At 38.1% G+C, this 288,358-nt stretch overlaps 13 protein-coding genes across 28 annotated transcripts; 7 read left to right on the top strand and 6 right to left on the bottom strand.

Moving 5' to 3' along the window:
* Positions 1-56,094: 56,094 nt before the first annotated feature.
* Positions 56,095-59,114, bottom strand: LOC113587271 (protein delta homolog 1). The gene is made up of 5 exons (XM_027025850.2): positions 58,972-59,114; positions 58,667-58,730; positions 58,150-58,227; positions 57,849-57,990; positions 56,095-57,482 (listed from the first exon to the last, which is right to left on the bottom strand). Exons 1-5 carry the CDS (start codon positions 59,032-59,034, stop codon positions 56,729-56,731), a joined length of 1,101 nt encoding a protein of 366 aa, XP_026881651.2. The 5' UTR covers positions 59,035-59,114; the 3' UTR covers positions 56,095-56,728.
* A 30,417-nt stretch (positions 59,115-89,531) lies between these two features.
* On the top strand, positions 89,532-128,419 carry LOC113587273 (brain-enriched guanylate kinase-associated protein). Of its 3 annotated transcripts, none has more exons than XM_027025852.2 (7): positions 89,532-89,672; positions 101,299-101,488; positions 102,587-102,748; positions 106,952-107,018; positions 117,240-117,347; positions 122,917-123,000; positions 126,173-128,419. In XM_027025852.2, the coding sequence occupies exons 2-7, from the start codon at positions 101,418-101,420 to the stop codon at positions 127,574-127,576; spliced, it is 1,896 nt and encodes a 631-aa protein (XP_026881653.2). In that variant the 5' UTR covers positions 89,532-89,672; positions 101,299-101,417; the 3' UTR covers positions 127,577-128,419. The 3 variants fall into 3 exon arrangements, with proteins under 3 accessions (XP_026881653.2, XP_026881652.2, XP_026881654.2); XM_027025851.2 differs by having other exon boundaries at positions 101,296-101,488; XM_027025853.2 differs by lacking the exon at positions 101,299-101,488.
* A 4,693-nt stretch (positions 128,420-133,112) lies between these two features.
* wdr25 (WD repeat domain 25) lies at positions 133,113-155,700 on the bottom strand. Its single transcript, XM_026995634.2, has 6 exons — positions 154,376-155,700; positions 148,482-148,629; positions 137,362-137,492; positions 134,568-134,738; positions 133,933-134,073; positions 133,113-133,748 (listed from the first exon to the last, which is right to left on the bottom strand). Exons 1-6 carry the CDS (start codon positions 154,985-154,987, stop codon positions 133,527-133,529), a joined length of 1,425 nt encoding a protein of 474 aa, XP_026851435.2. The 5' UTR covers positions 154,988-155,700; the 3' UTR covers positions 133,113-133,526.
* A 38-nt stretch (positions 155,701-155,738) lies between these two features.
* Positions 155,739-160,662, top strand: wars1 (tryptophanyl-tRNA synthetase 1). 3 transcript variants are annotated; one of them, XM_026995636.2, is made up of 11 exons: positions 155,739-155,818; positions 156,253-156,369; positions 156,530-156,737; positions 156,943-157,051; positions 157,144-157,263; positions 157,634-157,816; positions 158,840-158,940; positions 159,097-159,209; positions 159,674-159,847; positions 160,017-160,157; positions 160,282-160,662. In XM_026995636.2, exons 2-11 carry the CDS (start codon positions 156,256-156,258, stop codon positions 160,438-160,440), a joined length of 1,422 nt encoding a protein of 473 aa, XP_026851437.2. In that variant the 5' UTR covers positions 155,739-155,818; positions 156,253-156,255; the 3' UTR covers positions 160,441-160,662. The 3 variants fall into 3 exon arrangements, with proteins under 3 accessions (XP_026851437.2, XP_026851436.2, XP_026851438.2); XM_026995635.2 differs by having other exon boundaries at positions 155,742-155,818; positions 156,249-156,369; XM_026995637.2 differs by lacking the exon at positions 155,739-155,818 and adding an exon at positions 155,852-155,869 and having other exon boundaries at positions 156,249-156,369.
* Positions 160,474-166,091, bottom strand: slc25a47b (solute carrier family 25 member 47b). Of its 3 annotated transcripts, none has more exons than XM_026995644.2 (7): positions 165,196-166,091; positions 163,994-164,099; positions 163,516-163,559; positions 163,360-163,431; positions 163,077-163,259; positions 162,438-162,702; positions 160,474-162,249 (listed from the first exon to the last, which is right to left on the bottom strand). In XM_026995644.2, exons 2-7 carry the CDS (start codon positions 164,028-164,030, stop codon positions 161,972-161,974), a joined length of 879 nt encoding a protein of 292 aa, XP_026851445.1. In that variant the 5' UTR covers positions 164,031-164,099; positions 165,196-166,091; the 3' UTR covers positions 160,474-161,971. The 3 variants fall into 3 exon arrangements, with proteins under 3 accessions (XP_026851445.1, XP_026851446.1, XP_035388632.1); XM_026995645.2 differs by lacking the exon at positions 165,196-166,091 and adding an exon at positions 164,642-164,690; XM_035532739.1 differs by lacking the exon at positions 165,196-166,091 and having other exon boundaries at positions 163,994-164,557.
* LOC113567582 (mitochondrial basic amino acids transporter) lies at positions 164,739-170,735 on the top strand. 3 transcript variants are annotated; one of them, XM_026995643.2, is made up of 5 exons: positions 165,056-165,102; positions 166,102-166,145; positions 167,150-167,193; positions 167,485-167,568; positions 168,503-170,735. In XM_026995643.2, exons 3-5 carry the CDS (start codon positions 167,182-167,184, stop codon positions 169,268-169,270), a joined length of 864 nt encoding a protein of 287 aa, XP_026851444.1. In that variant the 5' UTR covers positions 165,056-165,102; positions 166,102-166,145; positions 167,150-167,181; the 3' UTR covers positions 169,271-170,735. The 3 variants fall into 3 exon arrangements, with proteins under 3 accessions (XP_026851442.1, XP_026851444.1, XP_026851443.1); XM_026995642.2 differs by having other exon boundaries at positions 167,150-167,208; XM_026995641.2 differs by lacking the exon at positions 167,150-167,193 and having other exon boundaries at positions 164,739-165,102.
* A 1,449-nt stretch (positions 170,736-172,184) lies between these two features.
* fancm (FA complementation group M) lies at positions 172,185-202,341 on the bottom strand. Of its 3 annotated transcripts, none has more exons than XM_035532734.1 (23): positions 201,081-202,341; positions 200,478-200,650; positions 200,286-200,363; positions 199,559-199,717; positions 187,501-187,632; positions 187,180-187,312; positions 186,988-187,080; positions 186,792-186,884; positions 186,365-186,567; positions 185,612-185,818; positions 185,103-185,343; positions 184,065-184,228; positions 183,558-183,716; positions 178,215-179,931; positions 177,690-177,775; positions 177,405-177,476; positions 177,199-177,309; positions 176,895-177,051; positions 176,457-176,563; positions 174,766-175,281; positions 174,172-174,514; positions 173,604-173,895; positions 172,185-172,556 (listed from the first exon to the last, which is right to left on the bottom strand). In XM_035532734.1, exons 1-23 carry the CDS (start codon positions 201,745-201,747, stop codon positions 172,430-172,432), a joined length of 6,030 nt encoding a protein of 2,009 aa, XP_035388627.1. In that variant the 5' UTR covers positions 201,748-202,341; the 3' UTR covers positions 172,185-172,429. The 3 variants fall into 3 exon arrangements, with proteins under 3 accessions (XP_035388627.1, XP_035388629.1, XP_035388630.1); XM_035532736.1 differs by having other exon boundaries at positions 174,829-175,281; XM_035532737.1 differs by lacking the exon at positions 201,081-202,341 and having other exon boundaries at positions 199,559-199,674; positions 200,478-200,568.
* On the top strand, positions 190,632-196,791 carry soul3 (heme-binding protein soul3). Of its 2 annotated transcripts, none has more exons than XM_026996742.2 (5): positions 190,632-191,157; positions 193,180-193,274; positions 194,201-194,342; positions 194,454-194,637; positions 194,735-196,791. In XM_026996742.2, exons 1-5 carry the CDS (start codon positions 190,911-190,913, stop codon positions 194,904-194,906), a joined length of 840 nt encoding a protein of 279 aa, XP_026852543.1. In that variant the 5' UTR covers positions 190,632-190,910; the 3' UTR covers positions 194,907-196,791. The 2 variants fall into 2 exon arrangements, with proteins under 2 accessions (XP_026852543.1, XP_035388631.1); XM_035532738.1 differs by having other exon boundaries at positions 193,180-193,296; positions 194,166-194,342.
* Positions 202,342-203,846: 1,505 nt separating the features above from the next.
* On the bottom strand, positions 203,847-218,437 carry LOC118242361 (TOG array regulator of axonemal microtubules protein 1). 3 transcript variants are annotated; one of them, XM_035533127.1, is made up of 19 exons: positions 217,026-218,437; positions 215,277-215,340; positions 213,814-213,945; positions 213,306-213,563; positions 212,547-212,731; positions 211,732-211,964; positions 211,318-211,403; positions 211,036-211,191; positions 210,711-210,761; positions 210,324-210,493; positions 209,874-210,042; positions 209,557-209,778; positions 208,261-208,378; positions 207,937-208,042; positions 207,402-207,637; positions 206,861-207,019; positions 206,408-206,534; positions 205,822-205,934; positions 203,847-205,644 (listed from the first exon to the last, which is right to left on the bottom strand). In XM_035533127.1, the coding sequence occupies exons 1-19, from the start codon at positions 218,058-218,060 to the stop codon at positions 205,590-205,592; spliced, it is 3,675 nt and encodes a 1,224-aa protein (XP_035389020.1). In that variant the 5' UTR covers positions 218,061-218,437; the 3' UTR covers positions 203,847-205,589. The 3 variants fall into 3 exon arrangements, with proteins under 3 accessions (XP_035389020.1, XP_035389021.1, XP_035389022.1); XM_035533128.1 differs by having other exon boundaries at positions 209,874-210,039; XM_035533129.1 differs by having other exon boundaries at positions 209,874-210,030.
* A 1,803-nt stretch (positions 218,438-220,240) lies between these two features.
* Positions 220,241-237,803, top strand: LOC113592350 (kelch-like protein 28). The gene is made up of 6 exons (XM_035532822.1): positions 220,241-220,856; positions 223,463-223,723; positions 223,902-224,539; positions 228,545-228,988; positions 232,958-233,166; positions 233,654-237,803. The coding sequence occupies exons 2-6, from the start codon at positions 223,463-223,465 to the stop codon at positions 233,815-233,817; spliced, it is 1,716 nt and encodes a 571-aa protein (XP_035388715.1). The 5' UTR covers positions 220,241-220,856; the 3' UTR covers positions 233,818-237,803.
* Positions 237,804-242,793: 4,990 nt separating this feature from the next.
* c13h14orf28 (chromosome 13 C14orf28 homolog) lies at positions 242,794-249,905 on the bottom strand. The gene is made up of 5 exons (XM_027033222.2): positions 249,734-249,905; positions 248,126-248,650; positions 247,140-247,229; positions 246,849-246,983; positions 242,794-244,247 (listed from the first exon to the last, which is right to left on the bottom strand). The coding sequence occupies exons 1-5, from the start codon at positions 249,745-249,747 to the stop codon at positions 244,064-244,066; spliced, it is 948 nt and encodes a 315-aa protein (XP_026889023.2). The 5' UTR covers positions 249,748-249,905; the 3' UTR covers positions 242,794-244,063.
* Positions 249,906-251,271: 1,366 nt separating this feature from the next.
* ptpreb (protein tyrosine phosphatase receptor type Eb) lies at positions 251,272-272,035 on the top strand. The gene is made up of 21 exons (XM_027033217.2): positions 251,272-251,398; positions 256,061-256,269; positions 264,440-264,511; positions 264,625-264,721; positions 265,434-265,507; positions 265,725-265,858; positions 265,968-266,058; positions 266,157-266,233; positions 266,355-266,391; positions 266,797-266,894; positions 267,097-267,216; positions 267,376-267,539; positions 268,725-268,860; positions 268,964-269,113; positions 269,279-269,372; positions 269,741-269,817; positions 270,174-270,308; positions 270,599-270,724; positions 271,228-271,379; positions 271,618-271,753; positions 271,907-272,035. Exons 3-21 carry the CDS (start codon positions 264,445-264,447, stop codon positions 271,979-271,981), a joined length of 2,040 nt encoding a protein of 679 aa, XP_026889018.2. The 5' UTR covers positions 251,272-251,398; positions 256,061-256,269; positions 264,440-264,444; the 3' UTR covers positions 271,982-272,035.
* Positions 272,036-274,514: 2,479 nt separating this feature from the next.
* On the top strand, positions 274,515-286,693 carry kctd3 (potassium channel tetramerization domain containing 3). 3 transcript variants are annotated; one of them, XM_035532868.1, is made up of 18 exons: positions 274,515-274,903; positions 276,278-276,331; positions 277,189-277,234; positions 277,483-277,556; positions 277,652-277,710; positions 277,830-277,910; positions 278,171-278,326; positions 279,807-279,897; positions 279,990-280,180; positions 280,291-280,406; positions 280,733-280,820; positions 281,797-281,913; positions 282,020-282,190; positions 282,407-282,562; positions 282,721-282,817; positions 283,338-283,540; positions 283,638-283,776; positions 284,057-286,693. In XM_035532868.1, exons 1-18 carry the CDS (start codon positions 274,833-274,835, stop codon positions 284,601-284,603), a joined length of 2,457 nt encoding a protein of 818 aa, XP_035388761.1. In that variant the 5' UTR covers positions 274,515-274,832; the 3' UTR covers positions 284,604-286,693. The 3 variants fall into 3 exon arrangements, with proteins under 3 accessions (XP_035388761.1, XP_035388760.1, XP_035388762.1); XM_035532867.1 differs by having other exon boundaries at positions 279,804-279,897; XM_035532869.1 differs by lacking the exons at positions 274,515-274,903; positions 277,483-277,556 and having other exon boundaries at positions 276,276-276,331; positions 279,804-279,897.
* Positions 286,694-288,358: the final 1,665 nt, after the last annotated feature.

Raw genomic sequence — 288,358 nt, 5'->3', positions numbered from 1 at the left:
TTGATCCCTATAAAATGCTCTTATAATTTGTTAATTCCAGGGTTTCAGAATCTTATTTATTGCAAAGTATAACTAGCAACATACAGTATACCTGTTTTAAAATGCATGACCTGGAGTAAACTCTGAGTGATGTTATCTTTGGAAAGATAAAAAGGCTATGGAAAAAGTCTATATTGTTTATCTGCTTGATACTCAAAATATCCAAAGTAAGCAGTATTGTCACCATATCCTGATTTTACACCAGTCCCAGACTACTGGGTCTTTTTAAAAAGCTGACACTGACGCATCCTTTTCCTCTTCACTTGATCAGTACTCTACTACAGTACTGCTCCTGCCTTTGACACAACTAACCTTAAAAACGAACCTTTGACACAACTAACCTTAACAACAACAACAACAACAACAACAAAACAACAACAACAACAACAACAACAACAATCATTGTTTAAAATAGACCTTATGTATTTTGTACTTCTAGGTATCAGCATTCCTCCTTGTATTCTACAGTATTCTAGTTCATTGGTATGTTTAATTCTAACCTACTGTATTGTACTAGGTAAATGAGTAAATGACAAAGCACTTTTGTAAGTCGCTCTGGATAAGAGCATCTGCTAAATGCCATAAATGTAAATGTAAATGTAAAACCTTTTCTTGCAGTTAATTTGTATTATCTGTATTATTTATACAGATTATTTATTTGTATTATTTGTTTAATATATTACTTAAGATAATCATCATATATTAATGAAGATGTATAATGTTTCAAACAAATAAAAAACATGAACTGCCAGTTTATTAGGTACTTCACACAATGTCATGTGTCAGTATTCAGTTGAATGTTGGAATGGGAAATACCAATGATATGGAGTACTCTTGTATTGTGTTAACAGTACAGGCTGGTGCTGGCAGAATGATGGCGTGGGACATTTTCTGGCATATATTACAGCCCCTAAGAATGTCTACAGTTTGTTCACACTTGGATGGACACTTCTAGCATGATAAAGCATGTGTCATTGCCAAATGGTTCCAGGAACATGAATCAGAGGGTTTTTTAGTGGCCTGCACCAGATCTCAGCTATCAATCATCTTTTTGAAGAGGTGGTTAGGACTCTGTGCAGCAAAATTTTGCATCCATCCAATTTGCAGCAAATGCACAATGCACTTAATTCCCCTTGGTACAATATTCATGAATAATTTGTTTAACATTTTGTAGAATGGATGCTCAAGTGTATTTATTCTGTTCTAAAGGCAAAAGAAGACCATATTAAATAGTCGTACTATTTTAAACCCCAGTCCACCTCTGATGAGGACATATGCAACCACTGTTTATTATTTACCTTTATATTTACTATTATGAAATGTAAAATTACATTATAGAATTATATAATGTGTATATTTTTCAAAACAAGGACCCACTCAAAAATATCCATGGCTCCTATATACTCTTTGATATGTAGCTAACTTTTGGTTATCTGCAAAACTGTCAGCTTCCAAATAGATAAAATACTGGTTTTCTAGTGCAGCACCATGTTCTATTGCCTTTATCAACTGAATCAGCTAAAGCCATCAATGACTGGCAGAAGTGAATATGTATTCATTGGGTGTGAAGCCTTGGTACTTCTCTGTTTATTAGTACACAGATGTTTCCTACTTGAAGAAAATGTAAGTCATATAAGAATATAAGAAGTGAGCAGCCAGTGATGTCTTCCAAACATGTCCAGGTGGTGTTTCAGACAGTGGGTTTAGCAACAAACCCAGAACTTCTAAATCAGAGTCTGAGGAAACCTCAGGTTTTCCATTCCAAAAACCAAACTCAATAGGTATAGGTTAGTTACCATGGCAACATATGCTGTGATGATAATCTGCTCTGTAGGAGCAAACTATATGACACAGAATGAATCTTCAGTGCAAAGATGGAGTCATTTTCCTAGGGCATATAACTGACATTATGGGTTATCTTACTGATTAAACTACAAGGAGTGATCTTATTGATTAAATTACATAATACAAATTATGAAAAGTGATTAAACCCCACTAATTTCTCAAATCACTTTTAGTGGTCAGTTTTCTGACAGCTTTGTCAATATTGCATTTTAGAACTTAGGCTATATTCAAATACAGTCTGAGTTCAAATACAAATATTATACACTAGCCTACGTCTTCATCACTGGAGGCTTTCTTTTTAATAGAGGGAAATGAACATAACAGAGCCTATTGTTGGTACAGCTGTATGTTTGTCCATTTATAAAGCAGGCCTCGCCAAGTGCGTCTGTGCACTTTGGTTGTGCTCCCAAGTTGCTTTAGACATTGGGCAGTTTACCACCATAATCCTTACCATGAATTTTATTCCTTATAGGCTGTGTACACCCACATTCTTATGAATGCTCCTTCTGTAAATCAAAGATTTTGTGAACTAATGTCTGTATATTAATGCGCAGGTAATGACAAAATATTCAAGGCTTCATTTCACAATGTACTCAGTCTGCTTAACTGTCAAGATAACATGCTATGGCATGCAGCTTGTCACCAATTTTGAAGGCAAATGGACTCTGGGCTTTAAAATGGGCTTTAAAACCTTAAATTACAGGAAACAGCAAACTTGTACAGGATACATAGATTTTGAAATGAAACACAGAACTGTATGAATATGAGATTATTTCTTGCTATGTGATTATAGGCCAGTTAGATGGTCTCCCTCTTGGTGACAGAGGGTACCCCAGACTTCTGTTATAACACTTTACTCTGCTTGGGAGCCTGGACCACAGTCATGCTACAATCTGGCCCACAGCAGGTTTAGAGCCACCACTGAGATATGAAAATAGGAATCTGCAAGGCAAGGTTCCAGTGCCTGAGTGGACTTAGGATCACCCCTGAGAACGCATTTGTCTTTTATTGTGCTATGTGTGATACTATAGACACGCTGCTGACTTTCTTCTGAAAACCATCATCATCCCCCTGAATGTATGTTTCAAAAGGTCAATAAACATTTTGAGCTCTTAGATAAAAAATTTTTCTCTATTTATTTTTTCTTAATTCCCTGCAAATATAAAGGAAAACTAATGTTCTAATTTCCTTATGCATATGCAAAATATATATAAATCCCAAATGATCATGACTTTATATGGCGGACCTTTTACAGCGCCTTTACATACAGCTAGGATGAGGAAAAAACAATATTTGGTTATGAGATTATCAAGTTAAGCATTTTACAATTTCAGTAAAATAACTATAACACCTATAAATGCACTGGAGATGTATTGGTCCTTCTATAGCTATGAATTTCTAGAGGTAAATATAATGTTTTAATGTAAGATCAAATAATCAGTAATTGCCATAGGATTCAAACATACATGATGTCTCCACTTCTTCATTACCTAATACGTTATAACTTGAAGGCTACTTAGACTCATCATTTTTTTCTGCTGTGTCCAGAACAAAACTTAATGATAAGAGTACAGTTATAAGATTATCACAAGGGGAATTAAGTGAATATGAGCAAAACATGATCATTTTAAGCTTGCTTAGGCAAATTTACAATTTCTTTAACTCATAAGGCTATTGACTCACTGTTGTTCATTTGCAGAAGTTGATGTAAAGTATGTTCAAGATCTTCATATACAGATGTTAAGCTCCGATAGAATGGAATTAGACACTCCACAGTTTTTGATGTTTGTATCCATGCTGAGTTCTATTATCAGCATTCATCTGATGATGACTTTTAAAGTCATCATTTTAACCCAACTTTAGTCTAGTCAAAAGTGATTGACCTCAACTGCCAAAATGTGATTGAGTTATTCTGGAACTGATAACTCTGGGAATTCCAGTAAATCAACTTAGAGTTCAGTGCTATTTTAAGGCTTCATTAAGCCTGCTTTCTGGAACACCCCCAGCTTTCCTGAATGAAATGGCTGGCTTCATGTGAAAGCCCCACCTCCCCAGGCTGGCATATGATGTTTCCATATTACATACCATTTGTCTAAGCCTGTTGGCCTACACACATATACACATATACACACACACACACACACACACACACACACACACACACACACACACACACACACACACACACACAGACAATATATATATAATGCTCATTTTTATATTAGTGTTTATATTTTAAAGCCCCATCCCCACATATCTTAGAACTGAATTTCTTAGAACTCAAAACAGGTCGTTCCTGACCCCTCTGGGGATGAATGTGGGGCTTCATTATTATACTATCAACATGGAGAAAGTCAGAAAGTAGAAATAAGGCAAAAGGTGTCAGACTTTGAAATATCAATAACTGACCTTTACAAATTGTTAAACATCTGAAAATAGTCCGCTTCATTATTAAGATGATAATTAACAAATTAAAAAAATGAGATGCACTTTCCATTTGCAAAACTTTTGGGGGAACATTTTCCAGAATCAGGTTTGACTATTAATCAGACAAGTTACAAATGGATGTGGCACTTAGTTCTTGTCTTGAACCGGTCATAACTTATCTTATGTATACAAATAAACTGTCACTGACTCAAACATTCTCAACACACACCATCAAATGAGACAAAAAAAAAAAACTAAACTAAAAAGCACAAACACAAAACCCTTACTATTCTTTTCACATCATGATGTTTAGTGCATGCAAAAATAGTTGAGTTGCTTCATTACTCTGATTACTAAATGCTTCATTACTTCATTACTAAACAAACAAACAAATAAATAAAAAATCACCTTACAAGCTTGACTGTAAGTACAATGTTAAATATTTACTGAGATAAACACATTAATAAAATAAAGCAAACATTTGGAAATTCTGTCCAAACTACTTGAAGCCAAATAATTTCAAATGGGACATTTTATAACAACTGAACAGAAAAATAGAAAGAAGAAACATTTATTTCAGTTTTGTACTATGCTTATCCATTCTACATTCTGTTAGACATCCATCTGTACATGTATCTGTATGCCAGCCCACTCAGTGAGAACCAACTAAGGACAGATGGCACTGTGAGAATTTTTTAAATGGGATTTCATTTTCATGTTTAAATCTGTTATATATATTTACAATGCTGAAATCTAATATATATAAATGGACCAGTAATGTCTTACTACAGAGCTGAATAATTAATGTGGTCTTCAGTTGTATCTACTAAGTTATTATAAACATATTTTAGAAATTATGTTCTACTGACAATAATTTAGCAAAAAATACCTTAGTAATAAGTAATAATAGCACATCACACCTTGCACATTTTGGGATTTGAGGTGGTAGAACACAAAGTACATTATGAAAGCACAGGCATTCATACAAGATTGATGCTGAAAAGAAAGAGCCAATTGACGGAATAAATTAGTGGTTCACATTTTTCTAAACCAGATGACCCAACATGAGATGTTTTTAGTGAGGTCCTCTCTCTCTCCCTGCTGTCTCTGGTAATGTCAAACAGTTTGGGCTTATTGCTCATATGGCTGAGTTGACTAGCATTGTGCACTGGTACACTGGTACACTGAAGTACTCCACAAGGTTGTGTGGTCTGTAGGTCAATTTCACAAGTTCCAGCCTTTAACAAACATATTTAGCCTTGCGGGTAATTTTATTATTATTATTTATTATGTTTTCATAGAATCTTGTTAGTGTCAGAAAGAAAAAACTATCACCAATTTCTCTATATTTTTTACAGGTTTAAATCATGAGGCACAACAACACAGCCAGGAGAAAGGATAAATAAGTAAATATATTATTTATTTTCAAAATAAATATCTAAATAAATAAAATTAAATATACAAATAGATAAAAATAGATAAAAAATAATTAAAAACAGGGTTTCACAGCAATAATACATTTCAGCAATCTTTGTGGGCTTCACTGGGAATTAGCACACAACTATAAGTCCAGTCTGTGGTTCCCAGAATCTGCAGCATGACAATAAATCCTTGCCCATGCTTTCATGCTGCTACCACAGGCTGACATCTCTCACACTCCAGTAGGCAATAACATTCCCTCCAGGCATGTTCATCAGTACAGGGTAGTTCCAGTCTGTCCTTCACCACAGTGTTGATTCAGCAGAACAGCATTTCAATAGTGTCAGATAATAAAATAGAATCCCTGACATTCCATAAATATCATGATGTTTAAACAGGCACAGAAATAGTGTCCCAGTGCTTTTACATTTCTCTTTGTGTGTCTATAGCAGACAAGGAAAATCAACACTGTGCTGCATGCAAGAAGTTGAGCACTGGACATCCGCAAGATTCAACCACTTCACAGGATATGGAAGCATGCAGCTATGTCAACAATTCCATATTTTTAGAGATGGGATGGATTTAATAAACAGAGAGATGAATAATTAATGGTAGGTTTCCAGGCATGCCCTTTGGTTAAATGATTGGTTAGCCAGTACACAGCATCTATCCATGTGTTACACTCAATGTATAGGGAACATTATATTTTAGAATTGATCATTTAAACTGCACTACTGAATTCTGGGTAGACTAAATGTTAGCCATTACCAAAATGCAATATAGATTTTATTGTCACTCTTTCAGACACCTCTATTGCACATTTTGGCATGTAAAATTGTAGGCTGATATTGATAGCTATTGATAATGCTTTGAGTTAAAGGGTTTTTTTTTATTTCTACACAGCAAAATCTTTGAGAAATGTCAATACTGGATTCTTGCCTAGCCTAGTTTGCCTAGCCACATCGCCAGTTATTTCAGTATGGTATATTTTTGTTCTTCCAATAAAGTGATTAGTTTCTATGAGGCATATATTGAGTGATGTAAGGAATCATATTATGATACCATGTATACTCATGTTATTTCTATCATTCAGCTTGAAAGATTATATTTTGAGGAAAACTTCCACTGCACAACACAGCAAGCAAATGCCCTGACTGTCAGACTGTCAGACTGATAACTGACATGAGGCCAGTGTCACGGAATGCTCGCCTCCTGCGAGTCACGTGGTTTGGTCAGCCACATGTAGTAGGAGGATCTGTTTGTGGCCACGCCTGCACACACCTGCACCTTGTTTGTTTATATGTATTTAAACCCATGTCGAAGTGTGCAGAGTGTTGGTCATTGTTGATATAACGTGTTAATGTAAGGTTAATGTTCTTATCGTCAGTGTTATACATATGCGCGTTCCTTGTGATTCTTTACTGTCAACCGTAACATGTTCATCTTTTGCCTTTCTAATACGTGTGAGTGCCGTTGTCGTTTTGTGTTAATAAATGTTCATCCACATCGGAGTCTGTGCGTCCTGAACCCAAAGCCCATCTCTGAGCCCAAAGCTCTGTTAAACATTCATCTACCAGACTTCCAGTGTGTGTTAGGTTTTCAGCCTCCCTTTGTACATTAAGATCCCACACCAATCAATATCTCTGCTGTGGATATGAGGATGAGAAGAAGTGACCAGATTTGGGGAAAACACCCCTCAGAGACTGGAGGATGTCATCCACCATCAGAAGGTGCAAACAGACATCCAGTTTGGTTTTACATTGATTTATAATCCTGGATTTCAACCCAAGACCAGCACCTGGTGGATGGAAGTGTCAAACTCAAGCTCCACTATGTGGGGATCCTTATCTTAGGTAGTCTGCCAATTACTACACTCCACATACTACACATTGTAGAGGCAGGTTTCAATACTCTTTGGATTGGGAAGGCTATGATTCTGAAGAGTGAAGATAGAGCCTAGCCCTCATCCTAAGTTTCCACCAAACCCATCCAGACAACCCTGCCCAATATATGCGGAATCAACTGCACATTCAAAGCTGTCTTAAAATTTGGGTAAAGCTTCAAATAAAGCTTGTTCTAACACACACCTTGCCTCATCTTCCTCACTGTTACAGAACCAGCAACTAAAATGATAGTCAATAAACATCTAACATGTCTTAACTCATCCTTCTCACTGTTACACTATACCCAACCAAAAGTTAAGCACACAGCAAGTGAGCATTCGCCTGGCATGTGGATTAGTTGTTGGGGAGTGTTCCCTGTCATTTTCCTATGGCAGGAGAGGTTAAACCAACCCTATTGCAACTATGCCAGAAAACCCTAACACACTTTAAGATCAGACTCCTACTGTAAGATCAGACTCCCACTGAATCTTCCAGCAGAGGTGCCCCAATGGACTAGAGAGCTCGGGTGAAAGTGCTGTATTTGCACTTCAGTGCCTGTGGTTCATTAGGAAGCACTTAGTGGTCCAGGAGCACTGCCTAGCCCTCAAGCTGGGTGCTGTGCATGGCAACGCATGGGAGTTCATGGAGACAGACTGGAAATAGGGACCCAAAATAAACTGGATGGGGTTTCTTGTTTGGCTCATGGACTGATTTGACCCAGTGTGGGGTATAGTTTTGCCCTGCTTTGGCCCATCTGGTAGATGTCCTGGCTTCTTCTGCTCTGCAGCCAGAGCTCCCATCCTCGCCAGCCAGGCTGACAGATTTTCTGACCACATCTGACACACTGTCTTCAATTCTGGCAGTCCCTAATATGCTGATCAAGGCTCTGATTGCTTCTGTCTTGCTGCCCACCATACTGGATATTCCTGCCCCACTGAACACCATCTGAGCTTTGTTTACTCTGCTTCTGTGCTTCTGACATCCCTTGTTTGGTCCCTCACTGCTCAAGCCACTCTAGCTCACTGTCTCTGGTCCCGGCCACCACTGTACTGTGACCTGCTTCACCAAGGGTGCCATCCCCAGGCTCTGTTACCAGAGAGGCCAAAAGAAAAAAATAAATCTTGGGCACTAGGCCTGGAACAAACATGGCTGCTTGTGAGGAAATGCCAGTCCCCATAGTGCACCCACTTCCCTACAGATCCTGGACTTTTGTGGACTTCCATGCTCATATACCCTTCATGATCCACTTGGAGTCTTATGGATCCCCCAACCCATCAGCAGCCAATGCAGACTCATAATCCCCACATTTTCCTTCCCTGTCCCAGTCTGTGTTCCTGACTGGGTTCTAGCTCAGGCTCCCACTCGAACCTCACCTTGGTCACTGTTCATGCTCCTGTCTTATCTCCTGTTTCTGTTTATGTCCCAGACCATAGAAAGCCTATGATTATCTTTTGGCAGTGTCAAAAGATTTGCTTGAAGTGTGACTACTGCTATAAGGAATGTCTAACAACAACCTATAAGGAGTGGTGAATAATTACACAGAACCCACACACAAACTAGAAATAAATGCCAGTACAATATGAAGATGGAATGTGTGGGATTCAAAAGAAAGATGTTTTGTGGGATTGTGGCAGCAAAGAGACTGCCTGTTTGATGACTCCTTTTGGCAATAATACGTTGCATATGAATGAGGAAAGCATTGTATTGGATTGTAATATTTTTCCAAGGTGGGTTTATCACACACTTTATCCTATATTCTGAGTTTGTATTAGCCTCACTCTTGGTTGAAAGATCATGTAGTGCTATACTAATGGGGAATCTGTATTATTTATTTGAAAGCTTCACAGTTGTGGCTGAATATATATGTTACAACAAAACTTACAACTTGCAGATGCAATACTGTTAAAAGGTAATGGAAGGTGACAGCTAAGCGCTTTGAGGCACTCACAGGTTTGTTTGTTTGTTTTTTGATGTGTGGAAAAAAAATTGCATCTATCATCCTGGAATACTGGAAGTACTTCTCCTCATCTAATACATACATAGGCCAAGAAGTGTAGCTGTTTTTGATCTGGCACACAAACAGAAACAGGAGACAAGGCAGAAACAGGAGCTGAACATTGCAATGTATGTTTCTGGACTACACAGCAATTTGGGTAGAATTGAATTTCTGGTGTTCAAACACTGAATCACTAGGTGTCTGACTGTCATTCTCTCCTTAAAGAGCTGTTGAACCTGCTAACTTCAAATTCAGCTCAGTGTTGTCATGAATATTATTAATTTCTGCCATTTACTGACATTCCTCTGACATTCTGAGAGTATTTAATTCTGCCACTTTTTTCTGGCGAAGACATTCTCCTGACAGCCCTCCTGTTTTTTCAATGTATCAAAGTATCAATCAAATTTGTGATTTTTTGGATATAAATGTGTACTCAATTAGGATAATGCTCTTTATATTGTATTTGATATGACATTTATTGTAGACCATTGTAAAATAAATACTGCCATGGTTGTACCTAGTTAACCTCTCTAACATTAGGTGGGATAGCTAATTAACATTTATGATAGTTTTGTTGTAGGTTGGACAAACTATGATGTTTGTTGTGTCTAGTTCATTAATTTATGTGATTATTCAGTTTCAGTGTTACATTAATATTTGAATCCTCTCATATGATCTTTTTTATAGTTTCACAGCTAGCATACAAAATTATCTTTCAAATGAACAGGAAGAGTTAATGTTAGTAAAAGGTGTGATAAAATAAGAACTTGGGGCACTTAAAGTAGAGCATGAGCTCACACATTAATTTAAGATGCACTATACAGCTACTATATGGAGACCTGAACATCACGTCTATATTAAGTCAAAGTCAAGACAAATTTATATTCATTGTGCTTTTTACAACAGCCATTGTCACAAAGTAGCTTTACAGATGTCCAAGTCCAAGACCCCAGTGAGCAAGCAAAAGGCAACAGTGGCAAGGAAAAACTCTAAGAGTATAAGGATGAAACCTTGAGCGGAACCAAGACTCAAATGAGGTAAATTAGGGATCTCTAATGTGCAAGGATGGACTCCGGCAGATTCAGCTATGGCACCACAGCTAAAAGTATAGAGCTGGAAGGAAACACAGGCATGAGTGTTCCCTGGAATATCAGCACTCAGTCAACAAACTTCAGTGACAAAAAAGATGAAGTGACAGCATGAAAAGGTGAAGTGACAGCATCATAATATCCTCAATTTTTTCACAACTGAGTATCATCAGCATAACAGTGGAAACTAGCACAGTGTTTTTGAATAATTTCACATAGAGGTAACAGATATAAAGATAAAAGTAGGAGCCCATAAATCAAGATAAAAGCAAGATCCTTGTGGGACACCAAAACTAACCTTGGTGTATATTGAAAAGTCTCTATTTATGTTCACAAACTAGTAATGGTCAACTAAGTAAGATTTAAACCTGGAAAGTGCTGTTACGATAATCCCAACACTTATGAGTATGTCCAGTAAAATGTTGTGATCTGTGGTGTCGCATGTTGTACTCAGAGCAAGCAATGTGAGAAAAGAGACATAATCCTGATCAGAAGCCAACAACAGGTCATTAAGTGCTTTATTCAGCACTGTCTCTGTACTATGATGAGGCCTAAACCCTGAAAGACTTAATGTATCTGGTTCTGATACAGGTATGAACGTAACTGTGAGCTACAGCTTTTTCTAGGATCTCAGAAATAAATTTGAGATCTACCTGTAGTTTGTCAACTGACATGGGTCACGGTTTCCTTCCTTGATGGAAAAAAAAAAAGTGGTTTAATGACTACGAATTTGAATTATTTAGGTACATAACCACTGTCCAGAGAGGAGTTTATTATATTCAGTAGAGGTTCAGTAGACGGTAGAATTTCTCTAAGAAAGTGTGTGGGCAATGAGTCTAGTAAGCAGCTGGAAGATTTTGAACAGGAGATCAATTATATTATTTCAGGCTCTTAGATAGGTGTAAAGAACCTTTATTGACATGATTGTTTTACTCTCTCTGTCACTTTCTGATGCCACATTAATACTCTAGATTCTCTAATTCTCTAATGTGCTTAATTTTCTCATTAAAAAAATTGAATTTCACATTTTAAAAAGTCATTACTGTGATGTGATATAATCTAAGCCTTTGTGTAAGTTTTATTCCTAGTTAGTTGTGCTATTGTACTAAATAAAAATCTATAATTATTTTGTTTATTATATTATTGTTTTGTTATTAGGATAGAGAGATAAGATGTTCGAGTGGTAATAAGTGCCTTTCTGTAGTTAAGAAGGCTCTCCTTCTAAGCAACGTGGAAGGCTACAAGTTTAGCCATTAGTCTTCTGTCTTTCAAGTGATATGTTTTAAATTGTGATTGTGATCATTATACCACGGTACTCAGCTTTTTCTCTAATTTTTTTATTCTTAAGTAGAGCAATATTATTAAGTGTGCAGCGAAATTCTGATTCTGAGTCTTCAGTCATTTGAACAGGTTCTGCAGGGTTTGAGGGTATCTCAGTCAGATGTGTCAGAAGTGATAAACCTGGGAGATTTGCACTAAAACTAGGTAGAGTAGCTGATATGATTGTGCATCTAGGGTGGTAGCAAGGCAAGGTGACTATATTCTAACAGATTTGTAGTTCAAATTAAATAAAGGAATAGTCTGAGATGGCATCACACTATGGTAGGATGATTATGTCTTTTGTGTCTATGACAAATGTCAGTACTAAATCAAGTGTACATCTACCGGAGTGTGTGGGTTCTACTGTACATTGAGTAAAACCAGTTGCTTCTATAAGAGCTTGTTGGACATCCTATTCCAAAGCCATTGGTGTGTGATATTGGCAGCCCCTTTGGTGAAATCACTCTTCTGAGAAAGCTATCCACAAGATTTTGGAGTGTGTCTGTGGAAATTTATGCCCATTCAAACAAAAGAGCATTTTTGTGAGCCGGCATTGATGTTGAATGCGGCCTGGCTCACAATCAACATTCTAATTTATCCCATAAGTGTTCAATGAAGTTGTGGTCAAGGTTCTGTGCAGGCCACTAGAGTTACTCCACACCAAACAAACCATGCCTTTATGGACCTTGCTTTGTGCAGGGGGCATAGTCATGCTGGAAGAGGAAAGGGTCTTTCCCAAACTGTTGCCACAAAGTTGGTCTTTGTATGCTGTAAAATTAACATTACTCTTCACTGTAGCAAATGGGCCTAGCCTATACCCTGAAAGCAGTCCCAGATCATTATTCCTACTCCACAAAACTTTACTGCTGGTGCAATACATTCCATTGAGTAGAGTTCTCCTGTCATCAGTCCGCCAGTCTGCTTGATAGTGAAGTGTGATTGATTGATGCAGAAAACATGTTTCCAAAGCTACAGAGTTCAGTGGCAGTGTGCTTTTCCTGTATCAGTAAAGTTCACAGCTAAAAGGGCAGACATTACAAATACAAATATGTTTGTATTTTAAACTTTCAGACATTTGTGAGTACATTATTTGACACTTTATTTTACAAAGGCAATTTATTTTAGAGAGTAATATGATTTCCAGTAAAGAATTTACTGTCTGGTACAATAGTGCATCTATGTAGAAAAAACCTCTGGGTTATAGACAGGATAGGCAGCTCATGCAATTGGACTAGTTTTCCTGATCTAAACATCATCACTGGTGTACTCATCAGTAAATACTGCATTCCACTACATTTCAGTGCAGTTTGTTTGCATATATTTATTAGTTTTATTTCTTATTCTGTGCAAGTATGTGTTTGGTGATAAGTGGACGTATTACGTTTGAAATATGCATTTGAAAGATGACTCATGAAATTCACTGAGAAATTAATATATTTAGTTGACCATTTTCTGAACTTGATGTTTTGCCTTTCTTACGACTTGTTATCTGTTTTTATCACTAACAATGCAGAAGCGCAGAGGTGAAGTTCATAGGCTGATTGCTTCTCAGCCCATGTTGTATGTGATCTTTGTGTTGGAGAGGTAATATAATGATAGCTCTCATTTAACCTAGTTATTTAATTACCAGACACATAACCACATCGAAGTATACTTTAAGGAAATCAGTCTATGCTGGCTAAAGTCATGGGCACTATTGAAAACATCTTGTGTGGCTTCATCACAGCCTCATATGGTGTTGTTCTGCTCAGACCCGGCCACAAGAATAGGGTCAGCTGAACTCCTCATTAGCAAGGAACTTTCATTTCCTCATGACATTTATAAGAAATGGTGCCTGAGTATGGCCTGGAAAACTACAAAGGACAATAATCACCCAGGACACTCTGGTTCAGCTGCTTCCATTCTCAAAGTGTTACTGAAGCATTCAATTATGCACAAACAGACTTAAGAACAGCCATCATCCCCAAGCCATCAGACTGCTGAACAGCCAGCTGACACACTAAACAGCTTATTTCTCCATCTCACCATCAGTCATTTAAACTGCCTTGCTTTTACTTTGGATACTTCACCGGCCACCTGCCATTTATCACATGTCAGTTTAATACACTAGTAATTGCACTCCTAATTTGCACCATCCAACCGCCTATACTGTGGCTTATATTGCTGTTTGTTTTACATCTACTACCTTTATTACTCTGACTGCTATGTTACCTATACCAGTCCTGTATATTTTTGTTAGACTTGTTATTTTGTTATTTTATTCACTTTTACTGTATTTTATTATTATAAGAATATATATTTTTTTAATTTTAAGAATCTCAGTGTTAGTAAACTCAGTGTGAGTGGGCCAATTGACAAGGATTCTGCTAAATTAGCAGAAGCACAAAAATAACTAAAATATCCACAGATCAATGAATGCTAGTAAATATGTTAATATAAGATGAAGTCAGCAAACCTATCATTGCAGTTGTACATGCAAACAAAGTGTTAAAATTCTGTGTAAGGACAGTGATGAGTTTGCCAGTGCTAGACTAATATTAAAAACATAGAATTTACATAGCTGTGTCCATACTCTGATGAATTGGTAGCTTATGACAACAAATTTTAGATTCTCCTAGTAACAGAGAAATTTGCAGCATGAATGTCAGTGAAGGTCACCTGATGAGGCAGGAACTGAAGCAAATGGATATATCTTTGATGAGCATCTGCTTGTATCTACTTGTACGGTGTATGCATGTTTGTACTGATTAATACCTGAACTTTTAATTTTTGTTTTCCTGCCATCTTCTAAATCTAGATGTTGTCATTGTCAGCTACCTGACAATAGAATCTGATTAATTTAATGACACTCGGGAGACTCCACTATCCCCAGTGTCATCAAATTCATCATACAGTTATCCTTGAGACCATGAGGAGGAGAAGGAGCCAAACAGAATTTATAGATCAGGATGAAGCAAAACAGATGAACAGAAAGCATTTACAGTATATAAAATGCTATAGATTTCATCACCAAAAAGATGGCAATGGAACTGAATTAAAAATGAAAATATTTTAAAGTTAAAAGACATTACTGTATAATTAAACTGTTTTCATTATCCTGTCTGTATTTAAGCAGTTTGTATTTTTAAACAACACATTATGTTGTTTTTTGTTGTGTTGCTGTTTATGTATTAAAGGTAACATGAAATTAACAAAAACTGATATTAAACATCCGCATTTTTTATCTTTTCAAAAATGAAACTGCCCACTTTATTTAACAAATGTCAAAGGAGAATTGAAATAGACATTTGATGGATACCACACACTTATGGCCTAGCAGAACCATGGAACCATACATCAGTTTAAGAGCCCATGTTATCAGGGCAGATTTTACACTGAGAAGCCATTGTCTGCAAACTGCATTCTTTCCTATGGACCACATGGATGAGGTTATTGCGCAAGGACTGAAAGAAGCTCTTAATTCATGAAATTTGCAACAGAAACAGAAGATGAGATGCATAACACCAGATACTGGGTTCAAGTAGGTATGCTACAACTTACTTTGTGGTTTGCCTGAATTTGTGAATACAAGCAATTACTTTGAACATGATTCCTTTTTTAAAAATCACAGAAATTAATTTAATACAATTTATCAATTAAAAAATGTGTTGCTATATGATGAGCTGTTATATTAAAAGTAACACAAAATTATTATTATTAATAATAATAATAATAATAATAATAATAATAATAATAATAACTGAAATTAAATGACAAAATATTGTTGTTTGTACTCAAACTGTTTTATTATTCTGTTGCATGACTATTATTATTATTTATTTTTATTTTTTAGGGAATGCAATGAAAGATCCCAGAATTGATTATGCTGTGGGTCAGTGCAAGGAGCTTATAGGATGCTTTCATTACAACTGTGTAACGTTGAGCAGTAAGGAGGCGGACGCATGTGTGGAGAAGAGCGAGATTTAATTGGGGCAAATCCAGAATCAGAACAAACTTAAACAAAATGATTCAAATAGACATACAACCATCAATGAACTAACATTCAAACACATAAAAAAAAATTCATTCAATGAACCACAAAAAAACACATTCCCAAATCATTCAAAGGAACAGCCACAACCAAGCCACACAACAGGGTTTAAATACATGAACTTCACAAAACTAGAAACAAGGGACAGGTGTAAGCAATCAAACAAGGTGAGGACAAAACGAAACTATGGAACGGAACTTAACACAAGTCAGGGAAAACATGGAAGATGGAGGGACTGATCATGACAAACTGAAAGAAGGAGCTCATTTGAGCCACAATGAGCTCCTTCTTTCTCTTGCTTGAATACACTCTAATAACAGTGCCCCATAAAATGGGACTCACAACAACCCATGGAGCCATCAACAGGGTGCCTTATCAAAAGAGTGCCAAAAGTTCAAAATGCTAGGCAGCTGCATCTCCCATGACATTTTGGAGGCAATTACCACAATCCTCCAGCCCATTGGCAAAATAGTGATGTCCTTTTGGGAGAATGAAATGTTAACATCTGCCCTGTGAAACAAATTCTCTACCTTTTCAGTACATTTGTACTAATTTGTACTTCACTGGATCAAGAAAGATTATTTTGGATTATCTTAATAAAAATCCAAAAATATCATTTTGAAATATTCAGAGACAGAATAAATACTTGACATAGCCACAGCATTGGATCCAACATTTAAAATGAAACAATGAGAAAGTAGATGATGGCTGGACTGACTGCTGAGATTGCCAGGGCAACCTCAGTGAGAGTCAGGTCAAGACAGCTGTTGTCACAAAGCAGCTTTATAGGTATCCAAATCCAAGTCCCCAGTGAGCAAGACAAAGGTGACAGTGTCAAGCAAAAAAAGTATCTAAGAGCATGAGGAAGAAATCTTAAGAGCAACTACGAATCCAAACTGGAGCCCATTGTCCTCTAGTTGACATCAGACACTACAAGAGGAAAAACCCATAAAGAACAAAATAGGTAATGAAAAATAATAGATGTCTATTTCAGGTTTTTAAAATACCTACTTTGGGTTGATGAGTGTAAGTGTGTCTGAAAGGTAAAGCAAAAAATGTCAGAATTGGACTTCATTCATTAATTCATGAATTTATTAATTGGACACTAGCTGATAAAATATTACTAATATATATTTTATCACAGTTCCTGGTGTCCTACTCATTTTACTTGCCTATTTTTATTACCTACACATTCTTTCCTCACCTCTAAAGAACACAGTATCCCTACTATTTAATTCATTAAAATGTCCTACCGCAACTTATGTATAAACATGAAACATTCAAAACTGGACACAAAAAGTATGAAATTAACATCAGTGCAGAGTTTAGAGTATTTTCATAAAATCACTGGTTTCCTACCTGAATTCCTACATGATATTTTTGAGATCATTGTACCTATAGAACTGGCCCTGTGTATTGGGGAGATGATCCATTGCAAATATTTCACTTCTGAGTATTTAAACAAAATAATTGTGCAATTTACACACCAGCACACAGAGACATTTGACAAACCCCAGCCTATCCTAAAGACATTCGCTATAAAAAACGCAACTGTTACCAATGGTCATAAAAATGCTGCATTGCTTAGACTTCTCTCTGATTACTGGCAAAAGAATTCTTGAGGGAGATGGAACTTGGACAGTGCTCATGGATTTGAATGTGGTAGTTGAGTTGGTGCTGTCCTTGACATTTACAGAGGATGCTTTTCAAAGATACAGTGCTATAGACAAATGCTGGAGGAGTTTTTCCTCATTTCACACTCCACCCTAAACATCACTAGACTGAACATTACCCTGATCTTATATGCTGTTTTGGGCTAATTGTCCACCTGTGGACAATGAGATTTGAAGTCAAACATCACTTTTTCAAGCAATGTTCATCATGACACACAGAACTTTAAGAATGTACTAAAACTTTAACAAGGCATGGCATCCATAACACCACCTCTAGCAATCAAAGGTTAGGCTCACTGAACACCCTCCACCCTTGTATGGCATCTTAGCCATCTCCTGTGGTTAATCAAATCATTAGTAGCTAGATATTTAAGATACCTCAATGCCATAGTTAAGTTGCGAGGTCTTGCCACTACTTATGGTTTGCAGCTCTGAGCGTTTCTTATGTTTGTATTCATCTACCTAGTCTGTCTAGTGAGTTTGGATTACCCTTTTTGTTTTGTTTGCCTGGCTACTCTTTGACTACTGGTATTGTTGACCCATGCCTGTTTCTTGGATTATTGATGTTCGATTTGAGTTCTGGATTTGTTTGCTTCTCATTAAAACTCCGCACCTCGTTCCATACATGTTGTTTGGTTTGTGATTGTGACAGCATACATGGTGGCATATTATTTGAGTGCCACATCATTTTTTAAACCTCACCAGCAGACAACTAATGTCTCCTCTCTGATGGTTTCAGTACTTCCTAAAATTGCAAATGCATACATTGCACACAAAACAGATGGCAGCATGATTTACTGTATAACAAGGGTCAACATTGATGGAATTGTTTATGATGTAGGAATGTTTGTGTCTGAAGGACAAGAGGGAGAACTGCCTCTGTTTTGCAAAATTGAAAAGACTCTTCTTGTTACCAATCAGATCATTTTTCTTTGCAGAGCACACAAATCATACATTGAACACCGTCAGTCATGTGAACCTTCACGCAGGAGTTTGACACTATAGCAGAACTCAATGACACATCACCTCTCTTTGCACACAACACTCAAGGAACACTGTCCGTAATACTAAAACAATATATATTGCTCCACTGAAAAGTAGATTACTTCTTACAACATCTTGGTATCTTACATGATTTATCGAGGATAATGCCTCTTTGAGGAAACACAACTACTATAGCTCTTTTTCTTTGTCAAAGATATATAAATGAATTAAAACAAACTGTATTGACCTTTTTGGTATGTGTAAAACAGAACATGGTATGAAAAAGGAGATGGCTGCACCCCAGAGATTTGTGCTATGTGTATATGCTGCCAGAGATATCGTCATGATATGGGTGGCCAAAATCAGTAGAACTTGCATCTCACTCCTTCCCTGCCAATGTCACAGAATGTGCAGCCACCTGATGGGAGCATAGTGAGTGCCCCGTATTGGGCCGAGCTTCTGTCCATCCAGATGGCTGCTCTGGGTAAGCAGCAGCATGAGCTCGGTAAGCTCAAGTCCATGGTTGACTGCCTTGACTGTTGTGTGGAGATCCTTTCTGTGAGTCCAACCACCTGGGCCGTTAGCCTAGGGGGTGCTTTGCCATATGTCAACCTCCACAGAGTATGGTGGGGATCCTGCTGAAGGTTGCAATGGGGTTCATGGGCCAGTGCAACCTCTATTTTGCTTACCAGCGACACCTCCCTGACCATGCTAAGGTGGCATTTATTATCTCTAGACTCATGAGGAGGGCTAAGCCATGGGGCACTGTGCCGCTGTCCATTACCTCAACTTCATCCACGAATTGAAGGTGGTGTTCCACCATCCGCATCAGGGTAGGGTCTGCAGTTGAGGCCTGCTGCATCTGAGGTAATTCCTGAATGACATACTCCACCTCATAATCACCTAGGCCTGTCTCCAGGAGGTAAAACATTGCTCCCTTCAACAGAGGTCCCCTCTGAAGCAGCAATCCTCAAAGAACACTTGCACTTGGGTGGAGCTCGGTTGAAAAACAGCGCTGACAAACAAGAGAAGGTGTGCATCTCCTGTCTTGGCAAAGTATCTTGTGCCTGTTATGGTGTCACACAAAGGAAACCTTTCTCTCATTTCAGCCCTGATCCCCGCCGTGTGTACATGCACTCAATGGAGATCCTACAGGCAAGGGGCACACTGCTCATTGGATCGGTTCTATGTTCTGCTACGATGCTGCATAATGCACACTACTTGAGCATACACCTCACTGTGCTCAGGACACCCAGGTTCTACGTGCACCTCTCAACTACTGGCAGTATGCTATTGGTGGCCAGCAATGCACAAGGATATAGTGAAGCATGTTGCATCGTGTGCAGAGTGTAAAGAGTGTATGTTGCACATTGTTCCACTACTGTGCTCATCAAGATGCCCCAAGCAGGAACTGCTGCTATTCTGCTGTGTCTCAGACCGGTAACAATTATCTGTTGCTGTTATGGACTGCCTGGCCAAAAAAAAAAAGGTCACACACTAATATTTCATTGGATTGCCTTTAGCTTTGATTACAGCACGCATTCACTGTGGCATCATTTCCACAAGCTTCTGCAATGTCCCAACGTTTATTTCTTTCCAGAGTTGCATTAATGTTTCCCCAAGAACTTGTACCACTGTACAAAGTCTTCTCCAGCACATCCCAAAGATTCTCAATGGGGTTCAGGTCTGGACTCTGCGGTGGCAAATCCAGGTGTGAAAATGATGTCTCATGCACCCTGAACTACTCTTTCACAACTTGAGCCCAATGAATCCTGGCATTATCATCTTGGGATATGCCCATGCCATCAGGGAAGGAAAAATCTATTAATGGAATAACCTGGTGATTCAGTATATTCAGGTAGTCAGCTGACCTCATTCTTTGGGCACATAACATTGCTAGACCTGACCAACTGCAGCAACCCCAGATCATAGCAGTGCCCCCATACAGGCTTGTATGGTAGGCACTAGGCATGATGGATGCATTGCTTCAGCTGCCTCTCTTCTTACCCTGATGTGCCCATCACTCAGGAACAGGGTAAATCTGGACACATCAGACCACATGGCCTTCTTCCATTGCTCCAGAGTCCAATCTTTATGCTCCCTAGCAAATTGAAGCCGTTTTTGCCAGTTAGCTTCACTGACAAGTAGTTTTCTTAAGGCTACACAGCTGTTTAGTCCCAATCCCTTGAGTTCCCTTCGCATTGTGCATGTGGAAATGTTCTTACTTTCACTATTAAATATATCCCTGAGTTCTACTGTTGTTTTTCTACGATTTGATTTCACTACACGTTTAAGTGATCGCCGATCATGATCGTTCAAGATTTTTTTCCTACTACATTCAGCCTAGTGCCGAAGAGTATTCACTGTGAAATATTCAACTATATTTTATACAGTACTTTTAAGATTTGATAATGGTTATTATAATGTATTATTTAATGTATAATTTTAAATTCTTATAATTTAATAAATAACTTTAATTGTTACAGTGGAGTGTATTCATATTTTTGAAAATGACTTGATTAAAATTTGGTTTCCTAAATTTTAAATTCATTAAAATACATTAAATATATTAGCTGTAACTATATCAAGTAAGTTTCCATTAGTGTTTGAGTTGAACACACTTTGATCTTTGAGTAGATTTTCCCAAAAGCAATGTGTTATATTAAAGTTATTGATTAAAGGTTAGATTGGTGGAACTTAGAAATAAAAATAATAAGTGTAAATATTCTATAACTTAAGAGAAATTTAAATGTATTAAAAAAGAAAAAAAATGGATTAACTGAATGAATTTATATATATATATATATATATATATATATATATATATATATATATATATATATGAAATTAATGTTCATATTACTTGTACTTAATTTTTCTTAGGTAATTGGTTACAACAGAAGTTTTACTCTAAACTTATTTGGTTTTACATTGTGGGAGCTTTATAGGAAAAGGCTTTACCCCCTGAGGTAGATTTCCTTATTCTATATACTTAGTCACAGCATGTATATTTACATTATATGTTAGATCCAACCATGTTTCATATGACTGAAATAATTCAAATATGCACTAAGATAGAATTACATATAATTATATTGACATAACTATAATAAAGTTTATAATGAAGTAAAAGTGTGAAATTGGCATTGATTGTCTCTGTTTTCAGGAAAGTTCTTGTAACACTAATGAAGAAGACTTTGGACAACTAGGCCATCTGACACATCTTTGCATAAGAGACATAACAAACAAACAAAAAAGACCATGTCACATTTTCTGGTCAATATTGTGTTCTGAAACTGAAACTGACCCTTTAAAAAATTTCCATAGACACATCATAACATTGAATTATCTTCTGTAGATGATTGATGCAGCTCTGGCAAACCCAAAGGGTGAAAGATGTTCATGGAGTATGATAAAACTAAAACACTAATAGATGCAAAGCATAAACAGAAGGTAAACATCCTAAGTGCATATATAATTGAAACACATGGGTTAGAAATTTAAGTTAATTATTAAAATATTCCAAATAATCAGATGCCATGGAAAAGTATCTCTGCAGTTTCATACAAATATCTTTGCATTCTAGCCACAAGTTCCCATCATTGAGTATGTTCAATCCATTCTGTGCACACATTCTAAATAAAACATTTATGTAAGGTTCTCCAATGGCTTCAATTAAATGGAAAGTCAGTTCACATGTCATGCAGGTTGTTTCTATTTTGAGTATGGGATTTTGGAAATAATTCTGTTTAGATATTGTTTTACCCCAAAGTCATTACTTCCTCTTATTCAAACCAGTATGTTGAGGAACTGCTGTCAGCACCTCGACTTGAAAATATCTACAGTCAGAATAACATTTTATATTCCACATTTATTTCAGACATCTTTCCAAAAACATATAAAGGCTGAATTATACAGTTTATACACAGTTTTGGTTAGGAGTTGGCAGTTTTTTTGTTGGCAGTTCTCTTCAAATCTCAAGAGGCCAGAAAAAACATGCAAGAGTGGACCAGTGTATACACTTTTGAAGTGCTGATATTAAGTCTGGTAGTGTTAGTTTGTGTTTGCTCCTGGGCATCCCAGCTTCCAGCACCCCTCTTTGTAATGCATATCCACAGACACACCCCTGAGGACCTCTAGATATGGTCTTTTTTCACCTGCAGAGTCTCTGTTAGTGTCTTTGTGGCAGTGTGCTATAGTAATGTATTTTATTGGCCAGTACACCATTTTGTATTTACAAAAACAACAACAACAACAACAACAAAAAGCCAACAAAAACAGCCAGAGGGCACTCAGTTTGTTTTTTTCTGAAAAGTGAATCAAGAAATATGGTTAGTAGATATGATGACTGGTCTGCCATACACATGTCTAATTTCTATACAAATATACAATTGCTGAATGTCAGTATTTGTATGCTATGAATATCCTTTCTTATGCATGAAGCTTTTTCCACTTTTATCGTCCATGTCATATGACAGAATTATGTCATATGAGTTTTTTCTTTCCTTTTTTCTTTTTCTCCTCTTAGACCTAAGCGCCACATTTTATACTCAAAACCACGATTCACTAAATTTACCATCTGTCTTCTCCTGTTATTACAGGCACTGCTCTTAACTGGTTCAACTGGTTTCAGTTTGTTGCCTTTAGGTAGCAAAATTCTTCCAGAAACTGTTTTACAAGCCATCCCCAGGGATCAATTCTTGGCTCACTGCATTTTCATTGTTTTAATGTTGTCTTTTGGTCAGATCGTTCACCGCTATGGTCTTTGTTTTTGTTCTTACACTGGTGATACTTTATATGGATTTATTTTAGCACCAAATATAGATTTAAATTAACAGCAAAATGACCACCAACCTTCTTTCCCCTACCCTAATATGCTGTATTCAGGATATCAAACATTGGTTTATAACACTGGGTATAAGAAAGGTACTATATAAAGAAATCTTATTATTTATTTAAATTATTTATTATCAAACTTTGCACAGATTTTATTTGGAATGGATCTTGAACTAAATAATTGTGATTGCATTGTATTAACAGAAAGCATGGCAACTTTAGCCCTCATAAGGTGCCAGACTCCTTTCTGAAGACTTCAACTCAAGCTTAGTTAGCACATGTTGTTCTCTTTTTTCACTTTAATATTGCTTCTTTTGCTTGATCTTGTTCTATTTCAGCTGTACCTCTTCTAGTCTGCTTCTGCCAAGTCAGTTTGGCCCGTCTCCATTCACTACAGAGAGAATTAATGCCTTGTTTTGCTAAGGACATCTTTTAGAGTTATGCCTCTATATGCTGTGGGCTTGATATGCTTTTCTGTGTGTCTGTGCATTTTCTCGTTTTTGTAAGACTGCTGTGCGTGTTCACATTTATGACACTCATTTCAACAATATACTCTATATAATGATAACCAATGCAAATAACTCCTCCTATTACTTTCTTATTCAGCCACTCCACATGGTAGTGCAAACAACATCCTTTTCAGAAGATTTATTGTGTTTCTGTCTTTTCAGTAGTGACAGGTCTTTACAGTGTGCCTCACTTTTCCACATGTAACGAATTATGTGTTCAAATCTACATTCAGACACCATGTGCTTTATTTGTACCTATAGTTACTTTTCTTTTTTTCAAGTGTCATCACACAATTCCTATTGCCACGCTCTGAAACCTTTCTTCCATTGTGACCAGTATCAGAATTACACAATCCAACATTTTATCCCTGAATCTAATACAAAAGCAACAAACACCTCCAGAACAGTGTTAGAATCGTATTAAATCAATGCATCAATTTAACACATCACTTGACACATCACTTCACTGTCTATTCTTGACCTGACAGCATAAACAGTTATATTACAGTAGAAGCTGCTGCAAATGGAAAAGTATCTTTGGTTATTACTGATGAATAGGTAAACTTAGCTAAATATTATCTTAAACTTTATTTTCTACACTGTCATATACTGGCTAAGGGCTTATATTATACATTCTGGACATTTTTATTGTGTTCAACATACAGCACTATTTTAATACATTATTCAATGTCAGATTATTCTGGAATTAATATGTCAATTTCACAACCTATCAATATCTACCTGATTCCAATCCTTGGCCCATAATTAAGAAGTTTTAATGTTTTTTATTTTTTGCAATTGCATGGTTTTAAGAAAATCTAATATACCACTAATGTAGGGCTGTAACAGTTAGGCTATTTTAAAATTCCATTTTATTGTATGAACTAACAAGGAATAGAATATCTCATAAATCTTATTAACATTACCGCTCTACACTTGATTAAATATCAGTACAGCACTTTGTTGTTTGCATCTCAGCCAGTGTTAAACCTCCATGTGTACCAAATCTTTACTGATATTCTCCAAATTCAGATTCACCTTATATTAAAATATTTTTACCTCATCATCAGACATGTTGGTTTTTGAAAATGGAAAATGATGTAAACTAAGGCTCAGAGGGAGGTGCTACAGTAACTATAAGGTCAAACCTTGTTCCTCAGCAAAGAGAACTGTAGCCAGTAGGCTACTAGCTGTCTGGCTAATCGAGAAATTAGGATCACAGTTAAATCTTTGGCCAAGTAAATTCAAAATGTTGCCAATAATTCATTAAAAAAAACGCATAGATTTTTCGATACATTATATAGAATACAAGTCAACTAAAATACACACAGGAATTTCCAATTCCAGATTTCTTTTTCAGAGCTATAAAGAGACTTCAGGCTTTGAAGCACATTAGTTACCCGATATATTAGTGTTTATCCAGGCATTTAGTAATCAGTAGACAGTGCAATCTTTTGGCTTTAGCCACACTGTTCTCAAATATCCCTGGACATATCCACTTACAGCATACATTTCCCAATGCTTTATAAGAAGTAAAGCCTGGAAAGGTTCATCAGTGGTGGATTTTTCTTTTTTTCAGTGCTGTCAAGACATATCAGGAATTGATGCACATGGGTTTAGTTACCAGTTATGACAAAGTGTTACTTGGTAAATGCACTTTCATTTATTACTAAAAATGTTTCTTTCTGTTTCATTGTACAGAGTCTTCATTTCTCATTGGCTTACTCATCAAGTAATGTTTCTGCTTCTTGAACTATGAAATGTACAAATTTTGACTTCCAGAATTTTGCTTTGTGCAGTTTTTCAAGTGGGTGTAGATAGAAGCATAATGTTGACCAAGCATGGTTTTCTTTACAACAATAAGCCTTCATTCCAGCTGAAGTAAAATGAAAATCCTCACATGGCCAGGCACAGTTTTAATAATTTTTCTAGGTAAATGCAAAACCCATAAAACAAAATGATTTGGAAGGGAAGTTACCATTAACCCTTTCCCTAATTTATTTTTACATTGCTTTCCATTAGTATGTCCAGCAAGAGCCAGGTCCACTGGGTTGCGGTGGCAGAACTAGCGTAACTACTCTTTCCTCAGAATGAATTGTTCCAGTGTGAAAATATTCTTTTTTAGATAAGCCAAAGACAGTGGCTAGAGTCCCACTAACTGGAGACGATCCCTTACAAAAATTCAGCAACCTGAATCACCTGGATCCCATAGTTTCAGATTCTGAGTGCTTTCCACTCAGAATCACGTACCTTGTGTTGTCAATGGGACTCCAAACTGAGAGATCATGTTGCAGATCTCTCGCTAGTGGGGTCATCAATATGGTCCCCATTCCACATCACTGAGGCTTTGTCTTTCTCTTTGCAGAAATATACTAAGCCATAGGAAGTTTACTTTTAGGATAGCAGTCGAAACAGTATCAGTAAACAAAACATAGCTTCAGTTCTACATTTTCTTTCTTCGCCACTTTGTCAAATTTGTATGTTTTTCCCTTTCCCATGTGAATTGTTCTCCAGGTCTCCAACAGTCTACTGTGTGAGAGAGTTAGGATAAATAAGCCAGACTAAATTAGGAACAGATGTAACCCCTCGCCCTTTACCCGTCTGCTCTGTGTTACCTCACACTCACTTGAGGGGGATAGCACGTCCTGTGTCACTTAATTTACACTAGACCATGATCTCTCTCTGGACTTTTTTATGGTCTAGTTCATAGTTTACCCCGTTTTGATTTTTCGCACTACGCCGTTGGCTGCATAGGTGTGTAGGTGGTCACCAAAAGAAGACGAGATGCTGTTGCCCAAACCATGATGTGAGAACATAAACATAATTTAATATTTATCAGCATTGAGCCTTATCATATGAACACTGATACAAATGCCATAGAACTGCTTTAATTTTTAGACTTAAAAAAGAGCAAGCACATGGACTAGACATTTTGTGGCAGCTTGTAAGCCTTGTATTGCTCATTGATGGGATGTGTTTATCTCCACGTTTTCTGCATCTGATGAACAAGGTTGAGAGTTTACAATGCTTTTGTAAGTGTAATGAAACTTGGTAAAAAACCCATGTCATTACCAGGCATTCCTATATATATATCAAAACAACAGGACAGAATCAGTAAATCAGAGCTATTTTTCATGTCTAAATATTTTCATAATATAATAAATCACTGTGAATATCCTAACATTAAAAATATTTTAAATCCACAACCTGTCATGAGAACTAATTCAATGCATCTGAGAATGCTGCTATACATGTTTTGACCAGTGGGAAATTGGGTCATTCTTCACTAAGCAATAGAACCCCTATGTTTACCAGGCAGGAACAGGAAATGTGGGCTGAGGACTTCTATGGGCTCGCACCAAACTTAATACAGTCCAGATGTAGAAAAAGGATTTAAGGTCCAGACTGGATACTCAACACTAGTTTATGCATTGTATTGGTGCTGGTTACTAATGCATTACAAATGGCAGCTCAGTTTTGTAAAGCTTGATGAGTAAATTTCCATTAGTACATACAGCAATAGCCAGGTCCACTAAATTTTGGGACTAGTTCAGTAGGATATTATTGAAGAGTGTCCATTTTTGAAGTTAGTGTTTAGTGTTTGTCTCCTTGTTCTTCTCAGTTATAAATCTCTGACACTGCTTATCTTTCTTTTATCATTTTTGTTCTTGTTTAACAAATTATATCATGATTTCTTGGAAAAGAAAAAAATCTGTTTCTATGACTGGCAATCCTGCATATTTATATTACACAACACACACATGCACATGCATGTGGTCAAAATTGCAGCGATGTACAAGAGTTTTCCAGAGAAAGAACATTTCAGACAGAAGTCCATCAGATGTGGTGTAAAGTGTGAAGCACTTTGCTTACACAGCTAAAACACATGTATGTGTGTATAATTACCACAGGGTTTACCCCCTCATAAATACAGGTGCAATATTTTATCTCTAAAACAAAAGAGGTTTTATTATATTTGTAATCATTAAATTTGCCTAGTATAGTTTGCTTAAAATATATACTTTATTTCTTAAACAAGCACAGACATATACAGTTCTCAGTAAAGCTCAATGACAGACTGATAGTCAAGTATTTTCATACACACTACGTTAAATGGAATAGTAATTTACAGGGCTCTTGCCTTATCTTATTAAAATCTGCTTTCATTAAAAACTGAAAAATGTCCTCCACTAAAGTTCTGTACAGTCATTTCACAAATACATTTCTTGTAAATGTAGTCTATTTTCTTTCTGAATACTTTCTGTCAGCACACCTTCATGTTAACAATTCCCACAGCGCTCTCTCAGCATATTTAACTTTGTATGGCAGTGGATAAGGTACCTCTGCATAATGAGAAAAATGTGCTGGAAGAGGAGCTTAGAGAGTAAAAAAAAACAAAAACAATTTTTTTGGTGACATTGTATAATATATTGGACAAGCTGAGGAGGATGTCATTAATCAACTCAGAATGTAATGATGTACTAATTGTGCTGTCCAGTAAATGTGATATTTCTAAGGCCATTCCCATACTGAACACTATAATATTGCTAATATTATAAAAGCAAATGGCTTATTTTATTTATTTTGACAGCTATATGAAAATTACTTTTAAAATACATGGATCTTTCCTAAAACCATTGATACAATGAAAAAAAAAGTTCATATGAAAAAATGTCTCATTCAAAAACTAAACATTCATAGTATAGGCAAACTGTAATCTGAATTTTTGCTTAAACACTGTAGGGTTTTCAAAATTATTTTGAAAATCTAGGATTACTGTTAAACAGGAGCATATATTGTTTGATACTAAAATATTTCTTTTTTTTTTACTAATTATTTAATGTATTGCTAAACTAAAACTGAAAAGATCTAAATGTCACTGCTATTTTAATTGTCTTTCCAAATGTAGCTTTGTGCAATTTTTTGTAACAATTCACTGTTAGGTCTGAAGCAATGTTCTCTTTCCTATGTAGGTTAACTGTTATGAGAAATACTGATGGTGGTAGTGACACTTGACAGGGTTTCCATGTGAAGATTAAGAGCAGATGTGTGTTTTTGACCCAGGAGTAGAACCAGTCACTGTACCTAGATTCCTAAGTTAACTGTATTTCACAGCTGATGAGACCAGGCACATGTTTAAAAAACATGCCGTGCAGAGCTGAACTACACTATGCTTCAATATAATTTAGAAAGAAATTATATTAGTAAGCAAATGGTTATTTATTTGGTAATCTGGCAAGAGAATATAAATTCTCTTCTAGTCCAGTTCTAGTTTGAAATAATGTCTCGAATCAGTCTGATTAAGATCTAAGTAATGAAATCATATTTGCCCATTTAATCTATAGTGTAACTAATGTGCAATAAAAGCCTTGTTCCATGTATTCTGTCTGTTTTATCAATAAAATAACTTTTCACAAGAGCACCCACTATGAGCAACTGTATGAAAAAATGTTCGTGCCCTTAAAACACATGACGCTGTAGGGTCTGGCAGTCTGTGGTGTTCTAGCAACAGAACAATAGCCAACGTGATTCACTTCAAACTTGCTTGAGTCATAAGTTCAAACAAAGACATACAGTAAGGTTACTCAAGGACTGAATTACAGCACCAACCATGAAGAAACATTTCTTGTAAGAGACTATGACTAATGTCCTACTGGAACTCACAAGATTTAGGCCTACTGTCATTACTTGATAGATGGGTAAAACCTTTTCTTTGTTTTGTCAGTGACTCCTGACTAATGATTACAGTTAGTCTGACTGTGCTTATAATGACAAACATCTACAGCGAACAAATCTTATTCAGTTTTTCCATCCTTGAGTATGAAATATTTTAATGCCTTGTACAGACAGCACACATTACCTGTGTCATTACAAGTGCAGACTGTGCAGACTGAATAATTTTGGAATCCTCTCTATAGTCTTTAGTAGGTTTGTGAATATTCTGTCAATTAAGTGAAATTGGTGTCAACTCATGAATCATAAAAATACTGATACTTTCCATATTTTTTTTAGTAGTATTTTAGTTTGTTTCACCAGCAAATATGATTAGTCATTTTTATATGCATAGGAAGCTTATAAAACATTTGAAAGATTTGGACTGCACTGGTGCAACTATTTTATTAACTCTTGTCCAGTTTAATTCAGGCCTTAACACACAAACACCCATGAATAAATGGCAGCATCCTTTGGTTCAGAACATTTGACATGCAGTGGAAATTACTCCATCTATAACATGGCTATGGCAGTATTGTATTATATTGTTTCTCATTCTCGTTAGTATTGTTTATCATTTCTCATTGTAATACTGAATCATGACTGGAACAGCTAACACTGAAGGGAGCTCTTATGTCAATAAGAGCAAAATGCTATTGCCGTTATTACTTTCTCAGGTTGTTTTCTTATTATAACAGATCAATAACAAGTAGTTAACGAATAATCACCAGACTTCATGGTCTATGTCTGCACTTCATGTTCAAAGGTGCAAATCCTTCTAATGCTGTCAGGTTATTTCCTGTACTGATGTCTTAGTATACTATCAGCCTAATGTTACTGATATCCATATAAGCATTTAAAGTGACATCCATCCAATACCGACTATACTGTCATTACTACAGGCCAATACTAATGCAAAAACTATGGATGCTCAACGTTATTTTGGCTTTTGCAATACTGTTATCACAGAAAGTTGCAAAATGAAAATGAAGCCTCTCTCAAATCACAAAATTGCCATATGTACACTGTAGGCATCATTACCAACCTTATTTGAACATTCCAAATAAGCATTTCATGAAGGTTGGGATGGATTACGGAATTTATAGGAACCCAAAATCAAAATCTCAGCTCAGTCTTTCACATTGTTCCTTCAAGGGTTCCCCATTGTCTTTTAATATATTGCAAGGCATACTGGGATAGCAATATAATTGCAATATGATATTTTTGACAATAACCTGCAGCCCTGGTACAACCCTGTGTAGTTTTACTATTATAGAATTTATCTTTATTTATTACCATGCACAATTCACCAACCACTCTGTATGCCTTCAGCTCTATGTCTCTCCACATGACCATTGCAGGCCCAAACTTAGCCTAGCAGTGGCAAAGACATGGTAGTGGCATTGTGTTGATTGTTATGCTGGTATGAATGCATCAGACACACAGTGCTGCTTATGTTCTTACACATGTTATTGTCACTACTGGATTTTTAGTGGTCTGCCACCCCAAAGTATGCAGGCAACAGTGGTTCTGTGGTAGAAAACCAACCACTGATAAGGAGCTGGATGCTTGCATAAAAGGTATATGACAGTAAACAAGCCACTTTCTATAATTATACAATAATGTTTGTTTTTAATATTACATTTTCATCATAGTAGACTTATACCATTATCTGGCCAATATATTGGTGCATATCTGTAGGCTTTAAGTTAATCTTTTGTTATGAACTTGCAAAACACAGATTTAACTTAATAATTTGTATTTATATTGGCACTTAATTGAAAAAAAATATTACTTACTTTACTGAATAGTTATGAAACTTACTGAAAGGAAGTAAACCAGCTAACAGTCTGGACTGACTAGGAACATATCTAAAGAATGACTTTGTTGCTATGTGTATAAAGCAAGGACCCAAGAAAACAGAAAATGCACACACCACATCTGTTTAAGCACTCACAGGGGGAGGAATGCAGCCTGAAACCCTGGGTGAATTTAAGTGTCACATGCTGTATTTCAGTACATATATCTCTCTTGCAGATTTTGTATCAAATTATTTCCTCTTTAAAAGGCCCATATTCAAGTAAAGCTGACATATCTCTGCAAGGCTTACACAAATAATCCTAGGTGAGTCTATAGATTTACTCATATTTATGTATTTCTGATCCTGAAGTGGATCTAGGCCAGCAGGAGCCTCCAGTTATGCCATTGCACAGCATTCCCTGTTGTAAAACTATCAAAATCCCTAAAAAAAACCTTTGTTGCTATAGTCAAAAACCAGCTGATTGGACCAATCTATGAACTGTTCAAGCATGGCCGTTGATTGATTTGTATAAGAAGTCAAGCCTACTATGGAACTCATGCAGAACTTGGCTCCATGTGTGCAGTTTAAGAGCTCAAATATTTAAGTGTGCACTTCAAGCAGGAGTTCAAGCTATGAGAGAGAATAAATTATATCAGCTTTGTGACTGCACCAGGTAAAGCTTAAGAAAGATTTAACCAAGATTAGGACTGCCCAGTTTATATTAAAAGGGGAAAGAGTCTGGCATGGTGAAGTACATGCAGACATTGCAAAGTCTCCAATTATTCATATTTTGTACATGCACATTGTATGCCCACGAGATCAACATTAGTCTAATTAGGAGGAACTCACATATTTAGGTGCTGTGGGAATTAAAATTCAATGAAACGTTAGTTGAATGACCTTCATATGTATTTTATCTTCATCTTAGACAAGTCAAAGTTAATTTGATAAAGTTTAATCTAATTAGAATCTACCTATTCCATACTTTACTGCTGGTGGTTCAGTTGTGTGAGTTTAAGGTGATTTAACTAGAACAGGACATTTATTTTAATAATATGTGCTAGACACTGACATTACTTCAACCACATAGCATCAAATGCTTTATGTCTAGTACTGTAACAGAAGGTTTTACCTTTTTTGTTTCCATTATGAGCCATTCATTCTTTTACAGACATTAGACTTCATGGCAGTACAGAGCCAAAGCCAGTAAGAGACCGTGCATGAAGAAACATTCAAAAAGGAAAAACAAATGTAGCCTAGGAATTCATGGTGGCGCACCATGAGATCCACACTAGTCTTTTTTATACATTCTAGTTGGGATCTGGTAAAATAAAAGCTAAGACAGGGAAAAATAATATGATATTCATGTTTTCTTTATGTGGGGTATCAGCATATACAGATTTCATTATTTGTGATCAGGTAGTAATTATGTATGTAGATAATTTGTAGCAAAAAAATATCTAAATTAATTGATTACATTTTGTGACAACAGTGGGTAGAAGAGGTGAGAGGAGAGGCGAATTGGACTTGAGGTGAAAAGAAACTTGTTGAACAGTATGAGCATCTCATCAACCCAAGACAATATTTACATTTTTACCTTAAGAGAGATAAAGTGGGTTGTGTTAAATGAGACTTTTACATCATTTACCAAATTTTTAATTTGTTGTGCTTCCCTAGTGTGGAATATTCACATCATAAAAGATGTTTTACTAAGCTGTCATCATAATGTGGGCTCACACTGGGTGGTCTTCCACAATTCATATTCAACATTCCTTTACCAACATTCCATACTAAAACGTAAGTGCCAGTATTGATCAAAACCTGCAGTGCCACCCTGAGGAATTTCAGTAAAGAACAATTCAGGTTTTCTCATGTTTTTTCAGCTCTCTTATTTATAGTATATGCCTGTTCTGCTGAGGGTGATTGTGCACAATTACAGTTATTGTCCTGTTACCATCTTTACATATTCAAATTCTTGTATGTGTCTATCTTTGATATCTTTGATTATATCCTGTTTTGTTCATGTTTTTCAATTGTCTATAAATATTTGTTATATTTTTTGCCATGTTCACATTATTACATTAGATTAAAGGCCAAATCAATTGCTGTTAAAGTGTGATCAACATAAATTACATAATAACTGGCTCAATTGTTGACATAAGCTACTAATAAACAGCCCAGGAGGATATGAATATGGTTACATTATACGTATGAACTACCATCCTGTTACAGTATACCTATGAACAACCATCTGGTTACACTGTACCTATGAACTGCCATATTGTTACACTATACCTTTGAACTGCCATATGCTTACACAATAGCTATGAATTGCCATTTTAATCACTAACTTTTAATACTAGCTGTTATGGTATTGGCAAAAGCATATCTTATATTATGGTAATGGCACAAGTTACTAACAAATTAAAGTAAATATGATAAATAAAAACAGACTGTGATGGAAGTTTTACAATCCCATGTGCCACCGTGATTTTGTTTGATGCAAGTTTATATAGCCTAAGTTTGGTGATCAATAACCAAATAGGCCCTTTGTTCAAAATGCTATGAGCCATATATGTACATATGTACATTTTCAAACAATGCATAGCACATTTCAGATTATTTATCTTGAGTATACATGATTATACATTAATGCTATTTACTGGATATATTTTGAACTACAATACAAATATGCAACTTATTTTCATCATGCTTATGGTTAACATTTAAGCAACAGCACTGTTTTTAATTAAGAATGCCTATTTAGAAACATTTTCAGAACACCAACAAGATTTGTATTCTGGCCAGCACATTACAACGCTCATTAGAGCCAATTATAAAAAATCATCTAAACAGTTTTTTTTTTTCTGCATCCCTGCTACTATTCTTACTTTGCCTCTCTCTCCTTTTGCTTCACTTGGCATTTCCCATTCAGTTTTAATTTGAGGTAGGAATTGACGCTCGGCAAATGGTACAAACACACAAGAAAGACATGCTCAAATAACACCTACTTAATCATATGACAGCAGCTATTTAACTTAGCCTTTAGCCTACTTAATCATACGACAGCAGCTAACTTGACCAGAAGCCGAAAGTTCAAATGTTGCCTAACTTCACCACTAAACTGACAAACAACAAAACAGTCTATAAAACTGATTAACTGGCCTGCCTGCACTTGCTTAAGTATAGAGTTTGGTGAAAACTGTAATGGAAAATCTAGCTAATACTTGGCAACATAACACGTGTAAACAAGTTTGGTGTCAGAGTAAATTCAGAGCTTAGTAGAAATGATTAATTTGAATTTCAACTTTTGCTTTAAAAAGTATTCTCAAGAATATGTCTGCCTGATTAAAAGGTATTTGTCCAGAAACACCAAGAAGACATGAGTTTAGAACAACAAAACCAGGATCCCATCACTTGTTGAATGGATTGGAGTACAATGCTGGTTCACAAAATTAAGAAAAGTGCTCTTACACTGGGATTGCACAATGTCACTGACAATTTTTGTGTTGAAACATACAACACCCTTCAACAACTGAAAACAAAAGAAAACAAAAAATACCTGAATAATTTACAGTCATTGAGATTTAAAAGGAAGCTTAAAACTTAAAACTGTGGATTTGTTGTTGCACAAAAGCCTTTCAAGACATAAGTGCACTGCATAATAGTAAACAAGCAACAACTCTAAATATACATACAAGATAAATAAGCAAAACAAAAAACAAGTATGGTAGTACATACTAGATATACTGTTTTACAAATGACCAAATCCATGAGAAGAACAGCAAAATAAAATGAGACGTCCTGTCAGAGTGTTACTGCAGTCGAGTGACGCCATCATTATTTTCATAGTACAAAAGGAAATCAATTGTTCAAATGTTATCTAGGCAAAATCTGTCTATAAATAGCCTAGGTAAGAAAGGACGACAAAATAATATAATAATAATGTACACCCACATCTGCTGAAGTAATGCATGACAGTGCAAGATGTTTTTGAGCAGTGAAAAAAAGTATACCTTACAGCTTCCACAAAGTCTGATTTGATGCTGAGTGAGCCAACCATAGTACTGCATCATTATATATGCATGTGTGGGCAAAACAATATAAACCATCACTATGTTTTTTCTGTATGCTGACAAAACATGCAAATATGCGTTATCCCAGGATATTTACTACATTAGTATACAAAAGTTTGCACAGCCTTGGGCAAAGGGTACAAAATCACATGAGCCCTTTCTACATTTTGCACATATTACAAAACTATATTAGTATTGTACATTATAACAAAGTTAGAGTATTTGTTTCAGTTTCTTTAATAGATTATACATCAGTTTAAAAAGTGAATAACTTGCGGTTAAGGTGAACTTGCGGTTAAGGAGAACGTTTCAAATCAAACAGTGGTAATCTTTATGTGACCTACATATCAAATGCAAAATATATTTGGAGTAGTGGTTTGATGATTAGTGAATATAGACAGTTGTTCTATAAGAGCATTCATCAGCCTTCCACTTAGATATCTTGTCTTGTGTTATCGCCACATGCCTATTGTGTGCTGTGTTATCACCACACACCTATGGTTCTCAATTTGACCATCATTGATATTTAAAGTTAATTTTAGTTTTGGAAAATGCAACGAATTAATAATTTGGAATTTATATTCATTCTGGGTCATATTTTCATTAGACAGTTGGAATGATCTATACAATCGCAAGAACATGAGGCACTTGCTATTTGTACTTATATAAACACAGGGCATCCATTCACAAAGGTTAGGCTGAAATGAAGAAAAGGATTAGATAAAGTGTAATAAAGACAGGATTCATAGTGATTAATTACTGTTTTCTTATGTAATATTATGTTTCTCACCACTTTAAATCAGTTATCATGGGTTAATTTGCGCATCTCTGAAAATGCAATATAGTGGTTTTATGGTGTTTCACCTCATCTTTTCTCATATACATTAGGTAAGGGTAAAGATACTTAACAGTTACTGCATGCAGTCTACAATTAAAAAGTTGCCAAGCTATATTAAATGATCCATAAAGCATACATCCATACAGCATCATAACTATAATTACCACTGGATTGGAACTGGAACTTGTACATTGTATATATGCATAGTATACATCCCCTCTTCATTCAGCATAACATATTTATTTATTCATTAAAGTTTGTGTGTTTAAGGTGCTATTGAATTTACCTTGACATAGTTGAATAAAGAGAGTTCAGTACATGGAACTGACATATCACGAAGCTCAAACACAATTGTCAACTCCTTCAAATGTTAATCCTGCATAAGCAAAAAATGGTCATAGAACACATACCCTAAAACTTATATAGCTGGATACCTAAATGCTCCATGATTCACACCTCCCAGTTAGCTAGTTATTGGTTTTGACCAGCAGAGCCTGTGTGAGGAATGAGGTTAATTGGATCTCATTTAATAATCAAAATAGGACGACAAAATGTAGGCAGTACATATAAATACCAAACCCAATTTGTCCAAAACGCTTACTATTGTTCTTCAAATAATGTACCATCTCCCCATTTAAGGTACTTTTAATTAATTTGATGCTCAATAAATAATGTTTGAAAGTACTGGATTTGGTGTAAGGCTGATTTGCTCCTTGTTCTGGATTTTTGTCCAAGTTGCAAGCAGAAGGGTCCTAATTTTTCTGAAATGATGGCATCACTGTGAAGTGGTGATCACTTTGTGATTATTATAATTTATGACAATACTCTCAAGTTCTTGCCCAATGTAACAAGGCATTTTACTATTCATGATATCTACATAATTAGTTAGACTGGCTTGCTATGTGTATGGTCCATCTTTAGCCAGCTACCTAGCTTTTCTGCTTGGCTAAACAACTGCACATGTAGGTGGTTGAAAGAAATGTCAATACAATCAGTACCTTAATCTTTATAACAGCAGAAAATGTTTTTCTTTTGAAAGTATGCCTCAGCATCGAACATGCATTGTTTGATTAACTGCTGCTCGTATTACCTTCTTTCTGTTGCTTGTATTTAGTTTATATGTATCTAGCTAGCCATTGTTTTTCCATGACAATATGCTTGATGTTGGATTGCAACATTTTACTTTCATATTAACCCACTGACCTGAAGGGAGGTTTACATCCTATGAGCATTGTTTGGAGGGTAGGTTTAATCAAAATTATACATAATTAGACACAAAAACGTAACATTGAATATATAGAAAGAGCCCTGTTGCTATTTACAAGAAAAAATATTTGGGGCAATTGCTTTGTCATTAGCATAGCAGCATAACCAGAGTTAACCAGCATAACCTATAACTGAGTCATAGGTTCTTAAAATCCAATGCAGTGTCCTTGAAAGCTGCAGCTACAGCTCACCTGCGGTCTAAAACTGCGTCATTTAAAAATATTGTATCTGCCACTAGATGTCACTGTATCTCAGGTTTAAATAAGGTTCAATCTTAAACCTTCTTAAACATGCTTTTACTGAGTTTTAAAGCAAAATATTTGTAGCTAAAGTACATTTTCAGCTCAGATATTTTAATATTACCTAGGTCTATATACTTTCAGAGAAGCTAAAAATGACTTGCCTTTAGCCTATCACTATTATTGATTCAAAAGGGAAACTTGCATCTTCATGTGCTTCCACAAGTTTTTCAGGCTTTTGATAATACTCAGTCACCTTACATTGAATCTTGCATTAAAGCTGCTGAGAATTTTCTCCCATACAGCTTTACACTGGAGCAAGTTGGCAGTATCTTTTCGAGAAACCCCTACGTCATGAAAACCAGATTTTATTTGATTCTATAAGAAATCTATTAGGAAGAACTTGTGTTACTTGTTTAAATTATCAGCACTTGCTATGATATACCACATTCATTTCTCTGAGGTGTAGTTATAAGCTATGTGTGTCAATCAGCCTAGTTAGATCAGACAATGTTAACAGGTGAAATGAATCAGTTCAGTTTCATGTCAGTTAATTGTTTAAAAACCATCATAGATACATCTTTGGCTACTTGGTTTTGAGCAATGGAAATAAAAGATGCAGCACTGTACACAATTAGGCCCAGTGACATGCACAGACCTCACGTTGTTCACAATTAGACCCATTGACATGCATAGACATTGTGGAATTTCTGATGCTGTGTTATATTAGACCTGAAATAAAATAGACTGTTATTGTATGCAGAGAGTATAAATGAACTGCAGGAAGACAATTTTAACATGCTTGTCTTTATATTTAAAAATCAGATATTTTTATTTCAATGTATGGGGAGAAATGTTAGCTTATTTTAAAAGACAACACATTGACTGACAAATCAAGCTTTTATATAGTAAAGCATGTGCTTGTAGTAAAATATGTGCTTATTATACAGTGGGGTTTTTTTTTTTTTTGGTCAGACTGATTGTTATATAATTTTACAGTGCTTCCAATTTAGTGGTAATGGCAGATCATGTAGACTTGTGCTTGTGCTTGTGCTTGTTTTGACAGAGCAATCAGGTTTATCATGTTACCGATTTAGCCACACGTGTTAAAACAAGACTAAACTGTTGCTAAGTTAATGACAGAGCAATTGCCTCTGTGTTTTAACAAATCTGACAAGATTGTTTTGATTACCTGCCACACAAAACCACAAACATTCTGTTAACACAGGTTTGGCCCCACTCCTGTTTATGTGTTTCCTCTGTTTATGTCTTTGAATTAGAACATTCTCAATGTAGTGTCTGTGTGTAACTGCATAGTCTGTAGTAGATAATTAAAATGCATAGGTCTACAGTATGAAGCATGATAATTAAGATTGTTATTTTTTTAAACATGAAGAAAAAAAGCTTCAGAGTAATGCCATTAAAAACTAAAGTGATTATACACTAATATTTATTTCTGAATTTAGCTGGACTCCAGGTGTTGTACAAGGTTACTGTTTTGACCGCTTTGATAATGGCATAATGACTATTACTTTGTCTTAGAGATTGGTATGCTGCCTGCCAGTTGTAGTGCTGCCACCATGTGTAAATTACAATGTACTGAGGTCTGAACCTCAGTGACTTAATACCTGACTACAGGCTTGCAAGAAACTAAATATTCCAATAGCTAATGTTAGCTTGTCAACAGTGATGAAGCAACAATGTGTTCAAATCTCTGTTGTGGTTTATAACATCATTTTACAGTGGTATCAATATGTATCTATTGCTGTCTAAAGCTCCATGGAGTTTGTCAGATTTCTGTCAGATTTGCATCTTTTTTTAACCACCCGATTGCTAATTCAATGTTCAATACTTAAAAATTAGACTGAAAGTATTTTACTCAAGGACCATGTCTACAAAAAAAAAATCTGTTGATTTTGCTAAGACAATCAAAATATTATATGGGTCTTTTTTTATTAAAAAATAACATCTGCATTTAAAATGTGAAATGGGAATAATGTGAACATTCTATATCACTAAATATGATTTCTTTTGTGGAGTACCTCACAAAATGTGGAAATGTTGGTTAAAATTGGATCCCAATAGATATAATGAGTTTTATATAAATTTAAATAATTATTTCTGGCACTTAAAATGGTATGTATATATATATATATATATATATGATATGGCTGCTATTCATAAATTATAATGAAGGGCTCCCATTTCACCCATCCCATTCGTTGTTTATTATGTCTGTCTTCTTCCTGTTTCCAGAGGTTGAAAGAAATGCTGTAAGTTGGATTATTGTACTTAGAGGTAACTGCAGGAACACAGATGAATGTAATGGAGTAAAAAGTATATCTTTGACCTTGGAAATGTACTAAAATAAAAGTAAAAAGTACCCATTTTTAAAGCAACTCTTAATAGTATAAATAGTGCAAAAAGTCACTTAAATAAATGTAATGGAATTAATGTAGCATATAACTACCCACCACTTGCTACTGGTACCAAGAACAAAAGCAAGCCACAACAACAAATGCTATTGGAAACATTTAAGAAATGTTTAAGAGACTGGTTGGATTTATTGTACTGGTTGACCAAATGTTTAAAGTGGTTGAAAATGTTTCAGCAATCTAAATCAGTAATACAAAATGCCAAACCGATGCAGTTTCTGACAAAGCCATTCCTATTAAAGACAATTAAGTGTGTAAACATTTTCAGTGTTTAGAAAGCATCACAGCAGTGATGTCACTTGAAACACTCATCCCTTGCTTATTCACACAGAGAGGATGTTGAAGTAGAGTTAAATATGCCTCCAAAATGCCTCCAGCAAGACATGTAAACTAGATGGAATAGTACCCATTACATGATCAAAAGCTTCCTCATTCAGAAATGGGCCCTGGCTGTGTACTAAATACAGTACAATTAGCCAGACACACTAAACAGAAATCAGCAAGGATTGATGTAATGCTTTAGTCATCTTGGACTCTGGGGAAAATATATCCTATTTAAAGCAGTTACATGTCAGTTATGACAATAGCATGTGTACAATGGGCCAAAACCAGCCCGGCAGGGACGTTTAATGTTTGTTATGGTAGTAGAACTCTTGGTCACATATAGCCCTCATGCAACCAGCTATGTGAAATATTTGTATAGCATTTCTGTTCTGTGCCAAGGTGGCTCAGTTGTGGACAGCCACAAATGAGGTATATTATAGCATTGGACTCTGGGCCACATATGGCCCAAATCCAACATATTCCATAATATACTATAATGTTTCATTGGCATTTTTAAGCAATAGAACAGAGGTAGTGTGTTATCACAAATACAGATATGATTTGGTCACATCTGTGATGTTACACAATTTATACAAGATAGATTCTATAAAAATAGAAAATAAACACAAAAGATAGCATTAAATATGTTTTAATATTGGCAATTCTTTCTGCCAAAAGTAATTCCACAACAAACAACCTATTTCTATGTAACAGTAACAACTTAGCCTGCCTAATACAGTAGGCTACAAAAGGTATATAGTTTATATAGTACTACCAAGTAATATTAATTTGAAATGAAAGTGAAAAAGTAGATGAAAGGAAAAGCACATCTAGAAATAAAATTGATCAAGAATTAAAAGATAGAATTTAAATGTTTGTTAGTTATTGCATTATTTGTATATGTTGATCTGTACCGTTATGTTCATTGTGCAGTTATAAAAAAAATGGTTGCTCTGTGTGTAAAAGAAATGAGATGCAGGTGAAGAAGAAAATAAAGAAATGTTTATAAAAGTGCAGAAAGGAAAAGTCTGAGTAAAGAGCGGCAGCTTTCTCAATGCAATATGCTTATCGTTATTAGGCATTACCTTTATTTCTACTATTTTGTCCACCCTTGCTCACCCTGACTCTCTGTCTTCTCTCTCTTTGGATACAGTTACAAATTATTTCATTTCTACACTCTCCTCATCAATGAATCTTGTGTGCCATCTCTCCTCTAGACCTGCAAAGTCCTCCCCACCTGCCCCTGGCTAACAGAAACACTTCGCTGCCACAAGAGAGAACTAAGGACTGCAGATAGGCAGTGGAGGCAATTTGGAAGAAATCTCACCTAGATTCAGACCTCAGCTCATACCAGTCTCTCCTTTCCAAGTTCTCACTGGAAGTAACATCTGCAAAGTCATCCTACTACAGAGAAAAATTTTAATCATCAGCATCTGAAGCATGCAAGCTCTTCAATATTTTTTCTTCTCTCCTTAATCCTCCCCCTCCCCCTCCTTCCTCATCTCTTACTCCTGAGGATTTCATCACCGTCTTTGTGGAGAAGGTTGCAGGTCTTCCAAGCAGTGTGCATTCCCCAACATCCAACTCTCTGACTTCTTTTTCTCCTCTCTCCACAGACAAAATTCTTTAACTCCTGACTTCCAGCAATCCGACTACATGTCCGCTGGATCCAATTCCTTCCACTCTGTTCCAGACAATCTCAAGAGAGCTGCTTCCTTTCATCTCTGCCATCATCAACAACTCCTTATCTTCTGGATATGTACCAACTGCATTCAAAACTGCCAGGGTGGTACAAATCCTCAAGAAAGCCACACTTGACAGCTCCAGCGTTACCCACTACAGACTGGTATCACGTCTCTCTTTCCTCTCAAAAGCCCTTGAATGAGCGGTTCACAATCAATTGTCTGTTTTCCTCATCCAGAACCAGCTGCATGATCCCAATCAGTCTGGCTACAAACCGGTTCATTCTACAGAAACAGCCCTCATAGCAGTGACTTAGAAACTTCATGCTGCTAAAGCTGCCAAACTGTCATCTGTTTTGATTCTTCTAGACCTTTCAGCAGCTGAACTACAACATTCTCCTCTCTGTTCTCTCCAGGCTTGGTGTGATTGGCTTAGCATGAAGATGGTTTCAGTCCTATCTGGAGGGATGGTCCTATCAGGTGACATGGAGAGGATCCATATCCAAACCGTGTAGACTCTCAACTGGTGTTCCACAGGGCTCAGTATTAGGCCCCCTCTCTTCTCTTGGTAATATAATCTGCTAAATGCTGTAAATGTAAATGAATCAATAAGTAGGTGACTGGGAATTAGGGAGTGGTCTAGGAGGGCATGTGGTGTTTGTGGTGTGTGTGTGTGTGTTCTTCTTGACTGGGTAGCAGCTGTAGCATGACAGAACACAGAACAAAACGATCAGTTGTAATTGTTTTCAACCATTCAGTTGTGTTCGACTCTTGGATACTCTGTAGGCCAGTCCCCTCCATGCTTCCCTGTTCTTCAAGGCTTCTTTTGGTTGCTTGATGTTCATTCTCGTGTCCTGCTTGATGGTATCCAGTCAACAGGTCCTTAACCTTCCCTGTTTCCTACTACCACTGACCATTCTGAGTGGCATCTCCTTTCCCAGTGAATTTGCTCTCATCACGTGTCTAAAATAGGTCAGTTTCTGTTTGGTGATCTTGCCTTCCAGAGACACCTCTAGGCTGATATGTTCCAGAACAGCTTTATTGGCAACTCTAGCTGTCCATTGGTTTGTAGGAGTTTTCTTCAGCACCACAGCTTGAAGGCATCGATTTTTCTTCTGTCTGCTTTCCTCAGTGTCCACGTCTCACAGCCATAGGTCACAATTGGGAGCACGATGACTGTAATCAGCCTTTGCTTGATGGTGACTGCAACATCCTTGCATTTCCATATTTGGTCCATGTTCACCATGGCTGTACGCCCCAGCGCTAATTGACGCTTCATCTCTGCTGTCGAGCCACCGCTGCAATCGATGAGGGACCCAAGGAATACGAAGCTATCGACCACTTATTTCTTTGTTGTTGATCAAGGACTTCCTTGTCAGCAGTTGTCATGATCTTGGTCTTCTTGATGTTCAGCTGAAGTCCCATCTTCTCACTTTATTCTTTCAGCTTCAGGATCAGCTTCTTCAGGTCTTTCTTGTTCTCTGCCAACAGGGTGGTATCATCTGCATATCTCTTTGCTGGTGTTTCTTCCACCTATTTTCAACCCAATGGTCCAATCGTCTAAGTCCAGCTTCCTCATGATCACCTTCGTGTAGAGATTGAAAAGAAAAGGAGAGAGTATGCACCCTTGTCTTGTACCCCTTTTGATCTTGAACCACTCTGGGTCCCCATACCTGGTTCGCACTGTGGCTTCTTGATTGTTGTAGAGGGACCTGATCAACCTGATCAGGTGCGTCAGCACTCCTACCTTTCTCAGTGCTACCCAAAGCTTGTCATGCTTGATGCAGTCAAAAGCCTTGGTGTAGACAATGAAGCACAGGTAGAGCTTCTTCTGGTACTCCCTTGCCCTTTCCATTATCCATCTCAGATTTGCGATATGGTCACGGGTCCCTGAGCCCTTGCAAAATCCAGCTTGGACATCAGGAAGTTCTTGATCAAGGATGTTGCCCAAGCGCTTCTGGATTATCTTTAGAAGCACCTTGCTGGTGTGAGGGATCAGGGCAATCGTTCTATAGTTGGAACAGTCCCTGGTGTCTCCCTTCTTCAGCAGTGGGATGAAAACTGATCTTTTCCAGTCCTTTGGCCATGTACATGTCCTCCATATCTTTCGGCATAGTGTTGTCAGTGCAGCTTTTGGGACTGGTTTGAGCGGCTCAGCAGGGATTCCATCGATGCGAGATGCTTTGTTGTTTGGCAGCTGTCTCAGTGCCCACTCCACTTCACTTTCCAAAAGGTCTGGTTCCAGTTCCTCTTGGTGATAAGACTCACAGTCTCCACCTGGCAATGTTTTCGTGGATAAAATTGATCACTTCCATTATTGCCAACAGAGGATTTAGTCAATCTGGTTGTGATGCTGCCCATTTGGGGATGTTCAGGTGTACAGGTGCCACTTTGGCTGGGTGAAGAAGGTGTTGGTGATTCTAAACTTGTTCTCCTGGTAGAACTGCACAAGGCGGTCCCCGACGTCATTCCTCTCCCCTAGGTCATGTCTGCCAACCACTCTTGCATACTCTTCTTTTCTGACTTTGGCATTGAAATCACCCATGATCTAGACAAAGGACATCCTTTCCTGAGGTTCTGTCAAGTGCGCTCTGGACCTGGGCATAGAAGTCCTCAATTTCCTGCTCTGATGCATCTGCTGTTGGTGCATAGACTTGGATGATGGTCACGTTCAGAGGTTTCCCTCTGATGCAGATGGACATGATCCTATCACTGATGTATTTGGGGTTTTCTACACACCTTGCGATCCTTTTATTGGCCACAATGGCAACCCCCTTTCTCCTTTCAGTCTCGTTTTCTGAGTAAATGGTGTAATTGTCTGAGCAGAATTCCCCAGATCCAAACCAGTGCAATTCACTGACTCCCACTAGGTCCATGCTCATCCTTTCCATTTCCCTTTTGATGGTATCCAGCTTTCCGATGCTCATCCTGCTCACGTTCCATGTTCCAATGGTATACCGTTCTTTGCAACTCAGATGACCCTTTTCACCATGGACCACATCAGCAATTGTGCCCCCTTGTGGGTCTCCCCCTCTCATGTCATCACAGCTTTCCTGATTACTTCGGGTCGTCCTTCATTCTTCCCCCGTCACATGATTTATGCTGTCCAGCCCAGGGGGCCCACTGGTGAGCACCATACTTGAAGCATGTGTATTCTGATCCATAGAGTTGCACAGTGAAGGTTTTACAGGGTAGGTCACCAAGTCTTTCCCCAATCCATAGCACTTAGCCACACGACTGCCGCAGTTGGTATGTCATGTGTTGCCACCCTCCCCGCACTTTGAGCTGACTATGAGGAGGGAGCGTCAGTTGTAATTTTTGGCCAAAATTCCAATATCAAACTGATAACAATTGTAGTGAAGCTGGCTTACTCTTATTTCTCTGATCAAAAATGGTTTTTGGTTAAGGTGACCCATCTTCACTCAGTTCAGTTCTAAAAGGTCAGTCAATTCTAAATTTAATCAGTCAATTCCAAAAGAAACTGACAACCAATGAACTGATGCTAAAATAGGTCTAATATGCTTATGTTTTCTAGTACATGTTAATGTACTAGAATGTACCAGTTGGAGTTTATTTATTGCAGTTTTTGGAATCTCTATAAAATAATGCATTGCAATACTCAAGGTGAGAAAAGATTAATGAGTGAATCAGTTTCTTGGCATCTTGTACCCAGAGCTAGTTTAGTTTTAGTTTTAAGATGCTGGCATTCATCCATTAGACAATGCTATGCAAACAAGGAATAAATTTAACTATAGCAACACTGTCATCTGGAACAACAAATATATAAAGAGGAGTGTCATTAGCATAGCTATGAAAATTATTTCCATTCTTTCTAATAATCTGACCTAGTGGGAACATGTATAAATACAATAACTGGACCAAGGACAGAACCTTGTGGTACACCATATAGAATATTATGTTCTTCTGAGACATGTTTACCTATATTAACAAAATACTCATTTCCTGATAAATATGTTGAAAAAACCAACCTAATACATTTCCATAAAGACAAACTATTCTTTCAAGATGACTAAGAAGTGTAATATGATTCATTGTGTCAAATGGTGTGGCTTGTCCCTGTAATCAAGATCATCGGTTACAAAAATATATCAGTTTGCATGACATGCATTGGCACATCACAATGGAGTAAGATGGCTGTGTCCTTTCAAAGCACAAATTCTCCCAGAGTACATGTTGCAGCTAAAAAACCTTGCCCATCAAGTGTCAAATTTTTTTTTCTTTTAAATATTTCTTTGTCACTCCCACATTAAAAGTAATTTCTGCACCACTGTTCTTATGGTAACATAACATTACATCATGCATCATCTAAACCTAGGATTTTTTTAAAGTTTATAGACTATTGTTAATCATTTCAGATATTTTCCTTGCCCCACACTGGAGAAAAATACATATGTGATTATCTTAATTGCATATTAATTGCATATTCCACCATTTCACTGCGTGTTGTACTGTGTATGACTATGTATGTGACAAATAAACCAAACTTGAAACTTGAAACTTGAAACTTGAAACTTATTACTGCAGTTATGAAATAACTCATAACTCATAATCACATCATAATCATTTTATGTATTAAGTCAATTTCTTAAGTAAGAATACTGATTCTTTTGCTCAGGAAAAGTGATTAGAATAATCTGTGTCAAAGCAATACTTTTGAATTTGAAGTGCAGAATTTTTCTGACAAATAGCATTGTCTATCATCATCATCATCATCATCATCATCATCATCATCATCGCATCACTGACATGGAATTTAGACTCACTTTAAAATGTGCCACTATTATCATTGTTCTATGTGTCTCTTTTTCAGGAGACAAACCAGTGTGGACAAACCTTTTTCCCACAAAAGGAAGCCAAATCCATACATACCCGAGATGGCTTCTGAGCTTTCTGACAGCATCATACAGATGATACTCAAGAACATGGGACTGTTGTGGAGGGTCAAGGCTTCAGTGAGATGATCGATTGTATAAAACTCCCTCCAAGTACCACTTTATGGATTTGATGGAGAAGAAATATGAGGCTACTTTTGAGAATTGAAAGTGTACTCAAAAATATCTAAAATATCTAACTCATCACTGATGTTTAGAAAAATATTACCACCAGTGCATACTTAAGACTCACCTGGCACTTTAGTAATAAGGATCGGGAACTGACTTCACACAGACTGACCATGATGTCACTTGAGGAGTGCCACACAGTGGAAAACATTCTTGGCTTTGTGAAAAAGGCAGCAGAGGAAGCAGCATTGAAGTCACTCTCCGTGCTGGCTGTTGTACATGTTAGTCCTATCAATGTTGTGCCTATTCTTGGGATCTTGGAACAGAAGCATGGCGTTTCTTCACACTTATGTGCTAGACATACATTTCAGTTAGTGCTCAATCATGCCCTGAAGAAGGATCTCCAGATAAGCAAGTCACATGGGACATGCAAGTTGTTTTGTAGAACATTTCAGATGGAGTGAGCTAGTCAGCTGCAAGCTCAAAACCAAACAAAAGCAATGGAGTACAGTATAAATTGTTCCAGGAGGTACAGTCATGGTCAAAAGTTTTGAGACTGACAAATTTTGGTTTTCACAAAGTTTACTGCCTCAGTGTTTTAGATCTTTTTGTCAGATGTTCATGTGGTATAGTGAAGTACAATTATTAGCATTTCATAAGTTTTTAAAACTTTTTATTAAAAAATACATCCAGTTTAAGACTTAATATTTACAGTGTTGACCCTTCTTTTTTAAGACTTTTAAGAATTCACCTTGGCATGCTGGATATCAGCTTCTGGGCAAAATCTTGACTGATGGCAACCCATTCTTGCCTAATCAGTGCTTGGAGTTGATCACAGTTTCTGTGTTTTTGTTTGTCCAGCCTCTTTTTGAGGAATGACCACAGGTTCTCAATGGGATTGAGATCTGGGGAGTTTCCTGGCCATGGACCCAAAATTTCAATGTTTTGCTCACCAAGCCACTTGGTTATCACTTTTGCCTTGTGGCAGCTCCGTCATGCTGGAAAAAGCATTGTGCATCACCAAATTGCTCCTGGATCATTAGAAGTTGCTCTTGGAGGATGTTTTGATACCATTCCTTATTCATGGCAGTGTTCTTAGGCACAAGTTTGCGCAAACCCACTTCCTTGGATGAGAAGCAGCCCCAAACATGAATGGTCTCAGGATGCCTCACTGTTTGCATGACACAGGACTCATGGTAGCGCTCACTTTTTCCTTCTCTGAACAATCATTTGTCCAGATGCCCCAAACAGTCTTAAGGGGGCTTCATCTGAGAAAATAACTTTACCCTCATCCTCTGCAGTCCAATGCCTATACTTCCTGAGAATATCAGTCTGTCCTTGATGTTTTTCTTGGAGAAGTGGCTTCTTTGCTTCTTTGCTGCCCTTCTTGACATAAAGCCATGCTCCAAAAGCCTTCGCCTCACTGTGCATGCAGATGCACTCACACCTGCCTTCTGCCATTCCTGAACAAGCTCTTCACTGGTGGTGACCTGATGCCATGGCTGCATCCTCTTTAGGAGATGGTCATTGTGCTTGCTTGACTTTTTTGGGCACCCTGAAGCCTTCTTCACTGGAATGAACCTCTCTCCTTGAAGTTCTTGATGATTCGATAAATGGTTGATTTAGGTGCTCTTACAAGCAGCAGTGTCCTTGCTTGTGAAGCTCTTTTGATGCAATGCAATGCAATGATGACTGCTTGTGTTTCCTTGGAGGTAACCATGGTTAACAGAAACCAAACAGTCTGCTTTTCTAATCAGCAAGACCGAGTGATATCAGCTGCCTTGTCCTCATTAACACTTTCTCCTGAGCTAACGAGAAGATCACTGAAATGATGTTAGCAGGCCATTTTGTTGCAGGACTAAAATGCAGTGGCTGGAATGTGTTACGGGACACTCCTCCCCACAAGTCATGTGGTACGGCCTGCCGTATGCAGGGGGGTTCACTTATGTTTGTAGCCACACCCCCGTGAAGGCACACACCTGTACGGGGTTAAGTGTTAGCGTGTGTTTGTCTATTTAAACCCTGTCAGTGCGTGCCTTACCATTGGTCTTTGTTTGTGTGTTAATATCTGAATGTATCCTGTAATCATGTTTGTCTAGTTTGTGTTAAATGTAAAAGGCGTTAGTGTTAAGTGTGTCTGTGTGCATTAATGTTATTTGTGAGTGCCACAATCGTCTTTGTTTTGTGTATCATTAAATGTTTCACTCAGTTGAGAGAGAGTCTGTGCGTCCTGCTCCATGCACTTCAGCACTCGGGCATTTATTACAGAATGCAATAATTTTGTGATTAAGTTAATTTTCATGGCAAGGAATGACTTTGCAATTAATTGCAATTCATCGGAAAACTCTTCACAATCTAGACTTTATGCAAATTGCCACTATAAAAACTGAAGCAACAAACTTTGTGAAAACCAAAATTTGTGTCTCAAAACACATGACTGTATTTGTAAGATGTAACAGTTCTTGCATGTCTGGCATTACATGTTGCATCGCCTCTTGGAGCAGCTGCGACCGGTACCACAACCCTTACAGTCCCAGAGATCACACAGTGAGGAAAGCACTATCTGGATCTAAAACATGTGGACCCTACTAGATGAACTGGAGCAAGTTCCCAAGGCCTTTGAGCAAGCTACTGTCTTCCTGAGAAGAGCCTTATGTCACAGTCTCTGATCTAACTCCACAGGTAAAGGGCTTCCAGAGGTCCACACAGAAAACAACCTTCGAGTCTGTTCTTGTGAACTCTTTCCAAACTGCTACAGCACAGTCAAGAACCTCTATTGTTGTCCTCACTTGTTCTATGTTTGTTTTCAGGTCTGTGTGTTGCAATTATTTAAGTGTTCTATCAGACTCTTCAACTGATATGAGTAGCAGAAACCTGGAATTGGTTTTTGTCAGGTTCCTGAGCTGTAGACAGCCCAAGACCATGTTTATTAGTTTAGAAGGGCTCTGACATCTTGCAGCACCAGGACATAACGCTGCAATGACTGCTAGCTCTTGAATCTGTTGATCTGTGTGCTCGGTACAACAATAAACAAAAGTGTCTCTGTATCTACACTAGTTGATAAGGCTGATAGAGCTGCTGTGATAAACCAACCTATAGCCACTGATTATATTGTAAACTACCATGTTGGAAAAATCATATTCTGGATAAATCCAATTTATGTGCTACTTACCTGGAGACAAAATTCAGAGTGAATCATAGTTCTTGCGTAATCAGTATATTGGGTAAAAGTAATGATTTGAATTATATTACCTCGCATTGAATTCATAATCATGAATATGTTTAATAAGTATTAAATTATATTTCATTGTATAAAACTCCTAATCCTGTATAACTAGCTCAGGTAATAGAAGTGGAAGGGGCTATATAAACTGTACCATCACTCGCTGAAAGCAGTGGCTGAAAAGAGCTGAAAGATCTGGCAGGTGGACTCAATCAAAAGGTCTGGAAACCAACCAGCCTGTGGAACAAGGTGGCTCCCGCACAGGGAGAGAGAACCCAGGATCACGTTGAGAAACAACCCTGTGTTGTTTGCCCAAAACATGGTGGAAACAAGGCTTTTACTATGTTTTACTATGTACTAGGTAAGCAAACATACATTTAATCTGTCACTAATGTTAGCATTTACTGTTATGTGGTTGTTTACATAAAATAGATTGCCAAGTGTTGAAATGATCTGTCAAGCCAAGTGTTGAAAGACTTTCAACACCTGCACTTTACTGTGTTGGTCCATGATGGCATGGAAGATAGTAAGTTTCTATTAAATATCTGTCTGATCAGTTTATTTTGAATGTAAGTTTCAGTGTACCTGAAGTTTTGAGTCTTGTTGGAGTCCGAGTCTCCAACTGCAAAAAGATGGACTTACCCATCTTACCCTACAGTGTGAACAGGATGCTCCTGTCCAGTGTGGTTGTGAGACTGCAGTACCGATTCAGTGGGGCTGAGTGTCTTCAGGTGTTGCAGCAAGAGTAGTAGAGAGGACGTCTGAACATCAAGAGCTCACCAGCTGTAGTATGGACCACTGTGCCACCGTCAGTGGCCACTTTGCCAATGTGCTTGATTACATGGGATGTGACTAAGAAAAGGTACAGTGTGTGGAGTGACCAAGTGCTAAGGTACTGGTCAAGCTCCTACAACAGGGCCTACAAAGGAATGCTTGGCAGGACCTTTTCCAGGATGAAGAGCGGAGGAAATTCTTCACCAACCTCTTTCTCATCATGGAGCTTGGTCCTGCCTCTGACCACAGCATCGGTCGAGAGGGGCTTCAGTGTCATGAAGTGCACTAAGATATTTAAGATATTAAAAATATTCTAAGAAGAAATTGAGAAAATTATTTGTTGTTTGCCCAAAAATTACTATATGCAATTAAAAAATGTAAGCTTTTACTGAATAGTGGGGGTTTTTTTGCTCTTTTTGGGGGGGCCAGTAAAAATGTACAAGGTGCCAGTAAAACTGATCTACTGGCCTGGGAGTCCCCAGAGACAATCCACAGAGTACTTTTTCATTATCTTCTAGCCTGGGAGGGTCAGTGGGGGAAAATGTTACAAGATAACACTTTGTTAACCCAAGGAAAATTGGACACTGCACCTGTTCCATACAAAGAAATTTGTCTTCTCTCTCCTATCTGTCAGAAACTTCACTGGCTTCCCATTACAACTCAAATGCAATTCAAAATTCTTATTATTCTTTAGAAAACATTTCATGGATTGGCTCTTCCATTGTTCCTGAAATTCTCATTCATTCCATTACAATCTGCACATTCCGATCTTCTGACACTGGTTTTCATACTATCCCAATTCAGAAAGCACTCCATGCTCAGAGCTAGATGTTTCAGTGCCACTGATTCCAGACTCTGGAATGCATTATATCAACACTCCTATGCCAGCACAAGCCTTGCATTAAGCCAAGTCAACACTAAGGATTGATATTCACTTAATCCTTTCCCTTGCACACATTAATCTAATTACTCCATGACCTCCTTTCAGTTTTCTGTAATTTTGTATTTACTTGCAAAATTCATTATGTGAAGAAGAGTCTCTCAACAGATATTGGATCATTTCTGTAAAGGGGACAATCCCCAGAGTACTTATACTATTTAATTATCTATTAAACTCTCTTGAGTGTTCAGTGAACTCATGCACATCACTATCAAAAATATATATGCATGGAATAAAATATACTGGGGTTTGCAAAGTGTTTTGTATGGTCACCTCACTTATGTTAGTGTTCAAGTCCATTCATCACTGAATGTACTTCTTGATGAGAAATGTTATTCCCCAGAGTAGAACTGAACATCGGACACATTTTTTTCACTACAGCATCTGTCTAACATTTGTTAAAATATAACATTTCCTATGTCATCTGTGTGTTCAAAAGATTGAAAAGATTAAACAATTGTGTAAAACTCGAACTAAATGTTTTCGCTAGCTTCTCTAGGTTCCACTGATGGATAAAAAACTTGAGAGATTACAACAAGACAAGTAAAAGATCTCCCTGGTTCAATGTTTGTCATACCAAATTCTCAGTTTTGATTACAGTTCAGTAGTATCAAACCCAACCCTAACCCTACAACTGAATAAATCTCTTACTCTTATACAATCACTATTACAGAAATGTAATGTGAAATATCTTTATCATTTGAACACTCTGTCTGACTAATAAACTTTGGTCATTGTCACCCACCCAAACATTCTAGAGAGACTAAAAGGATGTGCAATAAAAATAGAAAAGGAGGGGCAGTAAAAGCAAGAATTAAGAACCGAAGCGCTTTGAAAGATGACATCCAAATGCACTGAGCACTTTGTCTAGAGTTCAACAGTTTTGTCAGCCCCGAGACAGCTAGCACTCTCAACACTAGCTGTTTGCTGAACAAAGTATAATAGAGTGTATAGAACTGCATATTCCATAATGTTTCATGTTTTCAGATCATAGATGTCATGTTTTCAAATTCACCATTTTTGTTAAATACATAATGCTCTTGTGAGCAATTATTTTACTGGTCTTTATAGGCTCTGAATAGCAAGCAGAGCTCTTTGCTACTGATGGTAACAGTAACAAAGTTAATGAAGTAGTAACATTACCTAAAGTCAGCCACAAGCCACAAGCCACAGCTGGTAGAATTTGCACTATTACTCATTAAAGTAGTAACCTACTCTGATTCAGTATTAACAATGCAATAGTAAACAAAGTGGTTGAACAGCAGTATAATAGTAAATGAGTAGAAAATGAGTACTTTGAAAATAAAACGCAGTGGGTGTGATGGGTGGTCTATATTGAATTGAATGATTTGATTCCTAAAGGAATAAGTCTGGCAGCGTGTTAGAAAGGAATTTAGATATCTGCTCCATATAGGCAACTGAACAGAGATGTTATGATCTACTACTCATCCTATGTATAACAACTAAAATTCTCACAAGTGAACATCGCTACTTTATAAGGCCTATAAACAATTTCATTTCTATAAAAATGAAAAGGTTTTGCTTACTTCATGAAAAAGACATCCACATAATAGTCTCAAAATTAACAATACTGACATCTTTTATTGATTATATTCAATCACAGTACATTTCAAAGCATTTGTTTCTAAGTTAAGCATTATTGGTCCCTACAGAAAGGGCTCGGTCCATGAATTTGAGTGCCCACCTGTGTTTGATTCCCAGTCACTATTTGTGTGGAGCTTGCATATTCTCCCTATGTGGGTTTTCTTCAGGTACTCTGGTTCCCTCCCACATTCCAAAGATGTATGTTAAGTTGATTGACCTGATGTGAAAAAACGTGTGTGTGTGTGTGTGTGTGTGTATGTGTGTGTGTGTGTTTACACCAGTCTTGCAATGGGCTGGCACCCTGTCCAGGGTTGGTGCCTGCCTTGTGCCCTGAGTTGCCATGATAGGTTTTGGCTCCAACCCCTTCCTTCAGGTTTTCTTAAGTGTTCAAAGAGGAAATTTATTACAATTCAGCAAACAGAAGCCAATCAGAAGACACAAAATGGAAACAAAAAGGCCTGTTAAAAAATGTAATATATCTGGACGCTTGCAGGGTTGATGCAACATAACCACAAGGTGGTAGCAAAGACCATCCTTTCTGACACCTTTTTCACTTAATATAAAATCATAATTTTGAAAATTAAGAACAAGATAATGGGTAAGACAACACAGTCATTGTGTGATTGAATCTAGATTTTATATGTGGAATCTAGATTTTAAGATTATGATGTTTTACAAAAAATGTATGGTCCTAGCTGTATCTCAAGTAAGTATGAAAACAGTATCTGTATGAAAACAATACAAATACTCTGTTTAATTTTCAAGGAGGTTTATTCATATAACAGTTACCTCAAAACTATACACCCAGACTGTAATTTTAGCTTGTAGATACAGGTTATATTTTTAATGATTGACTGAATTTTGTGGATACATGTGGTATAAATTGGAGAGTGTAACACTGTATTTATTAATTTGGCTGAAATTTTTAAAAACCTGAAAAGAGCTGCCTCATCTTCTGAGTTTTATTTTAGTCTTGAACTTTGGATGTTTGAGGTTGAGCACTTCACCATAAACCAATTTCTGTGATCTTATTTCACACAAGATGTGTTTTCTCTACTGATATCGTTGTCATGACTTTTTTTGTTGTTATTCTACTTTAATCCAAAGTTATATCAGCCAATGTGACATTCTTGGTAGACCATTAAATAATCTTTTCAGCACATCTTAAGAAGAACATTCTTAGCTTTGGGGAAAAGTTTCCTATATTAGTATATGATGTCCAGAGCTAGATGCTAATCAGATTGTAACAGCAGGGCCACAAGATTAAAGCATGTTTTTGCCTGTTGGTCATTACACTGGTCACTAAATTCACTTTTAACACCACAGCATATGAACAGAACATTGAGGTGAATATTTGCTGAGCTGAGCTGCACAGTATTTTAGTTGCATGTATTCTTATTCTTTTTTTTTCTTTTTTGCAGTTATGGTTTTTATTTTGGAAATGAAAAACTAAAATAGACTAGTATGCAATGTATGTGACTATGAAAATACTGTGATACAACAATATTGCAATATAGTTGTTGCTTTAATGTGTTTTCTCCATTTAACACTAAACTTTTAACTTTTTTTCAAATTACCATTTTATATCACTTTGAATGTGAACTATTCTTTACGAAAGTATGCTTGCCTGTCACCTTGAGGTTAACCTGCTGTAACACACTATTTGGTTTGTCTATGCCTTTTTACAAGGCATCTTGTCAAATTAGTGATTGTTAAGATATTCCTTTCCACCGGCTTTCTCCCTTTTATTTAGTTTAACGTTTTTTGTTCGTTTTCCTTATAGCTCTGTGATATTTCTGTGATATTTCAACAGTAGATATTATAAACTGACTGTAAATGACTGGTCTTTAATCAATCTTTTAGAATAACCTACCAAACTATTTAAGGAACATAACTTGTTCCAACATTCTAATCTTCATTAAAACATTTGTGTATTTTTTAAGCCCCCCATCTCCACTTAACCTGCCATTTTATTTCTTCCCTACACAAGCAAAACCATAAGTTGCTGTAGGTATGTCTATGTCTTCGTATGTCTATGTCTATGTCTTGCTCTATTTTCTGTGTTCTCTAAATAGAAAAGAGGAGGCCTCTTCCACTGATGCTTTTTCCTGGATATAGTTATCTGTGAGTTAAACAAAGGCTGTCAGTACAGTAGGATGAAGAGGGAAGACCAAGATAGCTGTGCATTAAGTACAGAGTGTATTTCAGCAGTGCATGGCTCATGTCTTAATACTTCCTGTTACTTCTACATTGGTTGGCACTCTAGAATATTGTGTTTGTGGCCAAGTTAAAATGGCTATGGTCAAATAGTAAGAGCTTCTTATTTAGCTCCTAATCATCATTTTAGTCTCTGCCCTTTTTGACAACAATTATCTCTGAACTGTGTCTTCTGCTCTACAAAGGCACTATTGAACGATTCAAATTATTATTCTGCTTAAATATGCACATCTTAGTTTGTAATTTATTTTCAGATGTGGTATTTTGTAATTTGTAACAAAACTATTTAGCCATTTTGTATAGATATATTTTTTATTCATCAGATGTTAACTAAGCCGCTATCCACACATGATGCATACTATGGTAATTATTGTACATGCCAACAATGAACTGTCCAATCTAGCAGAAACCCATGAATTCCTAGATAAATTGTTGATCATTTTGGGGGATATTTTCCTCTTTTCCTCTATTTCTTTAACATTTATGTTCAATTACCTCTCACATGACAAAAATCCTTAGTTCTGCCTTATATGGATGTATAATGTTTCCCATAATTGGTCAGCTTAATTTTCTCAGGCAGGATGATATTTACAGAGTTCTCCTCGCCACTGGCAGCCCTCAGGAGGTAGTCCCTCTGCTGCCGCACCAGCTGGCTGTACTTAGCATTCGCTAGCCATGTCTCACAGCGATTAAAGAAGATGATGCCCGTGGTTCCCAGGACAACCAGGCATGTGAGTAGACCCAGCACGGCAAAGCAAATGACCTGGCTGCGGGTGACCAGGGTGCTGGATGTGTGCACAGTCTCCTTCAGAGTGATCTTCAAAAGTTCACGCTCAGGTGGCCTTAGCAGCTTGTGGAAGGCATGGGCTGGGAGGCTGTAGTGCTGGGGAGCATGATCTGGGCCTGGAGCCTTTGGCCTAGATTTTGGTTTCAGCTTGTGAGTGTGAAGGTCACATGAAAGCCCTGCTAGACCTGGTGGGCAAACACAACGGGTTGTACCATCAGTCTTGTTTAAGCAAGTGTCCCTTTGACCACAGGTGCTGTTGGAGCACAAAGTCAAGTTCACATTGCAGATAGGCCCTGAAAATTCAGAAGGGCAAAGGCAGATGTTGTCCACACCATGATCCATGCAGGTGCCCCCATTCAGACACGGGTTAGGCTCACACTTGTCAACACTGATCTCACAGAAATCTCCAGTGAAACCAGGTGGACAGAGGCAAGAAGATTGACTGTCAATTGCACTATTATCCATGCAGGTGCCTCCATTCTGACATGGAGAGCTATAAATGAAAGCACACATGTCAAAATTACATTGACACAAAGGATTTTAAGAGTAACTCTCTGATAGGATATGTTTAGCACAATTATCTGAAAAGCAACTTCATATTTTAGGAAGGTTTTTATGTGATTCCTTTTAAATTACACATTCAAAGAAAAGGTGTCACATGAATGGTGTGACAGGGTTAAATGAGGATGTTCACCACAATCAATATTAATCACACAAGTGGGATATTAAATTACAATATGTGTTTTCAGTAATTATTGGACCTTATTACTAAACGAACAATAATATTGAGATTTTCTAGACATAGGAGCACCACTGAATGATCTTCCATACTTCACAAAATAGTGTTGACATCTATTACCCATTTGTTAGACATGGTCCTTTCTTCAACTGGCAGTTTTTCCCTGTATATCCAGGAGGACAGATGCAGAGGTATCCACCCTCTCCTGTTTCAATGCAGGTTGAATTGCCAGAACAAGGTTTTATTGAACACAGATGGATATCTAAAAGCAAAAATAAAAATTACAGCTTTTTAACCATTGCATAATATATTGCTTCCCTTTCATTTTAATGTGATATTCTTGCTCAGCCAACATCTGCCATCACATTTATAACTGCTCAGAGAAAATTTGAACAGATGATTTCAATAAGGGGCCCTTCACCTTGGTCACACTGACTGCCCACCCAGCCTTGCTCACAGATACACTGCCAGGCTTTCTCACATGTTCCATGAAGGCAGCCTGGGAAAGGAATACATTTCTCACATGCAGCACCTTGCCAGCCAGGCCTGCACCTGGGTAAAGCAGAATGTTTGAGTCATAACACCTGTAATTATTCAGCATTTAATAATCACAAGCCATTTAGCCTTTAAGTGAGTAAACCTGAGGTCTACAGGATCACAGCGGTTTTACTGATGACAAATGTCCTTCCTTCAGAAATTTTGCAGCTTGTGTAAGTCTAAATTTTAATTTCTAAAGTATTAACTAGTATAAACTAAGTCTGTGATATTAAATACAGTAAACATAGATTGCTACTTGGGGCATTTTCCAGTTGTTTTATAGTTACTGAAGAGTAAGTTGAAAAGAATTGATGAGAAATACACTGTATAATTTGGGGAAGCTGAAGATAACACGCCAAAATAAATAAAAAGTAGTCAGACAGTTGAATGTCTTAACGTACCTGCACTCGCCATTCGTTTCACAAAAACCATTGTCAAGATTGCACCCCGCTCTGCATTCTGAACCTGTATAAATGCATTACTAGTTAGCAAAGATATTCAAACATTCATTGTAAATGAAAGGGAATGCCAAATTACATTTCTTTAAAAAAAAATAATATCCATACTTTTCATATCAATTACATACTTTGCAATTTCAACACACTGTTTAAATAACTGACATACAAAATGCAACAGATAATCGATCATCGGTAGGTATTAGTAGTACAAAAAAAAAAAAAAAAAAAAAGGTGTAGAGACAGTTTACCTTGACTAAGGGGTGAAAAACCGTGGAAAAGTAAGCACGAAAATCCCAGCCGCATAAATCCATATATATTCATCCTTGGACTTGGGTTTAAGTGCTTGCCGTCCTGAAACGCGTATATTCTTACAAAAGTGATGCGACTCGGCGATAGTCTCTGACAGAGCGCAGGGTTCCGACAACCTTCATGGCACGCATGGTCCAGTGACTCGCATCTCAATTACAGATCAGTCTTGTAACTTGTAAATGCAAATCAGTTACAAATATGGCCAAAGTAAGTATGTCGTTCCTGCTGCAATATGTTGCTTTTCGACTGTTTTTTTTGTTATTGTTTCTAATAATAACACCAGACGCTATGAAAATATTGAATATAACCTTCACCGTTACCCTGAAAAGTATTTGACAAATATTTCTCAGTACTAATAACATTACTACTCGCAATAAAGGATATTTACAGTATTACATTTTTGTTAAGTTATTGGTGTAGCTTCCAAACAGCAGAAAGCCTCTCGGATGCAACACAGACCCGGGATTTTATGAGAAGAGCTCGTCCTTGCACTGTGGTATTCAAAATATGCTCCTCCCACCTCAGGGTAGAATGGAGCTGTCCAGCACACCAACCGCCTTAAGGACAATAGTGAAGTTGCTTTTCATTCTTAGAAAGCCGTCCAAAAACAAACAGACTATTCTATTCCACAACTCCAGGTTTATAAATTCTGCTGGAATCAAATATAGAACATTAATTGTATTTCAGTGTATTCATTCTATATTCTTATTATGTCAGTTACATATACCTTTCTTAAACATGGTCTAGATATATTAGACATATAGGATTTCATTTTTGTACCGTTCATCTTACAAGAATTGATAATGAGGCATAACAAGGGGAAACTGACATGCAGTGAAATTGCTTCAGACATCATGATTTTCAAAATCTGCAGTCAAGGCAGCATAAGTTGCAAATGTAATTTTCTATAACCAGCTATTTGCACATGTTTACACAGGTTGTCTCTGAGGAGTAAGCAGCCTCTCTCTTTCCTCAACTAAAAATTATTCTGTAGATTCCTTCTTTGTACATGCAAGGATATTTTAGGTGTCCAAATGTATTGCTAAACCCCAAGGCCCAATTAAATGTTACAGCCTCCAGACTCCACTTTCAGTGGAAGACTCCCTATGCTACCAGGGGAAATTACTTCAAGGCAAGTCACTTTGCAAGACAGTGATTCTGTTCCTACTTGCACTGTGCTGCCAATCAGCAGCTTCTGCCATCACACTTTGAAACTCCCAGAACTATATTTACATATATTCCTATATATTACTAATATCTACTAGATTTACAATTACAAATCTACATTCTGAATATAGAAGCAATTATATATATATATATATATATATATATATATATATATATATATATATATATATATATATATATATATATATATATATATATATATATATATATATATATATATATATATAAGAACAACTCAAATGTACAGTCATGGCAAGCCTTCTGGGCATTTCAAAGTGTGCATGGAAAGAAATCTCAGATAAGGAAAAAGATCCATATTAGCTACTGTGGCAAAAACAAGACGTGCTACATAACTGCTGAACCATTCTGTATTCTGTTCTGCCTCTCTAGAAGCAGAAACAGAAAAAAAAGAAAAAAAAAACAAAAAAAAAAACCTGTCTGCAAATACTGGCTTTTTATTTGCCATAATAAAGCAGTGGCATCAGCCATTGATTTGCTGTCATTTGATCTCATTTGAGTTCTGATCTTTTATCCAGCCTCCATCAACCTAAGGGTGCTACAGACTTGATGAGAAGCTATGAGAGGTCACGTCATAGCTTTGATTGATGGCCAATAGGAGACAGGGAAAATAAACAAGCAAGTGTGGAGCTGGGTTGAAGGTTTGTTAGCTGAAGGTTAAGTGTTGCCTGTGTCTCCTCAGCTTATGTAATTACAGTTAAAGCACCCTATATATTGTTGAAATAGATTACAGGGCAGTCTTATTCATAAATCATCTTCACCTAATTTGAGAAGTACTTAAGGAAGGTTTCTCTCTACAGACCCAGTCATTTCCAGCTGTGCAATTTATTTAACTGCCCATGATTTACTTGTTTTAAATATTGTGTTATTTAATAGGCAGCCATGCTAAATGGTTTGTTGCTCTTGATATTTATCTTTTCCACACTTTATCAGGGCTTATTCAGAGGCTCACTCATATAAACGTTAAAAGGTACAAGATCATGCTTGGTTTATGGATTAGGTAAAACTCCTTAGCCTTCCAGAATTTGCCCAGATTCAGGCCTGGGGGTCTACTATTGCTAGAACTACACTAGAGGAAAGGCCAGAGATTTTATAATGTACTTAGAATAATCTAAATTCTGTATGGTACATAAAATAATTGGTAAAACTTAAAAACAACACACAAGACAAAGTGTATTGCAGCATATGTAATGTAGCAGTAGGCAGAGCAAGACACAAGCACATAGTCGGAGGATCTTAATTAAGCTGATGGTCAGAAAAAGTGCTGACTGACATAATGACCAAAAACAAAAGAACAAAACAAAATACAAGATAAAGGAGATTCCAAAAGGGGAAACTGACAACACAAAAACATGGTAGAAAAATCAAAAGGAAATTTATCTGGAAGACAGCAAATATACATATGAGAACATTAGACCAACAACTGAGACACAGGAACAAGGGGTATATATACACAGACTAATGAATACCATCTATAAACAGGTGTAACAAATCCAGGGCAGGGAACACTGAAATAAGGGGTGGAACAACAGAACCCCCCTTTTTTGTTTTTGTTAATCACAATATATATCTCTTATTCACATTTCTTTTGTATCAAATAATGATAATTTACATTTTCTGTATATGCATAAAAAGCAGACCCTGGAAACCTGAAAAACAAACCGAAAATGTGATGGGAATCTCAAATATAAAACTACAAAAGCACCAGGTAGTTAGTTAGGAGCAAACATGATATTATTTAAATTATACTAGATTACACTAGATTAAATAAATTCTACATTCTCATTGGTAGTTTTGTTAGTAGTAAACCAGTTTTTCATTTGCTATTTTTGGGGCCAGAAACACCTGAACATGGTGGTGAAGTGGCAACCATGGTTTTGAAGGAATTGGGTAGAGCTGATTTGATTAGATATTGCAGCAGCACATTTAAAAATATTTTCATGACAGTGTATTCATTTTAACTTTTTTAAGCAAGTTAGAAATCACATTCAAAAAGCACAACCATCTGAGATCAATGATGGAGTTAATGCTCAGTTAAAGACACCATTGCCAAGTTACTCATAAATCCAAAAGATAATGCCTTCATGTAGTACATAACACTTTAAGTCATTACATACAGTACATATTCAGACAGCCTTATACAGTTATCTTGACCCAGGAAGTGTCCCACTAGACAGTAAGAACTTTGTGAAATCAGACTTGTGGAAGATGATTCATTTGCATTTGCTCTTACTTTCCAGTGCAGTTTTAATGTCACATTACAATCCTAAATTACTGCAATACAGTGCATTACTCTTGTATTTTCTCTTGGTGACATTAATTTTAGTACTCATGGAACATTCATCATGTGTTAGAATCTGATCATCAACTTCTTAAGGGAAAATTACATTTAATTTCTCATTTAAAATAGCTGTACATCACTCTGCACTACAATCCTGTCACTCTGATTCAGAGAGCAAAATCCACTGGCGGTTACATCAACTCAGATTTGCCCTAATTACTCTTTAAGTCTGGCTTTTCTTATTTCCAGTTTTATTTTTGATTTCATGTGATTTTCACAGTACACACCATCATAGGGTGGTGGATAGTAGGATAGTGTATGTGAACCATATTCAACCATCAAAGTACATTACAGAGTACAGAGTAAATGAGTGATTCATACCATAATAGCATAACTACATTGAATAAAAATGTAATGTAATTTGCTTGTTTAGTTGCTATTTCTATGTCAATTAAGTCAAAATTCTAGCCCCTCCATGCCATGGGTTCCAGTGCAATTGCTGTTAACAGTGCTTGTGCCTGCAAGTTCCTTGAGATGAAAGCTTGCTAAGATGACAATTGAACAGTGTAAGATCTGCATCGGTTAGCTTGTTGGCAAGGCTTTTCTTTGCCATTTTATCTTTATCATCTTGAGAGGGACATCACCTTCTTTTGTGTAGAAAATTAACTTGTAGTTTTTATAGCATGGAATGCATTTAGATCTCTATAATCCCATCACTTTATTCACTGACTTCAGCCAATCATAAACTGCCTTCAGGTGCATTTTGTAGTCTCAGACATTGGAAATCATGTCCAGATGCCACCTCTATTCACATAGATATAAATCTTCAGAAATTGACTGCAAAACTCCATCAACAACTCTCATAAAACAGTCATGCTTTTTGTCTCCATTCAAAAGATAGAAAATCATTTGGAACATAAATGCCAAACTTTATGTAATGTTCTGTACATCTAAGTAATCTAGTTTTGTTTCCTCCACGTGTCTCCTTATCTTCTCCATCTCTTCATCGCTTTACAGGGTAGGGGAGACAAAGAATACTCAAGTATGCTCACTGTTAAGAAGGACTGCAGCCTGGCATGACCCTTCAGTCATGACAATCAAAAATGAAAGCCATCCAGTTTCCATGTAAATACTCATACTCCTTTTTCTAGCTTATGTGTCAATTACTCAATTACTAAATTACACACTTTTTTAAAGTCGAGTTAAAGTTACATCACATTAAAGTGACATGTTTTCACCTTATCTTCTCTCCTCCCTTCCTTTTCTCTCCTTGTTCACTGAGAAAAGGAACGGAGGAAAGTAGCTGAGAGATAATGAAAAGGTTTCCAAACACACCCCAGGTGAACTTAAGTGATCTTAATCTATGAACTGAGCTGATACTCTGAGTAAAGCAGGCTGTGCAAGGAAACAAAAGAATTTTGCTACTTGAAATGGGATACAACAAATACAACAGAATTTACATTTTATTAACATTTCAATATCATTGAATAATTTAAGAATATTAAAACATATGTATGTATATACAAAAACAAATATTTCACTTTCAGTATGAAAATCAACAATAGTATTGATACATACATAAATAGTAAATACATTTATAATAACTGAATAAAGTATAGCAGAGTAATGTAGAGTAATTGATTCATTATTTCACCAACTGTTGATTGAAGAAAAACATTTTCTGATATTTGCTGATGACTTTCAACTTTCATTATTTATGACAGCTTTCATACATACTTCAGTACATGACATATAGAAAAGTTATCAGGTCCATCACAATGGCTGCTTAAAATGCCTCACGATGGCTTTGGATTACAAAGGGGAGATTCATGGTCTGTTGGAGATCAGCCCCAGCCCTCAAATTTGAAACATACACACACACACACACACACACACACACACACACTTTTTATTTACAACAATCAAGCTGAAGCCTTGAACAATTAATGACCAGTGCATGACCATTCACTGGAGAACAATGAGTGGGTTATGATCCATGCAAACAGCAATAGGACTGGTAGCACTAATCCTATTGCCGTTTGTATGGACCATAAACCACTGAGGTAAACATCAAAATGCACCAGGGCTTCCTTCTCTATGGTGCTGTATGCCAGTTGGTGCTTAATACATTTCTGGCAGAACTAACAAATTGGATGACCAATCCACTACAAGTCCTCCTGTAGGACAGCAGCAGCAAGGCCAAGAGTGCTACTTAATGAGGACTTTACAGAGTCAAGGCCAACCTGGCAATACAGTGCATTGTAGGAACTGGTCAGGGGTAGTGAACGTGGATATTTTAGAGGGCTGACCGGAATTTGCCAGTATCACTTTAACAGTTTGAGTTTTTTGCAGAGCCAGTTCAGTCAACACAATCTTCTATTCCAGGCCAAGGAAACACATCCAGAATAGTGATTCCATTTACTTTTCAGTAGTTAGTACAAAAGTGATAAGTGACATGGGTTTCTGGCACTAAAAGGCATGGAGGGGATACCACAGACTCTTGCTAGGGATAGTGAGAATATTTTGTAACAGATACTCTGTTTCCTTGTGCAAAAGAGCACATTTATGTGGATGTTACATATTATACATACACACTGTGGATTCAGAACATATTCAGCATTTACTTGTTGCAAAGTATTGTGTTTGTAATTACCCCTGAGTCTACACCTAATGACCCATTATAATGATGTGAAAACATGTTTTTAGAGTTTTGTAAATTAATTAAAAATCATAAACTGAAATTTCTTATTCACAAAATTATTCAGACACTCAATAGTTTGGTAGAAATTACAGCTCCAAGTCTTCTCTGCTATGTCTCTACAAGCTTTGCACATCTGGATTTCGTCAGTTTATACAGATCCTCTCAATGTCAGATTGGTTGATGAGTCTCTGTAAACTCTGTAAACATCTTCAGGTCTCCCCACATATGTTTGATGCGGTTTGAGAAATACCACCAAAGTTGAGTCCCTGCATTTTGTCAACACCATCAGGTATTCATTAAAAAGTAAATGTACATTTAGGCAATATCAAAGGAAGCAGTCCCCTTGTATCACAATCATGATATGTCAACAAAGTATTTGAAAGTATTTGGAAATTTTATTCTTATGAAGTAGGAACTGTTAGCAACTAGCACCAACAGAAGAAATTAAATGAGAACTATATAAACTCCATTTGTTTTGTGACAATAATGCCTAATTTGTTAGCACTGTCAGATGTCAACTACTTCAAATTTTCTGAGTTGAGTTGTGTCAATGTTGTTTGTTTAATTATATGAAATATACTATTGAAATACTATTTCTAATATTATTATTATATAGGTTAGGACTAGAACAGTCATAGGCTAGTAAGATAAAAGATATTCAAACACGGATACTGAAAATGTCTAGGCACAGATCTGTTCTTCTTAGTTTTTTTTGGGGGGGGGGGGTTGTATTGTGAAGATTTATATGATAGACTAGTGCTCTTGTGTTTTTCAGTGCAGGGCGGCTAGACAAAGTCTCTAACTGGAGTAGCATAAGAAGAGGAACAGAGAGTTTCAAAGGAAGTATACAGAGACAATCAGTACACAACCAGACTTAAAAGAGGCATTTCTAAGACAGGAGAGAAAAAGGTGGAAATAGAGGGTTAAGGAAGGAAAAATAAATATATTAAGAAATTAAATTAAAGAGAACAGAGGAAAAACAGAAGGAACTGAAAGCATAAGCAGAGAGAATTAAGTGAGGCAAGAAACAAATTAGAAAAATCCCCAGGTAGGCCATCTAATGACATGAATGAGACACCACACAGCCAATTACCCCTCAACAACAACTGCCCCACCATCCAAATAGCCTTGAACCACACTACACTAACCCACTTCTAAACAAACCGTCAGACTACCCCACAATCAACTGCCCCTTGACCAAAATACCAACAACAACTATCCCATCAATCTAACCGCCTTTAACCATACCTACCCTGATGAATAAATGGCCCCTCACCTTCAACTATCCCATAGCCAATGATCCTTCCTCCTAAATTACCCCCTACAGCCAAATAGCCCTTCAGCACAACTCCACAGCTAATTACCCCTCAACCAAAATCAAGCCCCACAGCCAAATATCCCTCAAAAACAAATACCACCATCAGCCTAATAGCCTTTTACCCAACCTTTTACCCTCAGCCTCATCTATTCCAAAGCCAATGGCTTCTCAAGCAAACGTCCCCTTCCCAGCCAAATGTCCTTCAACAACTGATGACTTTCTGTTGACTCTAAAGAACAGCGATGATCTTGTCAAAGCATAGATCTTTCAAACTGGAATAAAATGTGATTTTCATTGTTATTTTTGTTTTATAGCTGTAACTATAATTCAAAGTATTAAATAACTATAATTAATTCAAGGTATTAAATAATTAAAATGACTACAAACCCAGGCATTTTTCACAACCATCAAACGTGTAAGCTCTGTCAGATTGATGTCCTCAGCTATACTGTCACGGTATGCTCCCCTTCCCACTGATCACGTGGTACGGCCCGCCACGTGCAGTGGGAGTTCATTGTTGACTGTGACCAATATGACTGCCACCTTGCTATATCACACCTGAACCTTATCATTCATGTGTTTGTATGTATGTATTTAGACCCCGGTGTATGCAGGTCGAGGTCGGTCATTGTTCATGTCCATGTCAGCGTTAGTGTGCATTGCTCGCTGTTCGTGTTTGGTGTTTCTTGTTCATCGTTTTCACGTCGCACTGGTTGTATGTAAGTGCCTTATTGTTTTAGTCTCATGCTTGTTGTAGTCTGAGTCAAGAGAGGTCTGTGCATCCCTCTCCTTGCTCTGTGGTATTCAGGCCATCATGTATACATTTTGTTAATTTTTTTATTATAGTATTCCATATTTTTTAAGGAATTGTAAGTAATGAGTAAAAATGTAAGTTGTTTACTAACAAGAGTATGTGTTTTGAAATCTTAAAAACACCCTGGTCGCTATTAAAGTCAGTTATATTTTACAAAGCCACATATAGAAAGCTGTATATATGTGTGTTGATAGTAACTCTTACCGAGCCCCATTGTCATGCTTTCTGAAAATTAGAGGTTACAAGACTTCTTGTAAGTCTACTATGATGCAGGTTAAAATTAATGTGTAATTTTGGTGCCTGACTGTGTCAACAAAAAAAAGTAAGAACAAAAGGCTCATTTTCATAAAAAAATTAAACATTTAAAGGTATCAAAACATTTCTCTTTAACTTGGTTAAAAAATATACATGCAGTGTAATTTGTCAAAACATAACATTTTTTGTTTTTTTTCAGTGTTGCATCGTGCTTTACCCCACTTCTGAAGAGTCAGTTGATGTCATGTTACCATAGGAACAATCCTCAAAAGATGGTATCTGTAAAAACTGGTGCATCCAATAGTGAACTGTGTGTTTGAGACAAAATAAGGAGAGATGAAAGCTAAAAATACCCACATGGGATTGCTGTGTGACTCACCAGGACAAGGTACTGAGCTGCCATAAGCTCTTTTTACCATTTTCTGCAGTGTCAATTATTCTACAGTGTCAGCTTTTACCAGTGAAGGAATTCTGTACTAATTTAGTAATGTGATCTTTCAGAAAAGATACCTGCAGTGAGACTAAAAGCCAAGACTGGATTTCTATATAAATAGGTATGCTAATGTTTGTCTGCAAGATGCTTTCACTGCTCGCTGCGATAAAGTGACTGGTTTGTTATTTGGTAAGGAGAGGCCTGCCTAGAACAGGTAAGGAAACAGAGGGGTGACAGTGGTTTAAGCAGATGCTGCTGTCAAGGCAACAAAGGAGCACAAAAGGCAAAGCAATTTGTCAGCTCCAATGCAGAAAACACAACCAAAGTCACACTATGTCCCATCTCTCCTCTACTCCCCAGTAACCTTTACAACACATATAGCTCAACCTAGTTTCACAGTGCCTATAGCTGACAGATTTGCCATATATCTGTCTTTTCTTCCTCTCTCTCCTTCACTCTGTGAATGCCACTCATACTATTTTTATGTGAAAGCTGCATTGTATTTGTCACTAGTGTTTGAAAGGGATGAGAAAGGTGATCTAGAGAAAGAAACGAGTTCAGTTCTACAGAGAAACCGATTTTCTATGAGGTTATATATTGATACTTAAGTGAACTGTCACAAATACCAGTAACACATTACATAGCCACTGCAACACTGTAGCTATATCATTCATTCAGTATGATATACTGACAATGTGTAAGAGTTTGATACTCTGTAATTATTCTATACACTTTGCACACTGATATGGTTTTTCATTTCCACAGTATGAGTACATTGTTATGCATTTTGCTCTGTATATTACATTGTGAGTAATGATATAGTTACACTATAACCATGGATATGTAATGTGAAGTGTTACCTAAAAATCTTGCTACAGAACTTCTGTGGTGTAGCACTTGTGTTAATGTCATGGGAGGCCGGTCTGCCAGCAGGAAGGAGATGCCCACTTGCGATAGGGATCACTCCACTTCCCAGCCTCACTCCCAGTCCCCGGAGTATTGATTGTACGCACCTATCTTCGCTAATTGTGTGTCTATTTAAACCCACAGGAACATGAAGACAGCGCTGCACATTAGCTGACGACCCCTCAGCATCGCTGTTGAACATTGCTGTGCTGCCTTCGACCCAAGGATTACTTTCTGTGTTTTGCTTAGTTAGTGCTTCTGTTTCTTTATTATCTATGGATAATAAAAAGCACTTCCCCACAACCCCACCTCTCGCTTCATCTGAGCCACCTGCATCACAGACTGTGCAGCCCCCTGGAAGCGAGGCAATGGTGGCACTGGATCAGCAGAGGCAGGAAATTGGAAAGATTCGCTCTTTTGATCAGAATCTCGTGGCATGTGTGGATTGCCTCACCTTGAACCCCAAGAACCGACGCCCATTTCCTGCTGCACTGTTTGTGCCAGAAGGTGTAATGAGTCTCATAGCTACCCCTGAGGTATACAGAGGAGACACAGAGGGCTGCGAAGGATTCATAATCTAGTGCAAACTTTTCTTTGGTTACCAACCCCACTTGCCCGAACATGCCAAGGTTGTTTTCATAATCTCTAGGCTTACCAGGAAGGCTCGCACTTGGGGAACCGCGTTGGTGGTGAACGCATTTCCACTCCTGAATGATTATCATACTTTTTTAGGAGTTGAAAGCCATCTTCTATTATTCCGGAGAAGGGAGACTCTGCAGGCAAGTCTTGCTGCATTTGAAACAGGGGGCTAAATCAGCAGCGGATTTCGCTGTTCTGAACCCTTGCAGCGGGCTCAAAGTGGAAGGAACCGGCATTCATGGATATATTCTTACGCGGTCTGAGGGCGGAGCTACAGGCAGAAATAGCCTGTAAACAGGAGGTGGCCACACTGAATAAAGCAGTGCAATTGGCCATCACAAACGATCGTCTGCTGCAGGAAAGACACCGTTACTTGGACTGAAGGAAGCCCTATCGGGAGGACACTCCATTAGGGGGACTGGTGGAGACCCCAGAAGAACCCATGCAATTGGGCAGGGATGGGGTCTGCCGTAACCCTAGAGAGTGCAAGAAAAATGACCTCCCGGTGAGTTGATCTCGTGCACTCTCAATGTGTAAGATCCAGGTTAACATGTCGCACCAGGGACATATCTTATCCACTTCAGCCCTTTTTGATTCAGGGGCAGCAGGGAACATAATTGACTGGGCATTTGCAAGGAAATTGGGAATAAGAGCAATTCCTCTGCCCGCCCCATTCAAGCACTGGATGGAGGACCAGTGGGCTCAGGTTATATAATGCATGTCACACCACGTATAGCCTTAAAGATGAACGAGGTACAAGTTGAATGCATTGCCTTTTATCTTCTCCCTTCCCTTTCCCATCCACTCATATTAGGTCTACCCTGGCTAAGGGTGCACAACCCTCACATGGACTGGTCTGGGAGCCATATACTTGAGTGGGTGTGTTCCTTTGAAGGTAAATGCTTCCACACACTGGCCGTATCTCTCCGGTCCATGACCATCGAGAGCCCAGAGGCAAACAACCTATTCCAGGTACCCTGGGAGTATAGCGACCTGGCGCAGGTATTTAGTCCTAGAAGGGGACCCCAGCTCCCTCCTCACCACAATTGGGACTGCACCATTATGCTCAAGGAGGGTGCTGCTCCACCTCATTGTAAAATCTACCCTCTATCTCAGGAGGAGGAGAGAATCATGGGTCAATACATAAAAGAGGCTTTGCAGCAGGGCTACATCCATCCCTCCACCTCTCCAGCCTTGGCAAGTGTCCTCTTTGTGAAGAAGAAGGCGGGGGGACTGAGACCATGCATGGATTACCAGGGCCTTAATGAGGTTCTTAATACCACAAAACTTACCCTCTACCTTTAGTACTGGCCGCATTAGAACAGTTAAGGGGAACTCGTTATTTCACAAAATTAGACCTATGAAGTGCCTATAACTTGATAAGGATTAGGAAGGGTGATGAATGGAAGACCACCTTTAGCACAACCTCTGGACATTATGAATACTTGGTTCTGCCAATAGATCCTGAATAGATCCATTGTTGCCTATATTGATGACATCTTGATCTATTCTTCTTCCTGGAACCAACATGTGCATGACATGAGGGCTGTCCTCCAGGTCCTTTTGCATAATCACTTGTACTGCAAACTAGAGAAGTGTGAGTTCCACCAGCAGGAGGTGAGCTTCCTAGGGTACATTATCCGTGAGGGTAGCATGCGCATGCAACCTGGTAAGGTGGAAGCAGTAAGGGAATGGCCCAAACCACAAACGCTCCGGGAGCTCCAACATTATCTGGAGTTTGTGAATTTCTATCGGTGATTTATAAAGTCGTTCAGTACCCTACCCCAGCCCTTCATGGACTTGCTCCAGGGACAAGCCAAGAGACTGAAATGGCACCCCGAGGCTGTCAGAGCATTCAAGAAGCTTAAGACCCCTTTTTCCACAACTCCCATCCTGCAGCAATTTGACCCCGACAAGCCTTTTGTGGTGGAGGTGGATACTTCAGCACAGAGGAAAGGTGGGACAGTTCAGACCCATCACGTATTTTTCAAAAAAGCTAAGCCCAGCTGAAAGAAACTATGGGATAGGAGATCGAGAGTTACTGTCCATGAAACTCCCCTTTTGAAGAGTGAAGACATTGGTTAGAGGGGGCAAAACACTCATTTACAGTAATGACGGACCGCAAAAACTTGGAATATCTTCACACAGCCAAGAGACTGAATGTGAGACAAGCCCACTAGTCACTCTTCCAGATTCCGGTTTCAGGTTACCTATAGATCGGGTGAAAGGAATGTCAGCGCAGATGCTCTCTCAAGGCAGCATAACGTGACAGCCCAACCTACCAATCTAGAACCAGTTCTCTCCCCTTCATGTTTCTTGGCCACACTGAAGTGGGACATCGATCGGGAAATTGAAGCCGTGAACTCTCACCCATACTGTCCACCTAATCGCCTCTTCATTCCTCCTCAACACCACAGGACCCTCATTACATGGGAACATTCATCGGTGGGAACAGGACATCCGGGGTCCACCCGCACGGTCCAACTCCTGAGTGCTCGGTATTGGTGGCCCACCATGCATAGTGAGATCATAAAATACGTGGCATCTTGTGCAGAGTGTGGCCGCAGCAAGATACCGCACACCCCACCTGCAGATAATCTGATGCCCTTACCCAGTTCTCTATGTCCTTGGTTGCACATTGCTATAGACTTTGTTACAGGCCTGCCAATCTCGGAGAAGAACACAGTCATATTGGTGATCACAGACCGATTCTCAAAGATGGTGAGATTTGTCCTGTTAAAAGGACTAACTATGGCCTGGGAGATGGCTGATCAGCTCTTCCACCACATATTTTGGTAGTTTGGACTGCCAGAAGACATTGTTTTGGATCAGGACACACAGTTCACGTCCAGAGTCTGGAGGGAGCTGCTGGGAAAGCTGAACATCATGGTCAGCCTTACAGTCAGCCTTACATCTGGATACCAGCCCCAGGCCAATGGACAGGTGGAAAGAATTAATCAAGAACTGGGTACGTTCTTACGTTTATATAGTCATCAGCACCCAAAACCCGGAGTACCTTTCTCAGAATATGCTCAAAATTCACTACGCCATTCTGGCATGAGGCTGACACCGATTGAGTGTGCTTTAGGGTATCAGCCAGTGCTTTATCCATGGAATGCGCCCACATCCTGACCAGCCAGCCGTGGAGAAGTGGTGCCGATGCAGTGAGCGGGTATGAGAGGAAGCGCATCAGAACCTACGCAAAGCAATTGCCAGCTATGAAAGGAAGGTGGATATGAGACACGGGGAGACTCCACGATATGAGCTGAGACAACAGGTGTGGGTTTGCATGAAAGACGGCTGGGCAGGCCCCTCGGGGACGCTGGAAGCAAAATATGAGGGCCCATACACCATACTAGAGTGAGTTAATGTCACGTATCGTGTGGGTATGCCAGGAAACAGTAAGGCATCTTGGACTTTCCACGTGTCTGCCCTGGACCCGGTAGTGGAGGGTTCCCTTGCAGAGGAGGGTCGCCCCCCAGGTCCTCCGCCTCGCCCCATCGACATTGAAGGAGGGCCGGCATACAGGGTACGTGCACTACTAGATTCGCATCGGAGTGGGAAGAGACTTCAATACCTGGTTGACTGGGAGGGGTATGGCCCAGAAGAACGAAGCTGGGTACTGGCCTCCCAGGTATTGGACCCTGACCTCACTACCTCCTTCCACAGAGCGCACCCGGTGAATCCTGCTCCATGAAGACCGGGCTGACCACGTGTCAGGAGGCTGGCAGGGTCTTCGGAGGGGGGTTCTGTCACGGGATAACTGCCAGCAGGAAGGAGATGCCCACTTGCGATAGGGATCACTCCACTTCCGAGCCTTGCTCCCAATCCCTGGAGTATTGATTGTATGCACCTATCCTTGCTAATTGTGTCTATTTAAACCCACAGGAACACGCAGACAGCACTGCACATTAGCTGGCGAGCCCTCAGCATTGCTGTTGAACGTTGCTGCACTGCCATTGACTCAAGGATTACCTTGTGTGTTTAGTTTAGTTAGTGCTTCTGTTTCTTTATTATCTATGGATAACAAAAAGCACTTCCCTGCAACCCCGCCTCTCGCTTCCTCTGAGCCGCCTGCGTCACAAAATAGCTCTCCTATTGTGTAACGTGTAATTAAAAATATTTATGGCTCTTATAACAACAAGCTTGCAACTATGAATAAATTTTACATTAACCATACCTTCTTCTGGTAGGCTAATGACAACACTGTCCGCATGACTATTTCCATGACAAAATCTCAAACACCATCTAAAACAATTAATTTACAGCAAGTTTCAGCACCTACCTTACAAGCAGCCTAATACAAGACAAGTAGCAGTCTCTAACAAGAATTGCTTCCATCAATATTGGAACGTTAGTGCTGTGGTCTCTCCACAGCAGGAAAATGAGAGGCCAGTTCACGAGAGCTGCATGCATAAACTCTACTTTGCCCTCTTTGATGGGGCCTCACTTTAATAAGCTTTGAGCAATGAGCATTTCACTTTAATAAGGGATGGTAATAAAAGTCTCCTCAGTATGCAGAAGGTCCAAGGATTGAGGGAAGGATGGATGAAAGAGACAACCACTGGAGCATGCGTGTGTGTATGTTAGGAGGTGGGTGTTTGGGTTATAGCATCTGGAATATTCATTTTCCTAGGGAAAAATCCACAGCCAGAAGCCTTACTTGTTGAAACTGAGCTACAAACTCAAGGTACAATCATTCAGGTAATCCGCCACCACAGATAATTTAATCATAAATTCACAAATAATATTAAGTGTGTAAAAAAAAATTAGGCCTTGCAGATGCATTAGCAGAATTAACAAAATTCAAAATAAGATAAAATTCTATTTAAATTATTCATTCAGTTTGGCTTAAAATGCTGCTGTTAGAATTTTGAAGCTTGGTAAGTACAGTGCGTGGAAAAAATCACAAACCAAGCCAAGGAATTCGGTTAGATATTTCCCAAATAAAAAGTGAGAAAAGTCAACATAAGATATGCATCATAAAGAAAATTTAGGCTGGGTATGCAATCCCAAAATATTATCATGTTGGCACACAATTCTAAAACAGTAACTCTGACATGATAGGGGCATGTCATATCAGACGCATATGTTTACACTGTGTCAGGAATGGAGTAAAGGGATAGTTCAGGCTTACTAAAGGAAAGGTAGTGGGCTAGTGGATCATGACAGCCCATTCTGAAGAATCCGAATAGGTCTCATCTACAAAGCTAGCTGAGAAAAAAAAACAATTTCTTTAAATGAACACAACCTTTTCTAAGTCTCTTCAATCTGTAGATGTTCGGTGTGTCCTTGTGAGCTAAACCTTTCTGTGACCTTTCCTTTTACAACTTCAGGATGCAAAGAAACCAAGACAGGCTTACTTTAAAAAAATGACAGTGTAACATGCAATTTATTTATTTATTTATACTACTATGGTAAGATGCATCTGGGGATTTAGAAAAAGGATCCTCTTGGTTCACCTATGGAAACAAAATTTAATATGTGAACCTCTACAAAACTAAATTATGGCATTTGAGCTATAACATAATGATTATCAATATAAAACAATAATAGGCTATAACCATGTTATACACAATTTTTCTGTCAACATTGCAATGTTATGGTAATAATTACAGTGTTTAATAATGCCTGCATATATGAAATTGATGTTTAGGATATCATAAATATGGACCACATAACCATGGAATGAAAGGGGAAAAACAGATTTGAATGAAAAGGTGTTGTGCATAAATAAGAGATTACAATAATTTGCCCCTTTCGTCCATTAATTACTACCAAATTCATATTCACACACTGACAGGAAAGACATTATAATCACAATTGCAAACTAAATTTATGATTTCATTGCTTTTTCCTATGAAAGGCTTAGCATATTGTTGGCTAAATCTTAGCTAAATGTTTATCATAAACACATTTATATCAGTAAGATTTCCTTTAGGAACTTGTGTTTCATATCACTATATGCTCTGTGTGTATTTTCACATTCTGACCTTCAGTAATTAAAAATAAGGTAGAAATTACATTTACATTTATATTTACGGCATTTAGCAGATGCTCTTATCCAGAGCGACTTACAAAAGTGCTTTGTCATTTACTCATAGAATATATCCAAGTACAGTATAGTAGGTTAGAATTAAACATACTAATGAACTAGAATACTGTAGAATACAGGGATGAATGCTGATACCTAGAAGTGCAAAATACATAAGGTCTATCTTAAACAATGATAAGTGCTATAAACAATAAGTGCTAGAGTTTGTTAAACAACATAAACAGTGCCCTACAATACGTACTAAATTAGTCAGTCAATAAGGGAGCAGTGTCAGTTGTCCTTTAAATATTCTGCAAATAGATGGGTCTTCAGTCTATGTTTGAAGACTGCAAGGGACTCTGCTGTTCGGACAGCAAGTGGGAGTTCATTCTACTATTTTGGAGCCAGGACAGAAAATAGTCTCGATGCTTGTCGTCCATGAGACCTGAAGCAAGGTATTTCAAGCCGAGGCATACTTGAGGTTCGAAGTACTCGAGGTACGGATCGGGCTTTGACCATTGATCTCATGTATGAAGGGGCTGGTCCATTTTTGGCTTTGTAAGCAAGCATCAAGGTTTTAAATCTGATGCGTGCAGCTACAGGGAGCCAATGAAGGGAGCGCAGCACTGGAGTAACATGTGTGAACATCGGAAGATTGAAGACCAGTCGTGCTGCTGCATTCTGGACCAGTTGTAGAGGTTTGGTGGCTCTTAGAGGAAGACCAGCAAGTAGCAAGTTGCAGTAGTCTAGCTTTGAGATCACAAGAGACTGCACAAGCACCTGGGTAGCTTCCTGTGAAAGAAAGGGTTGAATCCTTCGTATGTTACAAAGGAGGAATCTGCAAGACCGGGTTAGATTAGAAACATGAGTTGAAAACAACAACTGGTTGTCCAAAGTTACGCCCAGGCTATGGGCAGCTTCGGATGGCGATATCAGGGAGTTCTCAAAGGAAACAGTGAGGTCATTTGGGAGTACCTGGGATGAACAGAAGCTCAGTTTTACTGGGGTTGAGCTTCAAGTGGTGGGCTGTCATCCATGACGCAATGTCAGTCAAGCATGCCGAGATACGTCTGGAGACCTGCATGTCAGATGGTGGAAAAGAAAGAAAAAATTGAGTGTCATCGGTATAGCAGTGGTAGGAGAAACCATGAGAAGATATTACATCACCAAGAGAACGAGTATACAAAGAGAAGAGAAGGGGACCCAATACTGAGCCTTGTGGAACACCAGTGGAGAGTCTACACGGTTTGGATGTGGATCCTCTCCATGTCACCTGATAGGACCGTCCAACCAGATAGGACTGCAACCATCTCCAAGCAGAGCCAGTAACACGAAGCCTGGAAAGAACAGAGAGAAGAATGTTGTGATTAAGTGTGATTTAGCAGGAGGAGCAGGTCGTGAGCCTCAGTACTGCTGTACATTCCATTGAGGCTCCCCAAATACATTCCATTATATAAGGGTTTCCAAGAAACACCTTTCTACAATTCCTTAATTAGCCTGTGGTGTTCAGGTAAGAGATCTTGGTACAAGGATCATGAGAAAACCTTCTAGAGTGGCTGCCTGGACAGCTGTGAAGAGAGCTTAGAAGCAACTGAACAAATAATGCTTTCTTTCCCTGAGGACAATTCAAAACAAAAAACAACTCTAAATGATTCTCCATCTCAGGTCTTCACCAACAAGAAGACCTTGAATGACTTTTCCCATCCATTTGGTCAAAACAGAATGCAAAATACTCCCACAGCTGTTTTAGGTTATACAGGTTGTTACACATATAAGTTGTCTATTGCAGTCATTCAAATTCTTCTCTTCAGACTTGACTAAGCATATTCCAAGCTGTTGCCAGACAGTGACAATTCATAGATCAGCTTTAAATATATCTGCTTCTATTCTGTGGAGATTTGATCATAATGTTTTTAGAAGATGCTACACTCAGCATTGGCCTTGAAATAACCTGGTATGAATATCAGGAGCAGCACATACAGGACCAGTGCTGTGTCTGTGTGTATTTTTATGTGCAAATGCATCACTTTAAAAATTGATTAACATTGATTGTTTACTGCAGGCAAAAATGCTAGACTTCAGGGATTCATCGATGTAACATCACACATGAAAACACATAATTGTGCCAAATGTGCCACCTATTAATGCATCAAAGCATTTATTTATCCATTTCATAAAGCATCCTTTTCCATGTTGTTTGTTGTGAATACAGAGACTAATCAATGATATGCAATGGGCATGCATTCAGAAAAGAAATTGTCTGTAGTATGTCTTTTGAAGCTGCCTGCTGTTGCTGTTATAGATAACTATTTGTTATGGGTTTAAGTACTAGTATTCAATACCTGAACCAAGCATGAACAATTTATTATTAATTTTTCTTACTGAAGTATTCAGCATATAGTGTAGATATTCTGGAAATTTAGACACAATAGAATATTTACATAATAAATGCTTCTGATAAAAGACATTTGTAAAATGTATGTTATTCACCTGCAGTGATAAGTATGCCATACTAATTATCACACTTCAAATCTATGCATTAATGTTTCTTTTAAGATACTCCATGTATCATTATGTACTGTGCAAGTAATATCTCTTCCGGCTCACTGAAAAATAATTGGGTCCTCTGTGGTTACATGCCAAATCTCATACATATGCAGGCAAGCGTTGTCATGGCAACACTGCAGCCACACTCTCCAGGTTTATTTTCAGCTTTAAAAAAGCGGGTGGGGGAAACACACAGGCACACGAAGAGCTGGACCCTACAATCTCACACCTCCTCTGGGTTGTGACTCACAAGGGACACTATTCCAAAACACTGCAGTGTGCAACTTGGACTGGGAGCAAGACAGCTGCCTGTGTTTTTGACTACAGGCGGAAATTTAAATTGACTTTCCTTCAGATTTGGGCATGAGCTTGCACGAGTCCTGAGATTTTGTCTTTGTTTACAAAATGAACCCAGTATAATAATTAACCATGCCATGTCAATGTAACTGCTTGCCTGTGATTCTACTCTTTTAGTATTTAAAAAAAAATCACCAAAGTCTCATTATTAATCCATTAATTAATGAATACAAAATACATAAAAATTTAAATGTCAAATTTCAAAACTAATAACAAAGACACAGTGCCCTTTTTGTCTAGATTTTCAGGATTAAACTAATGTTCTTTTATTCAAGATACATAGCAATCCTCTTTCTCCTACTACAATAACAGTCCATACAAAGCAGGTTCTAAAGCTATTTTACTCTAATGGCATCAGGTTCATGAATTGCTTCCATGCTGGGTCTCTCTGGCAGGAGCTGTTACATTTTTTTCATGGCCTGTGATGTCATGAATAAGAGTCAGAGTCCACTGTGTGCTGTGGGCAATTCAACATCAGATCTAAGGTCATAGTCTCAGGTTCACATGCTGAAGCTGTGAACATTCTGCTGTCATGATGGATTGCTTCAGTAATTTGGTTGCTGGGTTTGTGGAGGGTGTGTATATGTGTAGGGTTCATAGCATATTTTTATCTGTCTGAAGAGAGAAGCATGCTTGTCTTTGAGCTTAACAAATAAAGTGTATTTGAACATTGTGTTTTCTCACTGGCATGCACAGACATATAAGAATATGTGAGGGAAACCAGAGTGTGAGGGGAATTAATTAGACTTACAATGTATGAGAGATCTGGACTGATCAGGTGCAGATGGAAATCAGGTCTTGGCATTGTGACTGAACACAATGACATGGGTGAAATGAGCCAGGCATACATCACACTTTCCATTTTGCACAGGAAGTGAGCTGTCTTGCTGTACTGAATGACTGATCACTTCTACTTCAAACATTCAAACAGTAGAACAGATCCTAAAACTGGTAGCTTTCAAAATTGCTTGTTTGCTACATAGGATGTCTTTTGCTGGTAATAACAGTTATTGGTAGAGATATTCAAACAGGGAACATTAATTAATCAACAGTGTGATCTGTTGTACTAATGTCTATTGATGTCATTTGATAAGTATTGTTTTACTGCATGGTAAGAATAGTCAAATTTATTAAATGTAGGCACATAAACACTAGAGGGCACTGCAGTACACACAAACAAAATCTTATTTGAATTAATTTCTTAATGAGAATATACTGCGCATTATGTGTGTTCAGTGTAGTCAATTACAAAACATTAATTACTTTGAAAATGTATAACTTCAAACCTCCAAGTGACATTTGGTCCAGCCATACCACTAGACACCATTACTTATCCTATTATCCTATTGGTCCCAACACGCTAACTAATTACATTAGGTGTTGAAAACAGTGTGCCATTTGCAAACAATTCTTTCTGTGTGTAAGTTGTATCTTGCATATTTTGGTGCTGCATGCTTATGTGCTGACTTTTTTACATTAAGTGGAATTCATTACGTGGAAAAGTTATATCTTTGTTATGACTTTCATAAAAGCAATTTTAAGGTCAGACTGATGATTGTCATTTCAAACTTATATGTTTGATGTAAAATGTGCTTTATGGTTCTATTTGTCCACTACTGTCTAATTACTTATCAGGTACTTTTAGGCAGGGTTGTCAAACCATTCTGGCCTGACAGACTTATGTGGGGCAAGGCCAGGAGGTGTTAAAAAGAAGAAAAAAGGCAAAGAAAGTTCACGAGATGAATAAGATCCCCAGCAGTCTTGCCATTCTTTCATATGCTGAGCAAGGCCTCTATACATTAATATTATAATTAAGTGTCAACCACAGAGAACTGGGATAGCACTGATTCAAGAAAAGACAAAGGTAGACAGAACAATGGGGGACTTCAGAGAGATTTGAGCTCAAAATTAAGCAATACTTCCTACGAATCCTGTACGCATAATACATTAAAATTAATGCCCTGTATCTACTCACATGTACATATTATGAAGCAGTAATGTAAAACTTTATAAAGATCACAAAAATTACATACCAGATTTTAAAATTAATATGCATTTTACTAGTGTTAGATTACACCTCATTTAAAAATCTATATTTCTCTCTACATATTTTTTCACAGTAAACATGTTCTTACATTTGCTGAAGAACTATATGTAAGAACTTTTTTAAGTAAGGCTGTGTACTAAGTATCAGAAAATAACAGTCAAAACCCATATATCTCACATCAAGGGGCAACACAAATTAACGTTCCATCTTTGCAATTAACACCTGCAATTTCCCCATTCAAAATACACAATGTTTAGCTATTATAGCTATTATTTCAATTATTTTGTTACTGTAAAGCAACAGAATTGAACATTAGAAACACCTTGTAGACAAACAGTTAAAGTCTATGACTTGCTGCCATGGACAATTTATATCAGTCTTAGTCACTTTGTCACTGGTCATTTTCTGACAGATGTGGATGGGATATTTTTAGATTGCAAACCATTCTCATCTACTCTCAGAGCTCCTGCATTATCAGTGCACTACCATACCCACTGCCCTGCCACCTCCTTGTCAGGGTCTATGATGTACTGAGTATGGACCACAATCCAAATAAGTGGTAAGAAAATAACTATTAATAAACTGGGTAGAGAGTTGCTGATAAGTTTTTTACTGTAATTGATACCGTCAAATTTATATTAAACAAAGGCACCTATATGACAGGTGTACCTAATAAAATAGCCAAAGAGTGGAGGTGCAACATAGGTAGTTCTAATAAAGTGGATATTTTTTGTAGTAATATTCATTATAAATCATAACTTTATATGACATCTGTGGCACACATTTATATATATGTTATAATGTATTATAACAAATACCTTAGGTTTGAAAAGAAAACTGTCTTCTAAAGGACTGTAAAAGTGTATACAATGTAATAAACCATTTTGTCTGATATTCATAGATTTTAAGTGAATGAGGTGATATTAAAAAAAACTAACAGCTTTGCATGCTAACTACAAACCTCATGCAAAATGAAAGCTGCATATTAAATTTATTTATTTTTAATTTTTTTCACACAAATGCCAAAAGGGCTGTACATAATGCTTTATTTGATCTTATATATTTTTATAAGCTTTTGAATTCTACAACAGACAAAATTTTTTTAATGCATTTTAGCATATGCTATGTGACAATTTAATAATATGGGAGGTATTTTTTAAGAGTATGTGAGACATACCAAAGTATAAGTTGTAATGCATTACAACATTACATTACAACAATTGTGATCACAGTGCTATAAACATGTTTTGGAGTAGTGTGTTGTCAGACCATTCTAAGGGGTGAAAAACAAGTGGACAAAATATATATAGAAATACAGATTTTAGAAATAAAGTAAAATTAAAAAAAACAATTAAAATAGAGTACTTCGTGTATTCTTGGTTACTTCAGAATTCATGTCTGCCTGAGAGTAGAAAAATAAAGTGTTGTGGTTAGGGTTAATCAAAACTGTTTATCAGTATGGCTTCAAGGACTCACTGCTATGTAGATGCTGACTTGTCCATTCTGATGATATTCTGAAGAGTTCTGTAATGTAAATCTATTAGTAAAATCGCAGGAAATCTGACTGATCCAATGTATGATTATCACAGGGTGGGATGGTGATCTATAGCTGTCTGCCCCTTCTCAACTCTCAGAACAATGGGCTACATATTGTAAATTAAAATTCAAAACCTGTATTACCCATGTAACTATAGGTACTTGTGACATTCTTATATGAAATATGCATTTAATATGTTATGAATACATATGATGTATAATGCATACAGTATTTATAATTGTTACTAAATATTTTTCAGTGTGACATGTCTCAACATTTGATCATCTTAGGTGTGAAATTTTATAACCTTCAGGTTGCAAATGAAAATTCTTGAAGGGAGCTGTCAAGGAAATCCATAAGCTATTAACTGGCATTTGCACAATGGATTTCACAGATTGCCCAGCTGTACATCTCTTTCTATTGCTCCTGGAGTTACCATGTTGACATCAGTGTCGAAACCAAGGTTTTGAGAATGTGCAATACGTAAAGCATCGTTAACATCAGAGCTTTAAGGAAAACAAATCTGTCTGAAAAAGACTGATGATAACAAGGGCAGATGTACAAAAATCTTTGTTCAACACTGGGATGTATGTGAATGGTTCAAGTGCATATATGTCTGCTGTGATGTCACAAAGTGGTAAAGGCAATACGTATAATAGAAGATTATAACATGTACATGTTTCATTTAGATTAAGCTTTTGAAGCAGCTCGTCTTGTGCAAAAACACAGATGCAGTTACTATGAAACTATAGCAGCTGGAGCATAACCATCTGACTACCACTAACCCTCTGATGGTCACGTGTGTTTATCCTTATTTTATTGTAATAATAATAATCATCATCATCATCATCCTCCTCCTCCTCCTCTTCATCATCATCATCATCATCTAAAAATAACCGAAAGCACCTTTAGTTTAATTTGTAAAATGTAAGGTCTATAGAATTAACTTTCACTATGACCTTGCATATCCACACATTAATTCATTACAAAGTAATATTTATTTTGCAAATGTAGAGCTCTGTAGTTTTTTAACTGGGCTACTAAACCTCCATACTGTGGGCAGTTAAAAAGTTCAAAAGTGTGCAAGTACATTCACATATCAATATGTTTAACACAGTTAAATAAATTATTGATTGCTGCTTTTCTTACCACGAGGTCCCAGACACAGAGGAAGACCATGTCTTCAACAACAGGAGTTTAGAACCACTGTCATTAATGATCTCTTGGTGATTCAAGTTTATGCTCATCTCTAGTTTACTGAAACAGTGATTATTTTATGTTTTAGTAACTGATGAGTTGAGTAGAGAAAGATTAACATGCAGTGAAGTGTCTATAGTCTTAGTCACCCGTTATCTTATATTAGCCTTGCAGAGAAAGCAGTAGAAGGACAGTATATATAATCACCAACATCTCAGCCACACAGCACTCCCTGTGCCTAAAACTGTGGCCAAAAAAAAAAAAAAAGTGATACTGCACTGTATCACTCACAGCATCCATGGAGTCTAAACATGATTCTGATAAATTCCCTGTCTAGACCTATGAAAATGGCCTGGCCTATGCCGTTTATAGTAATTTGTATTTGTGCAAATTGCTATAAATTCTTTCTTACTTTCTTAGATGAAACAAGCATCCCCTAAACAAGCAACCACTAAACTGACACATGATAAAACAATTAACTTGCCTTTAACACACCCATAAAAAAACAACACAAATATTTATTGTTCTGAATACAATTTGTAAATAAAAAAACAATGTATTTGATGTGATTTTTATGTGGTGATTATATTTCTTATTAATATGAAATTATGACCACTTTGGTAAGAATTCCAACACATTCATAACCATCCCTAGCAATTCTAATGAATCCCGCATGAGATCAGCTTTGTCGTTTAGTTAGACCTCATACTGATTGTATGATAAACCTGCCTCTAGCAGTTTCAGCTATAGCCACTTGGTCTAAGTGCTTTAACAATGTGCTAAAGATTTGTCTTATTTTTTCATCACTATTAGACACATTTTCATCTCAAGGCATGATTCTCTAACAGGGTCTGTATATACAGGAGCTACTTCTTTTCCATGTCACTGAAGACAGTCTCAGTATCAGATAATAACTGCAGAATCTGATATTATTTTAAATCACTTTAGATCACTTTATACAAAATCAACTACTTGATGAATTTTGTGCTCTGCTGGCATGTACAAGTTCATTTAGCCTCTACTCCATTACTTGCAGGTCGATTCCTAACCAGCGAACTACAGTTGGGTATTATTTGGATATTTGGATATTATTTGAGTAGCAGAACATTCTCATCACAGAATTAATACTGAAACTGGTGTTAACAATAGTAGGGACACAGTTATGGGTGTTGAACTGTTCAGGTTTATCAGATATAGTAAAAGGTTAAGCATTGGTGTCACTGCTGGCCGCTCACCTAACAAGATCTAGGTAACAGCTATACTGTGGTCAAAAACTAGTTACTGAAAGGTTAGAGGACTGATAACACAAATGGATGGACAGCTAAAAAAAAGTGGCTGGTGAGAGTATTTGTGTCCAATATATTAGAATGTCAAAATATAATCTTTTCAAATATGTCCATCTCAGCAGATTATTTCAGATACTGCAGATACTATTAGTAAAATGTATATATTTAAAGTTAAATTAAATGTATGTAAATTATTTAAGAAACTAAACCTTTTAAAATCCCTTAACAAAAAAGATGTTGCATATGTCCATAGCAGGAGGATCCACCTTTGCAGATGCAACATATGGCTACCTGGATACCACTAATGAATTCCTTCCTCTCAGCCTTCTGATATATATGTATAGAGCACAGCATTCTGACATTCATTATTCAAGACCAGTGCCCCACAGTTTCTCTTCTGGGAGACACTTATTCAGTTTGACATATCAGTCTACTTTTTCACACATTACTAAAATTGTAGTCTGCAGTGACCATGTTGGGGAAGAAATTCTGGCGCAGTAAACAAACTCCGCAAAGCTTTAATCTATCATTATTTGTGTTCTATATCTTAATAGATGGGTACTAAGTTAGATCATCACTTAAGTAACTCAGAACAAATATCTGACATATCTAAAAATCAAACATTCATTTTGCATACTTTCATCCTATGAAGCTTGTAACTGAAGTTAAAAGATAATAGACTACCTAAAATGCAAACAGGTTTGTAAACAGATGGCCTTGCTGTTGGCCTTACAACAATAGTTTGGTGACATAAAGACATCATCACTGTGCAGAAATATGACAAACACATAAAGCATTGAAACATGCCACTCCAAATAACTCATTTGCAATGAATAATTGATTTATGACACTCCAATTCTGCATTACCACTAACAACCACTCTATCACATGGTATCCAAGATCAATATTATGCACCAAAGAGCAAGTGACCTGGAAAGCTAACTGGGAGTACTGTTAAATTATATCAATACACATATTAATTAGCAATATAAATTAGAATACAATGATTAATCCTTGTCTTTCCATTATAAAAAAATAATGAAATGTTTTACATTTTCTGTATACATGTCCATATAGAAATCCACATGATATTGGCATTTACATATTGGAGATAATACAACATGGCACTGGGTAGGACAGTGTATTGGTCTCACAGTCAGAGCCTTGCTGCAAAGTCCAGCCAACAAATCCATTTGGGGCAACTGACAGAGAGGATAGGGGTGGGAAAGTACTAAAATCTATTCAGCCCAGTGCAGCATGATTCGCTTATCCATGCACACAGACTTGAAGAGTGTAGCTTTCTGGCAAAAAAATTAAAAATAAATGCTGTACGGATCAAAAACACACCATGTCTTTACTGTCAATGGGTCTGGCTCTACACTGCAGAGGCAACCAGGGCCTAAACCAGCACTGAACAGGCAGGATCAGGGCTTTGGCTCTTCCACTGCTTCCTGTCCTGTGTTCTCAGCCTGGATGAGTGAGGCAGAGGAAAACCTGTCAGCATGCTGCCTCTCCAGACCGTTTTCTCCCACTTTTACCAACGTGCATGGATCTATGTCCCTCCCCAGACAAAAGGACTCAACTGGTAGCCTCAAAAGATCAGATAAAAGTCTGCAGCACTCACTGTCCAGTGTAGAAGGATCAGTAACCAACATCAAGAGCTTCACTGCATTTCAAAGCTCCAACTTGAGCCTGCGAAGCTCCACCATCAGTGTCCACAGTCTCAATACGAGATGCCGAAGTTCCAGTTCTAGTTTGCAGAGTGGCAGCTTCTGTGAGGATGATGGCTGGGACACCAACAGCTGGAGCTCAGGTGCCACCTGCCTGCTGCAAAACTCTATTAGGCAGCACAGTGAGCAGGTCTTCCAAGACCGCACCAGCTCATGCAGTCAACCTGAACCAGCAAGTGTGTCTGACGTTGGCTACCAGACCTTTCACAGATGCCAAGATACTGAACGGAAACTGGAGAAAACAGCACAGAATGAACATGTAGAATGGCACGATTCCATGCAGAGCCAGTCCTGTAGCACTGTTGCGTCATCTACATCAGCACTCCCGGATGAGAAAATTGAGGCAAAGCTCAAATTTTCCAGATTTCTGGATGAGGTAACCTGCAGAGTATTGGATCCTGAGAGTCTGCAAGCCTTCGGTGTAGTGTACCAGAAGGAACAGGTTTTTATGGAACCACCAAGAAGAACTTGCTTTGAGACTGACATAGATATTGTATGGAGAGAAGATGAGTTTAGCTCCACAGACACAGATGGAAAGAAACAACAGGGAATAAACAAAAGAACCTTGATGATTAGTCCAAACACCTCCAAAAGAAACTTTGCTGTAAAAAAATGTGCAGTTTCAGTTTTTGATGGAAAGAATATTGTAGTTTCAGACCAGTCACCTGGATTTTCCAGAACACCCTACCATACCACTTCTTTACGCAGACCTGCTCACAGCAATTTGGTGAGTACTTTTTAAGTGGATTCTTGGCGTCCCAGCAATTCAAACATTATTCAGTTCGCATTTAACAATATTATGCCATTTTTTCATAACCCTTGAATGTTAAGTTGATTGCAGTATTCATTGCCAAGAGTGCAAAAAAATATCTTATGTACTGTAAAGTAGAAAAAAATATATGTACATATTTATACATATATATGGTTGTGATCTTTGATGTTCTCTTTTCAAAATTAATCTGAACAGAAATCTGCCATAATGTCCCCTACAATACTCACTTTTTCAAAAGATTTTAGTTATTCGCTTGTGTATATATTATGTTGTGCACATTTTAGATATCTTTCCCTCAAACATTGCTCAGATTAAAACCAACAGTAAATACTTCATGTTCTGTCACTAAAAATGTATTGTCTTTACGCATTACTCTCACCAAATACCCAAATCAATGTCGGCACTACAAGAACAGTGTGTGTTTGCCCTATTCACCTCCCCCATCTGCTAGGGAACAAGGCTATTAATGATTCACAGTTGTCTGGACTTTTTGTCTGAAACTACTCTTTCCTAAATGCCATGCACCAAAGGTGGCCTGTTCTTCAGTGGTACAACCAACCAACACCTGCCATTGATGGCTGGAGCATATTAAAACACCTCAGTTGAATAGATTCCTGTATTAGAATTCTGTCTGTGCCATCTCCTTAGTAACTGCATTGTGCATGTTGTGTGTGTGTGTGTGTGTGTGTGTGTGTGTGTGTATGAACTGTTTTCCTTTTGATTATAAGGATTCTTCTCAACTGTCGTGTTGAACTGTGGGTCTTTCACTGAATACCCTTCATGAAAATACAAATGAATGGCAGCAGTAGTTTGTGTGTGTGTGTGTGTGTGTGTGTGTGTGTGTGTGTGTGTGTGTGTGTGTGTGTGTGTGTGTGCGTGTGTGTGTACATGAGTGGGTGCAATAGTGGGTGGATAGACAAGTATGCTTTTGAGATGTTCATTTGTGTTTAAACAATAGTATGCACACATATGTAATCGATGTGACCTGCTCAGCTGAATGCTGGGGTGCATTTCATAGTGGTAAACACATTGAGAAAATATATGCATTTGCTCTATGATGCTGAGTATCCATGGCTACGTAACCATGGTCCAATAAGTACTATAAAGGGTGCATTGGCCACAAATGCAGCAAAGGTTGTATACAATAACATAATCATTTAGCTGCACACAAGAATAATTTAAAATTTTGTTACTGTTAAGACTAGATAAATGATATAGTAATATTATATGATGATGGTTACATGCTGATGGTTGATGGTTATTATTAAATAATTATTACTACATATTATTGCCAAAATTATTTCTGTCAATATTACCATATAAATTATGATGCAGAAAGCTTGCAAAGCAAAATGGGCATATGCATGTGGCTGTATAATATCATAAAGAAAACATGTTTTTTTTCTTCTGATTGTTGGCTGACTTCCACATGGCTGAGGGAGGGTTTGGTGTCTCTAGTGTGGATGAATGCAGAGAGATTTTGCTCTGCTTAAGGTGCAGACAGACTAAATTCACTGCAGCCTAGCAAGGAAGCACTGTCAGTACGCCAGTGAGTCATCCTACTGTGTGTGTGTGTGTGTGTGTGTGTGTGTGTGTGTGTGTGTGTGTGTGTGTGTGTATGTCTATCATATCCTAGTGTTTTCCCAGATCTTCATCAGCAACCATATGCTCAGGGTCATACTGTTTTGAAGCTTTAGTAGCATTTCATTCCTCCATTTACATATCATTTCATCTCATTGCATCATTTTTATGTCATCACCCAAATTTTTATTATCACCATTTGCACTATATTCAAACATGTAATGAATCTCTATGATGTGTCATGGTGCAATCATCATTGCTCATATTTTATCATATTGTATTAACCTTCAAATGACACATCCTCACACTTATGCTAGTTTCAACACAGAAGAAGAATAAGAAGTCAATATCTGACTGATTACTTGTGTGCAAATCAACCTATTCTCTGAGGTAGACCCACCCACTCTGAGGTAGACCTCAGCTGCTCATGAGAAGGTACATCTTTTTAGTGCTAACATAATTTCTTCTTTTCAAAGATAATGCATAATCTCTTTTCTCTTCTGTTTGACTGCACAAATGAATAGTGTGGGAATGATGGAAGCTTGCAAATCCTCTTGACAAGCAGTGTTTATATATAATAAAAATCAAATCAGTCCAGTGTGGAGCAGCAATGAGATGACAGTGAGGAAGACATAACCTCTGATCTGTTTTTAAATCCCCACTTAATGTTTTCCCCAGGCCTCTGATGGAGAGACGCATACTATGAGGTAGGTCACTTTCTTTCACTTTTCCTATGTGTTTCCCTCTCCCTCCCTGCCTCCCTCCCTCTCTCCCTCCCTGCCTCCCTCCCTTTCTCTCATTCGGTTTCCTCTCGCGCTCTCTCGCCCATTCTCTTGCTGCTGCCTCAGTGTGTGCTGAGGTGCTCAGTGCTTGCTAAGGCAACTCTCTCTGTTGAGCGACTGGGGAAGCCTCATTGTAATGCATGCTGCTAAAAGCTGGGGATACAGGCACATGCACACACTGATCTGATCCGAAAATGAGACGTAAAGCTCACAGACGGTAAGACAAGGAAGTCTTTTAGAAAACATGCATGCAGAAATGTGTGTGTGCATGATGCGTATCTGTGTGTGTGTGTGTGTGTGTGTGTGTGTGTGTGTGTGTGTGTGTGTGTGTGTGTGTGTGTGTGCGTGCGTTTATAAGGGAATGTGTCACACAGGCTGTTGCACTCAATTATGAATGTGAGAGTTTGTCCTTTATTTTCTTTGATGCTGCAAGTTGTTTCTATTTGATGTCTATTCCTCTAATAACACCACTTAATATTAGATTAGGTTTAATATTACACAGGTCAGATTTATTATTACAATTCTGAACAAGAAATTCATTATGAGTTGAACAAGGGAAACACTGATTCTATGGACATAGTTAACATTTTATAGATTATTTTGCATTTGTACTCTGGTGAAGATGATGCCAGTTCAGGTGACGTGTTAGTTTAGCTGATTTTTACTCTCTTAATTACAGCTAATATTCTTCAATTTTCCTATTTGCAAGAAACAATGAAGAAAGAGAAATTATTTATCTCTAATGTCAAATACTAATTAAATATTACCTAAAAACCTTTTTAAAAAGATATTTTAAACTCCACAGCAGTAATACATTTGCAAACTATAAATACTTTTATATTTTCTTAAACAAAAAAAGATTTCCAAAGGGTTTGTATATGAATATGAATAATTCTCTGCAGCTGTAAAATCAACCTATGAGTAAATTATCTCAAAATGGCAATAAAACTCAGAATCAGAACATTTCTGTTTTCCTTTTTCCTACAGTATGAGTACAGTTTCTGGGGCAACAGGCTACTAAACCTATATCATTCATCTCTGTGTGAAGATATAAAATCTCTAACAGAACAATGAACAAATCCCTGATTATATAAACTATTACCCATTTATCCGTTTATAATATACCATTGAAGGCTATTATTATTATTATTATTATTATTATTATTATTATTATTATTATAGTTGTTATTGTTTCTGACTTTCATCAATAAGAGCATTTTAAATGCTAGTTTTTTGAAAGAAATTAAATTAACAGATATGAACAGAAATTAAATGAACTACCCATCCAGTTTTTAATGTGGATTTCCAGTACATATCACAGTGCTAACATCCGCACAAAGTCTCCAGTCCATTAAGAAGTTGATTGTGTTCTCTTTCATTAATTTTGTGGAGAGATATAAATGAGACACATGATCCCCATAGAATGATATGAAATGAAAGCTACCACAGCCTCTAAAACTGCTTGTTCACTGGGGAGTGAGTGGGTAAGGCTTTGAATAAACGTCTATACATCAGTTAATCATTCACATGGAAAAATCTAAGGGAAGTCCAAGTAGTTCACACAGTGCTTTAGGGGCTTCCATCTCACAGATGAACATAGAACCATGGAGAAAACAAAGAGCATCACACTGCTGAAAAACCTGAGAGGCTTGTTCATTCAAAGTTCTGCTGTTATCATCAGAGATTGAGAACCTAGAATAATGTGCCATTACCAAAACTGTCCAGACATTTGGTTGGGACAAACAAACAAACAAACAGATATATATATATATATATATTGAGGATAAACCTGTTTTGTAAATCTGAATAGTTACAAACTGTGTTGCTAGCTTAGCTGCTTGTTGCTGCTCTCTTCTTTCACTTCAGAGGAAAGATGTGCTAGTGAACTTGCAAGTCAGGGTTACAGTATGGACCAATATGGACCTTAGTGCTAAAGGTGGGTTGGGGTCCTTATAAATGATGATTGTGTGTGAAGCCAAATAATACAAAAACATTGATTTCATATATAGTGCTTGACAAAAACTACTAAGCTCCCCACACTGGCTTCAGTGCTGCAAAAGGGTTTTCATAATTAGGTTGCTAATAACTGGTTAATAACCCAGAAAGCTTTTAATTTTTACCTTCCTGGAGCTCCTGTCTATATGACTGAATGGGCCCTTATGTTTAAAGCTCAGGGCTTGAAAGTGTATCACCATGATAGGTTCTGCTTTCTGTCCCCTTATTAAGAAAGCAGTTATATAGCCAAAGACTTTAAATTTCCCCAAAGGGTAGGTGCAGAAACTTCACTTCAACCCGCAGATACCAGAGCTGCCTTAGGCAACAACACTGGGAAAAGTGCATGTGTGTATGTGAATGTGCATGTGCATGTGCGTGTTTGTGTGTTTTGGAGTCTGGCAGTAACATGGATTTAGTGGATAAATGGGAGACCTAGAGGACAGAGAGAGTGAGCAAGCTGTAGAATGCAGAGATTCAGGTTTGTGTACAATTCTGACAACTCTACAGAAAAGTAAAAGTAAGACAAATATAGAGCTCTAACTGACACCCATTAGTGCTCTAGCTACCAACTTTTAAATCCTCACTGTACCTCAGTTACATTATACATTTTTAATTTCGAGTTACTTATTTGTTTATCATATTATTTATTCAAAGCTTGTACTGGGGGTCCAGCCATAATTCTCTGGCTTCACACTTTTATCTGCTTCCCACTTTCTGAGCTTCATTGTTGGTTGTCAAAATCGGAACAAACTATTAACAGTTTAACAACATCATTAAGTTATATATGTTAACATATTCTGTATTTAGGATTATAACTAGTGCTAAATATATATGACATCCTTTAATTAAGTTCATGTTTAGTAAGAGCTTTGACCTGCATACCCATCCTCAAAATGTGTAAATCTTTCAATCTGCCTCCCTGAGCAAGGTGTGAATTAATGAGAAGCCCACAGCTGTAAGAGTCAGTGTGAAATGTTTGCACTAATTCATGTTTTACTTAGTATGTACTGCAATGTCATAGTTATATTGGCTAGTTTTTAATTGGTTTATATTTTATCATTTTTACTGGAGTTTTACACTATTGGCTCTTTGGAGCTGGAACCAATAGAATTGTCAGTTTCTGTTTATAGCAGATTATGACCTCTACTCTGCATAAAATCATACTTTTTGATATATGAAAAGAACAAGCTTTGTCACATCAGCACACTTCACTGAATTGTGTGAAGAAGAACCTTTCATTTCACAGCAATCTGTCTGCTGCACAAAACCAAATGTTGGCTTTGTTGAATCACTGTTTAGTTGCATGGTGGTAAGCTAATCAATTGTATTTGCAGAAAGAGTTTGTTAGATCTGTAATGGAAAGTATTAATTCATACTCCCCTTAACTATTTATTTAGGCAATTCTTCCCATTTCACTTGAGATACATTTTCACAACTGGTAAATATTTTCATACTCAAATAGCAGCCGTTACTGACAGCACAGATACAATTCTAATGCCAGACTTACATAACTTTCTTGCAGTTTGGTACTAATCACTCAGTTGGACAAAATGAATTTCACAAAATGGAGGCGCTGCATTATCCCTGAAGTGTTCCCATGAGCTACAGGAGATACAGAACTGCCAGGGCTGCATGCAGTTATTCACCACTGATTCTACAGACACTTGCCAAGTATGTTTAGCTGGTGTGAGGATTCATCTCTCTCTACAATTTCTGTTCATTTCTTACCCTAAGAGTTTCAGAGACTCAGAAGAGCCATTTGGCAGTTAATGCCCTCTTGGATCTTCTCCTAGCTGTATCATTCTTTCTCAGCACTAGATTAACAAGGGCCTCTTTGGCCCAAAGTTGCTTCTCATTCGATAAAAATATAGTGGAATTCTGAAGTTCCCATTTGCAGAAGAGAATATTGTGTCATCTGTCAGTAGTGGTAAGGAACATAATCAAACATCAAATTGAACTGCGCTTGACTCTCCTTGTGTTAGAGTGTTAAGTTTGTGTTATGGACTTGAATGTATTAAAATGGAAAACAATCAGTTTAAAACTAATACCATTGTATTATTAAATTAAGTTACAATGATGTTTTTACTACAGCATTTTATTACATTACTACACTGTTGGGAGTAACACTATTTTTTAACATTACTGCAGCTTACATTTACTTCACAACTTTATTTCAATTATTGTAAATAAAGATGTATGTATTATTTATTAAGTCTTAGTTAATCAGCGATTTTGTTTATTGTTGCTTGTATACTCCAAATAGTACTAATCACACAAATAGTATTTATAACAATAATTATAGGCTATTTCTGTACCTTCTCATTAACTAAGTTTGTGGGCTCATGTGCTACTGCTGACTTGCACAACACGAATTGTGGATGTAACTAGTGCAAAGTGTAAAGAACGTTTAAATTTTTTTGTCTGCAGTAGAGTGGAAAAGGAGATGATATTCTTATTATTTTGAATTCATTGCACACAATGATTAAAAAACAAAACAAAACATTGTGTCCAATGAAACTATGCACAAATTAATAACTTTCCACTGCAAAAGGAGCAATGTCAAACCACCTAATTAGACAGCATACTACAAAGTTCCTGGCTAAACTTTACATGCCAGTGATTGGGTAGTTCTTTATTCATTAAGTAGCTTACCAAAAAGACTAATGTCTCATCACATAGCACACTATTTCAAGAGAATATAGGCCATTTAGTTATAAGCTAGACAGGTTTTGGTAAATACTCTCTTCATAAATATCAAGCAATGAGATTCTGAGTAAACAGAAGTGTCTAACAAAACAATGCATATTATACATCCAAAATTAATGTGAATCAAAACAAAGCAACAAAGTAAAACCACAAAACAAGTGGTCTTACTTCATTGTTAAAACCACAAGTAAATCCACCAAACAAAATACAGGCTTCCCCCAAACAGGTCGAGATCCAACAACACAGAAGGTCACATGTAAAGCCTTATGGGAGAAACAGCTCAGATGAAATGTCATTCATTTAGATGTGAAATATCATTCATAAATGCTTCATGAACCTAAGCACTTTGGCACAAGTAATGAATGTTATATGGATATCTTTTAAGAACTCCTTGCCTGGAGTGTCATTTATTCCACAATATGATGTACATTTTAAATTATTCATTCACATAGAATGCGCTACACATCGACATGCCGAATCCATTACAAGACAGTAATGTTACACATTTATGAAGATATTTAATGAACATTTCATAATCAAATATATGATAGTATTGCAATATTACTGTACCATTCATAAGTGTGTTATGAATGCTTCATATAAGTGTAATTGTAAAGCATTACCATATAGAGTAAATGGATCTGATCCAAGTATACCGAGTATACCTAAATAGCAGAATCACGTTCATGTTAAACAAATGTCTGGCTCTGGCCAAATACCATTCCTGAGCTTTTGTGCAAATTTAAGAAAGTAGCATTTTGCTTCCTAATTAGAGAGGAAAATTTCTTAAGCTTATATGCACAGAAATGAGAAACCAGCAAATGGTAAGATCTTCAAAGCAAGCTTCTTTATTTTAATGGCCAAAAAATCTGCTGTGGATATATTATACATTCTCCATGGATGTGTCCCTGGGGCTTGCTTTAATAGGCAGACTCTGATTAATTATCCAAGTATCTCAGCCTCCTCCTTCTTTGGATGAATGTAGATAAATCCTTTCATATTTTTTCCAAGACTGTCTGAGATAAAGAATGTATGAAACTTGTGGATATTGTTGGATAGTCTTTTTAAAGTGGCTGTAATGTGGTTGTAATATAGGTCAAGCCAGAAAGTATAGGGTACAACTCAATTGAAAGCATCCACAAATTTTCCTTAGCAAGGACTTGGTTGTTGTTTATGCTTTACCACTGCAGCACTAAACCATAGCATAAAATCTTTAAAAACAACTGCACAGGAGAAAGTGAAACCGGTGCAACTCTAATGGTGCCAAGAGCACTGTTTTGCTAAGCATGTATTTAACTGCAGATCTCAGCGAGTGTCTGCACTCACCTGACAACCAAGACAAGCAATCTGAGAGTCCACCCCAGGCCTATGTAGAAGAGGCTGCTGCAGGGAAGCTGGCAGCATTGTTGTTGGGAGAAAGAGTTGCAGACTAGCTTCTCATGACACTGAGGCAGCAATTTTAATTTGGCTTTTAAAAATATAACTGACTGGTGTAAATTGGCAGTGGAAGAGATTGTGTTGTGAAGTTTCTATTATGGCACTGATATGGCATTGACTGGACCAAATGTATTCAAGAGTGAGAAAGCTTATATTTTTAAGACCCAGAGAATTTTTTTCAATCTTGGTCTCATGTGAAAAAAGCTATTTTAGTGCAAAACTGCAACTGAACTTTATGTGCAAGAATTCCCAGGTTCATGTAGCTCAGACCCATTATTATTGTGCTGTAAGCCAGATCGCGTTATACACATCAGCTCAAGATGTGGTCAAGGATAGCAGACAATAATGGTGTATCTATGAATAAATGTATTTATAGCAAACTCTACACTTGTTATTAAACTAATTATAGCTCTAAAGTCTAGTGGGTGTTTGTAGTCAATGTGAATCAGAAACCAAATGTATTTTACTTCCTTAATGTCAAGTAGCTCCAGAGCCAGTTTATGACAAGCTTGTGAAATTCTTATTCCTCCCCTTATATCAAAAACTGACTGCAAAATGCTACAAACGCTGAGCGCGATCATGAGAGAGTTGTCAGTGAACAGGGTGAATGGAGCTAAACGGCTAAAAAAGAGAAATTAAAATGCCTTTGCACCACTTTGCCAGGATCTTTATTTAATTTTGGAAAGCAGAAGAATGTATTACTAAAATAGTAAAGAAAACTTAGCTGTATATATACTTTTTTTCTACAGCAAACAGGTTTTTGGCAGTAATACACTAGTATTTCTGATAATACAGCAACCTGTTAAATCCTGGTCACAGATATATTATTTTATGATGTCTTCTAATTGAAGAATGAGTAGTTCAAGTGAGATGGAGGTGAGGTCAGGAGGCTTTCTGTTTAGAATTCACTAGTCTCATGACAGTAAACATGAAAAAGCCCAGACATGTGGCAATTACATATCTTTAAGTAAAGCATTGATGAGTATTCACCAGTCAAGTTTATTTAGACCAATATGAGTCTGTAGTGGAATAAGTTATCTTATAGAAAAGTGAGATATATGCTAAATAGATACAAGCATCGCAATCCATCAATCAATCCATCCAAATGCCAGAAAAAATAGTTTTAGTGAGTACTCATTATACTTCTTTTAAAGTAGCAGTAAATAAACTGATATTTAGTAAAAATGGAGTTTGCAATGGTGTATGCTTGCTTGGGAGTGTTTTTTTCATGCAAGAGCAGATTACCACCATGTTTCTGAAGGGTATACATTGCAATCTTGTTTGATATTTCCTCAGAGAACCACTAAGCAATATGAGGCAACCACTGCAGGGAAGCTCTGAAACAAGAAAAGACAGATTGTGTGTGTGCGTGTGTGTGTGTGTGTGTGAGGTAGTGGTGGTGGAGGGAATACTCTCACAAAATTGCCCTCATCTATTCCAACAGTATCTCCAGCAGAGCTACTCCACAGTAAAGCAATATTAACTGCTACTACCATCAAGTCTTGTTTGCATTGCTGTAATACTAAAAGAAGATGAAAGAAATAATGAAATCAGTGCATAAAGACAAAGGTAGGCAGCTAGTGTTCACTCTGCTACACTATTATATATGGAGAAGCTTATGCTTTGCAGTAGCCAATAAAGTGACAGAGAGTTGCTGGCAGATATTTACTCAAAGGCATAAGGCTTCCACAACAGTGATTATACAACTCTGCTATATAAGAGAAAGCAGCTTTTCCTTAGGAATTCTGTGATGCTACAATATGGCACAGCACAAATCAATTTAGATGAATATTGCAATGTTAGTGAGAATTAAGGGATGATTCAGTGATAGAGGTTGATAAATGAGATTGAGAGTGTAAAGTACGGTTATGGTGAAACCTTTCATTTACTAATTGAAAGCTGTGCTTCAAGCTTATTAGTGGAAAATCATAGGGTGACTATACTGATGTTTACTCTGGTCAAGCCAATGGTGCCAAATGCAGTAGATGTTTTGTAAAAACAAATTGTACCCTCTTGTTTGTCATATATACATCACACAGATTTTTTACACTCCAGTATTGCCAAGTTTATCTGACACGTTATGAAACATTTTTGTGTCCTCTTCCCTCATGGGAGACCTTGTGAGGCCTGATTGTTCCTCCAAAGAATGAAAGAGAATAGCAAAAATCCACCAATCAGAGCAGCCTATCAGACAGCATAATCTCCAAATGCTAGTGCTACAACTACAGCAGAGGGCTCTCCTCAGGCAGAGAAAGAATAAACCAATGACATTTACACACTGAGCCATGCATGTGTGGGTGTGTGTGTAGGTGGGTGGGTTTGCTTGTTCAAATTCAATATGTTGAATCAAGAGTCAGCAATGATGTCACCAATTGCAGGACAATGCATCTTGTCTATTTTTGTTAGTGGTTATGAAAAGAAAAGGGGGTGAAAAATGACTTACTCATGTTATCTAGTATCCCCTTGATTTTTCTCTTCACCTCAGCTCCTGGAGTGCATAGCATGATTAGACACCATATTTCTCAAGGGGTCCCTCACAGATCAGAATCAATGCTGTTCCAGACTGAGAATGATGAATCTATGATGCGCCTGCTTCAGACCAAGATATTGTGGAATTGGTCGATGGGGGAACTACCAATGTGGTCATTTAATTAGTGCTTTATGGTTTGTGGGCAGAAGTAATTTATTAAATATATTTTTATTATTAAAAAAATGTAAAAGAAACTTGTAAAGACAATATAAAAATCATACTGGATAAAATGCAATATAGAGAGCAAGTTATGTACTGATCTTAACCGTGTTAGATGATACTGAACAGCATCATTGCCAGCTGATCCTACTGACTAGTGTAACGGTGGCCCGAGTGCCACAGGGCAGGGGGCAGAAAGAACAGACTCCCTCGACTGTGGCATACATTTATTACGTTAAGACATAGACGACAGTGGCACTCACACAACAGCAAAGAAGAACATGAACACACACTTAACATTAACAAAGATTATACAAACATTGATTTTAACTACACGAATGAACATTACCGCAACATCTACATAAACAGTGACCAACAACATTGCACATACTAGCAGGGGTTTATATACACTGACAAACATGCAACACTAAACCCTGTGCAGATGTCTGCAATCAAGGGGGCGTGGTTACAAATAACAGTCGTGAATCCCACTGCATGCGGCGGGCCGTACCAAGTGACTAGTGGGGGGGGGGAGCATTCCATGACAGTACCCCCTCCAAAGGGGTGCAGCTCCCGACACGTCCGACTCCAGGACAGCGAACCCCAGGCCACCATGTACACATACACAGACAGCATGCCAGTGCCCATCTAGCACAAGGTGGGCTAGGTGCCACCAACAAGGGAGGCCTCTCAGTAGGAGGGAGAAAGGCAGAGTCCTCTCTCAGGTCAGTCCGGTACGCGCCTAATAACAGGACAATGTGCCTGTAGACACACAAAAGGCACAAAAACACACAAACAGAAGCTCCAACAGACACACACAAATGGCACTGTGACACGGCACCCGCTAGCAGTGCAGGCACTGGAAGCATGTCCTTGGCACAGCTGGACACGCAGGGGTGCACATTCGCCCCACCTCCAGGTGTGCTATTCCCTTTAACGGTCCTGCTTTTGCTCGTTGCTCTAGGAGCATCCAGAGGCAATCCATCTCCGGGGCTTTGGGCGGGGCCTTCCAGTCCTCCTGGTGAGTCCACTGAAGGGGAAAAACTTGGGCTTTGCCCTCACTAGTCAGGGACCTAGCCGGCTCCACCAAACCGCCATCACCGCGGTCCCCATGGAGCCCTTCGGGTCCTGGACACGATAGCCATAGGCCCCCCCAAAAAATTCCAGGGTGTGTTCCTCTCCTCCTCCGGAGTGGTCAAGAATGCCGGTCACGGTCCTATCCCTAAGATCCAGGGATACCAGCAGCAGCATGGGATGTGCTTAAGCACCCCTCTTCAAGGAGTCTGTTTGCTGACGAGGGAGTCGGCGTCCTGTGGTGGCTGGTCATTCTGTCACAGTGGCCCGAGTACCACAGGGCGTGGGGCAGGACGAACAGACTCCCTCGACTGTGACATACATTTATTATGTTAAGACGTAGACAACAGTGGCACTCATACATAACAGCAAAGAAGAACATGAACACACACTTAACATTAACAAAGATTATACAAACATTGATTTTAACTACACAAACGAACATTGCCACAACATCTGCATAAACAATGACCAACAATGTTGCACACACTAGCAGGGGTTTATATACACTGACAAACACAACACTAAACCCTGTGCAGGTGTGTGCAATCAAGCGGGCGTGGTTACAAATAACAGTCATGAATCCCACTGCACGCAGCGGGCCGTACCAAGTGACTAGTGGGAGTGGAGCATTCCATGACAACTAGGCTTTTGTCCTGACACTGAATATTACATTTACATTAAACAGGTTACATAGCTCTTTGAAATACAAAAAGGTTGTTAAGAATAATGTTCTTGTTTTATAACTTCTTTTGATTTGCAAAGGACCAGTTTACAAATAATCTGAACAAAACAGATTACTGATTAATGAGTTTTCTTTTGTAACTTTTGGAGAAGCTGTGAGTGAGTTACTGAACGTTTCCGGCAAAGAATACAACAAACAAAAATAACCTGTTAATTCTGTTAGGGATACATCTTTCTTAGATGAGCAGAATCTGTATGTCTATAATTGGGAATTGTCTATATGATTACAATGTATAGACAACAAAACACAATAAACAAACATCACTAATACAGTGACAACAAATTAACCAAGAAAATAACCAGAAGTGTACTCACTAAAGCCCATCATGTTAGTGTTTTAGTGGGCATTTATTATCAATTTCCCTTATAGCATCTGAATTTCCATTGATTAAATAGGAGATGGTGCCTAATAACTTTTGTCATTTTAGTCATCATTTTGTTGGGTCTTTTTACATATTTCTTATTGCGTCTCCACAGCAATAAATAGTTGTTGTTTTGTTGATTTTTGACATTCTCCCTTTAAATACATTCTACCCTTCTGAGGATATAGTCATTCATTACTACATTCAGCATTCATTACCCACGCTTATACAAACGAGACACGTATTCTCAATAGCCATTTCATAAGGTACACCTATTTAGATTCACCACTAGTCAGTTTTTCATCAGAAGACCACTGCTGACTATTGGGCGGAGACCATTCTTAACATGGCAGTGAGATTAACTTGGCAGTAGCATGGTAGTGGATCATGAGTATGACATTGTCTGGCACAGCAGTGTTACAGCTCCATTAAGAGTGGTTTGCCTACAGTAGTCCAGTGCTCAGAAGCTGACAATTGCTGACAAGTTGGAGAATAGCCAACACAAATTCTGAGAGCTATCTAACTGCAGATTTTAGTCCCCACCTTAATCTAACACTGCTTATTCAGATAATCAAGGTCTTTAGTATTATACGTATATTCAAGCCAAACGAACTCTGCATGAACTGGGCCAGTAATACCCCAGGACTAAAATTCCACCCCTGAGCTCTAGTCTCTAACTATTCACCTAAAGTGTCTTTCTAATAAGATATTTGTCTAAGAAAGTGCATTTCCAGTGCATTTCATGAGTCAAAAATAATATTTTCTAGCGGTACTGGGAGACATTGTGTTGAGACCTGTGTGACTGTAAAACTGTTCTCTCTCTACTCTGTCAGCAGGATCAGCACTGACAGACAACTACTGTCTGATTCTGCAGGGAAAACTTAGGGTTCCTCGCAATCTTTGGGCTCCAACCCAGAGTGCACTCACTACACACCAGGACAAAGAAAATTAAAACATGAAAAAAATTTATATTGGGAAAACTGCACTAAAAGCCACTCGAAATGGTTGTAAACACCAAAAGAGAAGGTAAGAGGGATGCCACTAAGACACATCCAAATGCCATTCATCATCGATCCTCTTCAATTTACCAGTTCATATCAATTTTCACCCCCATTCACAAGGCCATAATCTAAATGTCATCAGGCCAGAGACATTACATGATCTTTAGAGGGATTCGTGCAGGATCGAGGTATGATGCCCTCTGCCGTTTTTTCTCTGGACATTTTGGTTGTCTTAAGATCTTATGTGAGGTCTTGTAATCTGGGAAATGGATTTGTAACATTTGACAGAGGATATATAATGTGTGGAGTGGTGTGATACTGACCAACTGAAAGGCCATGGTCTTTGTTCCAAAATCCATCAAAGTGTAGCCTCTGTCTGCCCCATATCAGTCAAAGGTGTTTGTTGCCCTACTACCTACAAGCATTCAAATTTATTTCTTACAAACCCTTCACCTCTCTGTGTTGTGCTAATCTGACACTTTTTAACCAGGCATTAAAAACGCCACCACCCAATTGTTCAGCCATCTGCACACTGCAAGTTAAATTAACTTGTGTTTCAATGGGAAGTGAACTTTCTCCCATTGTACCATAGTGAGTAATCCTCGCATTTGATTTTCATGACCAACCATGTCATCCTTGTCTCTTACCCTAGAGCTGCCATGCTGCCCTTTCCTGCGCTTGTCATATATCCTTATTTCATAAATCTCAGCACTTTGTTTGGCTTGTTTCATTGTTCAAAGAGACTTTACTCTGCTATCATTGACATACAACTGTGTGGATTAAAACCAAACATGCAAATAATATAGATTATTAGGTCAGTTACCGCTTTCATGACATTAATCAGAATTAGCATGGTGAGTACACATGTAAGACACCAAACACACCTGACACACTGAACTATTTACAGTAATTATATATAATATAATAACAGTAGTAAAGAAATACAGTGGCTATAGTTCCATTGCAAGCAATGGAATTGCTGTTGAAGTTATTCTGGTGCAAGCAATAGAATTGTTGTTGAAGGAAAATAAGGAGCAAGTGCAAGCAAGCACAACCAGCATGTTTAATACAATCACTCAGTGGATCAGATAACAAAACACTGTTATCTCCTTTGTTCAAACAGTTCTGTGCAGGAGCAGAAGGACGATCTGAGGAAACGTCTCTCTTACACCACCCATAAGCTGGCGATGCTGGAGAATGAGTTTGACTCCACCCGCCAGTACCTGGAGATGGAGCTCCGACGAGCACAGGAAGAACTGGAGAAATTCACAGACAAGCTGCGCAGGTTAGAGGCCTATGGGGCATTTCTGGTCATGATTAAACAAATAAATATAAATACCCCAGCCAAACTGGCAAATAGTTTGCCCCACAAAAATGATAACAGCATTCTTCTGTGCAGTGTAGTGTAGGACTGTTTGTCATCGATAATTGATATAAAATAGTGAAGATTGGTGTTAATATGTAAAATTAGCATGTTCAGGAGTTTACAACTAAAAAATAACCAGACAACACAAAAAGTTAAGTACCTGTTTTAACTTTACTGGAGAGGGACAGGAGGCTGGTATTACTTTTTTTACACAAACTGATTCAAAGACATACATAGGATTTATATTAGCCCTTCAAGAAAACATTTGATACTGACACAAAATATGATTTGGGAGTGCCCCAGGACTCTGCAGTTGCCATCAGTGCTGCCACAGACTGCAAATCATTTTCTTCTATATTCAATTACTCACTGCCTTGGTCTAGCATCACAGGCTACAAATGTATTCACTTATAGTAGCAATGAGAACAATACTTCAAATACAGGGTGTAGAGTTCTAATCTGAAGAACCAACGATTTTTGCAATAAAATCATTGGACTACATCTTGTTGCTGAATTAAACCCAACCTGCATTAGGAACAGCAACATACTAATTTCATAAATAAATAACAGAAAATCCTACAAGGCTAAGGGCAAGCAGGTTATGTCTATGTTAAGGGGATGTTATTAACATGTTGTTGACAGTGAATACATATTCCATCTAATTTTTACTGCCGAAATAAGCATTTAAAGTGAAAGGTATTACAGGCCTGTTATTTTTAGGAAAACTCTTCTGAGAAAAGTTGGTCTGGTTTCCATGTTCTAATATAAAATGCATTAAATTGTTTCTACTTTCATGTTTAGCAGTTTTTATTGAGGCTACAGAGTGCTACATGTCATTGCGTTTAAAATAATTTACATAGCACAATACTATATTAAACAAATTGGATAAAGAGCTGTTAAAAGCTTTACTATAACAGAAAAATCTCTTTTCACTGTTGTGATGTCAACAATAAAGTGTAAAAGCTAAGTCAACAGACACATGGGCCAAATTTTGCCAAATTTTGCCAAATTTGAGGGCAGGTGCTTTCTAATTTGGACTTAAGTGATCCTGTCTTGGCAAGGAGGGCCACGTTTTGTACAGACAAGATAACTTGCATAAAGATCTGCCCTGGTCATCTTCAGCTCAAGCTTACCACAAGCATGTATGATTTGCTGCTGGTTGCAGCCTTGAAGCGGATGAGGTGGACTGCACAGTGGCATTTGCTTCACACTCATTAACCACAGCCAAGTTCAACTTCTCTCAGTTGATATGGAGGTGCTCAGCTGCAATGAGCTCTGAACAACCTTCCATTACATTAGGGGGTCTATTGACACTACTGGAGATGAGAGACATAAGCTATGCACACTGGGAGGTGGACCATCAGGATGCTGTGATTTAATTATGATGCTGAGCACCACGCAGCTTCATAGAAATATGCTGCACACTCTTTGGCTGACCTTTCCTTTTCACCAGTGAGAATGCAGGCATTGAGTCTGTGTGGCAAACCACTGCTCAGATCTCCATGTACTGCCAGTAGCTGCGCAATGACAGCATTTTTACTTGCCCAGAACTGAGCTCATTGCGCAGGCAAAATGGAAATGAATGGCCTAGCTAGATCACGCAAGCCAGTTCTACTAGAATTATCTTTGCACATACACATTCATAACAAACTGACAGTACTGCATATATAAGTGTATACCATGGGCCTCATAATCCTGCAGATTCCACCACACTGTGTCACAAGCTGATTTAAGATAACTGCTCTGGAGAACATCAAAAATACACTTAAGGATGTTCTTCAAGGAACCAGGAGGGTCCACTACAGTCCTATATTCAAGAAGTTATGAGGCACTATAAATTTGACATATAGGAACATTGAACACATCTGAACATATAGGAAAAATGCTCCTCTGTCTGAAACTCAGATGGTATTTTGAGGCCAGTGGAAATGCTTTCAGGGTCAGAGGAACTTCCCTTGCAGTGAGCTGAAGGTACCCAGTGCAAATCCCTGTAATGTGACCCTGGTTGACTCCTATCCTTTGAAATAGAGGACATTCTGACAGAGACTGATGTCCCCTAAAGGAGAGGGCAGTGTAATAGACACAGTCACTCAGGAGAGTAATGATTTATTTGTTTATTTGTTTATTCATTCATTCATTTATTGAATTAAATCATCAAATACATTTTATATGGCTAGCATGTTCATCAGTGGACAAAACAGATTATTTTTCCCAGGAAAGAACATTTCAGCTAGTTTGCTTTGAAATGACTCTGAGAAGACAAATTGATCAAAAGCGAAACTTAATTAATACAAATTTAATAAATAAGCTTTTAGGCTTCATAGTCAGCATAAAATCTTGAATTTAATCAGCTATATAGCTTACTTAGCAAAAACTTAGGAAACTGGCCTATGCTAGATTTTGACAGTGATAGAAGATGCACCTTTTAGATTGCCAAGTTGTTTAGCAGCTCCATGCCAAATGTTTTCAGGGCCATTTTTGACATTTTCAAAATTATGAGCTAGTGAGGTTTTTCAGGCTGATCTCTGTAACACAGATGGGACAGATGGAGAGATTTTTTAAGTTGTTTTGGTAGGCTAAATGGACTATGCCACTAAGTAAACCACTTACATTTAAAAGTTACCTACTGACTTGTGCTTTTTTACTTCTGTGACACATCACTGCCATTACCCTAAAGGAGGGGCCCATCATTTTGACTTGTCATCACAACACCTTTGCCTAGACTGGTACTAATTCATTCAGTCTAACCAAGCCATTGATGTACATAGGTAACTACACATTTGGGCACAAGCCATCTTAAAATAGATAATTACATTTAGTTAAATGTTCACCTCAAGTTAGCTTACTTTTGTTAGCGACACTCTATATTGCTCATGTTGATCTACTGCCACTATTTACATCAAATATATATATATATATATATATATATATATATATATATATATATATATATATATATATATATATATATATATATATATATATATATATATCCAAGTATACCAAGCTTTAAAAATGAGAAGGTGGAAAATGCCAACACAGATCACTAACTCATTTCACAAAAGACTGCTTACCCCAGCAAACCACACTTTTGTTATTGCTATCTTGACTCTTTAATTCCAGGCCTGTGAGAAATTCTGCATTTCAAATGTAGGTTTCATCTTTTTTTTTTTCTGGGTCATATGCTCTGGGCAATCTGCAATACAACTTTCACACACTGAAACATCCCAGTAGACTGTATCTAAAATTCTTTTTCAGCTATGACTTATATATTCAGCTCATAAGAAATGGCTGATGTTAAAAAAACTATTTTGGTCACAAGGTAACTGATATAGTCAGAAGACATAAATCTGTATGTTTTCAATGCTATGACCAATAAGTTCACATAATCTTACCCTACAAGAGCACTAATCTCTTCAAAGGTAATTAAAACATGAAGGTTTTTTTCCTTTTGCTGTATCATGTAGATGATAAATATTTGACCAGTGGGAAGCAACCTATATTCAACATTTTTATGTGAGTTCTATTTTTTTTCGGTCATCTGATCATATTTTCAAGTTGTTTTTTTTCTTTAGAAAACAACTAAAATCATGAGATCATGTCTGGATTTTCAAATGTAAATATAGAAATATAGCTAGTGAAATGACAGTGATTTTCCACTGCTGAGACTCAGAGCGACAGGCTTTCTTTAACGCACTAATATGCTGAAATCCCACTAGGTGGGGCATTCACTTTGTGTATGAATTAGATTTAACTTACTGCATGAAAACCTTGAAATTTCACACAGGCCATAAGTTACCTAGTACCTAATTTATTTATATTTGCAGCAGTATTCAATAAATAAATAAACATTAATACCAACACCCACAACAGCATTTTTTATTATTATTATTAGTTGTAGTAGTAGTAGTAGTAGTAGTAGTTTTACACTTTCTATATTTTGTGATATTTAATGTGAATTGGTTAGATTGTGATATTGTGACTTCAAATTCATGTCAAGTGAATCTAGCCAGTATGTAGCTCTTCACTTCTACTCTTTTGATTGCGCCTGCAAAACTGCTAGAACAGATGTTTTGCAGTACAACAGCAGATTATATATCATCTGCTTTTACTTTCCAATAGGATACAGAGCAGCTATGCAGCACTGCAGAGGATAAACCAAGACCTGGAAGATAAGATTCATCGAGCGGTAAGAGACCAGGCCACAGCACTGCAGATACTGCCAATCACCTATCTGCATGAAGATAAGCTGTGATTATCTCTGTTCCAGACTGAGCCTGCATTTGAAAAACATTCAGACAATACAACACAATGGAAATCTGAAAACATGGGTATATGCCTAAGCTCCTAATACCAACTGGAGGTTTTTAAAGTGTATTCATAAAATATGACAGCTCATAAGGGACAAATGGAAATCTTAAAAATCTTTAAATTTGGCAGACAGGAAATTAAATTTAAAATGCAACATAAATTTGCTCAGTTATAGGTTTGCACAATTAACATTTATAGTGTTTTGGGGTTTTTTATACCATAAACGCCCTGATATTTTTAATATCAACTTTTAATGTCATAAGGACGAAAACGTTTACCTATCTGTCTGGCTATCTCCAAGTGAAGCTCTCTCAAATGTATTTCAAATCTCAAATAAAGTCCACTCAAATGTATCTGCAGAGACCTGCAGAAGTGTGTATAGCAACAGCATTAGTGAATACATACCAATCTGCTACTCTATGTAGTATTACAGCAATAGGATTTGTCAATATTGTAGCGATATTAACACTTTCATAAATTGTCAATCATAATCTATAAGATTAATTGGGGCAACACCCTGATTAACAAAGAAAATTAATATATTTTAATTAATTTATTAATTATTATTAATCAAGTCTCAACTCACAAAAGTTGCCAGTTCTATAACATGTTCATTCCTCACACACCTAAGATTAGAATATAACTCTTGACTCACAAGCATTATAGCTTTATCTTATATAGCTATGCCTTTACTGAATAAACCGAAATTGGAGAACATGCATAAAAATCATTAAGATTCTACTAATGACCAGAGGTACTGAGTTCACTAAAATCACTATAGCACAAAAAACTTAACGTAACTGAAACAAATTAACCCAAAGTAAATTTGTGATGGACCGAATTGACTAACTAATAAAAGAAAGAAAAAGAATGGAAAGAAAAGAAAAACTGTTTAAGTAACTCGTGACAATAATTAACCAGGCAGAGCACACAACTTATGAAACTAAACAATGACCAACAAAAGGAAAAACGTATTAACTAAACAAGATTCGTGGTGAGAGAGTATGACTAAAAGTATAACTGGAAGACTTAGAACAAAAGAAGAAATTGTTTGAGTCAACCTGAGGGAGACCTAATTAGAACTGAGGAGGCTGCATAGCAGATGTGACGAAGGAGTTAACCGATCCAATTTTGATGTCTAAACAGAAAAAATAACTATTGATGCCAACTGGTAACGCAAAAGGGAAATGCCCGTCTTTACAATTTGTTGGGCTCGACCATGTCAAATCGCCTGGATGGCACAGAGAGAGAGAGTCTGTTTTCCATTGAATTGCAGTGTCGAGCTTGCACAAGCGATACAGGCCAATGACTCTGAAATGACCAGGCTTTCTTGATCTGCGGGACTGGATTTCTGGAGCTGGCTTGGTTAGAGCTGGAGGCCTTTTAGAAGCAAGAGCCATGGTGTCAGCGGTTATGTGGCCTGTCCTTGCTTTTGATGATGATTCTAGAATGATTCATTGATGGCTGCATGACAAAATTCACTCTCAATCAAAACAACAAGGCGAGTTTGCTTGATATACGCTGTGATGAGCGAATTCTGATGAACATAAACTAAAGCTCAGATATTAAGAATAATAATAATAAAATAAAATAATAAAGTAACATGAAACTCAATCTGTTTAACTGCTTAGCGAGAGGCTATTGGCTTTGTTTCAAAAAGAAAAGTTTACATCTTGTTTTCTTCTTTCTTCCAAAATTCTTTAGTGGTAGCTCACAGACTATGGGTTTAACACCCCCTCCCTGCGTATCTACTTCTCTCATTTTCCACACTGCACTGACTAAGGGGGTCGACCTTTATCATGTATGTGCCCAGGAGAGGGCACGTCTTGGTTCATGCATATTCAATAGCCTTTGTTTTCACGATAGGGAGAAAGCATTCCTTATATGCTAGTAAGGTTCACCATGAATCAATTAAATAAAATAAAACAATCATGCATTTCTTAAACAATGTTGTGCCTCATGGTCTAATAATGAAATTTATAAACAAAAGTATCAAACCCTAGGATGGGTGAAATGATTGGATAGTCAGTTTAATTAATTTCCTATTTTCTTGAAGTTATAAACTACTGACTTTAATACATTTTGACTAATTGGTTCATATAAGATTTATAGTAATTAGGAGTGGTTAACAATTTTTACAATAATTGCAACATACAAGTGAATTGATTATGAGGAATAACGTAAATTAATAATGAACAAGAAATGAAGAGAATAATGAAACAATGAACAGTTATCAAATAATAGAAGCAAACATCCCAGTTTGAAGATTATATTAAGTTAGCCATACATTGCTGGCTGAATACCATTTGACATCATAGTAGGTTAAAATAGCGAGTTATTACTTTGTGAAGCTGTGGGTAAAGAAACATACCTGTGAACATGTCTCTGTGGGATAAGAAAAGTTGGTTGTCCTGGTACGTTTTTGAGTCTGATGGAACTTAGGGTCATAGATCCTTGTGGCTGTAAGAGGGTTAATGCCATCCCAATCTGTGGATTTATGCCACCTACAAATTTTGGAAGTAGAGGGGGAAGGTCAGGCGGTTGGCAAGAGTGATAAGCCATTAGCCAGGTTGGTTGTATTGTAGCACCCCCCTCCCCATTTTTTTGGCTTTGGTGCTAGGCATTGTGGTGTTAGCGTGGTCCTGGTTCCTGTCAGTCAGCTGGGGGTGAGAGAAAGCCCACTATGACCAGCTCAAAGCTTCATCAGTGGAATAATTTGTAGCCTATCTTCTCTTTAATTGTTTTAACAAAAATAAAATTTAATAGGAGCAACATACCTCCCCTTAATATAATCAAGTTATTGTCTATAACACGGTTCAAATGACATTGACACTGTAGGCAACGCTAAGTGATTTATCTGTTAAGAATAGGTTTCAGAATGGTCATTACTCATTTGGGGATTGTGATAGATTCATCATTTTACACCAAGAGTGCACAGGCTAGAATACACAGACTGATAACAAGGGGTTCACACATTCACATAAATGTTCCAAAAACAACTCAAATTTGAAACATGGAACATCTAAATTCAAAAATGTAAAAATGTCATTTCAGAAAAGCACTCTGAGGAGGAAATCTTCAACTGCTGTTTTTTATTCAAGCATGATGAAAACAGAAGGAGATGGCGGGAGAGACAAGCTGATTAGGATCCACTGTTGCCTGAACTGGAAATCTTTCTCTGGCAGCCCTTAATTGGATATGTGCCAAAGACAGACCAGTCAGGCTGGGGGATGGGGTGAGGGAGAAAAGCACAGTATGCCAGATGGAGGATGGGTGATACTATCCTATAAAATCTATTATATGCCATCAGTCCTCACCAAGCTATATTTCCTGAAAAGTCCCTGCAATACTAATATAACAAAAATAGCCACAAAACACTATTACTATAATTACGGAAATTACACCATTATCAGAATGTGTGTACTTGCTTATCTGTGAAGCAGAGCAGCTATGTATTGACACATGGACATAGCAGGAGAAAGCATAAGACAATAGCTCCTCCTCTGTGCCAAGAAGACAGTACTCTGATCAATACTATGTCCATCCTCCACAGTCCTGGGGTGTCTTATCACTCTCAAAGCAATTACACGATCAAAGTTGGAACACAGTCATTGCTAAAGTGATAGGCCTGTGATGAAACCTTGTTAGTGATCCATTTACTCTCTGGCATGTGTGAATATAGCATCATTCTCACAACTGGCAATACTGTTCACACTTCACTGTCTGGTTAGGTTAAACCAAAATCAGTTATGTTGAAGTGATTAGATCTGTAAAAGCTCTAGCGTCATTTCCAAGAACTCATCATAAGAGAGGACTGCCTGGAATATTAGAATCTTTTTGTTTTTAATATATATATATATATATATATATATATATATATATATATATATATATATATATATATATATATATATATATATATATATCAAGGACAATCAGAGGAACTAAATGGTCTCAGGTAGAATCACATAAGTTATGAGTAAGAAAATAATATTTTATATAAGCCTAGATTCAAATATGATTCAAAGGTGAACTGAGGCTATTAGGTGTTTTTGATTTGACATATTTAGCATTATTCCAACCAAACCATTGAACTGATCAATTTCAATAAATATAGTATATCAGTACATATAGACCATGACATATGTGTGGTCATTACATTTTTGTCCAAGTGAATTTAAGACATTTAAAATATGACAGCGCTTTATCCTGCCCGTCAATAAATAAATAAATAAATAAATAAAAAATCATATAATGAGGAGTACTCAAAAGGCAGAAAAGTAATATCTGTTGACTTCCATGTGACCTCTCCTGTATATGCAGCATTTTATCTAAAATTCTCAACATATGAAATCCCTATTTATTTATATAGAATATTTAATTCATTTTTAAGGACAAGATTTCCATCTTAAGGCTCCCCATATTACTATTCATGGTAAGAAGCAATAAGAAAATGCTTTAGAAGCATGTCTCACTGTGTTTGCAGATTCTTTTAATACTCTGTAAATGTAGTTCAAGAGGAAAATACCTCCCCTGCTGCATACACCAAAAATTGACAAAATGTGAGGTGAACAAAAAATGTCTTTGACATGTCATCTTTTAAAAATATGCCTAATAAAAGAGACAGCAACAAGGTCAATTTTGAGAGAGACCAACTGCTGACCTGCTGATACTGTGTAAGCAGAATATTTCCAAAGTAAAAAAGCCAAGATGGAATATAATTTTGGAAGGACAAAAGCAGCAAGTCTGTGGAACCTACTCAGAAGAAAATGGTTAGAGATGTAGCCAGGTGTTCTCCGAGGTGCTGAGGCATGTACTTGAAAACATGCAGTCTCCTTTTCAAACACAGTAAGTTCCACAGAGATGGCTGGTGATAAAAGCAGTGTAGCGGAGGAATGCAAAATGTAGTGTGACTGACTTAATACAATGTATAGCTAAAAGTTTGACTGACAGTCCCCTACCTTATGCCTGTGAGGTTTTTGGATTCACCAGAGTAAAATGACAGGTTACCTATTTAAAATATTTAAATATCCAGTTGCTTCTCCATAAGGGAAATACTGTATTACTTCCACTGAAAGCAAAAGACTCTGCTCCATATTACATTTAATTTCACAAAATCTCCTTAAACCTGTCATGTAGGATTATAATGAGACAGTTATGAGAAACACTTGATGTATTTATATTATTATTGCTGGTAATTAACTGATATTTACTTAAACCACATATTTAAAATTCAGTTTTATAAAATAAAGGTTCAATAAAATGTTCAAACTTTGCATCGTTGCAGTTTATATGACATGGTAAACATTGAGATTGCCTGATCAGCTATTACAGCACATACAGATGATGTACAAAGTTACAATTTACTCAATTTGAATGTTTTTAACAAGAGTGGGACCAGCAGGAGACTAAATTGCATTAACATTAACAGCCAAATCCATGGTTTCACATGTTAATTAGTAATGTTAGCTGCAGATTTAAAATGTACACCTACATTACTGCACTTTCATTTACTGAATAAATATATTTAATTTTCATATCCCTCTGATCATCCATCAATCATGATACATCCAGATACAGCCCTCTGATTATCCATCAATCATGATACAGCCAAAAAAAACCTTAGCTTTATAAACTCATAAATCCCAGCATAGCTTGACTCCAAGTAAGCAAGCAAATTAGAAATATCTGGTCTTGATATCATGAATTACATTTACCTGATGCTTTTATCCAAAGCAATTTACAATTATGACTGAGTACAACTTGAGCAATGGAGGGTTAAGGGCCTTGGTCAGGGGCCCAGCAGTGGCAACTTGGCAGTGGGGGGGAGGGGGGGGGGGGGTGTTGAACTGGAAATCTTCTGATTACAAGTCAAGTACCTTTACCAATGAGCTACCACTTTCCTACAACCAAGGATATGTTTTTTTATATATCATTGGTGGTTATAATTCAGGACACTTTTTGTAATATTTGATCAAATTCTCCTCACATTCCTCTGAAAAAATCCAGTGTCTCATGCTACCCCAGGTTTGAACTGTGGAGCTCTAATGATGTGCACCACCAACCTTCACCCAATCAGGACAAGAAGGCATCAATGCTTGCTTGTCAATCATGATAGGTGTCCTTCCCAAACTGTTTATTTTTTAGATATTGATTTTCAAAACAGTTAGATTCAGTTAACCTGTGACAAAATTGCTAACTCTAACTTAAGCAACATACCTGTCTGAAGCACTTACATTCCATTGCTTTGCCATACAGAGCACTGAAAAGTTTGTTTCCTTTCAACTGTTCATCAGCAGTAAACATCTTGAATAAAAGCTATAACTACTATGAGTCAAAACACCAGTGATTTATAACCCACTTCATAGACAAAAAATGTTTTATGCTTTACTGCAGCAACAACTAGCAATGGACATTGCATGGCATAAGGGGGTAAGGTTAGAAATATTGCTTTTAGCAGGTGAGTCATTCAGGGACAAAGAGAATGGATCTTGTCAAAGTGCAAGGGGCCAAGAAAGTGTTTTCAAGTGCACCACTTATAGACGTACAGTTTCACGGACACTCGTGCTTTAGGAATATGTTTTTAGCGTGATATTCTTATTATACAAGATCTGGGATCATCTTTATCTTCCTCCTTGTAAGTGTAATTCCACATTATAGCAGCAATCTTCCTGTTTGCTATGATCTTATTTATTTTTGGTTAGTATTAAACAAAAACACTGCTGTACACTGTACACTGTTGTGGTGAATTCACGTCTGTTTTACAAAAGGAGATGACAACAAAAAAGTATATAACAGATTTTCTAAACATCAAACAGTATCCAGCTTTCTGTATGCCTTTCTGCATACCTATACACCACAGGCAATTCATGGACTTGAAAGCTTTTGCATCTGATATGGCAGCTGTAGCCAGGAGCACCATATGGAGGACGATTCTCAGGGCCTGTGACTGAGAGAGGACCTAAAAAATTATTAGGTGCATTTTTTTTTCATTGTGGCACAATGTGATCTTTTTATAGGTCCCCACATACCTGACGGTGCCCCTGGCTGTGGCTAGATTTGTCAAAGGCTGCCCAATCCCAAGCATCATGAGCAGGCTTTCCAATTTAACTCCATACTCTGGGCTTCCATCTTTTTTCCTTTAAAGTTTCCCTCAAGGTGGCATTCTCTGGGCGCTCATTAGCAAATGCTTCTCAGCAAATCAGATTGCACCCCAGGGAGTGCCTTTACAGTGGCTAACCACTGCAGTGTGAAAGAATCTGCATTCAGGAAGTTCAGCCATCTTAATCCTAAATACACTTTCTAACTAAAACTTTAGATAATCTTGAGCTCTGCATAAAGGAATCACTTATGTAAACTATATGGTATACTGTTTATGCAGTATTTTTTGTAAAATGTTAAAAAAAATAAATTTTCACAGTGCATCCATTTCTCAATTTTTTGCACTTCTGTTATGGCATGTTAAATGTGGTAAACAGAAGGTCTACAAGAAACAAAAGATTGCTAGTAAACCGACTTGCTCTAGGCCAGCCCTATTGAGTACAGTTTTTACACTTTGGTCCTTGTAATTAGAGTAAAGATGGCAGCACCCAGCTACCAGAGTTAAAATGTCACAGTTTAGTACTTCAGAAAGAGAAATAAAGCCTGCAAATATGTTTACTGAATTCAAAACAGCTTCTATGTTTGCTTTAGTTTCCTCTTCTCATTAAGTGACTGGGTTTACTGGGTTTGTATGCCACTATTGTTTGTGACAATGGTTTAAGCTTACTGAAGTTTGGTTTAAGGTTTTAGATTTTAGATTTAAAACACTGAGACCCTGGGGGCACTATTGAATATCAAACGTGCTTATTTTACTGAACCCTTTTAAAACAACAAACATACAAAAGGAAAGAATCAGTGACAGGTTCAGCAGTGGTAACACTTAGCATACCTGACATACCCAAAAATAACTGGCAATCCCCTAAGCCACAAGCAAACATATGTTGCAATACTCTTCATGGGACAAGACTTTCTTTTCTAATCTATATTTTTATTTTGTAGTGCTGCAGGGCAAAAATGATCTAGGCTACAGATATTCTAAAACCAGGAGTACTTCTACCAGCTGGAAAAGCATTACAAAGGCACCTCTGGACCAAAATATTCACAAAGTGATTTATCTTCCCAAACCTCTCTCCTTCTGTAATTAGAGAGGATAGCACAGGTTAATTGAAAAGCCCCGAATGCAGAGACTCAACTGCATGCACTGATTAATTCATCATCAGGAAGTACTGGCAAATGGTATAGGGATGTTTTCCACTTGTTGATGTCATTTGAGGTGGGTGAGGCTATTTTTTGTGAAAGTAAAAGAGTTGAAAAACAAAACTTTAGCCCTCTATGACTCCATTTTCTGACTATTACTGTGTTAACAGACTGCAGAAAACAAAATATCTATACAAATACAATTTACTTTTTATCACCTTATTCTCTTAACATTTGATATAACTTATGAAACAAATGTGGAGTTCCCCATCAGCTGAGCAGCCCAGAAGAAAACAGATTATGCAAGATATTGTCACATCCTAAAGGATGGTGGAGTGCATGGCACATACCTGATTGGACAGATGTTTCTATGGCAACACTCCAGGACACCACAGCAATAATTCAATCTTATGGCAGATAACTTATTTATTGTACCTCGTTGGGATAAGGCTAAAAAGGGTCTGGCAAAATAGTTGTCAATGCTGCCATCAGCCTTATTAGAAATCTAAATCTAAAGAACATCATGTCCTCTCAAATCAGATATTTCAGTCACGTTTCATGCAGTTAAAGCCCTACTTTGGATATAGATGAATCAACATTGTTCTTCATTTTTCAGTCTGAGCCCCTCTAAAATGAAGCACGTGTGTTTCATATTTAGGTAGTGTATTATCGTGAAAACAAGCAAATATATTAGAAAAATATTACTGTCCTAGCATAATTAACCATTAACCATCATGTTGTAATTAAAACACGGAAATTATTTCCTCAGCGTGATCAAACCTAATTTCTCACATGCAAATGCTCTCAGTATGTCAGCTACCCTGTTTAATTGAGGCAAATTTCCCTGAGCTCTAATTGACAGCTATAGCCAGTTCAGGAGGGTTCCCATGTTACTCAGAGTCACTGTTAGGAACATTTTTTACTATTAAGTAACTGTCTTGGCTACCTTTAGATGAAATATCACTCACCAACTTGAAATACTTCATTTGATGTATCTATTTGAAAATGTTTATTATATGCTGGTACTTGATTTCAGACAAGCTTAAATAAAAAAAATGTCTCAATCAGTAGTTAAAGCTATGGATTCTAGTAATGTGTTTGTAACCATTTGCATAATATGGAGATAGTCCCTATGTAAAGCCGGCCCTGCAGAAGTATCATATTAACAAGGCTTAACTTTATCAGTCTGAATGATGGTTATCATTTTCTTTTGAGATAAAACTCTGAGTGTAATATTGTGTGAAGGCACAGATACACAGAGCAAAGGTCTGTGTACTTGAGACATTTGTCAGAGCAACATTTGGCAAATTGGGCTATGAATTGGTTTTGACTCCAATTGCTCTGTCAGACAAGTGTTGCATCACTATTTCATAAGCAAGTGAGAAGGAAATGCATTTCGTTCCTGAGCCAGAAATGATCAGTGGATGAGATGGTATCTGCCACAGTTCATAATGGGTAATAAGACAGCCCATTTTATTTTCTTTCAAGCCATTAATCAAATATCAAAACACTTTGCAAACTGTTGGTCTAAGATGATTTGATTAACACATAACAGGTGTTACCAAAATAATGTGGAGAATGTTCTTTACTTGAACTACTATCGTAATTTTGCTCATTCTCAAGTCTTGCCATAAAGATAATTTCAGAGAATTTCTATAAATTATATCAAAATACAGGGAAGTAACATGAAACCTCAATAATTTCAAATATATGAGACAGACTTGATGGATCTGTTTGGTTAAATATTTAAACCATTCTTCTGTTTCTTGTTCTCCATACTGTTTTATAAATAGGGTGATGCAATTGTGATTTCTTAAAGATTAAAATAATGTTTTGTTTTATAAATTTGACTCTTTTGTAGACACAACAACATGAGGAAGAGAAAAGGGCACTGGGTCGAGAGATCATCGTACTCAATAACCACCTAATGGAGGCCAAGATTACAATTGAAAAGCTTAGAGAAGACAATGTGAGTCATTTTTTTCTGAATTTTTAGGATGAGAAACAACTGAATTAAGGCAGGGGAGAGGATGGTGGGGCGCTAATCAATGAAGCACTTTCTTTTTGCATCATTGGGATGAACTATAGTATACTTTAGTGATATGAAAACTATACTGGGGTAAAACTGAAACTGAGGCCCCACTCTCATCCAAACACCCTTTACTACTGTGCAGATTCAGATTCTGCTCAAATTCTCTGCGATCCCAACATGGGAGCTCATTATCTTCTAAGGCAGAAAACCTTGCAAGCGCTTACCTCAAAATTTATGGAAAGAAGATCCATTTTTACTTATTAATTCAAACAGCTTTCTCTTTATTACTACAAAGACCTACATCAGAGTGGGTCCTGGACCAACCATTGAAAACAAAGACAGCTTGCCTCCAAAGTGATTTAATCCCCTGCAGATTTACAGTAGATGGATTGTATTGCGAGGACCTCAATGTGCAGTATTCACTCTGTAGGTCACCACAGAAATGATCAGGATCTGAGCCCAGATATATGAGGATTGAAGATTACAGATATCTGTGCTGCAGTGAGCCAGTCTCTCAAGTGACTAATGGAAATAAGATTTTATTAAGTAAACACCAAAAAAGGATTTTCTGGTACAGACCTGAGGACCATACAATTTTGTAGAAATTAATGCATAAAGATCTAGCCTAAATGACACAGTGATCAATAAGACATTTCAGAGAAACATAGACCTAAATCAACATAGACCTAAAGTTGAATTAATGTGTAACATGAAATGGCCACAAAATTAAAGTCATATATTATGAGGTATATAACATCATCAGACTGAATTTAATACATTTTTCAAGGTATACTGAATTATACTATTTTAGGCAGCTTTTAGTAGTGAACAGGCTAAATCCACTGATATTGTTTTAGAATTAGAAACACTTTTTTTCATATTGCAGTATCCCTTAAAATAATAGGACCTATTTTACCGAGACCTTTCTACCTAGCTTTGTCAGACCTTTTTTAACCCAGGTTACTTAACATAAAAACAAGTTGACCAGATCAAGTTTTCAACTAGGTATTATTTAGTTTTTAAAAATAATTAGGTGTTATTTTTTGCTAGCTGCCAACATGGTCAGTCCTACTGGCTAGGTAGCTAACCTAATCAACCTGACAGACATTTAGAACAGTGTATAGAAATTTAGATGTAGAAATAAGTGTAGAAATAAGATGAAGAAATGCAGCAATGTCTGAAAACATATTGTCAATCACCAGCTCCATGGTGAACATTAACCAAAGCTTACATCTGCTTTTTATCCGAAATGCATTTCACTACATTTGTTAAAAATATGATGCAATGACTGATCCAGATTGTCTATCTGATGTATTTAGTCAAACAAGCACAGTGGTAAAAAGTCAAATCACTTCTCAAGCAATTCCAATAAAACATTTTCCTGATTCTTAGAGACACCCGGACTCAATAGAGATAAATAGGATACTATTGAAATGTGCATTGAGAGCATGTTCTTATCCATGGGCACAGTCTGGGTAAGGGAAAATGAGTTGACGGGTTTGTACCCACTTTACATGCTCTGAGGGCAGATGTCTGCCCGTGCAACCCAGCCAGAGTCTAATTCATAACTCTTCGGTGGCTTACACTAGTGAATTACCATCCAGAAATGTCCTTAGGACCCCAAGGGCAAATCCAATGCCAACTTTGACACAGCACAATAAAAGCCTGGAAATGCCAGACTGAAAGTGATCTCAAGTGACTTGGATTTACCAGGTCCCAGTGGCTACAGCTGGAGGCTGCAGAAGAGGATCAAGGACAGATCCCTTTAGCTAACACACAAATATTAGGATAGCCATCATTTGTCACTGTCTTTAAAATACCAGGGCTCCAGAATCAGGAAGAGAAAAGTCAAGACTTTACAGAGATCACATTTCTGTATATGGAGAATTTCTGTAGTCAAAGGAAGTCTTTGAATCTGCAGCGATTTCAGGTTTACAGTGGCACTGAAGAAAACAGTAGACTGGATAAAAATACTTCAGAGAAAACCTATTAGACTGTAGGTAGAATAAAGAGCAGCGCTTGCATTTTCATAACCCTATAATGAAATGAACAGTGACGCTGATTAGAAACCCTGTATTACTAAAGCAGCTATCTCTCAATGATAGTAATATTTTACTATCTGTGGCTGCCCCAGAGGAGATGAAAGACAATACTCATTTTCTTAGACAAGGGATTTACCACTATAGCTGATGATATTTTGAAGAAATATTATCCAGAGACACTATTGTTCATTTATTTAATTTTTTACACTTTAGTTTTTCTTGGGAAAACTGTTCGTAAGCTTATTATACTACATTTAATGAGATCAGTTGTAATGAAATACTAACCAAACAAGCAAATATTTTCAGATGTTAGGTACCTAAGGGATAACACAACTTCATCTATTCCTCCAGCTGTCTTCAGTTCTAAATTAACATCTAAAAACAACTGGACCTCAACTGGTTCCATTAAACTTAACACCATATGAAAATGAGTCACAGCACTACATTGTGATGTATGTTCACAGGTTTTACATAATTCCCTGAAATATATGAAATATTTGCAAGTCAGTTTTGTGGGCCGGTGATTTCAGGCGTAACCAGAGTCTGTAAATGAAATCTTGGAATATGGTAGGTGGAATCAGTGGCAGAGCTTTCATTTCACCTTATTTGGGGGGGAGGGGGGGGGCACTGCTCACACCTCCCAACCTAACACATTATATGAGTTGTGAGAGTTATTGGGGACATGTCCCAGCCCCCCCCCCCCCAACTACACCTATGGATGGAACAGATCACTGCTGCAAAATAAACCATCCCAAGATGATACATCATCCTGAAGCCATTAGGTAATTCTTTGTAATTGCCTTGGGTAGCCCACATTCTGGAATGGCACCTGCTGGCTAACAAAACCCCATCCTAAAGCCAGTAATACCCACTGAGTGAGCCCTCCTCACAATGAGATGGCATAAGGAGATTACTGGCTTTACTCCATTCCCCTTGAACTGGTTCTTTACAAAGATAGCAGATGTTCTCAACAGGATATTTGCCATTTTGCCTTCTGTCTCATTCCTCCCTAACTTACTGGTCACAGAATGCAGAATGCTGTTGGGGTGAGGGGGTTGGGGGTAGGGCTCTGGGTGCTTGGGCACCTGTGATTATGCCATTTTATTTTATAGTATTTTTAATTTTAGATTGTATTACATTAATAATTTTGTAATTATTGTCTGAAATGACAAAAATAAATACAACAGAATTAATATGCACATGGCTGCTTCTCTTTGGGCAAGCCTTCGATTTTGTTTACTCCCCTGACCCTCCACCACCACACTTCCCACTCTCTGTGCCCACCGCCATCTGTTTGATACTGCCAGTTTGAAAGTGCACAAAGCTTTGTGGAAGCAATCTCAAAGCACTTTGCAGAGGACAAGTGTGTTCATAGTATCGGTCAGTTTTTAAATATGTGGCTTCTTGCGGCCATTACTTACATCTGGTAGCAAGTAATGTAGCACAGAATTCTGGAGGCCCACTACAAGAGACATAGTGAAGACCCTTATAAAGTTTTTTTCTTTTTACGATCCCCTCATGGGAGGCCTCCCCTCGTCTTGTGTGCTCTGCATGCCCCTGAGTGCTGGCAGTGATATATCTGATATTCTGCAATTAAATTACAACTGAGGGTTCCACAAAGCTGAACTAGTATTAGCTTGAACCAATGGTCTATTTTTTATTCCACATCAGTGATTTGAACTATTAGTTCAGTTTTGATCGAATTTTATTTAAGCCCATCACCATAGTCGGTGCGAGAGGGTGGCTTCTGTGGCTCAATAGCAGTGTGATGATTGCCTAATAGATTGCTGCTGGAGCTATCTAATGTTAGCTATGGTTACACCTTGCTGGCTAATGTTAGCTGATTTGACCGTCTCTGAGCATAAATATATCCAGTAGATGCTGCATTTGTGCTGTTTTGCAATCATGTGACCCATATAAATAAAGCCAGATTTTTGTTTTGCTTTTAGATGTTCTAATGAAAGAAATGCCAAAATCAAACAACAGGGAATAACACTGAACAGGTGTTATTTTGTTACACCTTTTTTTAGAATATTTTACTGTTATGAACCTGAAATTGGATATATGACAATATGTTATCCTTATTAATGCTTGTACTATATTGATATTCAGTATATTGGAACTGAAGCTTGGGCACAACTTTAAGATTGGAATTGAAGTTTGAGTTGTTTGAGCTAAACTAACCTCGATATTGTGAAAACTATAATCCAGGTTCACTGTTTATTAACATTCCATTTTCACTCAATATTATAGGGACTGTCATGAACATGACAAAAAAAAAAATGAAACGGAAAAGATTATTGTAAAACAAGTAGTCACTTGTTTACATAACAACAGGTTTATATGTTCCTAAATTTAATTTGCTCCACTGTAATTCTAAAAATGTCAGGGTTGGTATGTATGACTGTGTTACATAACTTATAATTTCTTGGTTGACCTTGGATTTTGCAAAGTAATGCATGTTTACCATAGCAGCAACTCACTTCATCTGATCATCAGCAAACTTAACATGCTTTAAATTGCATTATGTTTAAACAGTCTACATATCAACATGGAGTTTTATAACTAATTCAGAGCACTGGGCATGTGTGTATGCATACAGGTTAGAGAAGACTTAACGTTGGCAAAACCTAAGCAGACTGTATATCAGCTTAATAAGACAGTAAACATAAGTGAAATATTATATTGAACGGAATTTAAATCCATGTCTACAAACGTTGTTTTGCAATGGTTCCATAGCCCATTTGCAAAGAGGGGATTGACTTCTAATAGAACTTTGAGTCACATGTAATTTTTTGTTTTCCATAAAAAAAAAAAAATCTGTCCTTGTGTTCTAAAGTCTGCAAAGGAACACACAAATATCAATAAAACAACCTAAAAATGTCACCTATTCTTTTTAGAATAATAGTGTCAAATTCTTTTATACTAAAAGGGACATGTGAAGAGTATCGAAAGGTTTTATCATCACAAAGAAGGCTTTACTTGTGGCTTAGAATGATAAAACATATTTCTGGCCCTGTATACAGTATTTAGTACCATGTCCCATCAAATTGTGGCAATATCTGAAAAATTAAGTAATCATTGCACAACGCATTAAAAAAAATGAAGAGAGTTATACTTTGGGGTCATGCAGAGAAACCTCAGTGGAATATGCCTGTGAGCCATGTGATTATATGATCGAATTATATATAATATATCATTATATATAATTTTCTAACTGAAAAATGTATTATTAATATTAGAATTTTTATTCCTAAGTGTCAAATTCTTCTTCTAATGAGAAACATGGTTTTCAACAGGCAATGCAACAACCTAAAAGAACCATTAGTCATACATATATATGATGCCTGTCCACTGACCAATAAAAATTGCATACATCAAATACCCTACAAAACCAAACTTTTTTTTTTGGTTAAGAATTTGCCTGTGCTATGTTGAAATAATGATGTGCCTCTTTTCCACAGGACCTATACAGGAAAGACTGCAACCTTGCTGCTCAGCTCCTACAGTGTGGAAAATCCCATTACAGAGCACACAAGCTGTCAGAGGTAATTCCAGCCTGGCTTTACTTTCACCAAGGCTGCTGTACAAAACACTTCAGTACAAGAGCTTTCATCACTTTCTATGCTGTCAGAGAGATCTGACAAAAAAGCATAGTACTTGGAAGTTGTTAATTATTAAACATGTTCAACCAAGTTTACTGACTGAAGAATAACTGGTTGGCACTTTGTCTTTAAAACAACAACAATTAGAAACTCTAGGACAACAACGATATTTATTTATATAGCACCTTTTTTGTTAGCTTTATATAGCACCTTTTTTGTACACTGATATTTGTGTTGGTCTTGAGATGGATGGAGCATGCATGGGATCACTGTTGCTAGAGTCCTGGACAAATTTATATCAAAATGATAAAGTGTATTCTGTTCAGTTATATATGGAAAAATGGATAGATATCATTATTTGAACTCTTAATACATTGTGGATGTATACACATAACTTGCTGTGATTTGAGGTGATAAATGAAGTCTAAACTTCTAATAAGTGAGTATTCTGTTCATTCATCCATGGTGCTAAACAAGATGGGAATTAATGTCCTTTAAATTGGGTCTATTGGCAAGTGAACTACATAGCTATCCATCTCTGATGCTTCTTGACAAGAAAGATGAATGAGCATGTGCTTAGCCTGCAGGCTAACCTAGATATCTTCTAGAAGAGGAAGAAGAGGAAGGATTTGAAAATAGTACCAACATTTTAAAAAACTTAAAAAAATAAATAAACTATTGGAATTTTTTATCTAATAAGTATTTTTAACCAAAATGCTAGAATTTTCTTCTTTTTTTTTCTTTCCTGCTCACCCTTTTTTTTTTTTTTGAGTGTACAGGCTCCCTCAGTATGGCATGTTTGATGAGACAGGAATCAAGAGTTACTAAGGCAGTAGTTCTGCCAATAGGAAATGAGTAAAAGAAGATTAATTTTAACATGACAAATACTGCATTATTTTCGAGTTTTGGTTAAAAGGATAACAGCAGAATATTGAAGTGGAGTGCAGATAGTTATATACAAAACATTCACAGATGGAGACCGATAGATTTTAAAAGAAATAAGGGAACATTGCTGGAATGTACACCAAAGTGTGAGTAGAAAAATATGTGCTCTAATTGGCATGCACCATCAAAAGACCCACTTAGGATTTAACTTCATAATAAACACTATTAAAAAGATTTTGGAAAAATAAATATTCTAAATAAAAGGGGGAATTTCTGAAGCCTGTGCAATGTACAAATAATGATGTTGATGGTGAAGTTAATGTCTTAGAAATCCATTCCACATCATTGCCAACTATCTGTCCTCCAAAAATTGTTTAAAAATACATGGCACTCTCTCATACAACCTAATTAAAAAACATGTATAGTACCTTGCAAAAGTATTCACCCTTTGGTGTCTTTCCTGTTTTGTTGCATTACAATCTTGAATTAAAATGTATTTTTTATTTGGATTTTGTGCACTGGATCTAACAAAATGGTTCAAATTTTTAAAGTGGAATGAAAAATTCCACGTTTTAAAAAAATGTAAAATGTGTGAGTGCATATGTATTCACCCCCTAACTAAGATCTCGCCAAATCTATTAACTTCAGAAGTCACATAAGTTCATTAAGGTCTACCTGTGTGCAAATTGTTACATGATCTGTCATAAGATGTCAGTATAAATACACATACTCTGAAAGGCTTAATGGAGTTTGTAATACCACTAAGCAAGCAACATGAATACCATGAAGCTCTCCAAACAGGCCAGAGACAAAGTAATGGAGAAGTAGAGATCAGGGTTGGGTTATAAAAATATCCCAAACTTTGAACATCCCAGGGTGCAACATAAAATACATTATAACAAAATAGAAAGAATATGGCAGTACTACAAGCCTGACCAGAGAAGGCTGCCCATCAAAACTCAGGAGGCTATTAATTACAGATTCAACAAAGACTCCAACTGTAACACCGAAGAAGCTGCAAAGATCCACAGCAGAGATGTGAGTGGCTGTACATAGGACCATTTTAAGATATTCGACAGAGTGGGGTTTATGGAACAGCCAGAAAAAAGTAATTGCTTACAGAAAAAAAACAGGCAACAGCATGTGTCAACTGAACAAAACTGAACCTTTTGGCCATTATGAAAAATGCTATGTGCGGCACAAACCCTACATTTCCCATCACTCCAAAAACACCATTCCTACAGTGAAGTATCATGGTGGCAGCATTATGCTATGTGGATGGTATTCATCAGCAGGGACTGGAAAACTGGTCAGGATTGAACGAAAGATGAATGACACTAAAAACAGAGCAATTCCCGAGAAAAACCTGTTTTAGTCTGTCAGATATTTGAGTTCAAAACAGGGAGTTCACCCTACATCAGGACAATGATGCTAAACATACTGCCAAAAAACTGGAGTAGTTTAAAGAGAAATATTTAAATTTGGGATGGCCCAGTCAAAACCCAGACCTGAATTCAATTGAGAATCTGCGGCATGACCTGAAGATTGCTGTACACCAACCCAAAACATCTAAGTTGATAGAGCTGGAGTAATTTTGCCTAATTTTGCCTTGAAGTATGGCTAGATGTGCTAAGCTAATAGAGATACACACCTAGAGACTTGCAACTGTGGCTAAAGGTGACTCTACAAGGGGGGGATTATGCAAAGATTTTTTTGTCTAGTGTCATAAAATATTTTACACCTACAAAGTGGTAAGTATGTTTTGTACATCAGATGGAACAAATCGCCAACATTTTAATTCAGGCTGTAAAGCAACAAAACAGGAAAAAACATCAAGGGAGGGTGATCACTTTCACAATGCATTGTATTTGACATTACTAGCACTAATTAACACTATCCTGCTATCTTAAACTGTCTGACATATCTACATCAACATGACTAATCATGGTGTCTGGTGTCCTTGTTTTTGATAAGTGTTGCTTAGCCTTTAAGTATGTGAATTTGGCAAGCATACTCTAGCAATATATTGAAATACTTACATTGCAGACTGGAGAAGACTAAACTTTTTTTTTTTTTCTTTAAATCAGACACTCATCAAACTTGCCTATACAGAGAATTATAAATCTTCCTAACTATGATATTTGATTGGAAGGTGTTCTGTCTATATACTGCTTGTAAAATTTCTATGTCAGTGTACTCTTCTCACGATATGTATCTCTGTATCTCTTAGCTGCCTACTGACCTACAAGAAAGGGTGAGTTCTCACATGGAGAAGCATGGGTCAGGAAGGAGCTTGGGCTTATGCCACTCATCCTACTCTGACACTGTGCCCACTGCAGTCATTGCCAAGGTGCTGGAGAAGCCCGAGTTGGGTAGTAGCTGCCCGGTCACACGCTCACCCAGCCCACAGGCTCGAGACCCAGACCACATGACCAACAATGTAATGGGCAGTGGGGACACCCTCCATCGACGCGTGGTCTACAAGTCCTCTGACCTATACTGCAGTGACACGGCCCTGTACTGTCCCACAGATGACAGGCGCCGGGAGCACCAGCAGGAACGTAGGCAAAGTGTGGACCTCCACGGTCGGGAGGCCAGCTTCTTCCAAGCCCAGAACTCCACAGACAGCAACCCAGAAGAGGACAGCTTCCTCCCTGGCTTTTCACATGATGACGCCGCTTTTCACGAATTTGCAGCTGGATCTCCTCCACCATCTAGCTCCTACTCCAGCTTCAGTGCGGCATCAGATGAGAAGGGCCATGCTCTCAGTGGCACTCTCTCCTCCTCCCACCTGGCCCTCTACATGGACTGGCCAGAGGGCGATTATGAGCACAAGAGCACATCCTCTTATGACAAGGACAGCCCTGGGTTTCCCAAGTCTCACAGCTTCCAGCACATGGCCCCTAGTCCGCAGAAAGGCAATTCCCCAGCCTATGCACGCACACCATCATGCTATAGTGAGCCTTACCACTCGCCACGCCTCCCCTCTTCACGCAATGCAGGCTCCTCAGGGGTACCAAGAGACAGCCGCGGCAGTGTCCACATCTCTGAGGAGGAGCTCACGGGCCGCTGGAGGCAGCTGAGTGTGGAAGACATCAATATGTTCTCCTACCGCAATCCTGGCCGTGTCTCCCCATACAGCTTCTCAGAGCAACATTTTGCAATGGGCCCTGCCAAGATCAAGCTGGGACCCCTATACAGCAGCTTCCAGGAGGGAGACGATGTCTTCCACACCCGTGTGCTAGACACCTGCTTCCCCACCTCGGCTGGTTCCAGCCCAGCCCCAAGTCCCAAGCACAACCTGGGTCTTTGTAAGACTGAAAAAAGCCCACTGTACCAGTCAAAGGATGATAGTCAGGAGTCCAAGAGCAGCCTTTTCCTCTCCGGAAGCTCAAAAGACAAAGAGAGCACAGTCGGAAATGTGAACAAAGAATATGAAGACGTAAGCCCAAGCAGCTCAGTCGAGTCATTACACCAAAATCCACTAGAGGCTTCTAATGTGCAGCACTACCAGCTTCAAAGTCCAGTGCCACAGAGGAAGACCCCGCCACAGCACCAAACATTTGGAAGCACAGGACTCAGTAGGAAGGACAGTCTCACAAAGGCACAGCTGTATGGAACACTGCTTAACTGAGTCAGTTTTGTGATTTAACAGTCATTACCACTGTTACTACTGGTAGTTAAATACATGTGAATGAAGCACTATTTGTTTGGATAGAGTATGATGAAATGAGGCATTAACCATTACAAGTGTATGTTTCTCTGATGTAAAGAAACAGGAAAGTATATTTTAGAACATTAAAAATACCCAGTTCAAAAGCCATCATACAACAGAATAGACTCTGGGTTTCACACTCTGTTTAAACCATCTTCCCTTAGCATCCATTGATTTATTAAGCAAGCAATTTATGATAGTGACTGGATATTTATTATGTAGGGGAATTTTGCTGTCTTTCAACAGAACATCCAAAACTTGTTTCCTTGTGGATATTCTTCCTTAGACTTATTTTTCATGGTCAAAAATTGTATTATCTGAAAATTAGTTATTAACAAGATAAGATGATTTACTCAAATAGCATATAATGCAAGAATATAGTATATAAAAAACAGAAGTTGTATACACCTGACAACAGCTTAAGGGGAATTTTAAATATTTATCTCCCCCCCACCCCCTTGTACTTTAAGGTCAAATGACTAGTGACTAGAGATTTCTTTGACAGTCTATGCTTATTGGGTATTTCTATTTTAACAACCTATATGTGTCATGATGTAATCACAGTAATTGTTTTTTCTCAAAATGACAAAAGAATTTGCCTTAATTCTTCAATTTTCAGTAGATAAGCCCATTTTCAGTCATTTTTTTTTATTTTCCCTTGTTCTACACATAAAACAGATGTACACTGGCTGGCCAAAAAAAAGGTCACCACCTGGATTTAACTAAGCAAATAGGTAAGAGCCTCCCATTGGATAATTACTGCATGGCTGATTATGTTTCAGCTGGCAACAAGTTATTTAACCCTAACTGATGCAGTGAGTAGCTTCTCATTTGTTAAATAACCATGTGGAAAGACACATCCTGTGGTTGTGGAAAAGATGTTAATCTGTTTCAGAAGGGTCAAATTATTGGCATGCATCAAGCAGAGAAAACATCTAAGGAGATTGCTGAAACTACTAAAATCGGGTTAAGAACTGTCCAATGCATTATTAAAAAGTGGAAGGTCAGTGGGGAAACATCATCTTTGAGGAATGAATGTGGTCAGAAAAAAATCTTGAATGATCGTGATCGGCAATTACTTAAACGTGTGGTGAAATCATAGAAAAACAACAGTAGAAGTCAGGGATATGTTTAATAGAAAGCAAGAAAGTAAGAGCATTTTTACATGCACAGTACGAAGGGAACTCAAGGGATTGGGACTAAACAGCTGTGTAGCCTTAAGGAAACCAGTTGTCAGTGAGGCTAACCAGCAAAAACGGCTTCAATTTGCTGGGGAGCATAAAGATGGAACTCTGGAGCAATGGAAGAAGGTCATGTGGTCTGATAAGTCCAGATTTACTCTGTTCCAGAGTGATGGGGTAAAAAGAGAGGTGGCTGAAGTGATACACCCATCATGCCTAGTGCCTACTGTACAAGCCTGTGGGGGCAGTGCTATGATCTGGGGCTGCTGCAGTTGGTCAGGTTCAGCAATGTTATGTGCCCAAAGAATGAGGTCAGCTGACTACCTGAATATACTGAATGACCAGGTTATTCCAAAAATTGATTTTTTTCTTCCCTGATGGCACGGGCATATTCCAAGATGACAATGCCAGGATTCATCAGGCTCAAACTGTGAAAGTGTGGTTCAGGGAGCATGAGACATCATTTTCACACATGGATTGGCCACCACAGAGTCCAGACCTGAAACCCATTGAGAATCTTTGGGATGTGCTGGAGAAGACTTTGTGCAGTGATCCAAATCTCCCATCATCAATTCAAGATCTTGGGGAAAAATTAATGCAACTCTGGACAGAAATAAATGTTGTGACATTGCAGAAGCTTGTGGAAATGATGCCACAGCGAATGCATGCCGTAATCAAAGCTACAGGTTGTCCAACGAAATATTATTGTGTGACCTTTTTTTTTGGCCAGGCAGTGTATATACATACACATTATTTCCAATTGTTTATAGTGTGTCATCTGTAACAAAATCGGTTGGTGATCTAAGACAGTGGTATTCAAGTCAATTTTCAATTATCCCTGCCAAGCCTAATTTGTTTAAGCTCCCAGCACACCTGTGCCAGGCAATTTAGAGTTAAAGAATCTTGTTTACCTGTATCAGGTAAGAGGCAGGAAAATGAACATGTCTTGATGTTTTGCATGAACCAAAGTGATCATGCCAAGAAAGAATATTTTTGCCCTGGCATTTCCTTCAATAATAGTATGGGCAGGCCTAAATGAAAAATCCCTTCCTTTTTTATTGGGAGATTTGTCAAGAATGGAATCCAAAAAAACATTTTAGCTTCTTTGGAACACAATTTAGTTTAAAAAAAAAAGTGTTTCAACACAAGGTTATTTGATGCAAGGCTTTTTGCACTACTGGTCTTTTCAGATTATTGCTTATATAAGATTTGGGTTGATCTCAGGCAGATCGCTAACAAAACCAGAAAATGTAACAGAGAAATTGCACCTAATGCCTGTTCACAGTTATTGTTGCTTCCATTTCCACCAGACCCAATTGGGGGTGCAACAGCTCCTGGACCAACAACATGGGCCAACAACATGGACTTAATAGCGCTATTGACAAAAGTATGAACCGGTTGCTGATGAAATACTAAAATCCAAAATGAGTATAGCTAATGAGTAAAACATAGCTGATGAACTAAAGGCTGCCAGATAGCATCATCTTGTTTATGGCATGCTAAGTCAACCCAGCTACTTTTCATTCATTTCAAGTAACTTTTTTTTTTTTTTTTTTTGAAAACATGCACAATAGTCTGACAGCATGAAATGGATTTACAATGTGAGAAATAAGCAAAGCCAAAATCCAAGTCCCTGTAAGCTCTTCCTGGATTTGCCACGTGAAATAGCTGTTAGAATTTTTTTCCAACTGCACCAGAAAGCTGATGTTTGGCCTACACTTTTGCAAAGACTTACAACTACTTATTTGACTCATTGTTAATTTATATAAAGTTATATAAAATTATTTATTTGTTCAGTGGTAAGAGACTGGTATTTTTACTGTTATCTTGGATGTTGTTTCTCTATTCCCTGGTAAAGCTTCCCTGTTTTGTTCTACCTCAAAGTCTAGAACATTGTGAAGGAACAAAAGGTCAGCTGTTTGCTTGATGCATGATTTTAAACTTTGGTGTATGTCTTTAATAAATAAATATGAATGAGGAACTCAATCTATGTAGTCTTTTATATATATATATATATATATATATATATATATATAGAGAGAGAGAGAGAGAGAGAGAGAGAGATTGATACACACACACACACACACACACACATCTCTCTGTCTCTCTTTCTCACTGTCTCTGAATGGCCACTTTTTAGTGACACCCATATTGTAGCACATTGAACCTCCTTTGGCCTTCAGAACAGCAATTCATCATGGCATAGATTCCACTAAATGCTGAAATCATTCTGCAGAAATATTGGCCCAAGTGCATAGGATAGGACCTGGGTACTGTAAAGACCAGGGAAACAAGGAAAACTCGCTGTCATTCCTGGAACCTATCTATGACTATATGACCCATTTGGCATGGTGCATTATCCTATTGAAAGTGACATTCTGCCCAAGGGAATACAGCTGCCATAAAGGAAGGAACTTGGTCAGCCACAATGCTTAGGCAAGCCTATTATCCAAATGTCCATCCACAGGTCCATCAGACCCAAGGTGTGCCAATAACCCATTTCCGACATCATTACTCCTCCTCCACCAGTCTGAACTGTTGACACCTTACATGAAGGGCTGATCAATTCATACTGCCTGTGCCTAATTCTGACCCTCCTATCAGCATAGTGCAAAAGAAATCTGGATTCATGCGACCACGTAATGTTTTTCCGCTGCTTGGAGTCTTGCCTTTTTGTTTTTAGTACTCGAATGGCACTCTTTGGCAATCTTGTATACTACACTACGTGACACTGCTATATATAGGTGTCCCAAGTGATAGCAACATCAAGAACAAGGAACACGAAAAGCTCAGGAAATACCAAATCATGAGAGAAGAGCTGGAAAAGATATGGATAGTGAATGCAACTTTGGTTCCTTTGGTAATCAGAGCACTAGGGCCTGTGACCACAAAACTGGGACAGTGGCTCCAGCAGATCCCAGGAACAACATCTGAGATCTCTGTCCAGAAGAGTGCAGTTCTGAGAACAGCTAAGATACTGCACAGGACCCTTAAGCTCCCAGGCCTCTGGTAGAGGACCCAAACTTGAAGGAAAAAGAGGCCACTGTTCCTAGGATTGCACTCTTATAGATTGACACTAAAGTCATTCCTGCCCCCCCTCCCCCCCAAGTGCTCCTGTCAAGAGTGGAACAACCTTGATGTTAACCTTCCACATTCTCTCTCAATTCTTCTTTCAGTCCCTGGTATTTTTCCAATTTCTTTGGAATCTGCATCTTGTCTACTATCATGATGTCTGGCTGGTTTGCCACTGCTTGTTTAACTTGCTGGATCTGGAGGTCCCACAGGATCTTAGCCTTGTTGTTCTCCACTATTCTCAGTTCCTCCCATTTGGACTTGTGGGTATCCAGCTCATATAAATTACATGATCCTATATGTGATCTGTGCCGCTTGGTTATGTACACTGACACATATACACATGCATACAAATGCTTTGTGGCATGGTGCCTTATCATGCTGGAAGTAGCCATTATATCCAGATGGGTAAATTGTGACTATGAAAATGCACATAGTCTGCAATAAAAGTCAGACAGGCTGTGGCATTCAAACCATATTTGACTGGTACTGTAAGCCAAATGTGTGCCCAGAAAACCCACACCGTTCTGACCAGCCTGTTGACACTAGGTTAATAGGCTGGATCCATGGATTCAAGCTGTTTACACCAAATGCTGACCCTGCCATCTGCATGTCAAAGCTGAAATCAAGATTCATCAGTCAAGGCAGCATATTTCCAAGCTTCAGTTGTCCAGTTTCCTGTGACCCCTAGCCTTGCATTCCTGCTTTTGGCTGACAGGAGTGGAATCCAATGTGGTTTGCCATTTTAACCAGCTGCCTCATGGTTTCATGTCTTGTGCACTCTAAGATGTTTTCCTGCTCACCACAAATGTAGTGTGCTTGTGGTTGTTTTGCAACACTCTGTGTAAGTCTGAGCTGAAGGTTGCATAAATGAACAGGTGTACAGATGTTAATATAGTGACATGATAAAAACAGATAAGAGAGAGCCCATCTGTTGCTGTTACCTGTGTTATTGATTTTGGGTGGTGGGGAGTCTACAACACCATGAGCTAAATGTGTGCTACATTTAAATAACAAGGACAGGCAGTGTCATTGATGCGAACCACCACTATGTTATAGGATACCTGTTGTATTTTCTCCAGTATCACTACCTTGTGGAGAATTTACTTGTTGCTATGAGTGAGTGAGTGTCCAGTTCCATAAGGTACTTTGCATTAAAAAAAAGCATTTGTGCTATGCCCATCTAGTTCTTGCATTGTAATAATATCTGAAGGCAAAATCACTCAGCAGGAAATTCAATCATGTAAAATTTGAGTCGAAATAAATCCTTTGTATCAATATATTAAGAATGTTTCTGTGCAGCCTGAAAATTTGTATGCTAAATCCTTGACATGCCTCTTGGCTGTGTACTACTGCTACAACTACACAATATTTTTTGCAATAACATTCAGAGATATTTAGAGATTCAATTAGATATTTAATTAAGAAAGGCTTTTTTCCCCCCCCATCCACCACATTTTCACATACCTATTCTGTTCTATACCCAACCTACAATATTAATTTTTTTTTTTTTACATCACTATTCACAAATAGGTGTAGACCATTTAAAGTTCTGTTTTCAAACACAAGAACCTGGAGTCTCCATATGCAGAAAATGATCTGCGTCTCTAAGATAGTCAATTCCATATTTTGATCTCCCCTCCCCAGTCACATGTGGCAAACACAGCAGGCAGCACAGGGTGGAATGACACACCCAAACAAGCCTGTTGATGAGCATGGAGTATGCTCAGGCTCCGTGTTCTCTGAAAGTCGTAGAAGTGCACAGAGCCCATGGAACTGCCTGAAACCAGCATGGTTCCATCTGGAGACAGCTCGCACTGTACCGCATAACCTTCCACCTAGAACAGGGAAACACCTGATATCTAGTATTCTGCTTATCTGTTTGGAAATATGCTTGAAATCAGATACAGACATAAAACAAACAAAAACACTTCCACCTGAATAGGTGGCTGAGAAGAACAAATATTTGCTGTTGATTGGATGATAGCACTTTGGCACATACAGAGCATAAAACTCACTGACCTTGTGTCCTTCAAATCGTTTCCTCTTGTTCATCTTGTATGGCTTCTGGGTTGAGAAGAGTGCTATGTAGTTTCCATTGGTTTGTGCAACAAAGCAGTCTTCCTGTGGGTGCAGCGCCAGACTAGGACATGTGTATCTCTCCTGTACCAAAAGCAACAAGAGAGTGTTCTTTTCCCCCTCTAAATGTTATTCTGATGCATGTTCAGTTCACGTCTCAGAATTTGTAACATAACTTCATTATTAAGTCATTATTTCTTCTTTATTATTATTATTATTATTATTATCATCATCTTGAATCAATTGTTAAAATAATGGTATTTTTGATAACATTTACCTTAATAAAACTTTGCTTGTATAACAGAGAGTTGGGTGTTGTATTGTATCATGAGGCCTGTACTGTGACCGATATATCATGAAGTTGCTGGCAACACCCAGCCATAATACCTGGTCTCAGTCTTTGCTCACCCACTAAAATAGGGCCCTTAAGAGTTAAAACTTGATCACTTGGTATTTATCATTTCCTGTGTCTCAAATGCACTCATGTAGTCTGACAAAGAGAAAACCAGTTACATTACTAGTAAGCTCTTAACCGGAGAGTAGCCAGGGTAGTTGAAAGGGCCAGTAGGTGAACTTACATGGAATATCTGGTTGGAGATTTTGGCAGTAGTCACAAAATCCCAGGCAATAAGTGTGCGATCTGCAGAGTCTCGACTGACAGCATCACTGCTGGTCACTAATTCCTTCCCTTCACCCAGAAAAAGGATGTCCAACGTTTGCTGAATCCCAGCCCTGTACACCTTGATTACCTGAAAAAGAGTATGAGTAAGATCAATTTTAGGTCACAAAACATATAATAAGAAACCAGAATTGTCTGACTTCCAACATATTCTGTCTGAGACTTTACAGACCCATGTGAATATCAAATTACATTTAAGGGTTTTATTTTCAAGATTTTTAAAAATGTGATTGTTTATACAGTTTTAAATGCCGTGGATTGTAAGAGATTAAGTCAGATCAATCAACCACAGAAAGATTAGAGAGAGTATAGGTGATATATTACCCATGCAATGGAATGTCATATTGTAAGTTCTACATTTAGGTCACATATTCTGGTGTATACTCAAGCAAATATTCACTTACAGTGTGAAGCAGAGGGTCAGAATGATGCTATTTATGGGTATTTTGGGTATATGTGTTTTGAAATTATACACTGCATGTAGTGTATGAATCTAACATGCAGTAGTGTATTCACCAAAGACCACAACAAAAATCATGACATTTTTTAAAGATACAAAAATTGCTAGCATAATATTCAGCATTATTTGCTGAAAATGGAGTAAAAAAGAGGTTTATATATAAAGATTTGGAATATAAAATATTTTAATTTTACATTTTAAAATTCACTCTTTTGTAGTGTAATCCTCGGGTCAGTTATTCACACAAAAAATAGAGAATAAAATAGTAAAAACTATTTTTGTTTTACAGAATTCTGTTTTATATAAAAATGTTTTCATTTTAGTTAGAACTTGATTAAATATAGCAAAAATAACTTAGTAGTTTTGCAAGACGGTAATGTATTAACGTAGAAGATCAAGAGCAGTCTTTAGAAACAGAAAACTTTATATACAATACTGAAATGAAAACTAATCATTCACTAGTACTTTCTGCCAATTGGGATAGTGAAGGTCAGCCACAGAGAAGAAGTCTTGTAGCCAGCCATTCCACATGGTAGCCGAAGTCCCTCCCTCCTCTTGACAAAAGGTTTATGCCCCCTTTTCTACGAATGTCTGTCTATTGTTTTTGCCACCACAATTTATTCTGTATTCTTAAATGTAGATAAATCACTGGTTTAGTTTTTTGCCACACAGTATGCTGCAGGACAAAAACATGCTGGATCACACAAAACACCACTGTTTCAATCCAATTCAATTCAATAATCATATGTTGATAATGGGAAACGTTTTTCCAAACCGAAAAAGTAAATAGAAGACATACTATATTGAACACACCCCTATCAATGTCTATAGCGTGTTCATCTGTAGCCTTGGTCTTGGTCACAATAATAGACTAATAGAACAACTATTAAAACAGAGAGGGAAACAGCTTCAAAGGTAAGCATGCAATTGCACTGAAAATCCAAACAGATACGCAGAAGCTGCTGCACAATGCTTGTCCTGACATGAAGCACCACCAGCAGAATCAATTACAACAGTAATTGAACAACTCCATTATCACATATACACAGCAACTAAGAGCTTGCAAGGCTCTAGATGGAGGTCTAAAATCAGGCTACATATGCTGCAGTGACATACTTTGCCTGGTGGTAAACCCAGATTATCAGGTATACCACAGTGCCCCTATATGTGCACTTCCTTCAGAAAGTATTTATTGCCTTTAAAAATGTTCTATATCTATAATCCCGAGTTCCCCAATTTCCTTCCTAGTATTACCTCCAGTAAACAAGTATTTCAGCAATTATCAACACTACCATTGGAGATGCTGCCATCATGACAGTCTGTTCGGTACTCTAAATACAGCAAAATGAAAAATACACACTATTACTAAAACATGCCCACAGAAACCTGTGGTCGACACTAACCAAGTCAATTTATTCTATTATTACACCCCAATACTTTTTAAAGTATCAAGAGTTACTTCAAAGCTACTCAAATCTATCTAAAGGGACTACTCATACTATGGGACATTGATGTTAGACTGATTTAATAAGATCCAACTAACAAAGGTGTGTGCCCAGTGAGTGGCAGAGACTTTTCACATAAAATTGATATGTTAAGCAAAAAGAACTTATTACAAACATAATACAACAATATTGTAACCAAAGAAATTTGTAGTGCTTTTAACTTATAATAAAGCACATACTTTAACTCAAATGGAATTTTAAATGAAGCACTTCTACATTTATTAAGGTTTTTATGAAGGGTATCTCTTCATATTATGGAGTTTGCATACTTCATCCACTAGTGCATAAAATACAAAGATTACATTCCATGCACATTTAAGCGTAGTACACTCATTGACTTTCATTCTAAATTGTAATTGTTCTATGCAGAATTAACAAAATGTTTGTGCATATATTCCAGACCTAATATTATCTGCCACTGCACATTGTGCATAACCTGTAGCATTCATTTACACCATATCAGACAAATTCTAATTGCATGACACATACTGTAAAGGCTAAATTACTTTTCATTTATGTACTGGGGATTTGCTAAATAAAGTGAATTGCAAAAAAAAAACGAAAAAAAAAAAAAAAAAAAAAAAACTGCATCCCTGTATGATTATTGTGCTGCTGAGAATTTTCCCCATAAGGATGAATCATTAAAGGTTTATGAAGAGTCTGTGTTCTTTAGGCCGGTACACTTTTCAAAAACAGCATGAACAGCAGGGCATAAAGTTCAAGCTGACCTTACAGGTCCGGGAATCCCACGCCTTAACCTCAGCACTGAATCCGCCGCACAGAACAACACTTGGATCTGAGGGCTGAATGGCAAGGCAAGTCACCATAAATTGATTCTCCATCTTGGCAATGACCTGACCTGAGAAGAGAGAAAATTGATAAAAGTATTACAACATGCAAACTTTCTATACAGAACCTGGCACATGATATGAATGGTTAGGGAACAAGTCAGTAAGGGATAAAATGACTGATATGTATGAAGTATCTTCAGATTTCAGTCAGGTCTCAATCAGCATAATCAAGGTGAAACACTGTGTTGCTTTTAAGACAAAGAGGTCTAGAAGCACCGGGATGCTTGCCTTGACCTACAAACAAAACGCTTCAACTTTTGGAATGTTGTAATTACATCTTACATCTCAAGTGAAATACAGCATACAGCCAAAGGTATGTTGACACCTGACCATCACACCTGTATAAGATTTTTGGATATCTCATTACAAAACCATAGCCATCAATATGGAGTATTAGTATAGTTAGTACATTCTCCACTCTCATGGCAAAGTTTTCCATAAAATTTTGCAGTGTGACTTTTGGAATTGACATTTTTAGCATTTAGCTGACACTTTTATCCAAAGCGACTTACATTTATGACTGCATTACAATTAATCCCATGTTCAGTGGGATTGAGGCCAGGACTCTGTGCAAGATACTGAAGTTCCTCCACAGCAAATTTATCAAACTCTGCCTTTATAGACCTTATTTTGTACACAGGCACACAATCATGATGGAACAGGACATGCCATCCACAAACCGTTGCCAAAATGTTATGTAATTCTCTATAACATCTTTGTATACTGCAGAATTAACAAACATTACCCTTAGTAAGGGGCCTATACCAAACCCTAAAAACAGTCCCAGACCATTATCCCTTCACCAAATTTTACTGCTGACACTATGCATTCCAGTTGGTAGTGTTCTCCTGGCATCTGCCAAACCCAGATTTATCAGACTGCAAGATAATGGAGCATGAATAATCACTCCTTAGTATAAGTTTCTGGTGCTCCAAAGTCCAGTGGAAGTGTGCTTTGCACTACTCTAGCTGACACTTGGCACTGTGCATAGTGATCTGAGGCTTTCTTGCAGCTACTTGGCCATGGAAATCGATTTCATGAAGCTCCTGAACTCTGTATTAAGCAATGCAACAGATGGTAGGTGCTTTTTACAAGTTATACACTAACACCTGACAGCCCCACTCTGAGTTTGCATGATCTTATGCTTTGTGGCTGAGCTGTTGCTGCATGCATTTCTAAATAATAACACTTACAGTTGACTGTGGATGATCTAGCAGAGCAGAAATTTCATGAACCGACTTGTGGCAAAGGTGTCTATGGAGATGGCAGGGCTATGTGCTTGATTTTATTCCCCCTTTTAGCAATGGCTGTAGCTGAAACACCTGAAGAAAATAATTGCAAGGAGTTTCAGTGTAATTTTGGCCAATTAGTGAATCTTGTATTCTAAAATGCACATCTAAAAAGTACCAACATAACTAAGCCAGGTCAGAAATATCATCAATAATTCAACAAAAAATGTTCACATTCATTAAACACAGGCAAGTATTATTATTACCAGCAGTAACATTATTTAACTTATGCTTCCATAGCATCTAATCACATAATAGATCAATAATACTGCTTTCTCCTCTTTAGTCTGTAGGGATCATATGAACTAGCTCAAGATAAATTTTATCATCTTATTCAATTAAGTCAATTTAAATATTCATATATTAAATATTCAGTACAAGTGAATACCAAATTTACAGTCTATAAAAGCAAAGTTCCAAGCTTGCAGCAACTAGGTAACAAAATCAGAACATAACAGCTCGACACAGACTGCTGTCCTCTGAGGCCAACACCATCCAGATCAGTCTGTTCATCTGGTGCAATTCCAAATGCCACCTTCCGTGTCATAGGCCTGAGTGCATCACGACCCGTTGGAATAGATTTGTGAACAGCTTTTACCCCAGGACAGCACACTCCATTGCTAAGCATGTACACACCAACAACATGTGAGGGGCCCACACTCACTCACTGAGTATAGCTCACATAAAGCCTTTGTTTTTTGTACAGTTCATGGTGTGTGTGAATACAGTCCACACCTAGTCTGTGTGTATAATATGCTCTATGTGTGGCTTCTGACCTCAAACTCTTTACACAGTGTGTAGAGCTCCCCTGTGTTTAGTCAAACTGTCTACACAGTGTGTGGGGTTCCCTGTTATTATTCAAACCCTGTACACAATGTGTAAGATTCCCCTGAATATAGTCAAACTCTGTACACAGTGTGTAGGGTTTTATGTACAGTACATTTCATGATAAAAAAAATTGTGAGCTAAGCATACAACAGAATGTGTTGCTTTCTAGTGCTTGGCATCAGCCTTCTTGTAATGGTGCAGGAAAAGGTAGAATTCAGTCATTTCAATTGAAGGTTAATGTTTGCGTTTGGATGAGAAATCTCCTTGCATAATTAATAAGTGCCTCAAAATCTTAATTAAGAAACATAATTAATTACAAAGCAAAGAGATAAGCAGAAGAATGTTTTCCTATCTGTACACCCACATAAGCATTCTTGGATTCCTTTTTCATCTTTTATCAATCTTTATCTTGGTCTCTGTCACCTGATATTAAGCCAAAAGGGCTGTCCAGGAGCTACTCATGAATATCAAAGGAGCTTAAAAAGAACAAAGTCATCTATCATGGTTTATTGTATTTAAATAAATGTACCCTTAGAAAAATAAACAAACAAACAAAAAAGATCAGTACAAGCCTAAATCACAGGATTTGATTTTACTAACTCTGTCATAAGTCTGTCTAGCAAGTTCATTAGCATTTCTAATGTTAATGTGGTATGGCACCACTGTGCCCATCTACACGCACAAAATTTTCAGGTCACTCCCTGCAAAGCTGAGGTCATTTCTAGCATTATCAGTAATGTCCTTCAATCAAATCTCTCTCACTTACGTCTGGCTTTCTGGCTCTGAGCTTTATAGTAGTCTAACATGAAGTAGGGACTTATTTCAAATAAGTATCATCAATAAAAGTAAACAGAAGGAGCCTGACTTGTTCAAGGGTAAAACTATACTGAGAACTGCAGCAAAAGGTTTCAGTTACATGTAATGTTTACAGCACTGTATGTAGCACCCTGCTATTAGAGAGGCCAATTTTATATAGTGAGTAAAGCATCATGACTCATGGGGTAGGACATGTGAATGACACAAGTGTAATGCCATTAAATTCTCTCCAAGAAAAGTGTGTATGGCCAAGACAAGCGCCAAAAAAAAAAAAAGAAAAGAAAAAAAAAAAGAAAAAAAAAGGGCCAACCAGTCAGTCATCATTAATGTTATGAGTCTCTGCAACTGCTCCAAAATCCCCAAACAAGCATTCAGTAATGTTAAAGGAACAGTCCAGCATTTTCTTTTACCTAATCTCTACTCCAACAATTTCCACATTATATAAGCCAAGGGGCAGTTGTTAACTTCGGTTAATAAACGTGAATTATTCAGCCAAACATATTTCTAAATTAAACTGTAAACGTACATAAAATGTTTGTTAGAAATGGGACTACTTTTCCAGAAGGAAAAATGTGGGATAAATGTGTTACTGCTGGCTTACTGCCATCCATCTAAAAGTAAAACAGAGATCTGCCTGATTGCACATGGATGTTAATAAACCTTAGAGAAATGTTAAGTAACCAGAATGTTTTGTTGTTATTGTGTTGTTCCAGTGTTCAAAAGATAAAACTACACAGGAATACGTTTTCTAATTTTCGCTAATCTATCATACCCCAAGACATTTACAATTAGGGTGTAAGAACTATCAATGGAAGGCACATATTTAAAACTTTTAATAATGTACATGTTCATGTCAACATGTTTTCCATTCTTTTACAAGTTCAGGGAAAAATAACAAATTATTGTTCTAATTGACCATACACTACAGATTCGGTAGCAGTTAAGATGAGCAAGGTTGGAATATTCCTTTAAAACAACTTTCCATGACAAAAATGTCTCTCCATCCCTCGGTCCACTCTTTTAACTACTCATCATCATATATAGACAGCCACCAATTACAGACCTTGATTTATGGTTATTGAGTATGTGTTTAAAACAAACAAACAAACAAACAAACAAACAAATATATATATATATATATATATATATATATATATATATATATATATATATATGTATGTATGTATGTATGTGTGTATGTGTGTGTGTATGTGTGTGTGTATGCGTGTGTAACTGAATGATCTGATCTCACCCTTGCAGTTTCAACTTTTATTTATACATGTTCCCATGGCTGTGATTAGATATCATTTCTTAGATGTGGATGTTCAGGGAACCAGTCACTCAAACTAGAAGATGAAACTGAATGGAACTAAACTAATAATATGCTAGGCATAGGGTCACTTTAATGCACCGCCTTTACAGCCTCTACTAAAGAAGGGATCATCTTCAACAGTAAAAATTATAGTAATAACTGTCAGAAAACAAAAGAAATGTGCTTGCAGCTATTTTTATAACAACTTTAAATGCTACTACAGCAAACAGGCCATTGCGCATGAAAAAACAGAATTCTTTAGAATACTGTGATTACATGACATACGGGGTATCTGTCCTTTATATGAACGCACTGACCAGGATACATTTAGACACTAGAACTTGCCGCAATGTGAGCCAGACTACTAATATTGTCTGACTCACATTATGATTACACAGTCTGATTGCAGTGCATACTGTGCAATTACACCTTACAATAACATGATTTCTCCATCCAGATAAAATATCCATATGTAAATCTTAATTTAATGCAAAGTAAAAATGAGGTCACTCAGATTCCCAAAATGTAATAAAATGAAAGACTTAGAAAATTATTTTTGTTGAAGGTAGGGGATAAGTTTTCTTTTTTCCTCCATCTTATAACAAACAGAAGCACAAAATTATTTGAATTTTGATTGTATTTGTTCAAGAACCACTGCACATAAGATAACACACCAGCACATCAAAGTGCATTGTTTTCTTCTTTTCCAATCACAAAATACTCCAATCAGTTTTCTGGTGTAGGACTGAATCATTATAGACTTTGCAGTAAAAAAACAACAGAAATCAGGATTATTTTCCTCTTGTTTTAACACTGAACTTATTTTCACATTCCAAATGGAACTTTTACTAGTTGATTATGCTTATTCCTCAAAGGTAAGATTCATGTCACACAAAGGTACAGTAAGCTGCCATCAATTGCCACATTAAGCTGAAAGACATAATGCTTTACTGTTTCACTTTTGGTGATGAGTAGCATCATGAGAGTCTGAGAGTAGTGATACACATGAACTTCATCTCCCTGCCAGCTTGATGTCCACAGTGGAATGTGAATTGAAATGTTCCTACAAATAAACTCTATCCCACACTACAGTCTTCAAGACAAAGAAGCATAATTGTAAAGTATGCTAGCCAACAAGCAAAGAGTCCCCCTTTCTAGCTGCACATTAACAAATGTCATCATATAGCTAGTACACTTATCCAATGTAGCGTTCACTTTAATAAAATGTTGCTTTTGACATTCCTGGAGTACTTTACCTATATACTGTACCTATTAAAGCATGGTTACTGGGGACATTGGCTACCTATTAGCTTAGTTAGTAAATCACATTGGTTGCTAAACCTTAGGTAGGTGGAAAATATTTTTTCAAAATAACCGCTCATATTAAAGAAGATAGCACCTCTTCCCATACCTAACTCACAATCAACATTGTTCTTGCTCTGGCACACATCATATACGTGGCAGGCCTATCATGTCAATGGTAGATCAATGGTTAAGGTACTTGATTTCTAATCGTAAGATTGTGGGTTCAAGCCCCACCAAGTTGCCACTGTTGGGCCCCTGAGCAAGGCACTTAAACCTTAATTGCTCAAGTTGAACTCAGTCATAATTGTAAATTGCTTTGGATAAAAGCGTCAGCTAAATGCCAAAAAGGGAAAGATTTTCACTGTTCCAGAGCCACGGGCTGCTCTCCAGGGTGCTGAAATCTCCTCTGCTATCCCAGTTCAGCAGTCTTTCATGTGGCTCAGAGGAGGTGGGGCAGGGGCTGAACAGAGCTGGCAGCTGCTAAGCATCCACACCTGATGCCTGTCACATCCCTAGACCATGTGTTAGTTAACCAGCTGAGCCAGATAAGAAAAGTGAGTTGAAAAAGAAGCTGAGTGACTGATGGCTTTCTCTCTCCTTTTCCCATTTTTTTTTTTTTGCAAAACCCCTCCTGAGGTGATATCTCAGGCTTCAATAAGCTTTATTATTTAACTGGTCTGTGTCTTTGAAAAGCACTTTGGATTGTCTCTGTGTACGGAAAAATCTATACAAATAAAACTTGCCTGGCCTCACAGAGAGAGGCACAGGGACAGAAGACAACAGGGCTCTGGGAGACAAAAGACATCCCTTGTGTCAGCCAGACTTTTGTCAAGTCTGCAAGCCTTGCACTACTACTATACATTTTCAAACCTTCATTAAACTGATAAATACAGTCCCTTCAGGGCTTGAACTGTCTGTCGTGTATTCACTGGTCTGTGTTCTCACTGGAATGAGTCATTCACACATCCTTAATCATTATACTGAATACATGTGAAAATGCTTGTAATAACATAGTTTCTAAAAGACTGTTTCTGAAAGCTATCATTGTAAGCAAAAAAGAGGATAAAAATGTTAGTTAGCTTTGCCTGAGCTACAAATGTAGGTAGGTTTTCTCAAATCTAAAAAGGTATACTGTTGCAAGTGCACATAACACCACTCTTGAGAAATTAAGAAAAAAAAAACCAGAATGCCTAATAGACCTTATTCTTTTAGCCTACTGCTAGACATGTTTACATTTACAGAAAGCCAAAGCCATTGTCCCATAATGTCTTTTACCAACTGCTACATGTTCTGTTAGATCCAGGCTATAAGCAGCCATCATGTATGTGCAAGTTTGTGCAGTGACTGCTCGGTATAGTCAAAGAACTGCCAAAGAACATGAGAACAAGAATAAACATGGACAGTTTAGTCACACTCAACCAAAGCCCTGTGTTGAACAGATGGCTGGCACTTCTGAAAGTTGCTCTACGGTTAGAGGCAATGTAGGGTACCTATATTACTTGCATTGCTTAAATTAAAAGTGTAATTTCTCTGTTGTTGTCTTTCTTCTTTGTTGAAACAATACAGTTCTATTTTTATATCTTCTGTGGTAAAACTTCAGAGCGTAGCTTTAATATGCAAATTTCAACAGGAGTGGTCCTGGATGGAAAACACAGGACAGTGCAGGTAAGAGTTTGTTTTGCTCAGACACACTCCGCTTTTCACGTGCAACACAACATATAAAACATATAATTCCATCACCACAGACGACAAAATAGCGATTAGTGACTAAAAGCAGCAGGAGGAAGATGAAATGGGAGTGCCTGTCAGGGGGTTGGGGACTGTGCTGGCTTCATGCTAGGCAACATATTTGCCATTGATCATTTCCCCAACCTGACAGGATGTAATGGTCCACTGCAGCAATTATCCATGGCTTTTATTGGCAGCATTGACAGCTATGGCCCTCTGAGGAAGTGAATGCAGTGAGCATATTTGTCCTGAGGAGCTGGTGACTCAAAGACCCTGCAGAGAGCTGGGGATTAAAAACACGGCTTACTGCCACTATTTCATATTTTATAAGCATTTTATAATCTTGAAGACAATTTCATAACATAATTCAATAGCACATTATAGGTAACCACACATCTCCAATAGGTGGTGACGTCACTGGAAATGCTCAATGTGTCTCCCAGAGCCGAAACCTTAGAGCCATGTACAATACCATACAATAACATCATCTGAGGAGTGAAAAATGCACATCAGCTATTTATCACCAGACAGTACGATGTTTATCACACTCCTTATTTGGTTACACAGTCAAATGCATAGAAACAAGACAACTAAGCAAGCCTATTTTGCTGGACTGTTTAACAGTTAATATAAAGCTCTTTTAGACTGATAGCTGTGGTGGTGGATGAGTGCGGTAGCTAGTAAATTTAGTTGTTTAGAGCCAGACTTGCGAAGGAAGTGACTTTAAAGAGAATGTGAAGCAGGGGCAGATAAAACAGGTTAGTGGAAGACTCTTTATTCTTTAAAAAAAAAACTGGTAAAACATTGCGATTCTCATTAATGGTGAATTTCTCAGAACTACAGATTTGTTGTGACACTGTTCTTTAATTAAGTAATGAACTGAATGATCCAGGTTAAATAAAGAAATTATTTATGCAAACAACAGTGTTTTATTAATTAAATAAAAGTGTTGCTTTTAAGTGAACTTGCGTGACTACCCTAATATTTAACATTACTGTAAAAAGAACTTAATAAAAATATATGTGTAATATTTTGTAATATTTGTAATAAAATATTTACCTTACAGATGTATGGTTGCATTTCTTGATACTTTGTTAGGTTGAATGCTTTTCTGGTAAGGAAATTTTGTAGTCTAAAATATAACTTAAAATATAACTGACAACTGTATAACATTTCTACTGAATTAATTTCTACTAAAGTTCTCTTGACTGAATAATTACCAATTCCAGTGTCACTTCCAGTTGCTAGATAGTCATTCAGTAGTTTGCTGCCTGAAAATTGCAGCTTTTATTGGGTGTTTCAGCAGCTAAGGGAGTTTAAAATCATGTAGAATCAACATTGTTTCATGTCCTGAACCTGATGCTGATCAATTCATATCTACTGTACTGATAAGTACAGTACTGTGATTGGACATTCTTGAAGGAGACCTTTTGTTTTAGTCATGAAACATTCTAGATGCCATGCTCTTCCTTGTTACACTGTAAAGGCAAAAGTTAAGCCTCTATCGGAAAGCAGTAATGTTTGGATCAAATTGAATAAAAGTACTAAAATCAAAATTCCCTTAGACTTCAGCCACACTAAATTACCACCACTACTGATGAATATCTTCTCTTTTGTGAGTAATTTATGATGAACTCGCAAACAATAAATGATGTTGGTCTTTCATGTTAAGAGAGAAATACATTTCTGTAGTTTTCTTTTGTTTGGATTTGAGTTGGGTAGGACTGACTTCAACGTAAATGATGTCAGGTCTGCCGAAGTACCAGAGTGAGTGAAATATTTATGTCACTGACCCACTGCTTTCAAACAGCTTGTGTATTTCACAGGCTCATCCAGCTGGAAGTTGTACCCATGCTCGTCATGAGTCAATTTTTATGAGATAACAGTGTAATAATTGGTGGCTATATGACGCTGAGGATGGAGGGTGCACACAGGGCTGTACACTATGACATTTTGTTCACATTTGCATTTAAAAAATATTTTGTTCAGAGATAACTTGCATATTAAATTGTGCTCTATATTGTTTTACTGAGATTTGTTTTAAGGCCTTGGGAAACTGCTCTCCCCTCTCACACATAATGACAGCCTCTCACAAATAATGACTGCAAAATGACTAATTCAACCTCTTTATGACTGTGCAAACCTGACCTAAACCATCTAGCATTTTGAAAACACTTTTTTGTCATGTACATGTTTTATACTGGTATAGTTTCCTGCAGGAAAGAGCTTGACTCAGTGTCAGATGGCTCAAAGGTATGTTAAACCTCACTGATCCTGCTTGCTGTGTTACTCACCACCTCCACTAACACCGGGTTGTTTATGCTGCCAGGGAAACGCCACTGTCAATCATTAAGTGACATGACGCCAGAGGTGGGTAGTAATGCACTATATGCGTTGCATTTACTTAAGTAACTTATTGAACAAATTGTACTTTTAAAACAGGGTATTTTATACTCTTTCTTGAGAACATTTGCTAACTCTAAAATGCACTTTTACTCTGTTATATTTGTCAACATTCTTCTGTTACATTTTAAAACAGTTTTTACATTTTGTACATTTGCCTACAACCTGTCAAGTGTGGGAGGGTTAGTGAAATCCATAAAGATGATCACTGAGTACAACCTGGACGATAGACTGACATAATGAACAACAAACAGGCACATATTCCAGCGTGGAACTCAAATGATTATATTTCTAAAAAGTAGCTTGCAATGTAACTGAGTTCCTGTGAAGTAACTGACTACTTGTGTAGTCTTTATAAAATATACTTTCTTACTTTTTATTTATACTTGAATAATTATTAATTTAAAGGAACACTATTTGAGTACAGTTTTTGGCTACTCTACCCACCTCTGTATGACACACCCTCACAGTTCTGCATAGATGGCAGCTCTGAGATTTCTGAGCATTTAACTACTAAATTGTATTAATAAACATATATTTCATGAATATAACATTGGTAAATTTGACAGGAGCTTTAAGGATGTCCCAAACACGTTTTCTGTCTTAATTTTTTTTTTTAAATGTCAGTTTCTACCAGTGTCTAGAAAGAATTTACTTCCCTCAGAAATACATAAGAATTACTAATCAGTTAGAAATTACATTGTGATTTTATTTTTTTTCCCGTACACTTAATATCCATCATTGCGATCAACATTTTTGGTTATTACTATTAAAGGCTTACAGTTTGATTAAAGATTAAAGCGCTGAATATTTAACTTAATCTAAATTAATTTATTCGAGACCTGGTATCTATATTTCTTACACACATCATACAGTGTACTGGCCAGAATCTCAGAAACTCTTGCTGCACTTAGGAGCATTGCATTGAATATTTAACTTAATCTAAATGAATTTATTCGAGACCTGTTATCTATATTTATTTTATATCTATATTTCTTACACACATCATACAGTCTACTGGCCAGAATCTCAGTAACTCTTTCTGCAATTAGGAGCTCTGTTCTCTAAGACTCATATAACTGGTGCCTTACAAGCAGAAGTACACTCAAACAGAACATTGTATTGAATGTTCCATGTTTGTTTTCTAAGGGTACATGATGCAAATGGCCCAATAATTTGAATTACTGTTTCCTTTAATGCTTATTAGAAAATCCATCTAAACCCTTTCATTCTTATTTAAATTAACAATCACTGCCTGTGAGGTTTGTGTGAAATGTCAGTGATGGGGGATATGTAAGAATGGAGAGACTACACACCTGTCTCCACATCTGTGATTGCAGCCGTGTTGTCAAAGGAGCCAGAGAAAAGGCGTCGTCCACATGGCATCCAGCATGCATCCCGAACAGCCCCACAGTGGGTAGAATAAGTCTGGAGGCACTGCCCACTGGTTGCACCATCCCAAACCTTCCAACAGAGATTCAGTTAATCTCAATTCAGTTTCATGTTCAACATCTTACTATAGTGAGGCCTATCAGTCATTTTCCCTAACCATACCTCAACTGATAAGTGTGCTTGTCCTAATTCAAAAATTAATGAATAACATCACCAAAATCTGAACTGGTAAAAGGAAAACATCAGAACCCACACATCAGATTTACAAGTAGAAGCTGAAAAAGAAGAATTCAATTTTTAAACATTTACAGGGTTGCCCAATGCCATTTCAGCATCAAAATGTAATCCGAAAACAGACTGAAATTCTTACTGAACACAATCCATTCTGGCATTTAATGAATATTACACTAAATCAATATTTTTAATAATAAACAACAAATAAATAAATCTGCAAAACCCTTATAATTTACAGTGAGGCAAAAAAAATTTAGTCGAAGCCATTATAAACACAAGCAATGAAATCATGACGCAACTTTAGGATCAAAGACCAATCAAGATTTTTGAGTTAGTTACCTTAGACTTATAGGAATGACAACGCCACAGTATCTATCTAGCTCACTGACTACAGCAGCTCCATGGCTAACCTCCTTTGGGACAGGTTAGCTGTGTCCAAATAGTTACAGACAGCACTGAACTTTTCACAGGCAGAGAATCAAAAACCTTTTCAATAAAACCCCTATAAAATCATTTCTAATCATTCTTGTGTTTAATACTTACATTTTGAAAGCCTCAGTAGTACACATTATTTCTCCCCCATTGTTACTGATCTGTCTTCATGTTGCATTTGTCTTTTTATAGACATAAAAAATTCAGCTTTATAATTGTCTTGCACCACTTGATTATTTTACTATGCATAGTCTTAATCCAGCCACATAGATTTCAATTCTACTGTATTTCCTTTCTGACATTAAACAGCATCTATTTTTTCCTCCTTCCCAGTTTCTCAGATAGCATACCCAAAGTGCCAAGACTGTGCCTTCAATGCTGTATAAATTAAGTGTTACTGGAAACATCATCTCATTAACTGATAAGTGAGTAATGAACAAATACTTTTATCAAAATATTAGTATTTTTAACAGTATCAGTACTTAAAAATGAAAACTACAACCTATGCCTACATAAATTACTATGTAATACCATTGCGTAAAAGTAACTATTCATTCAAAGTAACTATTCATTCAATTTACTGAATAGCTTTAGGCAAATGAATATGATTTTAAATTCAGGATTAATTTTAGTGTAAATTATTATACTCATACTCCATAATTTCCATACCTTCCATAAATTGACTACTGACTCACTATTTCATGGGGCAAATACAAAAGGCTCAGATACCCTTAAAAGCTTCCATCACCAGTTTATTGACAAAATCACAAATATTCCTTCCAAAATGATTATAATTTAATAGATAGGGTTTTTATGGATGAGTGTTTACAGTGGGCAATTAAATATTCTGCCAATAATTCATAAATAGAAGTCTGTGTAAACTACATAGCTTATATGGTTAAATCACTACCTAGATTGACTGTGATAGGACTTGCAAGAAAATAAATGACAATTTGTCAGACCATATGGATAGATGTGATTGATTAAACAGTAAAAATATCCTCAACAATAACAAGGTCAGAGACTGAAATCTGATGTGTGAAATTTTAGGAACTACTTTTGGTTCATAATCTTTCTTTGGTTCTTTTCAAAATTGTCCATATATTTTCAAATAACTTCTAACTCCACATCTCTCATACTGGTTGCCAAGAAATTATGGCTCTTCCTAAACCATTTTTGGCAACCAACCTTGATAAGCCATTTGATCACATCCATTAAATTAAACTGATGTATACCTTGCAATTTGCAATGTAAATTGAATGTAATATACGGTAGATACATCCATTTAGAAAGGTAGCTGTCCACTGTTTTTATTTCTAAAAGTCTGTCACATCAGGAAGTCTACATAAAACACAAACGAACATAGAGAGACCTCAGTGGGCAAAGTGATTCTAGCCCGGTTAATACAGGCAGACTTATGGCAAACTGCAGTTGCGAAGCATCCATCTCAAGCCTATACCGTGGTTCTAACTCTATTACATTTATAACCCCATCTTAAGCCCTGACCAATTACTGCAGTCAGGTCAGAGATCTATTGCACCTCCTGCAGAGTGTGAATGAAAATTCTGCCTGGCACAGATAGACTACACTGACACAATGTCCACTGACTGCTGGCATACTGAGACTATTAGACAAATGGCTCCTGTCTGAGATTCATATAAACATTCTCATAGCACATTGCTTGCCTCCCACACTGAGCCTGGAGCTATTCCGGTGAGAGTTACTGTGGTATGGGTCTTGTTCTCCTGGGCTTTTGTCTAATCCAGCCTGCGGCCTATTCAGTAACAGCTCTGCTGGCCTGTTTCACAGTCACACCATAAAGCCTGGCATTCAAAACTGTGGAAAGAATGAGGTAGCATGTTTTAAACTAGACCAAAATCTTATGGGCATTTTCTTTTTCTTTTCATTGTTTTTTTCTCAACTTTGTGCATTCACATTTTCTTTGGCTATTCAAATTAATAAAAGTGATTTACACTGGTTATTCTTTAATGATTTTTGGAGGAAAATCTAAACAAAATCTTGTTTATTATAGTTTTATGGTCCAAAACATACAAATTAAGCATAATTCTTTGTATGAGGGCTAGTGTTATTATTAGTATTATTATTATTAATAGTATTATTATTATTGAACATATAGATATGAAATAAATAAAAAAACCAAAAGTAGAATATTGACATTTCAGTAGGGTCAATAAAACCAGCCATTGAGTCTTTTGTGGTTGTTAGCCATAAACAAAATTTTGTACAAACAATTTATAATATACATTAACCAGAAAGTGAGCAGCAATAAGTATGGAGGACTCGTTTTAGAACTAATTTCAGAAAAAACATGGACCAGACTAATCATTTAACTAATGCTTGAAGTACACTTTGCTGGAACATGGCTCAGCTCCTGAATTCTATATTCTGCTATTTGAGCAGCCCACAGTCCAACTGACTAAGGAACAGCCTATAGCAGCAGGTCAAAGGTCTGGCATATATGCTTCTGTCAGAAACAACTGGTGCAATGACTGGCATATTTGCTTTTGTCAGAAACAGCTGGTACAAAAGACGTTCTGATTGACCTTCTTACCATATACTGCAAACTAAATCATTCCACTCTCCATGAGAATTCTTATCCATCATTCTTGCTGAAAATATTCCCTCTCATGTAAACATGTGTGCTGCACAGCAGCAGCCAGCAAATCAAGTTATTCAGCTACAAAGCATCCACCCCAAAATGCGTTTGCTTCATGGTTAATTTTATCATAACTCTGCCTATCTGCAAATAGTAATGCATCTTAACCTAAGTAGCTCACGACTGTATATTCGACTGTAAATGTGAAACAAGTAATATGTATTGGTTGATTAAAACCATCAGACAGGATAGAATGGGATATCTTTCCTTAAGTTATTTCACAAATTGGACTGCAAAAAGATGTCTAAACAGGCAATAATTTAGCAATGAGTAGAATTCACAAATACCTTTAAACAATCTAATCCCCAAATGGACTGTCGAAAACCATTATTAGCATTTTAGCTATAAAAAGTAACCCAATAAATGACCTTAATGCGGCACTTAAATCAGTGAAAATATGCGAATGAAAACGTTTTAAAAATGTATATTTTTAATCTGAACTCTGTCTTACTTTCATATCTGTCCCTCAAAGTTCAGGTCAAATTCCTAGCAGCCATGTCATCACCTCCACAATGCAAATATCACCTGCACTACAATGAAAGCATGGCCATAACTGTTCTTCCTACATTTCACATAACCACTTCTGGTACAATCCTGCAAGCTCATTATTAAAAGCATCAGTTCTTGTCTCATAAACATAGCTTGGCTTCATGACTGCTTTCTCCTCTCCATTAAAAATCTGCACAAATCCAAGTATGCCCTTGAGATTGTGGCAAGCACTTCCAACTCCAAAGCCTGCTAGTTCCAAAGGCCTTATGCTAGATAACAATTACTTCTCAACCAGAACTAGCAGTCACTTGATCAGCTTGTTTCCCTCAGCTGAACACACAGCATACCAGCAAGATACACCAACCACACACCCTTCATCTGGTTCCATTTATCATGCAACAAGCAATTTATTAAACTCCATCACTGTAGGTAAATGAGGACCAATCGTCCTCTGCTAGCCCTTTGGGGGATGCATGCCCTCTGGGCACTGCCTAAGCCGGGTGGGTGGTCTAAAGCAAAAGCTTAGCTAATGATGTGTATTTCCTATGGGCCTGTTTTAGCAAGCAGAATGCAGCTTTGAAGCCCTCAGAGCATCAGACCCATCCCTTCCCCCGTGTTTCATTATTGAACGTTGCACAGCATAGAAACAGCATCAGAGTGCGGTAAAGCTCATATCCTCAAGAAGGACAGGGATGAGTGATAACCTAATGAAATGTAAGCAATATAACAGAAAGAGTTCAGAAAGAAAATAGAAGAGAAAGATAATTAGAATGATTTAGGTATTAGACATAATATAAATGTATGTATAATTATATAATACATAATGTATAATAGTAATTTTCTCCTATCAGAGTGCATTCTAGTATCCACTGCAAAGAACAACACTGCCCTTCAGCGGCAAATACAGCATAGCACAGCACCTTATACTGCAACATAAAATATATTTGTATGCTAACCAAAAGTCAAGATTAATTTAGGAAGCACATGAGAGTGGAGAACAGCTTTCCTGTTCTTAAAGGTTTCTTTCTTTGGCTTCTTAAAGGCAAGTCATGAGCAAATTACACCTTCTTTCATCAGCTTGGTAATGTGCTTGGGGTAATTGAAAGAAGATTGGTATTCCTATTATCAATTATAGAGGAACTTCTGTAACCATGGTGATAGTGATGTAGCTATTCTGGTTACTAATGGGGGAATTCATTACAACATGCATTGCATCTTGTTGGAGGAAGTGCTAAAAAAGCCCCCTATTGCTTATGGGTGCAAGACAGCCTCTCCACATTGCTTCTAAAATAAATAGTTGGAGAACCTTAGCACATTGCATAAAAGTCATTACTGGATTATTGATAAAATGAGCTGAAAGAAATATTGGATGAATTGCTGTGCACTTGAATAAAATGGTATCCCACCAGTGGTGTCCACAAAGATCACACCATCTGTTCAGCACTTCTCAGCTGGCTGCCTGATCAGGTATGAATTGTGAGATTAGATCTATACTCCTATGTCAACTGGGTAAACCTTTCATGAATATTTAGATTGTTAGCCCAATTACATGTAGCTCATAGGATAGCACGAGATCTTCTAAAAATAACAAGAGGCCACAGCATGATCTAGATGGAATATTTAGTCATCTGCAACTGCATTACTCAGGCTGACCTTTTCCCAGGAAATCTCTCTGAAAAGCCTCTATTTTCCTGGTGAACCTTGAAGGCAACATCTGCACTCCACAGAGGCTGAAGCAACTCTTAGGTTTGACACAAATAACTTGGCAGTGACAGGAGCTGATCTAAATCGGAGCAAGACAACACTGCACCTAGACTGCTTTTTTATGCAAGGGAAAATTTCATTCAGGGCAAAGCCAGGTCATACTTAAATAATGCACAATACTTAAATAACACAAATTTTCTCACATTTTAAATAGTATACCTGTAAAAACCTAGGTATGTAATAATAAATCGCTCAAACTGGTCATCCCAAGATCAAACGTACCTTAAAGGTCTTGTCCATGGAAGCAGAGAGCAGGAGATGGCTGAGATGAGGCACAGGACACCACTGCACTGTGTTGACTGGGCCCTGGTGGGCCTGAATGTGATGCTGGACAGATCTAGGCAGCTCTGTTCTGCCCCCTTTTCTGCCTAGAAATGGACGTACTCTCTCTGATACCTCTGAGAGAAGACGTGAACGTGTGGCCTGTAATTCTGACAAACCTTCTTTATTGACCTCTGATGACACTGCCAGTGTGGATAGCCTTTGTCTCTTGGACATGTATGGTTTCAATCCAGCTGGGCTGGATCTCTTTGCGTTCATTGCAGCAGAACTGACTACTGGCTGCAAGGAAGGGCATACTGCTTCTTGAATGCATTGAGGTGTAGGCTTATTTGGACGCCAAGCTGTAGAAGCAAATTGTATGTAAAGATTTGAGGCTGTTGTATGCGGCTCTTTTTTGTCCCTATAATTTGGGAATTCGGAATTAGGCCCCGTCAGATTTGATACAAGCCTCTGTTTTGCAGTTTCACACTCAAGCAGGCTCTCACTAAAGGGCTCCTCTTTCACTAAAGTGTCCTCACTGTCAGAATCATCATAAGACACTAACGCGTTCATGGCAAAACACGATTTTTTAATGGTAGAAAAAAAAGAGAAATAAATTATAGCCTCCAGGTTAGGAAGGTTTTGATTTTGTACCGGCCATAAAATGTTGCCATCTGTTGGAAAGACTGCGAAATGCTACTTTAAACGACGTGAAAATCCTAGATTATGACAAAACTAAAAAGACTTTTCAGACATAAGCAGGAAAGCAGGTTTCTCCACTTGCGCCATTACGACAGTATGTAGCTAGCTATTGGGCTAACTAGTTTAACATTATAGCCAGCTAGCTAGCTAAATTATCTTACCAGCACCAATACACCAAATACCTTAGCTAGCAAGAGCTGTTTCGCCATACATTGGTCTACAAAGACCTGATGTCGAGTTGAAAACTAAAATAAATCATCGCGCATCTTTTATAAGACTGCTTTCTGTTCAGGCAAGAGAAAAATGATATCAGTACATTCTTGTTTAAATATGCTTTGCAGAATAGTAGTTAAGCTACTAGCCTTACTGAAGTCTTGAGGAAATACGCATGAAGCTCGTGAAAACCTTCGGTCAAAATAAGAGTCATATGAGGGTTATGTTTACATTTCCATTTTCCTCACAGATAGAAAAATAAATAAATAAATAAACACACACCAGTTTCAAATTAAAATGTAAAACATATTTTCTAAATTAGAATATCTAGGGCTAACGTTATATTTAGATGACTAGTAAGGGTGATGGGGAACTATCTTTTGCTGCTAATTGTTTCATACAGGAAATGCTACACTGTGACGCTAACGTTGGTAAAGCTGATGCAAGTTGAATGAATCGAAGAGTAAGCGATCTGTGAAACTCGAAACGGTGTGTATATCACTGACTCTCAGCCTGTCTTTATGACATTACATAGTATTTGTAAGTGTCATTTAGATTGTTAAATGTTGTGTGGCAGAACATTGATTTCGAGGTTGGCATAGACAGCTATCTGGCTAGCTACATTAAGTTAACTAGCTAGCTAAGTTGGTCCACATATGGGTGAATTTCTGTAATGCGAGCTAACGTTAGCCCGGTACACCATTCAGTAAATAGCTTAACTAACTAGATTTGAAAACATTAATATTTTTGTTTCAGAACAGTGCCGTTCTGTTCAATACATTTACAACCACTTAGTTTAATAATTATTGCCATAGGCATTTGATCAGTGGGCTGGCAGGGCAAAACTAACTAGCTTACATAGCTGATTGTCGTTGAATTGAAATCATTGCGTATTACGTTGGACTCTTTCCTTGTCAAGGTAGAAAATGACAGATCTTCAAGGAGTTGGGTCACCTGATCTGACATCCACAGACCTTTACGAAAAGTTGAATGCGCAAGGAGAAAAAGTCAGAACTCTGAAGTCGGAAAAGGCCCCGAAAGTAAGAAGTAAAAACGTATTATAATTACCATCACAAATGCCCCATGATGCGGAACACCGGAAAAACAGACCAACATTTTTTCTGCTGTTCAGTCTTTCACTTACATAATTATTATATAGTCAGATAAAGTAATAATTAACGCACTTTTTTTTTTGCCAAGGCTGAGATTGATGCTGCTGTACAGGAGCTTCTAAAATTTAAAGTAGACTATAAAACAGTGACCGGTCAAGATTACAAGGCTGGCTGTCCACCAACCAACATCATTCCAAACAGTAATGGCCCAGCGGTAGAGGATGGAGATGACCAGGTGGACCCCTGGAATGTGTCAACAACTAGTGCCAAAGGAGTGGACTATGATAAGCTCATCGGTTAGTTATAATATTATCAATTTTGGACAGGTTGCTGTTTGAGATAAAGGTCCTGTGTGTATGCCAAGGATGTTTTCTGACAAAGATTCCATGTGCTTTACAAATGTACATCTGCATGAAATGTGAATACATTTGTGTTTTAACCTGAGAGACTGTTCTTGCCATCTGTCTGATGAAATGGTATATTTTCTGCCATTGTTCACAGTGAGATTTGGCAGCAGTAAAATTGACCAAGAACTGATCGACAGAATAGGCAGAATCACTGGGCAAACTCCTCACCGTTTTCTCCGCAGAGGAGTCTTCTTTTCACATAGGTTTGCTCCAGTCCTGAAGCTAAACTGTAATTAATACTGGCATCCAGCCTGCTAGAGCATTAACACATTACTCTCTTCTGGTTGTCTTCCAGAGACATGCAACAGGTTCTGGACGCTTATGAGAGCAAGAAGTCTTTCTTTCTCTACACAGGCAGAGGGCCTTCATCAGAAGCAATGCATGTTGGCCATCTTATCCCCTTCATCTTTACCAAGTGAGTCTGTTTAGTGCCTCAGTATGCAGTCCAACCTAAAATATAATGTTAAAGACATTACTTTATAATGTTAGAGACATAACCTTTTTCTACAGCTAGTAACATAAGACTTCATGTTATGAATTTATACCTTTAAGGGAAAAAAAAGAGCAGAAATGTCTTTTCAGAGAACATCTCTTCCCTGACACAGGAGTTAAACATTGCAGTGATGATACTGTATGTTTAAGGTCTAAGTGTCAGAACAATGAATTTCTTCTAGAAATGATCTGTCATGGTTGGCCTAAAGTTGCAGTGCTTGTCAAAATTAGAAAATAATATGCAAGATTTAATGTTGACCATAAAACAGGTAAAACATGTGCATGTTTGACAGATGGCTTCAGGATGTGTTTGACGTGCCTCTGGTCATTCAGTTGACTGATGATGAGAAGTACCTGTGGAAGGACCTGACACAGGAGGAGTGTTATCGGTTTGCTGTGGAAAATGCTAAAGACATCATCGCCTGTGGATTTGATGTCAACAAAACATTTATCTTCTCTGACCTTGACTATATGGGGTAAGGAGCAGCCTTGCACTTATCAGTAAGAATTGTGTTGATGATGAATGTAGTTTTGTTTTTTTTAATTATTGCTTTTTCTGCAGTCATGAGGTTTTTGTTAAAACCAGTAGATGTTGATGTATTATAATTTAAAAATGGCACCAAAATATCAGACTCAGTTAGCTGGCTTAAGTGGTACATATGATTAAGGGGAATTAATTGCTTCGATTTGTCCCATGCTAGCATTAATCTATAGAAAAAAATAATCTTCTTACCATAAATACCACTTTTCATTAGTTGTGAGATATAAACATATTGTTATCTTAAATGTCGTCTACTTTTGTTGTAAAGGCAAGTTTTCATGAATGTACCACCACAGAAGTAAGCACTTATATGTTCACAAAAACTATTGTAAACAGCTTTTGTCTTACGAGAGTGGGTTCACAACATTTGTGAGGTAGCACACTTGACAGTCCAAAAATGCAATATAAAGTTGTGTCCTATTTGTTTGGAAGTGTTATTCATAATTATCTCTAATGCTAATATGCAAATTTCCTGTTTTCAGACAACAGTAATGGAAAAAAATCACTATAAATGTAGCAGTAACACTAAGAAGCCAAGAAATAAGAAACAAAAGGCACGAATTGCATACCATCACTTAAAGAAGTTATAGATTAGTTTGAAACGGGACTGAAACAGGAGGAAGTTGAGGGGAAGACAGATGAGTCAGGTGAGGATGTGCAACATCATAGCACATCAGGCGTTAGCAGATCAGGCGTATTGCTAGATTGGAGAAAATCAGAGTAAAGGGGCAAATACTACTGAGGAACAGGATGATTATAGATGCAGTACAATTTGTGTATTTCGAACTAATAAAATAGATACAATCCATTAGCTCATACATTTTGGGGGAGGGGAGGTGGGACCGGGGGCTATACATGCCTTGACTGTAAGTTTGGACCACTCCTAAATTTTGTTTCGTACTAAGAGTTGTGCTTGTTGTTTCTGATGTGGTTCGCTAATTCATTTTTTTTTCTACAGGATGAGCCCATCATTCTATAGAAATGTTGTGAAGATTCAGAAACATGTCACATTTAATCAAGTTAAAGGCATCTTCGGATTCACGGACAGTGACTGCATTGGTAAGAACACCTCTTAATGCCTGTAAAGTTTTTGATTTTTGCCTAAAGCCAAAAAAGTGATGATAATTCACTGTGACTTCTCATGGCATTCCATGCAAACCAGCATACTTGCTCCTGTTCTTTTCTCCTATAATTGCTATATCCTTTTATTTCAAGGAAAGATCAGCTTTCCTGCCATACAAGCAGCACCTTCATTCAGCAGTTCATTCCCACAGATTTTCAATGACCGGAAGGATTTACAGTGTCTTATTCCCTGTGCTATTGACCAGGTCAGTAAACGTGGGAGGGGAGTCTTAAATTGCTTAATAAGTTAGTTGCTAATTAGTAAGCACAAGCATTTTAGACATTCTGGGTTCTGGGATTATTGTTTTAGTGAAATTGAGACTACTGGCCACATTACATTTACAACAAAGGCAGATTTAGTTTGATGGGTTGTTTAATATTGCTAATATTTCTACTTGAGAATGGACAAAGGAAAGTGGTGTTTGGGCAAGAATGTCAATAATGGGTTACTTATTGAAAAGTTGTCTAACTACTTACATATGTACCTTTCCCCCCCCATATACAATAAGGAACTAATTTGACCTAGAAGCTCCACTGTGAAAAGGACAAATTTAACTAAAATATTTTACAAATTAAGTAAGTGTGTCTGAAATTAGGTTTTAAATTAACATTAAGGCTAATGCATACACTTGCTTAGTCATGCATTAATTGCAAGAATTTCTACTTTCAGGACCCATATTTCCGTATGACTCGAGATGTAGCACCTCGGATAAGCTACCCCAAACCTGCTCTGATGCACTCCACCTTCTTCCCTGCCTTGCAAGGAGCTCAGACCAAAATGAGCGCCAGTGACCCTAACTCTTCCATCTTCCTGACAGACACGCCAAAACAGATCAAAAACAAGGTAGGCTCTTTTAGCTATATTCTAGCTCAATGACTATTTATTAGTGTATCTCTTTGAGTATAATCAAATTGAATGTTTGGTGTTCAGAAGTGTAAAATACATCTTAGCAAGTGACAAAAAAAGTTTTTGTGACCTTGAGAGGCTGATTGTAAGATACCATTTTACTCAGATCAACAAGCATGCATTTTCTGGTGGAAAAGACACTATAGAGGAGCACAGAAAGTACGGAGGAAACCCAGACGTAGACGTATCATTTATGTACCTAACCTTCTTCCTGGAAGATGACTGTCAGTTGCAGAAAATCCGACAGGTGAATGAACATTTTATCTTGCAGTTTCATCAAGCCTCTGTCTGTGGTCTATAAAAACCATGCATAAGGTTGTCTAGGAAGCAGGCACATTGCTACGATAACAACATTTTTGTTGTTATTACAGGATTATACTAGTGGAGCACTGCTGACCGGTGAACTGAAGAAGTGTCTTATCGAGACCCTTCAGCCTATGATCGCAACCCACCAAGAGAGGCGCAAGCAAGTAACAGATGAACTGGTCAAGCAGTTTATGACCCCTCGAAAGCTAGAGTTCAACTTTTAATTTGAAGGGGAAAAAATGAGAGATGAAAGGGACTGTTGGCTGTAATTTTAATCATGCTTTAACTTAACTGCAGTAACCAAATGGACATTATTTAGAATCCACAAGGACAAGACATACACTCATGCCCTGTTGCTAAAAATGAAACATGCCAAAATATCAATGTAAACATATCACAGCAATGTTGTCTAACATGAACAAATGTCAAATAAAATGAATGCTTTACCACCGTCTCAATGCTCCAGCACTTAAGCAAGCAATTACCGAACAAAAACAAACAGACAAATCTAACAAAATATTCCCATACACATTTTCAGTTTCATTTAAGCATTTGTTTATGATCAGTAACTAACTCATCATGAGTAACTAACTTTACAAGTAACTAATAAAGGTATAAACCAGAGGTATTTAAATCACAGTCCTCGAGGTCCAGGTGTTGGGGGGTTTTTCACTTTTTTCCCCACTTTACCTAAGGTGTGAAGTGGCCAACTAGTTACATAAATCATTTAATCATCTATAAGGGATTACAAAATCTAGGACTGGATTTGGAAACCTAGGACCAGATTTGAATTCCACTGGTATAAACACAAATTAGTTGTAAATATGAAATGATCATGCCTGTTCTTAACAGTCCCTTTGGAGTTTAAACATCTTTTGAAAAGTCTAACCACAAACCTGACTTTTTTGAAAATGCCACATTGATTTGTATATAATCAATATAGATTTGTATATAATGTTATTAAAGTTGTCACGGGTGCACTGACTAGACCAGGGAGAATGATAAAGCTGTTGCAAACTTTGCTGATCAAAAAGCTGAATTGAATTGTATAAAATGACAGTGTCTGGAATCAAAACAACAATTATTTGTTGATCCCCTTTTTAAAAGTTTTGAAATGGCCTCTGGCCCACCCAAAGCTAGTTCAGAGTGAATGTTATAAGTATATTTTAGTTGGTGGATTATTTTTGGAAGCCCCTGATGCTGCTTAAGGAAATGTTATATTCACCCCAAAATAATGATGTAGTATGTTAGGATAGAAGGCTAGGCTGTTTGAACTGTCTTTGACCAAACTGAAGGAAAACAGAAATAAATATGCACAAAAATCTGCACTGAAATTCTAGCATCTTCAAGTATAAATTCAAAGTAGCATCCACAATACATAATGAAACAAAATGAAACAATCATTCACACCATCATTCTCAAAACTGCCTGTTCATTGAAAATCCTTCACGCTGAAAATGTGTTCTATGCATCTGACATTGCTTATTCAAAATTCTATGAACTCAAACACATGTATATGTAATAAAAAAAAAACTATCTCAAACTTTCATTATGCACCTTAAGAGAGGTGCTGCTAGAGATAGTCACTGCAAACTGTAAATAATAGTTTCAGGATCATACCAGATGACTTGCAAGTGCTACTTTTTCCCCAGGAAACGTCATCCACTTTAGAATGACATGCCACCATTACCATATTGTCAGTGGCATGATACCTGATATTGAAGGATCATGATTTGTGGCTTTAATCTAAATGTACTATGACTCTGTTCGCAGAAACCGAATGATCAACTCATACATGGCAAAAACAGCCATGTTGACTGGAAAAGCACGGATGCAGTTGAGGCCAAGTCCTTTGAAAAGAACACCAGGTCCCTCAGTCCGCACACTTTCTTTTATGCAGTGAAAGAATCCTCTGTAGTGCTTCTTGCCCATACCATTAGTCTGTAAGCGGGATTTTATCACATCCATGGGGGTCCCAATACTCCAGCCGCACATACCTGCTAATCCCCCAGCAAACAGTACCACCTTCCACTCTGAAACAATGTCCATATTTGTGTCAGCCTTTCCCCCCGCAAAAATGTTTGTATGTATTTATTAATTTATTTAAATGATTTGCGTTTTTGCAGGGATGAAAACTCAAATGCTTAATCATGGTTAAGAAAGCAGTGGATTGTACGATCATACATTTTCTCAGTGTAAAAGTGTTTGTGTGAAACTTTACCTGGTTGAACATACTTGTCTGGAGACAGCCATTCACAGACAGTGTAATAGACAAGGAAGTAAGTGGCAAATGAAGGGCCATCCCGCAACGCTAGCGCGCTGGCTCCTTTATAAAGACCCAGGACACCCTCCTCACGGGCAATGGTGAAAAGGCAGTGCACAGGCCCCCTGTATTTAGGCTTGGCTTTAGGGTCTGATCCCAGATACGGCTCAGTCTGACACTGGAGACGTACTTTCACTATGTCTGCAGGAGACATTACTGAAACCTTAAACAAATGAGATGGGATATTAGATGGGATATCTACATTAGCTGATGTAAAAGCCCTTTCTTTGTGGACAAAAGCTAAGTTTCTGAAAAGCTTAAAGCATATGTTGATAGATTTTCAATAGAATTTCCTAAAAGTATTGTCTGTCTGGTATGAACCAAATAGGTGATGCAAGTTTCAAAATTAGTTTAGGAGCAATAATTGTTTCTCATAAAATACTAAGCCATGTTATGATAAGCCATATTCCTTCTCTACAATGGAATGTGCATCTCATACATCATCAACTTAATTGCATATTTGTGGTAACTCACTAAATGGAATCTGAATCTTATTGGTGTCTTTGGTAGTTAAAAAAAAGTAGCTGGACTGGATACCTGAGCAATACCTCCAGCTAAGCCTGACAGAAATATATCGATCTTAGCACTGGGAGCATCGGCACTAGTACAACGCAGCTGACGGAAGACCTGAAGCACATTCCTGTATGTGCCAAAGACTACAGAAGAGCTGATGGAGAGGGTGGTTACAGGCATGGACATGCCCTTGTAGAAACCATAAACCTGAGAAATACAGCATGAACTTAATTGAGGTAAATGTAAACAAACAAATAAATAAACAATTATAATACAAAACCTTTCCAATCAATATCTGGCCACATACCCCTTCATTTCTGCAGGTTGTGTCAATGCACTGCCATACCCCAATGGACTTTCTCTGTGTCTGTATTCTGACCTAAATAAATCCAAAAGCAGCAATAACACACGTATCTTGGCAGCAGACAGTAACAAATATGTACGGTGTAAGGCCAAAATGTACCTTAACAGTGTCGAGAGGATAGCCAACTGCCACTCCAAAAGCACCTATACACAAATCATAACAAAACTGATTAGTTAGCTAAGCTAGCGTTACCTAGGTATTACACAATTACCTACATCACACAAATGTAACATATAAAACGTACGATAGCTAACCAGACCGGTTTCGGTAAGACCGTTAGTAATAACACATCGTATTGAGCTGTAGCGGATTATAACAGATTTACCTAAATTAGCTATGTATTTAGCTACACTGATATTAGTTAACTACAGTGTTGCAGAATTTACACTAGCTTTTGTTATGCTAGCTACGTGCCAGCGCTAGCTACCCACCCACTGAAATAAGTCAATATAACATAAAGTAACTTTGTGTCATCACTGCCATACCACTAATTTAGATTATTTATATATAACTACCAGGCGAAACAAAGATCACGTGGATATAAATGCTTAGATCGTTACTTAGCTAGACTACCAACCTGCAACCGAACCGGCAATGAAATCTGCCAGGTGCATCCTGACTGTCTCCAGACAGCGGGACTGTAGTCAGCGTTAGGTGTCTGGCCGGCTAAAGCAAATTTTGACCTGATAGCAGAAAGACCGTGTATAAAGATCCAGCTAGTAGACGTGTATTTCTAATTTTTTCTGAGGATTGTTTCGTTTTTGGCCTAGCTACGATACAATTATATCGCTAGCTAGATAAATGTAATACATTCATATTCCGCGAAACAGTAATGCTAAAATGTTTGACCAGTGGTACTATCCAGTTAGGTAGCTAATGTTAGATTTTCGTGTCCCTTTCGCAGCGTCAAAATAGATATAGCTAGCTAACTGGCTAGCTATAAAAGTAAATTGCAATGTATTTAATAACCATAAACATAACATTTTAAAAATCTATTTCTTAGCCTGACATTTCCACATCTCAACTGACATTCTGTGATTGTGGTTGTTTTGTTGTCTTTTTATTTATTTAGCCATCTGCTATTTGAAGGACATGCATGGCGATTTGCAGCTTTGCTCTAGCCACGACTATAACTCCCGTTATCATGAGCTAAAGCAGAGTAATACAGCAACGAATAATAAATGCATATCCCCACTGCAAACGACAGAGAAGCACTTTACGGCACCTAGGGGTGTTGCCTCCTTACAAAGGCCTCCATTGGTCCCGGGGCTTCCTTAAATATGGACTATCCCTCTTTGAACTTCATTCAGAAAGTACGAAAATAGAACATCACTTGAGACAGGCATGACACGAAAGTCGGGTCGTCGTTTGGCTGTGCAGAGAATTTGCTCTTAGAAACTACAGACCGCTGACAAATATTTGGTCATCCTGTCCAAATACTTACAGGGAGAAAGCTAGCTTATTAGCTAGCCAAACATTACTTATCTATATAACGATCTAGCTACTATATTTTTTTTTTTTCTAAAACACCTTTGGTATGATCTTGATAAAAGCAGTTCTTTTTTAAAGCCAGCACCGACAAATTTCGGGATTTTGTGTGTGTGTGTATGTGTGTGAATTGGAATTTTAATCACTTGAACTGAAATTAAGGTATGGCACTGGACTTTGTTGCAGGATGTATGGGAGGTAAGTGGAAAAATCCAGAAATCATGTTAGGTAGCGTTATCTTAATTACAAATCAGTGTGTCCAGCTAGCTAGTGTGTCCATCGGATACTTACCTGCTTATTCCATTTCAGTTGATGTTTGGCCTAAGAAGACTATACCTATACCTAACACTATACTATAAGTTTATGGCATGTTTTATTGACAAAAGTTACGTTACAATCAAAGCTAAAAAAGTAATTCTGTTGTAAAATTTAAACTGCACGTCTGCGTATATGACAGAAACCATACTGTCAGTTAAATCTGAGCTTTGTTGCTGTATCCTGCACTTTCATTTAAACTGCAAATCTAGGCCTATATTACCGATAATAAAATAGCTAAAATTGCTTACATTATTCTAAAAAACAGTAGCTAGGACACGTTGTAACGTCGCATCACGTGTATTTAACGTAGTAATCACAACAGAATGTGAACTGAAGATATGACTACTAAGATATGTTACTCTCCAGCAATACCAAAAATATATCCTATTTTGTTCAGAAAGATCACTTCTACATTATGATCCTACGTTACTTTAACATTTCAGTTCTCCCTCTCCCTATTTTAAGCCGAGCCAATCAAATACAGTGATCTTTATCTGCCTACTTCAGGCTGAAGGGACGCGCCTGTTGCCACACACGTATGACGCAGGTGTTTTAACGGTACGCGTTCTCGTGAGTCAAGGACGCCAGCGTTTTGGCACTGGGTATAGCTGCGACAAGTCAGACAACTGTCTGTGTCTGTGTGTGTGTGTGTGTGTCTGTGTGTGTGTGTGTCTGCGTGTGCGTGTGTGCGTGTGTGTGTGTGCGTGCGTGCGTGCGTGCGTATATATATATATCTCAAGTAACATCTCAGTGCACTCGGTCCTTACGCTTCCCACTGTTCTTGCAACCTTTTTTCAATGTATTACAAACAGACCACTCGTAATAAAACTGTCCCCATCCCTTTTCTCACTATAATGTCAATGACTTAATTTGTTACAGGTGCTGCTGGTGTATTGGTTGGACATCCTTTTGACACTGTTAAGGTGGGTTCAAGATTCCTTTCCGTTGCCTCTGCCTCAGCAATCCAGAAATCTTAGGCTTGATATTTGATTGTTTTACAGTTTGAGCATTAATGAAAACAAACTTTAACAGAGTGAACAAAGCCAACAACACAAACCATGTACTCTTCAGGTTGTGTTTTGAAACTAGCCATGTAGTTATGGATTTTCTTTTAAAAGGTTATACATCACATAGGCTGGCTGAAGACTATGTGTATGGGTTACATAGTGACAAGTGAATGTGCACTTTAGCTGAAGTCACTCCATCACTTTTTAGGTTCTGCTGTGTAATTGTGTCAGCAGTTTTGCACTGTGCATTCTGACTCGAGATTAGATTAGAATTTTCCATATGAACTATTATTCTTTCTAAAAGGTTTATGAAGTATAACTTTGCTCATACATCATTTCTGTATGCACAAACTTAAAAGAACTTCCAACTGGCCCACAAATTTAAAAGAACTCCAAGCTCTGATCTGGAGTACAAATGGAAACAATAGATTTTTAGGAGCATGACATTAGAGTGTCTTTATGACATACCAGCCCACACTCAAATGCCATGTATTTTGCACTACAGGTTGCTTCTGCAGTACCTATCTTTAAATGCAATTGGGAATTGCGTTCATTACAATATCACACCAGAAAAAAAAAATGCTGCTTTTTTTGGACGGTATCTTTCTGGCAAAGGGCAGGATACTGACAGGAACTCATATATACTAACCCATAATCTGTCCTGTAATTTGTTCTTATGCAAGTCACTGATGTATATATAAAACATGCATCTCGCTTTCAAAGTCAGTTCTTCAGCTGATTGGCATCTGAACAAGTCATGTAATAAATAACATGACAAGAGCATCAGAGGGGTGGGTGGGTGAGGTTCAGATCTCAAAGTATAATGTCCGTCTCAGCCACTTTCCTGCCTTTTTCCTTTGCTCATTGTAAACCCTGATTCAGGGGCTGTCTTTCACGGCATAAGTGTCACTTTGTTGTAGATGAGGGTGAGGGATTTACAACCTCTGCACGGATGGGTAACCTAGTAAGTACAGTCAAGGTGAATTTCTCTATTTCCATTCGAACATGGACTGTTTTGGGCTTACATTTAACATAACAGCATCGCTCAGCTACGGCATTACACTCAAACCCCCATTTTATCCACTACATTGCAAATCTGAATGTTAAACTTTGTCTTTTTCCTTTCTATTTTGTGTTTTTGATTTCAAATATTTTTTATTTTCATTTGCAACATGTACTTTCAGTTCAGCAGTTTGTTATAGAGCTGATATTTGCTCTTAATCTTTGGTTGTAATTATGGAAAATCAATTTTCAGGTCAGACTCCAAGTTCAAAATGTGAACAAGCCCATGTATCGCGGAACTTACCACTGCTTCCAGTCCATTGTTCGTCAAGAATCTGTGAGTATGACTTGGGCCCCACTGAGGCTAGAATAATATATTTTTCATGTCTGTGGTGTTAACTGAGAGAGGTTCTTGGAAAGCAACACTTTCAATAATTGAAAGGTTAAGCTGAGCAGGTTCAGACTCTTTCTAGTTGCACATGATTTAAACTAGGGACACATTAGAATTAAGCCATCACTGCTGAGGCATTGATGGTACTGTAATAGCTCAGGATCACAAAAACATACTTTACTTTGGCATAGTGTGGCAGACGTCTGCCCAGCATAACATGGCAGGAGACCAAGGACGCTGTGGAGCTGTGACGGCTGGATGATATCTCAGTACATAGGGTCAATAAGGACACCATGCATGCAGAGCTAAATTAAGCTTGGGTGACATCCTATCTTGTTTGCTGTCCAGGATAAATGTACAGTTGTGCTTTATGGGGTAAGGTTGAGTTTTTGATAAAGGAAGGATATTACTTTGATAAAGGAAGTTTATGATTGTAATAGAGTAAACGAGAGTAGGAGCCAGTTAGCCTCTAGAAATTCACATTATGCCACATGGTGCCCATTAGTTATCATGTTGATCACTTTTATTTTTTGTAAATCAGCATAATCATATACATACCTGAGAGACATAGAAATGTTTATTTATTTATCTATCTATTTTTTAATTTAAAAAAGCTTGTTCATGCTATGCAGTGCACATTTTGATTTGGACAGCTGTTCCACAAAAAATACAATAGAATGCAGTAATTGTTTCTTTCAAATTAGATACAATTTCTTGATTCAAGAACCCTGTTCATGCTTAATGTTCTATTTTTACTTTATTTTGTTTCATGTATACTTTGTGCTTCTAACCTTATTTTGTTTTTCATTCTCATTGCTTGACCAACATTTCTCTTCTCAGATTTTACTTAAGTTTGTTTAAACTCTCTCTTTGTCTACAGATGTTTGGGCTATATAAAGGTATTGGGTCCCCCATGATGGGTCTGACTTTTATCAATGCCATTGTATTTGGTGTCCAGGGAAATGCTATGCGCATGCTGGGGAGAGATACTCCTCTTAACCAGTTTTTGGCAGGTGCCGCAGCTGGTACCATTCAGTGCATCATTTGTTGCCCAATGGAATTAGCCAAGACTCGCATGCAAATGCAGGGTACAGGAGAGAAGAAGTCTTCAAAGAAAATGTACAAGAACTCTTTGGACTGTTTAATTCGCATCTACAATAAAGAAGGAATTAGGGGCATCAACCGTGGCATGCTCACAACTGTTATTCGTGAGACACCGGGCTTTGGAGTCTATTTCCTTTCTTATGATGTGCTGACACGTTCACTGGGCTGTGAACCAGATGATCTCTACATTATTCCAAAGCTACTCTTTGCAGGTGGTATGTCTGGGATTGCTTCTTGGTTATCCACCTATCCAGTGGATGTTATTAAATCCCGCCTCCAAGCAGATGGGGTGGGTGGAGTCAATAAATACAATGGCATTATGGACTGTGTAAACCAGAGCTGGCAGAAAGAGGGCTGGAGGGTTTTTACTCGAGGTCTGACCTCAACCCTTCTTAGGGCCTTCCCTGTCAATGCAACCACTTTTGCCACAGTGACACTATTCCTCATGTACATGCGAGATGATGGCAGTATGAACGACTGTGAGCCTGCTCACCAGCTTGTACAGGAACCACAGCAAACACAGCTCCAAACCACAAGCCTGTGATTGAGCTCTCAAATGCATCATGGAAATATTCACACAGTCTCAACTGGGACCGAAGTGACTTGCTAAACCTCTGACTAAAAGCCCCTTTATATATTTCTCAACGAAGCTATAAACTGCATGTATATGCTCTGTCAGAATCACTATTTTTGCTACAATCATCCCTGTAATACTTTATCAGAATAGTAAGAATAACAAACAAAAACCACACACATACCAAGCAATCTAGCAAAACAAACAAACAAAACCTAAATCATCTTTTTAAGTGTCTTTATTGGCAGTGACTTTGTACTGGAAACTGGGTTTTACCAGTTGACCCCAAGTCTCCATAATATTCAAAACAATGTTTTGCTAAGTTTGCTGCAAACATGTGCCCTGATTTTCTGCAGAAACTTATAATTCATTCATTTGTAGTGGATCGGATGGGTGTTAGCAAATAAGATAAGGTCAAACAGGGTGGTGGCAAGTTCATTTTCTAGAAGTCCAGTGTATACAAAACAAAGAACCCACAACGCAGTATCTTAAAAGAAAACAACTAAAGATTCTAGCAAAATTTCACTTTGCTGAACACATTTAACTTGCTGAACCCATATGGAATTCCTGCAATTTCATTCTTTCTAGAATGTGTTATCTGCTGATCTACTAAAAGAACAGCATTTATTGAACATTGTTTTCTTCTGTTTTACCTTCATTGCTACATGCATTCCAAATAAGAAAAGCTGGATACCATTTTCATTTTAAGTTTTGGTTTCCATTCACCTCCAATTTGTTGAAGAACTGTAAGTCAATGCAGTCTGGTGATACTGCAAAGGTCAAGAGTAAAACAAGTATAAAAATATTCATGTATAGTATACATCTGTACAGTGATCAGAGTGTGACACATCGTTCTGGTTATACGGAACATATTTTTCAATGTTCTAAAATTGTTTTGGCACAGCACTGTATTGTAAATTTTGCAATTTACAGTTGTTGGATAAATGTTCAGAGATGATGACAGACATGCACCTTAATTATGTAATGTAACCCTTTCCCTTTCAGTTTTCAATCTTTTTCAGCTTCTCAGAATATGTTTTTGTTTTGGGCTGTGCATTCTTATTTTAAATAGTATGTCTGCTTTGGATAACACTGAATGATTTGCAGGAAAAGCTTTGTGAGGGAAATGATTACAGACATTACTACTGCTAATAAAGAGACAAATAGAATACCTGCAAGCAGAGTAAACACATATGCTACTGTATTGTACTGGGTTGCCATTCTTTGTTGAAAAAGTGCTTCCTGATCTCCTGGGTTAATGAATCACTGCGTATTATACTTCGTCTGCTATATCAAATATGAAAAATATTGCATCTCAAAAAGTACCGTTCCCCCCCCCAATAATCTGAAAGAAACCTTTAAGTAGTCACCATTACTCAGTATATGTGTTGTATATTTTAAAAGATTAAACAGAATGAAAAAAACAAAATTCACATCAGGTCTCCTGTGCTTTCTATGAACGGACAAAGAGTCTTCATAAGTAAATTAACATCTTTACTATCTAAACATTGTAGAACCTCTAAAACATTTTATTCTTTGTCCCATCTCCAGTTTCATAAGCTGCTGACTGGTAGCTGGGCAAGTCACCTCTAGTCTACACATGACTGGAGAGTTAGTCACATTAGACTAAGAACCGTAAAGTAATAGTACACTTATTTTGTTAATGTACCTAAAGGGTTCTTAAAACAGATGTTTAAATATTTACCTAGAAATATAAATTTAACTCCTGCACATTTTCTTTATTATAGAAATACTGCTCTTGTATTTAAAAAAAAATGAGAAAAATACAAATCAGTTAAACGCAAAGTTAAACCAAGGAATTAAGAGCCTTGGGTTGTGCCAAAAAGCTGTAACTCCCTTCCCATAAAAAGCACTGTACATTTATGGGAATGGGGCCTAGCTAAGGGAATGTTTGTTGGGAAAGGGCCTTTAATTACATATTAGTCACCTTAACGAAACCTACCCATCAGTTGATACAATGTTGACACTATATGATCCATGTAACAAGGGAGCTTTGGTTTCATTAATGCATATGTACTGGAAATGTCCCGGGCTAATTATATCCTAGAAATACTTTCAGAAGCGACTGGCATTTTCATATCTTGTACAGTTATTACCGCTATAGTTAGACTCATACTTATCAGCGTTTACTTATCTTGAACTTTATATGCATTTGTTTGGCTAGACTGAGAGCAGCCACATTGGCTTTACAATGGCAGCTGCCACACTCCCAAATATCAATTGCAGCTACCACACCCCATAATCTCATTTCTACATTAGTTAGTTAATTCTCAACAGCACAGAGTGCAAACCAGGAAAAAACATTGAGTTGATCCATCATCGAGCGACTGTGTAAGGCAAAAACACCAAACAATGCATTTTACACACACACACACACACACACACACCCCTGAACTGAGGCCATTTGATCATTTGTTGGTTTCCATGCTTATCACTAAGCTTAGCCCAGTTATTTTAAAGAACCTCAAAGTGAAGGTTTTTTATCCTCACGTTTTCAGCATTTTGCAAATTATACCAAAATGTAGATGTTAATCTGTTCAAACAGACAGGTTTTACTCCAGAACTATTAAGAAATGACTACTGTGCACACGTGTTTGAGCATGACACTGGATTGTATGACATGGGAAGAAAGGACACTAGATCTAGTAAATGCTTTCCAATGAGGCAAGTTTGTGTATGTGGTGTCCTCTAGTGGTTCAAAATGGAAAGTGTCATTCCATATCATGTTCATTCCCACTGGGTTGCTTTGAACAATTTATGTTAACACTATGGGAAATATGTGCTGTAGTGTAGGAAGCATAGTCAATAGAGAAAACATGAAAAGAAAGAAAACATGTTTGTTTTTTTAATTGTTATTCTGTCTTACCTAGTTATATTCATATAAAATATTCAATTTTTAACTTACAGTTAACAAAAATATCAAAAATGTTAATTATTTGGCACACAGCCATGCAGCATATTCTTAGACAGAAACACAAAAAGATTCAAGTAGCTTACATTGATGAGGAGGGCACACTGTGTGCAACAATGGTTCCAAACCTATAAAGTGCACTGAGAAAATAATGTGTACAATACATTCATGATGTAATTACATGGAGGGTCAGATGCTCAGAGATTGTTCTTCGAGGTAGTGTTTTTTAATAGCGTGGTGTCACACGGGTAGTGTAGACAGCGGTAAATCTCCTCAGCTCTAGAGCGGCTCACTTGGATACCTGCCTGAAGTGCCTCCAGTGAACTGAAAAAGAAGACAAAACCAGATTTTTAATGTTTACACTCCGAATACTTCGAGTAAGGATATTTTTCATTACATTTGCTAATTTGAGGTGATAATCATGCCATTTGAAACATACTGACATCTTAAAATCAATAATGAACTAAAACAATTCAAGGCGGGGGCAGTAGTGCAAGTAGTGTTCTTCACTCAAATAGTGGTGACTTAGGAGGAAGTTACAACAGTAAGAGAAGTACATGTTTAAGTACATTTAAAAAACAAACAAAAAAAACCAAAAAAACATTTAGATAGATCATAGATAGATGTGTTGAGCAATTATGTCTTCCAGAGTGACAGTAAGGCTAAGAAAAAAAAGAACAATCCAAAGATCTTTGACAAGCCAAACAATCCAAAATCATTTGTGGAAAAACAGCACCATGACTTTTCCAAGCAATTGTACAAGCTGGAGTTAGATGAGAAATGCTGGGAATGAGGTTTTGGTCAAGTTACCTTGTAGACAAATGAAAAACAAAAATACTAAAGCACCTAAATGAGCAAGATAAATACTGGCTCATTTGTCCTCATATACTTGACTATAACTAAGGTCTGGGTACAAAAAGACAATTTACTTAATAAATTAGATACCAAGTAATATGCCAAAATAAAATATGACATCTGTACTTTGACTGACATTTTCACTCCTTGAAAAGAGAGTCACAAGGATATCATATGACAGAACAAGCAATGGAATGCGAGGAAATCCATTTGTTTAATCCCTCATTCATGCTTTTTCTGTGTCACATCCTAAATGCTGTTTGTTCATAGTCACATTTTTAGTCCCTATACTGCAGTTTGAATCGAAGGCATGCTGTCAGAAATTGGCCCAGTACATTGTATAGGAGTTTCTGTTCAGTGGAATTCACAAAGAAAGTTTGCCCAAAGCAAAGTTTTTCCTGTCAGACTAAAAACACACCACCTTAAAATGCACCACCCTGACAGCATGACAAAAGCTCAAAATCACATTGCTGATGTAATGGTGAGGTCTTAGTGCTGTATAATATATCTTAATACCTGTTGACCAGCTGGGCCACTGAGCTGAAGTTGTGACACATGTAGAGGGCATTTACATAGGTAACACATGGAATCGTAAGGTAAAACCGCAGAGCCTGCTGATGAGGACCTTTGACCTCTGTGGGCACACCAATTGCCTGCCCTTTTCTCTGTTCCACCTGGGCCAGTTCGGCCAATAGGGCAGCTGTGTTGTCCGGATCACTGCTGACCAGCAGCCGAATCCCGGCCCTGACCAGCGCTGCTACAGTGCTGTCATAGTAACGGCTACGCTGGAAGCACCTCAGTGGCTCCCCTGGCAATGAACAGAAAACATGATAAACACCTGAATGAAGAGTGCAAATGACAAATACATGGTAAAAAAAATCATGGCAAGTTTTATCAGGTAATACATCGAGACTTAGAGAACTCTGAGAGAAAAAAAACAACAACAATATTCTTAACAATTAGGTGTTTTGCCATGTAAACTATGAGGTTTTTGCAATGCAAACAAAAAATAAAATGGTATTACAATGCCATACTGAACTGTAACAGCACTGTGCCAGCTTGTGCAGCTAGTGGTCCAGCTCACCAGGTCTCGTGCGATCTTGCTCCATAACCAGGCACACGCGGTCAAACAGGCCCTGCAGGCTTTGCAGCCTGTCCTGCAAGCGCCTGCGACTCTGGGCGCTGGCCACCTCGGCCTGGCTCTGCCACGCCACTGCCATGCGGCGGCTCACCACGAAATCGCAGGAGGCCAGCGAGCACACCTGCACTGCTAACCCATGCTTCAGGCGCAAGGAGGACACCACTTCTGCACCACCACTGAGGCAACGGCTGTCCACGAGGACACTTGCGCGGGCCAGGGGCTGTTCAGTTGCCAGAGAGCAGCCTGCACCGTCACCTGCAGCCTTAGAGAGAGCAGCGCTGACTGCCTGAAGCCGGGAAATCAGACACAAGGGGGTGTTTGAATGCAAGATGAGCTCATAATGTTTAGAAGCCTAACATTACTTGGTTTGCACTCAAGATGTTATGGACACTGGTTTGGAGGTTTGGTAATTTCTATGAAGCCTTACTCAGATCTTAAAACTATCAAAGATCCTACAATTGTTTTTGTTTTTTTTCAGCTCCATGCTGCTTCCATCAAGATTTTGCACACAACCACCATACCCTACTGTAAACGTACATGCGTTTCAGCTAAACAGGAGGCCAGGGGCAGTTGAAAGTCCAGCTCTTCAGACAGCCGCACCTGCTTTTTCATCCTATGCCGTGTCCATTCCTCCTGCTGCCACCTAGCCTGCTCTGCACCGCCTTCTGTACATACTTGCAGCGGTTCACAGTCAGGCACAGGGTGATGGCGTAGAGCCTGGGAAACTCTCACAGTTAGCTGCTCTGAGACAGGCCCTCCCTCAGCATGGAGCTTCTTTCTCCTCTCCTCTCCTGCCTCCTCTTCTTCGCTGGAGTCCTGCACTCGGACGATGCGGGACCGCTTGGGTCTCCCACCTCTCGTCTCATCCGTGGTCTTGCTCTGTCGGAGACGAGCCCTTTTCCGTGTGGAGTACTGTTTCCTCCCATCTACATAGGAGTCTTCAGGAAAAATCTCTGCTCCAAACTCCTCTTCAGCAGCACTAAGATCTTCCTCATCCTCACTGCCCTCGACCACAAAGCTGTCCTCTGCATATGTCTCATCCTGCTCAGGGACCTGTGTGTACAGGAATGGGTGTTTGCCATGTGTTTAAATCCATTTGGGACCTTATTAAGCCAAAATAAGTATTCACAAAACAGCTCAACGTGTTATCGGATTTGGTTGTTTGTTAAAAGTGAAATATTTTTAAATGAGAAGAAACAAATATCCACTTGAAGTTCATTTCAAAATTATACTTCATGAAATTCTATGTACTGCTTCTAAAGCATTTGATTTCAGCCAATCAATTTGGACTTCACTGTCCTATTTCTTATGGCCACCAAAGACTGGAACAAAATCTCTCATATGCCTCAAAGGGTTAATTGGAAGATTTAACATCCACATATAAACCTACATTGGCTATATGTAATGCATATTCAGAGCAATGTCAGACTTTGAGAATGGTTTAGACCATAATGGGGCTCCTTAATGTGTCCAAATATCACAGTTGTAATGATCAGTGGACAATAATCTGCATATATAATTAATATCTACACACCCACAATTTTGTTTTTGCCTACTGTCTTTATATTATTTTTTTCATCTGCTCTTATAACTGCACTGGAGAATAACCTGACAGTGTTTCAATATACTGTACAGCTCTGTATTGGTACAATGACAAAGTTGAATTTAATTGGATAAAACCTCTTGCCTAAGATTCTCCCCTTGAGCTACCATGTGGAAAATGGTTTTGTTTGATGATTTGTATATGTTTTTGCATTTTTAAATTAAAATGTGCTATGCAACATCTACCTACACCAAACAAATGAGATGCACTCCTCAGGCCTCCCATTCTGTCAGTTATAACTATGCAGGATAAATAAACATCCACATTTATGTACACACTGCTATGAGATAGTCAGTGGGAGTTAATGTTGTGTGTATCTCTGAAAAAAAGCATTAGAAAAATCTGAATACATTTTTGAAGTTTAATATTATACTATTGCTTTGTCTGGCATGGTTAAACTATGTGCAGGAGGACAGGAATCATGCCAAACTCACATGTAAGACAGGCCAGCCCTGAATTCTACTATTCATGGGTTCCACTTCTGTTGAAGCCGAAACCAGTAAAAATGTGACAGAGATGCCATGCTACCAGGCAAGCAATTGATACTGGAAATACATTTTTTAATTCCTTTTATTCATTTTTTCTTTCAAAGTTTATTTTATATATATCCCAAGCAGCCCCTCACCTGTGAGAAGATGTCTACATTGTGAATAGGCTTATACACCATTCTAAATTTGTTAGAGATGGCAGGGCTCTTCACAGACTTCAGATAAAATCCCTGCATTTCAGAATCTGAAAGGGAAAAAGTCTTTACTCAAAAGGCAATTTTCCACATAGTAAACTCTCATTGAACAAAAGAGTTCCAATGTGTTAAGTGTCAGTTTAACCCAGAAGGCTTTATATTGTCAGTAAACAGCCCCATCTATAGATTGTATTAAATGGTTTATCAAATGTGATCTTCGTACACCAGGAGCCCAGTTATTATTTTGGAGACAACTTGAAAACAGAGCCAAAATGACAAAAGTGATCTAACCTTCCTAAATAATATTTTCTGGCTGCACTTCCATGTATCTGCACTGAAGCTGAGCCTCTGTTGCTACTACAAGACCTTCTGCATCCTTACCATTGAGGCCTTGAGATAAGTGAGTGGTGTCCACTACAAAGCCTTCCAACGACTGGTCCAGTTCTTCATCACATTCATCTGATGAAACAGAGTCCCCTTCTTCAGAGAGCACTGCTTCCTCATCCAGGAAGTGCCTCCCCTCTCTGCGCCCCACCTTCTGGAAGAGGCAAGACAAGTTCAAGCAGGTCACTGCAACAGTAACATTTTTTCCTATTTGACATTCAAAATGTTTGACATGTTTGAAGTATTTACAGTCAAAATACAATTCTAAAATGCACCATGTTGACATGCTATGTGTCTTTACCTTGGATTTGTTCAGACGATTTGAGCGTTTACAAGGCCGAGGCACATTTGGTTGACAAAAGGAGACTTTCTGAAAGTCATCGTCTGATGCTGCTCCCCCATCACTTTCTGACTAGAAAATAAAGTCAACATCAGTGGAAAGTGTTAATAGAATGCAGTAATCACAAGCAGGCTCAGGTGCTTTTTCACAGAAATTCAAATACATACCATATTTAATCGAGCGACCCGCCTTCTAGGCACTTGGACAGGAGAGTCCACATCACTGAAGATTTTTGATTGCTAAAATAAATGCAATATCCATAATAACGCAATTATTCAGCTGGTCATAAACCATGACCATAAACTGTAATTCAAAGGAATATTCCAGTGATTTTCAAGGAAATCATCAACTCATAGCACATTTATAAGGGAATTGTTGTTGAGCAAGTCACACACAACCTCACACATAACCTCGTTTCTAAACCATTCGAACTGTTTTTTGGCAAGCCTCACCTCTGGAGAGGCCAGAGGATTGACCTTTTCTGGATGTCCTCGTCTCTTCATCACTATTTCCTCCTCACTGTCACTTTTCCGTGGCTCTGGGGAAGTAGAGTATGGAGAACAACGGAAAGATGAACACGTTCCACAATAAAAACACTACTAGTTTCTGCATGCCACCAAAAGACCTTTCAGCTATTAATCAGTCCATATGACTTGTAAAGAGGTTAAGTGGCTGTATTATTTGGCTTTGTTGTTGGCTCAGTTTCTTTTGTCAGATATTGTGTCAGGGGACAAATGCCAAATTTTCAGAATGTTCACATAGTGTAAATATATTCTTTATAGTCTTTATGAAGGTTATTAGTCAAAAGACAAAGCTACTGCCTCAAAAACAAGTTTTAAATATTTTCATGAATGGCCTAAAACTGACTTTTTACACAGTACTGCACATGAAAGTAGTTCTTACGGACAGTACATATTTTACCAAAAGATATGCATTTAGCTTTATGTTGTAAATTTGAAACAGGAAACAGGACCCACCTGAAACAGAGTCTCGATGAGTAGTCTTCTCTGTCTGAAGCAGAGACCTCCGAAATGATCTGTTGACTATTCCATGTGTCTCTGCTCGAAAACTCCAGCCTTCAGAGGGGATATCTATAGTTGTGCATATTGGAGAGGCAAGTGTAGAGCTTGGTGCGAGAGCATTTGGCCTTGTTACCATATTCCTTCCCTCAGTGACTATAGGTGATAGGTTGGTCTTGTTCATGAGGGATGGTAGTGTTATTGTATCCATTGAGCACACCCTAGGAGTTGAAACCTGTCCAAGAGTGCTGTTGCTGGTAGATTCACTGGGTTTCGCCACAATTGGTGAAGTGAATGTCTTCTCTCTCTTAGCCAGCGCCCCCGTGGATGGCCCAGGGGCACATTCTGCATTGTCCTCCTCATCAGACTCAAATGAAAACCCAAGGTCAAAGTTCACAGAGAAAATGTCCTGAGAATAATTGAAAGCCTCAGAACTGTGCTCAGATACCTTTTTCTGTGCTAATATTAGAGGGCAAGGAGTCCTGTCACTCTTGAGAGACCCTGGAGCATTAAAACTATTTGAAGCTATATGTGCTATATCAGGTTTGATCTGCTCTTCCTGCTCAATATCCTGTCTGCTTATATGCATTACATTGGCTTTGTTTGGAGTTGCAATATCTGGTAAGGATATCTGAAGGAAAGCCTCATCATCCCCAAACAAGTCAACGCTCTCATTTAAGCTAGTGAGCTCCAGGTGCTTTTTAGGCAGCAATGGTAGAGCAGGCTTCTTATCTGCCTCCATATTATCCAGATCATCACCAAAAACCTCTTCCCAGCTAGGGCTATTGGCTATAATGGCTGGAGCAGAAGAAAGTATGTTACCAGGCAACAGTGCAGGTTGAAGAATTCCTGGAGTGTCAAGTGATTCAGAAAGGTCTCCTGCCACATTACCATCCATAGAGTCATCATTCACAGGATTCTCATCTCCTTCAAGGCAGAAATTGACATCAAATTGATCAATCCCTTCTTTTGGAGCGCTGCAGAAATCTGTTGAGTCATTAGGTTCATTGCTGTTTAATGAGTCATTTATGTCAAAGCACTTTGGTGGAGATCTGGACAGGAAGGACTTGACACGGGACAGAATAATTTTTAAGATTGTATTGGATTGTTTGAGAGGGTATAGTTTAGGGCATTTTATGACATCCCATTTAGGAAGATAAAACATTTCCTCAGCAGCAGAGCAGTCTGGCTGTAGACTACAAGGATCAGGATTTATTTCAAAAAATGGATCTTGTGCATCTCCAAGACAAGTATGTAGCTGTTCTTCTTGTATTGTTGGTTTAACCTCTGAAAACTCACTTATATCAGTTAACATGGCCTTATCAACATTCATATCGGTCTCAGGGCTGTGAAAGTTGCACTGAAATACACTGAAATCTTCTTGGCCTTTACTGACACAACGATCAGTCTCAGAGGAAAGGATGTCTTTAATTAAAGTACAAGATGAAGTCTCAGCAGTGTTTCTTGAATGTTCCTCTTGACATGCTGCATCGATCACATTTAGCATCGTTGTTGAGATTGGGAGGGTGATATCTCGACCAGCAAATGTGGTTTTAGATCTTTTCTGTTGAGCTTTTCCACTTGTTGGTTTTGCCATTCTGCCATCCTCCTTGCAACCAACAACATCCTCCTTATGCAGATATGCCTCAAGCTCTGACTCATATCTGCAGGTACCCTGCAGGATGAGAAAACACAGATTAAAGCACAAATTCAATAAGGTAACATAAAAGATGTCTTGTTTTGATTTGTACACATTTGATATACATTTTTGATATTACATTTAAGAAGAAGCAATTATGATGCATCACAATTTCAAGTTGAGTCTTTAGTATACATTCATTAGAACTATAATATGGCCACCCCCTTCACCCGCACTATTTAATAACAATACAACATATGTTAAAACGGTCATATTATATGGCACCTATTCCTCATGGAATAAATAGCTTCATGGCTGACAATTGAGTAACTTGAGACACTAAATCAAATGTAATTAATGCATTTATCTGTTGGTTAAAGCAAATTATGCATCATTGTTCTAAAAGCTGTTACTGAAATGCTCATTTTGGTACACATAACAAATGATAGCAAAACAAGGATTCAATAAAACATGCCATGTTTTGAGAAGGAATTAGGTCACCCCCAGATCATGAATACTGGCCTTTTGTGGTAATATTATCCTCCTTCTGCTTAGAAAAACAAACAGAGCCATGGGGGGGATAACACAGAAATCCAGTAGAAGAGGACTTCATCCCATTCCATAAGGCCACTGCAGCCCCAGATGAGACGTATATGTTTTAGAAAAGGGCACAAGGCTAATCGGGGTGGTCTTGGTTTCACCAACTTTGCCCCTCCTCACTTCATTTCTCCAAAAGTCATTCATGCACAACTAGGTCACTTGGGACTGGCCTACTTACAGAACCCACACTTACATAATTGTTCTGAGAAGCATTATATAAGCCTGGGAAGAGTCTGTCTGACCTTTCTGTTGTTGGTGATGGTGGTGGTGGGACAATCAGAGGAGAAACAGAAAATAGAGAATGAAGGATGTACAGGGGAAAAAAGATTACATACAAAACATAAGGATCTGACCCTGTCCCACTTTCCCAAGGGTTTCTTTTAGTTTTGTCTAGCCACCTAGTCGCACCCAATGTTCCCTTTTCACATAATCCTCAAAATGGCAAGAAGAGATGAGATTTAAGCCTTTGGAAGCAACAGGGATATATCTATCCAGCTACCCCATCTACTCTAGTTAACGCAGATATAGCTCACCCACCCTATATCCACCAGAGTAGCCAAGACTCCCACATCTATACTGAAGTAGCTACTTGGATTAAACATAATGTAATAAAGCATGGACTGTTTATTAGCTGGGCCACCCAAAGAGGAAGGGTTCTCTCTTGACTCTTGGTCCTGCCAAGGTTTCTTCCTTAATTCCAACCAGAGGGGTTATCCACACCATTGTTGTTTCTGGCTTGTTCATTAGAGAACTGGATCCATATATTTGTAAAGCTGCTTTGTGACAACTTCTGTTATAAAATGTACTATATAAATCATTTTGTCTTGACTTGAGAGAGAATGAGAGTTAACTATAGACACTTTGTTTAATCTAATAGGGCACCTCTAGGTGAATGAGCCTAGGTCACAACATTAGCATAAATGCAGAGAAAATGAGTGCTGCAGTTAAAAGGAAAAGAAATGTTTTGATAGGAGCAGGGTTTACAAATGTATGCAGAAAGAAACTATGTGAAAAAAGAGTAAAGGTTACAGATACTAAAAAAAAAAAGAAAGAAAGATGCAAGCTGATGTCTCAAATCTCTTAAATAGTGAAGTGACCTCATGTCCTTAGATGGTTGGGCAAATAGTAACAATTATTTTAATTGTTTTAATTATTTTAACTCAGTTTAGTTTACTTGGATAGCATGTATATTAGTTTGGTTGTAATTCTCAAAACAATTCCATTTGAGTTTATAGGATTACAGACAAAGTTCCCCTGTAATAGAATTAAAGTTAAATACATTAAAATCACATTTAAATGTATAAAAATGAAAGAAAGAAAATAAACCTCATTAATAGCTTTGGTTTCTACTTCTGTGTTCAAGGCACACTCTTAGCACAGCACTTTAGACAAAGACTAAACTTTTTCATGACTTATGTTTATCAGTGCTCTTGACCAAGATCTAAAAAAAGAGAAATCCATGAATCCAAGCTTTTTTTATAGTCACAAGATTAATCTGTATTTATAGAGATCCTCTGCAAACTTGGTGATCAGTCAGAAACTGAAAACCTATAAGAGAGTATTGCTTTGAATTACAGTTAAACGATGACAATGGGACACCCTTGTGCTCATCACTGCTGCATAAAAGGTATTAGATGGACAATGTGGTTGGGTGAGAAGATGAATCAACTCCTCCTCCTACTTATTCATCTATTTTGTGCTTAGTGTAATAGTGCAAGACCCCTCATGACATTTAATGATTTTGGGCTACCAAAATAAAAAAAGCAAGATTATGTGAGCTATTTTTTCTTATTCTCTTCCTTCTCAAAACCATTAAACAAAGAACAGATGATGGCTAATATCTGATGGAGAACATGGCGAAATTACCTAATGGGATAATCTCAGTGTTTTGAAAACACTTTGCTTGCTGGCCCTCTAATGTGCTTCTCATTAAGAACTAAAGAAACATATATGATATGCTTAGCATGTGTATGCATATCTGTGTTTTAAAAGACAATATGCAGTTGTTTTATGCATGACTGATAGGGATAATAGAAAGACGGAAAGCTTTTTTATTTTAAAGAAAGCATCTAAACAGCTGAATGTTTGAGTTCTAGACTTTCTATTGTCCCAGTCATTTGATTTGTATATGTAACAAACAGTTACATTCAAGAAAGAATGAAAGAAAGGACATTTACCTTTTAGTGACAAACTGTGTATAATTACTTTAGACTTTCAGGCAAATGGACCAAACCATGGTCTGTATGTGTGTGTGCTTCCTTGTTTCTTTGACCATTAAGAGATGGACATCCATTTCTGCCTTACAAGTCACTTTGGTACAGCAAACTTAATTAAGACAAACTCTTTCAAGAAAAGCCCACTGGGACACTGTGCTGTCTCAGTGGATGGCTGCTCCTCAAGCCCCTGCTCCATTCTGGTAATTACCTGCTCTTGTGAGGGCCGAAGACCAAGAGCATAAAGCCATGCAGTGGTCGCCAATTTCTTTGTTATTTCTTCATAGAAATCTTTTGTGTGAAATGCACTGCATTATTGAGCAATCTACAGCTGAATCTATTTAGCAATCTGCAACTGGATCCTGAACAGTTTTAGATAAAACAAGCCCCTGGGGCCATGTTTAAGATCTGGCTTCCTGTGGGGCCATTGCCTAGGGGCACAGATGGTCCTGTTTTTGTCAAGACCTGAAGGATTAGAGCGCTTCTCTCCATAAGTACTTAAGATACAACATGTGCTATCCCATCAAGGCTATCTCTAGGGATGAACAGCTGATGCAGGGGTTGGCTTCACGTATTCCAGGGAAGACATGTGTTGGGATATAGCATCTTAGAGTTGATGGTTTTTTTTTGTTGGTTTGTTTTTTTTTAATTATTGTTATTAACAACTCATCAAATAATCCAGGATGTTCCATTATACTTTACAAAATAACCTGAATATTAATCTTTTTTCAGGTCAGATCAGGACTTTTTCATTTAATTTTTTTTCTTTTTGGTTACTTGGATTGGTATGTCTGCGGTCCACCCTGTCCATCTCTTCTCAGTTTGTTGGCCTTATACGCTCTGTCTCACCTCTTCTTCCTGTTTCATCCTGTCTATGAGCTCCATGATTGCAGTGAAATGAAGGCAGCGGACAGAGTGCTCAACTCTGTGTGTGGGAAGAGGCTGATTCTGCCAGTGCCTCCATTCCCAGAGGGACAGTGGCCTCACTAAGCTCTGCGCACAGGCATCCTAGAAAAACAATACCAGACACATACACACGCACGCACGCACACATGCATGAAGGACACTTCACGGACCACCAAAACCAAATAACTTTTATTAATATGCTGCTGAGCATTTTTGGCACTATGAAGGGAATTAACGACTAAAGAGCTATGCATGACAAGCCTGCGTGAGGCATGTACAGGTGTGCTAATCTACTGCCTATTCTACAAACAGTACAATGACTTATAGAAGCAAGATTCAAAGACGCTTTTCATTGCTACACATTTCAAGGTGCATCCAATGCATGTTTGGAAACCATCTTGCAGTTTTGCTCAAAACACGTAGCTCTTGTGGTAAACAATGTGAGTTTACCTGTGGTTGGGAGTCTGTGCCTAGCGACAGGAATGATGTCTGTCTGAACGTAGGCTGGGGCTCACATTCACGCAGCTTCATACTGGAGGCCCACACAGCCTGTTCAGCAGGACTGAGAAAGCCATCCCCCTTCAAACACTCCTGTGATCCACCCGCTGCAGAGACTGCAACCAACAGCAAGTAGACATTATATCCTTACATTCACACAATGCAGCATTTGTCTGATTTGACAAAGTGAGTGGGTTTGCTCAGGAAAATAAACAAATGAATGAAAACTTAGGTCAGTATATACATGGCACAGAAAATAAATCTGCTTCTACAAACAAAATTTCTTTTTAAAATCTCACGCCTTCAAATTCCCTTGACGTCACACTAACATTATCATTAACTGGACATGGAATTCAACTGAGTGCATCTCTGCATGACTGAAATAAGCATGTGTGTACTCTTGACAAGGACAAGGCATGACATCACAATCACCCCTTTGCTTTGCAGTTGGATCCCCAAGTCCTTGTGGGTGGTACAAACTGCTGAAAACTGAAATATACATTGCGCACTACTATACATGGTATATAACTACACATGCTATACTACAATGCGTTTTTTTTTTAACTAGATCAAGTGTATGAAGCAAATGCAAATGGGACCCATTACTAAGGAAAACTACAGTGTTAGTATTTAGTAGCTTAAAATGATTTTCAGGTATTTCTTTTATAAAAGCTTTGTTTTAGAGTTCAGGCAGCACAAAAAAAATTTACCTCCAATAGAATTCCACAGTATATAATTTTTGCATAATTCTACAACTAAGCATTTGAAAATTCACCAGAAGCCATTTAAAACTACTTTAAATGTTTGTTGAGGTTTATTTACAGAATAGTCCTTGTAGTGAATTGCAAAATTTTAGTAAATGAAATTAAAAAATACATCACCAAATAATGAAAAACGCATAACAGATAATCAAGAAAAACCAACCTCTCAGGGAGGATAAGAACATACATGCATTATTATGTCGCCAGAGACATGTGAGCTGTGTCTTACCTTGGCCGTGGGGGAGGAGCAAGGGCACTCGTCCTGTGGGGAGCAACCTGCGACCCTTGACGGAGTGCCTGCTGCTGTCTTTGGGCTCAAAGTGGCCGCAGGTGATGTGCATCTTGTGCACAGCGGGGGTCACTCCGACAGGCAGCATGCGGGGGCTGTGGGGGAACAGGTGGAAGCTGTGCTTGTTCCCCATGATGCATTTATTGACACTGCGCCTGTTACTCTGGCTCTGGTTATATGTCTGCGGGAGCAGAGGTGGTCATCATGAATAAAATGTCAGATACCAGAATTGCCTCAAGAGAAAAAAGAGTCAGAGCTGTTCTAACACACAAAAAAATAATAAAATAAAAAACTACCAACAAAAAAAATCAAAACTAACTCTACAAACAGAAATTGGGCTCTATATGAAAGTCCTGCTTTTCCTGAGATCCCATAAAACCATGAGAAGCAAAAGAGCATAAAGCGATGCAGATGGGTGAGTGGTGGGAGAAAGCCCAGGCTTGGCTCACCCGTTCTTCTCTTCCTTCAGCCAGTATGATCACAATTCGACCCTGCCGGCGGCGGCCCGTGCGCCCCATGCGCTGCACCAGGCGGATGGGACTCTTCTGAGCATCAAAGCAGACAATGAGGTCTACCTCGCCGATGTCCAGACCTTCCTCGCCCACACAAGTGGAGACGAGTGTGTTAAACCCTCCATCCCGGAACTTCCGCACCACCTGTGGGGACACACGCATATGCAAGTGTTCATGAACAAAACCCAAATGAGGACCTACATTCTTAAACTCGGTTTTTGACCTGTAAATTAGTTGAAATGTATTCACAGTAATGTAAATGTATTCATAGAACCTTTTAAATTAGTTAAAATCAACAGCATTTTTACAGACAGCTTGTCCTTACATCAAAAACAGAAGCCACTGCTTCTGAAATGATATCTTATATGACTTGAAATAACTGCCCACTGGTATTGCCAAGATGGCTGCTGAGTGAACAGCTTTGCCTATAAGGACTTAGAGGGAGCACACACAAACAAACAGTACATAAACACAGAGGAGCACATGTCCAAGCATATGGGTGAGCTGCCTGTGTTGGATAACAAAAGATAAAGAGCTTGGTCATTCATTTTTTATAAATGAATTTTTCCTGCTTTAATGCACAGCAATTTAGCAGGATTTGGCGGTACTTGTATTACATTGCAAAAGAATCTTGAAATACAATGAATATGAATGCAGTGACATGGTGGTAGTGACGGCTTGTGTTTCTACCTCAAGCTGCTCCTTCTGAGTGAAGCCCCGGAGGCCTTTGCCACCTGAAGCCTGCCCCATGAACGTCATCACTTTGATGAGGGGTTGGTGACGGTTCAGCATCTCCGCAATCTCCTGAACACTCTCCCGGAACGAAGAGAAGATCATCACACGAGTGCTTACTCCCCCTGATGCATCCCCTGAGGATGAGTCCTGACCACAATCTAAACCAATCAAAGTGCAGTTTAAGTGGAGTACTGGAGAGGATTCCCACAAGGACATCATCCTCATTAGCAATTTCATTTCAAGCTACTGATTATAAATTGCTGTAGGTCAAGACATGCATGTACTATGTTTATCCTTTAAAGTTGTGGGTGCCAGAGGAGATATGACATTGAATGAATTGTCCTAGTAAGTCTTGAAACGGAAAGGATAACAAAACACACACCTGAGTTCTTAGACCAGGTCCTGAAGTGATGAAGTACTACTTCATCCAACTTCTGAAGTTTGGGGTGGCTGTAAAAGAATCGTTCCTCAGGCCCTGAAAATAGAACTGACACAATCAGCTCTTTGTGGTGCTAACAACTGAGAAAAAAAGCAAAGTCATTAGAAGAGCTAATGAGTTGATGAATAAAATAAACAACCTCCAGCAGATGTGTGAAACATTGCTTCCATCTCCCTGTAAAGGTCCATGAAAACAGGGCTTCGCTGAAGCTCATGTCTGGCCCGAGAGTACTCTGAGAATACATATAGGAATGTCAGTCCCAACTTTATAGTGTCTTTGAATGTTCACAACTAAAAAGGAATCAAAACTATGGGCCATCACCCAATTCTACCTTTGGTGCCCAACATGATGTTTTGTGTGAAGAGAAAGAGAGATCTAAGACCCATCTGCTGTAGTAGTTCAAAGCCATGGTACAAGCTAATACACAGAGCAAAATCCCCCTCCAGCACTCCATGCTGGGTCCTCTGTCACCAAAGAAACAAAATAACTTTCAATTTTACATGCAAACGCATACTGCAACAGAGTAGTCATATTACATGGAGCCATGTAGTTAAACCTCATTTTCAGCATTTCAACATTAAACAGGTAAATATGTTCAATTTGTTTTTACGGCTTCTAAAAAGCGAACTCTGCTGCCAGCAGTGTGCCATACCATGATGTGAGGTGGCGGGTTGCGTCTGAACTGCTCTCGAGCCATAATAAGTTGGTACTTGGTGATAGTGGCAAGGTCACGATGATAAAGGACCCTCATCTGGGTCAGACGGGATGTGAATTTCTCCAGAACCTTTGGAGCAAAAAAGGGGAAAAAAGAGCTGTAGAAACGGTCAGAAGATTTCCTAGAACTATAACATGATTTGAAATGGACAACATGTCTTGTTTGTTTAGCATGCCCCAGATACAGACAGACAGAAAAGACAGAGCACAGAGAGAACATGTCCTTCACTTTCATCTTTCATGTGCATCTTTTTATCCTCAAAGGAGGTCATTTTGGATCCAGAGCTAAGAGACTGGACAGTATGATTTGATCAATGGCCATTGTGATCTGTGCCTCTTAAAATGCCAGACAAAATGGTGAAAGGAGTCATTAAAATAATGGGTGCTATTTTATTGGCTTTAAAGCAAAAAGAAAATTAACTTAATACAGTCAATTTAGCAATACCAAAAAATATACCACCAATATTTGATTGATATTTGAACAAAATGTCAGTGATGATATATTTGGAGATCACTGTCAAATTTCCAAATGATTCAGAACATTTACAAAGTAGTAAGCCATGTTTTAGACTATAGATAACTTAAGGATCAAAACAGGTCTCTACACCACAAAAGAAGTCAATCCAGGCTAATTTTCAATTATCTAATTGCTGGCTGCTATTTTCTGTCATCTTCTGCAAGATCTACATGAACACATTTATTCAAGAAGTAATTGCTTAGAGTGACTGCAGGAACACAATTTAATAATAGGTCTTGATACTGTCAACAAGTTTATTTGCAGTATCTTAACACCATGACTCTGACTTGATGCAAGAGTTCAAAGATCTCTGAGCTATTACGGTTCAAACAATGCATGGATCAAGTGCCACAAATTTGTTAAATGAAACACACAAGGTGAATGGGTTTGATATTATGACCAATTCTTGGGCACAAATCCACCCCCTAAAACTCATCCAATGTTATCAAGCACAGGGACCAGAAAAAAGGGTGGGTCAGCTGGACCAAAACAGGTGGTTATTATAAGAACACATTCAATATTCCCCTCGAGAGTTTGTGCCCAGTGTCAGTGAGATCACGGAGCAGCTTTGGTTTTGTCCAGCATGACTCCCCACTTTTTTGTTGGATTACAACGATGTCCAGTCTGCATATCCTAATTCAAATCATCACAATGAGCATTTAAGACACTTGTGCAAGAGCTCACCATGTTATTGATTCATACCGAGACTAAGCATTATCCTGAATTGGTTCATGGAAAGTCTACTTAAATTAATTTTAGAAAAAGATAAAAAATGTAAGCATCTTCCTATAAGCTTGTATGATGGTAGCTAGGTAACACAGGCCACAAGATATTTTATGTGCAATATCAGTTGAAGACTGTAGCAATTAGCAACACATTTACTTTCAAAAGGATGCATTTTTTATTTTCCATAAAAGTTGTTTTGCAAGTGTATTAAAGACCAAAACCACCTATAAACCTCCACTTCATGCTCAGGAAAACAGCAATTTACATAAACTGTCAGTATTTACACCAAACCAACAAAAGTAAAAGACCATTAGACACTTGTCACACACAAGTGAACCAGAGCATGTACACCTACATCCGCAGGAATTAGATACACACAAGGCTCATAGATGCATGGCACCCAGATTCTCACACTCGCACACATGGATCGCGCAAACCGTCTATTAACTTCTGCAGGCCCATCAGTGGCTCGCATGTAATGATGCAGGATGCTTCTACCAGACTAATAGCCCAAACCAGTTTCACCATGCTCTGTTTGCCACTTATGAAGATATGCATTCTAAATTAATTACTATTAGACAAACAGACTGGTATGAGATAGACATAATCATATTATTGTAGTTCTGTCATGGTTGGCCCCTTCCTAGCATCACACCTCTCCATGTTAACCCCGTCTTGAGTCTTTGTTTTGCTTTGCTTCCTTGTTGTTTGCCACTCGTTATTCCCTTTCTATATATTGACAATATGCATACTACTGATCTTAATCCGATTAGAGTGAGAGCAAGAGAAAGAGTGTGTGTGCGCGCATGCGTGGAGTAGCTTGTTAGGTCACATGGAGAAGCTTCTTACATAACAACCCCCCTCCCACCAGTAGCACATGTTGGACGAGGATCACAGCATGACGGCAGGGAGCTCAGTCTACACAAAACCTATTGACACCCATTCACCTACTCCTGTCCTTCAGTCCAGCCCTCTCTTCTCTGCCCTTGAATTCATTCTGTCCTTGTTCCACAACACCAGCGTCACTGATCATACTCTCCCTTGAACTCACAATGAGTATTTACATCAGTATGAGAATGAGAAATTCTAATTATCCCTGTGACTTGCATGTCTGGGAAGCTCCCAAGGCACATCCAATGCAATGGAAATCTGCAGGAAAAGCCAGTTTGCAGCAGGATTTGTAGAGAGAAATTCACAAAGACAAACAAATGTATAAAGCAAAAAATGTAGCAATAAACCCAGTTGAATAAGAGTAGCAGTTTTGTCTGTTACCTTGAATTTAAGAATTCTGTAAACAAGGGGCAATATTGTATGTCCCTAATTCATTATAAGATTATATTTGCCCATAGCAGACTCTTTACTATAGTGCAATAATTACACCAAGCAGAAGTCTGTACTATTCTGTATAAAAAGGCTCACACCAAGTATTTCTGACATTTCTAATACAATGCCCCGCAGCGTCTGAGCGACTCGCATGAATAGCTGGTTATCAATCTAAAGCGGAATTCTTCCTAACTAAAATCGGTTAAATCCCATGTTGTGAACCAGCTTCACATTTTACTCAGTTATTAAAACAAGCTTTGTAATACTGGTATTCAAACGTTTACACTTGGTTTTATCTTCTCGAACAATCCCGATTCTCCTTGTACCTTTACAATCCATCTTAAAACACTAAGATTAAAATGTCCACGCACAGCGCGTTGGTGCTCAGAGCGGTACCTTTCCCCTTAAATGCCATGGGTGGAACTTGTGCTGTCATGTGGTAGTGCAGGTGCCCTTATAAATGTCAGCATCAAGCCAAGTACAGCTACGCAGCAAATCTGGGTTCGGGAGATTAGAATCTAGATATAAAGTGAACCCGTTGTGAGAACACTTCAAGTTCGTTTTTTTCTAGCTCTCTGTTGAAAAGGTTTTTTTAGTGTTAATAGGACAAAACTTTGTGCCAATCAGTAGACTTGTAGAATAAACCGTAAAGCTACCGTTTTAATTTGGCTTATGAAACTACAAACTACCGCATCGAGTGGAACTCCTTCCTTTAGTAACCAGTCGTTTGGTGCAGCATACAATTTTAAACGCACTCTAACGTTTTATATCGCTTAATTAATATGGACCGCGGGGGTTGTAGTTTAAGTGGCGGGGGTGGGGGTGAACGTCAGGCTAGTGAGAGACAGGAGACAGGATCCCAGTCTGGGATGATCACCCTCGAAGAACTAGAGTCTCTCTCAGAAGACCAGATCTTAGACTCGGGCAATGGTAGTTTAGAGGAGGGAGAGATAGTGGAAGGAGAACAAGACAGATTGCTTCACTACTGGCAGGACATCGCCAGAGGACATCGAGTGGAGGTGCCAAGAGGTAAAAAGAAAATACAAATATACTTTTTTTTTTTCTTTGTAGTTGGTTATTTGGTTTTCTTAGCCTGATTTTTAAAAAGCATCACCTAGCATATATATATTTTCCCATGCTGGTTTCCCAGTAACATGCTGGATGTTGAGAAACACTAGCTTGGAAAACATATAACGAAAGTCGGCAAAGTGACAGACTGCCGTTGACTTAGCAACATCTACTTTGTCGAGCTACTTAGTTTAGCTCGATATCGGAGAAATATATTTCCAGCTGCCTATGAAAAAGTTTGATATGGCCACACGGAGAAGCTAAGCCTGTTTGAATAACTGACAGCTCGAAAATTCATTAGAAAAAGCGCTGTTCAAAAAAAAACTATCCATCGAGCGTCAACAATACAGCAACTCAGATGACGCAAACGTAATCTAATATCATTCACAGTGTTGCATCAACAAAGTAAATGCACTTGATATTAATTTCGTATTCTTGTAAAAATACTTGTACACGCACTAACGAGATACACAGTTGTTGCTTGTCAAATGTGGAACAGCAAGTCAAAAAGAATGCGTGTCTGCCCAAGTTACTATTATCATATACATCGTCGGAAGAGAGAAGAATATTTACATGATAATAGGGTCCAAGTAGGTCTGTGAACAAAAGGAATACTGAGGCAAAACCTCTGACAAATACTACCTGAACTTGGGAGTGGTATACCTTTAAAATCGAGTCATGTGACAGGACTGGTTAAACCAGATGGGCGTCTCTTCAGGCTCCTCCAGGCCTATGATCTGCAAACAGATTCGCACCACCCTTCATCCTGGGCTCAAGTGTGAAGATAGGTTGGGGTGACCTCCTTTTAATGCTACGGAATGCAGCCAGGGGTGCAGTGTAACACAAGAGTGATACACACCAGGCCTGCCTGCACCACCGATGTTCCAACTTTACCAAAGATCAGGGCCACTTACAACCAGACAAGAGTTGCATATGTCTACACCTGCATCTGATCTAATACAATATTGGTCACATATTTTAAAAGGAGAGAGCAAATAGTTTTACAGGTTCATGGTGTGCTTACAAATTTCTAAACCTTCATCCTGGGCTCAACCACACTGGATGTTTGTTGTATAATGTACATCACATCGTAGGGTGTATTTTGGCAAATTACTAGATCCTACCTTTGAATCAAGCTCTTCCTTATAAAGCAAACAGTAGTGCAAGACAGTAAGTTCCATACAGTGCCCAAAGAGATAGAGCTTTTGCAGACATCTGTATCAAAAATGTTCCTATGGTTAACACAAGAAACACCAATCATTAAGCACTTATTATTCACAGATAGCCATTTTCCAGCTCCAAAAGTAAAATTATGGCTATTGGAAGCATTTAACCAGCAAGGCAACACCTTATACCAATGCACAGGTTTAAGCAGTGTCTAAGGGATTAGCAGGCCACCTTGCTCCAACCAAATGACCATATGCGCTCTAAATCCTGTCCTGAAATACTCTGGGGAACAGTGCACAACAATAAATTGCTTTTGTTTGGAAATCAGTCAAAAATAAGTTTGTTCCAGATCCATGAGTACTAGCAAAGATCCATTGGTAATATGAATACAAGTTTTCCTTCCTCCGTTAACTGTACTTGCCATAACAATAAATAAATCAACTCGTGATGTGACTGCCTCCATCACAGACAAGATTAGTTTTCCATATAGCTACTTTGAAATAACTCTCTCTCTAAAATGTGAGGTTCCTCTATTCTGTTTTCATCAAATAACCAAGATGGAGTGCAACAGAGTCAAGTTTAAGTATTTAATACAATACAGCTCTGAAACAAACTGCCATTTCAGTTAAGACATTAACTCTTGCCAACGCTACTTTTCAACAAGACGTTTTACAGTGTTCTAACAGCAGCCAAATTCACCATGTGTATGTATGATCTGACATGCTGCAAACACCTGCTGAAATACATTGAAAATGGCACACATGTACATAACCACGTTTGTGGTTCAGAGACCTCTTTCTCATTTTGCCTTCACAGACATGGCAGAACCTATTCAACAGCTAACGACCAATAATAATGGCACACACAACCGGGAGACTGTTCCATTTACGCTCATTTCCCGTAAAGAAAAGGTACGCATCCATCAATGCAAATGTAAGTGGTTGATGGGAATTTTTTTGCAGTCTACTGTTAATTAAAAATAGACATTTCTCCTTTAGCCAAATTATTGTTCTGAGAGGATTGGATGTTTATTTTATTATTGATGAAATGTCTAAATCAGTAACCATTTCAAAATCTGGCAATTCTATCATAAGAACCAAGCAGGATGAGAAAATGCTTTCAGACACGTCAGCTTATAACAGAGTTATAGTGTTTCAATAGCAGGATTTATTCTGTTTAAAAGAAATGCCCACTTTCTACCCCCCAAAAATCAAGACCATTTCAAGAATAAACATTCAATTCTATTTATTTGGTGGCAGTCAAAAACACCATTATGAAAAGCAATCCTGTTCGAGGTAAAAATCTGTAATTGGAATGCATACTTATAATCGTTTGAGTTTGTTGTATGGTGTGATATACACTATTCTCCCATCATGCGGTGTAAATCATAAAGAGAGGAGTTACCCAGTTAGAGTTATCAACATGACAACTTACAACAGTACCCTATTAAGTTTTTGAGAAGTCAGTAAGTATTTGTTCAACATAAATAGGTTAATTCAACCAGCTACTAAATAACTTAATCTGGCATACATCTCAAATAAAAAGAAACATCTTAGTTTTGTCTATAAAAAGTAATTAATCTTATGTCATTATGTACAGACCATCACACAACAGAATGTTAATATAAAGCACATTTCTCACCAACACTGAGGAATTAGTTAGTTAAACACAAGTGAATGCTCACAAAGATGGAAACCATGCACCATTTATATTCATTTAAGACATTAAATGGTAGATTTATAATTACACTTTACAAAAGACATTTACATGTTTCTCTAATATTTCTAATTGCAATATTTGAGCAATGACAGGTCTGGGGGGGGCGGTTGGCTTGCAGTGTGGGGACGTGCTTTATGAGAAGCGCAACTACAAGAAGGCATACTGGGCCTGCATCACTGTGAAGGAGGAGACTTATGAACAAAGCATCTGCTATGGGTTCATGAGGATCATGAGATACATCTGCCAGCAGAATTCACTAGGTGAACCACATCCATAGCACAGAACAGATTTCTGATGACACCCCTCATTTGTCTTCAACATATTCCAGTCCTCTGAAGCAATGGGTTCTGGTTTGGTGTCATGTGTTGAAGGTAGTTACCTGGGGATGACTTTACCCATCGTGACAGTGCTCCGCACAAATGAAATGCATACAACACTGTCTGGAGCGGTCACGGTAGCTTACTACCTGCCCTCACAACACCAAGCGCAACCACCACAGCCCTATGACACAGGGGTAGTCATCGAGCAGTGGCCAGCTACTATTGTCTACACCAGGTAAGCCTCATAGTACATTATAATCTGGCCACCACTACCATATGCTAGTACAAGCTTACCACTTTGAGCTCAGCAAAATGATATTTTCTAATCCCAGAGCCTTCACTGGTGCCACAAACGAGACGATCATCTTAAATGAGATCAACATACTGGCAGAGTTGCTGGATTCTCCAGAGCTCTATGTCACTGACTCCTTCATTGTGGCTAGCTACACAAACCCTGCAGCTGCCAATCGAGAGAATGAGATGTGGTTCTTCAAGAGGCCTTGAGGTTGTCCTACAGAAACACACCAGTCCCTGAACCTTCAGTGCCCTTCTTCAGCACCCAGCACTCTGCTATTCTCATGACCTCAACGTCAGTAGGCACTTTATTATTTTCATTATGTAAAATGACAGGGTGAGTAAAACCCAGAAAAAGGAAATCTCTTACTTTCCTGATGAAAACCAGTCAATCAGTATAAAAGATAAAATTATCTTAAGAATTGGAATTCACAGGGCTCTTAAAATAACCACCCAAGACCACAGAAAGGGCCTGTATACTTTATGAATGCTTACATTTTTCCATGTAGAAATCTAGAGGGAATGTACATTTAATAGTGAAGCTACAAGGACAGGGCAAACAATTTCTCTTTCTTTCTCTCTCTCTCTCTCTCTTTCACACATTTCACACACACTCTCACTCATGTGCATATATTCATATGCACACACACCCCCACACACAACCCTGCACAGAAAAACAGACGGATTTCTTCAGTTCGGTAGGAAAAAAACAGGAAATGCATCACTGTGAACCAAATGCTGTCTGACAATCAAACATGCTACTTGTGCATCTTTCCCTATGGAGTGTTCTTCAAAGTCTTACTCACTGAACACTAACATGCCTCTCATTTCTTTTTTGCATTGCTTTGAGTCAGTGTTAGTAAGAGTGCATTTACTTCAAGCCATTAAAGACCATTTCTGTCACAGAGAAAACCAGTGTAATAGAGAACACATTACACTGTACCACACCAAAAGACAAGATACAGCTGTAGTTTGATTTGTGGTTGTTTCAGAAATAGTTTTCATTTTAACTCTAAGTATTTTTTAAATCAAGGATAAATAGGTTATAAGAAGTCAATAAGTTATACAACATGCATATTTGGGCTTGCCAAACCATCAAAAGACTCCCAGAATCAATGTAGAACACTTTTAAATGTTAATAGAAAGCCTGAATTGGAATACATATACACTAACAAACATTCAATTTTACACCTGGAGTTGAGAACCAACAGTCACAAAACTAATGCTAAACATGAAATTAAACATTATTTTTGATTGAAAGAAAGCTATCTTTTTAAATGTTTACCAATTGCTTTTATTGTTTTGGATTATTTCTGAATTCTTAACATATATACACAATTGGAATTCTACAAAGGATGTCAAATATCCTCTGCCAAACCGTTAGAGCTTCACATAGGGCCCAGCCCACTCACTTCATACAAGAAACCACAACATCACAAGCTCTTCACAGTGGTCATCAGGTAGGCACCTCCCTTCATCTGTGTTTCATGAAGTTAAGCCCATGACACCTCCAGAAGGCTGAATAGTGAGGTCTGGTGAGCCAGCCACACTCCCCTCCAAACTCTTAACAAAAGTTGCCCCAGTTTAAACCTAAACCCAAACTGGACTCCGTGGTCACTAAGGCTGTACCGATCCCCACTGGCACCGTTAATGCATGGGCAGTGCTACCAGTTCCATCTGGATATACCGCATAACACAATGACAAAAATAGTAAGAATTATATGAAGAAAAATATAGTCTGCCAAGCAGCAACACAAGTGAAATGTTATCACTTATACTGTGTATGACTTATATGAGTATGAGTATGAGTTATACTGTGTATGAGTATGAGTTATACTGTGTATGAGTATGAGTTATACTGTGTATGACTATGTATGTGACAAATAAACCAAACTTGAACTTTTGCACCATGGCTACATGGTAAAGTTCTGCTCATTAGGGATCATCCATTTTTAATTAGTTTTTTGTCTGCTTTGTTTGTGTTTATCTTTTTCAGTGTTTTGTAGAAGTGTAATGTAAAGTAATGTAAAGTATAAAAGTGCAAAGACAAGACATAAGCTACTGTGAATTACTTCAGTGCTTTCCTAATTTTTATTCCTTTTAAAAATAAATAAAACTGCACTGATTTTGCACCTTGTGTGTTTTTGGGTTTGGGTGTGCATGGAACACATTATTTATCAAGAAAATGTACTTCTTCATAACTAGATATACACTGGTTTGCTATCAGTGTATATCTAGTTATGAAGAAATAAAACACTGGACTGACTAATGTGTAGAAAATTTGTTCCTTAAGCCATTGGACATTTTCTATTCCTGAACTTTTAAATAGGACCACAGCATCTACAGACACCACCACAAACAGGCAATGACAAGTAGAAAAATAGAAACAGAGCTACTCAATTAAAGAGGCAGAGGCTTGGAGTCCCTGGGACTCCTAAAGAGGGGTTAATCCTTAGAGGATCTCTGTAGAGGGGGTTATTCCTGAAAGTATCCTGAATAAGTTCCCTCTCATTCAAGGACCATGGCCTACCCCTTGGTGGGTATGTGGGCATATTTAAGGGAGTACACATTTACAGACACTTACATGTTTTGATATTCAGTTCTGTGGGTCCTTAAGAGTAAAGGCCTGTGTTAAACCATCACCAGTTCACAGGTGTAGAAGTTTCAGAGAGACACAGGCTGCAGCCCCAAAATCTATTTTTGTCTGGTAATAACTAAAGAAAACTAATGCTAGCATGTATATCTAATACATTATCCAATAGCTGTATACCTGTCTCTGAAAAACATCAGTAATAAAGACTCACAGGGATGGCCTAGGGATTTTTATATTAATCTCCACCTGGTGAGGTGGTAACCAAAAACTATAGGCTTAGCTGGTGCATTAACATTTTTTAAACCCTACACTATGCATGTACTCAAGTGCTACTGGCTACAGTCTAAGCACCACGTGACCAGCATGGATGCTGTTGTGTTGCTCAAGACAACTTGTTAGAACCATTAAGTCAACAACCAACATGCCTGGTAAAACAGTTTCCTAATTTTAAAATAGTTTCTTGATTTGACAAGTTGCATCAGGTTGATGTTCAGGGTAGACAGATACTAAAGAAAATTAGGCTTGGCCTGATTTTTCTCTTTTTGCAGCATGGGTTCCTGTTTTCTGCCTGAATGGGACGTGAACGCATCATGGCAGTGTCTGCAGCTCTGCAGGGTGGTAAGTGACGGTGAGGAAGCAAGCCTGCCCCTATTGAGCACAAGAGCACCTGCAACAGACTGCTTCCATTGCTGACTCCATTAGGAGACCGCAGTAAAGCGGTGGGCACGCTGACCCCTTTACAGAGACTACGGTCATCTTATGTGAACCTCTCTACAGCTCATCACAAGACGGCAGCAGAACTAGGACATGAATTTTAAAAAATAATAATTAAAAAAATAAATAAAAATATTGTACAAGCTTATGTACATTTCAGTGTAAGATCCAGAGCTGAGATTTCTAGATTTGGCTAAGTTTATAGTACAAACCTATTATTAATTATTATTATTATTATTAGTAGTAGTATTATTATTATTATTATCATTAATGTTATTTATACTGCAGACAGCTATCCAAAAGAAGGAGAGTGACATACTATGGCCAACCACAAAGCTTCACAGCGCCAATCATCCTTACAACCTTAAACAAGACAAATTACACCTTCTTTATATGCGCCATTCTGAAGGCTGAGCCTTAAAACATGAAATGTCAGATAAACTAACTTAAAATTATTATTTTATTGTAGACTTCACTAGATAAAAACCATATGTAAACATGCTATATTAGTTCTATTTACACAATGCGTTTTAAAATTATGGAGTCATGGTGAGTCTCATCATAGTCCACTGAATTCAACATAGCAAGAAATACCATGTGCCTCCAAATTGTTGAAACAGTCTAAATTGTTGCATTATACATCGCTACTCATGGACAATATTAAGGTTAACAAAAAGAGGACAACTGTAGCCTACTGAAAGACATTTTGGTATACACACACACACACACACACACACACACACACACACACAAACACACGTCTGTATCCATTTTAAAATCTGTTTAAAAAATACTTTTTGAGAATGTCAGATGACCTAAACTGTAACTTAATGTGCCAACATGTCACTGACCTTAATTTTTAACAATGTAAAACATTTTCTACATATTCAACCACTATATGTATTGACAATTTAGACTCTTTATACTTTTTAATTCTTTACCATGTGAATGTATTTTTCAGATTTCAGATATATTCCAACCAGATGTGCCCAACCCTAGTATCTCTACAAAACATCAATATACATGTCCTCTTTAAAATATATTTGCAAAAATGCAAGTGAAAAAGTCATAGTATTTAATATATAATTTACCTAAAACAAGACACTTGAAATTAATGTAGTGAATATATGCATATCTAAAGTCGTTCCAGAAATACACATGCTCTGAAACTGTATTAGCCTGCCTCTGCCTCCCAGCTGAATGCAGTCTCTGTTGGTAAGTTCTAATTCTAATAAACCATTCAAACACTAAAGATGTGCTCCATGAAAAAGATCAAACACAGTTTTATGAGTCAGTTCAATACCATGTACATACATTTCATGTGTTTAGTCAGGCTTCAGAAAATTCCCAAAAGCTTCACAGAGTAGAGTATTGGCTGAGCACACACAGTCGGACATATATTACAGTTGAACATGCACCTTCAGTTAGTTGCAGAACTTCCAGAGGTTCATGGTATTAAAATATAAGGCCATTACAGTGGGCCACAGCCCAGCTAGCTATTCTTTCCATTTGCTATCAATAAACAGGTAGAGCACTCAGAGGTCACATGTCCTACCTGAAGGTAACGAGTGTGGTATCCCATGAGTGACTCTCCTAGGGGGACAACAATCTTTTCCAAACTGCGTTGGTGGGAGTGGGCTTGAATGTCTGGGCTCTCCTCCGACCGCAGCTCTATGTGCGAGATCAGCAGATTGGTGATGACTTGCTGCACAGCCTACACAGAAACACACAGGCATCAGGCACTCATGTTGATCACATACAGCAAACCAGTGCAAATGCTGCACTAGCTCAACTGGAAACCTTAAAAAAATTCCACAATAAGATTAATGAAATAATTCAGGCATTATTTGTTTATATATACATGTATGCATATCTAGAACAAATACCCATTTATCGTGTTTATTCACATTATTATTCAAATGAGGTTATTAACAAAAATACCTCAATAAATCAAGCGAGCTCAGACTTAATGTTTACAAAAAAGTGAAATTATTAGGTTAAGGCCAATGTATGCTTGCACAGGGTAACCACTTTTTAACTAGGTTTTTTAGGTCATTGATACACATGTACTTACACACTACATATATTAGGTACATTTTGTAGTTACAGGCTACCACTTTATTGGTCAATTTTAAATGTTGGCAACTTACTTGTTCCTTCCTATTAAGTAAGTAAACAAGAATTACTGAATTATGTAGTAATACTACACAGTAGCGATATACTGTTACTGTTATTGACCTTGAGAGCCTCATTTTAAAAGGAGAGACATTAACGATACACACCTTCATGTCTCCACCCGGTGTAGCACTGAGCGCCAGGACACGAAATTGTTTTGTCTGGTTCCATAATTCCCGGACCACCTAAAGGACAAGGTTGAGCACATAATTTAAAGTAGTAACAGATGGCCTTTCATACACATGAAAACGACACTTCCAAAGACTCAAAGCAAGCGAAAGAAAAGCATCACTAAGCACCTGACAATACGCATGATTCCCAGATGCCTTATGCGCCTCATCAATAACCACACACTTGACCTCAGGAGCTGGACATGTATTTCGCAAAAGGTCATTCACCATCACCTGCGGGGTAAGAAAGAACACCCGCCTGGTCCTCCACAGCTCTCTCCGCTGTGGTGCTGCAGTGCCACCTAAAGGATCAAAGCAGAATGGGGATAGTTGTAACCACCAGACAAATAATAATACTGACAATTTAACAAATACAAGTGAGCAAGGCTTCAACATTGTAGTAAAAGAGAAATGGACTATTGCAGTTTCAACTTTGTACTGTAAACACTTTAATATAAGGGCCTTCTGTTTTGACATTTATATCTGTGCTGCTCCTAAACTATACAATATTTGAGTTACATTTGTACTCTGGTTCTGTTTGAAACATTTTCTAAGGTGCAATATGTCTGAACAAACTGTTGGTTTTGTTTTTTAGTAAGTTTTTACTTTTAGTAAACAGTATGAAAAGCAGTACATTACTCAATATGTCATACAGAATATGTGCTTAAATCAGTGGACCACAGCCTCATTGGACAAGGGATGGACACAATGACAAATAGGATTTCTGCATACCTGTCAACTCTGCCATGTGGTGCTGTGGTATCCCCATCACTTTGTAACATGCTTCAATCTGCTGGGCTACAAGCGGTTTAGTGGGGGCCATAAAGACTATTTTTCCTGAAGGATACCAACGGTAGAAGTTATACATGACAACAGAGGCTATGAACGTCTTCCCAAGGCCGGTGGGCAGGCATACCAGCGTATTTTGGAATAAACATTCTTCAGATATCTTCAGCTGATAGTCCCTGATAGGGAAGTTCGTAGGATAGATCCAAACCTTTCCTGAGGAGCTGTCATAGCCGGGAAGATCCGCGTAAGTTTCGGTAGAATCCCTTAGCCCTATGGCATCAGTTGTTAAATCACCACTTTGGCCGCAGTCTTCCAGAGACTTTTCCGCCTCATAAACAGCTACCAGTATCAAGTCATCATCCAGCTCCTGGTCGTCATTAGGTGACTGCCTCGACTGATTGGCTGCAGTTCCTTGACCAATCTCACGCCAAAGGGAGCCACGAGAAGATGCGGCGTTCTCATTTTGCCTTGTATTCTTTGCTTGTGAATCGTTCGTACTTCCTTTACGCCGACGCGGCGCCTTTTCCCTTACATCTTTATTAAGAATAGTTGTCTTGGGAATACTTGTGCCCCATGTTTGAAACAAGGTCCTTTGATTTGTATTGTTCATTTTATCATGAGAGTATGTAAAGAGGCCACGTTCTGTTCAGTGCAGTAAGCTCATCCTGTGAACTTAGTAGCTAGAATATCTTGGACACGCCATGACAGTTAATTGTGCTAGCTAGCTAATTTTATGTTAGCTGGGTTGATATTATAAATAGGCATTGCAATCAGAGGCCGGATACTGACTGTGCTGTTGGCTTTAACATATACTCGGCAGACTTCGGAGTTTGACATCGGTTTTTTTTTAAGTTAGCAGTCAGATCAAAGCCAGCAAACACTCATTTGCTAACTGATTACACGTTAGGTTGTAACATCTAGACTAACTCCAGATATTTTCTAGCCAACTATACTGACTCGCTGGCTGGCTAAATTACCCAGAGAGCTAACGCTAAGCTAGTAGAGAAAAACTGCAGACGTCCAATCCTGAACTCTTGTTTTACTTTAAAAAGAACATTCTAGCTCCTGTGCTGTACCAGACAACCACGAACACAGGATAACGTGCAGACAAACTACGGTAATGCTACCTACCTTCTTTGATAGCTCAGCCACTAACGGTTAACATTAGCCAACCTACAATGTTATCGAATGTAGCGTGCAAGTATGTAGGCAACCTCTTCCGAGTTAAATGAGGCAAGCGTCTTTGCGTTTATGAGCAATAACTCGCGCATGTATTGCGCAAGCACTTACTACCGCTTCATCTTTAACCAGAGTACATTGCAGTTACTCCATAGAATCTCTCACACACGTATGTGTATGTATATATCCATATATGTTAAAGACAACATTTTCTACAAGATCTGGCAAGAATCGTCCCATAGATAATTCCTTAACTCTAAACTTATGTTTGTCTAAGAATTTAAGTTAAGAAAAGTAAGTAGGGATTCTAAAATGGCACCCTTGTGTACAAACCTCTGATGGATTTGTTGAGAAACATTTTTTAAAACATTTTATTGAATTTGTACCCACAGAATTGATAAGATAGACTGATAACATTTTTTGGTATCGCTTCCTTAACAGTTGAAGAGCTCCAACTGTTTTTTTTCTTCCTTCTCCAAGTTCCATCCATCTCTGGAATATACCTGGAGTATTAGCATGAAGATGGATTTTTGATTGCAGACTTAGCCTAATTGAAACAATGTCCAGTATAAATACTATCATCCAATATAAAGCAACAAACTCTCACACTTATAGTAAAACTTTTTGCATTTTGGGGTGAAAATGAAGACATCCTCCAGAAAAGTATGGAAATGTGTGAATATTTTCTTGACTCTGGATTTCCTAGGGAAGTCATAGATGATGATTTTGCTTGTTTTACATGTTCAGAGAACTGACCCAAAAAATCTGCTGTCAAGGCAAGAATTCCTTTGGTTCTCACTCATCATCCTACAAATAAAAATGTGGCTAGTATAATACTTAAACAACTTCATAATTCTCCAGGATGATGCAGAAACCAACTTCTTTTTTAAGTATCCTCCACTAATCTACAGACAAGACAAAACCAAAGACATCCTTGTCAAGAATGAGATGACCATTTGGAAAATGACTGGTACTGTAGCCTGCAAACACTAGATGTGCTACATGTAAATGAATTAATGAAGCCACTAAAATATTTAGTACAAAATAATCAGTTGTTACCCCCCATTCCTTCTCACACATTACTGCAGGAGTTGTCTATTGTATTAGTCATGAAAGAATTAATCAACATTAAAATAACAAAGAGAAGGCTTGCTCATCGATTTGTTGAACACCTTCTGACCACCAGAATTAAGCATCTGTCATTTCTAGTTGCAAGGCATTCTAATGGTAATGGACATTGTATTAATGAGATTGTATTAATCTGTTTGCATTGCCAGTTGTTGCTATGGCAGCAATGAAGTTAGGAAACTCAAAGAAAAAAACAAACAAAAAAAACTGATCTAGTGTCAGAACTTTAAAACCCCATAGAATAAATGTCATGTTTTATACCTCTAAATGTTCTAATATAAACAAGGTCCACCTTCTAGAACTTCATAAGCATTTTGGTTGCACAGTAATGAAGGACCTCTGTTCAAAATGTCCCAAAATAATAAATCAATCATATATGTATTAAACATGAAATCCCTAGTGTTTACATAAATAAAAACTTTATTATATAGATCAATCTCTGTCTTACACCATCTTGAGAAACATGTTCCATATAAGTTAACATTACATATGGAAATAGCTAAGACTGGCACTATACAGAATGAGAATTACACCTCCGGGCATGAATTTAATTGTTTACTATAAACGCATCTGTTAGTCTGATGATAGCTTTCATCAAGTGTTTTGCTTGTTACCATTCACCAAAAATACAGCTGTTTTACATCCAAAGTTATTCAGGCATCTGTGCAAGAAAATATATCTGACTAATTTGACTAAAGTACAAATTATTTTTACTCCACCAATAAATGTGGTCATGCAAAAGACTAGGACAGGTCCCACTTATAACATAGGCCATAATCAATCAGTTAGTAACTCATTAAAAGATTGTTCATCTATGCGCAAAATGTACATTACATACTGCAACATCATACAGCATATAATAAGCTAATACTGTGCCATTACACTTATTAGCTATACAGTACAAAAGTAATTTTGTAAATTATAACATTTTTAATTTTAAAACAACCATTTAAGACTCCCCATTGAAAAGTCTCGTTACGCATACCAAACAACAAAATATACATCCTTGTTCCTTGTGCATGCGACAAATTACATTCTGCACGATTACCTCAGGATATGTCAACAGGAAGCAACAACAGTCATAGAACAATATATATTTATAGTCACCATGACAACAGTTATAATGATAGTGTTAGTATTTCAAAGTGCAAAAAGAGTAGTGCTCCTAGGAGTGTTGAACCTGATACCATTAGTTAAAATCTTTAAGGATTTAGCTTTCTGCTAATTCAAAACATTAAAAAGTTTGACTTTCATTGTCTCACTTTTTAATTTAAAGTGCAGGCAAGGTAAAAAATGCAACAACATCTCCATCTTCAAGTAAAATCCATGTTTTTGTCAGATGGGGTTTGTTTTGGTCTGGAAATCTGGGTGGCAGATCTCAGGGGATTGGGAGGTTCTTCACAAACTCTTTTAGGCTCTTGTGGATATTGGAAGGTTGGGAAACAGCACAATCCAGCAATGCTGGGCCCCTAACCAGCTCCCTAACCAGCTCTTTAAAAAGAAAAGAAAGTTTTAAAAATGATAAAAAGAAAAGAAAAATCAACCACTAAGTGCTCTGTAACCTCGAACTCCTCAGGACCTCATGAGGCAGAAAATTAGAAACATAAAGAACATGGAACATGCATGGTTTAATTAAATAATTATTATTTTTAACTATAACTACTTTTCACATCCTTCTATGTAGCAAGTAACAACATTTCTCATTAATTCTATATTTATTTATGACAGAAGCATGTTCTCAGTCTACAATGATTTCAATCAATTAAAATGACTGCATTTGGTAACTATCCCATATACGAGATCCTATTCAAATGGGATTACTCTCTGGCATTTGCTTGAAGTAATTATGTAATTTCTGGTATATCTTGACTCAAAACATGGCCCTTATGGCTTCCTGAAACTTTGTTTCTTTACAAATGTAATTATAACTGTAGAATGTACATAAATCAGCAACTGTAGAATTTTTCTGTATACACATCCATAAAAGACTAGACACTGTGTATATTGTATATTTACCTGCAACTTTATCAACAAGATCCACCTTGGTAAATGTACTGTACTTTAAGAATATTCGATTTTATCAAGTAATTTATTTGAGTATGCCCGTCTGGGGATGCCTGCGTGCCCGCTAGGGGGCGTGGTGCATTATGGATCCGGTCTTGTCTGCAATGCTGTGGACCTGTGCTTGCTGGCGTCTTTGCTGAACACACACAACAAGAGAGAAAATGTAAGGATTGGTTTATTGTAATAAAAAGAAATTGAATGTGGTTACAATAAATTTAAAACAACAACAAGATAATCACCATCAAAAATTAGAAAGATTAAAGCAGTTTCAATAAGAACTCATGTTTTTTGCTTTGATTGTTTAAAAATTCACCTGCTGACAATCTGAGGTTGACGGTTTAGAGAGGAGGCATGCCTCATTCCACCGCAAGGGATATAGCGCCTGCCTCGAGCTGAAGGGGTATCCTGAGGCTTCTCACCCGGGACCTAAATCCACATCAGCATCACTGGGTGATGACTCTCCAGATAATGAAGACCAAATGTTCTTTCATACTTTGTTTCTAACTACTGGGTCTGGGACTGCACTGTGCAATATCTATACCTTACTGTAAATACAATATTTGAACTATTATAATGGGAGATCACAAACTATTTACTAGGAGACAACTGTATTGCCTCATCTTTTTGTACACTGACATCTTTAATATATGATTTTGGCTTAATATATTTGTTGTATATACATACTGCTGTGTACAATGTGTGGTGCCTTGCACTGCTCTGTACTTTAGTATTTGTTTAAAACATTTGTCTACCTTGTCTGCTCTGAGATGGGTTTCACTAATACTGTGAATAAGTTTAGTGAATAAGATTTGTTTAGTGAGTAAGCTTACAGCATAGTGGCTGAATGGAATTAAAAATCCTAATCATATATACAAATAGACACTGTGCTGAATTGTCACCTTGGATTTCAGAGTGAGGACAGTGGCCCTGATGGTGGCCAGGTCTTTGGTAGGGATGTACTTTTCCACCATCTTATCAAAGTCGTGATGAGACGACAGGAACAGTAGCATGCGGCGACCAAAGTACCTGAGACAAATAACAGCCCCGTTCCCATGAGAGAACCATGAGGGAGGAACTTAAGGGTGACTCACAGCACAGCAACAAATTGTACCAGTCTACTACATTTACTACAATTAAGCAGAGTCCAATATTTATTAGTATATTTATTTTACCAGGACACAATTCCAGTTGCCAAGACACTCTGTGTCTAAAAAACTTCTATTACTCTACAATTTAGCTGCATTTGCTGACTTCAGAGTGTCATAGTTGGGAGACTAAAAGAATAAGCCAAAAGATTACTATCTGGGCATGTGAAAAGCTTTGATAGTTTTCCTTCTGATCCTGGTACCAACCTGGTTTCTTGGGAAGAGTCTTGCGCCAACTTGGAGACTGCAGGTAGAATTCGATCAGTCACATCTTTTGTCCCAGACAATAAGTGGTCAGCACCAATCTTCTCTATCAGAGTAGCCAAATGCTGAGAAGTGCACTTTCTTACTACAGCATTCAAATGACTTTTGAGGAGAACACAAACGAGAAAAGAGAAGGAAATATTTAAAAGGCACTCAAAAAAGAATGACATAATAACAAATATGTAGTAATCTAGTCAATGTATACAGTGCAATGTTTAACTCTTTCATCTTTAAAGTAACTTAATACTCTTATCTATGAACTAAAGGCATAATCAAATTATCCTATTCTATTTGATGGCTTTAAAAAAATCTTTAAGAGGATAAATCAACAAAAATACTGTCCAATGCCAAAAAACATTTCGAAACACCAAAGGATAAGTGAAAATAATAGCAAACAGCAGCCAAAGCGCTCTCATTTGTTGGCCTCTTGACTGCTGCAGCTAGATGAAAGCTATAGCTGAAAGCTAGCTGCAAGTTAACTGACCCGAGTCCTCCAGCGAGAAGAGCGTTCATGCTTCGGGTGGGGGTGCAGTTCTGCACCATGCAGTCCAGGGCTGTGTCCACATCCTGCCTAATAAAAGCATTGGACTCTCCTGCTTTGTGGAGGAGGACCTTGGCTGTAGCTTTCACCTCCTGGTCCATACCTTTCTGCAGGCCAGAGTACAACTCTCCCAAGGTCACCACCGCCACGCGTGACACTCCAGAGCGTAGGTTCTGAACCTGGGGGAAGGAAGACATTCCAGCTTGTGTTATGCCAAGAAATGGCTTCATCACTCATTATTAGTTAAATATGGCATCTAAAATGCCGTTAGATGAAAATTGTTTTTATAATAATTTCAAGCATTATACTAACTTTACTGAAAGATCTGTGTAGTTTTTGGCAGCAATGTCTCAATAACATATGCTGATGGTGTATGACAAAAAATTAAATGGTATTATAGGTTCATTTTAGGAATCAGACAGATTCACAGGAAGTTACAAGGAGTCAGACGCAATAGTGAGCAGATATAGTCACTTACCTCTTGATTAAGAACAAGGCAGACATCATGAAGCCTACTACTAAGCACATCAGAGTGATACCGTGCTAAACTACGCATGAGTATCAGGCCATCAATCTTCTTCTCCCTGTATGAAAATATTGGACAAACACAAACTGTAAAAGTAGGCTATCATAACTGAAAAAAGGTTATGAAAGAGGGGACATAAGGAAAAAAGTGATAGCAATAAAATCACTTTACTAATTTCTAAGCATATGTATCATATATGCAGAAAATCATAAATTACTAAACTGTTTTACTTGACCCTAGCCAAATGCTTCATAATTTTACAGGTATGAGATTTACCAGTCATCAGAGCTAAGCAGTCTGAAGCTCTGAGTGAGAGCAAGGTCCGGTTTAGAAAACGGCCGCAAAGCCAGCTGCTCATGGGGATTCTTCCTGGGGGTTCCTGGTGTGAGTTCATCTAAAGAGGAATACCGCACCACAAACAAACTGGCTACTTATTTTAGGGCTACCAGTTCAATTTGTTACAAATCAACTTGACTGCAAAACATAACATTATTCAAGATGGCCAACTACATTTAATGGCCTTGCACAGTATTTTTTCTCCTTACTCAAAGTGTTGTATTAGCTGGAAGTATGTGATTATCTTCATACTTCTGCTTCAGTTCAGTAGTTACTGGGCATTGTAGAGTGCATAAAACAACCTCTAATTGTTTTATTTTTTGTATACCGCCTAACTTCTATTTAGGACTTACACTTTATGTGGTGCTATCTTTGATGTCACAGATAACACTAGTTGACTATAGTGAATCCTAAGCTATGTAATATTGCATATACATGAACTGTGAAATCAACTGACCCTACTACACTTCAATCACTGCACATAGCTCTTCTCAAGGAACAGAGATGACATGTACATACAAATGCTCAGTTTTTGTATACAAACGGGAAAAGGGTTACTCTACATTTTATTCCAGAAAACAAGACCAAATCAAGGTTGCTCAAATTTCTTTCTGGGGTCTAAGTGACACCCAATACAAGAGTTTGTAGCAAGCATTTTACTGTGAAATAATTTGCAAACTGAGCTCAATACAGCTCTAGATTTGTCTGCCGACTATAACTGAAACACAACACCTTTCCCCACACTTACTGGAGGTAATATTGATAAGTTAGTAAGTCTTTGATATTAATTAACAGTCATTGTTTTCATTCGACACTTTATTCAATTCCGTAGCAAGTAATGGAAAATACAGCAAAACGTTAGTACATGCAAACGTTTGCTAATTTTGTGCAATTTGGGTCCACAAATGTATTTTTTATAACGTTATGATACACCAACACTATTTGAAATTACCATTCTGCTGTTTGAGGTCCACGCCCAAACAGCAGAATGGTAAAAGGACAACACTCTTTTCAATGTCGTTTTATGGTTAAAAAAAATGATAGTAGGAAGGTGACTGGAATATTTAACATTCTTTGAAATATATATGTTTGCTTTTTTTGGTTTTTTTTGCATTTTTAAAAAAACAACTGTGCAGGGCCTTTAAAACACAATTGTGTGATACAGTGTTTAGAGCAAATCTATTTACTCAAGAGCAGTGACCATGCATTAAGCGCAGAATAACAGGTGACACTCACCAGAGCAGTTTGAAAGGGGTGGACATGCTCTGTTCAGACTGGGGGCTTGTTGGCGTCGTGGCAGCATGCGTCTGGAAGGAGCCGTGGGAGGGCTGGGATGAATGGGGGGACTCAAACTTTTGACCAGGCTTCTGGGTGTGTGTGTGCTGTTGGGGCTCGAGGGCAAATCATCCAGGAGTTCAGCCTTCGTGGATGCTAGAACACTACCGTTGAGCTGCAAATCTGATGGGAAGGAGATTAACAGGCTATGGTGAATACAGAGCTTCCATGAGTCTCAGTAAGCACGAGGAGGAGCATTCATTGAGGTCAACCGTTACCTTTCAGAGATGCCGCGTCGTCTGAGCCCACGTCACATGCTATGTGTCTAAAGTTCTGCTTCAATCGTTGCATGTTCTGCCACTCCCCCTGTATAGGCGGAACTTCTTGCTGCTCCAGACGATGTTGATGCATCTTATCCCTTGCAAACCTAGACAGCTTTACCCTCTCCTACAAATACACATACATGAATAACCACATAGCATCTCTATTCAAGACTGTCAATCAGAACCTGGAGGACCAGACTGAAATTATGCAACGTAGGAGTCAATTTGCATTAAAATCTTATCAAATCTTTATTTTATCAAAATTTTACTGTCAAACTGGCAACAAAATCATTCCATATCAACAACACATTCAAAAACCACTGCTGAAGTTAGGAAAAATTAAAGTAAAGGGAATCAATAAATATTAGCAGATTGTTCAATAAAACAAAATAAACATTGTCTCACCGCTGCTTTTTCTGGCTCAGTGCTTTCTTCCGAATCCATATGGCCAGCTGAAACAGCATGGCCATACACCCCAATCAGTGGCTCCCTGGGGGGTTTTCTTACCAACTCCTCCTGTTCTGGGGACAGAGTCACTCCAGGGTAGCAGGGAGCACCAGTGAAGCCAAAAACTCCTGTCATGGTGATAAAAAGGCAAAGCCACATCAACCTCTGTGTACTTCACATATGGAGAAACACACCAGTCAAAAGTGAAGGCAGCTGCATTACAATCACAGTAAACAGTTTACATTTTCACCCTGTAATTGGCATCCTTGTTACCAACTATCAAGTTCTTACTCAAAATGTGATTAGATATCACAAAGATAGCACAAAAAACAGATAAATTCCAACCTCTGCCAACTACTCCCTCCGACATGTCCTGAATGCTATGCATTTGAGATCCTGAAAAACACAATACATGCCGACCTATACATCTTCATGAAAAATGTAATAACTCCAAATACAACAGCTGAATTTATACTGGTTGCTTTATGAGGCAGAAAAAACATGTCTCTGGGTACAGGCATAGCGATGGGCAGGGGACTAATTATTTGTAGCATAGAGCTTCCAAAGCAATTTTTACTCATGTAATATAGGGTTAGGTTTTTGTTGTTGTTGTTTTAGCAATGTTTCATCTGACTTAAGATCATTTCCAGGAGAGCAAGAGTGAGCTCACCTTTGACAGGCCTGAGGGCACGGAGAGGCTCTCGACCAGCAGGCCTGGTTTGTGGAGGCGACATTGCTTTCTCTGCTGGTCCATTACAGTATGCTACTCTCTGACCTACTACGTTTACGCTCAAATCAGAAAGAACCTTTTCTTGCTGTTGGACATCTGCAATGCAATTCACATTCAAATCTGTAAATGCATTCTGACTTAACTCCTCCACATATATGTGGTATAAAACCATTTTGTGGGGTGTAGTCACTGGGCTAAAAGAAATAGTGAAAGTACACACACCTTGAGGACCTGCTTCCATGGAGGAAGAAGTTTTCTGTCTTCCTGATGGTACTCTAGCAATAGTTTTTGCTGCTGAGTCCCTAGGGCTGCAATGATTTCAGCAACATGACATTTATTTGAGTGCATATCAAATTCCAGCACAATGCACAGCATAAAATAAAGGATTTACAAACTTTTCAAAATTGGTGTTGCTGTATGTGATTGCTGTTCATTGCTTGACTTTGCTACCAAACAATCAGCTTGTTGGCCTGCTTCCCTCATAAAGGAAATAAAATGAATCCAGTAATGGAGAACAAAAATACTCCTTAAAGCAGGAAGACTTCCAATTCTAAGTGAATGGGTGATTAACTCAATGCTGAACCATTATCATAGATTCATTCATATATGTATATAAGAGCAAGACCAGTCATCTACCTGATCTTGGTGCCATTGGTGATGGTGGAAGTTGGGGGTGAATAGAGGCTGGACAGGCTGCTCTCGCTCAGAGGGCTGGTCAAAGATGGTGAGGTGTGAGAGGGGGAGTCTGTACTCGGCTCCAGCTTCACAGCAGAGTCTGGGCTGTTGGGTTCTGGGTCAGAGCCACTCGCGCTTACCTTGGCTCGCTTCTTAGCCACATTATTACGCAAGTAGCGAAGGGAGTTCATCATCTGCAACATAACCAGAGTCTATCAACCCAAATGCATTTGACAGAAATGCAAATGAAAATGCAAACTGTTTGGTTTATCGGTCAAGTTCAAGTACATAAAGCAATACTACTGTATGCATATAGTGTGAGAATCATCCAGATGTGTTTGGAAGAACATTCAGGTGAAAAATTATTAATGACCTGGCCGCCACCTCCACCACCACTTCCTGATATCATCCTCACTGAACAACTGAGATAAACTCAAATGAACTATCAGAAGGAATCATCACAGAAATCACTGCTGAAGGGCAGCTAAGTAAAACATGATGCCATCATGTTCAGCTTTAACACAGGGATGCTAAAGCAGCATTATTATGTGACTGCCATAATATTTGCCAGCTTTTATTAGAATCAAACATGAGTTAATGCACTAAAATCCAGGCTTTTCTATTTTTCTGGTCACCAAGTATTTAATGGTTCCAAAGTAAAACATTTGCAGGCAGCAACAAAAAAAAAAGTGTTGCAGTATCAGTTAAGTTACTGCATCTGAAACAAGAAACTGGGGAACTCCACCTATGTATACGCAACACATTTCACTACTGACCTCCTCCCTGTCCACTGGCTCCTCATCTTGGTGGGAATTCCTATCAGGCAGCTCTTGCTGCAAGGTATCCTGCACGGATTGCCGTATGACCGGGGAGGTGGGTGGATGATGAGATGGTGATGAGATGGTGCTCGCCCACAAAGTACGCGCAGGCAGTGGGGAACACCTGTTGGATCCAACTTCACCTGCAGGGAGTGTGATGGGCAATGTATTCACTTCAATATACAGGGTAACCGAATACAAAGCCATCAAGTATGTAAATTTAACAGTGCCATCTAAGCCTGTAAAATAAGGCAACCCATCAGAAATCATTAGCAGAAAAGTTACTATAACATTTCATTGCCTCAGCACAAAGTACACCGCTGATGTTTTTCTATCTAAAAAAGAGATAAAGCCCTGAAAGTGCCACTGAAACATGATTCAAACTAGACCAAAAAGGGACATCATCTCATATGTATCTTTCCAAAGCTTAATTAACGGCAGTGCAATAAAGTATTATCGAACGAAGAATAACTGAAAGCAAGACATCCATTCCAGATTAACTAGAGCTCATGTAAATGTGTGACCCAACAATGATTCAGTTTCTTTTTTATTTTTTTTTTAACTGAATCCTGAAATCTTACATTTCAATACAATTTGATATTTCAGTATGATTCATTTTTAATTCTGACACTGCTAAATACTGAAGAGCCAAAAATGCTTTGGCAGTTTCCCACTGAACAAAGACACATTTTCTAAGCAATGTAGCTATGCCCTCACCTGTTTTATCCCCCCATGAGCTGGGGTCCCTGTGACGAGGGATCGTATCCCGCTTGTTGGGCCATGTATTGGACATGGACAGTGAGGAGTTTGCATGGCACCTACGAGGCAGGGTGGGAGTCAGCTGCACTCCCGGAAGAGTGGCCAGAGGGTAGGAGGGCAGCAGAAAAGACCCGGGGGGGGTTGGATTGGAAGGAACTGAAAAGGTGCGCTCTACACTGGGGTTACCAGACAGCAAGCGGCTGGCTTTGGGCAAACCTGTATGGAAAAGAGCATCTATTCTCAAGAGAATCTTCCATGACTATTCATTTGGCAGCAAATAATGTTCAGTAGCTCCTTTCATTTGACACTCAGTGAGTGAAGTTTATGGTCAAGTGATGCCTTGATTCCAATTATTCTATTTAGCAATATTTTACAACAAAACAAATCTATTGCAAAAATTATGCAAATGTGCTATTTTCTACATTTTGTATATATAAATAAAGTAAAATCAACATCAACAAGTCACCTCTGTCAGAATCACTGAGATTAGCTGCTTTTAAAATATCTGGGTCCGCACCAAGGCTACCGCTTCGACAAAGCCTACCCACTGTCTCTCTTTTCCATCCTGGAGCATCGGGCTGGAAAGGCTCTACTGAATCTGGAGAATGAAACAGAAACAGGAAACTTGAGGACAATTTGAAGCATCAGCTCAGCATATGTAACTAATAGGCACACATCAGACTACAAATGCATACCAAAAAACAACTAAGCGGTAAACAAAAAGTGAGCAATAGCAATTTAGATTTTATAACTAAAGACTTTAACATAATTTTAAGAAAACTTAATCATATGGTTACATTGTTTACAGGAGACCTCTGTAGGCTCTTCTTGGATTTGAACAGTGCAGGTGGGATCTTTTATCAACAGACTGCAATAAAAGATTCAAGTCTAGTCTTGCCTGCAGTCTTATATTGTCAATGCCAACTAAAATAGGACTTGGTAAAAATCACAAATTCCTTACATCACACAGACCGCTGCAGCACACCAGAGCTCAACACTGGCCTTGTTTCACCCAGCATATTAAAGAAGCTATGTTATATAGATGATTGCGTTTGCAGCCATCTAGATGTGGTATCAGAAGCCAGCAAAGCAACATGACAATGTTTTGTTTGTTTGTTGGGGCGGGGGGGTTAAAATAATGACAAAGTGACAACTATAATCAATATACATGTATAGCCAGTATTATACTAAGCTTCTATATCAATGGTAGGAAGCATTATCATCCTAGGCTAAACAAAACTGCCCAACAAATAATGTGTTTCACCGTAAACCCACCCTGCATGTGGGTGGTCATGGTGCCCACTCTAGTGTGCTCTACTCAGTCATCTACAAACATATCACTGCTAACATTAGTACTGGAGCATGAAATACACTCAAATTCAGACTTCCTCTAGTGTTTCTAATAAATACTACTCCCATGTTTCATAATCCACACACTGCTACATTGTGTTAATGCTTCGGTGTGGATTTTAGGATATTTTTCATGATGCCAATTTTTTTTTCCATAAAGTACAGGAATATTGAAAAGTACTGAAGAACGCCCATATTAATAGCAGCAGTCCGAATACTGATAGAAACCCACTTCAATGTATTCCATGTACTCATACACATTTAAAACTAAACAATGAGTTAACATTTTCATTTCATGTCTTGACCTACATGTTACAAGTCTGGGTGGCATGTTCAAGGACAAATGTCCAGATAAATTAACACACACACACACTAATTAGGTAGATAATTAGATAATTAGCTGCTAATTTCAGGTGTGAAAATGAAAGCATGAGTAAAGGCAGAAACAGTAAAAGAGACACAAGAGACATGGGAATACAAATCAACATGTATTTATAGGTTGTATGTTGAAAACCTAGTAAGAAAATAGGACAAATCTAAAATAGAGGACACAGAGAGAAAACAGAGACATTTACTTACCAGAGTTTGTGCCACAGGTTTCCTGATTCAGCCTCAAGGAGGTAGTGAGATCTTCCACACTAAACTAAAGCAGCAACAACAAAAAACAGTCCCTTATTATTGAACATTTATAAGTAAGCATGTAGCTAACCATGATATTCCTTTTTTTAAAATGGACATCTGTTCTGTTGTAGCTCAGTACACAATGCTGTCTTAGCAAAAATGTACAGGACATTGAGCAATTTTATGCAACTAAATTACAATGAAAATAGTACTGAAACAGTTCAACATGAAAAATAATGGGGGTCATGTTATAAAAATGAAGTGACTCAAAACTTACACATTAGGCAAAACAGTTCAGTTCTGCAGAAGGGCAGTAATGTAAGAAATGTAAGGCTGTAACTTTCATCTTTGGTTATATCTTACATTTTCTCTATAAAATTTCTAGATTCCTTTGATCAGAACTTCTCAGGGGTCATTTTTTTTCACCAAGAGGTATAAAAACAAGATGGGTGTCTAATTCCACAGTGATAACATTACCCAAGACTTCATAATCTTCTCCCTTCATTAAACATTCAACACACTGTCTAACTGCCTGGTTTCCATAAGCAAAACCACACGGCCCTATTATTAGAGACATTAGAGAGATAGATTGGATGGAATTCAGTTTGAATATATTTTTCACTAAAATGCTTGTGAAACAACTCTAGAAAAGCACACACTGACCCCAGATTATTAAAAACAGTTACATATGTTTTGCACAAAACCCCACCTTTTTACTGTTTGCATGCTTACAAAAGAGAAATAAGTCAACAGGATGCCATTGCCTCGCTGAGCTTGAAGTAAACACGCAAGGTGATTTTCAGTGGCAAGGAAGAAACAGTTCCCTAAGGTTTCAACATCTTAATTAAGACAAACTTCACATGCAGGCACAGGGAACAGTGAGACCTTTATCACAATGTCTGCTTTGGGAATATGATAAATTAGCTCTTAACGCCAAACAACAGACAACCTTTCTAACAATGGAAACTAAAAGTTGTAGATATGTTGCCAAGAAACATGTAGTGTTACAAACACTTTGTAGATATTTTAAAGATCATTTTAGTGTGAGTCAATGTTATAATGTTAGCTACACCATGCAAGAAAATTAATCTAAGATAGATACCTAGCTTTACCAATTAGCTGTATGTAAAATATATTTTAAACATCTTGCACTAATGCTTGGAACATTAGGCGTTTGATTAAATCTGTGTCTGCGATTTTAAAAGTGTTTTTATCTTCCCTGTTATATCTACTATAATGCCCCATGTTGTGCAGTTTACCAAAGAGTTTTGGGGTCAGCACATGTGTCATGAATTACTTTCAGGTGAACAAGATATGTCATACCCTTTTAACCCACTGGTCCCTTTCTGCTTCGTGGGAGGTTGTAACCAGATCAGCACACTGTCTCTCTTTTCTCTGACAACCGACCCTCTCTAGTGAATCCTTTCTATTTCTATTTGTTAGGTCCTACTCTCTGACCAGTCTGTTAAATCAGGGGGGAATCTGGATATGGTGAAGACTTCAGTTTGAAGCTAAAACACCTGACAGTACATTAATCCTGTCTAAAAGAATACAAAGTTTAGGTTAGGTTGTTTTATTCAACTGCAATTTAGTTTGGAGTTTGGAGCTTCATTCAAAATAGTACATTCTCTCATTTTTAACCTTATTTTTCCTTTTTTGTAATTCTGTGTGTGCATGTAAAATTAACTTCATGAGGTAATCACCCACCTTATCAGATAACTTTGCATTTGATGCACTGCAAGGCTGCTTGTTTACTGAACATGGGAGGCAAGACCTCTCCCAGGGTAGCTTGTTTTTCGCCTTCCTAGCGCTAACTACTCTCTTGTGTGACTGGAGGTCATCTGTAAGAGAACCAAAGCTGCCATAGCCACTCAGTCGATCCGAATCTGGTTCTGTGTGGTGGCTCTGTGCACTGTTAACTCTGCCTCCATTAATAACCCAGTTCAGGTCAGCTTCAGAGCCAAACTGAGGCATTCGCCGTTGACCAGGCTTGGGGATGACCAGTGCGTATTCCACCATACCATCTGCAGACAATCGGGGGAGAATATGCCTGGCTCTTCGTGCCTGTACTGCAGCCATAAGTCCCTCCACATCTCCAGTGAAGTCCAACCTGTTAATGGCCTTCATGAGTGGCTGTTTTTTTCCTGTGTCAAGACAGTAGTCAAAAACAGCAAAGAGCTCCAGAGCAGCATGTCGGACCCTCTTTTTATTGTCTGCAAGATAAGGAGCCACTACAGAACACAGATTGGGGATATTGAAGTCTTTTCTGGGGTGTGTGAGCATAGCAGCTGTGATGATGTTGATGACATCTTCCCTGACTCTGGAATTTTTGTGCCTTAGGTGTCCTATTACAAGTTCCAAAACTTTCTGTGGACCTACAATCCTCATGAGGTGACGAAAAATATTCATGTACTCATTCCGGGGAACAGTCCGTGCGTCCCCCAAAGTTTTGAGGGCCACACATACAATCTGTTTATAATGTCTGTCCACGGCATAGTCCAGCTTTTGAACCAGGAGGCTGATAACCTGTAAAGTGCCATACAAGACTTTGAAGTTTGTATCAGTCAGAAGTCTACGTAAAAAATTGATGAATTCCACAATACTGTCAGAGGAAACGGTTTTCAAGTCCAGCTCTGAAATAATGTTCTTCAGCTCTTCTACCCCATTTGTTCGGTTCTGGTAGTTCTCGTGATCAAGGAGTTGTTCGTGTAACTCCGGCGATATTAGCGCATAAATCATCATTGATCCAATCACTGACTGGAAAAGCAATATAGCCAGTTGGCTAGCTAGCGCATTTCAGCAGCGTGTTGGATAGGTGCTATATCACCAAGTCAGTTTGTCAGGAGCCCAACTTGGAAAGAATCCTAGCTAAGCTAGTTAACCTAGGTTAGCAATCGCAATCGCAGTAACGTTACAGTTCAAGCAACACTGTCCAGTATTGTTGACAATTAGAATATTTACAAAGACTGTGTTCTCCAACAAGAACAAGAATTAAAAAGCACTTTCCTCTTTTGAATTCCAGTACGATCTTGAAAGTTGGGTATATGTAAACACATAGACTTGCTCGGAATTTTCTTCTCAGACCATAGCTCATCGCCTCGACACCCTGGCGTCTGGAATCAAAACGTCACAAACCAACTGCTTCCATGGTGACGCGAGTTCTCGTAACCGCGAAGATTCGAACTCGCGCGTGAAAATATGGGAATTGTGACCAAATATGCTTGACCGTATTGGACCCTAAATTATGTTAATTAAAATGGCCTATAACAATACAACAACTCTGCTTATGTGTAGCTGTTCACAATAACGTTATTCTGCGTCCATATCTCTGTTTAAGGACATTTACATGGTATAAAATCCCAATGGATGTCTGTACTCTAAAAAAAAGCTCAGCAGGTTTTCTAAATTTCACCCGTATGCCCGTGGTTTGTGGGTAATTTCAAATATTTTGCATCTTTTGCATCCACACTAAAACAATGTTATGTTCCAGGGTGTAGGGAACCCTCCAGATTCCAAACTATGTTTGGTATTAAATAGAGTTATTTTGTAATTCTGAACTGTAGCTTTTTTTGTAGACACCAGATGCATACATTAGTTCTGGGTCTACATAGGTTCAGAGAATCCCAAGTGAAGTTAAAGAAATATATTTTTAGTTTTAGAATTAGGCCTAGAGTGAGCCAATAGTGAACTTTCCCAGATATTCCTAATTTAGTGTGTCTGTGCCTTAAACAACCTGGATCTCAACACCACCAAGATGTGGAAATTATAATGTACTTCAGGAAGCATCCTCTTGCACCCTCCTCATTAGTCATTAAGAAACTGGTCAATGCAGTGGAATCCTGCAAATTCATTTCAGATGCAGGATTCTACTATTACAAAGAAAGTACAGAAACGCAGGTATGTCTTAATCAAAAGCTTAATTACATTTTAGGCTCCACTAATGCACAGTCCAGAAACCAGCTGCAGCATATCATTGAGTGCGCTCAGAAAGTCATCTTTCTCTTTCTCTCTTTTCTCTTTCTCATTCCTTGCTGAGCTTCATCAGTCTAGAAACTCCAAAAGTTCTGCAAATCCCTTCACCTGGATGTCACTTATTTCAGAAACTCCCCAATGGAAAACACTTTAAAGCATTCAAAACCAATACTAACCAGCATCTGAACTGTTTCTTTCCCAATGGCATATCTTTGCTGAACCACAATCCTCTGCAGTCCTGATGAAAACCAGTTCAATTTAATTCAAATTTATTTCTGTAGCACCTTTTGCTGCATTCATTGTAACAAAACAGCTTTACTGATGTCAGAGTCCGGACCCCCACTGAGCAAGCCAAAGGTGACATTGGCAAGGTAAAACTATGGGTGTAACAAAGAATCCTCAAGAGGAATCAAGACTTGAAGGAGGTATCTGTCCTTAAATGGTCAACACCAGACAGCACAACAAGAACAAAATAAGCAATGAGATCAAAATATCAGTAAGAAAGAAGTCATTTAGGAGCAAATAGTGATTAGGAATTAGGAAAAACTTAGAAATGTAATTACTGCTGAAGCAATTCACACAGCCTAGTGAACTGTCATGTTTACAAAACTGTACCTTACATGTCACAAATTTGAATTCATTTTGCAAATAGAATTGTATACTGTAAAATGTTTCATTTACTTCTACATATTGTATACATCTACATCTTGATATTTATCCCCAGTGAAATGTATATACTGCCATTTATACTGTAGTGTGCATGTTGTATTTGTGTTAGCTATTTTCTAGTCTTTCATCAATACGCTTTTGATAACAGGGCTGCTTCTAGCTGGATTTTTTGATGGCCCATTCCCAAGTTATTAGTGACAATGATGTGTAACTCATGCAACATGGCTGTGTGTTTAACTTCTGCCCTCACTAAAAAATGCACACATTTTGTCACACTACAATTTATGAAACAGCATGTTGGATAGACTAATCATGCTTTCTCATTCATGCCATGCCAAACTGGAATCTAGCATAAATATGCTCCAGTCTGATGTGCAATCAGTATAGGATAAAAATTGTACCACTCAGTTAACAGAACAGTTATGTAAATATGCTAGGCGATTGAAATATATTACAATTCTAGTTTCCAGCAGCAGTTATCATATGCCAAAGACTGCATATACATGAAAAAGATCAATATCAAAAACAAATCTTGTCTCAACATCCACAAAGAAGCTCTTACAGCCTACCACAACTAATCACACCACTACCTTATTGTGTAGTGGAACAGAGATTAAAGAGAAAGAGACGCGTGGTATAAAGCAAATTGAATTATAAACACATACTATATAGGGAAAATGACATTTGTGACATGCACATTTTGAAATGGTAATGTGATTGGGGTTTTTTTTATCTGGAGTGCTATTTAGTGCACCCTTCTCCCGGAAGTTACGCAGACAGAACCTCTTTTGTGTTTGTTTTTCCTGACAAACGCTCAAGGCTTCTGTCACTACCGTGTTGACCTCCGCTACTGCAATACATCAGACCTCGTTGGCACATTCAAAAGGTTGAATACAGGTAATTAACATCAGTTTCGTAATATTTTCACACTGCTTGATTGTAGTAGAGCGCGCTGGACTAGTTTGTTGCTAACGTTACATAGACAGTGGGCACATCCTGGCAAAGTTTATTTTTAGCAGCAACTGTAGTTAGCTAGCGAGCTTGCGAACATTAACCACAATAGCGAGCCGTTAGCATATCATCAAGCTAATGGTAACCGTCTAGCTAGCTACCTAGCTAGCATCATCAGGATTCGGACAGGTGATTTGATCTCGGCCATGAGCAGCTACTGTGAATGACCTTCTGATTTTTAACATTTGACTTAAGTATTATTAGATAGATAAATAGGTAGTTAGCTTTGTAAAGGTCAATAGCTAGGTTGAGCAAAGAACTAAGAAGTAAACGTTTTTAGCAAGATACTTTGAATTTTTATGGTTTTCTTAAAGTGCTGGTAGCTTAACAATTATTTATGGTCTCCTTGCTGTATAATCGCGTTAACTTGGTTCTATCTAGCTAACCTAGCTACGGCGGTAATAAACATTACTGTTAGCTAGCTACTTAGCTATTTTAGCCAGCTCACTCAATGTGTTAACGTTTCATCAGAAGCCAATGCGTTCTAACCGAGTAGGGACGATATTTCCGCTTGTATTTAACTTTAACGTATTAGTCGTTTTTAAAGTTGTTGGCTAACTAAATCCTTTCTAAAATATGTGAATGTTTAAGAACCTTAAATTAATTGAAAGTTACAACTTGGTAGCTACAAACACGTTTATCTTTGCATGTGTAGCCATAATCTGTAGTTCCTGAAGTCTTTTGCAGGTGCTTTTGTTAATATCTATACAGAAGTCAGCTATAAAGTATTTAGAAAAGACATAGCTATTTTGTCAATATATGAGAGAACCTAGCAAAAAAAAGAAAGTATTTTGATGCTAATGTGCGAGTTTCAGTTGTACTACTGCAAGTTAGAAGATAGCTAACCTAGAGACTTCCACTGATTTCATTGGCAACTGCTCAGTCAACACGGATATCACCATGACACCGGTATCCATGGGCAAAAGCCTGTATTGTCTAATCAGGCAGTGTGCATTTGGCTACACTGAGAACTCTTTTGATGCTCAAATGAAAGTAACACCTGCAGTGTACCAATATTATCAACCTCCATAGATTCAGACAGAATATTAACCAACCCTCCTAGCAGCACTGCCATGTTCACAAATGTTTTAGGTTTCTTTGGGTAAAAAGACATTGGTATACTTTCTGAATGTTTATTTCAGGATAGTGTGCATTGACTTATGCTTAATGAAACCCAAAAGTGGACTGCATCTGAAAGGCATTTAATTTTGGGGAAAGTAAATTGAATTGGGTCATCAGAAAGAGCTTGCCTTTGCTTCTCATTTCTATAGAAGAATGATTAAACATAGCCATTACAGAATGAGGATAGGTATATATTACTCATGAAGTATGACTTACACAGCAGTTCAATTTAAATAAAATTATCATAAAACTATCAGCATATTTTGTTTTTTTGCCATGTACCTGTTGGTTTTACTGAAATGTTGATTAAAGTGGAATCACATCCAAAAACAATTTATTTAAGTGAAATGTTGCTTAAAGTAGAATCACATCAAAATACAATTTGCTTAATATCTGTCTCAACTGTCTGTCATGCTTATGATAGGGGGTTGCGGACACTGCAAAATACTAGGGATAATGGTTTACAAATGAAGAGAATGTTCACTTGATGCTTTTAATTATCTACATAAATCAAAGATACCAGCCAGTCTGAAAACTGATCAGTAGGCTGTTTAATTTCTAAAGCAGAGAGTAAGAAGCAGGTTCTTTTGTCCATTAATGTTTGACGGGGGAAAAAAAAAGGAAATTAGTTGATTAAAACAACAACAACAAAAAAAACAGTAGCCTGATCCTTGCTTTCTAAGCTTTTATTGTATAATTGAACAATTAATTTCAGAGTAGCTTGCTAAAACACAATTTCAGTTTTTGTTTTTTACATATACAGTTAGACTAGATCTTATTGTTTCACATTACAGGAGCAAGTTATTTTCAGTTTCTGTTGTTTAGTATGCTATAAATTCTGTAATAAATAATTTCTTATAATTGTAAACATGAATAGCATTTGATTAAAATGTTAATGTTTAAATAACATGGATTTATTGCAGTATAAATGCTAACATTAATTTAGCTGTAGTAGTTTATTTTTATAACATTTAATTCAGGCAGCATAATGTCCATTACACTCATTTCAGACACCCTGTACCTACAGCACCAGTCCTTTTAATGAACCTGGACAGTCGCTGAATGCTTGCCATTGAGCAGATTGACACAATGATCTGCATGGAGGCACATGCAAACACTATCCCACAAGTTTCGCTTAAACCAGTCTAGTTTACAAATAATGTCTACAACTCCATGTAAAGCATTGCTGTGAACCAATAGTTAAGATGCTACATGTAATAACTGTGCTACTATTAGTGCGTTAATCATTCATGTGCAAAATGAATATGACCAATTTGTAAGGTTTAATAAATAACAGTATATAAATAATAGTAAGATTAATTAAATAATAGTGCAATTAATCAAACAATACTCTCTTTTTCCCCTGAAAGATGGACCAGCAGGCTCAGTCCTATATGCTTGCCAGTCTGACGCGGCCCCACTCTGAGCAGTTGCTGCAAGGCCTCCAGCTGTTGCGGCAACAGCGTGAGCTGTGTGACATTGTGCTGCGGGTGGGCGATGCCAAGATCCATGCCCACAAAGTAGTGCTGGCCAGCATCAGCCCCTACTTCAAGGCCATGTTCACAGGCAATCTATCAGAGAAGGAGACATCAGAAGTTGAGTTCCAATGCATCGATGAAACTGCGCTACAGGTGATTCAGAGTTTGGTTTTGTCTACTGTTTTCAGGTTACAAAAGTGGATTAATACTGCCCAGTGCAGTCTTTTCAAAGCTAGTCTTTAAGAATGAATAGTAGGCCTTATGTCCAAAATAAGATGACTAGACAAACTATTCATTCTTAAACATTGTCTTATTTCTACTCCTTTTTCAGGCCATTGTGGAATATGCCTACACAGGAACAGTTTTCATTTCGCAAGAAACAGTGGAGTCTCTTCTTCCAGCCGCCAACCTCCTCCAGGTCAAACTGGTGCTAAAAGAGTGCTGCAGCTTCCTTGAGAGCCAGCTTGATGCTGGGAACTGCATCGGTATCTCCCGCTTTGCTGAAATGTACGGATGCCACGACCTCTGCCTGGCCGCCACTAAGTTTATTTGTCAGAACTTTGAGGAGGTTTGTCAGACAGAGGAGTTCTTTGAGCTGACGAGAGAGGAGCTGGATGAAATAGTGTCCAATGACTGCCTGAATGTGATCACAGAGGAGACGGTCTTTTATGCTCTGGAATCGTGGATTAAGTATGATGTGACAGAGCGACAACAGTACTTGGCTCAGCTACTGCACTGCGTGCGTCTGCCGCTTCTCAGCGTGAAGTTTCTGACCCGCCTGTACGAGGCAAATCACCTAGTCCGGGATGACCACGCCTGCAAGCACCTTCTGAATGAGGCCCTGAAATACCACTTCATGCCTGAACACCGGCTATCTTACCAGACGGTGCTGTCCACCAGACCACGCTGTGCACCCAAGGTCCTTCTTGCAGTTGGGGGCAAGGCTGGACTCTTTGCCACTTTGGAAAGGTAAGAGCGGAGCCAGTGGGCCTAGTTTGCAGTTATCAGCATATAAATAAAATGATCCCTGAAAGTACTTCATACATTAACACTACCCCTGAAAATTCCCAGGCATAATTCCTGTTTGAATAAGAAGCAGTTAGTTTGAAGACAATATGCAGTGTTTCAGTGAATTAATAATTGCAAAAAAAAAAATAAAATAAAAAAATAAAAATAAAAATTGAAAAAAAAAAACAATCACATGTACATAAGTATTTACAGCCTTTGTTCAATACTTTGAAGTACCTATGTCAGCAATTACAGCCTCAAGTCTTTTTGAGTATGATGCTACAAGCTTGGCACACCTATTTTTGGGCAGTTTCTCCCATTCTTCTTTGCAGAACCTCTCAAGCTCCATCAGGTTGGATGGGGAGCGTCAAGGCACAGCCATTTTCAGATATCTCCAGAGATGTTCAATCGGGTTCAAGTCTGGGCTCTGGCTGGGCCACTCAGGAACATTCACAGAGTTGTCCTGAAGCCACTCCTTTATTATCTTAGCTTTGTGCTTAGGGTCGTTGTCCTGTTGGAAGATGAACCTTTGCCTCAGTCTGAGGTCCAGAGCACTCTGTAGCAGGTTTTCTTCAAGGATGTCTCTACATTGCTGCATTCATCTTTCCCTCGACCCTGACTAGTCTCCCAGTTCCTGCTGCCGAAAAACAACCCCATAGCATGATGCTGCCACCACCATGCTTCACTGTAGGGATGGTATTGGCCAGGTGATGAGCGGGGCCTGGTTTCCTCCAGACATGACACTTGGCATTCAGGCCAAAGAGTTCAATCTCTGTTTCATCAGACCAGATAATTTTGTTTCTCATGGTCTGAGAGTCCTTCAGGTGCCTTTTGGCAAACTCTAAGCAGGCTGTCTTGTGCCTTTTACTGAAGAGTGGCTTCTGTCTGGCCACTCTACCATTCAGGCCTGATTGGTGGAATGTTGCAGAAATGGTTGTCCTTCTGGAATGTTCTCCTCTCTCCACAGAGCAATGCTGAAGCTCTGTCAGAGTGACCCTTGAGTTCTTGGTCCCCTCCCGGACTAAAACCCTTCTACCCTGATCACTCAGATTGGCTGGGCAGCCAGCTCTAGGAAGAGTCCTGGTAGTTCCACACTTCTTCCTCATTGCTGATTGGGACCTTCAATGCTGCAGAAATTTTCCACCGATCTGTGCCTCGATGCAATCCTGTCTCAGAAATCTACAGACAATTCCTTGGACTTCTTGGCTTGGTTTGTGCTCTGACATGTACTGTCAACTATGGGACCTTATGTAGACAGGTGTGTGCCTTTCCAAATTATGTCCAATCAACTGGATTTACCACAGGTAGACTCCAATCAAGTTGCCGAAACAACTGAAGGATGATCAGTGGAAACAGGATGCACCTGAGCTCAGTTTTGAGTGTCATGGCAAAGGCTATAAATACTTATGTATAAGTGATTTGTTGTTTTTGGGTTTTTTTTATTTTTAACAAATTTGCAAAAATTCCAAACAAACTTTTCACTTTGTCGTTATGGGGTATTGTGTGTAGAATTTTGAGGGGAAAATGAATTTAATCCATTTTGGAGTAAGTAACATAACAAAATGTGTAAAAAGTGAAGCGGTGTGAATACTTTCCGTGTGTGTGTGTGTGTGTGTGTGTGTGTGTGTGTGTGTGTGTGTGTGTGTGTGTGTGTGTGTGTGTGGATCTTGTTTTTGTGCATTAATTATACTTCTTATAAATTTAATTAAGCAATTTTCTCTCATGCTGTCAAACTGTTGACCTCAGCAGTAGCTGAAGCTGCTTTATGCAGTAATTCACAGACATGGATTCATGCAAATGGCTAATGCACTTATTTATGATCTGTGACATAAATTTATGAAAAAAAAATTGGTCCCTAAAGATACAGGTATTTCTGATTTAGGCCTAATATCATTTTAAGGTAAGGCAAGACAAGTTTATTTTTAGAGCATGTTTCATACACAGTGGCAATTCAAAGTGCTTTATATAGAAGAAGAAGAAGAAGAAGAATTTTGCTGCAAAAAACCATTATGAAAATAATTTATTACAATTAATTTAAATAGAACACAAACTAACATTATTTTAAGGAAAGAAATTGACAAATTAAACAAGGAGATAAAGCTTTATTTAAAATGAGTATGATTTTAATTAAATATATAAAGTGCATAAAATCAAACCCAAGGTGGTGGGATAAAATAATTAAATGAAAGGGCACTGTAGTGCTTAAAAGTTAAGTGTATTGCTACAGGATCTAAGGGAACAGTGTTTAATGTGAGCCAAAAGCCTGCTCAAATAAAAATGTTTGTTTGTTTGTTTTTAGTTTGAAAAATATCTAGCGTCAGGGTCAGGGATCACTATTCTTTGACAACTGGTTCCATTTAAAAACCACATAATGGCTAAACGCTACCTCTCTGTGCTTAGTCCATGCTTAGTCTTTTCATTGACTAATTCATATAATCTAAGAGTTCTACTCTGCTCATAACATTGTAGCATTATCAGATAGATAAGCTGGCCCTGCACTAACGATCTATTTATAGTCCAGTAATAAAACCTTAGTCAACTCTGGTAGCCAGCGTAAGGATTTAAGAATGGGAATGATGTGTTCCCTTCTTTTGCTAGTTCCTAATGCGAACTGTCAGCTGCATTTTGAATCAACTGAAGCTGTTTGTCTTTTGTGGGAGTCCCATTTTCACTGATTTTTCTCAATGAACGGTAGACTTGAAATACACCTGTCATTATGTAACAGAGTTGCTTCCAGATCTTTCTTTTTTTTAAAGAGAGGTTTCGCAACTGCAGTTTCAACAGTTCTGAAAAATGCCCAACAAGAGTGAGGTGTTTACTATGTGAAGTATGTCGGCTGCTATTTAGTGAAAGACATTCCTTAAGAAGCTGGGTGGGAAAGTGTTGAGGCTACAAGCAGATGATTTGAGGTAACTCACTGTATTAAAATTTCATAAATAATAGCACTAAACAGGGACATTTTAACCATGGGGTAATGGAGAGATCTCATTGGTGGATGTAAATGTACTAATGGCTTGGCTTGTCTGATATTGTGGATTTTTGTGTTAAAAAAGAATGCAAACTCATTACATCGTTCATCTGATACTAATTCAAGGGCCATTTGTGTTTGTAAATTTGTTACTCTTCACCATGGGTGAAGTCAAACTATCTTGCTATTGTTGTTAACGTTGATGCTAGAGAAAAAGGATCGTCTAGGTTATTTTATTCTAATTGTTCAAACCTTAAAGGTTTGTTGGTGAATCAGATGTTTTATTTTATATCATCTGCCTTCAGCCTTCTTGCATTCTCTCTTTTGGATTTGAACTAGTGTAAAATTTGTCCATGCTGCTTTCTGTTGTCATGAAATCATTTTAATTTTAACTGGAGCAATCTCACCCATAACAACTGATAATTTTTGAGCTGTCCAGTAGAGCATCAACAGACTCGGATGGTTTACATGCTGTTATATAGCTACTTCTACTTAAAACTGACACATCTGGTCTTGAGTTCTAGTGAGGCCAACATGTGAAAGAACACACAAGATAAGGATGTAGCTTTGTCAGATTTAACAGAGGCTAAGCACGTTTGAGAGAACCAAATTCAGAGTGTGACCAGGACAGTGTCACTACTATGACAATAATAGATCAAATTAAACAGGTCCTGAAGATTCTCTCTCTCTCTCTCTCTCTCTCTCTCTCTCTCTCTCGCTCTCGCTCTTTAAATTACCCTATGTTCTGTGCAAAGTTACAAATGTGACCACTCATCCAGACCTTGGGCTAAAGTGTTTCCATACCAGTTGATTGAATCATTGAGCCATTACTATTACTCTTGTAGTTCATTATCTTACACTGCATTGTTCCATTTTGCCAACTTAGGCAATTGAATAGGATATTGCCCACAACTATTATTATTATATTTATTTATTTATTTTTTTAATGTTAGCATTTGTTAAAATGTACTTGTGTACTGTTCCTCTCTCTTTGGCAGTACGGAGATGTACTTCCCTCAGACAGACTCATGGATTGGGCTGGCCCCGCTCAGCGTGCCCCGCTGTGAGTTTGGAGTAGTTGTGCTGGACCAGAAGGTGTACGTGGTGGGTGGCATCGCCACACACATGCGGCAAGGTATCAGCTACCGGCGCCACGAGAGCACCGTGGAGAAGTGGGACCCAGACAGTAACACCTGGTCCTCAGTGGAACGGATGGCGGAGTGCAGGAGCACCCTGGGGGTCGTGGTGCTGGCCGGCGAGCTTTATGCACTCGGGGGCTACGATGGCCAGTACTACCTCCAGTCAGTGGAGAAGTATGTGCCTAAACTAAAAGAGTGGCAGCCTGTGGCACCTATGACCAAATCGCGCAGTTGCTTTGCCACTGCTGTGCTAGATGGTATGATTTATGCCATCGGAGGCTACGGCCCTGCCCATATGAACAGGTAAGGCAGGTATACGTTTTTTTTGTTTTTTTTTAATGTAATCATTATAGCACAGTTTGTTTAAAATTTGATGATAAGGTAATAAAATCCTCATATAAGTATGAAACTTTTTAAATACTAGCAGAATGCCAGAAGATGCTTTCAGAAAAATAAGGAGTTTGTGGAGTTAAGGAGTTTAAGTGGAACTTATTATAGTTCATATATTGTGTACAACAGTTTACATTTTGCATTAGCAAATGTTGTGGACTTCTCTCGGCATCATGACCCTATAAAAAGAAATGGAGAACGATCACATACATGCACCCTGTGCACAGCAGTATTTGAAGTTACTCAACAATACAGCATTTTGATTCCCTACAGCTTGGTAGAGTAATAATTGGAATTTTATAGAGGTAATTTAACTTTAGATGCTATGAACCATTTAATGATGACATTTAGGAAGTGCAGCCAGGTTGGCTTTTTTACATCATCTAACAGACATGCTTAAGGGAATTTTCAAAGAAAAGGGGAACTTGAAAAGAGGCTTAGTCCTAGAATTTAAGTCATGCAGCCTGCAGAGAATTGTCTGAGATCCTGCAGTAACACTTACAAATGGGTCTAAACATGGAGTTAGGGCCATAATGCTCTTTAGCTGTTTTATGTGCTCAGAAAAGTGAAAGCTAGCAGGACAAAGTGAAGGGTTCAGGAGTTTCAGGACAGTTGTATGGTGTTATATGTATGTACAAAAAAGGCTGCACTGTTATGGACTCATGTCAGCTGTAGTGTTTTTAAGGCCTTGTGCAAGGATACTATTCAGCAGTATAAAATGTACTGTAATGGAAGCCTGAAGCAGCTGGATGCAAATGCAAGTAGTTTAGCTCATTCATTTTTAAAAGATTTTTAAAGATCTGTGGTCAGTACAGGCAAAATGGTGAAACACACAGGAAAACAGGGTTATTGCAAGCATATCCCTACTCACATGGGTAAACAAGTGACAGGTGAAGCAAAGGGAAACACTGGAGGTAATAGGATTCTTGGGGAAACTTGGAGGAACAGTGAAGTTCTGCAATATGCAAGATGCATATATGCAAGAATATGCAATATGCAAGATTTAAAATACATACAGGGAAAATTACTGCCTATATATTATTTTGTATATATCTCAATGACAGCCATAGTATAATTAAGAAACATCGGTGCAGGGAGCACCAGTGGCAGGTAGAGAGCAGAGCCAGAGTAGGAGAGCTCCAGACAGGAGTGGATAGTGCAGATATTTGTGAAATTATCTCAAAGTTTGTCTCAAAAGCAAATAAATGTAATAGGATTTCACAATATTACAACTGGACCCAATTAGTCAGATATGTTTTTAATTCTGTTCTGTATTTGTTTTTGATTCTGACATTAGGACACTTGTCTTTTTTATTCTTGCACTATATATGCATAAACATTTTAATTGCACTGTTAAAATGTGTAAATATATGCCATCTAAATTCAGGCCCCTGACATCCCGCTCACTTATAACGTCTTGAGTTCATGTTGGCCGCGTTAAAAGAAAGTCAAAATGCCAAATGGCTCAGCTTTGTATTTGAAGTTGCGCATTTATTGAATCGTGTGCTGCTATTATTATAGTTGTGCTAGCGTTACCTTGTTCTATTTTTTTAGAGTTTGTTCCAGGTGCGTCACTGGGGCTTTTTATTATTCAGGGATCAAATCTCCAAAGGTTTGAATCTAGCCATGAAGTGTTTTTACTCTAGAGTTGAGAATAATGTTCGTCAATGGTAACACCTTTACCTGTGGTAATTAAGTGCACCGCTGTTTTAAGAAGAGAAACCCTTTGTATCTGAATTTATTTGAAAACATTTTTTTCCAGTAATGTTATCTAAGGGAGGTGGAGAAGGAAGCATCAATCATTCGACCAAACCATTTACTTTTATATGATCACCAGCTTTGTTTCACAGTGGAGACATTTAGCTAGTTAGCCAAGACTACGAGGCACCGTAACGGCATCAGTTCACGTGTTAACATTCATTAGCCACGTTTACATGCAGCCTGATAATCCGTTAATAATACACGACTAATAGCTTAGTCGGAATAGACTACGTTCATGTATACAGCTCATGTATTCGATTGAACGAGTATGGCAAGCCTTTGAATAATCCATTAAATATAAGAATAATGACCACGTAAACACCAGGATTTGATTACATTACCCATCGGAAAGTTTAAACACATTCGGCGTATAATCTTTGAGTCAGCGGAATTTAACACATTTCAAGATGGCGGGTGCGAAAAACCGGTTTAAAAAAGGTTGATGCTGCGGTCTTTGAAAGACTTAAAAATAGCAGGATGGACGACCATAAAGCACTCAACGAGTTGTTCTGACAAGTATTTGAACAAATGAAACGTGGAAGTTTCTAAAATCGACATACTACAAAGCTAAGAACAAGAATGCTAAACGCAATTAAACAAACGAACACCAAATGTACACTTAGGCACTATAGCTAGCGAGGCTGAAGCTCGTTGTCATGGTAACGTGTACACAGTGGTATTCTACACATGCGAGTCATATTGGATTGGATTATATGTATCGTACATATAAACTGAGATTTTCATCAGATTGTTGAGAAAAGTGATCATATAAACACCTCAGTTTTAATCTGTAATTGAAATGAATTCAAATGGATTGGAGAACATTGTTGCATAGAAGCATAGCTACTGACAGTGAAAAGTCATTTTTAGCCAAGAGAAATGTCTGGCTGAATCCTCCCCTGTCATGCTTATGCCTAACCCAGTCCCCAACTTTCTGGGCCAAAATGCGATGCACTATGCTGGGCTGGGCCAAGCTGAGCTGAAGCTCTGGATATTCACAGCTGAAATAAGGTCAAAGCTTCAAAGCCTAAAGAATGGTTTTCAGGACAGCCCTTCACAATATATTATTTTTATTGCATTATTGGCCTTTATTGGCCAATATAAAGTACTGTTTATAGTGATTAGCAGAGAAGGCATCAATGTGCAAATAAGCCCTCAAACATTTTGTGGCATATGTGAATTTTTTGATGCATCTCACACTTTCCAGATAAGTGATCTATGATTGTTTTAATGACCCACAGCATTTACATGATCCAATAAATAAATAATTTTCAGCCAAGCCAATTGTAACAATGTCATATCAATCATTCATGTGTGCTAATATACTGCAGGACATATTGCAATTTCAGTGTTATATCTCATATATATATATATATATATATATATATATATATATATATATATATATATATATATATATTTATATTTTATACACACACACACACACACACAATAAGTAGTATTTTTGTTGTCTATATTGTGCAGCCCTAGGACTCACCCATTGTGATTAGGTTGCTTCTATATTTGATCTGATGCCACATGAGCCACACCATACTGCAAAAACTGTTACATTGAGAAAAGTAGTAATGTTCTACTGTTGTACGACCAATTTCACACCTGTTTGGGAGAGGCACCCTCAAAACTTGCTCTCTGTGTCTCCAACCTGGGGCACCAGAGAGTTGTTTTGTTGTTATTCTGTCTCCTTGGCAAATATTTCCCTTATGGGATGTGCTGCAATAGGGAACACTATTTCTGCAGGATTGGAATTGCCTCTCACATTTCAGTGTGCTGGAGTTGCTCTGAGAGGACAAGAGGACAGTCTCAAGAGGTGTTGTCATGGTTTTATAATTTTCATGATGCCAGACTGATTCGAAGTGGGTGTGCATTTATAATACTGTGAAAGCAGCATGCATAGGTGTGTGTTTGTTTTTTGCTTTTCTCATGTGTTTAGAAATACTGCTACAGTACACAAATATTGCAATGGTGAAGACAATGTACAAGAAATAATTTTGTTAAAACGATCTACATATCATGGTAAATGGCAAATGGCTCAAAACAGAAATGGTTCTCACCAAAATGCATTAAAGGTCCCAAAGTCCTTAATATATGTTTTCTTTACAGCGTGGAACGCTATGACCCCAGCAAAGATGCCTGGGAAATGGTAGCACCCATGGCCAACAAAAGGATAAACTTTGGCGTGGGAGTCATGTTAGGGTTCATATTCGTTGTTGGTGGACACAATGGTGTATCACATCTATCCAGCATCGAAAGATATGACCCCCACCAGAACCAGTGGACAGCATGTCGACCCATGAATGAACCTCGAACAGGTAAAGTGTAAAAAACACAGAAGGCTGATATGTATTGCCTTGACATTAAAGTCAAGACTGGCTGTGTTGGGAGTGTCATGATGTGTAAATCATACTGACCTCTCCAGGCTGTACATGGTGCTTAGTGATTTAAAGAGCCTCCTTACAAATCTCATTCAAATGAAAATTATTGTGCTGCATTTAATATTATTGTCCAAGGACGCTGAAATCTGCAACACCGCTGCTTTTCGTTTAGCTATAAGATCAAGCTGTACATTGGTCCCAGGAGGGGATAGCATTTCCTGCTTTACTAAGAAATGTGTTGAAAGATGGCAAAAAACATTGACTGACATATTGGAGTTGTTTTATTTTAAATGAAACACACTTTCATGATAAAATTATATTAATGTGTTCTCTTTGGTCAAATTGTTTGCATGTAATTAAGCACCAGATCATAAGCAAGGTTTTTAATGTGGTCTTTTTATATCCCGTGGTCGACTTTACACAGGGGTCGGCTCTGCTGTAGTAGACAACTACCTCTATGTGGTGGGTGGTCATTCGGGGTCTTCATACCTGAACACAGTACAGCGCTATGACCCCATCTCGGACAGCTGGCTGGACTCTAGCGGCATGATGTACTGTCGCTGTAACTTTGGCCTCACTGCTCTTTGACCCTTGGGGCACTTGTAGGATACTCTGGAAGAGAAGAAAGGGTCAAAAATGGTTTGCATTTCTTTTGTCTACTCCCCATTCATCTTTGGAACTGTGTTCCTCAGAAGTTGCCACATCCATGTGGAAATTTGTCTGAAAAAGCAAGAGGAAGTTGCCATTATGGATCTTGGGGTTTACGGAAGTAGTAGAAGAAGCAGGACAGAAAGAACTTTTCCACAGTGTGAGTAAGCAGAGGGACTCCTGTCTTGCTTGGGGCTCTGGAAAGCACTGGAAAGTTCTGGACAGAGGATGGCAGGTTTGGTTTTCTTGGGTGGCATTCTTCTGTGTTAATGCCATTTATTCCCTGAGCACTCTTTTTGTAACCTTAGATTTAAAGGCTCCTAGCTGCAGGTGCAGCTGGGTTCTTTTACTTTCTGGTCGTCTGTGGGTCTATGCGTGTCTGTGTATGCATGTAATGGAAAGAATGAAATAATTGTGTACGTGTGTCTGTGTGTGTGTGCGCGCACCGTGATTAACTCAGGCACAGTGATTAACTCATTGGCTGAGTTTAACCTGTCTGCATCTTAAAATAGTGCTTCACAAAAAAGTGGGAAAAAAATTATTCTCACTTACAAAGGGCTGCCTTTCTTTCTCTTGTACATACATTGAGTTAAGAATATACAATATGTCCTCCAGTGCATTGCCTGTAAATGTTATCGGCACTGGGTAATGGGTGTGTGCGCTGACTGAACATATTCACATTTCACTGCAGTTTCTTAAGAATTCTTCCAAGATCTACACAGCTCACTGTAGTTGTAGAAGTTATTTTCATATTTTTTATGAAAATAATTGTCCTTAATTCTCTGATCTCATATGTTTGTTCCTCATCTTTAGTGTTCAGCTTTGAATGTGACTCTGCAAATGTTTAGGATGTGAACAAAAATACTGGTGCTAATTACAATTCAGGATTTTTTTTGTCAGTGTCTTTTTCATTTAAGGCGTTCTTTTTTTTTTGCATGTTAGTAATTTTATTTACTGTTGTGATAAAAATGCACCATTAAATAGCCCAGTGCAACTTAATGGTAATTATTTCCCACTTCCACACCGCAAACTGCATACAGCATTTCTCCAGCTGCAGAGGAATTATTTTGTGTTTTCAAACAAGGCCTGTTGCTAGTAGCTGGATAACGTAACAGATGATGAAAAAGCTTGGAGTGCTAAAGCAAAAAACATACAAAGATTAAGATTGAGCTTAAGAATGCATAAACATGGTTCATGGGATAATAGGTTTGACACTGCAAAGCACAGGCATGTTCATGAATGCAAAGTTAGCTGGGTAACGGGGATCTTTGTCAAACAGTGCTTCTCTGCACAGTTTTCTCACACTCCAATTAGTTACTCATCAGTAAAAACTGACCTCACACCTTCAACACAATTTCAACAGTTTACAGCATGACTTGAGTTCTTCAATTATCCAATTTTAAATTACTAATGTACTCAAACTATCTGATTTAAAAAAAAAAAAAAAAAAGTTCTTAACTTTGGCCAAAGAGCAGGTAGTGTGAAGTTGTCACGTTCATTTAAAACAAATCATGATGGAGCACAGTAGGTTAATGCTGTTTCTGCATTAACTGTGGTGTGTATGCGCTCTACATTCCTGTACACTTGTCCTCTGCTGCATCATCAGCTTGTCAGGCCCATATTCATATCCTTGAATATTAGCTTGGCAATTAACCTTTTCTTCCCATTTCAATACTCCTATATTTTTTGTCTAAGCTTCTATTCACTATTAAGTGCCAAGATTTCTATTGTCCTTTTATAAAGATGGTCAATATGAGCACTTAAAGAATTCTCTCCAACACATGCCTGATCTAAATCATAAGAGTCCCAGGTGTTTGAATGTGAAACATTTGACATAAAACATTATGATTTATTTATTTAATGTAATTTATGGATATTTTTACCAGCCCTGATTAAAAGAGAATCTGGACTTTATTATGAAAACACTCTTCACAGAAAGCATTTTATAACACAACATAAATTCAGTCCAACTCAGGGCTTTTTTTTTAAATTAAAAAAAGGTTTCATGATCTGTGCAGTGACAGTAATTTAACAGGAAGGCAAAATGCAATGGAAACACCCATAGCCTGGCATCTAATGTTAAGTGTGCTGCAGTGCTTTTAGAGAACATCACATGAGCTATGTTAGGTTTTAAAATGCAGCTTTAAGTAAATGTCAGAATCTTTCCTCATCATTGTCTATAAACCATAGTTGTTGGTAAAAACGTGTAAGAAATTATTTTGACCATTTTATGAAGGGCTTACGAGTTCTGAAGCTCTTTTGATGGATCTTGGGTTGTCACTGATGTAAATGCTCAAGTAGGATACTAAAGGGGTATTGGAGTATGAACATTAACACTAATGCATTGGGTGGAATTTGCACAAAGGTGTAGTTAAAATCAGCCCTGCATTGCACTTACTAAAACAGTTTGATACCTTGTGTAATTTGTATATAATAGTTGAAGGCATTTAGACAATGCAATAAGACCATTTTCCTTAAACCTTTTTCCATTTCCCTATTGCCAGGCTGTTAAAGACAAGATTGCTGCAACTAAAATGTTTTTTAAAGATCCCAGTTTTCTTTTAGATTTTTTTCCCATCATGTTCCGCATGTAAAAAATAAGATTTTGCCTTTAGAAATATTATTCAGAATTGATGAAGTGAATGTGTTGTAATAACCTAAACCATTCAAAAATTTCCCTTTATTTAAAAGCGTGATTATGACCGTAAAATTATTTTCTTTTTGACTACAGTATACCATCAAAACAAAAAAAGGGGAAAAATCAGATGCTAAACTAAGCAAATTGAAGGTTTTTTTTTTAATGGTGCCACATCCTTTATTCCTTAGATTGAGTGCTGCCTAGTAAATGATAAACAACGATTTTAATGTTAATGTGAAGCATTCAAGTAAAAAAAAACACAAAGAACAGCATATGAAGGCATGTGTCTTCCATTAGCAATAAATAATGATAATCATACAGAATACATTTTTTTTCCACACACAGCAAACCATACATTTTTACAAATGTAATTGTTGTCAGTATATTGGAAAAAAGCAGCAATTATATATGGCAGATTTAATTAATTGATGAGTTTACAAAAGCAAATACTAGATACTGTGGACCTGGTTGTATGTTGAAAGACTAAAAACAAATTCTTTTACTCAACAATGTGGAATCAACCACTTGCCATTTGCTAAATTGTAATATTGATGTCATATAAAATGTAAAAGCGTTTCATTATCAATATGGTTAGAGCACTGAAGGAAAAAAAGTGAAAAAGGTTAAGAAAAAAAATCACGCAGGCGTGATCTTGCTTTTGCCATGCATTTTTAATTGTCTTGTTTGTTGCATGCCGTAATGTCTCCTCTTGGAACTTTCAGTGATGCTTCTTTGAGATGGCTTGTCAAATCTTTTCTCACTGTTTAAAAGAGCAAGCACCAATGGTCATATATGTATCTTGTATAATCTGAAGACATAAAACTGCAAAATGAAGGGATGTTTGTACGTGCAGGTGTTTTATTATTGTTCTTAATCATGGCCTAACTAACTCCTGTCTTACCACCATTCTCACCAAAGTGCTTGCTTTATGAGGGAATCTGAGTGAAATCAGGGACTGTTAGTCCTTGAAATTGTCTTGAGAGAGTTCTTTAAAAACTGATGTCAATGTTAACCACCCAGTTTGTTTCTTCTTATTTTGTCATGGGTGTGTCTGGCTCTTGTCTGAAGTGAGGTGATTATCTTGAGTTTTTAAAAATTATTTTTATAAATATATATCTATATACCTGTGGATTGTTACTGGAAGAAAAAAATGATAACACTAGACAATAGACGCAGTATTTATTTTTCACAATTTAACAAGCATTGAGAGAGCATACATTTTGCCAGTTAATTTATCTGTGTGGTGCAATTGTACCCTGTCAAAATAAATGCCTGTCTTAAAAGGTGATCATCTGTTGTATTTGTATTCTATTATTTGTATTGCGTTATTATAAGACTTTTAAAAAGTCACTAGAAAATTCATTGATTTCATATTTAAGGCCAACAATCAAATTTACTTTTCTTTGTTATTTTGTGTGCGTTTTTTTTTTTTTTGAAGGAATGTTGGAAAATAGCCATTAGATGTATAAAATTATTATATTTTTAAAAGCAATACAATATGCTTTGACAAGTGAAAGTATAATTTGTTTTACATGCCTCTTCTGGTTTGGGAATTGGGGGTGAATTCTGTACATTGATCTCATCTTTACAGTTCCGTAGGACTAAAAATATATAAAGAGAAAGATTAGATGACAAAAACAAAACCACTATGTCCGAGGTCTCCACAACAGCAGTTGTCCTTTCCCTATATAGCTAACTGCTGATGGACTTGACACCACCACTACCTCAGTGTCAAGAAAGCATTTCTCTCATATACAAGATGGATAAGAGGCATTGCCAGTATAGCTAAGCTACTGGCATTCAAATCTACAACTACAACCTTTTATTTTAACAAACCTCAATGTGTTGTGCATTTTCAGGCTCTCAATGGCCTGCTTTACTTGCATTGACATTTGTTCCTCATGTTACTTGTCTTGTTGCTCTGGATTTTCTTTCTCTTACTGTCCCAATGAGATGAGAGGCAATAACCAATCAGGATTCTATTGGTGTACGTATGCATGAAACCAAAGATGAAAAAATGAAAACCCAAGATTGCTAGCGGTAAAGAGCTTACTGGACAAATGTGCTTTATTTCTTGATCTGCTACTGATGTAGGTTTTATTTTGTGAGTGTTTTATGTTCGAATCAGTAGTGAGTCTGCTGTAAATTTCTTTTCATCACCTGTAGGTTTAAAACGGTAGCACATTTGAACATGCAACAAGTAGGAATTCTGTTTTAAAGACCTCCCTAGTTTGGAGGCCGGGTGCCACCCCATGTAAATTTGGTTTTCATACTAAGGAAGAGCAGAGAGTTTTATGTTTGCTTTTAATGCTTAATATAACAATTGTAGAGTACATAGCATGGTTATGGTTTGCTTGTTTTTTTTTTTTTCTTTAGCACTGTCCATAGTTTGGCTCTGCCACAGTGGTGGTACTTCTTCTTTCCACATATGCTTACGTAGTGCATTGTACAATCACAGTTTTCCACTGAGCAAGGTCAGGAGCAAGGGCTTCAGCTTCATCCCAAAAGTAAAGCACTTTCTTTTTGATGTAACCGAAGTGTTAGATTCGCAGTATCCACTGTACGCAATGTTGATGGAACACATTTACTCTCCAGGTGATACTTGCTGACATTTTCAGTGCTGCACTGGCACATGTTGCTGTTGGGAGGATAATTGACACACATAAGTGAAGGCTGATCTTTTGAGATGTCTATGGAAAACCGAATATTTCCAATAATGCTCCCCAAATACGTGAATCGGTTCACCTCCTCCAGTTTGTGCCCCATGATCTTGATCTTCGGCAAGCCCGCTTGCACAGTGATGTGTATGAATTTTGACTTCTCAGATCTTCTCAGATCTGCAATCTGATTTTTGCTACTTTACAATGCAGGCATGATGTTGGGTCTTTCAGGTGGTGAATGTCTTTGGCCAATGGAACATCATCTGTGAAATCAATATTGGTGAGATGGCTCTGCCCATACCCATATATGCCTGCGCAGGTCCTCCCAGGGCCTACATCATGACCAAATCACGGGCCACCAGAAATAGGCAAGGCCCTTCTTAACACTGGTCACAATGTTGAATAACTTTCTGTTAACTGCATCCATTTTGATGCAGCAGCCAGATTGATGGTATAGGGACTGGAAAGCTGCAATGAATCATTGTGGGATGCAATAGAGGAGAACGATGTTCAACAGTCGCTCTTGATGGGCACTGTCGAAAGCCGTTTCCCTTTTTTTGAAGCTTGAATAATTCATATCAAGCACCCATCTAATTTGCACCAGAGAAACGAAAGGACATGTGCTCTCCCCACTGCTTTTCTCCATCTATACAAATGATTGCTCCTCTGATGACATCTCTGTCAAGATCATGAAGTTTACAAGTGATATGACGGTCACTGGTCTCATCCATGATGACAGGCTTCCATGCTGGTGCAGGAATATTCCATAGCTTTATACTGTCAAAACTGTACAGATGACAGTGGACTTTAGGACAACCCCCTAGCATTGGCACCTCCTACCACCTTTAAGAACACCATGGAGTGTTTTTTGAGAACCATAATCTGCCAGGATCTAAAGTGGGGAAAAATATAACCTTCATAGAAAAAAAGCACAACAAAGACTGTACTTCCTACATCAATTAACAAAGTGCAATCTTTCACAGGTGTTGTTTATACAGTTCTACAGAGCTATCATATATGAATATTCATCACTGTATGGTTTGACTTAGCCATCAAGCAAGACAGTGCCAGACTAGATAAAATAATCATAATTGAAGATCATCATTGGGAATGACTTGCCATCTGAGACAGGCACAAGAAAAACTTTTCACAGAACATCAGAATTATGAATACATCATGAACATAGTCAGGGTCTTTCTTAAGTCTTTCTATTAAGTATTATTACACTGTGCAGTATGGGTGAACAGGTTTCTGCCATGTTGTGTTCAATTTAAAACACAAGTTAATCCCATAAAGCCAAGGTAGGCAAATCTTTTGTAGATATGCTTGGCTAATAGGCTACAGTATCCTACAAACCTAACATTTATTTATATGTTTACTTTTTTGTTATTATAATCAGATGGTAATGATTATTTTGTTATTATTAAGTGGTGTTTACTTTGGCTTTGGAACATCACTAAATACATCCGCTAAAAACAGATATGTACAAACTGTGAATCCAAGTACAACATGGCTACACATACTACTATATAAGTTTACACACACCTAAAATATGTAACAGTATGTTATGTATAACAGTTAGGTTTTTATAAGACCTTGTTGTACCAAAATAAACTCCCTCTCATGTAGCAGAAAACTAATCAGTTGAAGACAATGACTTGGGGATTCAGTCATTCAGTGAAAATAGCACACGTGCAATATCACTACTCAAAATGTTCTGAAGTCAGCTCGCCCTTGGAGGCAGAATGAATGTAACTGGTTAAGAGTCAACAGGCAGACATTTTCAAATACTGTATATTCACCCCACATGGTTTTGTTGTTGTGACTACCAAAAATGAGCAAGTGTCTAAGAAAGTACTGTAGCAGTCAGTGGAACCAAAGCAGTTGCACTCTAACCTAGTAGGACATACTACTAGAAACATTAGTATCTGTTCAAAACAGTTTTTATGGATAAAACGGGAGCTAACCATCATTCCATACACGAGCAGAAATATCACTCTCTTATACCAGGAACATATTATTCCATGTCAACACCAAAGCATTCCTCAGAGGAAACGTTATCACCATGGCAACTTTTACAATGCTGTATACACCAGTTGCAATTCTGCTATGAGATACAGCTTTTTCTTTTTCTTTTTACAATGTCAACAAGTTAAAACACAGCATTAGTTAAAAAAAACCAACATCTTCCATCTCCATCTGATTCAGCTCTGCATCCTCCCAGACCAAATGCAAGTTGCAACGAATGGTGCGAGGTGCAGAGAAAATCACTGGCTGTCAGCTTCCCACCCTCGCAGCCATCTACACAGAACAAGGAAGAGGGCAGGGAAAACTCCACAGGGGAGTTTCCATCACAGTGGAGACCAAGAGTGAGAGCCCTAAAGACTCGGACCAACCACCACCTCCAACTCTATAGCTTCTTTACCCAGGCCATCTTCCTCTTAAACAAGGACCACTCTCACATACCTGACTTTAACAACAGTTAACAACTGTAATGTACACAACCACTCAATATACCATAACTTAATTTTTTAATACAAGATCCTACCTCAACACCCCAGTACTTAGCCTCATCTGTATTTATCTCACATTGCAAACACTTTACTTGCTGCTGTTTGCACACTTGTCTTTAGTTTTATATATATATATATATATATATATAGTTATTTATATAGAAACTATGTATATACATACATTGTGGATATATAGTTTAGTTTACAAAACATTTGTCTTTCTCTTTATCCTACTGTACATAATCCTGTTACCATCTGCACCAAAAGAAATTCCTTGTACATTTCATACTTTGTGAATAAGATTCTGATTTTGAAAAACACTTCAAAAGCATGCCATCTCTCAGACACTAAACAACATAAAGACTGATAGCAACCTATTACGTTACCATCATGAATGATATTGGTTATGGTCTGAACCAATTAGGTTTGTTCTGTCTCCAAGGCAGAGCTGCCTTCAGAAGAGTTTTGAGTAGTGATTTTGCATGAGGAATGAAATTACCTCTTCTAGGCCAGCCTACATGGTGGTCCAGCAAATGATTAAATCAATGCATATCACCCAACTGAACAGAAAATCTGTGCACTGCAAAATCAGTATTATACTGTAAATGAATATCATGACAAAGTGTTGGGTCCTGTAATAAGAATGTCTACACTGCAACAGAGAACTTAAAAGATGTAACTTATGTATTTCTATGAAAATTGTTACTCATTAATTAAATAAATCACATGTCTAAAGGTTGCATTAAATCAAAATTGGCTGAATTTGTAAACACCTGCGTGCATCTACATTAGCATAATGTTAAAGAAAAAAGTTTAGAAAAACTTCTGCACTGACATTTGTGATACCAAAAATGTGTACATATTTGTATGAGAAAATGCTTGCATAGTATTCCAAGTTTTTAAATCCAAATTACACAATGTTAGCCTTGATTATATTCGTACATGGTTTGATGAAGCAGTGAGTACAGACATGGTAAATGAGCTGTCTAGAACACTTGTCTCAATCCCGTTATGATTCAGAAGACCATTTAACTTGTAATTCATCCATTATGAATGTATTGAAATTTGATGCATCACATTCTCCTCCAACATAATACAGCAAAAATGTATAGCATGATCTTTTATTTGTATTACAAGTGAATGCAAAGTTGTGTTTTCATACAATTTCTGAACATGTTAATCATGTTTTAAAAACTGTGTTAATCAAAAGGGAAGAAACTCAAATTAGAAATTGAAACTGTTCCTCCTATGGTCTAGGATTTAGTTATGATATAAAATATGGCTTATTATTCAGACCTTACCATGGTATATAAAGTCACTAGTGTGTGCTTGATACAATTTTCAAATTGTTACATGCAAGTCTGAATATTGGCATGTTATCAAAGATTGAAGAATGTATAAGAAATGTAGAAAACAATAATTAAAAAAACAATTTAAATAAGTCAGCAGTTTAAAATGCAGAAACAAAAACCTGTGACACCAATATGGCATTTACAAGCTCAAACAGTTCTTTGGCAGCTGAACACTAAACAGCATCAGGCTGGGTTACAGCTGAGCAACGTGGATTTTCAAAAATGTGTCTCAATCATGCAAACACTGCTCAGTCTGAAGTCCTTTAAATTTGGCATTGTATCATAAAAGATATGTCTTGGTGACATCCCTTACTGGGCCATAAAACAAAATTGTTCCATGCTTTCAGCAATAAGGCTTGTATATGTGTGGATTAGTGGGAGACCCAACATAATATCTGTGATAAAAATATTTATAAGCCTTCAGTTTATTTATGTTAAAAATAAACTATACATTTAGCTTTTCTGAAAATAATTATTTCATGTTGTCCTAATTTTAATTTGAAAAAGGTTTGGAACAATGTAGCAAAGAACTTAAGAAAACTTTGAAACCATTGCCCTTAAATTTAAATTCAAAGTTTTGAGCCAATTGTTCAAATTATTAGGTTTTGCACACCAGCCCAAAGCTATTATAGTCCATATACTAATTCTTGGATTCCAAGCAGTTTAGAGAGGCAATTTAACTCAGCGTTGCTGATTTGTAGATGCAGTGTTCGCACAAAGTACAGCATTAGTTACAAAATTACAAAGTAATATCTCAGTAAAAAATTCAGTTACATCACATCACTGACATCCCTATCCTTAAAGAGAGAGAGAGAGAGAGAGAGAATGTGTAAATATTAACAAAACTATTTGCATTATATATAGAATATCCATAACAAATTATCAACTGACCTCCTAAATATGCAAATATTATTTATGGAACAAAATAACATGGATGGGGAATAAACCAAAGTAAGTTTTAAAGAAACCTTTGGGACCTTTGACCCTCTTCGATCCTGTTGCACCCTCCGAAGTAACAATGCCTCAGTTGTGTGGGGCACGGACATACACCAGAGATGACAGGAGCAGCAGCTCTGGTGGTTTGTTCAGCAAGATCAAGTTGTCGGTACGAAGCCCATCATAGTGCATCCAGTATCCATCAATTTGGAAAGCTGCAGAGTAGTGATGTTCCTCCTTGTTGAAAAGTGTGGCGCCCTCTAGTGAGTACCTGTGAAAAGGCATAACCACAAATTAGTAGTTTATATGGGGCTCTTGAGAACCCACAAAAGAAATATGCACAATGTACTAAACAGCATGTACAACTTGGTGCAACATGGCCACTAGACACTAAAGAGAGGTCACGAAGTGCACAATTTACCTTCTTGCTCTGAGTTCTCGAATGAATCAAGTGGCCATGCTTTGATTCATTTAATCACACTACAGCTGAAATGTATGTGGAGGAGAGTACTTGATTGTGGGTTATAAAAAATATATTTGTTAAGCATCAAGTCAGAAAACAGGAGGAATGCACATATAGTCATACAGAATGACTGCATGTGAAATATAGTCCCAGCTACACTTGGTGTTAGAGGCTTACTTTTATATTCCTCCAAATAGTAAGATATATTTTCCACCCTCCTATCATGCAGCAAGAGTCCCTACAGGACTTTTTGAACAGAGGTCCTTCATCAGCAGTGTAAGCAGTGCTTCACTACAATTTTGAGACTAATATATTATATATAAAAACAAACAAATAAACAAACAAACGACACACTGTATCCAGTTTTATCCAGTTAAGAAATACAAAGTCAACCTGGTACTTTAGTATGATTTCACTGAACATCATGCTTAATGATAAATTTCAGCACCCCCCAACTCTTAAAACACCTTCCTGTGTCCCTGATTGTAATATTTGTGTAATATGGGTTTGGTAATTATAATGTGCTGTACCTGGAAATGGAATGGGAATTATAAAAGGTAACCTGTAAATTTTTGACCTTGATACATGTTGACCTATGATTTCAAAAATATAGGTCAAATGGAACCCTTTTCAGAACCCCAAATTGTTTACCAAATGTGATGAATGAAATATCATTGTGTATCGCTCTGCTTTGTCTCTACAGTCATGGCCAAAAATTGCATTTCATAAAATACATCCAGTTTAAGCAAAGAATGAATATTTACAGTGTTGACCCTTCTTTTTTAAGACTTCTGCAATTTGCCTTGTTATGCTGAATATCTGCTTCTGGGCAAAATCTTGACTAGGCAAGAATGGGTTGCCATCAATCAGTGCTTAGAGTTGATCGCAGTTTCTGTGTTTTTGTTCATCCTGCCTCTTTTTGAAGCTTGACCTCAGGGTTTCAATGGGATTGGGATCTGGAGAATTTCAATGTTTTGTTCAATGAGCCACTTGGGCATCACTTTTGCCTTGTGACATGGTATTCCATCATGCTGGAAAAAGCATTGTTCATCACCAAATTGCTCCTGGAACATTGGGAGAAGTTGCTTTTAGAGGACGTTTTGATGCCATTCCTTATTCATGGCAGTGTTCTTAGGTAAACCCACCATTTTGAGCAAACCCACTCCCTTGGATGAGAAGCAACCCCACACATGAATGATCTCAGGATGCCTCACTGTTGGCATGAAACAGGACTCATGGTAGCGCTCACCTTTTCTTCTCCAAACAATCATTTGGCCAGATGTCCCAAACACTCTGAAAGGGGCTTCATTAGAGAAAATAACCTTACCCCAGTCCTCTGCAGTCCAATTTATACTTCCTGCAGAATATTAGTCTGTCCTTGATGTTTTTCTTGGAGAGAAGTGGTTTCTTTACTGCTCTTCTTGACACCAAGCCATCCTCCAAAAGCCTTCACCTCACTGTGTGTGCAGATGCACTCACACCTGCCTTCTGCCATTCTTGAGCAAGCTCTGCAGTGGTGGTGACCTGATCCCAAAGCTACATCCGCTTTAGGAGACTGTCCTGGTGCTTGCTTGACTTTCATAGGTGACCTGAAACCTTCACTGCAATTGATCCTCTCTCCTTGAAGTTCTTGAAGATTCAATAAATGGTTGATTTAGGTGCTGTCTAACAAGCAGCAATGTCCTAGCCTGTGAAGCCCGTTTGATGCAATGCAATGACTGCACGTGTTTCCTTGGAGGTAACCATGGTTAAAAGAAGAAAACCAAGCACCACCAACCTATAAAAAGCAACCAGTCTGCTCTTCTAATCAGCCTGACAGAGTGATATCAGCTGCCTTGTCCTCGTTAACACTCTCCAGAGCCAAGAGGATGATCACTGAAATAATGTTAGCATGCTATTTTGTGGCAGGGCTGTAATGCAGTGATTTTTGTGATTAAGTTAATTTTCATGACAAGGAATGACTGCAATTAATTGCAATTCATCTGATCACTCTTCACAACCTAGAGTTAATGCAAGATGCCACCATAAAAACGAAATTTGTGCTAGTCTCAAAACTCTTGGCCATGACTGTAGATGGAAGCCCAACTTAAAATCACTACACTTACACTGTTCACTCCATACCAGCAGCTGCTATAATGTGGGCACAATCTGATTATCTCAAGAAGGGGAGAAAAATTAGAGCATGAAAAAAGTAAACTGTGTACATGATTTGAGAGTTCAGGTTATATGAAAGCCTAATCTCACAACAGGGTAGTTAAATTCTTTATCTGATGGGATTCATACAGCTAAATACTGACTTACCAGCAGTACTATATGAATAAGTTTCCAATTGGGTACTCTCATGGTATGCAATGTCAACACAAATAAACCAGAAAAAAAATTTCTAAAAAAATATCCAGACAACCATACCTGTGATCTGACAAAGCCAGATGATAAGGTACATACGAGAGGTCCTCAGATTTCCACATCTGCATGTTAAGAATGATAAAGGGAGGAGGACCGTAGGAAAACTCCCTGTGAGAAAACTCTCTTAGCCCACTACACCTGGAACAATGACAGCCATCAGATACACACACACGACAAATATCACCATGCTGATGTTAATGAATGAATTTCAGAATGTCAAATTATTAAATAAATTAATTGATGAATTAATGACAAGTCCATAAGTAAGACCAGATCAAACAACTGTGGTCTCACCCAAATTCTTTGCAGAGTACAATCTTTGGGCAGAAGAACTCATCCACTGCAGACTGAATTGGATCTCTATCAGGAAGTTCATGTGGCGGGCTAGAGTAAGTGACCATATACAACTGCTGTGACAGTGCAAATGCAGTTTAGCAAAATTTAGCAAAGCTATTTCTTTACCTGCTGTTAGGAGACTTCACATACAAGCCAATATGGCTGTCTTAGATTATCTTTATTTTGTTCTATAATTAGTAGTTTAAGCACCTCAAACCTCCAAAATCAGTAAATGGTTAAAAGGTCAAACATGCAAAAGCAGCCCAACAATCTCTCAAGACTGCAGCCACTCATCCATGTAATACCAAAGGGTACCGGTATTTACACTCTGACTAAAAGGACCTTTTATGAAGGAAATGAAGGAATGGCAGAGCCATAGAGCCAAGATGACAAGGAGCCAAGCAAGACTATAACAAGACCACATTAATGGCTTATTTTTCAGCACTAGACAGCTGGGCCTTATTTTAGTTGAGAGCAAAATACCAACTCTGAAGAGCAATGCTCAGACATGTAAGCCTGTCACCAATAATTATTTAAGAAAGAAAAACAAAAACAAACAAAACAAAACTTCTGACCAATGTTCAATTCCATAAATGATTGACATTTACACCACTTAACACACTACTTTGGTGTTTTCATTGTAATTTACCATGTCTGTAACATGGTCATTTACTACGGACAGTAATTTTTAAGCATTGTCCTGTACTTGTTAAAAACTGGAAAAGCCTGTTTACTTGAAACACACTTATAAAGGGAGCCTAAAGAGAGCTGAATATTCCTTTAACTTGATTTGTGCATTACCATTACCTTCCATGTCTACTCACCAACTCAAACAAATATATGAGGTAAAATGAATAAGACACTGTCTTTCTAAGCCTATTCAGTAACCATTATGTATTTATAGATAACATCAGTGTTGAAAATGCCAGATCAGTCAAGCTTACTTGATATTTATGGTGTTCTGAAGGAGCTCCTGGAAACGGGATGGACAGCACCAGTTAGAGCAAAGGCTCTCCTGAATTGTTGACATCAGGTTTTCTAGGTTCTTGGTGAAGTTCTCATGCTCATTGCCAAAAAGGTCAATCTCCAGAGCAGCCTGATGGATCGCTGATCGATACTGACGCTTGGACATCCTGTCCCAGATCCAAAGCATCTTGACTGTTGTGTAATCATAGGAGTCCATCAGGTACAGAAAATACTCCACAAACTGCTTACCCAAGAACAGACCCACTTCCCGACGGAAGGTGTGGTTGTCCCGCAGGATTACATATAAAAGCATGAGGAATCCATCAATAGTACATGTGTTTTTCAAACTGACTTTAACATAGAGGGGGATGCAAGAGACAGCCTTCTGACCAGCCCTGATGATGTACACGCCACCCCAAGGGAGCACTGGCCTCCAGAAAGAGCAATACTCATCATCATTGTTCTTGATTAAAGCACGGATCTCTTCAAACAATGTTTTGGTCCTGTTAAAACAAAATAAGTATTACATGCACATGTAACTGGGCATGTTGCAAAATATGTTACTTGATGAAGGTCAAAATATGACAAATGGAACGCTCATTTGCTATGCAACTGAAATATTTTTTCCAAGTCTGCTACATCGAACTGCGTTTTTCCGCAATATAAAGGACATAAAATAACAATAAAGCAACATTGCATGTTAATTTTCAATGTCACTGAAAACTGGAGTGTTGTGCTGTTAGGGTTTAAAAAGTAAGAGCGTACGACCACGGCCTCTAATTACATTTTAATTAAATTTAATCCATGTTTTATAAGTCCGAGTTGAAGCCACACCTGAAGTTGGCTAATACTAATGAGCTTTTCCAGTTACACCTTCTTAGCGTGGGACGGCGCACGCAGGTTCGTCCAACAACTCAATGCACTTCAGAAAATTACTTTTCGTAGGAATTCGCACTTTTAGCGCAAGATATTTAAGATCCCTGAAAATTGGATATGAAAATAATCGGAACACAACCGTCTGGTCTGGTACACCTAAACAATCTGCCTACCACCACATTTTTTCAGTAATTACACCACTAAAAGCTAGATATATAACTAACGGGTTACCGCAAAGTGCATTATAGGGGCGCACTAAAAATGTAAAGTGTAGCTAGCTAGCTTTTTATAGTGAAGATGGCGTAATAGCAATGGCTAGCCATCGTTAGCTAACGATCCTTTTTCACAAATATTCATCGTGAACGTAGCTACACGTTTCCTTAAGTGGGCAAACTGTACAAGTTAGAACCTGGGTAGCTAACTAGCAGTTGAACATACACCATAGCAAGCTATGCAAGAGTTGTATACCTGTGCGTTTCGATGTTCATGTGAAAGTGAAAACTGCTGAGAGTACCAGATCGAGTAGCACGTAATTCAGCACTAAAGCTAGAACAGCTAGCTAGCTATATGCTTAAACATAGCAAGAGAGCTAGATAGGTAGCTCTGCTATCTTAGATCTGATAACTAGCCTATATCACTAGAGAGCTAGCTGACATTTCACATCTGAAATGACTTTAGTAGTAAAGCCATCAGTGGAAAGTTCTGCCTACCTCTCCACTTGCATACTGTGCCCAGTATCTGACGTCAAGCTTTCCAAGTCCTCTGTGTCTTTTAAACAACACAAATCACTCTCCACATTTCTCTGGTTTTCATGTCTTTAAAAAAACGGCCAAAAGCCAAACCCCCCCCTTACCACTACTGAGCAGAAAACATGGCATCTTTGTTTTCATAACACCCTGTGAAGTGTTGAGCGGACACGCCCACCTGGCGGTGACGTCATCAAGCACGCCCGCGCCGTGGACGTGGAGTGTTGTTGCAGGTTTGCCGTGTCCGTTACGAAGTATCAGTTCATACAGCTCAAGTTAATACATCAACGCTTTGGAAAAACTTCAATTTGTGCATTTAATAACAATAATGCCATTTGTAACACTGATATTATAGAAGGCTGTAATATAGAAATGAGATTTCTAACTAATTACAAACTTTTTTATTGTGTGCTGATAGCATCCTGAGAAATTAGTCAACATTGCAAATGTAAATATGTAAATATCTTTTGTCAGAATATTCAGAGTATTCAACCATGTAACAATAAGGGTTCATACATGTAAGGTTAATATAAAACAAATCAGTAAATAACTATACTTTTTTGTTTCAGCATAAATGGATTCATGTGCAGTTCGTTTATGTTTAGGGGCAGGAAATCTTTGCTGGCATTTTCTTAATGTGATATATATATATATATATATATATATATATATATATATATATATATATATATAGATAGATAGATAGATAGATAGATAGATAGATAGATAGATATGGAGGCATTTCTTTATGCATTAACTAGCATTTATAACCAACCAGTGACCACATGACATGCAATTTTGGATAATGATTGATATGAAACACTTGTTACTGAAAGTTTCTATTTATGCCATAGGGTGGCAGTATTGGTCAATGTTCTCTTAGTCTAGAGAATCCCAAAAACGAAAAACCAGCCTTTATCTTTATCTGAACCTAACTACATTTCTGTGCGGGAAAAAAAAAATGCAAAAAGCGGTATTCAGGGATAATGATGGCTAAGAATGTGACATGCAGAAAGTAGCAGATCACCAGACAACTTTACTGAAAATGTTTGGCATCTCATGTAAGAACTACTGCAAAACGGGATTCAGTAGGACAAGCATGAACTGCTATAGTTAGTGTGCGCTATGGTAAAAAATGAAACTAGATCAAACCAATCAGATCTAAATATTCGCAGACGTTCTCAATATATAGAATCCGGATATTACTACACAGTAAATGTATTTTTAAACGACTTTGTGACAAAAACTACAGCATACAGTTGATGACTGTGTGAAACGTTACGAAGGGAGGAATATGTTTAATGACAAAAATAATTATATTGACTTTTCTGACAGCAGAAACAATCACACTGTCAATATCCCCTTATCTTACAATATTAACATTTTCTCCTCTAAACTGAGGATCCGAGTTATATAGCTGGAGAGGGCGGGGGGGGGGGGGGGCATTCCCAGGTAGGACTGGGCGGTGATACTAGCTGTATTACAGAATGACGCACCGCTCGCGACGCATCAAACCCACCGGCGTGTGTAGCAGGAAACGTGGAAAGCAAACATCCTATAAAAGCACCACTTCAGAATACTGGATTTTGTATTTTATTGAGCACTTTTTTCAATGATTGCATCGAAGCGGTAAGGTTGCAATTTAAATTAATAAGACGCGAGCTATTCATTATTGAACGTCTATCCATAACCTAGATGCCCAACGGTGAGGACGCGATTTAGATTGTTCTCCCCACAATAGGCCTCATGACGTTTAACGTTGAATGTAGTAAGCATTGAAATGTCTACAGTATAATAAGGTTACTTGTTAAGCGCATCAATCCCGTATTTCTCCCAGCATAGTGCATTCGCGTTTACGTTAGATGTCAGTAGACTTCTTTAATTTGTCCTCATGTTCTGCATACAGACAGAGGCTCAATATTCCGATAAGTAATGAAAAACGTTTTTGAATACGTGATTACTATGAAAAGGACACCAAAGTTCAGTAGGCTGGATAGAGGCTAATAAATCAGAGACTGTTTCCACACCATAAAATAATACTCTACTCGCATGCCTGCAGGCGTTCACTCTCGCTTCTACATAAAACACTGGCCTGGAAGCAATTGGGCTCAGACAGCTACCTCCGGTCATTGCAGTTTATGTGTACTAGGTACGTCAGGCGAACCTTGTTCACGATGGGAGAGGCATGATGAGACCGAGAAGCGCAGAGTAGGGTTGGCCTCTCTACGTCGTTTATTCAGAAACACAAGAACCTCGAGCGATTTAGTATACACAGCATATATTAGTAATGTCAGGGAGTTGTCACATTTAAAAAGTATATTTATTTATTTCAAATAACGACGTATCGTGTTATCAGTAGTTTGATGTTTCTCCCAACTTTCTCTTGTAGCAGATTTTCAGGGCCGTCTCAACTCGACATTAGATTCGAATGCATATTTAGATTTTCCGGGATTAGAAAAAAAGATTACAAATAAACATTTTTTGTTGTTGTTGTTGTTTAACAAGTGGATATTGCAGATAATAAAGATGTGAGAATGTAAAGAGGAGACATTTTGTGGTGTGACTGAAAATCACACTGGCGTTCATCATCCTACACCATGTCTTCATCTGTCAGTGTACGTTGAACGAGGCCCTCTGCAGCAAAATCACGCTCCTGATACACTTGTAGCCAACAGCTACCACTGTCTTCTTTTTAATTTCTGTCAAACACTCAGATCACAGCAGGGTGTGGCGTATTCGTTAACAGCTGGCCCCATGCCGGCATGTCAAACGCTATTAGCACGTTAGAAACGTGACACATATTTCTTTATCTTTAAGCCTGTTTATGTTGCTTTTAAAGTCTTCTTTGTTAAGGACATGCTTTAGTGAAAATTATTCTTGGTCTGTATAGAGTATATGTTCAACTGTATTATGGAATACGGACTTGTAGGGCTCTTTAGGAAAACCTTATCTCTAGTTAACACTGTGTTGCATCAAACGACTTTACCCCGTGTTTTGTTAATGCATTCTTTCCATTCACAAAACTGTATGATCTTTGCCCCATTCTGAATAACGCTGAATAGAGGTCCTGGAAACTATTTTAATGATTTTATGGAGTTCAGATGCATTTTCATGAAAGCTGTGGATCATGTATGATAACCGCTGTCCAGGGACTTTGTTTCAAGTAGAGAACATGATTTGGAGGATTATGGAATAGAATTCACTTAAAAGGAAATTAAATTCCTAATTTTGGTTTGTAAAGGTAAGAATATTGGTAAACAGTTCAGAACTGAAGAAATGTGAGGCTAGTAAGCAAAATGCTAATGGAAAAAAAAATCCCCACAGTAAATCAAATACAAGGTGTTTTTCCCAAAATTTTTGATTTCCAAGTAAGAGATGTTTGTTGCTCATCTCTACATTCATTTCAGATAGTTGTGGGTAGATGGCCTAGCTAACTGTTGGACTAAGTTTGCTACTTGTACTGAGAGAATAAAGGATATGTTCAGCTGTTCTGATAAGGTCTGCTGAATGTATTATTTGTGATCTTTTTAAAAAGTCTTCCATTAAGGGCAAATTAAGTGTATATATTCCACCCTGCTAGAAGTCATATGTAGAAGTCCAGTGCAAATTGGTTTTACTGCAAACCTTGTAGTTTTTTCACTGACCCAGAAAAAGTTGCATTCATGATTTTAAGACAGTTTGTGATCTCATAAAGGTAGGATTGCCATCCTCTCACACTTCATTAATGCAGCAGTGAGAATCTCAATGCATGTCAGTCCAGATCAGTAAGACTTTCTGCTAATTCACTCCTTCCTTCAGTGCAGTAACAGCTTAGATTATACTAACATTGTACCTTTTATGATATACACTAACATAGATTTGCTTATCTCATGTACATGGCATGCTAGTAGATCATTTTGGAAATTTGATGCTTTCATCTTGGATTTATGGATAATTAAAAGTGAGGGAAGAGAAACATGCACACAGGAAAATGTCACTTATCAGGAAATCTAAAGGAAAGTACTGGCTTCTCTTGCATTTTGACTGAACATGAATAAACAGAGAGAGAGTGAGATTCAACGATATCCTGGATTAGAGTTGAATAATTTGCACAGGTTTTTCTCAGTTAGCGGGACTGAATTATTACACGTAATTCACATTAAAGAGAACTTTCACTTAAATCTCATTTGCATAATGGGAAAGATTATTGTATACAAATATTAAAATACTGTTTAAAGCTACATGGTTACAAGAACAGAAGTGACAAATTTCTTATTTGTGATTTATTAGATTTTTTTTTTTTGAGAACCGGAAAGTCAGTTAAACATTAGAAGCAAACATTTATGCACATGTAAATCAGAATACTGACGTTGCTCTGTGCATCCTGGATCCTGATTTTACCACATTAGGTGGTAGTATTTTGTTATACTTGACTATACAATGAAAATATAGTGTTAAAGACAGTGATGAAAGGGATAAAATAGTGATTCCTCAAACCTTCTTACATTATCAGTGCAAAAGATTTTTTTACTCTTATTTTATTTATTTATTGTGGTAATCAAACACCTGGTAGGAATATATGTATGTGCCTGTGCTTCCAATCACTTTTAGTGTTTTAAGAGTGTGACTGAATAACTCAAAAATTTAACTTACCAACATTTAGTAAATTCAAACAATTTCTGCTTGTTAATAAAGAATGACAAACATACAAAAAAAATGTTATGTCCCTAGACATGTATTTCCTAAATGCATGCATTTGCCAGCAGCTGTGAGACGTATGCAGATGACAAATGTTCATATTTTTCAAACTGACTAACTCAGATTTATGAGTGATTAGAAGCCTCGCAGATCTTACCTCTCATAACTACCGTAGAATGCATTTCCATGATGTACTCTCCAAAGTCTAACTGTATATATAAAGGCTCAGAGTTAGGACTTGATTTGTCTAAGGCAAACTAAATTCACAAATTTCTCAACTGTCCACATTTCTACCATTTGGCAGATGCTCTTATCTAGAGCTACTTACATATTTATGAGTATAACAGTAGGCGTGCACTCCGGGAATTGAACCCATGACCTTGGCATTGCTAGTACCTTGCATGTGCATAGCATCTGCCTGACCTTATGTTTCTTGTCACATAATAATGTAAATATGGTCCAATCTTTGAGCTTGTGACCATGTACTCTCCTATGTTTTTGAGAGCGTCCAGTGCAATGCACTGCACACAATGGCTCAGATCTCACTGACAGATTCTCCCAGTATGATCTTTGTTTGTCTGACCCAGTGAAGTGTTTAATATGACCTGGACTAACAGCCCCAGTTTCAAGTCAAACACACAAAATTAGATCAGAAATATAAACTGAGCAGTGAAAGTAAACTGAATTTAATTTTCAGGACATTGTACATTGAATCTCATTGATTGTTATGAATAGAATGAGAATCCATCTTTGCTAGAATATGTTACTGCATCCTCAAAAGATGATTCTATATGGAAATAAGGGATTCAAGGAAGTATATTATGTACATACAATTTAACCCTTGACCAGAATGCTTATGTCATAAATTATATTATATTTTGCCTCTACAGCACTTTGCCTGCCACACTGATAGTAAAGTGAACCTATGGCCTACTACCCCACATTTTATTCTTTAATATAGAGCATGGGTGTATATATAGCTCAGGTCTGCCTTATGGGACTATGACGCCCTTAAAGGGAGCAGGTTGGTCTTGTGTGGGTTGCAGACATTTAGTTAGATTCAAGTTAGGTTTCAAGTTTCTGTACTTTGTCATATCTGCCAGTGCTGGACTGAAAGGAATTAGTTTCACTGCTCCTGAAAACCTATACAACACTACATATAACATTCATACATTTAAGTGCTGTTTTGAAACCCAGTCCTGCATAAGATGGTTTGTACGGAGCAGTCTAAAAAGGTAGTGGACTGTGTAAGAATGATCAGTATAATTTTGTCACCTTGTTTTCCATTATAATAGTATGTATAGAGGCGAGAGAAGGACGTTCTAAACCAGTGATTTTTTTTGAGGTAGTGTACCTCCATTCTCTAACTCAACAAATATGGAAAAGCTGTTCCACAACAGTTTTATAAGTGTGTACCATAGAAACCCTAGACACACCAAATTTCCTAAGTTATCTTATGATGAAAAGCCTCTAGTTAAGAGAGCAGTATTCTGTCCAATAAAGAGTTGTGCTGATGGTTCTCACTAGGATTTTAAGTCAACCCTCTACATCTCCCTGACATTAATGTTCATGGTAGTTAATATTTAATATTTCTATTTTCCCCTATCTTTCCAGGTGTTACAAGCTGATCTCATATCCAGAGTGAACAGGAAAATGACCTGAGTAACTACATTATCCAGAACTGAGAAGAAGCAGCAACTAGACACATATTATGAATCTAGGAGACCTTTCAGACTAATGCCTGAATATAATTACTGTCCAGGAAGCTGATATGGACTGAGAGGCTGACTCTATAAGTGGCATCCCTGGTTTGGACCACATTTGTGAGTATGCTTGGTCACAAGTGCATGTGCTTGTATGTGTTTATAAGTAAGCTGGTGTCCTGCTGTTGCATCAGATTGCATTTCTTTCATCTCTGTGTTTAAAGCTTCCAGGAAATTTGGTGATGGCAGGATCTTCCACTCTAGGTTATGACCAAGTCAATAAAGCTCATCTCTATTCTCTTCTTTCCTGTTCTAGAGGTTATGCTGAGTTACGTAAAGTAGCAAAAGGTTATGTATAATCACATAATTGTGCTGTGTGCTGGAAATACATCTGAGAAGGCCAGATTGTGGATTCTGCCATTTGGGTTGTTTCCACAGCAGATTCATGCACAGGTGGTATCAGCTAATCATTTGGAATTGATTGCATCTGGAACCAGGAAACTTGGATGTGTATCTATGTCAGTTCCATGACAAGTGTGGAGAAATTCATGCACACTAAATATCATACCTGACTGATGGCTACATTTAATATAGTAGTAGGTTAAGCCCTCATTTAAATCAAAAAGTCTACAAAAAGAGTATCAAAAGTCTCTTTCAAGTAATGGACCATTCCGTGCATCGTTTAAGTTAAGTTGCATCACTACAGTGTTTCCAAGAATCAGCCCACCAAGGCTGATAAATGGAAAGACATTACAAGTAATGACCTTACTAGAGGTTTGAACGTGTGTGTAATATATAAATATATAAATATGAGTGTGTATAAACAAAATATATATCTGTACCACTGGATAGCTGATGAAAAGTGGACTACTGGAACAAATACAAGACCTACACAAGAGTGAAGAACAGAGGACTGTTGGAATGCTGCTAGACAAGCAACTACAGTGTGACGGAATATGCAGAGGATGTGGGACCTGTGGATCCTTCAAAACCCAACATCTACACTAACAATGAAAGAACTAGTAGCTCAGTATTCCAACATCTGCAAGTGTCAACTGCTGTCACAACTAGAGAACAATAAGGTACAACACAAATACTATGGCAAGGAGCAGCCAAGAAAACAGGTCAGAGGGGAGATATCATCATCATCATCATCATCAACATCATCATCAGCTGGCCTGATAGCTGAAGATCATGGCTAAGCTGGACACCAGTTGTAGCAGACTACCAAGACCAAGTGAAGCACCTGAAAGGTCAATGGAAGATATGAATGCAACACTATGGACAATAAATACTGTGACCATCCCTGAGCCCAACCAGCTGATAAATGCCACAGAACAACAGTGATGCTTGAGATGCTTGGCTACAAGATGAACATCAAGTATCCTCTGTGGAGAAGGAGGTTTGAGACCAAGGTAAGGGCAACACAGAGCAATTAGTCAACTGTCAGAACTGAGTACCTGAGAAGTACAAGTTGTCCATACCTGTGACCTTGGAGGCTGAAGAGGCACACAAGAGAAATAGAATCCAGGAGAATAAACAGGATGTTCTCCCATTGTTCACCCTTTTGCCATCTGGAAGAAGGTACCGCAGCATCCAGTCCCGCACCTCCAGACTGTGCAACAGCTTCTTCCCAGAAGCCATTAGACTCCTGAACTCTGGCTAACTCCAATTCCAATTCAGATTCCAAAATCGGCACTTTTATAAGTGCTTATACACAGTCTTGCGCACACACACACACACACACACACACACACACACACACACACACACACACACACACACATACATGCATATCTATACACACACTCACACATTGTTTTGCATCGGACTAGTGCTGAAGTCAAACCTCACACAAATAAACTATGCACTCCTGTTGCAGTCTTGCACATTATCCTACTTGCTGCTAGAGTACTGTACTAAACCAGCACTGTACTCTGAACCATTCTGGCTGCTACCAGTGACTGCTATGTTCAGTGTAGCATGTCACTGATTCCTGTGCACAACTCACTTTACATATTCCCAGTACTGTGTACTGCACTAAATAATTGCACTGTCTACTCATTTTGTATTTGTCCTGTTCTGTATTTATTATTGTTTATTTAATGTTTATTTAATGACATTTTTGCACTATATTGGACTGTTTGCACTTGTGTAGCATGTTGTCTGTTGCACTGTTGTTTTGTGTTGCACCATGGTCCTGGAGGAACACTGTCTCGTTTTTGTTGTGTACTTGTATATAGCTGAAATGACAATAAAACCTCTTTGAACTTGAACATTCAACAAAGGGTCTCAAGTATGAGGTCCAGGCCTTGACATGGTCTACATGGTCTACATCTCCTGGCTGAAGAAGCTTCCACGAGCACCTGTCAGCACAAATGAACAAATTGCTAATGAATGGTAATGACCAATGGTTAACTGAAGGCTGGACACTCCTGAAGGACCCCCAGAATGGGCAGTTCCATTCCACTACCCACCAGTAACCTGCTTCTGCACAACAGGGAATGTCCTATCAGGCATCATTGTGCCTAAGATGAGTATTCACATGGCTCATATGAGCATGGATCAGAAAGGCCTTGACAAGAACACCAAAGGAACCAAGCACAAGCTACTGGTGGATGAAACAGTCACTCCAGACTGTAAGACCAGGCAGACCAACCTGTGCACTGCCTGGACTGACTACAAGAAAGCCTACGATTCAATGCCCCAAACATGAATTCTGGAATGCATGAGCCTGTATAACATCAACACGACTCTTAAGAGCCTTCCTCAAGAACTTCAGGCCAAAGCATGAGTCAACATCAAGTCCTGAGTGAATGAGGTTAGTCCTGAGAAGTCAGCTGAATGTGAAGAACAAGACCTATGACATTAACAGCTACTCTCTACTAGTCATCAGGTACCATACTGGCATGAAAAGCTGGACCAAAGAGGAGACAGAATCCACTGACATAAAGACAAGAAAATTCCTCACAATGCATGGAGGGTTTCATAACAAATTCAGCACTCTGAGACTGGACACTAAGTGGAATGAGTGGGCAGAGGAATAGTGAGCATTAGTGCCAGTATCCAGGGCGAAACAACCAAGATCCAGGAGTACACCAGGAATATGGCCCCAAGTGATTAAATGCTTAGTGAGTACCTCAGACAGCAGAAACCTGACTAGGAGCTGAAACCATCATGGGAGGATAAACCCTTGCACTGTATGTACTGCTGGCAAGAAGGGGAAGTGTCTGATCTGGAGAAATCCTACCAATGGCTGTAAGAGGCTGGATTGAAAGACAACACAGAGGCACTAATCATGGCATCAAAGGAACAAGCTCTGAATATAAGATCACCAGAGGCTGGGATCTACCACACCATGCTGGACCCCAGATTCAGACTGTGCAAAAATGCCCCTGAGACAATCCAGCACATAACAGTAGTGGGGTGCAAGATGCTAGTAGACAGAACGTACATGGAACACCATAACCAAGTGGCTGGCATACTATACAGAAACATCTGTGCCGAGTACAAGCTGGAAGTTCCAAGGTCAAAGTGGGCTACACCCCCAAATGACCATGCTTAAGGTCCTGTGTGACCTTTAAATGTACTACAGATACAGTCAGCCAAAATGGTAATGGATAATCAACTGGACATAGTAGCAATGGACAAACAGCAGAAGAGGGCTGTATTGATGTATGTAGCAATCTCAAGTGATCACAATATCTGGAACAAAGAACACAAAAAGCTAAAGAAATACCAAGGGCTGAGAGGAACTGGAAGAGACATAGCAGGTGATGGCAACAGTGGTTCCAGTAGTAATTGGAGCACTAGGGGCTGAGACACCCAAGCAAGGAGACTTGCTCCAGCAGATCCCAGGAACAACATCCAAGATCTCCGTCCAGAAGAGTGCAGTCCTGAGAAGAACTGGGATACTATGTAGGACCCTCAAGCTCCTAGGCCTCGGGTAGAGGAACCAAACTTGAAGGAAAAAGACCATCCTTCCACAAAACTATGCCTAAGGTTCATACACACTGTATATCAGTATTGGGACCCCTCTATTATGTATCATTATTATCTGCTTCCTCTGGACATGTTATGAGGCATTATAGTATTGGTTGGTTTCCGTTGTTATGTAGATGACAACCAGCTGTAGATGTGCACTAGAAATTGCCAATAGCTACTCCTCTACCTTCTACTCTTGTCTTTCAGAGATTAAAACATTGGAAGATTCATAACTTCCTGATACTGCACTGTACAGTTCTGGCCAAAAGTTTTGAGACCAACACAAATTTTGGTTTTCACAAAGTTTGGTGCTTCAGTTTTATGGTGGCAATTCATATTAACCCTAGATTGTGAAGAGAGATCAGTTGTTTTGCAATTAATTGCAAAGTCATTCCTTGCAATGAACATGAACTTAATAAAAAATAAATAAATTACTGCATTCCACTGCATTTCAGCCCTGCCACAAAATGGCCTACTAACATCATTTCAGTGTTGTTCTCGTTAGCTTAGGAGAAAGTGTTAATGAGGACAAGGCAGCTGATATCACTGTCATGATTAGAAGAGCAGACTGGTTGCTTTAAAAGGGTGGTGGTGCTTGAAGTTTTCTTTTGTTAACCATGGTTACCTCCAAGGAAACATGTACAGTCATCATTGCATCAAAAGGTGCTTCATACGCAAGGACATTGCTGCTTGTAAGACCGCACCTAAATCAACCATTTATCGAATCAAGAACTTCAAGGAGAGAGGTTCAATTGCGGTGAAGAAGACTTCAGGGCACCCATGAAAGTCAAGCAAGCACCAGGACAGTCTCCTAAAGAGGATGTAGCTTTGGGATCGGGTCACCACCACTGCAGAGCTTGCTCAAGAATGGCAGAAGGCAGGTGTGAGTGCATCTGCACACACAGTGAGGTGAAGGCTTTTGGAGGATGGCTTGGTGTCAAGAAGGGCAGCAAAGAAGCCACTACTCTCCAAGAAAAACATCAAGGACAGACTGACATTCTGCAGGAAGTATAGAGATTAGACTGCAGAGGACTGGAGTAAGGTAATTTTCACTGATGAAGCCCCCTTCAGAGTGTTTGGGACATCTGGACAAATGATTGTTCGGAGAAGTAAAGGTGAGTGCTACCATGAGTCCTGTTTCATGCCAACAGTGAGGCATCCTGAGATCATTCATGTGTGGGGTTGCTTCTCATCCAAAGGAGTGGGTTTGCTCAAAATTTTGCCTAAGAACACTGCCATGAATAAGAAATGGTATCAAAACATCCTCCAAGAACAATTTCTCCCAATGATCCAGGAGCAATGTGGTGATGCACAATGCTTTTTCCAGCATGACGGAACTGTCACAAGGCAAAAGTGATAACCAGGGGGTTCAGTGAACAAAACATTGAAATTTTGGGTCAATGGCCAGGAAACTCTCCAGACCTCAATCCCATTGAAAACCTGTGGTCAATCCACAAAGAGATGGTGGACAAACAAACTCTCAAACAGTGATCAACTCCAAGCATGAATTAGGCAAAAATGGGTTGCCATCAGTCAAGACTTTGCCCAGAAGCTGATATCCCACATGTCGAGGCAAATTGCAGAAGTTTTAAAAAAGAAGGGTCGACACTGTAAATATGAAGTCTTTGCTTAAACTGGATGTATCAGAAAGTTAAAAAACTTACAAAATGCTTATATCTGTACTTCACTATACCATATAAACATCTGACAAAAGGATCTTAAACTGAGGCAGTTAACTTTGTGAAACCCAAAATTTGTTATTCTCAACTTTTGGCCATGACTGTAGTAAGACAGAGGCCCTGTTGATTTGGTTATAAATCTAATATATCAAAATTGCCCAATTTTCATATTTCATTTAGCAACATTACTCTTCCTCACAGTACACAAGGTCCTTTGTGTCATCTTGGCTATTACTCGGTCAATGGAACCTCATTAACTCATAACCCATTCTTTTAATATCAGAAATATTTTAGACGTTGCTCTTTCCTTTAAAAAATTTAATACAGCAGCATTGGTAACATTGAGGTTTGATTACTGTAATAGTTTATTTGCTGTATTCCTAGTGAAATTTCTGAACAGAAATTCAGCTGGTCCAGTATACTGCAGCTTGTATTATTACACAAACACATTACCTCTGTTCTTTTACAATTTTCACTGACTTCCCATAAAACAAAGAATACATTTCAAGATATAGGTCCTAACATTTAAAGCACCTCATGATTTATCTCCACTCTATGCTCCTTCTTGGGTACTCTGCTCTACTGGGCTTTTAGTAAATATGCACCATGATTATGTAACTCTCTTCCTCTAGATGTTTGCATCTTGGACTATTCAAATATTCAAGAAAAAAATTGGTTACCATGACATATCCTTACATATTATTTAACCCCTTCCCACTTCATTTTACGTAATGTCAATATCTGTGAGTAACTGTGGTTATGCCCACTGAGTGGCAGTGTTAGCATTTAGCGTGAATAGTGTGGAAACACAAAAACAATTAAAATGTGAGAGTGGTTGTGCAAGTATTCAAAGCCATGTTTTTACACACCACCAAAAGCTAATTAAAACAGTGGGCCATGTTTGTTTGCAAGGCAAACCCAGTTTAGACAGATAACTGGGTAGATTTGGAAGCATCAGAGGAGGTGGTGTTGTTACCTGCACAATAATGCAGGGAAGGTTATTGAGTGGCCATATTAGGTATGAGCAGAGTAGGCCTAGATAGCTTATATGTTCACAAACAACCAGAATATCCATTGGTGATATCCTCACTTTAATTTCACGAACAAATCCTGCTTTGTAGGATGACCAAATGTCAAGGCTTTTTAGGCTTTACTTATTGCATTTCCCTGGTGTCTAGCAAAGTCAAGTACACGGCTGTAATTATGTGGAAATCCAATTCCTAGCCATGCCAGTCTCCATGAGCTAATGGTTCTTTAGACATTTGGATAGGTTCCAGTCAAGTGCCTTTCATTAAGCAGATAATTCCTTGTTTCATTCTGGGATTTGCATCTCCCCTAAAAATGCAGACCTGTTGCTGAATATTTTGCAGCTCAGTCTGACTGAAAGGGACTTGTTCCATTAGAAAAGATGATACTTTTAATGCATAACCTTTATAGGTTACCTAGCAACATTGCCGCCTCCTCTGTATTTTAGCTTTTATAGACATATGGAATCCACTTTTATAAAGCCATCATTCATATCTTAGCTAAAATACAAAAACAAGTTTTTTTTCCTATTTAATTCTGTTTTGTGAACATTATAGTTTGGATTGAGTTTTTGTATTTTAAAAAATTGTTCCTTTATTTTTCTTTCAATTAATGAGTAAATTGTCACTGTTTGCTTTTGTTTTGTGATTGGTTTTTGTTAACAATAACAACCCTGATACACTGTGGATCCCCCCTTTAGATAAATAGCAAACAAAAATGTTTTCTTCATTGCCAAAAAAGGTTAAATAAAGGCATTAACAAGTCACAGTGTATGGTTTAACCCATCCCCAATGCAACTGCTCCTGTTTTGACCCAACCCTCTACAAAGATGCCAGGAATAACAGGATCATCAGCACCAACACACACCCAAAGGTGCCAGTAATAGAACTGTGTGCTGCGGCTTGATTCTTACTGCTGTAATGAAATAAGAACCCTTTAAGCTAATAAAGGTTAATTCACTTACATTAAATACATACTTGATCAGACTGTGAGTATGCTCCCTTTTGAATTGCTTTCTCCATCCACTCAAAGGCCAGAGGAGCTTTCAAAAAATCTGGGTGATTGTAGCAATGGAAGGACTTTTAGCACATCCAGGACTTGGATGAGATTCCTTTTAATGAAAAACTTCTACACAAACAAACTGCATCCAAAGTATTCACGTGCTTACATGCTTCTAAATATTGAGTACTGCCCCAGTTTCTTTAGCTCCTAGCTACTACTTATAACATCATAGCTTCTACTTATATGTGGAACATCAAGTATGTCTCTGGAGATATTAAATCTCATGAGATAAGCTATGAATAGTTAATTGCATTTAAGGGATAATTTTGGAGAATGGCATATTGTCTTAAACCATGCAATGAATTTCAAAATTTACATTAATCTCTTCTGACTTGTAGACTATATGAGGACTTTGAATCTGTTCATGAATGAAGCCATTAGTTATGTTGAGCACCATTTTTCTCCAATAGTACCCACAGAGATGGTTTCACATATATGCGACTTATTCCATTTTATTAGTTAATAGTTAATATATTGTCTTTAAAATATTTTAAACTTAATTTTCTTCCTTTTCTTATTTTCTTCTTCTTTGCATCTAGTCATAATGGTTCTGTTTCTGGTGGCAACAAACCTTATATCAAATACCTCCTTACATGTGAACAGGACGGCAGGTATGGACTCTACTCCATGTTCTTCATCTGCTGTCCTGCTGCTTGTCCATTTGAAGAGACCAGAGAGTGGAGCTGTGTTAAACATGCCTGGATTTTTCTCACCTTCTCCTCAGAGCCTCCTGCTCCTCAGGGTTCCCATGTGTTGCCCTCCACCCTTGTCATTTCTCTCCTCCTCATCATCTTCATCCTCCTCACAGTCTACCTGCTCAGGTATGTATTTTTTAAACATGTCCACACGCAATCAGTATTCTAGTGGAGTCAGTATTCCAATCCTAAAAGGTGTACACATTTTATGAATTTGGAGAATTTCACAAAAATTCTCTAGATGAAAAAGTGTCAGTCAGACTGAGATATCAGTGGAATGTCTGGCATAATCTCTCTGCTACATGTCAGGTTGGGGGTAAAATACAATTCAAATTCATTCAGTTGAATTTTAGGTCAGTCAGATGACAAGCTAATATTCTTCTTATAATTGATATTAGCCACTACTTTTTGAAAAGCTGTTTTTCCAGTTTTCAATATATGAATTGAACTGAACCAATGGAATTTATCCCATCTTTATTAAACAAGAATTTATATTTTAGGTATTTCATTATGTGCTTCATTTCATATGTCTCTCCAGGACATGTGGAGCAAAATATGCTCTGTTGTGTAGGGGAGGAGATGCATGTATAGCCCTGCCCAGCTAGTTCAACAACTGTTTGCACAATAAAATGTGAAGGCACTTGTGCTAGTTGGTGAAAGAGTCATTATTTCTCAGCTGCTCTGTGGAATCAGAGTGCTAGCCTGTCTCCCATGAGGAAGAATAGCTTTAGATGGTGTGTGTGATTTAAACATTTATCATTTGATTATATGCTCTTTGGTATTTTTACTGTAGTCTTTATATTGTCTGTTGATATTTTAGCATTTTGTTTTATTTTAGGTTCAGACAACAAAGGAAGGATCTTGTTACTTCAGTTGACAAAAAGTTACCTAATGGCTTCTTGGAGGATCAAGGTAGGTGCAGCCTTGAATCTGGAGCAAATTTGCTTTTTTGTTGTTGTTGGTGAATTATTATTATTATTTTTTAAAATATGAAATGCAGTACAAGTTCATCAAACAAGGGATCATATTTCTCCCTATCCATATCCTTCATAAACATATTCAGTAGAAAACTAACGACTATAGCATGTCGAGCAGCCGCATATATCTCTGCTCTGTCTCTCTTTCTTAGAACAGACAGTGGTGCTTCTCCCAAGATCTCCCTCCCCATCAAGGCGCTCTTTTCCAATCCTGCTGGACTCCCTAGAGGAAGAGGTCCGCCTACGTATGGCAGACGATGGCAAGCTGTTTAGAGAGGAGTTTAATGTAGGAGCTTTGCACTCTCTAACACGCTCTCATTTTTTCCTCCCACACATCATTTAACCTCCGCGGCACTCCACTAGCTCACGTTAGCCATATTATGATGTGTCCGCAGTCTTTGCCTTGTGGGTTTGGCCGTGGTACATTTGAGGAAGCAGGCAGGGAAGAGAACAAAGACAAGAACAGATATCCAAACATACTTCCCTGTGAGTAATACATGCACACAGACACAAACTTTTTTACCCACAGTTTGATTATGTTCTATGTAGTGATCGTCATTATATCTGTCTATATTTCTCAATAGATGACCACTCCAGAGTGCTGCTTTCACATATAGATGGCCACATATGCTCAGACTATGTCAATGCTTCATATATAGATGTGAGTACATCCTGTTATTACAGTAGGATTAATAAATAGGAACTAATACAAAAGCTATGTATGTAGCAGAGACTTGGTTTGGTTATTAGATATACTGACTTCTTCAGATATTTTTCTTTAGGGTTACAGAGAAAAGAACAAATTTATTGCTGCTCAAGGTAAGCATGAATGAACTGACCTTTTCCTCAGTGTGTGAAAATGTTCATAGATCACAGCAAATCCATTTGGTAAACGTTTTAACAGGGCTCCCAAATTCATGGTCCAGAGAGCCACAGCACAGGAAAGATTTAGTTCAGCAGGTAATTATCAAGTTAAATTGGGAAACATCAAACTGAATAGTGTAGAACACCCTTGTTAATTGAATTCAAGAGCCTGACATCACTGAGGCAGTAAAGAACAGCAGGTACTAGGGGCCAGCTCTGGACCAGTAAATGCATACAGCATAGCTATTGGTGCACAGTTTTCAGGGATAATGTTTTATAAAGTGGCACCTTTTATGCCCTGAGCTTATGCTTCAAACTTTTTTTTTTCCCCCAAACTTATCTTGCTGTTTGTGTCTACAGGACCAAAACCAGAGACTGTGGCTGATTTCTGGAGAATGGTTTGGGAACAGAAATCTGCCACCATAGTTATGCTGACCAACATACGAGAGAGAAAAGAGGTGATACTCTGTACATTAAAGTCTTACATTATAATCTCTCCCTTTTAAGGATTAGTTTATATTCTCATGCACATATAAAGTTTTAAAATTAAATCTTTAATATAGAGATTCCTTGGGTGTAGACAAGTAACTATGTAAATTAGGTGTGAGTCCCGTTTGTCAGGAGGTCTAATCTTTAACAGTTTTGCGTGACTGTGTCTAGGAAAAATGTTATCAGTACTGGCCGGAGCAGGGCTGCTGGCTATATGGATGCGTGAGGGTGGCAGTAGAGGATGTCACAGTCCTGGTAGACTACACTATCAGAAAGTTCTGCGTGCAGTATGTAAGTGGAAATTTGCAAATAACCATACAAATCTACTGTGTCCCTAGAGACAGTGTGATTTGTTGAGCATAAGCCTTAGCGATTTCAAATCTGACTGGTGTTTATGTATTTAAGCCACATGGTGCCCATGTTGATGCTGATGCTTTCTGTGACTTTTAGCATGGTGCAGAGGGTTGCAGAGCACCAAGGCTGGTCACCCAGCTACACTTCACAAGCTGGCCTGATTTTGGTGTGCCCCTCTCCCCCATTGGAATGCTCAAGTTTCTCAAGAAAGTCAAGAGTGTCAACCCAATGCATGCTGGGCCTATAATAGTTCACTGCAGGTAAGGGTGACTATCAACAATTAAAAAATAATATGTTGTATGCAAGACCTTGCCTGTTTGACGGATACATACTCACTATCTGCCATAGGCTGTATAAAAATATATAGACATCAGGTGACATGCAGTTTGTATTATTTAAATAATCTCAATAAAAAATAATATTACTTTGGAAGTATGCCTGGTAGCCAATCATGTAAGCAATGACTAAAAACCCCTCCTGGGGTGGGGTGTGCCACTGGTATAACCAGTACACTATGCACATATGGAAGAGGGAGAAGGCCAAAGCCAGGTCATCTGCTACTGAGCTATCAGAGGAGCTTTTATTCCTCAGGGGCCTTAGCAGCAAAAGTCTGCTAGTGAAAGAGAAAGGCTGAAATTATTTTTGGGCTAGTACTCAGTCTATTCAAGCATACATTTTCAAATGAGTTCTAACATTGGTATGCACTTTGATTAAATTATTACTGTACAGGAGATGTATTAAATAGAATTCAGTAGCAAATTAACATGCAACTATTACAATTAACATGACGTGTGTAGAGGGTATGCATTCCTTAGGGATAATAATAAAAAAAAAACATCCAAAGTATAACATTTCATAACTTTAAAACTCCAGGTTGCCTTAAGATGAAAGTTGCAGAGTTCGATTGAACATGACTGAACTTACAAACCTGGGACTGTGTACATGTGTTTTCAGCTGTTTAAAGAAGAAAGGGGCCACCATATGGGGCCACTAACACTTGCAGCAGGAACTTGCAACTGAAAGAAGAGACCCTAACAGTGGTGCATTTGGCTGTGTTAGATCCCAGCAGCTGTTTGAGGACACAGACGTTACTGTTCTTGCAGGCAATGGCCAAGAGAACTTAGTAGTTGGCTTTCTAGGCCAAATAGGAGATTTCACTGTTTAGTTATTTCACAGTTACTTACCAGTAATTTTTTAACTCAGAAACATTTCTGAAATTTCATGGAACTTATTTCAATTACTACGTCATGAAAACTAGTCTCAGTTCAAATAGGACAATAGGACATAACTGTCTGTTTTCAGTCCAGCTCCAAGGTGATCTGAGCTATGCAAACTATCACAAACTTAGACTAGAGTATGACTCATTTTATTCTCACAGTACATTCCTCAGTTTCTTCTCTCTCTCACTGCGGTCGGTCGGTCTTTCTGTCTCTCCCTCTTCCTAGTGCTGGTGTTGGAAGGACTGGCACATTTATTGTGATCGATGCCATGATGGATATGATGCATGTGGAGGGCCGAGTGGACGTCTTTGGTTTTGTCTCCAGAATCCGCGGCCAGCGCTGCCAGCTCGTGCAGACGGATGTGAGAATTCCACTCTGGCTTTGCTCTGTCTAGACATCCCTCCCTCTTTCAGTGCTGATGACTTGCTATGAAAAGTCACTCTCTTGTGCCGTTTGTCCCCCAGATGCAGTACTCCTTCATTTATCAAGCTCTGCTGGAACACTATCTATATGGTGACACAGAGCTGGACGTCTCCTCTCTGGAGGGCCACCTGCATCGGATCCACAGCACTCACATCCACATGGATCGAGTGGGACTGGAGGAGGAATTCAGAGTAATTAGCCTCTACTCTCTGATATTTCCTTTGTGTCTATTAGATTGTTCCATCCACTGTAATTGGAGGTAAAATAAAAGGTAATTGGAGGTAATTATAGTGGTTTTTGATGGAAGGCATAGATCATTCTCCTGACCTTCAATTCTGGGGTTATTGTTCCTGCAGAAACTGACTAATGTCCGGATTATGAAGGAGAATATGAGAACTGGAAATCTCCCAGCAAACATGAGGAAGAATAGAGTGTTGCAGATCATTCCATGTAAGAAAATGCCTTATTGTATAACGTCTAAACTACTAGACGAGAAATCCGACTGTGGAAGATTCACTTTCACCCCAAACTGAACACACCCTTTCCAGATGATTAGGATGAATAAAACTAAATGTTATGAGGCAGTGGAACTCCAGGAGCAGGGCTGGACACCCTTGTAACTTCTATGGCCCATGAAACATGTTGTTAACTGCTTTCTCCCTCCTTTTAACTTCCTTTAAAGTTTGAATTTTACTGTTTTTTTTACTGATCAAGTTTTTGAAGTGCAGCAGCTTAAAGATGATGCTAATATAACTGCATTATGCATCCATTCTAAAAGTATGCTGATGAAATCCGATCTCTTGCTTATTTCTTTCCAGATGACTTCAACAGGGTAATACTATCTGTAAAAAGAGGGCAAGAGTTCACAGATTACATAAATGCATCTTTCATAGATGTAAGTATCTTTATGGATGAAACCAATCTATATTACTTGGTGGTGGACTAGGTGTACATTATAGGGCCAACATCTAGATGAGCAAACTAACTGGTTAATTATGAGATGGAAGTACCTTCATAGGAACCTTTATAGGAACTTTGCTTAATAAACCCCTAATTCAGCTTTGTTACATATTTAACATAAAAAGTATATAATTAATGTAATAAATAATGCATACCGATATTTAATGCACAAGCATAGCACTTAACACTTGTTTAATAAACTAAATAAAAGCTTATACAAATGATGTTTTAATAAATAATTGAAATAAGCCAAAAACTCATGCCGTGTGGGTGTTTTTGTCCTGTCCATAGGGTTACAGGCAGAAGGATTACTTCATTGCCACCCAGGGCCCTTTATCTCACACTGTGCAGGACTTCTGGCGCATGGTGTGGGAATGGAAGTGTCACTCCATTGTCATGCTGACTGAGCTGAAGGAGAGGGAGCAGGTGGATAGATTCTATTTCACTAATGGTGCTTGCACCATGGCTTTCCTCTGAGTGTACACCTGAGCACTGGCGTCCCAAGCCACTAGATCCCATCCTGGTTAAACACACAAATGAGGAAAACATAATCATGACTGTTTTAAAAGATTCATGTTTGTACTAAATAATTTGTATGCAGTCAGTCAACTTAGTGCCTGTATATGGATTAGTGTTCTGTCCCCTACTGTGGGCTCAGACCTAAGTGAACTGTAAAGTGAAAAGTGTCCAAATGGAACCTACTCTTGTAAATCCAGGAGAAATGTGTGCCTTACTGGCCTACAGAGGGCAGCGTTGTGTTTGGTGAGTACAGTGTGGAGCTGAAGAGGGACACTCTGTGCGAGACTTTCAGCCTCCGGGATTTGCTACTCACGTACATGCCGGTGAGTCATCCCTCATCTAGTCTCCAGTTACAGCCTGAAGTGGATCATGGCTGGTACTCAGAGCTGCAGTCTCTCAAAGTGCTCAGAGCTAGAGAGAGGTCTGATGAGGAAGGATGCAAAGAAGTGACTAAAGAAGTGTAAAGCGATGCTTAATGCTCACAAAATAGGATTTCATTTTGCACTTATGACAAGAAAAAAGAGGATTAATCTGTGAGAGGAGAAGAGCAGCAACGTTTGTTGTGGCAAACGTCTGTCCAGTAAAATCTGCAATACTGAAGCACTGCTTAAGCCAACTAAGCAAAAACAAGAACACCTCCAACAATAGCAACAGAAATCCCAACCAAGTTCTCTTAAAACTAAAATTCTTTAAACCTTATGTGTTAAGGCATGTGCCTATAAATGTATAGATACAATATGTGTGTGTATATGTTGTATGATTTAGAATTTATTGTTTGATTTAATTTTTTTTTCTAATTGTGGATCATTGGTGTCTTTATTTTTAGGATAAGCAGAGCCGTGTAGTCAGGCACTTCCACTTCCACGGATGGCCTGAGATCGGTATCCCTTCAGATGGAAAAGGAATGATTGACCTTATTGCTGCAGTGCAGAGACAACAGCAGCAATCTGGCAACCACCCCATAGTGGTACACTGCAGGTACACATGCACATATATGCACACACTCGAAGCAAGAATACACTAGTTACACTGCTGGCTTGGAGTCTGACTTCTGCTTAAGAAAATTTTAAATCAGTTTAAAGCCAGAATGTGAAAAATTGGACAAGCAAACTTTTATTCCATCTGTTTCTGTCTATTCCTCATTCATTCTCATACACACATGCACACACTCATGGGCAGATTACAGAAATGACTGTTTCTGTGTTGGATCTCTCAGTGCTGGGGCTGGCCGGACCGGAACCTTCATTGCCCTCAGCAACATTCTTGAGCGAGTGAAAGCCGAAGGCTTACTGGACGTGTTCCAGACTGTGAAGAGTTTACGCAACCAGAGACCACACATGGTCCAAACTGTGGTGAGAATCTAATTAACTTCAAGGAGACAGCTCCAATGTTGCTGAATTGTTTTGGAAAGCAGCCAAGTGCATTACCTTTAATGACATGACAATTTTCTGTTTCTTAATAGGTCTTGATATACTTTTATGTAAATCATTGTTTTTCTTTTGCAGGAACAGTATGACTTCTGCTACAAAGTCGTACAAGATTTTGTGGATATCTTCTCAGACTATGCTAACTTCAAATGATGACGAAAGTTTAATTTTGCTTTCATTGCTTCAGGCAACTGCTCCCCCCCCCCCCCCCCAGAAGTTGATTATAGTTTCAATTTGAAGATAGTCTTTCTATGGCTTGATGACACTCTATGCACTTGACCCAAACTTCCTCTTGTTAAATATTGATATGAATGCAGTGAGAGGTAAATGTTTTTGTACATAACCAGTTCTAATCCTCTCAGTATGAGGCTTTTGCATTCAGATGCTTGTGTTTTGATCACAATTTAATCAGATTTTGTTTTTTAATACTCTTTGTTAAATATTTAAAATGTTTTATTTATATATTTTGGGGGATGGGTGAGATGTAAACTTTTTAAATGTTCAGTCTATATTTTTTTGTTTTTACATTCTCTACCTATGTCTTAATTTTTAATATTATTTTAAACAGAGTAAGTGTTAAGCATTACAGCTTTGTTTTATCAGTGTATTTTCCCATGCTACTATATAAACTATGCTCCTTTTTAACCAGTATTGACTTAAAGCTAAACAATCATAACACCATAACAACAATGAAACAAGACTTCCACAATAAATGTTTCAATTTAAATTCATATTTGTCATTGTTTAAATACTGCCAGGAAGAGTTAAAGGATGGATAGCTTAAGGGAACTACTTCTGTACAAGCCCTCCTTCTTGAGCTACTTCAGTCATTTTTTTTTTTTTTGTCTAATCACAGTCACATAGGATATGACCGAAAATGGTAAATGGTCTTAATAGTTGGGACAGACAGAAATTGTCTAACATGCATTTGCCTTTTTATTAATTTGGGAATATTTAATATAATTTCACTATGGTGGAAACACATTTGGAACAGCCATAGAGAAAAGGAAACATGATACTATTTTGAGACACTTGGTTCAAATGAATTACCTTGATTTTATGTGTAATAAGTTTAGCAGTTTAGTATTCTGGAGTCTAAAGAAACAAAGGAGCTTCAGTTTCATATTGTATTTTGGATGACCTAGAGAGCTTTAGAAGCTCTAGAGACCCCTCCTCCCCATGGAGTAGTAGTCATAGGAATTTATACGTTAGCAGGGTGTGACCATGAAATAGCAGGAGATATGCATTTACAGAAGCACACCAACTGGAGAAGGCACAATAGAGGGAACGTATCATTGTAGAACTGGACAAATGTGAGGAGCTACAGTGCCCGTGCAGGATTGACTACAGAGCAGTTCTAGTAAACTGCAATTTTTATGGCCATGGGTGTAGACGTTATTGTCTGCAGCAGTATTAGTTGCTCCTGAAGATGCTACTGAACTGAATTAAAAAAAAAAAAAATTATCATGAGTGAAAACACAGTATGAATGCACCAACTGTAAGTAATTTTACAATGTAAAAACTATAAATGAAAAACACTGCTTTATGCTCAAGTAGTTCAGAACTGAGATAAAAAAAAATAAAAAACAAAGATGAAGCCAAAGAGCAGAATGTTACTGTTTAATTTGTTTATTTCTTACTGGTCAGGCATGTTCTGTTGAATTGACACTTACAAAATATATATATATTTTCAGTGTTGAACTGGGCTGAACTTATTTGGTCAATTTTCAAAAGTGTCTGCTTTTAGACTTGGTAAATCAACACAAAGACTAACTTTTGTGAAAGGATCTGTGAAAGCAAAGCAATCAGTTAGGATGTTGACAGGAAGGAAGATGAATTCAGAAACCAATGAAACATAGATACCCAAGCATGGCAAATACAACAAACGCAGAAGGTCTTGAAAAAGAAAGAAAAAAAGAACTTGTGAACTTACCGATCAATAACGACCAGAGCAAGGAAAGCAAATGTGATAGACCGAATAATTGTCCTACAATAAATTCAACAACCTTTACAATAGGTTGAAGGTATGGGACCAATGACCAGCCACTGTTTGCAGATGAATTTCACTGTGCACTTACAGTGGTGCTTGAAAGTTTGTACATCCTTCAGAAGTTTCTATATTTCTGCATAAATTTGGCCTAAAACTACAGATTGTCACACAAGTCCTAAAAATAGATAAAAAGAACCAAATCAAACAACTTAGACAAAAATATTAGACTGTCATTTATTTATTCAGGAAAATTATCCAATATTACATAACTGTGAAAGTACCTCTGCTTTCAATATCTGGTGTGACCCCCCCCCCCCCCTTTTTTTTTTTTAGCTGAAATTTATGCAGAACTACAGAAACTTGTGAAGGGATGACAAACTAGCATTTAGGATTGTTTAAATCAGTTAAATCAAATTAATGGCTTGAAATCGATTTTAGGAATTGGTTTAGAATAAATGTGAAAATGCTATAGTAGTCCCATTTGTTTTTAATATAATGAATAAATAATGATTTTAGTTCAGTTTATATCAGTTAATACCAGCTATTAGCCCTGCCGTTCATTCTTTGTATCCGCCTATAAGAATGACATATAACAACAACCGCTCTGCAGCCAATGGGAATCTTTAAGGCGGGGTCTTTGTTCTGAGGGAGGCTTGAGGCCAGGCTGTCGGATTGGTTGTTTTGCTCTAGTCGACATGGGTAGCATCGGTCTAACACCCACAGCAGTAAACAGTTCTCCACACAGCTCTAACAGTCCACAAAACGGCCTTTTCATGTTTTCTGGATTCTTTCTCGGCCTACCCGTATTGATTTAGGCACGGACACAAAAACCTCAATGAGAATATGATGAAAATGAGTGAAAATCCATATAATTCACGCTCTTTGCGTGACGGCTAATTTTTGGAGGCTTGCTGGACGGGAGGAAGCGCGAATAAACAGAAATTGTAACTGGATAAAAGCTTGAACTGCAGAAAACAGTTACATTTCTCTTCAGTAGTCGTGTTGATCTAGAGAATGGCTGGAATTGGTAACAGTTTAACATCTGGAATGGGTGACATCATCCAACTAAATGTCGGTGGAACAAGGTAAGCTAAATGTCAAAACTTGGTCAGTTTACCCAAAATACCCAAATACGCTTATGTTTTTTCTATCAAGTACAAAGTCTGACTTTGCAACATATATTTCTATAGGCCTTAATCTAGTTATAAATAATGTTCGAAGCTAAATTGCACGGGAGACGTTGAGATCTTCCTTTACTGAGTTTAGCAGCGCATGAACTTGTTTACAGTAACATACGCGTTGTAGCAAAAGGTGATTATCTTTTAAAGTCGATCTGCTGTCTTAGTCTGAATATTCAGAACAGCGTAGTTTGTACTTTTGATGTGAAAAGGGGCGAAAGATAAGGAAATATGTGGACTGATCTTTCGTGACTGGCGTAACTAATTCTCCCAAGTGTGGGTCTTCAGGAATAGAACCACACACGTCTAGTGTTCAGCTGTTCTCAGTCTCAGATCAGAAAGAGCCACACAATTATACCTGTACCTGCTCTAATACACCTGAACTACGGAATGACTTAAGTTTTATTTGATTCAGTTGACTCAGGCACCTTTTTTTTTACTGGAATCGAAATCAAGAATAGAAAGACAGCAAGTGAATAGGACTAACAACAGGAATTTGTTTTCCCATGTAGATTTAATAACTGTTCAGATGAAGTCTTTATGGCGGTTTTTATAGCTTCCTCCTGATGTATCGCTGTGGATATTTAGTGTGACTATAACCAGAATGTCGTAATTAGATTTAAAAATTGGTTTGATGGCACGTGTATGTGTGTACGTGTACATACATTTGTCTTCCAGTCATGATCCTCTGATATTACTCTTGAAAGAAAGGATTAGGAAACTAATGTACAGTATCAACATGCAGCAGCATTGAATGAATGTTAATTGACAGAAATATATGAAGTACAGCATCAGTACAGCAGCAGTATGTGTACGTAAGAAGGACAAAAACCTTTTTTGCCTTTATCGTTGGGTGCAGCGTACTGTAAACCATATATATATTGTTTCTTTGATAAATGCAGCGTACTGCACACCATGCATGCTGTTTCTTTGATAGGTGCAGCGTGGTGCTAACCACTCATACTGTTTATTTGTTGTGAGTGGCAGGTGAGCAGCAAGGCACAGTACTCATATGTCTGACAAGCGATTTTCGAAGCTGTAGTGTAAGCAGCAATGTCCTAAGTCATTCGAATTCTTGTCACCGCTTTTAAGAAAACGATCCCTTACAAATAAGCCTCTTCTCATTTAATTCAGGTATGCCGGAGAAGGGAAAGCAATAACTGCGCAGTGCAAGGCTGTAAATAGACTGGCATTTAAAACCAATGGCTCCAGAAGAAATAATGACTAAGTTAACAAAAATGTAAAGAATGAAGTAAAAAAAAAAGATTGTTCTTCTTTCAGGTTTAGCACGTCAAGACAGACTCTCATGTGGATTCCAGACTCTTTTTTCTCAAGGTAAGAATAAAGCTGGGGCCACATGAATTTAATACATTTACTTGTTGTAAAGATTTACTATATATATATATTTATTTGGAGAGAGAGGCCCTTCATCGGCTGTGCAAGCAAATTCCTTATGAATTAGTAGATTAGTAGTAGGAGGAGCCAGCTTATATAGCCAACATATTAATATACTTTAATATACTTAGCTGATGAAGGACCTCTGTTTGAAACATGCTGTTTCTCTGGAAACTGTACTTTACTACAATTTTGAAGCTCTCTCTCTTGCTCTCATTCTGATATATATATATATATATATATATATATATATATATATACATAAAATATATACATAAAATATATACATATATACATATATACATAAAATATACATCATGTATCATGTATAAAATATATATATAGTGTATGTGTGTGTGTATATATATATGTGTATGTATATGTATATATATATATATATATATATATATATATATATATATATATATATATATATATATATATAATATGTATATATGTGTATAAATATATGTATATATGTGTATATATATATATATATATATATATATATATATATATATATATATATATACCTCGCTCTCATTCTCACACATACACACACACACACACACACACACACACACAAAAGCTTTACATTTACCGCATTTGGCAGATGCTTTTATAGAGCAACTTGCAAAAGTGCTTTGTCATTTACTCATCATGTATCATTTAGCATTAAAAACATTTTGCTGTTTTCCCAAGTACAAATTACTTATTTAGAAATGCCATACTACCAGTGTAGCTTTAAAATTTAATGTTGATTTGTAAATGATTCAAATCTTCTTTATATCCTCTAGTTTACTTAGTGGGAGAATATCAACACTAAGAGATGAAACTGGAGCGGTAAGTAGTCATGCAATTCCTGCACATTCTTCTATTACCTATTTACTATATGTTGAGATATATATATATATATATATATATATATATATATATATATATATATATATATATATAGATAGATAGATAGATAGATAGATAGATAGATAGATATATATAGATATATATATATATAAAATTTGTCATTAGGCAGCCATTTGAAATAATTCAGCATTATGCTGGTTCAACCTTATTTGAACTGTGCTCTGCAGATATTTATTGATAGGGACCCAACAGCATTTGTGCCCATTTTAAACTTCCTTCGAACAAAAGAATTAGACTTAAGGTAAGATATGACAAACTGGATTTCTTTGGGAGCATCATTTATTGGTTAAACACAATAGTATTACTAGCCCTTTTTTTGCCTTAACTGTGTTATAGGGGTGTTAACATAAGCATTCTGCGGCATGAGGCTGAGTTTTATGGGATTACGCCTTTAGGTATGATATACTTATTTAATGCTTTACCGGTAAATACCATTCAGTTTTTACACACGTCACTGTGTTATGCCCTGCCTTGTGTATTTTCTTTTCCCCTAACATGTTTGCTGTCTGGTTAGTTCGCCGCTTGTTGTTGTGTGAAGAGCTCGAGAGATCATCATGTGGAAGTGTGCTCTTTCATGGCTACCTCCCCCCACCTGGTACCATGGGCCCCTTACATGCACAAATAATGACAGTTACATGCTTTGGTGTCAAGCACAACCTAATATTCAAACCCAGATTTTGTAGCGTTTTTCAGATTCCTGATTCCATGTCTTTCAGATTCCTGATTTAATGTTTAACACATTGTTGTAAGATGGGATTCACCTAGGAAAGCATACAGCAGAGCCAGGGCACATTCTGTTGTCAAAGATAGATGGCCAGACTTCACAAGCTCTTAGCCTGCTTTATTTTCTTGCAGCTATCCCAGCCCGCAAAGCTGTTAGTGGGCAGACTGCATCTGCTGCCGGTCTGGAGGAGCAGCCGGGCCCCAGCGGAGCAGAGGGGGGCTTCCCACGCTCCAGCCCACACTCTGCACTGCCTGGGCCCACCACAGGGGATGAGGCTACTAGACTTGGTGAGGGGAATCTGTGTGAGAATTGTATTTTTAAAAAATCCTACACTAGTAGGGTTCAATTTTTAATCCGGCATGAATTAAGACAGACTTGCACTGAAGACAGTAGGGATGAGATCTTATACTTCAAGGAGCTGCAGGTTGTTCACAACTCTCAGTCCTCCCTTTTGCAACTACATACCTTACATGTGAGTTTAAATATAATTACAGAATAATTAACTGTAGATACTCAACATTATGCTTTAAGACTAATAAGTAAAAGATTTATGGGATTAACAAGATAAATTCTAAAACATGTCTGCTTAATTATGACCATAAAAAAATCCTCTCACTCCAGCTGAAGTGTTGATGTCTGCTTTTCCATTGTAAGGCTAGCACTATGAGGCACATGGTGTTCAGACAGAGACTGTCATTCAAACAATCTTCCTCCTTCCATGACTCTTTTATCAGAAATAAGAGATTTGAACAGTTTATCAGATCCAAATGACATTATACTACTAGGCTGGTTGGTGTTGAGTTACCAGTCTTAGCTTAATCACATCTATACAGATGTTTTTCTAGCATCTCTTTACCACATTAATATGCATTTTTGCAGTGTGTTACTGCATAGGTTCTATTGTTGATGAAAAGTCAAACTGTTGTATCCATTTGAAATAGATTCTATGATGTGCTGAGCTAGATGCATCGCAGTGACAGCAAAACCTTTTTGGTTGGCTTCAGCATCAGGTCAGCATAGGAATAATGAGGAACTTTAAAGTAAAATCCTGCCCAGAGCACTTCAGTATTTAAGAGTCAAAAGAATCAGAATGTAATGGGAATTACTGGCTATTTTAGATTCTGATGAGCTCATCAAATTGGAAGGATTGGCCTTTATGTTGACTCTCCATTTGAAAATCCTATATAGTTCAGGACAGTTCTTAATTCAGGTCTATAAAACAAGCCCATGATGAGTGCTCTTAATACTCTTTGCTATAGGGCTATAACTTGAGGAACTATAATATAATATCTGTCCAGCAGTGCAGAGAAAACTGCAATCCAACCAAGTCTTATGTCTTCATCTTCAGCAGAGTGAGAGAGCGAATGTGTCATAGTAACAGAGCAGGCTGTCTATTGGTCAAGGAGCAGTGGGCGGTGAAAGCCATCTTAAAAAGCCTTTTATGTCCTCTCATCCTGTCCAAGTCATGTGAGAGGAATGATGAGAGAGCCCAGTATTGCAGCTCAGTGTAGGCTTTATAAAAAACACAAATCCTGGCTTGCATGAGCAAAATAAAGTAAAATGTGACAAAACTCATTGATGGACAAAACACAGGAGTACACTGAAATATATACAACCACAGTCTGTTAAGTATTAGGAGGTGTTATATCTAAAATGATAGTTTTGGAGCTACACACAATTTAAATTCACCCCTTAGTACTTTGTGCAGGGACTGCAGCGATGTTTGGAGGACATTCATTCTGTCTTCTTTCACCTGTTTCTCAGCAGGATCTTCGGTCAGTCCCAGGAAGGTGCTAATTGTCGCTGGCCATCATAACTGGATTGTTGCTGCTTATGCTCACTTTGTCATTTGCTACAGGTAACGCATACCAGACACATTGTCCTGCTACATTTATTGCCAATCACAGCTTGTGGACAGACAGTCTCCGTTCTCTTCTAACCGCTGCACAGGATGAAGGAGTCCTCAGGCTGGCAACAGGTGTTCTCCAGTCCTTACCTGGACTGGGCCATTGAACGCGTGGCCCTCAATGCAAAAATTGTGGGCGGTCCACATGGAGACAAAGACAAGATGGTGGCAGTTTCGTCAGAGAGCAGGATCATCCTCTGGAGTATCCAGGATGGGGGCAGTGGGAGTGAGATTGGTAGGAAGAAAAGTTGGCTTAACAGAATGGAGAAGAGCGCAACAAGATATACTTACTGGCGCAGCTTTTACTGACCTGTCCAGTTGAAGTTTGTCCATGCTTTTTTAAAGGTGTGTTCAGTCTTGGAGTTCCTGTCGACTCTCTGTTTTTCATCGGGAGTCAGCTGGTTGCTACGAGTCATACTGGGAAGGTTGGAGTGTGGAATGCAGTCACACAGCATTGGCAAGTAAGATCAATACATCAAAACAATATTAAAATCATGGCAAAGAACTCAGCATTAAAAGCAAATAAATAACAAAACATAAAACTTTGTCAGACAGTGCAATGTGCAGGTAACCCCATCATTACAATTCACCATAACATTTTACATTAACTAGTTACCAGATTCTCTTTATTGAAAACTGTGACACTAACCACTGTTATTGTGCATTGGTTAACCTATTTCATATTTGTTTGAAGTGTGCAACCAGTGAATGTTATGAGAATTGTTTCAAGTTTTCCCAAAGCAAGATGTAAAGATGAGGTACACAACACACTGCTGTTCCCCTGCAGGTGCAGGATGTTGTGCCGATCACGAGCTGGGACACGGCTGGCTCCTTTCTACTTCTTGGATGCAACAATGGCTCCATTTACTACATTGGTGAGCCCCTGATCTTAAACAGAGTTGAAACTAGCTAGCTGAGTGAGCACACTGTTTCTGCAGGAACCAGCATTTTGAATTGGTTTGGATTACAGTGGCCTGTAGTCAAATGTTTGACAGTTTGGCAAAGCTAAATGAGTTGTTTTTAGGTAAGAGTTGCTGCACATTTGACAGGAAACAGCAACTGGGGTTTGTTAAAGGAATGGATCAGAGAAAAAAATCAGTTCACACAATTTTCCACTTCCTCCAAATATATTTCATGACCACAGACAAGATGTTTCATTGTTTGTTTTGTAGTGGAGATATGAAACTGATTTAGCTTTCAGGTATTGATAGGTATTTCATTCAGAGTTTCTTCATTAATTACACTTACAAATCTTCATGTATTAGCTTCAGGTAACATTTAGTTGTATAATAATATCATTATTAAAGAGATATTTTAAATAGCAGGGATGGTTCGTATTTACATATTTAGGTTTAAAGTTTTTGCAAGGAAAAAATGGGTGAACTGACTTCCAATATTTAATAGCTTTGATTAGTGTCAATGTAAAATGTAAAATTGATTAAGGAAATGTTGGAAAGTAAACATGTCTTGGCTAATTGACTACAACAAAGAAAGATTTTGCAACATTTTATGTTAGCACCCTGTTTTGGCCATTACAAGGAATGAGATGAAAAAAAAAACAGATGTTGTTAATTGCTTGGACGTATAGGGAGCCAGACAATTTTAGTCATAGAAGACATTTTACAGCAAATAGGACATAATTCAAGTTGAGAATCCTAATGAATATATATTCATTATCCAATTTGATGACATACATGGGATGATTTATGAATTAATCCTAAACTGTCTATTACTCCATAAACTATCCATTATTCCATAAACTATTCAGAGACAGTGAAGAAGATGGTTGAGGTATAACTGACATTCTGGCATTCTCATTCTGGCAACGTCTGGCATTCTCACTGTTTTAAGACATGCAGAAGTTTCCACTGAGAATGAAAGACAATGACCTCCTGGTGACTGAGCTGTACCATGACCCCTCAAACGATGCCATCACAGCCCTCAGTGTCTACTTAACTCCAAAAACCAGTAGGTGACCTGCAGAAAACTGAGCGCAAATATGTGCTCACTCTCCCTTATCACCATGCTTCCAGATTAAGTGGGTGAATTAAGCACGCACTTGTTGTGCTGTCAGGCCTGAGCGGAAACTGGATTGAGATGGCGTACGGCACCAGTTCCGGGGCGGTGCGTGTGATAGTGCAGCACCCTGAGACCGTGGGGTCAGGGCCGCAGCTCTTCCAGACCTTCGCCGTGCACCGTAGCCCCGTCACCAAGATCATGCTGTCTGAGAAACACCTGGTGTCTGGTAATACTGAACTCACCAGAAGCTCAGATGAGCGCAAATGTATATGGGGTAGTAAAGAAGTCCAGGTAAATTGTGTTAAATGTAGTGAGACATGCATGTGAAAATCTAAATGCATTTTTAGAACAGTCAAGTCAGAACATTAGAAATGGATGCTGACACAGGATCCGAATAGAAGTCTGGGTGATGTCCTCAGTATGGCGCTGCGGTGTGTTGCAGTGTGCGCTGACAATAACCACGTACGGACATGGACGGTGACGCGCTTCAGGGGCATGATCTCCACACAGCCGGGCTCCACGCCGCTCGCGTCCTTCAAGATCATCTCCCTGGAGGAAAGCGAGAGCCACAGCAGCTACTCGTCTGGTAACGACATAGGTAAGAGCTGGACCTTAATGGGCAGTGAAACCTACAGGCGGTGGTGTCATACTACTAGCTGCAGTAGCTCAATGGCAATGGATAGGCTCTCACTCAGATATTGGAGGGTAAGCCCTGGTACTTGGACACTAGGTGGCGCCTGTGTTGTTTCCATGTAGGTCCCTTTGGGGAGAGAGACGATCAACAGGTGTTCATTCAGAAAGTCATTCCCATAACCAACAAACTCTTTGTGCGCCTCTCCTCCACCGGAAAGAGGTATGTTTAAGAATGTTATGGAATATGGAACAGACTAATGAAGCTGAAAGAGATCATTGTGATTCAGGAAAGTGTACTCCTTCCTGACAAAGCAATTATTTTATTTAAACATGAAACTATAGCCAAGGCACTTGCAGAATTTCACCTATGAGGTTGTGAACTCTTTAGAACTATAAGACATTTGACTTCCTCTTCCTCTGTGTCATAGCATAAATAAACAACACACTTTAAAATGAACTTTAAACATGGATTCTTATTGCTACTGCTCAGTAGAAAATGTGTGTATACTATTATTGATTAAGGACCATAAAGCATCCATTCCCTCTATATTGCAACCTTAACCAGGCATGAAACATGAAAATGTCCTTGTTCAGCAACTAAGGCTGTACCAGGACTAACACACTTATCTCAGTTACTTATGTGTGTGTGTGTGTGTATATACAGGAATCACAATATGTGATACTTCAGAATCATTGAGAATGTGAATTTGAGCAAAAGTCTTGCTCTTTTTGATATGCAGGATCTGTGAGGTGCAGGCGGTGGATGGCACCACCATTACCTGCTTCACGGTGCGAGAGTGCGAGGGCTCCAGCCGCATGGGCTCACGGCCACGCCGCTACTTATTCACGGGCCACGCCAATGGCAGCATCCAGATGTGGGATCTAACCACGGCCATGGACACAGTCAACAAGAGTGATGACAAAGCCAAGCGCGATGCTGGAGGTGCAGAAACCAAATATCAATATCAGCATCAGTTACTATGCAGAGGGAGGGCAAAAGGAGTTGCCTTTAACTTGCCTATTTTTTTTTTTTCCTGAAGAAGTAGGAGGGCCCACGGAGGAGGAGCTTCTGAAGCTGCTCGACCAGTGTGACCTGAGCACGTCACGCTGTGCCACGCCCAACATCAGTCCGGCCCCATCAGTGTTGCAGCACGGCCGCCTGTTAGAGTCCTGCTCCAGGTCAGGACCTGCTCAACTCATCTCTTCACCACCTCGGAGCACAATGCTGGCCTGTGAAATGACATCATTTTGTCAATAATTGCATCTTTCGTACATTTAATTTAGTTTGGATTTTTCAAATTGTAGTAATAATAGCAGTAATTAGAGAGAGAATACGACATTAAACACAAAAAATAAAATCTAAAACTTTAAAAATTGTCAAAAGAGATGAATGTGTGAAGTAAATTGGTGATAGGCTCATAATAAAAATGAACTCTTTCTTTTCTCTTAACTCCTCCAGTATGCAGCTGCAAGCACTGGAGCCCATGGTGGAGACAGCAACGTATGGAGCCGTGCGGCCGTACCGAGAGAGCCCCCTGCTGGCACGTGCCCGCCGCACTGAGAGCTTCAGTAGCTGCCGTGACTTCCACTGCCTGAGCCTTGCCAAGGCGCTGCTGGAGCCCAGCAGCCAGTGCGGTGAGGACGAGGCACGGCCGTGTGATGCCGATGGTGATGACAGCGACAAAGGGAGCTCGGCCAGCGAGCCGTTGGGCCGCAGGGCCCCCGAGAGCCCGGCTGGCGTGGCAGGGCGCCAGGCCCCAGACAGCCCCGGCTACGCCCGGCGCGGGGCCCTCTGTTACGATGACGGGCCCGAGGGCAGGAGGAGGGTTGCATTCGAGGGTAATTTCTTGGGTCGTAAGAAGGTGCCACCAGTACCACAGCTGAGCTCTATGCCCATTGGGGCAGACGTGGGTGGCAGCGACTCTTCCAGCACCGCCTCACCCTCTCCAACCAAGACGTCCACGCCCCCCCGGCATCGGCGCGGCGCAGACACCACGAGCGAGTGACGCACTGAGTGATGTACTGTGAAGGCTACCGTTACTACCAAATACATGAAGGGTGTCTGAAATGGTGAAAGCAGTGGGTTTAGCATTCACATATGTCTACATGTGGAGTGGGTGGAGCAGGTGGGGAAAGGTTGCTTTTTGTTACTCAAACGTAATAGTCACTACAAACATATTACCATCTTCTAAAGCACTTTAGGGTCTGCCAGTCGGCTGGTCCCTGAGAAGGGGGAAAAACTAATTACATTTGAGATGATGGGATATGTTTCATTTGTACTGAGAAATCAAGCCCAGACAGATAGACCACAATGATTAGACTCATTGCTGCAGTTAAAGCTAGTTCAAGGATGTAGGCCTTTCTCAATATTTCTTTTTAAAGCACTTTATTTTGACATTTCAGCATTTAATGAAGTGAATATTCTCAAGCTTTTTCCAGGTGCCTTTCATATAGCTCATATGTCGTGTGGTATGAAATCAATTTACGTTAATAACATTTCCTTTTTGGGCATAGTTCTGGAGCATAGTTCATGAAGATGGATAATCATGTTATTTTTACAATATCAGGCTTACTATGCACAAAATCTTTTTTTACAGTATTAATGAGACTTCTCTCTGGGTCCATTAATGAGTACAAAGGCTGAGAACAGCCTGCAATCCAACTAGCTCAATTTAGTTTGAGTCAGAAAGCTAATGTGTAGTCTAAAGGTTTTCATATGAGACTTGAAATTTGGTGATTTTATGGTCTTTGGCTTAAGCTGTGTGCTTGGTCCAAGACAGATTTGTTTTGATGGTTGGGGTATGTGCTAATATTTAATCTTATTCTGTTAATGCTGTGTTCATAAATGGATGCTAGCCATGTTCCGGACACATGCACAACCCCTCTGATACTGGTCAGCACTGGGGAAATGTTGCATTAGCAGAACTTGTAGAGGATGGTGCTGAAATATGACCTGATCATATTTCACATTCAGTCCTGAGTTGCCTTTCACATTAGTGTGATTTCAGACTGGCCAACTTTTGTATTTCCAGGCTGCTGCTGTTGTTTTTTAAATGCTACTTTGTGAAAAATTCCCTTTCCACCTCAGATGTTTTACACAAAAGACGGGAAACCCAGATGGTCCTAAAGACCTTGTGTCTCTCTGGCATGAAGCAGTTTCATAAGATATGCAATTTGTATGTGTAGTGTAATCAAAAAATATTACAGTATAATTTTGAATAGAGAACTGTATTGTTACTATATATCTATATACCTATATCTATATCTCATTGTAGTCCCCATATAATATATAGACCTAACTTTATTTTTTACTGCATTTGCACTTGATGATTAGTAAAGTATATTCCATATGTACATTTACTGAGAAGCTAAATATACTTAGATATTATGTACAGGCTCCACTGTCACTTTATAGTAACCTCTTTAACCTGGTAATGTTTACAGTTTTAATCCGACCTGAGTCAAATGTGCAGTAGGCTAGCTATTGATGTGACATGTTGCAGAATTAACATTAATTGTAAGACATTAATATGCATTTTACGTTGGTATTTTTATTATATTATGTAATTTTACATAGTTCTCCTGCATTTGGAAATATGAAGAAAATAACAAAGTAATTACAAACAATGCTCACATTACAGAGACGGGAAACTCAGTATACCTATCAGAGTAGATATATGATGACCAGCCCCTTTAATAAGAACACCCACATTGTACCTACACTCACTGGCTACATATTAGGTACACCAAACTTATAGGTGGATTTAATCATTTTGCAGTTACAAAGACTGTAGTCTATCTCTTGGCATCCACAAATGACCCTGTTCATCACTGGTCAGTTTCTGGCCATGGGACCTCTACTAGCAGGATGGGCCACCACCCAGTTAAGGTGGTAATTGGATGGTGGAACATTTGTCAGGCAGCATTACATTGACATGGTAGCATCACCAAAATATATAGCTCAATGTGACCCTGTGGTCAGAGCCTGCCCACTGATATCTAACACCAAAGGATATCTCACCATGTAGTGTGTAGCAGGCTATGGGCCAGGCTGCACCTACAGGCTATTTCCAATAAACCTGAGTGTTGTAGACAAGTTGTTTGTAATAAATGTTTCATTTGTAATCCTATCAATCACTTTACCAATATGCCATTAGCAGATATCAGTTTTTGTATGTTTTTGCCATTTGATTTGTGTGGACTTCATTAGATTCAGTCAGAATGTATTCCAGTTTTGTGTTTGCTCTATTTGCAGATTTCATTACCATACTTATTACCACAGGGTTTAACGCTGAAAGCAGTAAATACAGTGGTTGTGCGGAGTGTTGAAGTAGATATAGTATACTCCTTAGCCATCACTGTCAAGGTGAAGAAACTGGGGGTTTTGGTTCCCAGTACCCTGTGATCAACAAACACTATCTTCGGTCTTCATTCAGTGAGTCTAATAATGACACTCACAAAATTTTAATGGTAGTATTGTTTTCATCTCCAGCCCACAAGCAGCAGCTGCTTGTGGGGGATAAGAAGGATTCTGCAATATGAATGAATAGACACTAGAATGACCCAACTAGACTTCTTTTACTGCTAGTCTTGCATGTATCCAATCAAGTCAGTAGTACATGTGATTTAGTTTTCCAAGCAAAGACTTAAGGTAGAATTATTGTATGCATGATAACACCTTCCTGGGCTCTTGAGGTATATGTGTGAAAGGACTGAGTTATTAATATTCACACTCAGGATCTGATTGACTCTGTGTATCTAATTAATCAATGCAGGTATTTTATTAAACCAGCCCAGCTAGCACAGGGCATGCAGAACAGATGTGACTGGGACAGCTAAGCATCTGCAGAGGCTAAAGAAGTTCAGGAGCTCGTCAGTGCGTTATGTGCATTGGGATAGGAGAAGGTTAAGGTAAATATTCATTACACTAGTCCCTGCGACTTAAAACAAGTATTTTCTTTGTACCCTTAAATAGATATCATAAAGAAATTGCCAAATGCAGAAATGAGCTCGAATCATGTTTAATTAAATTTTAATTACAGCAATATGAATTTTGCCAATGTTGCTTACACATGAACATATACACCTATACACAACACTTCATAATGGAGCAAAACATGGTTACATTAAAGAACATATTTTTATTAAATACATCCAACAAATAATAAATAATACTGACAATTTTTTAAAAAGTCATAAAAATGTCAAGAAAATGCTTGAAAATTGCTATTATGTTTTGCTTATGTTTAAACGAAGCTCTGAAAGGGTACAATCATACTGCTGTACTGCATAAGTTTAAAACACATGCTACACATGAGACCCATAATAATACCCCCTTCTGAAATGCTAAACAATTCTAATAACAAACAAGCAAACCACAGGACTTAATTTGTTACATTGTTATACTTATTACATTTAAGACACTGAACAGTTGGCATTATCACAATTACTAATACTATATTGCTGAGTCTAGTAGGCACAATTTCCCAATTCTATTTCTCACACTATTTTCCGATTATACCATATTTATATACAGACAGCACAAACAAAGATTTGTGGAAACTGACTCCCCAAGAATCCTCAAGAATGGTTGCAGGGAAAGAAAACGGATTATCTGTGTAAATATTTAAGAATCAGCATGTTTATTAACCACACAATTATATATATGTAAGTTTCTCGAATGACCAGCCAGATCCCACATCCAATCTCAAAGTACTAAACTGCTTATGGGTATTTCCCATCTTTCTCATGAACTGGGCAG

This window comes from Electrophorus electricus, chromosome 13, assembly GCF_013358815.1.
Source record: "Electrophorus electricus isolate fEleEle1 chromosome 13, fEleEle1.pri, whole genome shotgun sequence".
Taxonomy (NCBI): Eukaryota; Metazoa; Chordata; class Actinopteri; order Gymnotiformes; family Gymnotidae; genus Electrophorus; species Electrophorus electricus.
The sequence above is the reverse complement of the archived record's forward strand: the minus strand, read 5'-3'. Positions and strand labels throughout refer to the sequence as shown.

What these genes read in the sequence shown, in the direction of transcription:
- LOC113592350 (XM_035532822.1), top strand. Translation starts at nt 223,463, where the DNA reads ATGGACCAGCAGGCTCAGTCCTATATGCTTGCCAGTCTGACGCGGCCC. An exon ending in TCGATGAAACTGCGCTACAG is followed by an intron (nt 223,724 to 223,901) that starts GTGATTCAGAGT and finishes CTCCTTTTTCAG; the next exon opens with GCCATTGTGGAATATGCCTA. An exon ending in GGCCCTGCCCATATGAACAG is followed by an intron (nt 228,989 to 232,957) that starts GTAAGGCAGGTA and finishes TTTTCTTTACAG; the next exon opens with CGTGGAACGCTATGACCCCA.
- wars1 (XM_026995636.2), top strand. Translation starts at nt 156,256, where the DNA reads ATGACAGATCTTCAAGGAGTTGGGTCACCTGATCTGACATCCACAGAC. An exon ending in AGTCGGAAAAGGCCCCGAAA is followed by an intron (nt 156,370 to 156,529) that starts GTAAGAAGTAAA and finishes TTTTTTGCCAAG; the next exon opens with GCTGAGATTGATGCTGCTGT. An exon ending in TCTGACCTTGACTATATGGG is followed by an intron (nt 157,817 to 158,839) that starts GTAAGGAGCAGC and finishes TTTTTTCTACAG; the next exon opens with GATGAGCCCATCATTCTATA.
- LOC113587271 (XM_027025850.2), bottom strand. Translation starts at nt 59,034, where the DNA reads ATGGATTTATGCGGCTGGGATTTTCGTGCTTACTTTTCCACGGTTTTT. An exon ending in TTTTTCACCCCTTAGTCAAG is followed by an intron (nt 58,731 to 58,971) that starts GTAAACTGTCTC and finishes GCATTTATACAG; the next exon opens with GTTCAGAATGCAGAGCGGGG. An exon ending in GGACCATGTCTAACAAATGG is followed by an intron (nt 57,483 to 57,848) that starts GTAATAGATGTC and finishes TTTCATTTATAG; the next exon opens with CTCTCCATGTCAGAATGGAG.
- LOC118242361 (XM_035533127.1), bottom strand. Translation starts at nt 218,060, where the DNA reads ATGATGATTTATGCGCTAATATCGCCGGAGTTACACGAACAACTCCTT. An exon ending in TCTCAGTGATTCTGACAGAG is followed by an intron (nt 213,564 to 213,813) that starts GTGACTTGTTGA and finishes TTTTCCATACAG; the next exon opens with GTTTGCCCAAAGCCAGCCGC. An exon ending in GGAGGGAGTAGTTGGCAGAG is followed by an intron (nt 210,494 to 210,710) that starts GTTGGAATTTAT and finishes TCACCATGACAG; the next exon opens with GAGTTTTTGGCTTCACTGGT.
- ptpreb (XM_027033217.2), top strand. Translation starts at nt 264,445, where the DNA reads ATGGTTCTGTTTCTGGTGGCAACAAACCTTATATCAAATACCTCCTTA. An exon ending in GCCAGCTCGTGCAGACGGAT is followed by an intron (nt 268,861 to 268,963) that starts GTGAGAATTCCA and finishes TTTGTCCCCCAG; the next exon opens with ATGCAGTACTCCTTCATTTA. An exon ending in GACTGGAGGAGGAATTCAGA is followed by an intron (nt 269,114 to 269,278) that starts GTAATTAGCCTC and finishes TTGTTCCTGCAG; the next exon opens with AAACTGACTAATGTCCGGAT.
- LOC113587273 (XM_027025852.2), top strand. Translation starts at nt 101,418, where the DNA reads ATGAAAAAAATTTATATTGGGAAAACTGCACTAAAAGCCACTCGAAAT. An exon ending in AAGATAAGATTCATCGAGCG is followed by an intron (nt 107,019 to 117,239) that starts GTAAGAGACCAG and finishes ACTCTTTTGTAG; the next exon opens with ACACAACAACATGAGGAAGA. An exon ending in GAGCACACAAGCTGTCAGAG is followed by an intron (nt 123,001 to 126,172) that starts GTAATTCCAGCC and finishes TGTATCTCTTAG; the next exon opens with CTGCCTACTGACCTACAAGA.
- wdr25 (XM_026995634.2), bottom strand. Translation starts at nt 154,987, where the DNA reads ATGAACGCGTTAGTGTCTTATGATGATTCTGACAGTGAGGACACTTTA. An exon ending in CCATGGACAAGACCTTTAAG is followed by an intron (nt 148,630 to 154,375) that starts GTACGTTTGATC and finishes CTCTGTTGGAAG; the next exon opens with GTTTGGGATGGTGCAACCAG. An exon ending in TCTCCAACCAGATATTCCAT is followed by an intron (nt 134,074 to 134,567) that starts GTAAGTTCACCT and finishes CTTTTGGTACAG; the next exon opens with GAGAGATACACATGTCCTAG.
- LOC113567582 (XM_026995641.2), top strand. Translation starts at nt 165,069, where the DNA reads ATGGCACTGGACTTTGTTGCAGGATGTATGGGAG. An exon ending in TGTTGCAGGATGTATGGGAG is followed by an intron (nt 165,103 to 166,101) that starts GTAAGTGGAAAA and finishes AATTTGTTACAG; the next exon opens with GTGCTGCTGGTGTATTGGTT. An exon ending in CCATTGTTCGTCAAGAATCT is followed by an intron (nt 167,569 to 168,502) that starts GTGAGTATGACT and finishes CTTTGTCTACAG; the next exon opens with ATGTTTGGGCTATATAAAGG.
- slc25a47b (XM_026995644.2), bottom strand. Translation starts at nt 164,030, where the DNA reads ATGCACCTGGCAGATTTCATTGCCGGTTCGGTTGCAG. An exon ending in TAGCTGGAGGTATTGCTCAG is followed by an intron (nt 162,703 to 163,076) that starts GTATCCAGTCCA and finishes CATTTGTTTAAG; the next exon opens with GTTTCAGTAATGTCTCCTGC. An exon ending in AGACAAGTATGTTCAACCAG is followed by an intron (nt 162,250 to 162,437) that starts GTAAAGTTTCAC and finishes ACATTGTTTCAG; the next exon opens with AGTGGAAGGTGGTACTGTTT.
- soul3 (XM_035532738.1), top strand. Translation starts at nt 190,911, where the DNA reads ATGGACCGCGGGGGTTGTAGTTTAAGTGGCGGGGGTGGGGGTGAACGT. An exon ending in CTGCCAGCAGAATTCACTAG is followed by an intron (nt 194,343 to 194,453) that starts GTGAACCACATC and finishes CATGTGTTGAAG; the next exon opens with GTAGTTACCTGGGGATGACT. An exon ending in GCTACTATTGTCTACACCAG is followed by an intron (nt 194,638 to 194,734) that starts GTAAGCCTCATA and finishes TTCTAATCCCAG; the next exon opens with AGCCTTCACTGGTGCCACAA.
- kctd3 (XM_035532867.1), top strand. Translation starts at nt 274,833, where the DNA reads ATGGCTGGAATTGGTAACAGTTTAACATCTGGAATGGGTGACATCATC. An exon ending in TAAGAGATGAAACTGGAGCG is followed by an intron (nt 277,235 to 277,482) that starts GTAAGTAGTCAT and finishes TGTGCTCTGCAG; the next exon opens with ATATTTATTGATAGGGACCC. An exon ending in TGGCTCCATTTACTACATTG is followed by an intron (nt 280,821 to 281,796) that starts GTGAGCCCCTGA and finishes CACTGTTTTAAG; the next exon opens with ACATGCAGAAGTTTCCACTG.
- fancm (XM_035532734.1), bottom strand. Translation starts at nt 201,747, where the DNA reads ATGAACAATACAAATCAAAGGACCTTGTTTCAAACATGGGGCACAAGT. An exon ending in GGAATCATGCGTATTGTCAG is followed by an intron (nt 200,364 to 200,477) that starts GTGCTTAGTGAT and finishes CTTGTCCTTTAG; the next exon opens with GTGGTCCGGGAATTATGGAA. An exon ending in CTTATCTCAAGGCCTCAATG is followed by an intron (nt 176,564 to 176,894) that starts GTAAGGATGCAG and finishes TTTCCCTTTCAG; the next exon opens with ATTCTGAAATGCAGGGATTT.
- c13h14orf28 (XM_027033222.2), bottom strand. An exon ending in CAGAACACCATAAATATCAA is followed by an intron (nt 247,230 to 248,125) that starts GTAAGCTTGACT and finishes CACTTACTCTAG; the next exon opens with CCCGCCACATGAACTTCCTG. An exon ending in CTGGCTTTGTCAGATCACAG is followed by an intron (nt 244,248 to 246,848) that starts GTATGGTTGTCT and finishes GCCTTTTCACAG; the next exon opens with GTACTCACTAGAGGGCGCCA.